The sequence below is a fragment of the Microtus pennsylvanicus genome, chromosome 2, assembly GCF_037038515.1.
Source record: "Microtus pennsylvanicus isolate mMicPen1 chromosome 2, mMicPen1.hap1, whole genome shotgun sequence".
NCBI classification, from domain to species: Eukaryota; Metazoa; Chordata; class Mammalia; order Rodentia; family Cricetidae; genus Microtus; species Microtus pennsylvanicus.
Genome location: NC_134580.1, coordinates 151,737,136 through 152,017,512, shown reverse-complemented (window position 1 = coordinate 152,017,512; position 280,377 = coordinate 151,737,136). Strand labels below are relative to the sequence as shown.

General features: G+C 52.3%; 8 protein-coding genes, 1 long non-coding RNA gene and 2 pseudogenes across 19 annotated transcripts; 8 read left to right on the top strand and 3 right to left on the bottom strand.

Annotated features, from left to right (window-relative positions):
- The first annotated feature begins 7,858 nt into the window (after window positions 1–7,858).
- LOC142844453 (BTB/POZ domain-containing protein 10 pseudogene) lies at window positions 7,859–12,807 on the top strand (annotated as a pseudogene).
- Window positions 12,808–38,140: 25,333 nt separating this feature from the next.
- On the top strand, window positions 38,141–47,924 carry Gata5 (GATA binding protein 5). The gene is made up of 6 exons (XM_075963960.1): window positions 38,141–38,949; window positions 40,340–40,515; window positions 44,643–44,768; window positions 45,198–45,285; window positions 45,565–45,689; window positions 46,004–47,924. Exons 1-6 carry the CDS (start codon window positions 38,406–38,408, stop codon window positions 46,157–46,159), a joined length of 1,215 nt encoding a protein of 404 aa, XP_075820075.1. The 5' UTR covers window positions 38,141–38,405; the 3' UTR covers window positions 46,160–47,924.
- Window positions 47,925–83,893: 35,969 nt separating this feature from the next.
- Rbbp8nl (RBBP8 N-terminal like) lies at window positions 83,894–99,743 on the top strand. Its single transcript, XM_075963959.1, has 14 exons — window positions 83,894–84,275; window positions 89,162–89,295; window positions 90,680–90,722; window positions 91,678–91,773; window positions 92,024–92,136; window positions 92,493–92,565; window positions 92,698–92,819; window positions 92,909–92,991; window positions 93,214–93,380; window positions 94,020–94,731; window positions 94,979–95,110; window positions 97,520–97,558; window positions 97,648–97,765; window positions 99,509–99,743. The coding sequence occupies exons 2-14, from the start codon at window positions 89,235–89,237 to the stop codon at window positions 99,634–99,636; spliced, it is 1,887 nt and encodes a 628-aa protein (XP_075820074.1). The 5' UTR covers window positions 83,894–84,275; window positions 89,162–89,234; the 3' UTR covers window positions 99,637–99,743.
- Window positions 99,744–102,407: 2,664 nt separating this feature from the next.
- On the top strand, window positions 102,408–121,493 carry Cables2 (Cdk5 and Abl enzyme substrate 2). Of its 4 annotated transcripts, none has more exons than XM_075963314.1 (10): window positions 102,408–102,788; window positions 115,567–115,638; window positions 115,740–115,832; window positions 116,848–116,925; window positions 117,925–118,033; window positions 118,464–118,629; window positions 118,941–119,020; window positions 119,364–119,470; window positions 119,661–119,865; window positions 119,975–121,493. In XM_075963314.1, exons 1-10 carry the CDS (start codon window positions 102,433–102,435, stop codon window positions 120,113–120,115), a joined length of 1,407 nt encoding a protein of 468 aa, XP_075819429.1. In that variant the 5' UTR covers window positions 102,408–102,432; the 3' UTR covers window positions 120,116–121,493. The 4 variants fall into 4 exon arrangements, with proteins under 4 accessions (XP_075819429.1, XP_075819428.1, XP_075819430.1 ...); XM_075963313.1 differs by having other exon boundaries at window positions 118,941–119,044; XM_075963315.1 differs by lacking the exon at window positions 115,567–115,638 and having other exon boundaries at window positions 118,941–119,044.
- Window positions 121,494–121,592: 99 nt separating this feature from the next.
- Rps21 (ribosomal protein S21) lies at window positions 121,593–122,797 on the bottom strand. Its single transcript, XM_075963318.1, has 6 exons — window positions 122,651–122,797; window positions 122,424–122,486; window positions 122,236–122,299; window positions 122,055–122,126; window positions 121,749–121,804; window positions 121,593–121,656 (listed from the first exon to the last, which is right to left on the bottom strand). Exons 2-6 carry the CDS (start codon window positions 122,471–122,473, stop codon window positions 121,647–121,649), a joined length of 252 nt encoding a protein of 83 aa, XP_075819433.1. The 5' UTR covers window positions 122,474–122,486; window positions 122,651–122,797; the 3' UTR covers window positions 121,593–121,646.
- A 10,960-nt stretch (window positions 122,798–133,757) lies between these two features.
- LOC142845269 (U6 spliceosomal RNA) lies at window positions 133,758–133,855 on the top strand (annotated as a pseudogene).
- A 12,483-nt stretch (window positions 133,856–146,338) lies between these two features.
- On the top strand, window positions 146,339–192,580 carry Lama5 (laminin subunit alpha 5). Its single transcript, XM_075963308.1, has 79 exons — window positions 146,339–146,693; window positions 150,629–150,781; window positions 161,899–162,016; window positions 162,711–162,829; window positions 162,910–163,080; window positions 163,228–163,325; window positions 165,978–166,093; window positions 166,181–166,299; window positions 166,383–166,473; window positions 166,646–166,780; window positions 166,926–166,988; window positions 168,931–169,071; window positions 169,156–169,293; window positions 169,390–169,524; window positions 169,615–169,743; window positions 169,816–169,953; window positions 170,298–170,350; window positions 170,576–170,681; window positions 170,772–170,824; window positions 170,911–171,016; window positions 171,397–171,496; window positions 171,653–171,809; window positions 171,941–172,079; window positions 172,277–172,419; window positions 172,508–172,614; window positions 172,684–172,837; window positions 173,098–173,258; window positions 173,335–173,443; window positions 174,230–174,327; window positions 174,406–174,607; window positions 174,765–174,891; window positions 175,323–175,462; window positions 175,878–175,993; window positions 176,080–176,291; window positions 176,645–176,849; window positions 177,024–177,168; window positions 177,384–177,524; window positions 177,627–177,788; window positions 177,969–178,070; window positions 178,159–178,242; window positions 179,352–179,582; window positions 180,568–180,681; window positions 180,805–180,932; window positions 181,066–181,146; window positions 181,244–181,458; window positions 181,730–181,830; window positions 182,015–182,195; window positions 182,286–182,435; window positions 183,031–183,182; window positions 183,256–183,366; window positions 183,554–183,665; window positions 184,124–184,294; window positions 184,409–184,605; window positions 185,088–185,204; window positions 185,333–185,487; window positions 185,744–185,885; window positions 185,979–186,081; window positions 186,306–186,416; window positions 187,016–187,195; window positions 187,270–187,418; window positions 187,502–187,678; window positions 187,782–187,918; window positions 188,001–188,154; window positions 188,285–188,418; window positions 188,499–188,661; window positions 188,761–188,883; window positions 188,960–189,108; window positions 189,184–189,460; window positions 189,573–189,703; window positions 189,792–189,959; window positions 190,047–190,161; window positions 190,394–190,539; window positions 190,612–190,807; window positions 190,920–191,084; window positions 191,164–191,317; window positions 191,401–191,534; window positions 191,618–191,708; window positions 191,801–191,920; window positions 192,137–192,580. The coding sequence occupies exons 1-79, from the start codon at window positions 146,373–146,375 to the stop codon at window positions 192,406–192,408; spliced, it is 11,214 nt and encodes a 3,737-aa protein (XP_075819423.1). The 5' UTR covers window positions 146,339–146,372; the 3' UTR covers window positions 192,409–192,580.
- Window positions 192,581–192,727: 147 nt separating this feature from the next.
- On the bottom strand, window positions 192,728–197,168 carry Adrm1 (ADRM1 26S proteasome ubiquitin receptor). Of its 2 annotated transcripts, XM_075963312.1 has the most exons (10): window positions 197,009–197,168; window positions 196,458–196,671; window positions 195,804–195,920; window positions 194,724–194,847; window positions 194,410–194,496; window positions 193,914–193,995; window positions 193,471–193,703; window positions 193,235–193,392; window positions 193,033–193,135; window positions 192,728–192,953 (listed from the first exon to the last, which is right to left on the bottom strand). In XM_075963312.1, exons 2-10 carry the CDS (start codon window positions 196,668–196,670, stop codon window positions 192,847–192,849), a joined length of 1,224 nt encoding a protein of 407 aa, XP_075819427.1. In that variant the 5' UTR covers window position 196,671; window positions 197,009–197,168; the 3' UTR covers window positions 192,728–192,846. The 2 variants fall into 2 exon arrangements, with proteins under 2 accessions (XP_075819427.1, XP_075819426.1); XM_075963311.1 differs by lacking the exons at window positions 195,804–195,920; window positions 196,458–196,671; window positions 197,009–197,168 and adding an exon at window positions 195,249–195,694 and having other exon boundaries at window positions 194,724–194,966.
- A 161-nt stretch (window positions 197,169–197,329) lies between these two features.
- On the top strand, window positions 197,330–217,536 carry LOC142844614 (uncharacterized). Of its 2 annotated transcripts, none has more exons than XR_012909747.1 (3): window positions 197,330–197,504; window positions 214,482–214,601; window positions 217,404–217,536. It is a non-coding gene; the product is annotated as an uncharacterized LOC142844614 (long non-coding RNA). The 2 variants fall into 2 exon arrangements; XR_012909746.1 differs by having other exon boundaries at window positions 197,330–197,551.
- Osbpl2 (oxysterol binding protein like 2) lies at window positions 205,847–257,351 on the bottom strand. 2 transcript variants are annotated; one of them, XM_075963309.1, is made up of 16 exons: window positions 257,197–257,350; window positions 254,191–254,515; window positions 253,765–253,859; window positions 234,127–234,259; window positions 231,931–232,051; window positions 229,553–229,628; window positions 225,403–225,537; window positions 224,476–224,573; window positions 220,282–220,464; window positions 218,201–218,308; window positions 217,530–217,619; window positions 215,146–215,269; window positions 213,747–213,887; window positions 210,105–210,228; window positions 209,105–209,195; window positions 205,847–207,078 (listed from the first exon to the last, which is right to left on the bottom strand). In XM_075963309.1, exons 4-16 carry the CDS (start codon window positions 234,161–234,163, stop codon window positions 206,976–206,978), a joined length of 1,431 nt encoding a protein of 476 aa, XP_075819424.1. In that variant the 5' UTR covers window positions 234,164–234,259; window positions 253,765–253,859; window positions 254,191–254,515; window positions 257,197–257,350; the 3' UTR covers window positions 205,847–206,975. The 2 variants fall into 2 exon arrangements, with proteins under 2 accessions (XP_075819424.1, XP_075819425.1); XM_075963310.1 differs by lacking the exon at window positions 229,553–229,628 and having other exon boundaries at window positions 257,197–257,351.
- An 11,079-nt stretch (window positions 257,352–268,430) lies between these two features.
- Window positions 268,431–273,524, top strand: Hrh3 (histamine receptor H3). 5 transcript variants are annotated; one of them, XM_075963303.1, is made up of 4 exons: window positions 268,431–269,094; window positions 270,120–270,286; window positions 271,524–271,927; window positions 272,024–273,524. In XM_075963303.1, the coding sequence occupies exons 1-4, from the start codon at window positions 268,845–268,847 to the stop codon at window positions 272,442–272,444; spliced, it is 1,242 nt and encodes a 413-aa protein (XP_075819418.1). In that variant the 5' UTR covers window positions 268,431–268,844; the 3' UTR covers window positions 272,445–273,524. The 5 variants fall into 5 exon arrangements, with proteins under 5 accessions (XP_075819418.1, XP_075819417.1, XP_075819420.1 ...); XM_075963302.1 differs by having other exon boundaries at window positions 268,433–269,094; window positions 271,524–273,524; XM_075963305.1 differs by having other exon boundaries at window positions 268,912–269,090; window positions 271,524–273,524.
- The last annotated feature ends 6,853 nt before the right edge of the window (window positions 273,525–280,377 follow it).

Below are 280,377 nucleotides of genomic sequence, written 5' to 3'. Positions count from 1 at the left end.
ACGGTGGTAAAACAGATGTGCTAAGCTCTCTCAACCTCAGAAACTGGAGAAAGTCTATGCATGACCATAATCACATCCTTGCTCAGTTAGCGCCCACTGAAACGCTGGGCTACACATGGCAATAACAGAACCTTGGAATCACTGGCTAGGGCTGCAACCTGGGGAGCTTAGTTGTGGTGGGCAGGCCTGGCTAACAGCCCTAAGCCGGGCTCTTCTTTCCGACCCCGGGGACCCTGTGTGTCACAGCCTGAAACTCGGTGCTGGAAGCCTGTACCCTCTAGCCTAACCGGCTCCAGGGTCCCCTGTCCTGCTAGTGTGGGCACCAGGAGGAGTTAGGGGTCTGTTTGCCTGCTGGTTTGACTCATCTGCGTAATTCTGTCCCAGCATGCATTCTGAAGCTACCGGAAGAGCTGGCTTGACCCCACCTCTGGGCCTGTGGCTTGGGTTCCTCTCGAAAGCCAAGCCTCACTGGTGTCCTAGGAGCTGTGCCAACCAGGAAGGGGTCCCCCCAACAACATAGACTCCTAGACAGTGGCTAATGACACAGCTGGAGCACCAAATGTCTCTGTCATAGCCACTGCCATGAAGGTCACTGGGGACCAGTGGCTGGATTTCTTGGGGACGGCTGTGGGACCAAGCACTACGTGTATACGGCACCGCCCAACACATAAAATCCAAATCCCCTGGCTCTGGCTTGAAGAAGGGCTTTTCCCACAGTGAGCAACACACCCTGAAGCTTCATGATCCAGGCACACTGGGGACCAACCCAGGCCCACCTACATTTCTTTTGTTTAGTCGGAGGGCTGAGTCCATGGAAACCCGAGGAAGACATTCTTTACATTCAGACCCTGGTTAGGATCTGGTCCCGGAGCTGTCACTGTTACGATGAGTGTTCCCTTATTACTCTTGATAAGTTGTCATTTTCATTTTCTTCAGTGTCAACACACAAATAGGGTTTATGTTCTAACAGCACTAGACGGTATGGAAGGGAGTCCCTTACCCCATGGCGACCCTTGCTTTCCTCAGTGGTCAAGTCACCAACACCTCTCACACCACCAAAGACGATCCAGTTCCCACACACACACAATCCCCTAAGAGAGAGAAAATGGTCTCTTAGAGCTGGCTCTCAAGAGGTGTGAGGAAGGCTAGGAACATGTCTGAATCCCTTTACACTGTGGAATGCAGGCCTGGCCAAGAGATGCCAGCCTGCCTGCTCTCTCTGGCTGACCCCAAGCATTCTTCCCCTGGACACAGCTTCACACCGTCAGAGCAAAGGCCAAACACGGTGACCCTGAGACTGGAAGGCTGAGGCCCCCAAACCAGTGCTCCATGAACCTTCCATCCCTCCTTTCTGTCCTTCCCCATGAGCCCACCAACTCCTTCACGAGAAAGCCGTGGTCCTTAATGGCTCAGAGTCTGTCTTTTAAAAATGATGTCGAACCAGGCACAGTGTGCACAGTTGTCATCTCAACATTGGGGACAAAGGCCAGAAGATGAGGAGTTCAAGGAAGCCTCTCCTATAGGACAGGCCCGTCAGGGGTACATGAGACCCTCTCTCAAAGCAAAAGTGATGTCACAAAATGGATGCATCTGTCTTTCCCAGAAGACCAGAATTTGTCTGTTCTCTCATGAAGCTAACTGAGGCGCTGAGTTCCTCTGGGTTAGATAATAATATGAAACCGTGTTACAAAGCAACACCCCAAAAAAGGCTTTGGGTGCCTTACCTACGCTCCAACTCTGCCTCCCGTCAAGAAGCCTCAGAGGATCACAAAGGGCTAAACCAGCTTCTTGGCAAGTCTCAAGGGGCTGGGGCTTGGGGCCTGTCCTTCTTCCTCCTTCTGTCTGCCTCCATGGAGACATCACCACACAATGCCAGGCGAGGCAGAGAAGTCGCCTGTGCCTCCTGCACCCAACTCTCACCCAGGCCCTTTGGGCCGACTGAGCCTCTCCAGATATTCCCAACATGACTCCCGTCCCTGGGAACCGTATTCTGCAGTTGTGGCTTGAGACTGGATCTGACTGAGGAAATGGTAGGGGCCCTCATTTACAAATGAAAGACAGACCCAAAACGCCACACCCCTGCCTGCCAGAATGACCACAGGATTCCAGATGCAGGTGCAACACCAGGAAAATTGGGTCTGTGCTGCCTAAAGCCACTCGGACATGATGTGGACATGGTTGTTACCGAGGTATAACCCAGCCTGTCTCGACTGGCACACCAGGCCTTCTCCTTCTGGAATGTTTTTCAGCCATCATCTTCTTGGTACTTCTCCCTGCTCCAGCACCACACACCAAGGTCAGGGTCTCCCGCTGCTGGGAGAAGGCAAACCACAGGCAGATAAACCTCCGATACAAAGTCTATCTGTGCGACACAGGGCAGACAAGAGAAGAAGGGGAGGAGGGTGGGTGTCTGGGACAAGTGGTCATGGAGGACCTCTCAGGGGTGATGGGAGCACTCAGTTATGACGCAGGAGGTGAGGCACTGTGTGGTGTTGCCTTGAACCTGAGGCCTGTCCCTTCTTTTAGTCCAGGACCCTTTTGATGTTCTGCTAGAAGCTCTTGTTAATACCTGGAAATCTACCAGGGCTCAAACCCAGGGCATTTTGCAGGCAACTAGAGAGGGCCATGGCTTCAGCTGAAGCCCCCCAGTTGAATGCACCAGGGCACCCCCACCAGAAGGAAGCTCCATCACCTGTCAGGAGTAAAGCCAGGGACTCAATGCTCCTCTGGCCACAGCACTGTCTGCCCCATTGCTGGGGCCCAGAACCCAAGTTCTCCTCAGCCATTTCCCCCAAGTGAGCACCAGAGTGACTTCACAGTTCTATTAAGACCAGCAAGGGGTAGAGAAAGGGGGGTCGTAACCAGAGCTGAGCCTGGGCTGCAGTTGTTGAGGTCCCAGATTTATCCTGTCCAGTCAGCTGATGGGTTTCAGTTACTGTCCTCAGCAGCAGCAGTCAGTGGAGCGGCCGGCACAGCCTGGCTCACCATGCAGCTGCAATGATTGATCCAGGAGGTGGTGGGCTTCCTGGAGAAATGCATTTCCCACCCTCAGGATAAAAATAGCCAGGCAGAGAGCTGGGAGGGTAGCACCAGGCAGAGACCTCGGTCGGCTGTCATTCCACTGGACGAGCCTCTGCAGGCTAGCGAGATAGGTCCAGCACAGCCACGCCCAGCCCCAAGCCGGAGGGACTGAAAACAGGTGCTGACATCGGGCATAGCGGCCACACCTCCCAACTGTGCACAGGGGGTTAAACAGGTGCAACCTTCAGGAGGTCTGTGGGTGGGAGCTACTGCCCACTGCCTCATTGCTGCAGGAGCCTTAAGGCTAAGCCAAGCCTCTCTGTGCCCCTCAAGGTCACAAAAGCAGACCCGGGCACCCCAGCTGTCCAGCCATGCCAAGTGTCCTCTGGCTGTTTTCCTATACCCAGGGCCCATCGGCCTACACAGGGCCGGAGGAAAGCAGTGGCTTTTTTGGGAAGTCTGTGTTGGCCTTGGAGGAGGAGGGAGGAACGGGGCATTTGATCACAGCTATTTAAAGACCATGGACGGACAGGTGCAAGGCTTGGGCGGGGGGTGGGTTACTGAGCTGGGATTAGGGAAGAGGTTAGCACAGAGGACTTCCAGCCTGGGACAAAAAGCACCCAGAGGCTTCTGAACACCCAGCATGGGTTCCCGGATGGTCTTATCATATGACACCCCAAGAAAACCAGAACCTTGGTGCTCAGGTGGAAAAGGTCCCCTGGGTGTGGGCCAAGGTCAGAATTCAATAGGAACCCAGTCATCTAGAGTCCATAGGCCCAGGCTGGCCTTGAGCTCCACAAAGGCCGGATGCAATTGTTCCCTAAAACTGGGTCCTTATACTCGGCTACTGCTAGGCCCACCAATATCTCCCAGTGATAAAGTCTGTGGCAGGTACAGGTGGCCAGGGCATTGCTGCTTGTCAGACTCCTCCAGGTCCTCTAGGGCCATCTCTGTGACCACATCTCCTGGAGCCACACTTACCATTCTGGTATCTTCCGATTGGGGGAACACATCCAGGTGAGGAGGGCTGATCAGACTTTTAGCGCTGTGACAAGTACCCAGGAGAAACAACATAAAAGAAGAAAAAGTTTATTTCAGCTCTTGTTTTTCTGGGATTGTGGGATTTTTGGTTTGGTTTGGTTTGGTTTGGTTTCTGGTTTTTGAGACAGGGTCTCTCTATGTAGTCCTGGCTGTCCTGGAACTCTCTCTGTGTAGACCAATCCGGCCTTAAACTCACAGATATCCTCCTGCCTCTGCCTTCTGAGTGCTGGGACCAATGGCATGAGTCACCATACCCAGCCTGACTTCTTTCAGAGGTTGTAATCCATGCTCAGCCTCCATTACTTTGACCAAAGGTGAAGCAGATCTTGATGGTGGAAGGGTTGTGCACTCTCAGCAGCCGGGAAGCAGAGAAAGCATGCTTACCATGGTGGGTTTCTTCCTCCTCCCTCGCTGTTCCCTCTGACACCCTGCCTATGAGAAGGTACAACCCACATTCAGAGCAAATGTTGCCCACTTAGTCCCCTCCAGAAACACCCCACAGACATGCCCAGAAGTGTGTTCCACTAACCGCCTAGGCTTTTCTCAATCCAACCAACTATGCAATCAAGATTAACCAACTCACAGATGTCTGGAGTGGCAAAATGTTCGTGGTACAACCGTGGAGCCCCCTATTTAATCCCCAGAACCCATGTAAAAAGCTCAGCATGGGGACAGGAGCGGTTAAGAGCACTGGCTGCCCTTCCAGAGGTCCTGAGTTCAATTCCCAGCAACCACATGGAGGCTCACAACCATCTGTAATAAGATCTTCTGGCCTACAGGCATACATGCAAACAGAACACTGTATACATAATAAATAAATCTTTAAAAAAAAAGGCTTGGCATAGTGATGCACCCTTGTAATCTCAGCACTAGGGCATAGAGACAGGTAGATATTCAGAATTCACTGGCCAACCCACCTAAACTAATTATGAAGCCCTGTCTCTAAAAACAAGGTGGATAGCTGTCTTGAGGTGTGAAACGCAAAGTTGACTCTGGTGACCACGTGCCCCTACACACATGTGCACATGCAAATAAGAGAGAGAGAGAGAGGTAGAGAGAGAGAGAGAGAGAGACCACGTCCCAGGAATGCATGCTCTAACAGAAGCTGTTTCGCACTGCTATATCCAATGGAGCGTTCCGGTGCTTTGTTGAAAGCAGGGCCCAAACTGGAGAGAAAGAAAGGGAGAAAGCTCAGTGCCCTGGAGGTGGAGCATGAAGCTGAGAGGAGACCAGGAAGAGCCAGTCTTGAGAGGCCTCTGCCGTTGAGAGCTCCCCCACCGAGATAGAGAAGTGCCAATTTTCCCATGTGTGTGGAAGGCCGTCAGGCCACAGGGGTGTCTCTGGCACGAGTGTGATTCAGTGTCCACATTGCTCATCTTACGGACAGCAGCTGCCACGTAAGAACTGGCCCTCCTGAAATGTGCTTCCAGCTGTCCCCAGGAGCTACTGTTACTCACTGCCATCCTCTGGCCATTTGTGGAGCCGTCAGAATGCCCAGAGGTCCTGGCGGCTGCCGGCCCTATCACGTTAAAGAGTGATCCCCAAAGCTGTGGACCAAGTGTTACCCCTGTTCCCACCCCTGGCTGTCCCATGGGAGCTCTGCCCCACCCACCCTGCCAGCTGAGGGAAGCGGCTCATTGTCCAAGAGCAAAGGTGCAGCCCTTGGTGTGACCCCCAAAGGGAAACCAGGGGCAGCTGAAAGAGAGTAGGAGCTGTAAAGAGGAACACAGAGGAGGGAGCACAGCCAAAGCGAGGAAGGTGAGAGGGGAGGAAGGAGGAGGCTGACTATCTTGGAAGTGGACTTACGAATTGGAGTGGAGACCAGGAAGGACTGGCCCTGAGAGGCTCAGGCGGGGACAGCTCCCCCACTGAGGCAAAGAAGTGCCAGATTTCCCTTGGCAAAGAAGGCTAGGACGGTTGCAGTCTCAGCAACGCTGAGCCCAGGGTGACCGACAGGCTAGGCCAGCCTCCAGGTACTGCACCAGCCCTGCAGCCCTGGCTCTGCAGCCAGCACAGGAAGGAGCTCTCCGAACAAAATGTGGGAGCTGGAAGCAGCCAGGCGGAGCCCACAGGACTCTATATGGAAGGCCAAGGATAGAGGGTACACCGTGAAGTCACCAGGCACACAGGGAGCAGGACAGGTACCACAGAAGGTACTAGAACCTCAGGCCAGGACAGCCTCTGGCTTACACAGCTCAGGTAGGAATTGGAGCCAGGTCTGCTCACTTCCTGCCCTAGCCCTCCAGGAAAGCAGGTAGAAAGATACATTTGTGCACACCTGTGAGCCAGAGGACCCGTTCAGAGAACCTCCAGAGAGCACAGAAGCGTGTGTGTGTTCAGTCTGCTCCCATCCTGTTTGCTGCAGCCCCATCAGATGCGTCTCTGGGCCAACGGCCTTAGACCACCAGGGGGACCAAAGGACACCATTTCCTAGGAGAACAATGCCCAGTCTCCAACACAGGGAGGCTGAGGCTTGACCTTGAAGGAGCAGCCAAAAAACGCTCCAAGAACCAGGGTTGGAACGCAAGGCTGGAGGTGCAAGATAAACACAGATAGGATCTGGGCCAGTTTTCTCTCCAGACCAGCAATAGGGAAGTGTCCAGCCAAGGAAATCTTAGGAAGAAGACATGCCCATGTGCCCAGGCCTTGTCATAGGCCACACAGATGGGAAAGGGAGGAAGGAGGCACATAAGGAAAGGGACAGACTAGGGTTCAGCCCCCTTGGGGCAGGTCTGGTCTGCTTTGGAAAAATGTTTTAACAGAAGCCTGGTATATCGGACGCACACCTCAGTTCCTTGGTCATTTGTGTCCAGAGGACCCTGGGGCCACTTTTGAGCTTGCCAGTGGAGAGCCATGTATATCAGCAGTGTCTGGCGAGGGCATGGGAGCGGCAGGTTGTTAGTACTGTTTAAGGGGCCTTTTGGCTCTCTGCTGAGAGTGTCTCTGCATCCCAGAGGACAGCTAGGTCCTATTTCAGGATAGAGACGTGGTTTCTTTCTGCCTTCTCTCTGCAGGACAAATGACAAAGGCTCCTTTCCTTGGACTTTAGGGCCAACAGTGACTTTTGACAGTGTCTTCACTATCTGTCCTTTTGAGGACACTGCACACACTTCTCTGATTCTTACCTCTGAGCAGAAGAAGCCTGGGTCTCAGCCCAGGCCAGCAGCGGCCTCTGAGTCTAGCGCGTACACCCTGCGTATTTCTGAGCGCCTGTGCCCTCACCCTTCCTTGTCATATGTGGGTCACTGCTGGGACTGTGCCCTACTAGGGCTGTGTTCTCTCAAGAAAAAAGACGCACTGAACGCTGATCTGGGGCCAAATCAGCATGAATTGGAACCAACTGGTGGAAGGAAGGCTGTCAAGTCAGCTGGCAGGGGTGTGGGGTCTTCCTGTTCAGTGGCCTCAGGAATCAGCACCACCTACCTGCTCATGTAGACGGGCTGGATCCTCTGACCCACGTGTGCCCTGACAGAAGTACAAGACCCATCCCCTGGCCGCTCTGATACATGTGGGAACATCCATCCAGTGTGCAGCTTCTGCAGAAGCCTGGTTTGCTCAGCCCCCTGTAGCAGAAGCAGAAGCATGCTGTGGAGGTGAGCTGCCCTCACCTGCAGCTCCCTCATCCTGTGCAGTTTGCTGGCACCAACAGTGTGGCCACCGGCTGGAATGCGGCTAGGGTTGGCCTGGAAATCGCTTTGTCAAGAGGTTCTCATACGACCTACAGACTGATGGAGCTTCAGCCGGCGTAGTAAACTTCCTAGGCTGAGAAAGGGGACAGGATCTGGCCTGATGCGCCATGCCTCACACAGCCTATGGAAAGGAACGCTTTGGCTCCACCCTCAGTGTGCGCCAGAGAACTCCAGTGTCACCTGTTCAAGAGCCTTTCAGCCCTTACCAGACCTGGTGTGGCGCTCGTGGCCTTTCCCATAATACTCGCAGAGCCCTCTGTGGATACTCAGAGCAGGGCTCTAATGTCCACCCCCAAGCAAGCTGCCTCGCTTGGGGCGGAACTCAGTGTCCTCTGGTGCCGCAGTCACCTGTGTCTGTCATTCTTATTTCTAAAGAGGGTCGCAGTTTCCCACAGCCTTACTTTCTTTGGGGCCATTGGATCAGTGTGCTACCCTGCTGGACATGAAGACCCTAGAGCATAAAGTGTCTCCTCAATACTTAGACAAAGAACTCTAGTGCCAGAGGGCCCAGCAAGTCCAAATGGTAGTGGGTGATGCTCAGCTCACCGGGCAACCAGAACAATAGATGATCAGTTGGCAGGTGTAGACCAGAGAGCCCAAAGCATCAGCAAAATAAGACCAGGAACCACGTAAGGAAGAGATGCCTGAGCCCCGACCAGTGACCAAGGAAAAGAAAATGCAACTGCTGCTTAGTGAGAGGGACACAGCCCCAGCCTTTGATCCACAGCAGGTACTGACTGGAAAACACACTCTCAGGGAAGTGGGACTTTAGAGGGGGTTCCAGAAAGAACCATGAATTGAAGGGTAAGATGGATATGACTTTCCTTCCAGAACCAACCCTGGGCTCTGCTTGTCACTGTTCAAACACTGAAAGGCCACAGACAGCAGGGACAGAAAGAGGCCACAGCCCATTCCTTATGGTGCTGGAGGGGGGTTTGCAGAGATGATGGGACGGTGATGATGGTGGTGGTAATGGTAACAACGACGGTAACCATGCTGACAATGGCTGTGAAATTGATGGCTATGGTAAAGATGGTGGTGATGATTGTGTAGGTGGTGGTGAAGATGATCGTGGTGTGAAGATTATGGTGCAGGTCATGGCCGTGGTGTTGGAAAGACGCCTAAAGAGAAGAAGAACTGGACCCCTTTTTTCTTGGCCTGTCTCCTGCCTGCTAAGTAAAGGCCAAAATGACAAATCCCTTAAGGGTCTTCTTGGTCCCAGTGCTTCCAAGTTGACCTGGTTGGGGGGTCTCACTCCTGGGTGCAGAGAACAGCAGAACCTCCAGGCTAGCAGTGTGGGGTGGGCAATGGGAAGCCCTGAGACAGCATAAAGACCTGAGGGAGTCTGGAGATGACAAAGGAATGAGAAGGACAGATGCCCCAGGACCCCACGTTTTTCCATGATGCAGTCATTGTGTGGGACAAGGAGGCACTACCCTAGCTCGAGGACATGGAACCTTATTGCCCAAGGTTTCTCTTGGTTCTGTGCCTCTCTGGACCCAGGAACCTACTCAAATCCACATGGCCAGTGCCCCCCAGACCTGCCCAAGAGGGAAGCAGCAGGCACCTCATTCTCACTCATTCACTCTTCCCACAAGGCCTCTCCTGACCCTGAGAATGCTTAGCTCATCAAGCTGTCTTATCTAGTCTCACAGTCAGACCACCCACCAAAAAGCCCAGGCCGGGAGCCAGTGGACAAGACACAGCCCACTGTCCCCACCAAACCCCCATTCCCATTATGTCCTGGATCACGCTGTCTGCATCTTCTGCCTGACAACTGACACCTCTGGTATCAGGGGACAGCATCCAGGGGACCCACAGGGTCTGCTGATAAGATCGCAGCCTCCATCCAGAGCCTGAGAGGTCTCTGATAAGGTGACAGGCTGAGAGGGATGGGAAGAAGATAAACAGGACATCTGGGAGTTGACCAGTCCAGAGGAAAGGGACACCGAGTGACAAGACCACAGAGAGTCCCTAGTAACAAATTCCCTCAGTGCTGTCCAGGATTCAGCGCTCCATTTCTGATAACAAGGAGCCACCTGTCAAGTGGGTGGCCGGAATGCAGACCCTGGGAAACTCAGCAAAGACACCCCTTGCCCTCTACAGACAGGGCGGCCTGTGGCATCGGACAGCACCTGACAGATTCTCACATTCAGAGGGCCTGGTGGTTTCTGAATTTTAACTAAAAAATGTTTAACTATACAAGTGTCTAAGGGGCATGAGTCAGCGACAGTAGTCTCTGTCCATCTCACCCAGCATAGGGTCTATCCTGGGACCAGGGCACACCTTAGTACGTTCCCAAATAGGCCAACCTAGCACTGCCCATACTTGGTCCCCAGGAGCAAGGCTGCTGGTCCATACACATCCTTGCATATCCTCAGAAGTCAGGAGGTTATCACAGAACCAACAGGAGACCAGACAACCAGGTTCCTAGGGGGTATGATCAGAAGTCAGGGTATGCAGTTTATAGCCAAGGCTCCCGGCAGTGTTGGGAAGCAGGAAGCAGGAGGAGGTCAGCCGCCAGAGGAGAGGACAGCCAAAGGGGTCTCAGGGAAATGAAGGCGGGAACTGTGGGAGCCTGCGGATCCTCACCCTCTGTTCATCCTTCTAAGGAAGGTTCAGCAACAGTGTACCGGAGGCCCTGAGCTCTCTGCACCCTGCAAGAGCTGAGAACCTGAACCTGCCCATGCTCCACAACTCTGCGTAGGAGAACTGACCCTGCTGGGCACCTCCTGCCAGACCACTGTCTCCCATGACAGCCCAGCACCCTGCACCTTGCCCTGGTCCTATCACAAACACTGGAGACCCCACCCAGACCAGGTGATAGTCACGGGAACAGCAGGTGACTCTGCCTACCATACTTACGTAGAGGCCCTGGGGCTGCCTGTGTCCTGAGCCTCACCCTTGGGGCTCTCACTGGGGCATATCTGTGAATGTGAACAGCACCTGGAGTGGTGAGGGTCCTGAGGGTAGAGGGAAAGGCTCAGGACTCATCAAGATGGCGCAGATGTCCTGAGAGCTCATGGGTTGCTGGGTCCATGGTCCCCTGGCATACACACCCTGGTCCCAGCTCCACAGAACCCCCAGGTCCCTGCCCACAAAGCCCCCTGGATCTCTGAACAGTTTAAGACACTGAGCAAAGGCACATGGGTCACCCAGAATCTAAAAAAAAAAAGAAAAGAAAAGAAAGTTTCTGGCCCTAGAATGTGGAAGTCGGGAAGGCCTGCGTGTCATGTCACAGGTCAGCTTTTAGGAGGGCTGGGGCTTCTGGATCCCAGCTCCAGTCATAAGGAGATACACTCACACCACTGGCAGTAAATACACCGACATAGACGCACACACACAGGACACATCACGTAGTGTGCACTGACGCCTTCAGTGGCATGTCTCAGGCTGCCCCCTGTTGGTGAAATGATACACTGGCACCAGGAATATTTCAGCCACCAGCCTCATCCTGGCCACAGAGCAAACTCTCCATTATGAATTCAGGGACACTGTGGGCCACTACTGTGAGCCTGCTTGTTCTAAACATCACTGCAGTCCAGGTTCAGGGGCCCAGGACCCTCTTGAAACTACATCTCAAGAAAGTCCACATAGCTAGCAATATTTATCACGACACTCTTTCAAAATTGAAAATAGAAATGCTTACATTAATTTTCCTAAAGATTACCTTTGTAAAAATGCAGGCACCAAAGGGGTCTGGCTGAACTGCAGGATGTGATCTCCCTGGCAGCATGATGGAGCACACCTATGATCGCACACAGTTCTGAGGCAGGAGGATTGTGGCGACAACCCCAAAGAGGGCGCATCACAACAGGGCAGGTTTTCTGAGCAGGCTGCACCTCTATGAGAGAGAAGGAAATGGAACACCTACATGCCTAGCTGGCGCTGCCTCCCATGTTGCTAAGGGAGGAGTCGTCCACACTAAAGTGAGTCTGCATGGTGCTAGTGGGGGACACGAGCGATCAAGAGATGATAGACGAAGGTCAGGTGACCAGTCACGAGATTCATCTCACGAGCGAGCAGAGTCTCAGCTAACTCCTTGTGATCGAAATGGGACTTCACCAACACGACAGCACCATGTTGATCATCCCCGAATGGCTCCTTGAGCCATGCTGGGAGCCGGAACAGAAGCAGCAGTCTGTTGAGCTCAGATGGAAGCTGTAAGACATCTGGGGAGAAGGTGCTCAGAGCGTGAGGACATCTGAGCTCGGGACACCAAGAGTAGATAGCACCAGATTTGTCGTGGACCCGGCAATTTTCACTGCACAGCCAAATATCATGTTGGGCAGGATGTTTGGGTCTGGCTGAGAACATAATTAATTTCACACGTCCCAATGAAAAGGGAGAGTATGCGGTGGCAGAAGGAATTGGGTTTACTGTGTTTCAAGCTATTTTGGATTACTATAAGACAGGAACCATCCGCTGTCCTGATGTGGAGATCTCAGTGCCCTTCCGCGCGAGTTATCAAATGATGGTGCTCATAGACAATTTGAATTTTATCTGGAAGAAGTGATCCTCCCTCTCATGGTAGTAGTGCCCCCAGTGGGGAACGAGAGTGCCAGATAGCGGTGCTCACGGATGATGATGTGGTTGATTGGGATGAGGAGTGTCCGCCACAGATGGGAGAGGAGTATTCACAAATTATCTATAGCACAAAATTACATAGATTTTTCAAGTTCATTGAAAACAGAGATGTGGCCAAATCAGTTTTGAAGGAGAGGGGTCTTAAGAAGATGAGATTGGGAATCGAAGGCTATCCTACCTACAAAGAAAAAGTAAGGCCAGGAGGTCGCCCGCAAGTCATTTACAACTACGTCCAAAGACTCTTTATTCGAATGTCCTGGGAGAGGGAGGAAAGAGTCGGCATGTAGACTTTCAGTGTGTGAAGAGTAAATCTATCACCAACCTGGCAGCGACTGCTGCAGATGTTCCCCAGGACAAGCGGGTAGTCATGCACCCTACTCCACAGGTGGATGAGCTGGAGATCCTCCCCAGCCACCCTGCCTTGGGCATTAATGACCTCGATCCTGAAGCCCAGAATCCAATGCTGTGACGCTGCTGTTCCTGAAACCATAGCCTGCTACTCTTCACAGTGACGACGTACCCCTCATTCTGCACTGCCAGGCCATTTCTCTTCATTGTGAGATGCACGTGTTTAGGATACTGCAGTGCAGGCTTTTAAAGACCAAAGGTAGCTGAATGGTTTTTTAATGAGTACAACTTTAGCATCCTGGTTCCAGTTCTATAAATGTGTTTGTTTACCAGTAGGTTTGTGGAATTGGTTCTTTGTATGGGGACAGTCCTTTTCCACACACCTCGGTCTTCTCGGAAGTCATGGGAATTGGCAGCTGGGGTACGTTAACTCATCATGCCCCAGATAAAATGCAGAATATTAAGAGTTGCACTTTATAGATGGTGGTTAAATGGAGCTGTTGCAGTCATGTTAGAGTGGTGGTGCACATAATAACACAAGAGCACAGTATAACACAAGAGTATTCCTTAGTACTGCATGTGTAGTTGGCCCACAAGAAGCAGGAACATATTTATCTTGAGTTTGTTTGAGTGACGAGGAGAGGTCTAATGCTCCTGATGCTGGTTCACTCATCTCCAGAGCCCTGAACCCCTTTACAGTGAGTCATGTGTGGGAAGGGTGAACATCAGGAGATGGTTTAGTGTTCAGTCTGCCTTACCCTTAATCCGTTCAGATATTTATTTACTAACGCTTTATTCTTAAGAGTTATGGGATAGGAAAATGAACTGTTTGCTCTTCATTTACTAGATGATTGTAATCTTGAGTTTTTCATCAAAATAAAATTCCATTGTTTTAATGTTTCTGACCACTTTGAAAGGAAGAAAGAAAGAAAGAAAGAAAGAAAGAACATGTGTTGCTCTAGCAGAGGATCCGGCTTCAGTTTCCAGCACGTGGTTGCTCACAACCATCTTTGACTTCATTTCCAGGGGTTCCGATGCCTTCTTCTGACCTCCACAGGCACCAGGCGTGCATACGGTGCACATACAACATACTTACGTTCAGGTCAAATATTGATACACATAAAATAAATAACTTTTTAAAATGTGCTCAAAGAAAAGGAAAAAATAGTCTGTGCTTCCAGGCAGTCAAAACACGATCTGCTAAAATCACCTCTGTCACCCGCTGACCCTGGTACCATACATATGCAAGCCATTTCTCCCTGCGTGTGAAGCTCTGGTTTCAGGCGTGAGGTGGGCAGACTTGAACCCCTTTTCTTCGTTGCCTTCACTGTAAAATAGGCTGACTTCATTCAGACCTTTGTAGAAGAAACATTTCTCTGACAGAGTCCCCTGAATGCCCTTGAGGAAGGAACAACAGCGGAGAAGAGCCTGTCCTGAGGGCAGGCGGGCAGCTCAAGCCACACCTCCGGGAGGACAGCGAGAGGATACTCAGAGTGACAAGCATTGAGCTTTTAGCCTCTTCCTTCCTCCTCTGTAGAGCCCTGCATGGGCTGCCCTGAACATTACACATGTTCATCCCCCTGTCTCAATGCTCTTCCTCCTCCTCTGTTCTCCTCCCACACAGAGATCCTGTCTCCTGCCTTGAGAATTTAACTGCTCAAAAATGAGGTATGTGTGGGTACTGCCTCTCCACAGTCTTCCCGGGGGGTAGGGGTCTGGCTTCCTAGAGGCCTGGACTGGACTTGCCTACTTATAGCTGGAACTGGAATGCTGGAAGCAGGAACAGACGGATATGCACATCACCCTCTATACATTCATGTAACTGTGGATACAGGACTGCACCCACGATACACATGTTATAGCGGCAGAAAACAGAAACATGCATGCCAGCTGCCTGGTGCCAGCGTAAGATGCAGCTATCAGGAGGCAGGAATTGTCCATACCCTTTGTGCGCCATCCCTGCAGCTCTCCATGACTGTAGTGACACTGAAGCTATAAACTGAAGCAGACACCCATGTATGAAATGTCTATGATCATGCATACATGACAGACTGGCTGTCAGAGCCTCCACCGCAGCCTTGGAGGGAGGGGACCATGAGCAACTGGAATTCAGCTCCCCCAGGCTGCCTGACCAGAAGGTAGCCCTGCACCCCGTCAGGTCCCACAGCACCTATAGCCTGCATGAACCAAGGCGGCTGCCACATGGTAGGCAGGGCTGACCACCTGCTGTCATCCCCAGAAACTCCGGGAACCCCACCTGCTCACATCCCTCAGGAGCCCCAGGAACCCCAGGAACCTCAGGACTGTCTCCTGACTTACATTCAGGGTGACAGTGACGCTGTAGTCATTCGTATTTCCTTGGACATTTCTGATTTCCATGCTGACGAAAGCCAACATGGGCTACCGGGTCTTAGGTTTCAAGTCTTCCTCTACTGGCTCCCTGATGGTCCTTCTGAACCAGCAGGCTTCAGTGAGGCATCTGGAAGGCCAGTGCCACTGCAAGCATTGTGTACCACAGGACTTTGTATACCATGAGCCCCTCCTCTGAAGGACCGAAAGACTAGAAGACATCTCTGATTGACCCCAGACCCATCGTGATGGTAGCCATAAGCCAGCCTTGGTGGAAAGCAGGGAACCAACCTCTCCATTCCTATAAACCCCAAGATGCCCGAGGGACATCAATATATTCAGGACAGAGTCCCTACCTGCTCTTCTCTGTGACCACAGGTGGTATAGTACTGCCCACCTGAGTCTGACCTTGCTAGCCCCCACAGAGACAGCTTCCTTGCACAGCTCAGGACTCTTCCCTACCTGCTCCTCTCTGTGACCGTAGGTGGTATAGTACTGCCCACCTGAGTCTGACCTTGCTAGCCCCCACAGAGACAGCTTCCTTGCACAGCTCAGGACTCTTCCCTACCTGCTCCTCTCTGTGACTGTAGGTGGTATAGTACTGCCCACCTGAGTCTGACCTTGCTAGCCCAGCTACAGAGACAGCTTCCTTGCACAGCTCAGGACTCTTCCCTACCTGCCTTCTTTCTTGTCCCACCCCACAACCCAACAACCAAGGTCATTGTAGCCATGATTTATCTTTCTGGTTTCACACAAAACAATGAAGTGTCTACACACTCTGGCTGCACTTGCTTGGATTTAAGTCAACATCAAGAAGTGAGAAGCATGGTTCATCTGTCTTCTTCCATGTTCACCTGATCTCACAGTTATCCTGGGTCTGGAAGCCCACTGAGCCTAGGGCCTAAAACCTAGTGACTGGCCAGCCTCTGAGATCTCCTGGCAACAAGCCTGATGCCCCATACTTTCCAGAACCCACCTCCCAGCAATGGCCACCAGGGGGTGCTCACCGCACACTAGACACCAACCAAAGCAAACTCAGACTATGGGAAAACTGACCTGCCTGGTACAGGCAGCAGCAGTAAGGACCTGCCTGAAGGGTTTCGTGAGAGCACCCCAAGCTCCACCCTGCACTGCCCCCACCCACCACCCACCCCACCAAACCAGCCAGTTGTGTGTTGATTTGCCTCACTTTGGACCAGCCATCAGACCCGTCCCAGGAATAGGCTCCTAGGGGAGGGCTCCAACTTGTCAGAGAGCCCTGGAGACTCGCAAGGTGGCCAGAGCTGCCCCTCCATACAAAGTTGCCCAGGCTGACCGTGTAGTAGGGGTCACCACCTCCCTCCTGCAGAGAAGAGGGGTAGGAAAAGAGAGTGTAGACCTATCCAGTCAGTCTGAATAGGCCAGGGCAGCTGAGTCCCATTTAGAGCCTTGCCCTTACCTGGAGCTTCCAGACCCGCCTCTCAGCCTCCCCACACCACCACCACCACCACCACCACCCATGCAAGACCTGTGAGGAAGACAGGTGTTTGATGGTAGGCCTGGTTTTCATAAAGAAAGCCCAGCTCCTATTCCAGCTTGTGCTGGGCTTTTCCAGGGATGCCAACAAGCATGGAGGGAGACTCTAGGCTCCCTCAAAGTCTCCTTCCTGTGTGTTCTCTGCTAGGTGATCGGCCAATAGCCTCAGCTCGTCTCCTTGCCAGCAGACAAAAGAGTCCCTCAGGCCTTAACCTGTTTCCATCTGCTCAGGAAGACACACAAGACAGTGGCGAGGCTAAAGTGAAGGTGCTTGGGGTTGGGGCAGGCATGGAGGACTTCCACAGAAAGCCCCCCCATTCCAGGAACTACAGCTTCCTTGGAACCCACCCCACCTCCCAAGAGAGAACAGCTCCAACATGTGTGTGCCAACTTGACCCACCATCCTGACCCTGGTCTGAGGACTACTTACCGGCATGTCTGACCCCTGACATCTGTCAGGAACCCCAAAGGCCCTAGGAGCTCCAGGTACCTCTTGAGGACTCGAAAGAACCCCTGCCTACTCAGCTGGGTATGCAGAGTGGACTCAGCTCTCTGGAAGATGCTACTGTTCAACATTACTTATCAGACGTTCGGAATAATGCGTTCCGGGAAGTTCCACAGCTATATTTAGCCTGCTGGTTTTCCATGCCAGCAGACATCTCCCAGAACCTGCTTTAGAGGAAGGAAGTGAGCCCAGGCCCCTGGTACTCTGTCTGTGCACAAAAGCCAGGGATAGGGTTCCTAGAAAAGGCCCTCACCGTAGAGATATGATTGGCCTCAGTTTTCCTGCCTGTAAAGCTTGTATCAAGATATCCATATGGACACCCACCCACTCACCTCCAACATCAGCAGACTGAGCTCAGGAGGCAGTCTTCTGACCACACCAGAACATCTCAGCGCCCCAACTGAACATCACCCATACACACACACGCGCACACGTACACACACACACAGGCACACACACAGGCATGTGCATGCACGCGCACACACATGCACACACACAGGCATGTGCATGCTCGCACACACACACAGAGGCATGTGCATGCATGCACACACGCACATGCACGCTCACGCACACACACACACACAGACAGAGGCATGTGCATGCATGCACACACGCACATGCACGCTCACGTGCACACACACACACAGAGGCATGTGCGTGCATGCACACACACACATGCACGCTCACGCACACACACACACAGACAGAGGCATGTGCATGCATGCACACACGCACATGCATGCTCACGCACACACACACACAGGCATGTGCATGCTCGCACACACAGAGGCATGTGCATGCATGCACACACGCACATGCACGCTCACGCACACACACACACACAGACAGAGGCATGTGCATGCATGCACACACGCACATGCATGCTCACGCACACACACACACAGGCATGTGCATGCTCGCACACACAGAGGCATGTGCATGCATGCATGCACACACGCACATGCACGCTCACGCACACACACAAACACGCATGTGCACGCACCATCCCCACTCACTCTCTAACATCTACAGCTGGTCCTCAGAATCTTCAAACCGGGGCAAGGCTGCACAGATGAAAGTCACTACATCCTGAGTTGCCAGCAGTGCCCACTTCAGACATCCAGGATCCAGCAGGAGACTTGGGCTCCCACCCAACATGACCTCAGTTAGGCCACCTGCCTCTGCTGGGCCTTGGTTTCCACTTTAAGAGTCCCCAGCCAAGGCCGTGAGACCTTGATGCGTGTGCTGTCTGATGGGGCTGGGAGTCCGATGTCTGAGGACCCCTGAACAAGTTGCATAGCCTGTCTGGGGCCTCTACTTTCCTAATCTGTAAAGCGGGGGCAATACTTCCTTATAGATAGGACAATTGCTCCCCAGGTATCCTGGAACTTGCTAACATATTACCTTAGGTAGCAAAGGGATTTCAAGGATGTGACTGTTTAGGACATTGAGGAAAAGTGGTAACATCAGGTCAGCCAGTGGCAGGGACTGCACAGAGCTCCAGTGTGGGGGAAAAACCGCACCGACCTATCTAGCCTTCCCAGAACACACGGGGGAGTGCCTAAGCTGGGCTGAAGGGTAGGTAGCACGAAGGTGGGGTTCAAGGCTGAGTATAGGGCAGGTGCAAAGATTAAACTGTTTTAGAGACAAGCTTTCCCCAGGTAGGCCAGGCTGGCACCTATGATTCTCCTGCCTCAGCCACCCCAGGAACGGGGTTACTAGTGTGCAACATCACTGCGGGCAGGAGATTAAGTCTCTGTGAAGCCCCAGGCACTGGGAATTCTCTAGAGCAGTGGTTCTTAACCTTCCTAATGCTGCAACCCCGTAATACAGTTCCTCGTGTTGCGGTGACCCCCAACCACAAAATTATTTTCATCGCTACTTCATAACTGTAATCTTGCTACTGTTATGAATCATAATGTAAATATCTGAGTTTTCTGATGGTCTTAGGCAACTCCTGTGAAAAGGGGTCACCACCCGCAGGTTGGGAGCCCCTGCTCTGGAGGATCCCCCTACCTGCATACCTGTTATTTAGTTAACAAGAAGGTGACAGTGATTACCAGCGCACTCCTGCCCCTAGGGCAACTGCATGAGGTGCTTCCCTGGCTCCTGTTCTATGAGTCCAGATTTCCTTCCGCCTGCTTTGGTCCAGCGTGAGAAAAGTTCTCTAGGTTATGATGCTCCACAACCCTGTTACGGGAGGTCCTCCCACCCCTCCAGCCTATCGCCGCTGAGATACCAGCCCCTTGGGGCGTGGTCTCTCTCCCTTTAAAAAAGCGGCCACTTCCCTCTCCTCTCTCTCTTCACTTCCTGCTCCGCCGGTGACTTGACTTCCTTCCTGGTTATGCAGAGGGCTGACAGTGATCTGTAAGTTTTTTCCCCTTTAAATAAATACCACCCTATTAATCATAATTCCAAACTGGTGTGGCATTGTTTGTGACTTACGCCTTCATTTGGCGTCCAACGTTTGGTTTTAGAACCTCTCCCGGCTCGCAGCCGCGAGTTCGGCTTGGCGGCCGGAAGTTCGGCTTGGCGGCCGCAAGTTCGGCTTGGCGGGCGCTTGTTCAGCTTGGCGGGAGCCCTTGCTTCCTCAGCCGCTGCCTGTGGATTTAAACTCCACAGGCCCGCGTAGTCTCTGCCCGCCTGGTTTGCTCTTTTCTGAGTCGTTTTTAAATCTCCCTTGCAAGCACAGCTCTTAAGTGGCGCGAACCAGAGCACGCGGTTGCTGAAAGCTGCAACCCCTCAGGGTGACTCTGTCACGTGGAGGCATAAGCGGCTTCCAGGTTGCTCTTCTCTACCCCTGGATTCTGGTTTCTGGTTCCATCTCTGGAATTGATTTAATTACATTTACTTTGTTGAGCAACTTACATTTTCCAGTTTTTAACAAATACTCTGCGGACTCTGAAACAGGACCGTGTTTTCGTCGAGACTTGGCAACAGCGCCACCTGCTGGATAATAGGTAATATGGCAGTTCCCGTTTCTAACGCGAATTTTACTGTTCTGGTTACCAATACAATGGGTTATATCATGCAAGGTTTATATGACTATGGGGATAACTTAATTTACTGGTTACTAGGTTTTAGTATTCTTTTGCATATTCTATCATTTAGGAAGATCATGGCACTCCTAAGAACCATACAATCTTTACTAGAAACTCATGCAGGTCAGGAGATTAAGGATTCAAAAGAGACAATAATAAAAAGACTTGAAATGATTGAAGAAATGATTGGAGCTGGTGAACAGAGTAATAAGGCACAAGGACAGGATACAATGCCAACACCAGCTATTAGAACTGGCTTACCAAAGGTTTTAGCAGCATACCCTATACTTAATTCTGACAAAGCGTCAACTTCTAAAGGCTCAAAGGGAGTCAGAGAAGCTAGATGGACGCCAATAGCAATGAATGATCTAAAAGAAATTAAGCAAGCTATTGTTAATTTTGGCTTGCACTCTGCATACGTAAAGGAAATGATAAGGACTTGGGCTTCTAATGCTAGAGCTACCCCCCATGATTTCCATCAGTTAGTGTCTGCAGTTTTAGATAATGGACCTTCCTTGATGTTTGGAATTTATTTCAGAGAAGAATCCAAACATATGGAACAGCAAGGAAGAGCAAAAGGTATTGAGGTTTCCCAAGACCAAATTCTTGGTGCAGGAGAATATGCTGATCCACAGGTCCAAGCTCTTTATGATGATGAAGTACTGTGTCTATGTCACCAAGCAGCTTTAAATGCTTGGAATAGGATACAAGATCCAGCAAAAAGGGTTGAATCATATACCAGAATTAGGCAGGGACAGAGAGAACCCTTTATTGACTTTTTGCAAAGATTAATTAAGGCTCTGGACATAGGGGTAACAGACCCAGAAGCTAGACGAATACTTCTTGAATCTCTAGCTTTTGAGAATGCAAACATAGAATGCAAAAAGATAATTGGGCCTTTAAAGTCTAGATCAGCACCTATGGATGAATGGATTCAGCATACGATGAATGTTGAGACGTTTAGCTATAACGATGAATCTTGGGTAGGAGAAGCGATTTCCACAGCAATGAGGAGACATCAAACTGCCAGGTGTTTTAATTGTGGTAAATTAGGACATCTGAAAAGGGATTGCAGGCACAGAATTTCTAGGAATATTATCTCCTCTGGGAATGACAAAGATAGGAGACCTAGGCCTTCAGGTATATGTAGGAGATGCGGTAAAGGCCGACATTGGTCCAATGAATGCAGGTCAACAACAGACAAACAAGGCAACCCGATACCGTCGGGAAACTCCTTGAGGGGCCTCTCGCAGGCCCCCAAGCCAACAGTGGCCCAGTCATTCCCAGTCACAGTGGAGAACGTGCCTCACCAAGAAAATTAAAAGCTCCAATTTCTGCTGTAAAAAGTAATACTGGTCTAAATGATGAAATCCATGTGGAGGATGAGTCAAAAAACCCAGTTGGACAGAGTAAACGTATATTTTGGCAGACTTCTATTAATGATCAAAGACCAAAGCTAAGAGTCTGTATAAATGGCACTTTTATTGAAGGCTTATTAGACACAGGTGCGGATGTAAGTATCATTACCCCAGAATCTTGGCATCCGAATTGGCCTCTTAAAGAGGTAGATGTTCAGTTCCTGGGAATTGGAACCCTATCTCGTGTAAAACAAAGCACAAGATGGGTTGAATGCATAGGGCCCGAAGGGCAAATAGGAAGACTAAGGCCATATATAGCCAATATTGCCATAAATTTATGGGGCCGTGACCTGCTACAGCAATGGAATACCCAGATTAACATTCCTGTAGTTCCAGGAACTCATAATTCTGGGAAGTATATGATGAGGTATTATGGAAAAAGGTCACTAGCCATTCAGGCTGTACAAGAACATACAGCAAATACCAAACCTTTAGAGGTACCAACAGCCCTACCTTTAAAATGGCTAACTGAGAAGCCAATATGGATCAAACAGTGGCCTCTAGCTGAAGATAAACTACAGGCATTGGAACAGCTGGTGCAGGAGCAACTAGATGCTCACCACATTGAAGAATCAACCAGCCCTTGGAATTCTCCTGTGTTTGTTGTAAAAAAGAAATCTGGTAAATGGAGAATGGTGACAGATCTAAGAGCTGTCAACAAAGTAATTCAACCTATGGGCTCACTACAATCTGGAATTCCTTTGCCTTCTCTGTTACCAAAAGGATGGCCTCTTATAGTTATTGATTTGAAAGATTGTTTTTTCACTATACCGTTACAAGAAAAGGATAGAGAAAAATTTGCCTTCACAGTGCCTACTTATAATAATTCTCAGCCCAATAGGAGATATCAATGGACTGTCCTCCCACAGGGTATGCTCAATAGTCCTACACTGTGCCAATATTTTGTAAGTAAGCCATTGGAAATAATTCGTAAACAATTCCCCAAGTCCATTATTTATCATTACATGGATGACATCTTGTTATCTGATTCAAATAAAGATACTTTAGAAAGGATGTTTGAAGAAGTAAAGAAAGTCTTGCCTAGGTGGGGATTACAAATTGCCCCTGAAAAGATTCAAAGAGGAAATTCTATTAATTACCTAGGTTACAGAATAGGGTTAGAGAAAATTAAAACGCAAAAGGCACAAATTAGGAGAGACCGGTTAAAGACTCTTAATGACTTCCAAAGATTGTTAGGAGACATTTCCAGTCTACGACCAGCTGTTGGGATAACACCTGATCTAATAGTTCATTTAAACAAAACCTTAGATGGTGATAAAGATTTGAATAGTCCAAGAGAACTGACAGCTGAAGCAGAAAAGGAACTGACAATGATTGAGGAAAAATTACAGGAGGCACATGTGGATAGGGTGAACCCAAATCTTAGCTGCATCCTAGTCATATTGCCTTCCAGAATTTCTCCTACAGGGATTCTAATGCAGAGGGAAGATATTATTTTGGAGTGGATATTTATACCTAATAAACCAAGTAAAAAATTAAAAACTTATGTGGAAAAAGTCTCTGAATTAATTATAAAAGGTAAGCTGAGACTTCGTCAACTAGCAGGTATAGACCCAGCAGAAATTATAGTGCCTTTTACTACTGAAGAAATAAAAAAGTTATGGGAAGACAATGAACCGTGGCAAAGAGCTTGTGCTAATTTTTTGGGAGAAATTAATAGCAACTATCCCAAAAGTGGTAGACTTAACCTCATAAAAAGAACTTCTTGGATTCTTCCTAGAATTGTACGTGATGCTCCAATAACTGGAGCCCGTACGTTCTATACTGATGCAAATAAATCAGGGAATAACAACAACTCCACCTGGTTGATATGACGTCAGATACTGATAGCGCTACAACAAGACCTGCTTTGGGTACCAGCTGCACAAGACAGTTCCAACTTGGTTAGCTGAAATGGTGCACATCTTGTACAACATTCTGGCCAGACCTCCACAAAATACTCAGAGACTATTTGCAATTTTAAAAGACATTGATCTTGAAATTTAACCATCATTTTACTTTCACAGGATCCCCCAGAAAGAACGTCGCCCCCATGACAGCTGGAAGTAATTCTAGAGGACGACGTCCCCTCTCCCAGTAAAGTTTGCCCTTGGGTTTAGGGACATCATTTAGGGGTTGATTATAATTAGTATACGATTGAGGGTTGGGGGAGGAATTTTATAAGCTCAGGGATCATTTTGAAAAAAAAAAAAAAAGAGGGATGATGGGATAATAGATTTGTAATTGTGAGTTACTGTTTTTAGACAAATATATTGGTATAGATTCTTGTATATTGATACAAAGTTAAATTATATTGACTATTGTATGCATGCATGTTTCTACCTTGTTTAAAACATTTTTATGTATTGACATATATTGTATTGTATATATTTACCATATTGCTGTGTACATTTCTACCTCTGATTAAGATACTTATATAATGTTTGTGTATTGATATATATTTACCTACTGCAATGTATATTTGTACATTGTTTATATTTGGAGGTCATTGTCCTCATTTGTTTCACAGTTGTTTATTGTCTTAATCTTTAAGTTAGATAGATATTGAGAATTATATAGACTAATAGTCATCTAAGTTTGTCATTTATAATTAGACTAATCAGGTTCTTTAGATATATAGAGATTATACTCAGTATAGATAGATAGTCTTCAACTTCTTCAAAGAGCTGTAGAAAATGGCCTTTAATCTAACTCAGAGTTTTGTGGTAGTGAGACACAATTGCTCCTGGCAACACCACTCTATTCCCGAGAGAATGTTGAGCACCAAAGACACTCCACCTGGAGCCTTTCCTTTTGGCAGAACTGGCCTTGGGGCAAAGAAATGCCCATACCTCAACCACTGACAAAGATACAGAGCATGCATCAATGGATAAAACAGGGCTGTCTTATCCTGCCAAGACAGGGTAAGATAGTTTTGAAAAGTTGCTTGCCTTTGAAAATGGTGTGTCAGTTATGTTAGGCCTTAGCCAAAGTTGGTTGCTTCAACACTGCTAATGTGACTTTGGGTGATTGCCTAGGTAGCTAGTTGTCTCTGTGATTTGTTGCATGTTTTGGAAGTTGTTTTACTGAACTTCCTAATTAACCAGGTAACATTATTTCCCTTCTCAGATCTTCGATGGGGTTGAAGACTATATAGATGTAGTTACTTTTCTCTCATGACTTGGCCAAGTTATTTATTATACAAGACCTAAGCTAGTTAGAATAGGATATTTGTACTTATTGTATATAATTTCATAGTAGGTTTAGAACTCTCTTATTTAAACAAAAGGGGGAGGTGTTACGGGAGGTCCTCCCACCCCTCCAGCCTATCGCCGCTGAGATACCAGCCCCTTGGGGCGTGGTCTCTCTCCCTTTAAAAAAGCGGCCACTTCCCTCTCCTCTCTCTCTTCACTTCCTGCTCCGCCGGTGACTTGACTTCCTTCCTGGTTATGCAGAGGGCTGACAGTGATCTGTAAGTTTTTTCCCCTTTAAATAAATACCACCCTATTAATCATAATTCCAAACTGGTGTGGCATTGTTTGTGACTTACGCCTTCACAACCCCAAGACTCAGTTTCCCTAGAATAACAATCCGGCCAGTGTGCAATCACCTTATGGCTCCCCAGAATTTAGTGGGGAGTGAGTGAGGAAAAGGAACCAGGGATGAGGGACAGAGCAAGGGCTCAGAAGCAGGCATGAGACTGGAAGGGACACGGGGACAAGAGAAGAGGCCAGGTACAGGGTTCAGGGTGCATTTGAAGGCTGGGGTGAAGGCAGGGTGCAGATCAAGGGTGGGTGGGGCCACAGGGCAAATGTTAGTGACAGATGCTGCAGAGAGGGGCTGGACACTAGGCAAGGGGCTGAGCAAGGAGGCTACCCGGGGCCAGAGACTGAACTGTTAGTGCCTGGGGTTCAGGGAAACCTACAAACCGCCACCTTGGCTGAAGCCCAGTGCATCCTGGGATCTTGAGGATACCCTGAAGGATGTCACAGCCCACTGCTGCTGTCTCTTCCCTACAACACCCATCCTCTTGAAGGGGAAGACCTGTCCCGAAGGCCTATCTTTTTACGGCAGAACGTGGGGCACCCTGTAGATCACAATTCGATCCCACCACACTCACACACCAGCCCTCGCTCAGCCTGGCGGGAAAGTGTTACAATGAGGAAAGAGGCACAACAGCTCTGATGGCAGTGGAAGAGCAGTGTGACTCAAACCAGGCTCACGTCAGCTTTCTTAGATCTGTCTCCACAGTCTCCGGGGCAGGAGTAGCCAACCCCTCCTGGGAACTGTGCCTAGCAGGCCATACCTCAAACTCTGCATTTAGGCTGTACTCCCCACTCTGTAAAATGAGGGGCCCATGTCCAAGGGACAGCGTCAGCTGCTTTCTCCCCAAACCTGAGACTCCGTTTCCCCTGCAGTAACCAGTGGGTGGTAAGGGGTATGGGCTCATACGATGGCTCAGAGCCAGCTTGGGTTGTCCTCTCTGGCAGACCTACCTGAGTCAGCTGCAGGGAGGGAGAGAGGGATCTAGAAAGCACAGCTCGGGTGCGGGGCCATCACCCTGACTTTATGGCTGGCAGAACAGGGTGAGTCACCATCTGTTACAGTCTGTGCCATGCACCATCTCAGGGAGGACCCTCGACCTCCTGCCCCAACCCACCCACACCCAACCGCTAAGGCAAGCCCTCCATTCCATCTGCATTTGGGATGCTGCAAAGGTCAGAGCAGTCTGTGCTGGGAAACGCCCTTCTCACGGCTGTGGCCCGGCTCAAAGTCCACAGCTGCCTGTGTGTTGTGCCAGGGCATCTTCCCGGGAGGCGTAGGCTCGGGCAGAAGCCTTCAGGCAACAGTGTGAAGAGCCCAAGTCTGGAACCTGGAAAGACCCAAAAGAAATCCACAGAGTAGGCAAAGGGACTCTCAGTCCCTGCAAACGGGGTAACTGTTAAAAGGCGTATGACGTCACCCACGCAACTGGCGAAAGTGTGGAATTGAAAACCACAACTGGAAGGAAAGCCGGTTCTCAAGCTCAACACTGTGTCCCTCAGCACTTTTAGAAGGGACCTGACAGCCTTGGCTACACAGCCGTGTTGCTGCTGTCCCCGGGAAACCCACTTGTGGGAATCTGTCAACTTCCCAAGGGCAGGCAAGCAGACCACAGCACAGTTTACAGGCCCTCAAAAAAACAAAGACCGAATGCACTTGGGTACCCACCTCCAAAGGCACAGTCCCTCACAGATTCCAGCTCAGCCTTAGGACACCCATGGAGGAGTGGGTCAGCTCTCAGAACTGGCTGGGCTCTGAGGCATTGAGGGGGAATAGGAGAGGAGAGAATTCTCAGCTCAGTTTATAACTCCCCTTCTCTGGACTGCTACCGGAGCTGAGAAACTTCAAAAGGAGACTCATGGAGGGCCCTACATCTTCCAAACAAAACACCAACCCTTCAGGCACGTCCAGCCTCCTCCCTCATCTCCCACCACCAGTCACCCCAATTTTAAGTATTCAGTTATTGAACCCCTCCACACGGGCTTCAAGGCCCTTCACACCAGCCCTAACCTCGTCCCTCTACCCTAGTAATACGTCCCCTCTCATCTCACATGACAAATTCCCATGCATACATCAAAAACTTACTTAAATCTCTCTCCACTATGAGGGCAACAGATAAACTGTTTGAAGACCTTCTGGCTGGAACGACAGGTAACCCTAAGGGTTTCTAATTTTTTCCTTTTGGAGGTTAGATCGGGCATGTCAGAGAATCAGGGCAGCTGGCCCTCCGCAAGGCAGAGTAGCTACAAATAGAAGAGGTGGGGCTTTGGGGTCAGTGATGATGAGCTTCCTGATACAGGGCTGTCCCAGGAGTGTAGCTAGGGTGTGTAGGGGTCAAGAGCAAAGGGACCAGTGTAGACAGGACTTGCGTCCCAGAAAGATGTCCTTCGCCCAGAGGACCCCTTTGCCCCCGTAACTCCAGGAAGAGCAAGAAAAATGGCTACAGAGAAGGGAGGTGTTTATTCTACCTTGGACTCCTTCTGCATCCGTGGGCAAGAAAAGGTGGCCAGGCAGAACAGAGGATTAGAAGTGGGAACAGCTCTGAACACGGTTTTGCCCAAGCAGAAGCATCATCAGGCTATAGGTAAAGCCAACGGAGGAAGGGCTCACCCTCCACTCTGCACACAAGTTTCTCCTCCATGCAAATCCTCTGTGGGCCCTCTCCCTCCTCTGCCAGGCTTGTTTCCACAGAACAAGTTCACCTCCCTTCACAGTGTCTGTGACGTATCAGCCCCTGAGAGGAGGACACAGGAACAGAGGCCTTCAATGGGAACCAGAACCTAGAGGAGGTTGGGAAGCCCCCACCAGTACAGCTGATAGACAAAGTGAGAGATCAGGTCCATCTCCCACCCCCTGGGCACCAGCAGGCCCTGTCCTGTGCAAAAGCAGACCAAGGGCTAAGCAGGCCACATCTTCCACTTCCAGCTCTGGAACACAGCCATATGACGTGGCGTGATGAAACCAAGGTCCTGCTCAAGTCCTTTAGTCAGTGAGTCATGTGGCCCAGGCTTCGAGGCAGAGACGAGCATTCTGAAAAGGGCATCTCACTAGGAGAGATCTGCTCTTACAGTGAGATATCTGAGCCAGAGTTTGGGTCAAGGCAGATCCATGGAGAAAAGTAGGCAGCAGGGAGCCATGGGGCCTTCAAGCCAGGATGGCCACTCCCTTTCCAAAGAGTGACTTCTCACCTTGTACCAGTCATGGCTACCAGATGTGGGGTTTGGTTGGTTTGTTTGTCTTGTTTTGTTGTTGTTCTTAATGCAAGGGTCTCGAACAGCTGAATCTGGCTTCAACTTTTTCAAGAAGCCAAGGATGACCTTAAACTTCTGACCCTCCTGCCACGCCTCCCAATTGCTGGGAATCACAGGTGTGTCCCACAATCCTTGGTTTTGATACCTTTATTTTTCTCATAAATCTTTCCAATTTTTAAAACACAGTGGAGCGTTCTGTATGGCCTCCTGTTTAAAAATCAACCACAGCACAGGATAAAGGCATCCCCAGGAGAGATACCAGGAATGGGTGGGCGTCTCTGACCCCCACAAAGCCCCCTACAATCCACAACAAACTCCCTACCCTCTCCCCACAGCCCCCCCATGAACACCACTGTCTGCCTTCCTGTGCCTCCACATACCTTGCACCCCACATGAGGCTTGGGAGATGCTGCTTCTGTGTGCTCAGAGGAGTATCACCCTGTCACACACACACAAAGAGCATCAGAAGGCTAGAAGAGTTTGCTCACCCTGAGCCGTAACAGACATAGACAGCAATCCCCAGTGATCAACGTGCCATGTGTCAAGCACTCATTTAAGCCCCCAGAGTCACCAGCTAAAGAAGCTAGGCCACCCGGGGCTTCTTTCTGTTTGAGATCCAACTGACGGCTGGTGTCAACTCTGGCGCCACCATGCCAATGGGGTAGGCTAGTTCTTCAACTCGCAAGATGCCAAAAAGCCCCCTTATCTCTCCTCCAATGGAAGCTGGACCAGACAAGGGGCTCCAGGACTAGGAGAGGTGAGAGGCCCAGGTTTTCTAGCAAGATACAGCTGCAAAAAAACTCTGAATCTGGAATTGTACTGCTGTAGTGCTGACAAGAAATTCCTCCACAGGAGGATGGGTTAGGTGACCTCCAGACAGCGTTCAGAGGCAGGCACAGCCTGGGACAGACTTTAATGATGGCAGGGCAAGGCAGCCATCGTGGAGACCAGCCAGGGAGGAATGTCCACAAACCTGTCAGCCCTGGATGGGGAGTCACCAAAGTGGGGACAATCCTAACCCATCTGGGTGACTACTTAGTGAGTTCTGGACAGGTTGGATGCTTGGTGAGCAGGAGGGGCAAAGCCGTGAGACTGTCTTCCCACCTCTCTGCCTGGGCACTAGCGTGTTTCAGGTATGAATCTTTTGTTTCCACACAACAGCCCCTCTACAGTTAGGACTGCATGAACTTCGTACTTGATCACTAAGGGAGGCAGAGCAGGACCCAACTCCAGCACAGAGTCACAACCCACATGGATAGGTGACCCCCAGAGCCATCCTAAGATGCCATGCAATGGCCCTTGCACCTTCTCTCAGGGGCATGGACCGAGGTAGAGCCAGCAAGGAGCTTGACAAAGGTGACATTCAGCTTCCAGCTCAAAATTTCTGTGCAGTACCTCACCATAGGCTGTACAGAGGCCCATCTGCGCCTTGCACTGTGGGGGACAGAGGCTCTTAGCAAGGCTCCGGCCATCACCTGGGCCTTCCCTGGCTTCAGCTGCCTTCTCCCACAGGTCAGAGGCTCCCTGCTGCCTGGGAATTATCTCTGGAGTATGAGGTTTGTTTGGTCTCCTGCCTGCCAATCCCTGGGCCTGTGGACTTGTATAGGGACTTCAATGTCGGGGTACCACCCCGCCCACCAAGCCCCTGCTCACCAGGAAAACCAGACCTTTGCTCAGGACTCCAGAATATACTCATGTAGTCTCAAAAGCCTTTTAGGACACCATGTCAGGGTTCAGTAGATCCTGTTGGTCCATCTGGAGAGCAGTGTCCCAGCTGACTGCCCAACCATGAGTGACTAAGGAATAGGCCATTCATCTATCCCAAGGCTGAGGAACGGCCACCCAGACTGGTGCTCAGAAATGGGCACCAATCGGCTGTTCCCAGCCAGTGTGGGTGCCAGGTGTAGGGCAGGAAGTGGTTGTACCTACAAGTATGTGTATGCGTGTGAATATTGGGAGGCTTCAGATGTGCATTCATGTGAGTGTGGGCATGTGAAGGTCCATGCACAAGCAGCTCACACAGGTGAGCACGCATGCTCATGTGGGAATGACTATGAATGTAAACGCGGCATGCATTCACATGAGTGTTTACACGCAGGCTCAGCCCCTTGCATCCTCCCTCTCAAACCCTAGCCCTGAGCATAGAACTGTTCAGTTCTTGAGAGCTGCCCGCACCTCTGCGTGATGGAACTCAGACAGGAAGTGAAGTCACAAGAGGATTCAGGAAACCTCTCACTTAGTGTCAGGAACAATAATCTTCCCTCTCTGTTCAGACTGGCAGTCCAATCTACATGGCAAACCCTGGACACGGGGACTAGGCCTGTCTCAAGGACACACTTTCTTTCATTACGTGTCTTATATGACATTTAGAATGTCTACAGCCAAACCTATAAAAAATACTGCTTCCCTTCATCTCTCTTACTAAGGTATTCACACACTGTTTATTGTAAAAGAAATATATTATTTACAGTCGTGTGTGTACACACACATTCCCACATGAGCATGCGTGTTCACCTATGTGAACTGCTTGTGCATGTACATTCACATGCCCACACATACATGCCCAGGCTCACATGAACGCACATCTGCAGCCACCCACACATTCACATGCGCGTGCACACACAATGCACACATGCGCGCACGCGCACATACACGCACGCACGCATGCATACACACGCGCGCGCACATGCCCAAAGCTAAAGCATGAGAATGAAAGGCAGGCGTCAGTTCCCCGGCTGCTCAATCACCCTTCTATCTAGACTACTCGGCGCTTCGGAAACCTTTTAACTTCCTTGGGTTCACGGCTCAAATCTGGCCCCACCAACAGGAGTTGGTTGATGGCTTCTGACACTTCCGGAGTCAGTACACTAAGCAGACACAACCAAAATACGATAAAACCCTGCCCCTGGCCCCGGAGACTGTGGTCTTGAGGGACGGGAGTTCCTGGGCTGTCCTCCCCCACAGACCTGGAAGAAAGCAGTAAAGCTCCCCACAGACACCATGGAGCCTCCTCGAAGCACTCGGGCTCAGTCGGGAGTGGGAGCCCCTCTGGGTGGGATTCTTCAGGAGCAAAGTGAGAAGCAGAGAAAAGAGAGAAAGAGAGGGAGAAGAGGGAGAGAAGGGAAGAAAGTTTTTATAGATAAGAGCACAAGAGAAGGCTAAAATATGCTTCATACCACGTGACTGGCACCATTCTGAGCTCTGGCTGCACTCGGATCTGCACCCTTCCCCCTCCCCCAAGCCCAAACAGCTCCAGGTCTCTCCAAAGTAAATCCTGTCCTGAAGCTTTAGTAAGGTCAGGAAGTTGGGGAGGAACAACCTGACATGACTCACATAGACTGCCTTGCCACAGCCTGTAGCCAACCCAGTCCTGCACAGCCCAGCACAGGGCAGCTGATCAACCGAACACTTGGAAGTAACAATGGGAGTAAAATCCGTTTACATCGTAAATTACCATCAGCTCATTTGGGGGTTCAAGTGTGCTCACCAGCCCTTTTTACATCCCAGGGATGGTCTCTATAGGAATGTGGCTAAGGTTGTCACCGTGAGGAGACAGAGGGAGCAAGCTAGGGTAGTCCAGCTGGTGCGTGGATCACCTAGGTAGTGGAGGATATCCCCCATGCAAGTGGGATAGACGCTATCTGCCCCGCAGTAAATCCCTACTAAATGCCTCCCACCTAGGGCCTAAATTTAGCCCTCACCTACTCCAAGACAAGTTTCTGAGCTGACCTGGGAGTATCCTGGGCTGGAAAGTCCCCCAAGTATGCAAATCAATCAGCAGCATTCCTTGCCTCACCTAAATTCTGGCCAATCCCACTCTGAAAGTTCTGTAGCCGCCGTGAGCCTAGGAGTTGCTAAGTCATTGCTGTGCCGTCTTCCCCAGTGTTCTCTATCATAGTTCTGAAGTGCACAGCAACCAAGAACAGCTCCCCGTTTTCCAGTGCCCTCTCCTGTCTTAGCTGCCAAGCTCTAAGACTGGCCAGATGACTTATCGTGGGAAGACACGCCTCCACCGGACCCAGGGACCTGGTGGGCAATGAGCGCTTCAGAAGGTACTGCGTTCAGATTCCTTCCCGTGGGCTCCTGGGCAGGATAGAGGCTTGGGAAGCAGCAGCCCCTTGCAGACCACCCTACTTGCTGACCCTGAGAAGCATCCATGAAAACCCTCAGCGTCCCCTGTGGGCCTCAGCAAAGCTCTACAGAGAAGACAGGAGAGCTTTCCCTTCACTCAGGATCACCCTGAAGGTTAAGGTGAGGCCAACTGGCTTCCCACTCAACCTGGAAGAGGGATTTCAGAGTCTGCCGTTCAGCTGCCTGGAACCTCTGCCCAAGGGACTTCTCTTGTAGGAACATAGGATAGGAGCTTCTTGCCACCAAGCCTTTTACAACTGTGGGGTTCTCAAGGCAAGAGTAGTAGCTGACGTCGGGCATCAAAGTCACTCCAGAAGTGTGCTATGCCTTGTTCCCAGTCCAAACCAAAAGTCTACTCACTCACATCATACCAATTCCTTCATAGTGCCAAGATGAAAGATGCCTGGGGTGGAGCCTGTGGTCCCCTCCCCTGTGCCCCAGCTCAGCCTTAGAAGGACCTTCCACACACACAGAATATTTGTCTGCTGAGGGGAGGTCACTGAGAAAATGAGTGGACTCACATGGGACAGGGTCTGGCTTATTTTTGATAGTTTGTTTGTTATTTGGGTTTTGAGCCCGTCTCGGGCCGTCCAGACTAGCTTTGAACTCCTAATCCTCATGGCTCTACTTCCTAAGTGCTAAGATTATACATGTTTTAAGGTTTCTAGAGTGGAATCTTAAGTGGCAGTTTTCAATTTTAATCTTTCTCAGTCCAGCTGGAGCCCACTGCACAGATGCCAACCCCCACCCACCTTTTTACTTATTTATTTTGTTTTTTCAGGACAAGGTTTCCCTGGGTAGCCCTAGCTGATCTGAAACTCTCTCTGTAGCCCAGGCTGGTCTCAGACTCAAAGATCTGCCTGCCTCTGCCTCGCAAATGCTGGGATTAAAGGTATGTGCCTGGCGTCCCTAACACTACTTCAGTCAGGGCAAAGATTCACCTGGCAGGGCAGCATCATCATCAGGCTGGTTGGTGACTCACTTCTCCCCAGCCTGGTCACCGGGTGTCCAGGGTGAGGTCACTCTCTGGGAGTTAATTTTCAACTGAGAGCCGTGAGTCCAGCAGCCTTGTCCATCCTCAGTCCAGCTCAGGGAACGCCTCTCCGGGGATGTGACAGGCCTACCCTCCCTCTCTTTTCTCCATCCCTGAAAGGCACATCTCAAAGCCATCCTGTTCTGTAACGGTGCATTTACTGCTTCTTCAGTTTAGAGGGACGCCCATCCAAATACAAACTCACCTTGAGGTGTCTGGCGGTCTGGTGCGGCAGCTGCCACGATGAAGGCTGAGCGGTGTCAGGAAGGGCTTTGAAGGTGGATTTGGTCACACATGAAGGACAGTGCCCCTGAAATCCACCTTCCCTCCTGCTCCCATCTTCTCCCAGCTGGCTCAGGCTCCGCTGGCTCATCTGCGGTGTGATGCGTGCAAGGCCATGTTCCCGTTTGTGGGAGCTGACAGTCACCGCCAGCGGCAATGGAGCCCTCCCACTCAGCCCACAGGCCACTCAGGGCTGCAGGCTCCTTAGACAGACAGGGAGCTCACTCAGCCCTGTGGGTCCAGCACCCGTGGAATAGGCGAGCAGCAGGGGCCAGCAGTGACTGTGGAGTAGAGCAAGGACCAAGGAATGCTGGCCCTGGGTTCAAATGCTGCCTCTGCCCGGTTATATCCCTGGGACTGTCATGTCCAGTCTCAGTTTTCTCACCTGGAAAGGAGGCATGAAAACTGCCCGCCTCACTGGAATGCTTAAAGAGTTCAAACGAGGCAAGTCCCTGTGTGAGGACAGGCATGTAAGAGCACTAGGGAAATGTCTTGGGGGTCCCTGTGACAAAAGCGTCTGTGGGCTTGGAGGGAGCCAGACAGAGAAGGGGCACTGAGGATGACGCCTTGCTCTGAAGGTTCCTTCATTTCGGCTCTGGGCGCAGACAGGTGGCTCTGACCCACTTCTGAGGGCAGGGGTCCAAGACGGTTACTCATGTCTGAGCGTAAACATACCCACAAGAGGAACACATCCTATGTCCCCAGACACAGCAAATCTAGACCCTCCAGATTCAGCACCCCCAGGCTCCACTCCTCCTCCCAGTTCTCAACCACATCTCTCAGCCCTCCCTTGTCTCAACCAGTTCTGCAGTCCTTGAAGGAGCCCTAGAATCCTCTGTAGGCCCAGAGGGTGCCAAGTTCCTGAGACTGAGGCCTACTGGGGTCAACAGGGAACCCCACTGCCCCACTGAGGAGACAAAGAGAGGGGAGTTGAGGAGCTGAAGAAAGTAGGTGGGGGGATGGTAGCTAGCTTTCTCACCCTAGGGGCTGGGCAATAGTACTTACTGAAGGCATAGCCCTGAACCTCCCTGAGCCCCCAGGCTACCATAGGAAGTAAAGGAAGATCCCTAGGCCTTCTCACAGTTCCCAGAGCTCTTATGGGGAAGGGCAAGAGTAACCTGTACCCAGGGAGGAGGGGAAGTGGGTGGGGGAGCAGTCCAGTCCCAACCCCACACCTAGCCAACCCTGCTCTTAGGAGTTTCTTCCCTCCCCCAGGTTAAACTAATGCCACTTCTGTCTGCCCTCAAAGTCCAGGGGCCACAACCAGCATCCCAGTGACTACAGACAAGGTGTGTGCACAAGGGCTCCACCTAGAGGCAGCGACCAAAAGGTTCCCAGTCCCAGGCCATTCCCACTGCAGGAGCAACGCTCCTGTAGGAGCAAACACAGCCAGAGTGTGATGCAAGCTGCAGGCGCCTAAAGTCCCTCTAGGGAGTCAGTCTAGAGTCCCTGACGCCCCCTTATCCCCCTGAACAATAGGACCGTTTTCTTTTCCTTCGATAAATGTGTCTGCGCTAACAGTTCCCAAGCTCTGCAGCGGGGAGGGGGTGGACTGCCGGGTAAGTGACAGCTGGAAATGAAACCCAGATCCTGTCAGCCTGGCAGGAGGTCCCTCTCCCCGCCCTCCAGCTTGGCCACTCAGGCCGTGGCGATCACAATGCCCGCAGTCCTGTTAACTCCAGGATGGTGGAATTCAGCTCTGTTTGGTCCCCAGAGAACTAACGTGCTGACCCCTCATCTATCTAGAGAACAGGGTCCAGGGTCCTTATCTCAGAGCTGTGTCCTTTCTCCTTACCTAGCTGGGTCAGTTCCGCCTGAGGGGCAGGCTGAGGGTCACCAGAGTTAGACAAGGGAGAGGCTCCCACCGGCCTTCCTGGCCTACTGTTTGGTACCCTGGGGACAGGACCTGTTCATCCACCCACCTGGTCAGTGTTCATCAGCTTCTACCTGCAACCTATTGAGGGTCCGATCCAATCGATCCCTCCCTGAAGTCACCATGAGAGGCAAGCATGATCACAGGAAGGAAAACAGCGAGCCAGTGCTGTGAAGTCTTGCCACAGCGAAGCTGAGCCCCCTATCCTGCCTCTGTCCTGCTCTCTCTCTCCTGCCTTCCTCAAAACTGACCGTGGGACTCAGCATCCGCAGAGAAGGACAGACAGGAACATATAACAATCCGTGAGTGAAATGTACCGATGAGCCGCAGGGAGTGAGGTGGGCCTTGAGGGCTGTGTAGGAGTTTGACAGACAGAGAAAACAAGGGCTCCTCCGGGGGGAGCTGTGATGAGAAAACCCTGTGGGTAAGAAGCAAGCACAGGCCCGGTGGCTCAGGGGTTGGCTCCCTCCTTGTAAGCGGAACATGGCGTCAAAGGTAACCTCTGGGGAAGGATGAGACAGAGCCAAGAGGACCTAGGGTTTGTGGTTTGAGACTCCTCCCTCTCTGGCTCAAGCAGAAGGGTCCTGTAAAAGTCAAATTCTGTCATAGCCAGTGTCCCATCACTGCAGGGCAACCCGATGTGGGCAAAGTACACCCCACAGCCACTCCTGTTCTATTCTCTGTGAACAGATGAGCCTGCTTCCCTGTCCAGACAGCACCAGGTGGGCAAAGACCCAGAGCACCCCTAGACTGGCCTTCGTGAGGCCGAACCTCCAAGGAGCCTGTGAGGGTGGATCTTCTCCTCTTATCCATGTCTACAGAGGCCAGGACTCCCTCCTTAGGTAAATTTAAAATCCCTCATTTGTCTGAATCAGCTTGTTGGGTTACCAGCTATTCTGTGCTTTGCTCCTCTGTAAAGAGGAATAACTCTGTCTGCCTCAGTAAGACTGAGGAAACAATTAAACCCAGCCCAGGTCATGTGGTTATTCCCCCCTCGGGGACTTTACTGAGCTTATCCCAAGCAGAAAGCCGAAGTCCCTCTAGGTCCATCCCCACAGGACCCTAGGTCTGCCGCTGATTCTGGGGAGAAGAGGACTCATTATCCAGCAAGTCACTTTTCATTCCCAGAGTTGGTGGAGGGTAGGGGGGAATCTCCCATTTCGTGTAAACATTCTCCAAGAGAGGGTGCAGTGTTGTTTTGTGTGCCGCCATAGGAAGGAGAACCGTGAAGTCAGTGCTGGAACCCTGGCCCAGTCTCCACCTCAAAGAGGGAGAAAGAGAAGTCAGGAGAATGCAGTGGGAGGTGCCTTGAAGCAGGAAACGCTAAGGAACTCCCCTTCCCAGGAACCGACAGCCCCAGCTTCAACTCCGCACTTCCAGGGCTCAGACTCTACAGCCTAGATCAGGACAGTCTGTACCATCCCCAGGCCCAGGGTGCCCCCTTCATGTCCTCTCTTGGCTCATACCTAGAATCCCCGCATGTTGAATGAGAGCAGAGTGTGTGGATACCAGTGTGCCGGCATTGCTCAGCTTCTTTCTAAGAACTATTCCCTCGCTGAACAGCCAGCAATCCGTGGACAACGCCCCAAGGTTAGTCGAGGTACTTCCCTTATTTTAGGAGCTCCTGCCTGCAGCACCCCTGAACCGGTGTGAGCAAGTGAGAAACCTTCCTGCCATCTTCGGGCCCTCCAGGGTTGCTGCTCTTTCTGAGTGCTCCATCTGGGACGCTCGGTCAGCCAGGACACAGAAGTCACAACAAAACTGAGCTGGATGCTCTGGGCACCAGCCCCCCCCCCCCCCCCGGGAAGGTGAGGGCCTATGTTTCCAGCACCTGAAAGAGACTCTTGCCTGGTTGAGAGCCTCGGGACTTTGAGTCTAGCAGTGGAAACGGTTGTGGCCTTAGGAATTACAATGCTCCACTCAGGGTTCGCTGGCATTGGAGTAATTGCTGGTGAGCAAAACACCCAGAAAGAGAATAGAGGCCTGAGCTCTGCGGTCCCCGTGGAAGCTAGATCTCCATATAGGTTCGGGAAAATAGGGTCCTCAGGTGCGGGCCGACATGGTTCCACCACCGTGGGTTCAGTGGGGCCTGGATCATCGACTCAACCACAGAACATGGAACCGGCCTCTAAACCAGCCTGGGGCTGGAGCGAGGGCTGGGACCTGTGATCATAGCAACAAAGACGGCTCAGAGCTGCTGCTGTCCCAGGACCCTGAACGCGCTCGCCTATTCGCACCCCCTGCGTTCGTTAGCGCTCAGCTGAGGGGACGCGGGTGCGTTGTGGTCCCAGAGTTCGACAAGCGGAGCCTGTTTGGGTCACGTGGCACTGAGGCCGGAGCCCTGGCGCTGACCCTAAGGGGAGGGAGGGATAGACTCCGAGAGGGAAGGGGCGGCCCGGTGGAGGCGGGGCGGCCGGAGCTCCCGGGATTCCCTACGGAGCGGCTCCGCCTGGAGACCCAGTCTACTACCCGCCGGTTACGGGTCCTCGGTCAGAGCCGCGCTTTCCTGCCCCGCGGGTGAGGGATTTGGCGGGCGATCTCTCTACGCGTGGCAAGGACCTCGTTCCTGGGGCCCTGCACCTCTTCTAACCAGGTCGTTCCACCCGGAGGAAACTCGGACCTGCCCCGGTGAACCGACTCGGAAAAGAGGAGTTTGCAAGCCGAACAGCAGCACCTGCCTCAGGGCGAGCGTGAGAGCTGATGTAGCGAATACAGTGATTCTTGCCCTCGACGCCTGTCTTTCTTCTCTGCAGGTCAAGCTCGTGCCGGGTGAGAAAAATGTATCAGAGCTTGGCGCTGGCCCAGAGCTCTGGTCAAGCCACCTACACCGACTCGGGAGCCTTTCTGCACGCTTCGGGAGCCGGCTCCCCGGTGTTCGTGGCACCCACGCGTGTGCCCTCCATGCTGCCCTATCTGCCTGCGTGTGAGCCGGGCTCGCAGCCTCCCGCGCTTGCAGCACACTCTAGCTGGACTCAGGCAGCTGCCGCTGACTCCTCAGCCTTCGGCTCTGGAAGCCCACACCCTCCAGCCGCACACCCACCGGGAGCCGCCACCTTCCCCTTCGCACACAGCCCCCCGGGGTCGGGCAGCGGCGGCAGTGCGGGGGCCCGGGACAGCAGCGCCTTCCAGGGCTCGCTGCTGGCTCGCGAACAGTACCCGACCCCGCTTGGGAGACCCATGGGCGCCTCGTATCCCACAACCTACCCGGCATACGTGACTCCCGACGTAGCCCCTTCGTGGACCTCCGGACCCTTCGATGGTAGCATCCTGCACGGTCTGCAGGGCCGCCCTAGCGGCCTCCCTGGCCGCAGGGCCACCTTCGGTGAGTACCGGTCTGGGGCTGCCCAGAGGATGTGGTTCTAATATTAACGCGCGCAGCGATAAACCCGCTCGCTACGAAATGCTATGCGTGCGAAAAGCCGAAATGCGTTTTTCTGCAGTCAGGGCTCACCCGCTTGATCCAACCCCACAAGAGTCCCTCCTAAAATTGCCAAGATACAGGAACCTATTTGGAACGCAATGAGATGAAAAACACTCGATCCAGAATTCTTTTTTTTTTCAGCATAATAGCAAGAAAATAATATATTTCTGCTTTTCACCGGACCAAACCCCAAAATAGCATTCTGGAATATATCAACTTGAAAACTTTATTCTAAAAAAATTCTTGAAAGTTTTGGAAATCATTTTTGGTTTTAAGACAGGGACTTACTAAGTAGCTTCAAACTTAACAGCGGCCCTCCTTCAGCCCTCCTAAGTGCCGCGCTTACAGGCAGACACCATTATGCCAGGCTAAAATGAGCTTTATAAAGTTCAAAATACTGATTATTTGAGCAAGTCACCACAGCCGTCTCGTTCTGCAACACTGGCATTCCAGCTTGAGATTTCCACACCTCCCAGGAACAAAAATGAGATTAGATTAGATCCCAAGGTTGTTGAGCTGAGAATTGCTTCTGTTTCTGAGTATTTTTGAGGCACAGGCCGAGCAAAGAGGGCTGACCTCTGCTTAGCAGCTTCGGGGCCTCCTCTAGGCCATCCCTCCAAGAACTGGGAAGCCTGCCCCCTGATTCATAGGCCCCTCTTGGCCCAAGTCAATCTAGCGCTCTTAGACAAGGGCGACCCCTGTGCCTGGTACCCACCTCCAGCCAGTAGATGATTGATCCACCCTGCCCCCAGCCAGTGTCCCCCTGCCTGTATGGCTGTGGTTCCATGCTATACCTGGAGCTGGACCAGGATTCCTGATGCCCCTATGGTCTTGCCTCCTGAGAGAGGACAGTGACTAACCCCACAACAAAGCTGACAGCAAGGCCATCAGCACCTATAGAACCCCAGGTCTCTGTCTCCCAGTCCACTCCTCCTTGAGGCCCCCTCACGCTTGCGGGAGACCCTCGAGTGGGACGGGAGGGAGGAAATAATGCTCTGCCGTCCACTTCCTTCTGTCTGTGTAGACACATCTGCTTCCAACGCGAATTAGAAATACAAAGGCTGACGTGGTTAAGAAAGGGGCCATCTCGGGTATCTACCTTAAAGTTTGGTTTATTTTTATTCCTGCCTTATAAAAGCGGCTCTAACAAATTTCACTGAAAACTAAATAAGACTAAGTATATAAATAAATCACCCTTTAATGAGTTAAGTATAAGACACTATAAAAATAGAAGCCCTCGGGCTCTCCAGAGGGGCAGAGGCCCCAGCCCACAAGCTTCTTGTCCCCACAGTGCCTGACTTCTTGGAGGAGTTTCCTGGTGAGGGCCGGGAGTGTGTCAACTGTGGAGCCCTGTCTACACCACTGTGGCGCCGCGACGGCACCGGGCACTACCTGTGCAACGCCTGCGGCCTCTATCACAAGATGAACGGGGTCAACCGGCCACTAGTGAGGCCTCAGAAGCGTCTGGTGAGTGTGGTAGAGAGAGGACCAGGGTTAGTGCTACAAGAAGGATAAAGGGAATGGCTGGTTCCTGCATGCTCAGCAGCCGCTGGGTTCCTGAGGGATGGGCTAGGAAATGAAGTACAGGGCTGTGAGCTGCCCGGGGCTCCTGGTTGGGCCAGGCCAACTCAGCTCTTCCTGGGGTTTGAAAATATCCAGGAACCCATCAGGATCCAGGCAAGGACTCCTGGTGGGGACCTGGCTCGGGTCTTAAAACCCACTGCGGTATCGGCGGTTACCTGGCACTTGACAGAGTAAGGGGTGTTTCAAAGCTGCTTGCTACATGGGCACAGGATGTCCTAGGATGGGGTTTGAGAGTGAGGTCTGCCCTGGGTATATAAGCCACAGTTTCTGCAGGACCCTGGGGGCTCAGTGCTGCCGTGGGACTGTGTTAGTGGTGATGGTGGGGGGCAACCTGATCAGTTAGAGGCCTCAAGGTGACCGGTGCAAATGGGATTGAGGGAAGGCCTGCTGGCCCCGCTACACCAGAGAATCTCTGGGTTGGGGTCCCTGGGAAACCAGGCCTGTGCCTTTTGCCAATCTCGCTGGTTATAAGTCTTGTCTTCACTTTTGGTTCTTTCCGGTACGTGACCGTATAGCTGTTGGTTAGAAATGAAGGTCAGACTTGGGCCGCCAGGAATCGCTGGGGCAGGAAGTAGCTTTAGTCTACCATCTCACAGGCAAACCTTCAAGTTCAGGTTTAAATACACATCTGGGTTGGTGTTGGCAGATTACCTGACATTCTTGCTATGGAGGGTACAGGGGATCCATGGGTCTCAGACCTGGGCAAGACTGCTCCTGAGTACCAGGCCCTCCTGTCTAAAGGTGTGAAGCCCAGATGAGGCAGATGAGGGTCAACATCTCATCTGGGGGGTGCTTCTCACCCTCCAGGTTTCAGAAGGGTTCCATGTCCATATCAGGCAGGGTCTGGGGCCTGGCTGCTCTAGTTCTACCTGACAGGTGTGCTGAACTTGGCTTCCTGAGTGCACTGACATGGGGTTGTAGCTCTTGTACATTGTATGTTACAGGCGTGTGAGGCCCTAAGATAGGGACAATGTTATGCGCTCCAGAAGGCAGGTAGGATGCAGGGAGGGACTTCTCTGGGATTTGGGGATCTGTAGGCCCATTCTGCCCAATATTTTGCCTCTTACCATCTGAAGGATCACTCCAGAGGCTACTGTGCCCTCTAGTCCCTTCCTTCAGTGATCTGCCTTATCATGGAAACCCCCTGCATGAGCGCTTCCCAGCCTGGTCTTCATGACATCCTCTAATGTGGAAACCATAGAAAACAAGATAGAAACATAGCCCAGGTGTGGAAGACTGCATCCTGGGCTGGGGTACAGTCTTCCTAGCATAGCCCAGGTGTGGAAGACTGCATCCTGGGCTGGGGTACAGTCTTCCTAGCATAGCCCAGGTGTGGAAGACTGCATCCTGGGCTGGGGTACAGTCTTCCTAGCATAGCCCAGGTGTGGAAGACTGCATCCTGGGCTGGGGTACAGTCTTCCTAGCATAGCCCAGGTGTGGAAGACTGCATCCTGGGCTGGGGTACAGTCTTCCTAAGCAGCAGACCTGTCCTGGCCCTTGAGTCTGCCCTCTCGCCTCCATGCCAGGCTCTAAACTGGGCACCCAGGCACAGTGATAAGAATCAGGCAAGAGTCCCTGGTCCACTCTGGGATAGATGGGTGGGTTCTCTGCCCCCCAAATGTACTCTTCTCCCCTCAGTTTGAAACTGGAGGTGTTTCCAGCCTTGGCCGATCCCCAAGGCTCCAGATGGCTCTGCACCCAGCCAGTCCTGGGTAACTGGGCCCTGGGCTCCAAGGAAGCCGCTCTGCAATGCTCCGTACTGCAGCTTTCATTTTCCAAAACTCTTTCCTGAAAATATGACTTGCCCTCCAAGCAGGGCTCAGCCACCTTCCCTGGGTGTCTACCTTAGCAATCTGGAGGCCCCAGGGCGCAGAGGCCAGGACTTAGTGCCACTCTCTTTCCAGATGGGCCGTCATTGGAGATGAAGTTCTCTTGAAAAGAACAGGCAAGGGCTGGAGAGGTGGCTCAGGGCTTAGGAGCACTGACTGCTCTTCCAGAGGACCCAGGTTTAATTCCCAGCACGCACGAGGCAGCTCACAACTGTCTGTAGCTCCAGTTCCAGGAGATCTGACACCTTCAGACCAAAGTACATAAAATAAGGTTAAATTAAAAGAAAGAAAGGAAGAAAGGAAGGAAGGAAAAAAAGAGCAGGCAAAAGAGAGATGAAGTGCAGCCAGGAGAGGCTGGTCGCTGGGCACCCGAAAGTGACCAGGCTGCCTGCACAGACAAGGAGAAAGGACAGACAGAGGCTTGGGGGGCCCCACTGGGGTGTGGCAAATGGGCATGTGCCCAAGTGCTCAATGGAGAAAGAAGGCTCTATCCACCTGGCTCCTCGATTTCCTGTGGTCCCTGGACACGTCTGAGCTTCCATTTCCCTTCCGTGCAATGACTGGCAGCTCGGGACAGCTCAGGAAAAGGCAATGACTTCTTGGGCCATTGTGTTCTCCTATGTTCTTAGTTTGTAAAAGTAAAACACAATCGCAATGAAAAGATTCCAGTGTGGTTTCCACACTTTTCGCTTGCGTTTCTGTGTGGGGATGAGTCTGTGCACCTTTCTTCCTGTGTATGGTCTGCCATGGGACTCTCGCTTTTGTTTCTTGCCCACCGTGTCTCAGAAGGTACCCACAGCTCCTAGCTGTGGTTCAAGGAAGAAGAGAGGCCACAGGCTAGGGCTTCCCTAGGTCTGAAGATCCAGCAGGAACCGGGGACTGCAAAATTCCAGGCACCTAGTTAAGTGTGACTTCTATATAAACACAAATATCTTACTAATCATATTCCAAGTACTGCAGGAGATACATTTACACAAAACCCTCACTCTCCCTTTTGGCTGATGTTCTAGAATTGTAGTTGAAGCTGAAGCCCTGAACCATAAAGGGGAAGGCTGGGGGGAGGGTCAGAGGTGCTATTCAAGGGCCGGACCAAGGCGGGGACAGAACAGTACAGTCTGGTGCCAGTAGCTGGAACAGAAAGTGTCACAGCAAGGTTGGACTGTGGAATTTAGGAAGAGCTCTGGGTTCGGATACCTAGGGCCTCTTAGAATGAAGTTTTCTTTCCGTAATAGGGACAAGATTCTATCATACACTGAACTGTGAACCATGTACCAGGAAAAGTACCAATCTCAGCCAACTTAGAGACATTGTCTGGTTGGGTCCTCTGTGACGACTCCCCAGACACAGTACCAGGAACTCATTCCTTGCCCTGCACCAATTTCTTTAGTTGGGCCCAGATTCCTGTGTCTGGCTTGCCCTCTAGCTCAGGGCCCAAGTTCCCCAAACACAGGGCAGTCAGGGGTCCCTGGTGGGTGTGATATCGGGATACCCTGCTGGGAGATGTGGGGTAGACAGCTAAAAGGCTCCACACAGCCAGGAGTAAGAGATTGTAGACACTGAGCACAGCCGGGGTGCCATGACAGATAAGACCCTTCACTGTCTACTCAGCATCCAGCGGGTACTGGGGAAGCTGCAGACAGGAGCCAATGTGAGCTCTGAGCTTAGGAGACAGGTGTGCGAGGGGACCAGCAGCACTGGGAGAGTTAACCTTTGCTCCTCACCTCCCGAGGAGTCTGTGGCCTCGAGGGCGCCAATCCCCAACAGAGATGCCGGATTTAGGCCACCCTGGCTGGCTTAGACAATAATCAATGGCTGTATTGCTACACCACACCTTTCTGGCCTCAGAACGCCACCACCAGACCCTGAAAGATCTGTTACATCTCAGTGATGGGAAATGCCCAGAGGTGAAGGGCCTGGTCTTGGGACTAGAAGGCCAATGAGTCAAAGCTTTGTGAAACCAAGAACATCATTTCCTGCCAGATAGGCCCATGGCAAGCCTCAGGTCATACCACCCCCAAATGTCTCACTAAACCAGAACAGTCAGTCCCTGACCTGGCACCTGGTAACTGCTGAGTCTAGCTAGCTTCTATCCATCCTGTTCATTGTCATTTACTGTCAATGACCCCCAAGTCAGTTCTGCTCCCCCAATTCCTGGCTCACCCCAGCTCACTTGCCCCACAGTCCTCGTCCCGTCGATCCGGCCTCTGCTGCTCCAACTGCCACACCGCCACCACCACCCTCTGGAGGCGCAATGCGGAGGGCGAGCCGGTGTGCAATGCCTGCGGCCTCTACATGAAGCTCCACGGGGTGAGTGGCAGGGAGTAGCTACCTCTATCCAGAACCACGTGGTTGTCCCTCTACCTCAGCTGCACGGGACCACCCTCAGCCCCTGGCTTGAACATGTTCTGGGAGTGTTAAACCTATGTGGACTTTCCACATACCCGCTTCTCTGGAAGACGAAGCTGTTGGCTCCATGCCCACTCTGCAGTCCTGCCCACCGAGATTCATGGAGCTCCCTGGGGCTTTTCAGCCTAGAATGGGTGCTGGACACCCAAATCTTGCCCTCTATACACTCCAGCCCTGCATCTTGGCTCTCAGGCAGACGGGATGGGCATCCAAGGGTGGCTGACCCAACGCGGGGGGGGACTCTCTAGGGGGAACAGGAAGGTGGCTGTGCAAGGGCCCAGGGGTGGTCAGGGATGGGGAGCAGCCACCTACCCTTGCTGTCCCTGCCAGGTGCCACGGCCACTAGCCATGAAAAAGGAGAGCATCCAGACCAGAAAACGGAAGCCAAAGAACCCTGCCAAGATCAAGGGCTCCTCAGGTGTGAATGGAGGGGGAGGGGATACTCTCAGACCTCTGAGTCTCACGCTAACCCTGCCCCTCATGGGTGTCCTTCAGCTTGTTGGGGAAGGGGCGGATGATGTGAGCTGGCCAAACCGTGGGACAGAAGTAGGCTAGACAAAGCCATGCCTGACCCTCTAACTTTTGGTGCTGTGTGACTTTAAGAAGTCTCTGGACAAGGATAGGAGAACTGGCCACATAACAGGAAATACGGCCAGATCTGGCATCTTCTGTAAATGTCCCCGGTCTTCCCTTCCAGGATCCACAGCAAACACCGCAGCCTCTTCTCCCACTATCCTCAACACTGAGGCCTCAGCCGCCACTCTGAAGGCAGAGCCCAGTCTGGCATCTCCGGGGTGTCCTGGGCCCACTATCACCTCCCAGGTAAGGGGGATGAGGCAGGAGAGTGCAAGAGGCAGGTCCCCACACTTCCCTGGAGAACCTTGGTTCTTGCCCCCAGGGCTGCTCCCAGAGCTTCACTGAGCACACAGCCCTCAACCACCGATGTGGTGGCATCGTTTCCCAGATCTGTGTGTACCATGGTCCAGAGCCCTGAAGGTCTTACTAGTCAGTACTCCTCAGGGGCCTTTCCAGTCCTTCTAGGCTGAGGGGCGCTTGGGGCAAATCGCTATGACGTGCCTCCAGCTCCAGAGAGGTGGTACAGTCCTCCGTACTCACTCACCCCATCCCCTCTGCAGGCTTCCAGCTCAGTGGATGACTCCCTAGCCGCTAGTCATCTGGAGTTCAAGTTTGAACCTGAAGACTTTGCCTTCACCTCCTCGTCCCTGAGCCCCCAGGCTGGCCTCAGTGGGGTCCTGCGTCAGGAGGCCTGGTGTGCCCTGGCTTTGGCCTAGGTACTCGGGAAGCTGTCACCACAGTGGATCCCAGGAACAGCCTGCCAACCTGGCTCCTAGAGCATAGCAGAGACAAAGGGGCCCCAGGAACGGAGGTTAGCCTATGGAGCCAGCAGCTTCCACGGGTCCCTCGCCACTGCGGTGGGGAGCTTTTCGCGCTGACACCCCAGAGGAAGAAGAAGGCTGGTGGGTGAAGAAGGTTTGAAGGCTCCCCAGACTCCTCATGGGCCCCTCTGTAGACGAGATGACTGGAGATACCCACCAACGACTTGAATGCCATCAACGCTCAACAGTTTGCAGCAGCTGGCAAAAGTTCACAGCATCCCACAGTAAAATCTGATCCAAGTGAAACAAACAGAGCCCAGGCAGGCAGTAAGAAGGAGGGGACCCAACAGGGCCTCTGGGGTCTCAAGTTCTTAACTTCCCATGTTTGATTCTGCGAGGCTGAGTGAGTGCCTTCTTGCCTACGAATGTAGGACTGTCGGAGGCCAGTGTGCAGGTTGAACACTGCACCAGGGCACCACCCCAAGGCAAATCCGTCTCTCTGGCCATCATCACAGACTTCTGTGTTTATTTGTATGCCTGTCTGGCCATCAGTGTACTAAGGCTTTTGCTGGTGGAGAGATCTACACAGAGACACTGTTGGAACTGGGTGACATGTGGCCTCGTGACCGGGCTCAGCTATCAGCCCAGCAGTTGGTAACACAACCCTTTGCAGCACCCTCTTCATACCAATTCATGCCCACTGGCTGTGACTCTGCACAGGATGCTGGTCAGTTCTAGAGCCCCAGCAGCAAGAGGAAGAGGGTGCTCTGTAGGCCACACCCCCACAGGTCTCATCTCTTTCCAGGGTTCCACCCCCAGGTGAGGAAACCAGGAGGTAGAGGAGTTAAGGGGTCACCTAAACATGAAGACTGCCCCATCGTGTCTCCAGTGTGGACCCGTGATCCTTCCACCCAGTTCAGCTTGAGGCAGAGGCCATGGGTCCCACTTAGAAGGAAAGCAGGGACCAGTAGCCTGCAGCCTCTGCAGATATCACTGGGCCAAGGGCAAGGCATGTTTCTGTCACTGGCTCCAAGTAAGCATACCTAGCCTTCCATGTATCTGTGGAAGGCACAGTCAGCTCCCTTGATGCCTGTTATCAGGACCCAGAGACTGGGGTAGGGGAAGGAGGGGGCTAGAGACAGACACTGTGTGAATACCTCCAAGCACGCACACCCAAGTGTGCACAGACACAGACCAGACCACAGCAGCTGCACAAGGTCTCAGAACAGGGTTCTCACTGCAGTCCTGTTTCTGGGAGTCCCTTTTGTCCAAGCCTCGGTTTCCCCTTCTATGATACAAGATGTGACTACGATTACATCTGTAACTCATGCGTCCATCTAGCTACTGTGGTCACTGGGAGACCCCAAATGTGGAAGAGGCACCAGGCACTCACCAACCAGGCAAGCTCCTGGAGAGACCCACAGTGAGAGGATGGATGGAAGGGAACTCAGGAGAGAGGTGGGCCCAGCATAAGAGATCCCTCCCGCTTCTCACTTCTTTTTTCTTTCTTTCTTTCTTTCTTTCTTTCTTTCTTTCTTTCTTTCTTTCCTGGTTGGTTGGTTTTGGTTTGTTGTTGTTTGTTTTGTTTTTGTTTGTTTTTGAGACAGGCTCACACTATGTCGCTTTGGCTATCCTGAAACTCACTCTGTAGACCAGGCTGGCCTTGAACTCACAGAGATCTGTCTGCCTCTGCCTCTGCCTCCTGAGTGCTGGGATTAAAGGTGTGTGCCACCACTGCCTGGCTCTCTCTCTTTTTTCATTTATTTATCTTATCTGTGTGAGTGTTCTGCCTGCACATGTGTATGTCTAAAACACGCATCCCTGGTGCGGCAGGCGTCTTTGGTTGGAAGCCCTCACGTGGGTGGTGGGAACTGAACCAGGATCCTCCGAAAGAGCAACAAGTGCTCTTATCCACGGAGCCATCTCTCCAGGTCCCTGCTTTGGCTTCTTAACTAAGGCTGGAGTGAAGAAGGCCATGGGCTCCACCACTGGGCATGGTCGCTGCTGCTAAATTTAAGTTTTCCCCTCTTCAGGAAGAAGCCAGTAGACCAAGTCCTTAATATAGCTACCAGGCACCCTGCCGCTGCCCTTCCTCCCACCACCCACCCCCATCCTGCCCACTGCTCATAAACCACCAATTGAGCTGCTCGCGTCCAACAAGCCAGAGCAACTGGGGGCCTCATCTGAACAGCAGCGGGGAAAAGAAGGTCCCTTTGCTGTTGTCTGTGGGGTACTCTATCACCTCGGAGCTGCAGCACCCCAGACCATGAAGCAGGAGGGGCCACAGCACCCCCAAGTCTATCCTTTCCTGTCCAAAATATCTTCTGGCCCCCATGATGTGTGCTAGGAAGCCCAGGGAAACCCAGTGAGGTGGCGAAGTGGGGCACACAGGACACACGGATGGGGAGACCAGGGTCCTGTCGATTGGCAGAGACCAGGGTCCTGTCAGTTGGCGGAAATAGGGTCTTGTCAGTTGGCAGAGACCAGGGTCCTGTCCGTTGGCGTTTCTTTTTCCTTCCAGCTATGGCTCTATGCCATGTTCTGATCCTCCTCCAGACTGCTATGTTACTCCTCTTGCTGCAGCTGGTCACCTTGTATCAGTGCATTCTGTGTGCAAGGTGAAACCTGATCCCTAGACGTTATCGGTCACCAGACCCTGAGAGCTGTTCTACGCCAGGCAACTAACTCTTGGGAACACTGCCACCATGCTGAACTGGGACCTGAGCTTGCAGGGACAGAGACAAAGAGTGGGCCTTCCTTAGGCTGAAAATGGTGGCCTATCTCCCAGGTGCTCCTCTGAAAGCCTAGTTTCAGAAGGGAAAACCTAGGGCGAAGAGGTTTGTGAAGGGCAGTAGCTTCCTGTTTGACCAAATAAGGGCATCTCTTAGACCAGACCGGTGACTACTGTCACCGGCAGCACCTGGGTCTCCCATCATAAGACCCAGGGTGCCATGTTACTGACCGTCCACCCGGCCCTCACTGCTGTCCTTTGTCACAGCTCTGAGGACAGTTCTAGGGCCCCAAGGCACGTGAACAGGCTGCGGGCAGAGCAGCCTGGGTGGAGAGAGGGTGAGAGGCTGCATAAAGGAAGAAAGGACCAGAAAGAGCACAGAATTCAGATCCACTCTCTCGAGTGTGCGCAGCTCCACAGTCCTAGCTCCCTGTGTGGACGAACCGCTGGGGAATGCGTGACCCTCGAGTCCCTCTAGTGCCTCCAAGGATAGGCCTGGACAGCATCTGAGGTCAGGTTGCAGCCTTCTGTGGGCCCAGCTCAGGTAGGGACACCAGCTAGCCGAGAGATTCAAATGTGCCCCCACCTCCACTCCAATGTGTCCCACCCTTTTGTATTTTGGAGCGTGTCACACAGCACATTGCCTTTATTAATGCCAACCGGTTAGCCAGACTGGACCCTATCTCCACTTGAGAAGCAGAGTCTCTCTGGTCCTGTCCCATGTGTGGACCCTACCACATCCTCTCTACCCTCCCTCTCCCCAGGATGAAGTGAGGCCCAAGAGACTTGGTTCCCTGTAGCACCAGGCTTTGGGCAGGGCAGCCCTGATGCCTGAATTCCCTATACAAACACTTGAGCTGACCCTGGCCTCAAAGGGGAGGGGGCTGGCTAAGCCCTCGCGAGTAGCCCCCTCCCCTCCGGGCCCCCGCATGACGCCAAGATGTTGACATGGACGGCTCCAGCCGTCTTATTTATTATCTGATAAAGCGAGCTCGGCACCGTCAGTGGACAGCGTCTGGCCGCTCTGAGCTGACCAGCATGGGGGAGGAGGAAGGCCGTACTGCGGACAGAGCCGGGCCCCAGCCTCACCCTGGGACAGGCCTCCACCCTGGACTCTCCGCAGCTTCTCCTCCCCCATCCTTGGCTCTCGCCACTGCTCACAGTACCATCTGGGGAGGATCTCTCTGCCTAGAGTATCACAGGCACCTGAGGCTGTGCCCCTCCTGCCAAGCTCAGCTGCCCCAGCTGATCCTTCCTCCTCATGTGCCTGTCACCCAATTACTGTGCTGCCCATCCTCCACACCCTGCATTTGGGCTAGAGTTCAGACTTTCCACGATGAAGCTTCAGGCCTGCTTCTTTGCCCACAAACACTACTCCTCCAAGACCCAACTCTAAACTGTTAACTAAGCCAAAGGACCCCACCCCACCCCAGGGGTCCCCTTTGCTGCCAGCTGCATTCACTCTCAGGTACAAGGGACACTTGGCAGCATCCAAATGCACCCGACCCCTAGACGTTTGCTTCATCTCCCCGACTCTAGTGCCCTTCCTGACTTTTGTGCGTCTAACCAGTGACGTGGGTCCGAGCATTTGGTGCCTACTCACCTTCTCTTTCAGTATTTTTGGGAAGGATTAAGATCAAGTCCTGTCACCGTACTTGGAGGTCAAGTGTCCCAGGCAGCTCTAGAGGCCTCTTGTAGACAACTCAGCACAATCATACATAGACATCGATGTATAGTTGTGGGCCTGGGCATTGCAATGTGCAATAAGCTCTCATTTTGCTGTGAACGAGGTCCTTTTGAGACTACCTCCCACTAGGAATGCTGCTCTGGGGTCTCCAAGAGACAGATTTATCACCTGCCATTCCAGGGCTGCCCTTGGGCAGGGAAAACATGGTAGATATTCAAGAAGAGGGAATCCAATAACTCCTAGAGGTGCTATGTAGCTGAGCCTTAGAAATCAGAGTTCCTAATAACACAAAGGTGGGCTGAAGCTTTCCTACCAAAAAGACGGCAAAATTTCACCTCATGTGTAAAGTATTACCACCACCTCCGTGCACAAAAACACTAGATGTGTTATTGTTCATTGTGTGTGCATGTGTTATACATGTGGTATAAATACATGTATATGCATGAGCATGTGTACACACGGTAGTCAGAGATGTATGTCGCCTGTCTTTCCTCCATCACTCTTCATGTGTTGTTTGACTGACTGATTGATTTATTAAATGATTGATTGATTGACCAACTGATTGATTGATTGTCTGATTAACTGATTGAGAAAGGTTCTCACTGTGTAGCCCTAGAGGGCCTGGAACTCATTATGTAGACCAGATTGGCCTCAAACTCACAGAGATCCACTGCCTCCGAAGTGCTGGTACTGAGGGCATGTGCCACCACCACACATGGCCGCTCTCCACCTGGTGTTGAAGGTGTGTGCCACCACCACACATGGCTACTCTCCACCTGCTACTGAAGGCGTGTGCACCACACATGGCTACTCTCCACCTGCTACTGAAGGCGTGTGCACCACACATGGCTCCTCTCCACCTGGTACTGAAGGCGTGTGCCACCACCACACATGGCCGCTCTCCACCTGGTACTGAAGGCGTGTGCACCACACATGGCTCCTCTCCACCTGGTACTGAAGGCGTGTGCACCACACATGGCCGCTCTCCACCTGGTACTGAAGGCGTGTGCCACCACCACACATGGCTCCTCTCCACCTGGTACTGAAGGCGTGTGCACCACACATGGCCGCTCTCCACCTGGTACTGAAGGTGTGTGCACCACACATGGCTCCTCTCCACCTGGTACTGAAGGCGTGTGCACCACACATGGCTACTCTCCACCTGGTACTGAAGGCGTGTGCACCACACATGGCTACTCTCCACCTGGTACTGAAGGCGTGTGCACCACACATGGCTCCTCTCCACCTGGTGTTGAAGGCGTGTGCACCACACATGGCTCCTCTCCACCTGGTGTTGAAGGCGTGTGCACCACACATGGCTACTCTCCACCTGGTGTTGAAGGCGTGTGCACCACACATGGCTCCTCTCCACCTGGTACTGAAGACGTGTGCACCACACATGGCTCCTCTCCACCTGGTACTGAAGGCGTGTGCACCACACATGGCTCCTCTCCACCTGCTACTGAAGACGTGTGCACCACACATGGCTCCTCTCCACCTGCTACTGAAGGCGTGTGCCACCACCACACATGGCTACTCTCCACCTGGTGTTGAAGGCGTGTGCACCACACATGGCTCCTCTCCACCTGGTACTGAAGGCGTGTGCACCACACATGGCTCCTCTCCACCTGGTACTGAAGGCGTGTGCCACCACCACACATGGCCGCTCTCCACCTGGTACTGAAGGCGTGTGCACCACACATGGCTCCTCTCCACCTGGTACTGAAGGCGTGTGCACCACACATGGCCGCTCTCCACCTGGTACTGAAGGCGTGTGCCACCACCACACATGGCTCCTCTCCACCTGATACTGAAGGCGTGTGCCACCACCACACATGGCTACTCTCCACCTGGTACTGAAGGCGTGTCCCACCACCACACATGGCTACTCTCCACCTGGTACTGAGGGCGTGTGCACCACACATGGCTACTCTCCACCTGCTACTGAAGGCGTGTGCACCACACATGGCTACTCTCCACCTGCTACTGAAGGCGTGTGCACCACACATGGCTACTCTCCACCTGCTACTGAAGGCGTGTGCACCACACATGGCTACTCTCCACCTGGTGTTGAAGGCGTGTGCACCACACATGGCTACTCTCCACCTGGTACTGAAGGCGTGTGCACCACACATGGCTCCTCTCCACCTGGTACTGAAGGCGTGTGCACCACACATGGCTACTCTCCACCTGGTACTGAAGGCGTGTGCACCACACATGGCTACTCTCCACCTGGTGTTGAAGGCGTGTGCACCACACATGGCTACTCTCCACCTGATACTGAAGGCGTGTGCCACCACCACACATGGCTACTCTCCACCTGGTACTGAGGGCGTGTGCACCACACATGGCTACTCTCCACCTGGTACTGAGGGCATGTGCCACCACCACACATGGCCACTCTCCACCTGGTACTGAAGGCGTGTGCACCACACATGGCTACTCTCCACCTGGTACTGAAGGCGTGTGCACCACACATGGCTACTCTCCACCTGGTACTGAAGGCGTGTCCCACCACCACACATGGCTACTCTCCACCTGGTACTGAGGGCGTGTGCACCACACATGGCTACTCTCCACCTGCTACTGAAGGCGTGTCCCACCACCACACATGGCTACTCTCCACCTGGTACTGAGGGCGTGTGCACCACACATGGCTACTCTCCACCTGCTACTGAAGGCGTGTGCACCACACATGGCTACTCTCCACCTGGTACTGAAGGCGTGTCCCACCACCACACATGGCTACTCTCCACCTGGTACTGAGGGCGTGTGCACCACACATGGCTACTCTCCACCTGCTACTGAAGGCGTGTGCACCACACATGGCTACTCTCCACCTGGTACTGAAGGCATGTCCCACCACCACACATGGCTACTCTCCACCTGGTACTGAGGGCGTGTGCACCACACATGGCTACTCTCCACCTGGTGTTGAAGGCGTGTGCACCACACATGGCTACTCTCCACCTGGTACTGAAGGCGTGTGCACCACACATGGCTACTCTCCACCTGATACTGAAGGCGTGTGCACCACACATGGCTATTCTCCACCCGGTACTGAAGGCGTGTGCCACCACCACACATGGCCACTCTCTACCTGGTACTGAAGGCGTGTGCCACCACCACACATGGCTACTCTCCACCTGGTACTGAGGGCGTGTGCACCACACATGGCTACTCTCCACCTGGTACTGAGGGCATGTGCCACCACCACACATGGCTCCTCTCCACCTGGTACTGAAGGCGTGTGCCACCACCACACATGGCTACTCTCCACCTGGTACTGAAGGCGTGTGCACCACACATGGCTCCTCTCCACCTGGTACTGAAGGCGTGTGCACCACACATGGCTACTCTCCACCTGGTACTGAAGGCGTGTGCACCACACATGGCTCCTCTCCACCTGGTACTGAAGGCGTGTGCACCACACATGGCTACTCTCCACCTGGTACTGAAGGCGTGTGCACCACACATGGCTCCTCTCCACCTGGTACTGAAGGCGTGTGCACCACACATGGCTACTCTCCACCTGGTACTGAAGGCGTGTGCACCACACATGGCTACTCTCCACCTGGTACTGAAGGCGTGTGCACCACACATGGCTCCTCTCCACCTGGTACTGAAGACGTGTGCCACCACCAGATTTTACATGGGTGCTGGGAATTGTGATTATATAGCGGGAACTTTACCAGCTGAGTTACCTCCCTGGCCCTAGTGTATGATTATTTTTAATATGTAGAGGAATAGATTAGCAACAAAACTAGTTCCTGGGACAAGTACAACTTAATCTAAAATTCGTTTTTCTTTTTTTGTTTTGTTTTGTTTGTTTTTGAGACAAAGTTTCTCTGTGCAACAGTTCTGGTTGTCCTGGGACTTTGCAGACCAGGCTGGCCTTGAATTCACAAAGATCTGTCTGCCTCTGCCTCCCAGGTACAGGGATTAAAGATGTGCACCACCATTTCCTGGATTGAAAGAGAGTTTGTCTTAATGAAGTCCTGAATGAATCAGGCATAGAAACATCAGGAAGAAGGCTGAGGGTGGTTATTGTGAAGTGCCCATGTGACCTCCTGCCATGTGCTCGATCCTACAGAAAGGGCTCTGGGGAAACTGTCCGCAGAGACTGGCTGCCTCTTCCACACCAGCCATGTGTCTCTGCCATAGTAGAATTAGATCTAGGATCCAAGAGGTCTTCTGCCAGTCCGGTATAGGAAGCAACTAAAAAGAAACAATTTCTCTGCCTAGGCACTCCTGAGCAGGTGAATCCAAACTCTCCTTGGGCCTCAGAAGCACTGGAGGACACACAGGAGGTTGAATTCACTGGGTTCTCCCCAGTGAACACAAAAGAGACAGAGAAAGACAGGGAGGTGAGAACAGGGCAGGGTGGAGATAGAGAAGAAGACAGAGCAAAAGAGAAACAGGGGGAAAGCAGCAATAAGAGAAGCAGGGAGGCAGACATAAATAGACCCCCACCACCAGGCCTTGGCTCTGGGATCTAACAACCATGACCAGGAAGCCCCACCCTTGGAGGAGTAAGATGCCCATCCGCTCAGATGTGGCACCTACAGGCCCATTTGTCACCTCTGGGGCTGGAGAACACAGGAGAGAGAAAATGCTGGCTGAGGATTCAGGGCTACTTTACTTCCTCAACCACACAAAGAGAACAGAGTCAACAGAGACCAGCCAACTCCCTACTGACCCTGGGCTAGGGTATGAGGGGGACAGTGGGTCCCACCAGAAGCTCAGATCCACAGTATTTCCTAAGTTTCTCAGTCAGGGTCAGAGTTCTTTTGACAAACTTAAAGCACAGAAAACCCTTCACACTGCAACCTCCTTAAACCAACAGCATCTGCTAGGCATAAACCAGCCACAGATGCATGTTTCCACATGGCTGCCCAGAAAGCCTGGCTCTCACCCTCTTCTGAAGTGAACCTGGGATTTTCTGGCTAAGGTTTAAGAAACCTTAGCCTAGAAGGTAACATCCCCAGCCTAGCACACATACACCCTATACCACCCTAGAGAGAAGGCACTACCCTGGGCCAAGGTCAAAACAGCTCACTGCTGCAATTAAGGCTCTGTAGAAAGCCTGGATGAACCCATAGCCACATCCTGATGGATTGGCAAGTCAGTTTGTTTATTTCACAAATGATCCAGAAAGTTAAATAGTCTAATAAACCCTTCATCTTTGCTCAGCAAGCCCAGAGACACTCAATAATCATATCTGGTGGTAGTAGTTGGGGAGGACCCAGAGAATTGACAACCAGGCCTGAGATTCAACACAGTGAGCAAATGCTGAAAACACACAACTGGAGCCAGAAGGAGAGACAGCATACCATCCCGGACACACACAGGCCGCTTGAGCAGAGTACAGCAGTTTTAGGACTCTTTGGGGCTGCCTTGGGGTCGGGTTCAGGTGCCAGCAGGAAACTTTGGCAGTTCTCAGCTGTTCTGTGCCTAGGAATCCCTGTCTCCAGAGAGTTGGTGACAGCTGTGGACCTACAATAAGAGCAGTGGTGCCCACATGAGGCCTGCCAATGTCCTCACAACGTCTCTTCGTATCCGTGAACATCAGGCAAGAGTTGTGTTGCACTATTGATCCCACAGAAATCACAGACCAAACCCACAGCTGCTGCTAAATACCTCCTCCTCCTTTTCTCTTGCTTATTCTCATCTGAGTTTCAGTTATCCAGGGCAGGCCAAGCAGCTTAGTCTTGGCCCCGCCATTGCTACTCACAGCAAGCAGATGGAAAGGGGACTCTCCCAGGGAAACAGGGCCCCTCCAGCCCCAGGTGCCTCTCTCAGATCCTAGGACAACTCCCACAGGCAATATGGTGCCCTTGTTGTTCTCTGTACTTCTGGCTTTAGCCCTGCTCAACCCTCCACTCATCCCAGACCCTAGCCTAAGTTTCCTCCCCAGCATAGGCGACTCCTGATGTCTTCCCCACCTGCTGCCTCAAAAAAAAAGTGAGCAGAAAGCAGGGATTTGGTAAAGACCAGCCCTGGTATGTCCCACGGTCTGTGTGTGAGTGGACAGAAGGGGTCGTTCCACGGCCACTCTGTCCTGCTGAGGGGACTGGGCCCTGTACTCCCTCCAGAGCTGCTCACACTGCTCCCTGCATGGAGACACAATTAGAAGCACTGTCTTCCAGACAATGGGCTCCAAAAATACCCCAAAGGCAGGCAGGACTTGCCTGTGACATCTGTAAGTTCTGTCCTAAGGAAGTTATAAATACGAAATAATGTTAATTCAAAGTCATTTGTCATTTGGGGACAGCCGTGTCCTTTGTGGGACAAGGGATGTTTTTCCAGATTTGTAATTTATTGCTCTTTATAGTTAAATGCAGCTACAAGCAAAAAGAGGAAAAGCAGAAAAAAAAAGCAGGGTTTCCCCTGGCGCTACCAGGGGTGGAAGCGAAGCTGTCAGGCTAGGACCACCTTTATCCTAGCCAGCAGCTCGGGGGGGGGGGCACTATGCCCCTCTAGTCAGAAGCCTCCCACACACAGCATGACCACCAGGAGGCAACCTGGGCCCTTGAGGGGTCTCCTGATACCCCCAAACAGCCAGTCAGCCATAGGCCTGACTCTATCCATATAGGGGTCTGGTTTCTCTCTTGGCCTAGTCCCCTCTGGCCACCAGGTCCAAGCCACCCTCCAAGTGGCATGTCCACATCCTTCATGCCCTCCATCTAACATCTGCTCTCATCCTTTGCACATCTGTGACCCTAGGGTTCCAGGTCTCAGAGGAGGTTCATGCTCCCCAGCCCGGGAGGCCATGTCCACAGCAGCCTTACAGAGCCCAGGACTTGACTCCCAGTTCCTCGTCCTTACATACTCTGGACAGGGTTCATGTCTCAGTCTTCCAGGGACCCTCTGAAGGGCCCTTGTCCTTCGTCCCAGTGGGCTCTCATCCCCCTGGGCTAGAGAGAGAGCCTACTATGATCTCTGCGGCACTCTGACTCTCTAGAGTGTATCTTGCTCACAGTCACTTGATGTTGGCGTTAGTTCTTTTCAGCGGCTCTCCTCCAGGATGATGGGACCTGTGTGAGCTTCCTTTTGTCGTTTCCCCAGGGTCTGTACAAGGCTGGCATACAGCAGGTGCTCCACAGAGCACTGTTGGGGAGCCATAGTCCCCGGTCCCCCAGGCCAGGACATCATAAGTACCATGCAGGGCACCTGGGAAGGCAGCTCTAGCTGAGCCCTGGAGTGGGCAGCCAACCAGAGGGTCAGGAACCAGGGAGGCTGCATGGTCACTACTGCACTGGCCTGGGAGAGCGTGAGAGCCGCAGGCAGGTGACCTGCTGGCCCCATTGATCACAGACAAGGGTGAAAGGTCACAGATCCTCCAGAGAGCAATAGAAGCAATAAAGGGCTCCCTGACCCTCCCAGTTGAAAGTCTTCCCATAGTTGGGGTGTCCTGGCCACCAGAACTCCCACAGCTGCCAGGCCCTAACTGCACTCAATTGCGCTTTTGCTTTGGCCTTACAGCCTCCCACTGCCGCCTCCCCAAGCCTGGGCTAGGAAAGTCAAACTAGGCTCCCTTGACCCTGTCTGACCTCTCCTGGGAGGAAATCTTAGCCTATACTACGACCTATGACCCCAGCTACCAGCTCTGCCCTAAACTCTTGTCACAAGAACCAGAACCTAGGAGCCAGGCTCGGGAACACAAGTGGATGTCAGCTCAGTGATTTGAGCTCAATGAGGTTAAAATGCAGCCAAGGCCCAAGTGCTGGCAAGGGTGCTCTACCAGGGGTTGCCGCAGAAACACAGGCAGGTCCTGACTCTCCCTGAGCCTCAGGCAGGCTTGGGGACTCTAGGTTAGTGTCTGGTTCTGACAAAGGGGGCCATGACAACACAACCTTCTACTCCCAGTCTCCTGGCGGCCAGAGCGAGGCCCACATATATCCAAGAGCTGGTGTGCTCGTGAGGACCCTATGGAGAAGGTTAGGAAACACCCTTTAGACGGGGCCTTTGTCACAGGAGGTAAATGAACAAGTTGGACCCAAAGCTCATGTAGGGGCTGCTGGATCTCCACCAGGGTGATATCTATCCTCTAACCCCTTCTTGATGGTGATGGGTCCCTTTCTGCGAGTCAGCGGATGGTACCCAGTCCCATCCTCAGGATGGAGGTCTGATGGGTGGGACAAGGAGCCTGGCCAGGGGCGGAAGGCACATCTCATGTTTCCTCCTCAATTACGCTCTTGAAGCCAGCCTGACCTACAGAGCCACCACACATGCCTTGGACACAAACTCCGGCAGTCGGTCCTACTGGCAGGTTGGTGGAGGACATGCGGCATGAAGTATGGGCAGGGTGTAGAACCCATGGATGGAGAGTACTAAGACGTGAGAAGCCTTCCTGGCCTCGCTCAGTACCTGCTCCAGGAGTGAGTCACAGAGTCACCTAAGGAGATCCGGTGAGTGGAACCCTGATGAGCAAGCTGTCTTTTCACACACGGGGGTGAAACACTGCAGCTCACGGCAGTACACCCAAGATTCTGATTTTCCCCAGTCCGTGAATTGTCTCCACACAGCCTGAGGAGTGTTCACCAGACATGCCCCTGACTCTGCCTAGAGACCAAGCCCCAGCCTTCTGGACAGGGAAGTCAGGCCCAACGACCTTGGGGACATCTAGCATAGGTGGGGTGCCTGGAGATCTCAGTGCAAAGGTTCCAGAGAAAAAAGAAACAGCCGTAAACCAAAGGGCAGCATTCTGCTGACAGGTGGCACCCAGTGCAGGGGCCCCGGTGCTAAGAGCTGCCCAGCCTTCAGTCCCACAGTGGAGACTCTGCCCCAGGAAGGATAGACCGGCAAAGGCTGCACATATCTTAGGGTCCTGATCCCTTCTGAAGCCCTTTCGTTCATTCCTACAGCAGTTGCCTGAGTGACCGTGTGTGCCCGTATGAGGGTGAATGCCAGGATCCCCAAGAGTTAGATGGACCTCCAGGCTCTGCTACTTCCAGAGCAAGTCTAGCAGTAGAGTTCTGGGTGCCGCCCTGGCTTCTGGGACTGGAGCTTCAATGAGATTAAGGAATGAGGCCAGGCACAGTGGCATGTGCCTTTAATTTCAGTACTCAGGAGGCAGAGGCAGGCAGGCAGATTTCTGAGTTAGAGGCCAGCCTGGTCTATAGAGTGAGTTCCAAGACAGCCAAGGCTACACAAAGAAACTCTGTCTTGAAAAACCAAAAACACTGACATTAGGATAGTGTGTCCAAAATACTTCGCAGTATTTTCTAAACCCTGCCACCAGCTGAAAACTGCTCAGGTGACAATCACACAGGTACATAGGGGCATCACCTGTGCTCTGGAGCTTCCATTCCATAGAGGGTGCCAGGGAAAAGTTCTCAGATATACACACACACACACACTCATATACATACACAAACACGCGCACACACATACACACACAGACACACATGCACACGCAGACACACACAGAAACACACTCACACACACACTCACAGATACACACAGACACACACACATACTGACACACACTCACAAGCATACACAGACAGACAGACACACACACACACACACACACACACACACACACACAGGGCCAGGGTTGTCCAGGGACGAAAATGAAGAGTCTGTGGCCTGGAAGGAACAGTGAAGGGGAGAGGAGATAAACATGGAGTCAGGGATGCAAATCTCTGAGGTGACCCTCTCTAGATTGAGTGTCTCTGTACTTGTGGAGACCCCATCAAGATTCAAGGTGAGCCGCAGAGACCCTGAGTTAAAAGACAGGTTCCAAGAGGGAATATGTAGCATCTGCTTGTCTAGCTTCCCTGGAGCAGAGTCCCACTGGGTGTCCCTACCAGACCTGGAGGCTTGGCAGGTCCCAACACCAGGGGCTCCCGCACTGGGTACCACCCAGCGTCCCTCCCATTTCTCCCTGATGAAACCTACGCATCTATCTACCTCACACGGGACCCCCTGACAAGCCCCTAGAAACTGAAATAAGCCTGTAGAAATCAGAGATACCAACTTCCCCCAGCCCAATTCTTGTCCTTATTGCTCCTGGTCATTTTTTCCACTAGACTCACTCTTCCCATATAGTCAGGGTGGTCCTCTATCCTCAGCCCCTCGGGGGAAGTCCTTGAATTACAGCTTAATTGTATCCCAGTGTTTGTTACTTTTGTATCACACTGCGATTCTAACACTTGAGAGAAACAATGTAACCAAGGAAAGGTTTGGGGGCTGGAGAGATGGCTCAGCAGTTAAGAGGACTGGCTACTCTTCCAGAAGACCCAGGTTCAATTCCCAGCACCCACATGGCAGCTCATAGCTGTCTGCAACCCCTGTTCTGGGGGATCTGTTGCCCTCATACAGACATGCATGCAGGAAAAATACCAATGTACATAAAAATATATAATAATAAAAAAGAAAGGAAAGGTTCGAGGCTTGTAGTTTCACCAGAGTTTAGTTCACCATAGTGGAGGTGGCATGGCTGACTGTGTCCACAGACCCTGAGATGAGCACAGCCTTCAAAGTTCCACTTTAAAAAGCTCCACATAGGCCGGGCGATGGTGGCGCACGCCTTTAATCCCAGCACTCGGGAGGCAGAGGCAGGCGGATCTCTGTGAGTTCGAGACCAGCCTGGTCTACAGAGCTAGTTCCAGGACAGGCTCCAAAGCCACAGAGAAACCCTGTCTCGAAAAACCAAAAAAAAAAAAAAAAAAAAAAAAAAAAGCTCCACATAGATGTGAAACAAAGGATAACCAGGCAACCATCCACAGCCCCAGAGAAACTAGGTAACAAGGAGGATCCTAAGAGGGACTCATGGACAGTCCTAGGAAGGGGGAATAGATGAGATCTCCTAGGTAAACTTGGAAAGGGGGAGCAGAGGGAAGGAATGGGGGATGGGAGAGGGATGGAGAGGGAGAGCAATGAAAGATATATCTTGATCGAGGGAGACATTTTGGGGTTAGGGAGAAACCTGGTGCCAGGGAAATTCCAAGGAATCCACAATGATGACCCCAGTTAAGATTCCTAGTGATAATGGAGAGGGGAGCTCTCCTGTAATCAAAGTGGAGACTATCTTTTTTTTAATATGTATTTATTATGTATACAATATTCTGTCTGTGTGTATGTCTGCAAGCCAGAAGAGGGCACCAGACCTCATTCCAGATGGTTGTGAGCCACCATGTGGTTGCCAGGAATTGAAATCAGGACCTTTGGAAGAGCAGGCAATGCTCTTAACCACTGAGCCATCTCTCCAGCCCAGTGGTGACTATCTTAATTGTCATCATAGAACCTTCATTCAGTAACTGATGGAAGCAGATGCAAAGAGACCCATAGCCAAGCACTGGGCAGAACTCCGGGAGCCCAGTCAAAGAGAAGGGAGGGGGAGAGTGTCAGGTTCATGACGGGGGAACCCACAGAGACAGCTGACCAGAGCTTGTGGGAGTTCAGGGACTCTAGACCTATAGCTAAGGAGCCTACATGGGACCAACCTAGGTCCTCTCCATGTGGTTGAAAGTTGTGTAGCTTGGTCTGTTTGTGGGGGGCCCTAGTAGTAGAACCAGGATCTGTCCCTGGCACATGAGTTGGCTTTTTGGAGCCCATTCTTTATGGTGGGATGCCTTGCTCAGTCTTTGATGCTGGGGGGGGTGCGTGGGGGAGCTTGGTCCTGCCTCAACTTGATATGCCAGGCTTTGTTGACTCCCCGGAGGAGGGCTTATTTCTCCGAGAGGTGGATGGGAGTGAGTAGAAAAGAGGTGGTGGGGAAGAAATGGGGAGGAGATAGGGGAGGGGAAACAGTGGTTAGTGTGTAAAATAAATAAATTTTAAAAAAAGTTTAAAAGTTCTGCATCCTTCCTAAACAGTGCCCCAGCTGTTAACAATCAACTCCCAAAATACATGTTGAAATCCACACCCCCAGGACCTCAGGATGACCCCTGAAAACAGGGTCATTGCAGTTACAATAAGGTTAGTCAAGGTCATAATAGACTAGGGTTGGTCCTAGTTCAATATAAGGGAAGTTGGACAGAGACACCACAGGGAGAATACCACACAGAGGAGAGAGAGAGAGATGATGAGAGACAGAGATGAGAATGATGCTTCTACACCCCTAAGAGGCTGTAAAAGTCCAAATAAGACACCTTAGCCTTCAGAGGAGTCAAACACATAGATACATACACACATATACATACATGTACGTAAGAAAAAATAAAGGAAGAAATAATCTTTCTGTTATTTGGATGCATCCCAGTGCATCCAAAATACCTCAGCCTACTACCTTCCCAGAAGATAATGACATAATTCAGCATCTCTGGTTCATTCAGGTCTGTGCACCCACTGTGTAGTCCGCACTGAGCCACCGTATAGCAGGACCAGCCATCCGAAGACAGCCATGTGTGCTGCATGAGACCAGCACCCTCCAGTCCTTCTCAGTCTCCATGTTTGGGCCAGAACTAATAACCAGGTAAGCTGAACTAGGCCAAGGGTCCCTAGGTCTATACCTGGGTGAACGAGGGAGCTGGTCCAGCTAAAAGAACAGGAACAGAGCTGCACCCGAGGGCTGGGGAGTGGAGGAGGGAAGGGGTGAGCCAACCATGCAGTTCTCTCCTTGCAACTCAGGTGCAGGAGACAGGGCCTTCTTCTCACCCCAAGCCTGGGCCAGCGGCCCCCGTGTTACCATTTCTCCACTAAGAATGAGGGACTGAATCAGCAAATGGGATGATCCAGGCTCCACAGCAATCCCCTGCCTCAGTGATGGATGGGGTGGGTTTTCCATGAAGCCTTCCAGCCAGCACCCCAGTACGCTTTGGCCACCCAGGCAGGGTGAGGGTCGTGCCAGGCTCTGCTGCCAGGCCAAGCTGTCTGCCGATGCCCCTGGCCAGCAGCCGGAGGAGAGCGACTCACATTTTCCTATTAGGAGGCTGGCCTGGCAGTTGGGGAGCCATGCTGATAAGGGAACCCTGGGCCTCTTCTGTGCCTGTTCTCTGAGCAGCAGTCAGGAGCAAAGGAGAGCACCCACGGAAGAAATCCTAGCCAGGACACAGAAGCTCAAGAGTTTAGACTTTGCCCTGATCTCACCCTTGTACCCCTGCTCTCCTGGCATCTACTGGGCCTAGAGGACAAGCTGAGCATCATCAAGACATACTAGGTACACAGCAAGTACTCAAAGAGTGAGTATATGACAGGACTGGAGGAAGAGGGTGGAAAGGGAGGTAGGGAGGGAAGGAGGGAGGGAGAGAGAAGAGGGAGGGAGGGAGAGATAAGAGGGAGGGAGGGAGAGAGGGAGGGAGGGAAGGAGGAAGGGAGAGAAAGAGGGAGGGAGGGAGGGAGGGAGGAAGGGAGGGAGGGAGAAAAGGAGGGAGGGAGGGAGGGAGGGAGGGAGGGAGGGAGGGAGAGAGAGAGGGAGGGAGGGAAGGAGGAAGGGAGAGAGAAGAGGGAGGGAGAAAGGGAGGGAGAAGAGGGAGGGAGGGAGAAACTACGTTCTTTGCTGAGGGAAGGATCTGCCCTGTTTCACATTCAGCTGACAAGCACTGAGGAGCCCACAGAGTGCCTTGCTCCCTGGCCAGAACTAGACAATGGAAGACACAGCCCCAGGTCTTGACCCCCTCGGGTCCTACAAACAGCAGAATTCCCAGAGAAGGACATGCACAGTGTAACTGGGAGCTAGGACTTAGGCCAGAACTACCAGTTCAAAGTCCAGCTCTGCCCAGCCATGCTGTGTGGCCTTGGGCAAGTCACTGAACCTCTCTGGGTCTCTACTCCATAAAGCAGCTCTGAGAATGGACCAGGACACCTCAGCTTAAGGAACTCGGGAGACAGCTGTGGGAAGAACAGGGGTTCCCTCAGCCCAGCACACTTTTGCAGAAAACAGAAGCTCCAGGAAGAGCCAAGGAAGGGGGGGTTCCTGGGAGACCTGGACACCAGCCAGTCAGAAGCCAAAGCAGCCCAGACTGCCTGAGTTCTTTGGGCCATGTCAAGGACAACTGTACAAATGAGGTTCCCAGGGTGAAGTCCTGGAGACTGAGGCCTCCTTGTGGTGGGGCAGAGATGGACCTACGGCCTCCTTGTGGTGGGGCAGGGATGGACCTACAGCCTCCTTGTGGTGGGGCAGGGATGGACCTACAGCCTCCTTGTGGTGGGGCAGGGTGCTGGGACAGACCTACAGCCTCCTTGTGGTGGGGCAGGGTGCTGGGACAGACCTACAGCCTCCTTGTGGTGGGGCAGGGACAGACCTACAGCCCAGGGATCTTCTTGAACATCTTTAAGGTTTTTGTTATTTGTGTGATGTTAGAGCTCAAACCCAGCGTCTGTGACTCATCAGGCAAATGCTACAGAACAATGCCCCAGCCCCCTCTGATTCTAATTTTAAGAGCAGGATGTGTTCTGGGTCCTGGATAATGATGTGTTATGTTAGGGGGAGAAAGCAAGCAAACCTGCCCCAGGATGCTGGTCACCATGCTTCCTGCAGGGAGGAAGTTGGGAGTGAGCGCAAAGCAAACAGCCCAGGACCCCACCCCACACAACCTGCCTCCAAGATGGCCTCTGTCTGGTGGCTCCATTGGCCCAGGCAGTGTATGTACATGCTGTAAGCGTATGGGTTTGCTCTGGAGATCTCAGGAGACCCGGCGTTGCATGCGTAGGGGGTAGAACTGAGGAGTCTGTCAGACACACAGAATGTCCCCAGGCAGAGAGCAGGACTAGATGCAAATGGCCAGTGATGACTACCAGGCCTCTGTCCCACACAGCCAGAACAGCTTCTGAGGGCTAGGAAATAGGGGCTACACTTCCAGAACTTTCTCTGATACCCCTAAGTCAAGCTGGCTTTCACACATGCTGAGTAGCTGCCCCTGCAACCTGCAAACACAATCACTCCTCTGTTTCCCCTTCTTTCCCTGTGGGTGTCGGTTGGGCAAATGAGTCCTGACGGCTGAAACAGCATGGAGAGAATGGAGAGAACCCGTTCCTGCCGCTGGGCCTTCGTTCCCGCTGTCTACACAGCCCGCTGGGCCTCATTGCACCAATGCTCACACAATCAGCTCCCAGCCACTGGTCCACTAGTGTTCCCCACTTCACACACACACACACACACACACACACACAGAGAGAGAGAGAAAGAGAGAGAGAGAGAGAGAGAGAGAGAGAGAGAGAGAGAGAGAGAGAGAGAATTTGTGGTATGCTGAGCATACTGCGTCCTGCCAGGCATCGTCCTGAAACAAGGGATTCATACACAAACACAACTCAGCCCCAGTAGGCTGGTCCTGGCTTGCAGGTGTACCTGGGAAAGAGGAGCCGCGGGTGAGATGAGGAGCCATCCATTTTGGAGGGAGGAAGCTCAAGTGGGACGAGAAATGCAGAGAACAGGTGGGTGAGTTGGCCAGGACCGTCTCACAAGACCACACCGAGTCAGCACCCACGTCAGGAAGAAAATGCCCGGAACCCAGGCCCTACCCAACTCAGGGTGGCCAAGAACAAGAACTGGCCTTGCGGATAAGTCTCGGGAAGTAATGGACCACTTAGGAGGTTGACTGTCATTATTGAGAGCATGTTGAAGGAATTCTTCATTCCCCATGAATGAAGTCATGAATTCACCGCAGAATAATCAGTAACTGCTTTGCTGGCTACATTTGTTCTGAGGGCCTGACAAGGTCTGCAGAACTCTCAGCATCCCCACCCCACCCCCGCAGACCTGCTCACTCAGCTCAGGCGATGGACAAACCCAGGTGTGGGCAGGGCTTTGCTCAGGCAGAACCATACTGCCCGAGATGGCACTAGCGTCATCCTGCTTCTTCTGGTTCATGGAGATGTGGAGTAGCATTGCTGCGCCCACCGCCGTCACCACAGCGGAACCTCCAGCATGGGCACACTCCCATTGGATTAGGCCCCATGGTGACCCCACCTTACCTTGATTCCAGCTGCAAAGGCCCTGCTTTCAAATAAGGTCACATTCTTGGGTGCCAGGGGTGAGGACTTCCATGTGTCTCGGGTGCCTGCCAGTCACACCCTAGACACTAGGTGCCCCTGCTATGCTGGAGTGCACATCATGGGCTTAGGACAGGAAGCTCTTTAAAGGTACGAAATGACAGCAGGGGAGAGGGTAAGACAGAGAAGTGAGCTTGGCGGTGGTGGCACACACCTCTAATCCCAGCGCTCAGGAGGCAGAGACAGGCGGGTCTCTGTGAGTTCAAGGCCAACCTGGTCTACAAGGGGTAGTTCCAGGACAGGCTCCAAAGCCACAGAGAAATCCTGTCCTGAAAAACTAAAAACAAAAAAAAAAAAACCAGAGAAATGATGGGGGCTGGACAGATGGCTCAGAGGTTAAGAGCACTGGCTGCTCTTCCAGAGGTCCTGAGTTCAATTCCCAACAACCACATGGTGGCTCACAGCCATCTGTAATGAGGTCTGGTGCCCTCTTCTGGCCTGCAGGCAGGCAGAACACTGTATATGTAATAAATAAGTAAATCTTAAAAAAAAAAAAAAAAAAGTGAGAGGCTTGGACTGAGGGATTACTGGTGTCCTCAAAGACATGGACTCTTTTCTCCCAGGCAAGGGAGAACCACAAAGGATTTGGGAGCGCCAAGGGATTTGACCTCCCTCAGGGCCTACTGCTACTGTATTTGAATGAACTTCAGAGAGGCAAGAAACCACAAGGAGACGGGCTCCTTGTCGGGGTGACCAGTGATGCCTGAAGACCCAGATACCACAGCATATGCTCGGAGCACAACTGGTGCCCAGCCGCAGAAGCATACGGTTCTAAACATGAACAACTGGGACCTCCAGCTGTGGACACCCTCCAGCCAGAACCATAGCCCAGGGCACAGTGGCCAGGGACACCCCTCCCTCCCTCCCTTCCTTTGGAGAACAAGTGACCCTCATACTGTATGCTGCTGGTCTGTTAGTGCATGTCTAGGCCTTCCCAGGCAGCTACTCACACTCCTGCCCTGCCACTGGCCAGAGGCCCCCTTATACCAAATGTTTCCAACAGAGCCCAGAAGCTCTCAGACCCTCAGTATCTCCCTCTATAAAAGGAAAATCAATTGCTCCCACACAAGCTGAGGGTCCCATTATCAGCATCATGTGCCAGGTAAACAGTCAGTGTTCGGTCCGTGCATGTAACCGTCTCCGAGATGAAGTAGGGAAGTGAGGAGGGGTCGCCTTCCTTCTGAAGCCCTTGGTGCATCTGCGGATGGAAACCCCAACACCACCCCAGGAGAGAGGAAGTGACTCTCACTGAGTCTCCACCCTAGCTCCAAACTGTCCCATGTGACCTAGCCACTGTGGCACCACCAGAAGCACCAACAGTCCTCTGTGCCTCTCTTCCAGCTCCCCGTGACCCTCCCTGCTCATGTCTCAGAGTCCACCCCAGGGTAAAGGAGCCTCCCTGAGCAGGTCCTCTGTTTCAAGTGTCCTGTCACACCCCACTCGTCCATTTCTGTGCCTCGCCAGGACACGAGGCAGATGACACCTTCCAGCCTGCGGGTGACACCATGTGACAACCAGAAGACTCCTAATAGGCAGCCCTGACTCAGGAGCCCAGCAGCCCATAAGAAGGTGCCTCGGGCACAGCCTGGGCCTCGTCCCTCTCAAGGAAATGTGCATGTTATTTAAAAAGGATGTCACAGCACACAGCATGCGGGCTTGGCTGCCAGCACTCTGATGCTGGTTATGGGCTCTAAGACCGGGCAACTGGCCAGACACCCAGCAGCTCACTGGCACTTACACACCCCAGCCTGCACCCTGGATGCCCTTCACTGGGCTGGCACAGACATGACCACCACAGGGCCTGAACAATACCTCCCTCCTGCCTGTCCTCTGAGCAGCTCTGGATAGTGTACAGCCAGGGCTGGCCAAGACTCCCCCAGAGGCCCAGAGCTCACCCTGATGGCCCTGCACACCAGGACAGGCAGGAGAGGGCCTTCTTTCCTGTCCCCTGTCTCTCCTAAGAGCTCTTGTTCCAGCCTTTGATCTTCCATAAGCATGGCTCCCTCTCCGCCATGACATTGACAATTGTTTATTAGTTCTGAAATAGCTGAAATCATGTCAAACATTCCGCATGTTAGAAAAATGTTTATGAAGTGTTATCATCGTTTATGTAACAGTGCGTGTTGGGAAAGAAGCGTAGATGCTGCAGACCACACAGGCCAAGCCCAGCGTGGCTGTGCCCGGGGAGGGGCTGTAGCCTGGAGTATGCCCAGGTTCCCCAGCTCTGGGAGCAGAACATTCTAGGTCCTGCAAAACCTCCAGAGCCTGGCCCAAGGCTTTGGGAAAGTCCCCTCACTCCCTGGGGGAACCAAAGTTTCATGATTTTCAACATTTACCACGCTCAGTCAAGGTCTAGTTCCTCTGGGCTTTAAAGAGCCCACTAGAATTACCACTGACAACCTCTGTTTGAAGTGGGCACTTAGCTTTCCTGCCTGTCCTACAGGGAGTGCTGCAGGCAAGTGTTTTATGCTGTGCTTTGTGTCACAGGATGGGCCCCAAGAAGACCTCAGGGACAATTAGGTGGGCATGGGATCTGCCCTATCCATCCTTACACTGACCCTTGCTGTCACCTCAAATGAGTTTTTCTGCAAAAATGCCAAAGGGATACATGGGCCAAATGTGCTGTCCCCAAAGAGTGAGGAAGAGTGGCCAGCAGGAGGCAGGGGGCCAGCATGTGCAAAGGCCCTGGAGAGAAGAAAGCGCAGAAACAACCAGGATGAGAACAAGACTATAGTGTTTGCGTTTTAACAAATAAAGCTTGCCTGAAGATCAGAGTGCAGTGCTAAGTCACTAGAGACCAGGCAGTGGAGGCACACACCTTTAATCCCAGGACTCAGGAGACAGAGTCTCTGTTAGTTCAAGGCCACCCCGGGCTACTTGAAATCTGTCTGAAAGAGAAACAGAGCTCACACAAAGATGATCCCAGCACTTGGGAGCCCACGCCTTTAATCTCAGCACTACTAGGGAAGTGGAGACAGGAGTGATGTGGCTGGGCAGAGAGAAGAGTATAAAATGGGAGAAGACAGCTCATACAGTCTGAGCAAGCAGTCTGAGTCTGAGGAGTCAGTCAGAACAGGCTTGCCCGTTTGGTCTGAGTATTGGTAGAGGTAAGAACTCTCTAGTTGCTGATGGCTCTGCTTCTTTTATATTTCAGCATTAACCTCTATATCTGACTCCAGGTTTTTATTATTAAGATCAATTAGAATTTGTGCTACACAAGACACAGAGTCAGGCAGCAGGGGACATTAGTGTTGTAGAAGGCAGTGGTGGACAGGGCAGATTCCAGGGCACAATTGCCAGCACAGCCCGAGACACAGGTCCCAACACTGAGGATCGGTGTTGCTTGACTGTTGTGCAGTCTCAAACAGTTCACTTCACCTCTCTGAGCGGATTTTCTGGCCTTTAAATCGGAACAAACACCACAGGAGAGACGGGAGCTGACACAAAGTATCAGGACAGCAGAAGGCAGTCAGCACTCTCATCAGATATCCATGGAGTCAGCTGCCCGTGGCTGTAGATTTGCCCTCTGAAGGAAATGCCCACAAAAGCCCTGTGCACAGATGTCTATGCAAACTCCACTAGTAATGACCTGAAGGTAACACCGTGTACATCCACTATCAGTCGGGTGATGTGCTCTGGCTCATCCACACAGGGATTCACCGACAGGCAAGCAGACAAGTGATGGCTCACCCACGAGAGGAAATACTATTCAGCCATAAACAGAAACAACATCCCACAGCATCCTGATCAGAAGTCAGGGAGAAGAAGCTGCAGAGGGTGTGGTTTTCTACGAACTGTCCAAAAAGAGCGGAATAGCTGTGCAGTGGTCACATCTGGGGAGAGAAAAAAGAGGGCACATGCCTGTCCCAACACTTCCTCCTGATGACTCTGGACCAGGTATGACATTCCCTAAGTCATTAACACCATACCTGTGTCCAGGCAAGGATTATTATTAATAAACAGGAGCTCTTAGGAAGAGGGAGCAACATCTGAAATCCCACATGAAACACCAGAAGAGCTGAAAACAGACACCCAAGCAACCCTTGTCCCTAATGCTCATACCAGTCAAAGTACAGATGCTCCCATTACCCAATGCTCACACTAGCCAAAGTGGAGGTGCTCCCAGTACCCAATACCCACACTGCTCATACCAGCCAAAGTGGAGGTGCTCCCCGGTACCCAGTGCTCACACCAGCCAAAGTGGAGGTGCTCCCCAGTACCCAATACCCACACCAGCCAAAGTGGAGGTGCTCCGTAGTACCCAGTGCTCACACCAGCCAAAGTACAGATGCTCCCCACACCCTTGGAGGGAGGGGTAGACAGAAACAGCACTTCTCCACACAGCAGAGGAGTAACCTCCAAGAACATTGTTCCTGGGGAAGGAAGCCAAACCCCAATACTGCACATTATACAATTCCAATTACAGGAAGTGAACAACTAGGTGAACTGGGTGTAGGAGGGAGTGGAGAAGAACTATTGAAGGGTCCCCCAGTCTCTCTTTGGTGTGGTGGAGTTGTAGAAGTGGTGTTGAAACTAGAGAATGCACTAAATGTCATTTAATTGTTCACTTTCAAGTGACTTATAGTTGGAGAGACGACTCAGCAGTTCAAAGCACTGATTTCTCTGCTTGAGGTTCTGAGTTCAATTCCCAGTACATAAGTCTATGTGGGTAGACTTATGAAACCTGATGCTGTCTTCTGGTGTGTGACATAGAGCAAACAAAACACCTATATATACAAAACACGTAATCAAATGACTCTCAGGCTTCGGCCGTGCCTAACCCTGATGTGCCTGCATCCCTGAGCCCCTGATGTGTCCGCATTCCTCGGCTCCTCATCTCACCTTGGACCCACAGGAAGCTGAGGACAGACCCCTTGCTCCAGGTGATTCTATGTAGTTCCACATAGAGCAAAGGCATGAAGCTCCAGCACCGGTCACCAGCAGCTCCCAGGGCAGGAAGAACCCTCCCTCATGGAGTGAGGCACCGAGTCCTATGGACAGACCCCCATGGCAAAGTTCTGGATACATTTCTTTGCCAGAACTCTGCTCATACCGTGTGCCTCCCATGATGGATTTGCTCCTTTTTAGCAGGTCACTCAAGTTAATCCTTAAGGTAAAACAAATGTTTCTCCGACAAGAAGCACATGGCAGATAGAACTTCCCACTGGAAAGAGGAACCCAGGCTCCACTCTGAACCTGGAGAACCAGGCTGTTAAGGGGCTCTGGTCCTGTGATGTACACTGCTACCCAAGGGCATCCTGGCGATCACCCACCCAGCCCCATTGATGCATCCATGTCGTTCCATGCCTCTGCTTTCCTGCTGAGTCTGAGTTCACAAAGAGGGTCATCAGAGGGGAACCACACCCCACATCCCATCCAGGGCGCTGAGACCCAGGGGCAGAGGCAACTTCTCTCTTCTCATATCTTCATTGTTTAATTGTTTTTAGGCCATAAAATCCCGACTTTAATATTTTCAACTCTTGTTTCTCATAAAACAACATTAGTATTCCTCTAAAGACACGCAGACCATTAATGTATCTTTATGATGTGCGCGGGATCCCTGGTGCCTGGACCGCAGCCTGCTGACACCAGACCCTGGCCTCACAGCCTTGGTTACAACATCTGGGTCTGACGCGGTCTCTGCACGCATGGCAGGGCGATGCAGTTTTACTATCTGTGACGTGCCAGCAGACAGCGCAGCCCAGTCCGAGGATCTGCTCTCTCTTCACTGACACCTCCTTCTCCCCTCTGTCTGCCCTCCACTAGAGTCACAGATCAAGTTATCCTGACCGACAGCCATTTACGGTTCCCATCATAAGCTCCTCCAACTCCAGGAAGCTGAGGCCACTCTAGGCAGATACACGAGCCCGGGAGCCCTGCCATCACAGCCCCAGGCCAGGGGACAAATGAGCAGAAAAACAAGTCCATGCTTCCCAGAGTTGAGTCCCCAAGGAGATCCAGAACTGCCTAGGACTGCCATTACCTGTCAGTGGTCTCCCTCAGCCCCTTCCCCTCTGTTAGACAACAGACAGCTGACCTGGCCCCAACTGGTCAGGAACGAAAGACGTTGCTAAGGAAGGATTCTGCCTACCCCCAGGACGTTCTTCCAGTGACACCCCACACAGTCCAGGAGCAGCTCCCTCTACTGCCTTGCTAGCTCTGGAACTATAGAGGCCAAATGTGACCAGAGCAGCTATGGTTTTGCCCCAGGGAACAGGACCTCCAGCAGGAGGGCAAGAATGAGAAGAGCAGGGGTCAGGCTGCACACAGCTCACTGGCCTCTCCAGAGCAGAGATTTGAGATTCCTAGCAGGCGTAGTGGCACACTCCTTTAATCCCAGCACTTAGGAGGCAGAAGCAGGCAGATCTTTGAGTTTGAAGTCATCCTGGTCTAGAGAGTGAGTTCCAGGACAGCGAGGGCTACACAGAGAAACCCTGTCTTGAAAACAAAAAACGTAACAAAACAAAAAACCTTGGGATTCCAAAACCTTAGCAACCAAGAAAAAAAAATACCCGCCATTTAAACCTTTTTAACTCTTTTTTTGATTTTTGAAACACAATGTCATGCAGTCCAGACTGGGCAGGCTCAAACTTGACTGTGTATCTGAGACTGACCTTAAATTCCTTACCCTCCTGCCTCTACTCACTGAGTACTGGGTTACAGGTTTATACTCAAACTTTTATTTCAATTGAATGCTTCTTTAGATAATTGTGGGTTCACAGGCAGAAACGACCCTGCTACTCCAGGCAAGGGTCTGTAGACCACCGAAGACTGTTGATGGTTCTCAGCCGTAAAATCCAGCCACCTGAGGAACCTCTGAGGACCCTCAGGCCTGGGAAGATACCCCAACGCTAAGAGACAGTAGTTGAGAGCAGATACTGCTCTTGCAGAGGACTTGAGTTCAGTGCCCAGCACCATGCCAGACAGCTCACAAATCCAGCTGCAGGAGAACAAGATACCTCTGGCCTCACTCGAATATACAAACCCACACACAAATGTACACATACATATAATTTTTTAAAATAATAAAAATCAATATATTTGTAAAAAGATCCTTAGGTCTGGGTACACAGCTCAGTAGTAGAGCACTCACCTAGCACACGGGAAATCCTGAATTTAATGCCTGAGTCAATGTAGGCCAGTGTGTTCCCGTCCCAACGGCCATTTTTAAATGATCACATGGAAGCTTATATTAATTGTAAATGCTTGGCCAATAGCTCAGGCTTATTACTAACTAGTTCTTACAACTTAACCCATTCCTATTAATCTATGTGCTACCTTGAGGCTTGTGGCTTTTACCTCTAACCCATTTTGTGTGTCTGACGACTCCTCTGACTCTGCCCTTCCTCTTCCCATCATTTTCAGTTTGGGTCTCCCACCTAACTTTATCCTGTCCAGCTATTGGCCAGTCAGCTTGTTTATTAAACCAATCACAGTGACATATATTCACACAGTGCACAGAAGTCAAGCACGTATCCTCCACTTCAGCCCTGGGATGCAGAGGCAAGACAAGGACAGCCTGAGCTATACAGTTGTCCCCTGAGGTCCATGAAAACCTCTTTTTGGTCTTTTGGTACAAGACCTCACTTTGTTACCCTGGCTGGCCTACAATGCTCTGTGTAGACTAGGCTGGCCTCTAACCCATGGAGATCTACCTGCTTCTGCCTCCCGAATGCCTGGTCATGACAGCCCTTTTGACAACAACCACAGCTGATAAAGGAGTCAGAATATTCGCAGTGTCTTTAACCCTGAGAAGGAGGGTAGCCCACTGTGTGCGGAGAGAGACCAGGCTATTTAGAGGAATGCCCAGAGCAGGCAAATCCATTAACATGAGAAGTCTAGTGACTGTCAAGGGAAAAGCAGATAAACCTAGGGTTTTCCTCTGGGTGAGGAATCAGATAGACACCGTGGTTGTGTAGATTGGTGGTGTGGCCAACGGAAGCATCTCTGAGTGGTTCGTGCTAGGGTGGCTATAATACTAACCAGAAGAGGACCTGGAAGGAAGCAGGCTCATCCCAAGAAGAGGGAACCTGGGGAGGGGACAAGAGGGACAATAAAAGGAGACTTTGGCCTTATTCAGTGTTGGCCAAGTGGGTCATCCTTGCAATGTCTGTGTTATCAAAAGGAACTATAAAGACAGTGTGCTAACACAGAGGTCATGTGGGGGGCAAATGAGGGGTGCCTCTCCCCTCTAGTTGCTTCCCCGGTGCTGCGTGCTCCATGTTAGGTACATAGCCGGCTGCCAGAAAAGGTCCCATCCCCTCCCCCTCCCCCCACAGAAGCCCATCCGCAGAAAGGTGGAGACAGGGGCCCGAAATTGTCATATAAAGAAGCCCTGCTCTGCAGGACCCCTCTGGGGCCATATTAATAGGTGACACATTTATCTGGGGGCTGGGGCTGCAGGGCTGGACTGGCTTGGTACCGGCCACCCACCCAACCCCTTATCTATTAGTCCAGTAACACAAACATCAGTGGCTGGGCAGCTTTTAAAGGTGTGCTCACAGGCAGCTGTCTTTGAAGCCTTATCTCCAGCCCTCCCTGCTCAGGGATAAAAGCCCAGGGCCGCCTCACCTCTGGGCTGGGCTTTTTGCCCCCAACTGGCTCAGGAATCAGGGCTGGGGGCCATGGGAGCTTCAGGGATAGCCTTGGTGTCACCCAGAGGAGCCTTGCTGAGCTCAGGGGTCACCACATCCTCCGAAGCTCAGACCACCTGTCCACTTTGACCAACTCCCCTGCATAGGATGCATAGGTGAAGGATGCCAACGTGAGACCCCCGGGCCTCACAACAGCCCTGTGTCACAGATACGTGAACTGGGGCTCACATTAGACTTCCTACATGCTGATTCTGACCATCAGAAGTCTCCTGGACGTGAAGACACAAGCTCACGTTTGCAGCCATTCAGGGCCCAGAGTCAGACATAAAACCTTGTAGGACATCAGCAGCTTCTGAGTGACTGGGAATACAGTTCAGTAGGTAGTGAGCTTGCCTTGCGTGCACGATGCCCTGAGTTCCATCCCTAGCACAAGAGGGGATGAGAAGAATACGAACAGGAGGAGGTAAGGAAAGAACAAGAAAGAGAAGGAGCAGGAGGAGGAAGTTTGACATGGGCCCAACAGAGCAGAGGAACGGTGGTTTGGGAAGGAGTCACCTTTCTCTCCCTCCCTGCTTTCTCTAGTTCCATCGCCTCCATCTTATTCCTCACCCCACACCCTCCTTTCTCCTACACCATCTCCTGATCGTGTGTGTGTGTGTGTGTGTCTTCTCTGGTTTATTTTGATTAAGTATCATTTGCCCCATGCTACACCAAAGACACCCTCGAGCTGCCACAACCAATATTCATTTTTTTCTCCCCATGCTCGTCCACAGCTGGTGTGGCCAGAATGGCCAACTATTTTTTTGTAGGAGTTCCTAAAGAAGGAGAACCACATGGTACCCTTCCTGAACTGCACACAGTAGGCGCTCAGCCATAGCACCCCATTCCTTATCTCCAGTCTTCACACAGTGGGCAGTCAGCAGAGGGCACCCCACCCCTGCCCCAGTCCCTACACAGCACAGATCTGTTAGCAATGAGCATGCTCAGTGGGATCCTATGGCTACAGTCTCTTTGGCCGACACCCACAGGTCCTGCAGGACAGAGGGTGGCCTACAAATGCACTCCCCGAGGCCTCCCATGACGCCTGCCTCAGTAGCCTCATCTGCAACTCCAAGCCTGGGCTCTGAGGCTTAGCTAGGCAGAGAGGAGATGGGGCCACACCCTCTCTCAGCCTGGAGAATGGAGATTTTCCTATCTGTGTACTCAGGGCTTCCCCACGTGTAACCATGGTGCCCATGAAACGGCCTGTGTCCCTGAAGACCCACAGGCCACCCAGCTTACCTCCTAGGAAAGCCACGGAGCCCTCCAAGTCTTATAAGATTTGAGCCCCGCATCCCTGTACTCTCCCAGCCAGCTTCTTCCTGAGATGAACACAAGAGCACAGGCTCTCTGGAGGACCCATTTAATAGAACATCTCAAGGGTTTAGTTCTTAACTGTAATTGATAGGAGAGGTAGCCGGACTGAGGCAGAAGGACAGCAAGTCCGAGGCCTGCTTGGCCTAGAGACTTGGCTCAGTAGTAGTGCACTTGCTTAACACGTGTGAGTCTCTACAGTCTACCCCCAATAGCATCAAAAAAAAATCAAATAAATGAGGTCACCTTGGGCAACTTAACAAGATTCTGTCTTAAAATGAAAAAAGGCCTAGGGGTGTACCTCAATGCTTACATGACATGTACAAGGTTCTGGGTTCAATCCCTAGAATCACAAAAAATTAATTGAAAAGAAAAGATGTTTTTATTTGTAAGTTTTTATAATAAAGTTTTATTATTTGTATATTTATCTTCTTAATGTGTATGGCTACTTTGTCTACCTGTGTGTTTGTACACCACATGCGTGCTTGCTAATCTCAGGGCAAGGGACTGGAATTACAGATGGTTGTGAGCCACCATGTGAGTGCCGGGACTTGTAGCCAGGTTCTCTGGAAGAGCAACTTCTATTCTTAACTGCTGAGCTATTTCTCCAGTCCATATGTTTTAATTTAAAAGGAAGGAAGGAAGGAAGGAAGGAAGGGAGGGAGGGAGGGAGGGAGGGAGGGAGGGAGGGAGGGAGGAAGGAAGGAAAAGAGAGACAAGAAGAAAGGAAGGAAGGAAGGAAGGAAGGAAGGAAGGAAGGAAGGAAGGAAGGAAGGAAAAGAAAGAGGTTTAAGTGGACAAAGGAAAAACTTTGGAAGAAGCCCCAAGAGGCCATACTCCGCTCCCTTCCAGTGGATAGGGGGTACCATGGGGTCTCCAGAGGCCAGCTCTGGCTCCAGCATGCCTGGAATGTGGGACAAGGAGTAATGAGTTAGAGGTGCCTATGTACCCTTTCTAGTGCCAAAATCCTGAATCTCTGACACATCATCAGATCACAGTCACTTTCCCCAAACAGCAAGAGAAGCTACTTCAGCCCCAAGGCGGTGAGGACCAGACCATGGCCTCCTGAACCAGACCTTTTCCGAGATGGTTTCTGTAGTCTTATCTCGTGTTGGCATCACCTCCATCTCTGAGCTCAGGACAGGCTTTAGGCTTTCTCAAGGTCACCCAGGAAGGGTGAATGAGTTAGTGGCACTTCCAGTAGCCTGGGCACTAGGAGAGGGTTGTGGATTCGTGTAGGCAAGGCTGGGCTCCTGTCAGTAACTAAACAAGGATTCGTGCTGGCTAGTCTTAGGTCAAATTGACATACAAACCAGAGTTATCTGAGAAGATGGAGCTTTAATTGAGAAAATGACTCCAGAAGACCCAGCCATAAGGCATTTTCTTAATTAGTTATTGATGGGAGAGAGCCCAGTCCATTGTGAGTGGTGCCATACCTGGATTCTATAAGAAAGCAAGCTAAGCATCCATGGGATGCAAGCTAGTAAGCAGCACTCCTCCACGGCCTCTGCATCAACTCTTGCCTCCTGGTCCCTGTCCTGTCTTTTATGATGAACAGTGATGTGGAAGTATAAGCCAAAATAACCCTTTCCTCCCCATCTTGCTTTTCGGTCATGGTGTTTCTGATGCAATAGTACAAATCCTGGCTAAGATAGCCATGACGCTGGAGGCCTCATGAGCCATATAGCCAACATGTACCGGATGTGGGTGGACATCAAATGGCCTCTGCCTTGAAGGGTGGTGCCAAAGAGGGGCTGAGCCTTAAATAGAGTGGTCACTAAAAAGAGTGGGGGTCTGGTGGGACACCTACCAGCTCCGAGGCTTTCTGAAACAAGTGTCTACTTTTTATCCCCTGAGAGGCTACAGACCTGCCCCCACCATCTGCTGCATCTCCACAGCCTCTGATGGATCCCAGACTAGCAGCTCCAGGAAGACTTAGATCCATGGAAATGTGGAATAAGTCTGGAAAAAAAAAGCCTGCCAGGATGAGAGCAATAAAAATAGAAGCTGTCTCCCAAGGCCTGGCTCCACCTTGCAGTGTGTGAACCATGGGGGTACCTTCAGACAGTCCCACCCTTAACTCTGAGGCTCCCTCTCACAAGGGACAGTCCTCGGGTAAGGCCTCAATTCCCTGGCCTCAGTTTCTCCTCCTGTAAATAGAAAGGAGTGAAGAGGTTGATGCAGGCAACACCCTTGGCCTTCAGCAAGACTAGACAAAGGCAGTGGTTAGCATCACTGTCACCGTGGCAATTGTTCCAGCAAAGTGCTGAGGACAGAGGCCCTGAAGACAGAGGGCTGATGCTCCCCATCACCTGCTCACCATCCAACCATGACCATGGAGAAATGATCAACGATCCCTGGTGGTGTTAGGATCCAGAAAGATGTCGCCAGTAGGCAGAGTGGACACCTGCGGTCGTATGAATGTAACTGGCCCCCATAAACTCATAGGGAGTGGCACTATTAGGAGGTGTGGCTTTCATGGAGTGGGCGTGGCCTTGTTGGAGGAAGTATATGCTGTGGGAGCTGGCTTTGAGGTCTCCTATATATCCTACATTCCAGTGTCACAGTGTGGTTCCTGTTGCCGTCTGATCAAGATGTAGCCGGCACCGTGTCTGCCTGCATACCACCAAGCTCCCGGCCATGATGATAAAGGACTGAACCTCTCAACTATAAGCAGTCACCTCAGTTAAATGTTTCCCTTATAAGAGTTGCTGTGGTCATGGTGTCTATTCACAGCAATAGAAACCCTAAGTAAGACAGCGCCTGAACATATTCTTACAATGCCATATCATGTCCCTGAGCATCATCCATCTGAATCTGTGTTTATTGCGTATCTGCAATCCTTTTCTGACCAGGACCACTTCTTAAAATGCTAAAGAGCATGGCTAGGACTAAGGCTGCTTTGCCTTTTAGCTCCACCACCCAGTCCAACATGGTGGAAGCCATGCTCACAGCCCCATTTCCAGGCACACAACGGGTCTATGCTGCTGTTAAGCAGGTTGTAGCACTCTGCTCACGAGCCCCATTGAAGTGCTCAGCCTCCTGAAAGAACCAGAGTTTGTGCTGGCAGCGTGAGCCAGGAAGCCATCACCTGAAGGTTTTGCTGCTAATGGTGAATCAGGAAGATCTCTCTTAAAGGGGCCGCAGCGTCCCTGCTTAGCCCCAACAAACAGAGCCTATCTGAAAAAATACAAGAACCTGCACTTAACTCTATTCTTTTGTGTCTAGAATTTCTTTCCAAGCTCTCCCAGTTTTATGTGGATTTAATCAGCCCACATTGGGCCGGGCGGTGGTGGCGCACGCCTTTAATCCCAGCACTTGGGAGGCAGAGGCAGGCGGATCTCTGTGAGTTCGAGACCAGCCTGGTCTACAAGAGCTAGCTCCAGGACAGGTTCCAAAAACCACAGAGAAACCCTGTCTTGAAAAACCAAAAAAAAAAAAAAATTAATTAATCAGCCCACATTGGGTGCCCATCTGTAACCGGAAGCTGCCCAGACCTTAAATAATCACACAGAGACTATATTATTTGCAATATTATTTGTGGCCAATGGCTTACATGTATTTTTAGCTAGCTCTTATATCCTAAACTCCATCTCTATTAATCTGTGCATCACCACCAGGTTGTGGTTTACCAGCAAAGTTCTGGCAGGCTCTGGCAGGACATCTGTCTCCTGCAGTGGCTACATGGCTTCTCTCTGACTCTGCCTCCTTTCTCCCAGCATTCAGTTTAGTTTTCCCACCTAGCTCTATTATGCCCTATCATAGGCCAAAGTAGCTTCTTTATTCATTAAACAATAAAAGCAACATATATACAGAAGGGAATCCCACATCAGAGAGAGGAAGGGGGGAAAGAAATGAAGGAAGGAGAGACAGAATGAGGAAGGGAGGGAGGGAGGGAGGAAGGGAGGGAGGAGGAAAAAGGAAAGAAGGAAGGAGAGACGGAGGAAGGGAGGGATGGAGGGAGGGAGGGAGGGAGGGAGGAAGGGAGGGAGGGAGAAGGAAAAAAGAAAGAAGGAAGGAAAGATGGAGGGAGGGAGAGGGAGGGAGGGAGGGAGGGAGGGAGGGAGGGAGGAAGGGAGGGAGAAAAAATGAAGAAGGAAGGAGAGAAGAGAAGACCAACTTAGGCCTGGCAGTGCACTTAAAACCCCAGCTGCTTGGGAAGCAGGCAGTAGAGGACAGAAAGTTCAAGACCAGCTTGAGCTACATAGTGACACCCTGTCTCAAATTAAAAAAAAAAAAATCTTTTGAGACACAGTCTTACTTAGCCCAGGCTGGCCTCAACTCATGGAGGTATGTACCACCATACTTTGTTTTATGTCGTGCTGGGCATCAAGCCCAAGGCTTTATTCATGGAATACAAGCACTGTACCTACTGAGCTATATACTCCCAGCCCCTTCTATTTTTAAAAAATATTTAAGAGCTGAAAATATAGCTCAGTGGTGGACCAGTATGCCCTAAGTTCTACCTCAGTACCATAAAAAAAAAAAATCAGCCATATGAGGCAGAGCTGCGTAAAACTAAGCTAATGGTCTTTAATGTACAGGATGAATGTTCTCAAATGAGTCCTCCCACACACAACCACAACCAAGAAACTGATGGTTCATCGCCCAAGAAGCTGGCTCCTTAGGCTGCTTGTCAGTGGAAATCCTGGTCTCTACTGCCTATGCTGCCCTTACCCACATGGAGCAGAGGTGTAGACATCAGAGCCCTGCCTCTGGGTTGCCCCGGAGTTTTCCATCTCAGAGGTGGGCCCTCTGTTTACCCACTGGGGAGTTCAGTTGGGAGTAATTATAAATACAGCTGCTGGGCTGCTGGGCTGCTGGGCTACTGGGCTGCAGGGCTGCAGGACTGCTGGGCTGCAGGGCCAGTGTGCGTGGACCTCTGAGAAAATAGCCTCTGCTCAGTTATTAACACTGTTCTCAGTGCCCCTTCCTTGTCCATTCATCCAGCCCTAAACAGAAAGGGTCCCACTGCTGAGTACCCACTGAGGTAGATCCTGGCAAAAGCTTTAACTGCAACCCCAGGTCTCCTTCTGAAATGCCTAGGAAGCATACTACACAGACGCTGGGTCAGGAGCTGGGGACAGAGGAACCAAAACAGAATTGCAGTGTACAAACCCCAGCTCTGGTCCAGACATGAACCTACATTGCTAAGGTGGAGTATGTGACTCTTCCTCCCCACAGAGAACCAACAAGATGTGTACACACAAGCCCTTAGACATGTATACACATTCCTAGGCATGCACATACACAGTTCTAAGATATGCACACACAGTCCCCAGACATATACACACAGTCTCCAGGCATGCAACACACAGTCCCCAGACATGTACCTACAATCCCCAGGCATGTACACACAGCCTTCAGACATATACGCACAATCTCCAGCATGTACACACAGCCTTCAGACACGTATACACAATATCCAGGCATGCACACATCCCCAGACATATACACACACAGGTTTCAGGCATGCACACACAGTCCCCAGGAATACAGTCCCCAGACATGCATCCGAAGCCTCTAGACATACTCATACAGCCTCTAGCCTATAGACCCTGCCTCACACACAAGAACAAGCCCATGCACATGGCATACATACCTGCCGAACACCCACAGGCTGAGGGACCACCATCAGTTGCTTTCAGACGTCAATATGTGTGTCCCAGCTGTGACTTAGCCATAGGCTGCTGCACAAAATGCCGTAGGCTAGGGCTGACAGGAAGCAAAAATGTACCTCTCACGGTCCTGGAAGCTGGAAGTCCAAGGGAAGATCTGATGACAACCTTGTCTCTGTCTCATCTGGAGGGAGCTGGAGCTTTCTAATCTCTCTATAAGAGCACTGGTGCCAAGCCAGACAGTGGTGGCGCACGCCCTTAATCCCAGCACTCCAGAGGCAACGGCAGGTGGGTCTATATGAGTTTGAGGCCAGCCTGGTCTTCAGAGTGAGTTTCAGGACAGGCTCCAAATTTACACAGAGGAACCCTGTCTCAAAAAACAAACAAAAATGTCAACGTATGAGTTGGGGGGCACTTCAGACCTTAGCCTAATGCAAGCCCACATGGACCGCGCCCACTCCCTTCTTGGTGCACGTGCAAACACACCGCGTGAGCAGACATGTCTCACAAAGGCCCAACCAGGAGGTAGGGAAAAGGAGTCCACAGTGCTCTGAGGTCTAGAACTTTCCCCTTCTAGGAAGGTCATCCTGGGGCTAGACACAGTTCATCCTTGCCCCACGCCCAGGGCCAGCTGCCAGCAGAAGAAAGTCTTCTATCCTTCAAGACCTGGGACTTCTTCCTCTCCTAGTCAACATGGTGCTCTGATGGATCTTCACTGCCTACCTTCTGTGGCCCCATAAATAGGGGAGTGCCCCCCTGCTTCTGGGCAGAGCCTTAACAAGCTAAAGTAGGGGATGGTGATGGGCAAGTGAACAAGAGAGAAAGGGCAGTAGGAGAGGTCGCTTGTTCGTTCACAGCTGCTCAGACCCAAAATAATCACACAGAAAACTATATCATTTGAATCATTGCTTGGCCAATAACTTAAGTATATTTTTAGCCAACTCTTATATCCCAAACTAGCCCATCTCCTTTAATCTGTGTATCACCACATGGCTGTGGCTTACAGGCAAGGTTCCATCTGGTGTCTATCTCTGAAGCTCCTACATGGCTTCTCTCTGACTCCGCCTTCTTTCTCCCAGCATTCAGTTTAGTTTCCCCACAAACACCTCTGTTGTGCCCTGCTATAGGTTCAAGGCAGTTTCTTTGTTAATCAATGGTATTCACAGCACACAGAGGGGAATCCCACATCAGACAGTAATTTGGGCATCCATGGCCTCAGAGGGCACTGTTTCCTGCATGAATGCAGCCATGATGTCACTATCTAGAGAGGAAATGGCATGACAACAGTGCCTGGCCTCTCTAGCACCCTGAGCCAGGCTACCTCATACCAAGCCAGCTCCCTGCCCTATTTGTCACCCCAGATTCCACCTGCTGGGGCAGTCAGCCTGAAACCCAGAGATACCCACCCACTTGGAACATCCACAGACCTGAGGCTCAGCCCCTGCCCACCTCTACCACAAGTAGAAGCTAGCTGTCTGTCTCTGCAGGGGCATAGTGGGTATTAGACAAGCCCCAACCCAGTGAAATCTCTCTGAATAGTAGTCTCTAGAGGCACAGGGCCTGGGTTTTGTTTTTTATCCACAAGCCACAGATGAAGAAACCAAGTCAGGACAAGGGAACTGCACCTACCCACGGCCATCCTGGCCACAGACCAGGAAACCAAGGTTAGACAAGGAAATCTGACCTGCCGAAGGTCAGCCAAGGCAAGCTGAATGTAGATAGCATGATGGCCTCCTAAGCATCTAGTCCCTAAGTGGCAAGGCCAACAGCATCTCCTCTCCCTTCATAAGTGCCCACACAGCATGGCTGTGCCCCTGGGCTAGCCAGCGCTCCTATCCAGGGCCCCATAGGATGCTCCCCGTGACGGTCAAGCTAAGGCACCCAGGCAGCTGGGATTATGGGGAAACAATCTAACTCTATGCTCATGGCCAGCCGGTTCTTCCACTCTCTCTGAGATGGCCAGACCAGTCGAGCGGCTTTGGGCAGTCCCTGCCTCCTAGCAGCTCCCGGCTGGGAGAATCGGAAACCCGTCAGGCGGGTTTGGTCAAAATTCTGTCTTGCAAGTTCATGCTGCTTGCTCCTATCTCTCCCAGGAGGGGATCACACGGGACCGAGGCCCCTGGAGGTCCAAGGCTGGCCAAGAGGCCATGTGAGTACACGCTTACAGCAGGCAGGGCCCTTCCAGGAGCTGGGTGGGCTAGAGTTGTTGGGGTGCTCACCTTGGGGGCTGGAGACCCAGCTCAGACTTCAGAGCAGGCAGCCCTGAGGCAGAAGGCAGGAAGCAGAAGGCCTGGGAGGCGGGAGGCAGGGACAGGCAGGCTGGCCTGCCTTCACCTGTGGGAGGTAAGGAGGACTGCCTGATGCCTGCTCCTGGGGACCAAGCAAGGAGGAGGAAGGCTCGAGGGTTTCCTGGGCAGAACTTTGGGAGCAGCAAACGTGAACCCTGGTGAGACACTCTGGCCCCAATCTCTGCAGGGGGCTCCAGGGCCTAGGATATAGGCTGGTGTCCTATCCCTAATAGGCACAGTGTCCTCAGTCTCTCACCACCTAGCCCCTGTGAGTCCAGAGACTGTGCAGTCATGGGGACGAGGGGAGCACAAGGCCATGTCCAGCCGCCCATAGCTCCGAGCTTGGCAGGGGGACATTGTCAGGCCCTGAAGTTGGGTCAATAGCTGCAGTACTGCAGCAGGCAGTGGGAGACAGTAGGATCAATCACTGGCCTACTCAGTCTCCTAGTCTCCTGCCCCAGGTCTGGGAGGATGGAGTCAGGTTGCAGGACCTTCTGTCACCTGAGCTGCAAAGCTACCTCAGGCAGGCTGTGTGCACACAGGCATGAGACATGAAAATGTCTGTGTCCACTGCCTGTGTGTACACAGCCATCCCTAGCCCCGTGTAAGGGTCGTATGCATGAAAGGGGACGGGCTGATGGTGTGCAAAGGCATTTACTTTTGGCATGTATACACAGATGTGGGTTTCTCCAGCCGTTGCTTTGTCTGTCTGTGGAGGCTACCTGTCTCTGCGGGTTTATTGTCAGAAAGATATCAGAAGACACCTCTCCACATAGCCGCAACCCAGACCGACCCAAGAGGTTGCCGGGAGGCCCGTGTGTCTAGCCTGTATCTCTTGTGACCTGATGATGGTAGGCAGATACCATCTCTTAATCTCAGATTTCTATAAATTAAGAGCTGCCATAGGTGACCATGAAGTGCACATGGGAGCACGTGGGCTTAGAAGCCACCCCCCCGTCCCTGTCTGGTCCCCTGGATCATGGAAGCTCCCACTTCATATCAGGCTCCTCCTATCTCTGTGGTCACCACCACCAGGTTTATGAATGGGGAAACTGAGGCACAGCCAGATGAGTAGCAGCTTGGCTAAAGCTACTGTGGGAGATGCTTTGCCCATCCCTTCAGTCTCCCATTCAGAGGATGAGAGGAGATGGAAGCAGCCAGACTCTTGTTCAAATCCAGCCTCTGCCTCCCTGCCTCTTGTCTGCTCCGTGTCTTGGAGTCTGAATGCGTAGCATGGGATACTCAGTATTTCCTCAGTACTGTGTACAGCAGCATCTGCCGTCATTACCACCTCTGTGGCCATTGCTGCTTTCTGTGGCTAAGTGGACATCAGATGGTTTGACTAACAGCTCATCCTTAAAGAAACAGAATGAGGGTTTGCTGAAGAGTCCTCTTCCCTTGAGGGCCTTCTAGAAGAAAGGGGGCCAGGCTTTGAGGAGAGCCAGGCAGGGTGGAAGTCGTTGGTCTCTGATTTAGCATTCTGGGAAGGGAAGGAAGCCAGCTGCCGTCACCCACCAGTGACAGGAGTCCAGGGGCTCCAGCTGCCCCAGAGAACACATCTAGGTATGGCCACTGAGCCACCTCTTGGGCTTTGCCACATCTGTTCTTATTGGGAGTTACAGCTGGGGCCATGAGCCCTGCCCTGAAGGGAATGCATGGCACCTTCCCTGGGAATGGCCACCAAAACCCACGGACTAATGGTCATTTTGTGTCCACCGTCTGCTTAGAACACAGGAAGGGATCTGTCCTCCTACAAAAGGTCTTTTTGTTTGTGAGACTCAGGTCTGTCCCAGGAGGGAGGGCACTGTTAGTCCCCTGGGAGCTGTACATGAGGGAGATAGGAGGTTCAGGGTTCCCTCTGTCACACACAGAATACGGCCACCTGACTTCTGCCTGGAACATGTGATACCCGTGAGAGTCTTACAGAAACCCAATACAGGACATGGGTGTGTCATTACCCCCAGATGAGGAAACAGGGGCTCAAAGCAACTCACCCGAGGCTATACACAGGAAGGAAGAATCGTATTCAAAGCCCAGGTTAGTGCTCTAGGCTAGCACTCCTGTGTCCTCTGGGACACCAGCCTGCTGGTCTGCTGTGACTGGCAATGGGAGGCCCCTCTGGGGAACTGTGAGGTACAGGTGAAGGGTCTGAGGTTCAGTTGAGGCTCCTTGGAGGCAGGTGAGCCTGAAGAACAGGTGGGGGCTCTACAGAACAGGTAGGGCCCCACAGAGTAAGTGGGGGGGTCTAAGGTTCAGGTGGGGCTCCTGGGAGGGCAGTAGGGACACTTGGGGTAGTGGAGGCCCCCATGGAGCATATACGTGCCTTAGAAGGTAAAAGGGGACCTGAAGGTGCTGATAGGGGCTCTTGAGACAAGTAGAGGTGCCATGGAGTAGGTGGAGATTCAAGTAAGGGACTGGGGGTGGGGATGGGGAAAGAAGGGGAGGGAACCTGAGGCTCAAGTTGGCTCCCCGGGGAGGCAGGCGGAGCTTAGAGTATGCCTCCTGGTGAGAACTTGTGATAGCAAGCTTCTGCCATCCCTCAGGCTTCCTCACTGTAGAGTGCTTTCCTAAGCACTGACAGGGGAGCGATCTGGCTTAGGGACGTGCTCTGTCTGGTTCTGGTGAGCCGCACTGAGTTGGTTCGAATAGCACTCAACCTGTCCATGTAGAAGCCAGCCATATCTCACATCCTCCTGCCTCTTGCCGGCTTTAATTCTAAACAAACCACCTCTGTCCCTGCATCTTCACAGACAAAGGGAGGCAGATTGGCCTGAAGGTGTGTAATGTCTTTGTAGGTGGCAGCTGCTCCCAATGTCGTCTCTGCCTCCCCAACTGCTCTGGCAGCAGCAAAAGATGGAGCAGAAGCTGTTCTGCTGCCTTGTCCCTCCACCAGCTCCTTCCCAAGGGCTCAGTGCCCACACAGACATTCCAACCTGGATGTCAAGAGTGAGGGCCCTGTCTAGGGACCTAAGGTTCAGGGTTAAGGTTCATATCTCTGCCTACCCCCATTACCACTCTGCATTTTTGCAGCCCCAAAGCACCCTCACACATTCCTGGGTCCCACCCTTCTGGGTTGAAGATCGCACCAAGCTTATCACCTTTGCAGGCTTCTTACTTCACAGCTCCCTACAGCTGGATGCAAAGACAGCCATGGCCTCTGAAGAGACCCACTCCCACCTACAGAGCTCCCTGCATTCCCAAGACTCACAGAGCAGGCCTCCTGGGGACAGCCACTCTGTTGGCACAAGGCTTCTGGGCATGGGCCTGTGTATTCTTAAAAGCCAGGTTCATTCCTCCCATGGGTGCCCATTTCTGCACCAAAATGGCTTGAAGGATGCATCCAGGCATCTACCACCCTCCATTTCCTTTCCCTGCCTGGACCCCTAAAAGTCTAGAATGGTAGAAGCTGGGCACAGGGACACCCTAGGCACGGCAGGGGCCCAGGAAACTGAGTTCCACTTTATCTCAGTTGTATGTGTCTCTGTCATCTGATTACCAGGGAAGTCACGTCATCCCTAGAGCAATGTTACCCTGGATCAAGACGACCTTGTTTGATCTTGTCACGGCCCTGGGTCCCTGGACAGGACACACCATGGAGATCTGAGGGAACTAAGCCAGTGTCCAGCAGAGAATTCAGGACTGCTCTTTGGGGACCTTGAGAGTAACAGCCTAGTGGTCTGTGCCATAGGCTAGAATGAAGAAACTAAACAGCATATAGACCCAGAGCCCATATAGACCTCACCCCAGCCTACAGGCTCTTCTACAGGTGTTGGCCCAGCCCATAAAGCAGGTGCTAGGGACTGGGGAAGAACCACCTGCTGGGCGAGTCTGGGTGGAATTGCAGGTGCTGGCTTAACCCCTTCCTAGCCCTGTTTGTCCCAACCAGCTGGTCCCACCTCCTTGCCTTCAGCAAGGTAAGGCCTACACAGCTGAACATACCAGCCCTCTGGAAAACATCCTGAGCTCATGCTGGGTGAATAATCAAGTCTGAGTTCAAATCTACTCCCCATCCCCACTCCATCCCCCCAACAAGGTGGGGGCAAGTCCTCTTTGAACCTCAGTTCCCCCACTTGGAGAGAAGTTCCTGGAGCTATCTTGAGGATTAAATGGTAAAAAATGATACCCACCCGTATTGAATTCAAGGAAGAAAAAAGGCAGCTAGGTCCTGGTCGTGTGACCTAGGACTGGGACACTCAGCCTCTGACCCCTCAAGGCTGGGGCAGTTAGCCCACAAGGATATCCCTCCTTGAGATGAGCCTTGGCTCCCAGACCCTGGTTGAGGGACCTCCCAATTCTTCATTCCCGCGTCCCTCATCTACCAAACACAGAGCCACCAACTGTCACTTCCAGGACTATAGCCAGCTCTGGGAGAGCTAGAGCCCAGGTGGATCTGTGAACAGTTTGGGAGCCCATCTTCTTCCTGGTTTCTGTCCCCACACCATAGATGTCTTTGCTTGGTGAGTTCCCGTGGCCACCACGGCCACAGTGTAGCACAGGATCCACTGCCCTTCTCCCTACTCCTAGCTCAGCCTCCAGAAGTCAGTCCGTCCAGTACTCTGACCCCATGCAGTTTTTACTCTTAACCCTTCCATCCTCCACCATCCAACCTTTAGCCATTCACTCTCTGCCCCTCCCCCTGGGCAGCCCCTCACAGAAAACGCATTTGCCCCACACCTGAAGAGCTCTCCTCCTTTTCAGCCCAAGCCCCTACTTAAATCAACCTTCTCCCCAACTCCCCTACCTACAGGCTGGACCCAGAAGGACAGTAGAGCTCCCAACCCTCCTGTGACTAGTGCAGAGTGGCCAGCGCACAAGGAGCCATGGACAGCTTCATGGAGTCACTGAACAGACTGAAGGAGGCCCATGAGAAGGAGGTTCTGGGTAAGTGGTTAATAGAAGGCTCCCCTGTGCTCATAGGAAGATGGTCTTGGGGGTCTGGGCAGGTTAGGGAACTTCCAGGATACCCCTTTAGTACTCAGTAGGTCTGTCTGTAAAACAGAATCCTGACCAAAGGACACAAGTGCGCGGTATCCAGACTCGGCCTGGAGCACTTCCTCATCCAGAATGTTTTCAGACCACACCCCATGGTGTGAACCGGAAGAGGGACCTATTCAGAGATCACCATCAACACCTCATGACCACAAGCTGCATCCAGCCCCCAAGCACAGCCCTGCTGTGTCTTCTCAGAGGACTAGCAGGTCCAGCACAATATCTCCTAACTCGGAGGGCAGTCTCCCATTCTAGAGCTCCTAAGGCCATAGGAAGTGTCTAGGGCACTGAACAGACACTCCCTCACCCTCCAGCCCCTGCTAAGTTCCCCAGCCATCAGGGTGCCCTCCACCCACCTCATTACAATTCCAATTCAGTCCTGGGAGGCCTTCCAGGAAGAGCCAACTGAAGGTCGAGGAAGCCAGACACTCCCCCAAGCCTCAGGGAAGAAGCCACTCTGTCCTTCTGAGAACCCCCAGGCCTACCCAGGCTGGGATCAGTCTCACTGGATCCCAAAGAGGTGTGTCAGTGAGAACTTGCTCTGAAGGCCTGTTGATTGTACATCTAATGTTTCAGGAAATGTCCCAGAAGCAACAGAAACAATACCTGGCCACGTGTGCCTGGGGATACGAGCTATGGTTAATAGGATTTCATCTTGAGAGGTGAAGAGCCAGCACTGACCAAGATGAGAACACTCCCTAAAGAGGAGTGGATCTTCTTTTGGCAGTTGGTTTGGGCTGTCAGACAATCTTCACCATACCTGAGAGACTTGGTTGGCTACACAGGAACTCAGGGTGGGGCAGAGGCTGCTGAACCCTGGGGGCAAAGAACTTGTTGCTGCTGAGAGAGTAGATGGCTAGACCCACCCTAAGGTCGAGCTGCTCTGAAGACCGAACAGAACCTCAGTAGACCCAGTAGACACTGGCAGGTCCTGAAGTTAGGGGTGTATCTAGCTTCCCCTCCCTAACACTAGCACTACCACCCCCCCCAAAAAATAGCCACTCTTGGATGCTCTGCTCCTGCCAGGCAGCCAACCACTTCCAGGACCAGGTCTCTGTCAACCGCTAATTAAACGCTAAGTTAGGGACCCCGGCCTCAGTTCAGGAAGTCAGAGCATTTGGGCCGCTGGTGCAGATGGGGTGGGTGTCAGTGAGCAGGAGTCTGGAGAGGATCCCATGTGACGACCAGGGCAGGAGTTGCCACCTCATGCCTCAGCCCCACCGGTGCTGTGGGAAGCATCTGGACCTGACCTGTACCTGTCTATCTTCTCTGCTAGGCCTGCAGAACAAACTTCTAGAACTGAACTCAGAGCGGTGCCGGTGAGTCAACCCAGCCGAACCAGCAGAGCAGACAGGAGGGCAGCTGTTCTCACAGGCCATGGCCACCCACACTGCCCCCAAGGGGACAGGGAGTCTCTTGGCCAGGTGACACTGTTTATGTGGTAGAGCCGGGACTAGACCATTGAGATGTTAGCCCCAACGGGTCTGGCGTGGCCCTCCACTTGGAGACCTAGTGAGACCAAAGCCCCCGTCACAGTACTTATTGTGGGTCCCAACGCATAGCCTCAATTGCTGGTGGCTGACCTTCCTGCAGGTCCCCTTCCTGTGTCCCATCTCTGGCTAAATGAGTGACTCTCAACCTTCCTAACACTGTGGTCCTTTAACACAGTTACCCCTCATGTTGTGCTGACCCCCAACCATAAGATTATTTTCTTTTTTTATTTTTATTTATTTATGTATTTATTTTGGTTTTTCGAGACAGGGTTTCTCTATAGCTTTGGAGCCTGTCCTGGAACTAGCTCTTGTAGACCAGGCTGGCCTCGAACTCACAAAGATCTGCCTGTCTCTGCCTCCCGAGTGCTGGGATTAAAGGCGTGCGCCACCACTGCCAGGCTACCATAAAATTATTTTCATTGCTACTTCAGAACTGTAATTTTGCTATTATTAATGGATCATAATGTAGATATCTTTGCTTTCCAATGATCCTTATAAAAGAGTTGTTTGACACCACCCCCCCACACACACCAAGGAGTTGCGATCCCCAGGTTGAGAAACAATGGACTAGACCAGGGTCCATATGTACTGTAGTTAAGGTAACAAGAAGACAAGATAGGCCATAAGAACAGTTCTATCTGAGGGTGTGGAACTGAGCCCCATTAGAAGGGCCACACTCTAAGGGAGATCCCTACAGGGAGCTGCCAAGGGGGGCCCCACCCAAACCCAGGCTAAGCTGGCCATTAAGACCAGTGTTCCACCTCAGCTGTTTGCCACACAGGGATGCACAGAGAATAGAAGAGCTCTTTGCCAAAAACCACCAGCTCCGGGAGCAGCAGAAGGCACTGAAGGAGAACCTGAGGGTGCTAGAGAACAGGTGAGGGCCCCCCTCCCAGAGTCAACCTGGGGGCCTTTAGCACAGACCAAGCCAGACAGGTGTCTCAAAGCCAGGCTTTGCAGAACCTTAAGAGAAAATCCTCAAACTTAATCGCACATGGGATGCTAAGCCCTCAGCAGGAGGCAGGCCTGGGGGACCATGGACCACAGTTTGGAAAGGCAGGACGTGTCCTGGCAATGGGGCATAAGGAACCAAATGTCTGCCTCAGTGTGACTTCTCCTATCCTTAGGCTGAGGGCTGGCCTGTGCGATCGCTGCATGGTCACCCAGGAGCTGGCCAGAAAGAAGCAGCTGGAACTGGAAAGTGCACACCTGCAGAGCCTGCAGCACCTCTGCATCCTCAGTGAGCCACACCCACAGGCCGGGGACCCCAGGGCCTGGTCAGCCCACACAGAGCCACAGGGAAAGGAGGAGGCATGACTCCCAGTCATCACACCAATTCCTGGGCGAGGGCATCCCCACTCTCCTGACCTTCCTGAGGGAGCTCTAGGGACAAGCTGGAGTGTTGACCTCATCCTTCTGCAGACCGCAGGCAGAGGTTCACTCAACACCATCCCACAGTCCACACCTACAGCCAGTTTTATACTCCTGCCTGCTATGAGCCAGACTAGAGCAAGACAATGAGAGCCTCTCTGGTGCTGTGGGAGTCCTGTCTCCATCCTGCCCCATGACCTCGCTAATCGCCACCACTCTTTGCAGCCAATGAGATGAATGGGCTGAGGGAGGAAAACAAGATCCTGAAGGAAGAAATGAAGCTGCTTCGGAGCCTGCGGTGAGGGGGGCAACACAGGCCCAGACGCTCGCTCAGCAGACCCGTGTCCTTAGAATCCCGCCCCACAGGGTGTCCTGATGTCCCAGTTCTCTAGCTTCTGTATCCTCATCATTGGCCTCCTGTCCTCTCCAGAGACAAGGCTGCACCCCAGGCCTGGGAGGGCTCCTCAGAGCCCGCATCACCCATGCTGCCCCCCTCACCTGGGAACCGGAAGGGAGACCCGGAGGAGGCGGAGGAAGAACAGCCAGGCACAGGTCCATGGGGTTAGCGGGAGGCAGGGAGATTGGGCACCTGGGGGATCCCACAGTGTCTCCCTAGCTCCTTGTCATTCTTCTTCCCACAGATAAGGTGTCAAGCCACAAGACTTCCCCAGTGGCCAGAATTTCCCCAGCTGCCAACCTGCCTGAGCCACGGGCCTTGGACATGGTGAGGACAATGGTCTTGACCCCTGACCCTCCCCCCAATACTCAGTGCCATCCTGACAAGTGGGCTGGCCCCATAGTCCTGCCTTGTTCAAGGTACTTTGTGCCAACTTGACACCCATCAGGCCTGTCCCCAGGCCAGACAGGGACACTGAGCTTCATAAGAGGTGGGGGAGGCAACCCCGGGTGAGATGACCTGCCAGGCTGACCCGCCCACCCTGTACAGAGCCCTCAGTGCATCTCCAACCAGCTGCACTCGACAGTAGCTGTGGTGCGGCCTGGCTCCCGGGCCTGCCCACAGGACAGTGGCACCGCCAACGGAACACCCCCGCCGCCAACCACCAGAAGCAGCCCACCCAGCCCACCATACGAACATGGCCTCCCTGTGGACAGGTGAGGCTCTACCCACCACTGTGAGCAACACTCTGCTTCTGCCCCATAGTAGAGGCAGGACACTGGTAGACACCTTGGCTCGGGCACTCAGAAGACCTAGGTAAAGCTCCAGTCTCATGGCCTAGCGGAGCCAGTGGGATTGTGGGAGATGGACAGGGGGATCAGACACTCTAGGTAGCTGGTGCTCTCCCCACCAGATATTGTAATTCACTTTCTGTTGCTGGGATAAGCAAAAACTCTGACCAAAAGCTTACACAGCCTAGGAGTGTCTGCCCAGGAGACGGTGACACCCGCCATGGGCTGGGCTCTCCATCAGTTAATAATCAAACAATCTCCCATGCATCAGCCAATCAGATCTAGGTAGCACATCAACTGAGACTCCCTTCTCCTGAGGCTGCCTCAGCAATTAAAGCTAAAGACACAGGAGGAGGCATAGGACCCAGTGTGTTCATGCTCTGGGTCCTTTTTGACCAAATCTGCCACCTTCTATACATAGTGGCCTCCAGAGAGGGTATGAGAATCCGCCCTCTCCCATGACCATGTGACCTCAGGTGGCTTGCCTGACCATCCATGAAGTGAGGTGCCTATTGTCTTCCCTCTAGGATCTCACTTAGCCAGTCACTCTTCTCTTTCCCCTAGCTTCCTGCGGGCCTCTCGGCCATCAGCCCTAGCCTATGAGACGCTGAAGCGCTCCCTTCAGACCGATCGCCTCTGCCTCCTGAATCGTCACCTGTCTCTGCATCTGCAAAGCCCCCACAGGAGCCCCCCGGCTCCTGCTACAGCTGCCAAAAGCCCCCTGCCCCAGGGCCTGAAAACTAGAGAGGCAGAGGCATGGGAGGAGCCTGGCGCCCTGATGGGCATACAGGACCCACGGCTGGAAGGAGCATTGCACCTGCTGCTGGTTCAGCAGCAGCTGCGGGCACGGGCAGGGGCAGGCAGTGCCAGGTTGAGGGTCCCATCCACACAAGAAAATATGCCATCTTCCCCACCAGCTGGTTCGGATTCTGAGAGCTCTGAGAGTGAGGCCCCCAGGACAGCTTTGAGCACAGAGGCCCAGCCTGATGGGTGGCATCCGCAGTCCACAAGCCAATGTAGCCCCCCAAGGAAGGAGATACATGTGACCACTCAGGACTGTCCCCCAGACAAGCCTCTGGACCTCTCTGACCGGGGACGGTGTCGGGACAGCCTCAAATCCACTAGCCAACCTTTGCCACTCAACACCACAGTTGCCCACGCTCCCAGCCCCCAGCTGCCCACCTTGTCCAGACCTGTGATTCACAGCCCCCATACTCTCAGCAATGGCAACACACAGGCCAGAACTCAGGAGCCTGAGGAACACTCTACTCCCAAGGTAAGGGTCCCAGTTCTGGCCTTACTCTCTATGCCATTGCACTACAGAATGGCATTCACATCTCCTTGGGCTGCCTTCTCTCTGCTGCACCAGTTTGTGCCAAAGAGCAGCCTAACGGTCCTGTTCACACCCGGAAAGGACTGAATATCCACCTACTACAGCCTGAAGATGGAGTTGGCTCAGGGACACACACAGACAGACAGAGACACAGAGAGAGATACTCAAACCATTAATTTGCCTCTCCTAGGACACCTCACACCTTCTCCCAGGGACCCATGCCAGCCTGACCTCTCCTGGAAGGACAGCAGAGGAGGCTGGAGGAAAACCAAGGCCAATACCCCACTTGCAGAGACCTGCCACTGATGGGACCACAGGTGAAGTCAGCACTCAGAGAACCAGTCCAGTGGGAAGGGATGTGCAGTGGGAACTAACGTACAGTGGGAAGGGATTGCAGTGGGAATGGATGTATAGAGGGAAGTGATGTGCTGTGGGAACTGATGTGCAGTGAGAAGGGATGTGCAGTGGGAAGGGATGTGCAGTGGGAACTGATGTGCAGTGGGAAGGGATGTGTAGTGGGAACGGATGTACAGTGGGAAGGGATGTGCAGTGGGAAGGGATTGCAGTGGGAACGGATGTGCAGTGGGAAGGGTGTACAGTGGGAATGGATGTGCAGTGGGAAGGGTGTGCAGTGGGAACGGATGTGCAGTGGGAATGGATGTGTAGAGGGAAGGGTGTACAAGTGGGAACGGATGTGCAGTGGGAAGGGTGTGCAGTGGGAACTGATGTGCAGTGGGAATGGATGTGTAGAGGGAAGGGTGTGCAGTGGGAACTGATGTGCAGTGGGAAGGGTGTGCAGTGGGAACGGATGTGCAGTGGAATGGGATGTGCAGTGGGAATGGATGTGCAGTGGGAATGGATGTGCAGTGGAATGGGATGTGCAGTGGGAACGGATGTGCAGTGGGAATGGATGTGTAGAGGGAAGGGTGTACAGTGGGAACGGATGTGCAGTGGGAAGGGTGTGCAGTGGGAACGGATGTGCAGTGGGAATGGATGTGTAGAGGGAAGGGTGTATAGTGGGAATGGATGTGCAGTGGGAAGGGTGTGCAGTGGGAACGGATGTACAGTGGGAACAGATGTGAAGTGAGATGGGATGTGCAGCGGGAAAGGATTGCAGTGGGAAGGGATTGCAGTGGGAAAGGATGTGCAGTGAAATGGGATGTGCAGTGGGAACGGATGTGCAGTGGGAAGGATGTACAGTGGGAAGGATGTACAGTGGGAACGGATGTGTAGTGGGAATGGATGTGAAGTGAGATGGGATGTGCAGTGGGAAGGATGTGCAGCGGGAAGGGATTGCAGTGGGAACGGATGTGAAGTGAGATGGGATGTGCAGTGGGATGGGATGTGCAGTGGGAAGGATGTGCAGTGGGATGGGATGTGCAGTGGGAACGGATGTGCAGTGGGAAGGATGTACAGTGGGAACGGATGTGTAGTGGGAATGGATGTGAAGTGAGATGGGATGTGCAGTGGGAAGGATGTGCAGCGGGAAGGGATTGCAGTGGGAACGGATGTGAAGTGAGATGGGATGTGCAGTGGGATGGGATGTGCAGTGGGAAGGATGTGAAGTGAGATGGGATGTGCAGTGGGATGGGATGTGCAGTGGGAAGGATGTGCAGTGGGAAGGGATGTGCAGTGGGAAGGGTGTGCAGTGGGAACTGATGTGCAGTGGGAATGGATGTGTAGAGGGAAGGGTGTGCAGTGGGAACGGATGTGCAGTGGGAAGGGTGTGCAGTGGGAACGGATGTGCAGTGGAATGGGATGTGCAGTGGGAATGGATGTGCAGTGGGAATGGATGTGCAGTGGAATGGGATGTGCAGTGGGAAGGGATTGCAGTGGGAAGGGATGTGCAGTGGGAAGGGATTGCAGCAGGAAGGGATTGCAGTGGGAACGGATGTGCAGCGGGAAGGGATTGCAGCGGGAACGGATGTGCAGCGGGAAGGGATTGCAGCAGGAAGGGATTGCAGTGGGAACGGATGTGCAGCGGGAAGGGATTGCAGTGGGAACGGATTGCAGCAGGAAGGGATTGCAGCAGGAAGGGATTGCAGCGAGAACGGATGTGCAGTGGGGATGGATGTGCAGTGGGCATGGATGTGCAGTGGGATGGGATTGCAGTGGGAAGGGATTGCAGTGGGAACGGATGTGCAGTGGGATGGGATGTGCAGCAGGAAGGGATTGCAGTGGGAAGGATTGCAGTGGGAAGGGATGTGCAGTGGGATGGGATGTGCAGTGGGATGGGATGTGCAGTGAGAAGGGATTGCAGTGGGAAGGGATTGCAGTGGGAAGGATTGCAGTGGGAAGGATGTGCAGTGAGATGGGATGTGCAGCAGGAAGGAATTGCAGTGGGAAGGATTGCAGTGGGATGGGATGTGCTGTGAAATATGATGTGCAGTGGGAAGAGATGTGTAGAGGGAAAGGGAGTGATTGGCAGCCTGCTGGCCTCCAGCGTGGTCTCTCCCATTGTGGATAGAGGCTCTGAGGCTCAGAAGTATTGCTCTCTTCTCATTTGAGGAAGGGAAGGCACCAACCCACAGGGCTGTAGGAGTCAAGCAGGAGGTTATCTAGTGGGGGGGCCTGGATTCAGATCTCCAGCAAAAGCCTTGAGGAAGGTTACCAGCTCCTCTGTGTCTTCAACTGAAGAGTTATTCTCATTGTCCTGGGACACCATGTCTAGGGCCACCAGTCTGGCTGACTCCATTCGTGTCTTTCAGAGCCCAGCAAGGTTAGGGCACAGAGGCCAGAGCTGCAGCAACTGGAAGAGTCAGACACCAAGGTAGGTCCTCAACCATTCATTCAAAGTTACCCTGGCAGCAGGCAGGAGAGGGGTTGTTCCTTGCCCTGAGTGTGTTTCCTTCTGCCCAGATGGGACTGACCTCTGAGGCAAGCACAGAGTCAAGCATGCCAGGAGAGAGACAGGCTGAAGGCCATCAACAGGGTCCACAGCAGAAGAGGAAGCGGACCTCAGATCTTCAGGACAAAGGTACCTGCCTCCTGGAAGGGCAAATAGAGCAACATATATGGTAGGTGCCTCTCCTAGACCCCTGGAGAATGGCATCTGGGGACCAGCGAGAGCCTGACGGAACCCCTGAACCTCCCCAGTAGAGACCTCTGTGAATCCCGACCACATGGCCTCCTGGCAGTACTCCTGGGCCTTAGCTTCCTTCCCTCAAGAGCACCAACACCAGCGCTCTATAAAACTTCAGTGGGAGAAGAGCAGAGCTGAAAGGGGCTGGGGGTGCATCTCAGCTGGTAGAAGGCTTTCCTGGCATGCATGAGGCCCTGGATTCTAACCCCAACACTGAAAAAAAAAATTGACATCTTCCACAGGGAACAATATTTTGGGTTTTTTGTTTTGAGACAGGCTCTCATTATGTAGCCCTGACTGGTCTGGAACTTCCTCTGCAGACCAGAGAGACCTCACACTCACAGAGACTGTCCTGCCTCTGTCTCCTGAGTGCTAGGATTAAAAGTATGCACCGCTAAACCCAACCACAGGAAACAACGTAAATCATGTTGTCCTCTTCAGCTGCAGTAAGATCAAGGCCAGCCTATGCTATTATGAGTGAGCCCCTGTCTCAAAAAGTGGGGCGGGGGGAAGAGTGGAACCGAAGACATTGATTACTGTCCCCCTGGAAGCAGCTCCTTGGGACTGGCATCCTTGGACCCTCTTGTACACCTTTGGGCAGCCACATCCTCTGTCCCTGTGTTCCTTGGGGGTTAGGGTTGCTCATGTGTTTGCTCAGGGCGGTGCCTTTGAGTTCAGCTCTGCCCGATAAGATAGCAGGAATCTCAGACTGGTCCCGGGTATGAGAATCATGACACTTCCTGCTCCAATGCACAATGGTGAGTCTTTGAACACCTAAGCTAATATGCATGTGGCCTATGTTTGCCCAGGCTACAGCTCAGCAGGCTGGGCTGGGGCCACAATAAGCCATTGTTGCTGGAAAGGGACTGACCGCAGCCTGTGTTTGCTCCGAGTGGAGGCCAGGGTGCCTGTGTCATTTCCAAGCACTTCCTGCTGTGTGCGACATGGAGTGGGTGTGGCTCACCTGGGTTCCCAGTGTGTGCTTGCACCTTTCACACTCGCAAGCCAGCCCCCCTCCCCTGTCCTCCCAGGTAGAATTGGGCCAGGGACAGCTAGCTCCAGGCACCCTGTGGGTAGCACTCCTCCATTCCCGGACACTGCCTGGTAGTCAATGGGAACAAGCTCATTGTAAGGATCCTGCTTTACCTAGCAGGGTGACACACATCCCAGCATTACCCTGAGCCATGCAGAGTGGGAGGGGTATGTAGTTGTCTCTACTTTAGGCCTACAAATTCACCCAGCGGGTAGAATTGGCACTATATGACAGATGGGGAAACTGAGGCTTGGTATGTGAATTGGTCCAAAGCCACAGGTCTGCTTTGTAGACCTACCATCTCAGTAGGTCCTGGGTGTGACCTGCCCAGAGCCAGATGCCCCTCCCTTGTAGTCACAGTCCAGCCACCCTGTGGCAGTGAGGGAGACTTTGGGGCTGGGCTCTGTGAGAACCATACTCTTGTGACTCTCCTCCCATGCTCCAGCCACTCAACACCTTGTTAGGAACAAGAGTGGCCAGCTGGCTTCATGGAGTTTAGCTTTCCTAAGCCTAGATAGAAGCTAAAAGCCAGAGAAACATCTAGGGAGGAGAAACAAGACCACAGGGCCATTTTCATGCCTCTTCTAACTTCATATTTCCCACAGCCCCGAAGAAGCCATCTCAAGGGAGAAGGAAGCCAAAGGAATCTTCGACGCTAACAGACAGCCCCGGGAGCCCAAGGGACATGGAGGACTTCAGCCTTTCCCCTATTGACAGCTGTCAGGAGTCCTAACCCACCACAGCTGGGAACAGTCAGTACACGGAGGCTCTTCCTGACATCCAGACGGTCTGTGAGGCACATCTCCCTCCCAGGTCTCTGGGCGGCTTCTCCCCCTCTCAACCGTGTTCCGGGTGCAATCAGAGGTTCCAGAGCCTGCAGAAATCTCCAGGCCAGGAAGAAGCGGTCTCAGGCGCCCCCTTGTGGAGCATGAGCAAATGCAGCCAGCAAAGAGGAAAAGGGGAAGGCATTGTGACCTCGGGAGAGCGCAAAGAATATGAACAGTAATATACACAGCTGGCAGGGCTGAGGTCAGGGGCACTGGCCCATTTAGGCAGGCGACCCAGGATTAACTGAATTCAAGTGCAGGAAGACAAAGCAAAAGTAGCCCGTCTGTTCTGTAGAGGCCCTGCACACTGACAACCTGGTGCTGTCTCTGAGCCTAAGAATCAGTCCTGAACCACTGGATCACGGGGGTATTGAAGACACTCGGGGACCTGGGCGGATGAAGCTTAGGAACTGCCACTTTCAGAACAAAGACAGGCACTGTGGGCAAAGGGTTTCCGAGTCAGGGTCCAGTGTGAGGAGAGAAGGAAGAGAGAAGGTGTCTTGGGGAGGTCAAGGAAGTGGCATCTAAAACTCAAATTTGGATTTGGGGGGATGAATAGGAGGGTACCAAGTAGGCAAAGTTCCTGGCATGCTTTTATAAGTATCTCGACTCCTGCTAAGAGGTCAGGGTGAAGGCCAAACAGAACTCACTTGACCATGACTGAGGAAGGCCCGAGCTGACCAAGCCAGGTAGAAGGGACCACGGCATAAAAGGGTGCTGCGGAGTAAGAGTTTCAGTCGTAAGAGTCTGAAATTTCTGGAACTGGAGACGTTGTCACTAGGGCTAAGTGAGGCCCAGGCTTAATGAGAGGTACCATTCTCCACTGGGCAGACAGTGGCCTCTCTGCCTGCCACCTGACAGAAGGACCGAATTCCAGGGATATCCAGGGGTGCATGTGCACATGCATGTGTGCATGCATGTGTTGTTGTTGTTGTTGTCTTTTGCAGGTTCCTTGAGTTTTTTTTTTTCAAAATTAAATAAAACACAAGCTGTATGCTCTATCTACTCTAACTTCCTGGTCTGTGAGGGAACACACCACAACACCACACCCAGGAAGAAGCCTAAATGTCCCTCAGGCACCTCGAGGATACCACAGTGCCTGCCTGCATTGGGGGCCAGCTCTAGGGCCAGCTCCACGTGGCACCCTGCTGAGAAGCACACCTCCTTGCCATCCCCACTTGACAGTAGCTTCTGTTGGCCACAAGCTGGTTGTCCTCTCCCACTTCAGGACTGCACATTAGCAACAAGGACCTGGGGCCACCATACCACAGGCCCAACACTCATCTATCCCAAAGCTGCTTAGGCATACAGCTAGTACATCATCGCTACCGGGAACCAAAACTCAGAAAGGTGAGTCACCCCCAAGGCCACTTGCAGACAGTGGGGGTTAACAGCAGCCTGAGCTTCGAGGGCACCACACCCAGGTCAGCAACATCATGACCCCTTCAGGGTTTAGTGTTTGCTCTGACAGAAATGATCCTCTCTGGGAGTTGCCCACAACACGCTTGTGACCAAGCCCTACATTCTACTAGAAAGGAGAACTGCCCACCTTACCACTAGCTCCTGGCAGAGGCCAGCGTGGAAAAGGCAGGGGAGAAGAGGAGAGGGCAGGGTAAGGGTAAGCCTGCTTGTGCAGGGATGAAAGAGTCTGCCAAGGGGAAAAGGGGGTGGGTGTCTGGCAGGATCAGCCTGCCTAAGCCTTGAAAGAAAGGAGGGACAGGCAGTGAGGACCACTGACAGATTCTCCTGGTAGCTAAGAAGCCACTTCCTAGGGTTCCCTATCCCTCAACCAATTCACCTCAGCATCCGCTGCAGTAGCCACAGGACCCGACCAGGCAGTGAGCACAGAGCGGAACATAAGGGGGAATTTTCCTTTTGTGCTCCCTCAATGGTCCACCAAACACCAAGGTCCGACCTTAAAGATAAGTCCACATAGGCTGGTCGCGTGGAAGAGCTTATGGTGGCAGCAAGAAGGAGGGCTTCAAAGCCTCCGAGGACAGACACACACACAGTACACAGCCAAAGAGGTCTGTATAATCAAGCCCTGGACTACAGGGGAAACCGCAGACTGAGCACCATGCGACTCAGGATCACATCCATGCCGATACTTAGGCAACCCAGGACGGTGCCAGCTGTCCTCAAACCATAGATGGGTCTCTTCCGCCGGGAGAGCAGGTGGGTCCTCTGGCACAGTCCGGAAACTGTGGTTCCGGGGTGGCTCCAAGGGTGGATGCCCAACTCAGAGGAAAAAACAGTCTGGAGGGCAAGTGACCAGGCCTGGCCCACACCCCGAGTCCGTGGCCCATAATGAGCATTCTCTGCTGGATCACACACACATACACACACACACACACACTGCGTCCTGGACAAGAAAACAGGACAATGGCGCCGCCGTGCAGCCACCGACCTTGCTGTGTTTAGAGCCCGGTGGCCAAGCCAAACCTACAACCGATAGACGGGCCCACCTCTAGGACCCAGGGGAGCGCCGGGGCACGGTCCACCTCGCTAGCCAATGGAAGGGCTCAGGGGAGCCTCATTTGCATGTAGGTGCGCTGCGGCCAATGAACGGGGACAGCGGGACCGTATTTGCAAGCGGCCGCGCCTGGGCCAATGGGCGGGAGTGACGGAGTGACATTTGCATGCAGGCGCGCCGCGGCCAATGGGCAGCAGCGCGGCGGCGCGGCGCGGCGGCGCACTCGAGCATGGCCGCGGCCGCGGCGGGAGGAGCCCCGGGTCCGGCCCCCGGCTCCGCCAGGCCCGCGCCGGCCGCCCGGAACCCGCCGTCCGTGCCGCGGAGACGCGGGGACTCCCGGCGCCGCCAGGCTGCTCTCTTCTTCCTCAACAACATCTCCCTGGACGGACGGCCCCCGAGCCTGGGTCCCGGCGGGGAGAAGCCCCTGCCGCCGCCACCCCTGCCCACCGAGGCCCGCGAGCTGCCCGCGCCTCCGCCCGCTCCACCCGGAGGCCTCCCGGGGCTGCCAGCCAGGCCCGCGCCCCAGGGCCTACTCAGCCCCACGACGGCGCCCGCCGGCCTCAGCCTGGACGGGCAGCGCCAGAGGTGAGCGGGCTGGGCGGGTCGGGGTGGCCTAGAGGCCTAGGCAGCGCGCCCGGTGTGTGACCTGTGGGTTTGGCAGCCCACTGGGCACAGGTGGTGGTAGCTGAATCCTTCCCCACAGCTCACAGGGTGGTTGACCTCTGGGCCCGGCGGACCTGGACATGGTTGGGGTAAAGTGGATCCATTCACCCAGCACACAGGTGTCACCTGGGATCCATCAGCTAGCACTTAGAGGTCTAGTCAGCCCAGGACATAAGGGTCAGGATGACCTGAGCCCACCAGCCCAGGAGTGGCCCCAGGCTCCGTCATTCCTGTACTTAAAGGGCTCATCACCCCAACCTGCAAGAGTCAGAGCGCCTTGTCGTCCCGTCTGCCCTTGACTTGATTGCTATGATCTGGCAGCATCAGTCCAGAATACAGGCGACAAAATTGGGGTTAACTGAAGCTTGTCAGACTAGTTCCATTAAAGCTGTCCTCTCCCTATGGGGTCAGTTCTTCACCTTGAGAGTCCCCTGTAGGTGGATTTCGGAGTCCCCTTAGCCTCACTCACTTTAGACACATCCATTCTGTCTGTTCTGTCAGTGCCCAAAGCACTGTGACTCACAGACACTTCTTACGTGCCGTGTGTTCGCCTCAGCTTGTGAACAAGAGTCTTCCCCACACTTTCTCAACTGTGCTCAGCCTTGTACACCTGCCCAGACTCTCCTCCTTGCCATTGCACACCTGCTGGATACAGGACCTGTCCGTCACACTGCACCCTGTACTTCCCCTGTCTGCATCATTTCTAGGGGCCCCTCAGTCTAACTAACCCAAGGCAGCTCTTATTCCTAACCACCGCCCCTCCCCACGATCGTGCCCACTTCCCAGTGTCCACAGCCACCAGCTACCATGTGGGTCCCAGCCTCCTCCTCAGCCCCCTCTTACATCTTCAGTCTTAGTAACAATAGGAGCCGATTCTGGCCATTATGGTCCCTTCCTGGTTGGTAGGCCCCTCTACAATAGGGCAGGACTCCTGCCAGGTAGTTCTCAGCACTGGGAAGCCCTGGGCAGGTCTAGCCTGGGTAAGCTGCAGGCTCACAGTGATGAGGTGCCTCCCAGGTCTGTGAGGGGGAAAGTTCTCTGACGTCTGACCATGTATCACATGTGTGTCCAGAAGGGCCTGAACTCTCTGTGGTCACCACCTTAGCCTGCTTTCCACAGGACCTGGAAGGATCCACTGGGGACAAGGGATAACTGAAGAGCAGGCTGGAGTTTGTGTGAGTGAGGCACCCTGTGCTAGGTCCTCCAGTGAGCTATCTCCTGCCTTCAAGTTCTGCTTTCCAGTTCATTCTGATAACCTGTGGCAGGCATCTTTTCTTGGGTTCTGCTTCCAAGTTCATGGCTAGAGTTGTTACCCTTCCTCTCACAGGCCCAGGCTCTTAGGGAGAAGACTGTCTACCCTCTCTCAGCTCCCACCCTGTGTCTAGGAGAGCAGTAGTAACTGGCTCCCAGGTTTCCCTGATCTATTGGAATGTTTTGTTTTATGTGCATTGCTGTTCTGCGAGCATGTACGTCTGTGTGAGCGTGTCAGATCCTCTGCAGACGAAGTTACAGGCAGTTGTGAGCTGCCGTGTGGGTGCTGGGAACTGAATCTGGACTCTTGGGGAGAACAGCCAGTGCTCCTAACCACTGAGCCATCTCTCCCCCTGATCTGTTTATCTGGAGTTCCTGAAGGCTGTGTCAGAAGTGCAGACCAGCTTTCCTCCACCCAACAGCTCTGTGACCTTGAGCACTTAAGGGATTTCTTAGAACCTCAGTCCCCCCTCCCACCCCCGTAATAGGCTGCCCTGAAGCTCTTGCTCCTTGAGGTCCTGTGATCCTAAGGACTCAGTAAAGTGACAACCTGTTACAACTTGGGGCTCCCAACAATGTTTCTAGCTAGTGACAGAATCGCCCCTGGTTTTCTGTCCGGGGCTCTTGGCACTGTTGATGGTCTCCTTTCACTGTGTGCCTGGGAGTAGAGTCATCTCTAGAATCTGTGGTCAGGTTTGAAGCATGCATTCCAGCTCCCTCACCACTGCTGCCTTCTGCCTAGAAAGCCTATGTATGCACCTTCAGAGCCATGGTGACAAAGGACACAAATCCGGTAGCTCTCCACAGCAGCACTTTCTTCCCTTCTCCAGGCCCTGAGCTCATGCTATGTTGTTCTGTCTCTTGTCTCCCTGTGTGTCCTCACAGACTTTTCCTTATCCTCCTTTTGGTTCCTTCCTAGACTGTCTCTAGCTGAGGCCCCTGACAAGGGCTAAGCCTTTGAAGGATCTTTTTGAGGAACCACTTCAACTCACAACAGCCCTGCATAGTATCTGCTGCAGGAATGAGGGGGAAGGGAAAGTCCCACACACAAATGACTTTGCAAATTGCAACCTAGTGCACCCACCATCAGAGAGCTGGGCATAGCCTAGAGGCGGGAGGCTGTGCTCTGCTTTTTTCTGGAAGAGGGGCCTAGGCCAGCCCTAACCAGCCCCTGAGTCCCTTAGCACCACACTTATTCTGTGCCCAGCATCTGCTCACTGGGGAGCAGACGAACCCTGGAGTGGAGTTCTCTAGGACAGGTGCCTGCCCCACCCTGAGGCCCTGCTTTCTCTGTGTAGCTACTAGACTACAGGCCCTACATGGAGTCCTGGAACCAGGCACCTCATCAGGAGACCATGGGGTTTGTTTTGTTGATTTTTTTTTTTTTTTTTGTGGGCAGAGGCTGCTCATTCATTTCCAGCCACCTAGACTTGAAATAATCACACAGAAACTATATCATTTAAAACACAGTTTGGCCTATTAGCTTAGACTTCTTATTAACTAACATTTTTAATTAACCCATTTCTGTTAATCTGCTTATCATCACAAGGCTGTGGCTTACCAGGTAAAGTTCCGGCATCTGCCTCCTTCAGCAGCTACCTAGCATCTCTTTGACCCTGAGTACTTTCTCTCTCTGTTCAGATTTCCCACCTGGCTTTATTCTGCCCTGCTATAGGCCCAAAGCAGATTCTTTATTAACCAGTGGTAATAAAACATATTCACAGCATACAGAGGGGAATCCCACATCACCTCCCCGTTTCTGTCTAAATGAAAAGGAAGGTTTTAACTTCAACATAGTAAAATATATGTAACAAAAAGGTATCAAACAAGAATTATAGATATAATATTTAGTCTATTTACATTTGACAAATTAAGGAAAATACCCTATTACCTATCCTATCTTTATAAGTCTAAAATTTTATATCTAATTTATCCTTTATCATAACTAAGGAAAACTATCTTTCTTCAGCTCTTCAAAGACCCCAGAAGGATATAATATTACCTCAGTTAACAGGAAGTACATTGTAAGCAACTTCCAAAATTCTAGAGTTACAGAGACATCTTGCTGCCTGGCCAGTCACCCAAAGTTCTTCTGTAATGTTGGGGCATCCATCTTCAGCCTACAGGCCCATAATATTCAGCAGACTTTTCCATGAAGCAGGAAATTTCAAAAACAGGTCCACCAATATTGGCAGTTTGTCAGTCAGTTTCTTCTGTGTTCTGCAGAATGTCTGGCAGACTCTTTCATGAAGCAGGAACTGTGAAGGACTGTCTCCTCACCTTTAGTCAAATTCAGCAGTCATTTTTCTGTGAGTCCTGCCTGTCCAGTTTATGCAGCATAATATCCAGCAGTCCAGGCAAGAACAGCCCAAATGACTAACAAATTCCATGAGGAGCCTCTTCAATGCCCATCTTCTTCTTGAAGTAAGATGTGTTTCATTGTCATGAAAAGTACTAAGTTCTTAAAGCATTTTGAATGGCATATTCTATTAGTCTTTGAAAGGTTTGAAGAATACCTATCCATCTGAAATATATCTCTGAACATCTAGAAAACCTAACTAACATGACTCCAAGTTTGACTATTGTAGATGTCTGTCTATTAACCTATATTTCTTAATTATACATTATATTTTTAAATGAGCTGCACAAACACCTTAATCATGATCAGAAATATGCATATAACAAAATTGACTTTAAATACGTATCAATAAACAAAGCCCATACCAATGCAAAATATTCATCTCTATAGCATGTCCCCCTTTAAATGTAAACAAACATTTATAAACAATTTTTAGGGAATTTGGGCATTGTTCTCTATAGACTACTTCCTGCTCATTTGGGGCACTGTTAATCAGTTTGTCATGGGGTGTCCTGTGTGGCAGGTCCATCTCAGCCAGCAGTCCTGAAGCTGTCATGGATGTTGGACTATCTGGCTATTGCTTCAGTCTTGTTGATCAAACCATATTAGCTGGTAAGGAATCCATAGCTTTTTATCCTCTGTGGAAACAAAAGCAGAACTTCTTTTCCAAAGCAACATATCCTTAGTCCCAATTTTTAAAGTCAAGATACCTTTAAAATATATATATTGGTTTAGCTTAGCGGCCCATATAATGAAATGCCCCTCTGCACTTAGCTCATTCACAGTCAAAAAATTTAAAGAAAACACAATAAAATACATAATCCAGACTCTCTGTGTATGTTCCATCTTTATGTGGCTTATTTTTCTTTACTCCTTTAATATATGACTGTCTGTACTCTATCTCTTTAAAGACTTTGTTTTATTTTTTAAAACTATTACTTTTTATAACTATCTATACTTTTATTCTTCTCTCTCTCAAGCCTACATACATTTTTTAAACATACTGTGATCCATTCAGAGGTTTATTTCTATCTGAATCTATCTTTATTGCATATCTGAAATCATTTTCTAACCAGGAGCATTTTTTTTTAAATGCTAAGCAGGCATAGCTAGGACCAGTACTGCCACCCTGCCTGTTGGCTCCATCCAGTCCAACATGACAGAGGCATGCTCACTGCTTCTGAGAGCCATGCATACAGCCTCAACTCCAGGGACACAGCGGGTCTATATCACTGTTAAGCAATTTGTAACACCTGCTCCCAGACCCCATTTAAGTGCTCAGCCTCCTGAAAGAGCCAGAGCTGTTCCTGCAACTAACACAAGCTAGGAACCCTTCTGAAAAAAATACAGCTACAAGAAGTTGTGTCTAGAATGTCTTCCAAGCTCTCTCAGGTTTTATGTGGCTGTAGTTGCCCCACCTTGGGTGCCATTTTGTAAGTGGGGACTGCTCATTCATTTCCCGACTGCCCAGACCCAAAATAATCACATAGAAATTATATTAATTAGAACATTGCTTGGCCTCTTAGCTTGGGCTTCTTATTAGCTAACTCTTAAATTAACCCATTTCTACTAATCTGTGTATTACCACAAGGCCATGGCTTACTGAGTAAAGTTCCAGCATCTGTCTCCTTCAGCAGCTACATGGTGTCTCTTTGACTCCTCCTACTTTCTCTCTATATCTCTGTTCTGATTTCCCACCTGGCTTTATTCTGCCCTGCCATAGTCCCAAGGCAGATTCTTTATTAACCAATGATAATAAAACATATTCACAGCATACAGAAGGGAATCCCACATCAGTTTTTTTGGGTTGGGGGGGGCTGGTTTTGTTCTGTTTTTTGTTTTGGTTTTGCTTTTGCTTTTTAGCAGATATGGGTCTGCAATGAGCCAAAATGATGCTCAGGCAGGGGGAACAGAGCCCTGAACACCTGATGAGACTGCTGTCACCTGTGCTTCCTTAGTAGGGGAGGCTCTTGGGACCTGAGCATGCTACTGTGATGGTGAAGTGCTGCCTGGGGTCCTCACGGGCTCCTCTGTAGCCTGTCTGGCAGGTGGCGCCTGCCCCAAGCTGCATAGACCGTAATTCACTCTCCTCGGATCCCAATGGGGACAGAATCTCAGCCACAGGGAGTAGCTCTGCCTCGGCCTCTCCCCATCTCCCACGTCACCAAGTAAGGAAGCCTGTCTCCTACCAGAAGTCGGGTTCCAGGTACTGACCGGAGAGCAGTGGTAGACTCCCTTGACAGCACGGATGCTAAGGGTAGTTCTGAGCTGAGTTAGGTCAGCAGAACTGATAGATGGGTAGGTAAGCTCTCTCAGCAACCTGTCTCTCACTCCTGACCCCTCGCCTCTTCTTCCCAGGTCTCATGGAAAGGGCTCAGACTCTTGCCATGCCACTGTGGACATGGAGCTAGGGTAGACACTGTCCTGTATAAATAGGCAACATGAGGCACCGAGCTTGGGTCTGCCACAACTTGGACTTAATCAGTTGTCTGGGGAGTGTCGGCTGAGGCAACAGAGACTCCAGGTTCTTCAGGGTTTTTGTTTGTCTGCTTTTAGCTGTTTTCAAGTTGAGGTGCCAGGTGTATGTGAACAGTACGTGGAAACTGCGTGTGCAACTCCCTGTGTGTGTTTGTGGACATATGCCATACATGGCCACCATTTTCTCCACAGAACAGCCCCTAGGTTTCCTTACACCCTCCACGGCCATCTTCTGACCAAGACACCTTTTGTTACATAGAGAGTCGTGTCTGAGCGTTGTACACACAGACATCCCACAGTGCCCTTCTGTTGACCAGCACAACTGTTACTCCCAGTGGGGTCAGTTCAGGGCACACTGTGGGGTGTTTATTGAGCACAGGCTCCACCCTAGGAGAAGCTGGCCCACTGCAGAGTAGCTGAGCTGTGGACGTGGGCCTCTACTCCGCTCCTGCCAGCTGTTTATTGCAGATAAGTTAAATGGCTGTACCTCAGTTTCCCTACCTGAAACTGAGTAAACGTAGTGCCTCCCTGGTCCAGGTCATAGGATAGGGTTTACAATAACATTCTTATGAGGGAGGAGAAAGTCACAGGAAGCAAGATGCTGGACCAACTGGGAACATTTCACAAGCTCCTGAGGGAGCATGCCATTCCTAGAGAGAACGGAAAGTGTCAAGAAGAGCAAGCTAGGCAGCTGAGGACAGATCTGCGCAGTCTCCCTCACCTGCCTCTGCAGACTTGCAAATGAGATCCCAGGGCCACCATCAGCCAGCTGGCCCTGCCTGGATAATTACCTCAGGGAACGCCACACCTGACAGGTGTCCCTAAGGGCCTCAGAGCACAGACTGCTCCACCTCAGGCTAGCTACTTCTCTCTGCTCTGGACCTGTGTATCCAGCCCTTGGCTAGTCCTCTCTCGGCAGATTCTGTCCCCCAAACATGTGGCACACTGTCAGCGCTCATATGGCACCTTCCTAGCCAGTAATGTTGTCTGAGCCTGGCATTCTGGCCAGGCCTAACCCCTCCTGTTGTAGGCCCCTCGCCTTTCCCTCTGACGGGTACACTCACCTGCTCACCTGCCTCCAGCGTTAATCCCAGTAGCCACACTAGATCCCATAGAAACTGGGCGGTGCATGCCTTTGATCCCAGCCTTAGAGAGAATTAATAAAACAGGAGGAGACAGCCCTCACTCTCAGTCTGAGATCCCAGGAGGCAGGATTGCCATTTCAGACTGAGGCCGAGGTAAGAGCCAGTGACTGGCTGCCTTACTCTTCGGGTCTTAAGGTTGAACCCCAGTTTCTCTCTCTGAGTTTTTATTAGTCATGCTACATGCCACATCTCATATAAACCAGCTGTCCTGCTAGAAGGGAACCTCAGTTAATAATGCTGCAGTATGGGCCTAGGGTTCACCAGATACAGCTCTCCACCATTCGTGCTTAGTAAATGGCTGCTGCCAGAATGTCTGGCATGATCAAGGACCTGTGTGCAGTTAGCACACGGCTCCCGGGTGCAGTAAGCGCATGGCTCCTGGGTGCAGCTTCCTCCACAGGTGACATCCAGAGCCCTTCTAGGCTGATAAAGTGTGTGCGCTTGTCCCCACAGAGGTCAGAACAGAGTGTTGTTAGACTGGAGTCACAGGTACTGAATCTGGGTCCTCTGGGAGAGCATCCGGGGTTCTCAACCACTAGGCCATCTCTTCAGCCCCAAACAAGACTTTGTTTTTGTTTTTCAAGACAGGGTTTCTTTCAAGCAACAAACTTTTATTTCTCACATTCTGAAAGCCAGGAGCCCAAGAAGGTGTAGCCGGCTCCCTCTGGGGCCTCGCCTTTGGCCTCACAGACTTTGTTCTCCCTTGTCACCACATGGTCCTCCCTCTGTGTGTGTGTGCCCTAATCTTAGGGATACCAGTCACACGGTTAGAGGGGACTTAATTCCCCCAGCATCCTAGGATAAAGGGCCTGTTGTGGGGTGTGCTCAGATCTGCAGGTGCCTAGGAGCACTTACTCTAAAAGTTTCTGGTAACAAGCTGAAGCTCAGCCTATGTGGTAGCAGCAGCTTCCCCGTATGACCCTTCTTTTCCACATCCCCATGCCTAATGAGCAGGTTTTGTTGTCTTTACAGACAGGCGTTTTTGAGCTGCAAGTGCCTTGGACCATTTGACTGATCAGGGTACATCAGGTGCTCGTGACTGGATTTTCAAATCCAGTAGCGGACTCACTGACCAGGGAACTTGGGCATAATTGCATCACACACACTCACAAGTCAGAGAAACCTCCGGTGTTGTAAAAGAGCCCCCACCCGTAGCCCTGGAAGGACGGACAAGCAGCCTTACAGCCACAGCCCTGAAGGAAACTGTAGACAGGTTCTGGTCTTGAGTCACTTGTTGGCATTCCTGCCCGGGACCTCTGGCTCAATACCAGCATGGGCTTTCCTCTCCAGGTTCCTAGATGGCCTTGGATGTCAGGCTCACCTCTTCTCTGTGTTTTTGGTATGCCTTTGTCTGTTGGCCTCCAACACCACTGGAAGCTTCTCAACTCTGAAGTAGTCACTTTGTGCCCATCAGGTGAGGGGAATTTGGAGCAAAGTGAAGTACAAGGACACCAGACATGGTGTGTGCATAGCAGCAGTTAGTACAAGGACACCAGGCATGGTGTGTGCATAGCAGCAGTTAGTACAAGGACACCAGACATGGTGTGTGCATAGCAGCAGTTAGTACAGAACACCAGACATGGTGTGTGCATAGCAGCAGTTAGTACAAGGACACCAGACATGGTGTGCATAGCAGCAGTTAGTACAAGGACACCAGACATGGTGTGTGCATAGCAGCAGTTAGTACAGAACACCAGACATGGTGTGTGCATAGCAGCAGTTAGTACAAGGACACCAGACATGGTGTGTGCATAGCAGCAGTTAGTACAAGGACACCAGACATGGTGTGTGCATAGCAGCAGTTAGTACAAGGACACCAGACATCGTGTGCATAGCAGCAGTTAGTACAAGGACACCAGACATGGTGTGTGCATAGCAGCAGTTAGTACAGAACACCAGACATGGTGTGTGCATAGCAGCAGTTAGTACAAGGACACCAGACATGGTGTGCATAGCAGCAGTTAGTACAGAACACCAGGCATGGTGTGTGCATAGCAGCACTTAGTACAGGACACCAGACATGGTGTGTGCATAGCAGCAGTTAGTACAGAACACCAGACATGGTGTGTGCATAGCAGCAGTTAGTACAAGGACACCAGACATGGTGTGCATAGCAGCAGTTAGTACAGAACACCAGACATGGTGTGTGCATAGCAGCAGTTAGTACAGAACACCAGACATGGTGTGCATAGCAGCAGTTAGTACAAGGACACCAGACATGGTGTGCAGAGCAGCAGTTAGTACAGAACACCAGACATGGTGTGTGCAGAGCAGCAGTTAGTACAGGACACCAGACATGGTGTGTGCATAGCAGCAGTTAGTACAAGGACACCAGACATGGTGTGTGCATAGCAGCAGTTAGTACAGAACACCAGACATGGTGTGTGCATAGCAGCAGTTAGTACAGAACACCAGACATGGTGTGTGCATAGCAGCAGTTAGTACAAGGACACCAGACATGGTGTGTGCATAGCAGCAGTTAGTACAAGGACACCAGACATGGTGTGTGCATAGCAGCAGTTAGTACAAGGACACCAGACATGGTGTGTGCATAGCAGCAGTTAGTACAAGGACACCAGACATGGTGTGTGCATAGCAGCAGTTAGTACAGGACACCAGACATGGTGTGTGCATAGCAGCAGTTAGTACAAGGACACCAGACATGGTGTGTGCATAGCAGCAGTTAGTACAAGGACACCAGACATGGTGTGTGCATAGCAGCAGTTAGTACAAGGACACCAGACATGGTGTGCAGAGCAGCAGTTAGTACAGAACACCAGACATGGTGTGTGCATAGCAGCAGTTAGTATAGAACACCAGACATGGTGTGCATAGCAGCAGTTAGTACAAGGACACCAGACATGGTGTGCAGAGCAGCAGTTAGTACAGAACACCAGACATGGTGTGTGCATAGCAGCAGTTAGTACAAGGACACCAGACATGGTGTGTGCATAGCAGCAGTTAGTACAGAACACCAGACATGGTGTGTGCATAGCAGCAGTTAGTACAAGGACACCAGACATGGTGTGTGCATAGCAGCAGTTAGTACAAGGACACCAGACATGGTGTGTGCATAGCAGCAGTTAGTACAAGGACACCAGACATATTTCTACATTCAAGACTCTGTTAGTGCATTTGACACATACCGCTAATCCTTAATGACCCGGGCGTCCTGCACCACGGTGAGATGGGTGATGTCAGGGACTGGAGTCAGCTCAGTGGGAGAGCAACTTGCCTACCATGCATCAGACTCAAGATCTTCCATGCCACATGCAGTGTGCATACACACACATGCATGGACTTGCCCATAGATGCTATGGCAAGAAGTGATCGAATCATAACGTCTTTGTGACCCTGGGTCACAATGATTCATGCCCAGACAATAATCCTAGTGTCTGAAAGAGGTTATGTTGTTTAGGTGAATGGCTTTTGAAGGAGTTGCTTTTCTCTGTAATCCCAACAGGCAGCAGTGGAGGCAGGGGGATTAGGAGTTCAAGGTCATTACTAGCTACCTATTGAGTTTGTAGCCAGTCTAGGCCACATGAAACCTTGTCTTTATATGGGGGTTTTGTTTTTGGTTTTTTTGAGACAGGGTTTCTCTGTGTACTGGCTGTTCTGGAACTAGCTCTTGTAGACTAGGCTCGCCTCGAACTCGCAGAGATCCACCATCTGCCTCTGCCTCCCAAATGCTGGGGTTAAAGACGTGTGCCGCCACTACCTGGCAGAACCAGAATCTTTAAAATTAAACAGATAGCTGGGCGGTGGTGGTGCACGCCTTTAATCCCAGCATGCCTGAGGCAGAGGCAGGCAGATCTCTGTGAGTTCAAGGCCAGCCTGGTCTACAAGAGCTAGTTCCAGAACAGGCCCCAAAAGCTACAGAGAAACTCTGTCCCAAAGAAAAAAAAATTAAACAGATAATAACAAAACAAAGAGAAAAGGTTTCATAAGACCAGGTTGGCCTCAAACTTGTCATCCTCCATACTACCACGCCAATTATTCCTTACTGTTTTCTTCATGAACACGTACCACTTGTCTGATAATAGGAGAATAAAAATGGAAACACAGCCCCCTTGGGTCTGGATACAAATCTCTCATCTCCAAAGGCTGTGGCAGGGAGCCATGGTGTTTGGCCCAGCCCCCGCCTCAGCTTGAGGTTCCTTAAGTCTCTGTCCTCTTGGGGTCCTGGCACAGACTTCCCAATGGCAGAGGCCTCAGAGCAGGCGTCATCTCAGAACCAAGGACCATAGCTTCCCTTCCTACGCTGTGACCTTGGCCTCTAGAAGCCTATCCTTGTAGCTTTGCTGTGACTTTAACTGACTGTGTCCTATGATGTGGGATTCCCCTCTCTATGCTGTGAATGCTATTGGTTAATAAAGAAACTATCTTGAGCCTATAGCAGAGCAGGGCAGAATTTAGGCAACTAAACTGAATGCTGGGAGAAGGAAGGGCAGAGTCAGAGAAGCCATGGTGCTGCCACTGAAGACAGACGTGCTGAAACTGTGCTGGTAGGCCACAGCCTCGTGGTGATGCATGAGATTAATAGAGATGGGTTAAATTAGGATGTAAGAGTTAGCCAATAAGAAGCTAGAGCTAATGGGCCAAGCAGTGATTTAATTTATACAGTTTCTGTGTGATTATTTCGGGTCTAAGCTAACTGGGTGGCCAGGAACCAACAAGCAGAATTTCCTCCAACAGTCCTATAAGACCATAGTCATTAGACCCTGGGACTAAGTACCTGACTCACGTGGTCTTGGCATAAGGGTGTGAGTCTGTGGGGCCTCTTTCCTCAGCCTGAGGAAGCCCTGTTCTGGCATACAGTGCTGGAAAACTGCCTCAGCTGGGGGGACCACAGGAGCCAGCCTGTCCTGTAGGGATCAGTGTTCCCAGGGCAGTGGTATCACCTTCCACCAGTGACCATTACCAACCGGCTTTCCTGAGGGGCAACATGAAGCTAGAACCCAAAGTCCAGGAGGAAATTCTTAGTTGCAGATTTGGACAAGGTTGTTCTAGACCCCAGAGCAGCTACTTGGAGGGAAGGGTATGTGTCTCTGTGTGTGTGTCTGACTTGAATAGCACCACCAGCCTAAATAGAGGTTTACACTGTGCTCCTGGCATGGGAACAACCCCAAAGAGTTCACTCTTCTGTGCCCTCTGAGAGACGGAGCCTGTTGAACTACCTTGCACCAGATGCTTCCTCATAGGGGAGGTTGCAACCTTGTGGCAGGGACAGGACTCCCCCCCACCCCACCCCCGCTCCTCCCCGTACTGCAGTCTTGGTTCACAGGTTCTCAAAACCTGCTAGTTTCACCACAGCCCTGCCCTGTGTACTCCACTGTTCAGTCGTTCAGTGACTTCCTGGAGTGTGGCCCTGGCCCTTCTAAGGTCATGGAGTCTGTGGCCCTGGCCCTTCTGAGGTCATGGAGTCTGTGGCCCTGGCCCTTCTGAGGTCCTGGTGTCTTCCCTACAGGAGGCGAGTCACGTCTCAGCGCTGCTCCCTCGAGTTTCTGGAAGATGCAGTGGGATGTGCCTCGGTTCAGAGGTATACCCCCACCTGCCCCTACTTCAAGGCCCAGAGTTGCGACTGCCTCTGACCCCTGAGGCCACAAGGAGGGCAAGAACGACCTGCTTTTTACCTTACAGAACCAAGCATGCATCTGGGTCACCAAGACACAAAGGCCTGAAGAAAACACACTTCATCAAGAACATGAGACAGTATGACACGAAGAACAGCAGGTAAGAGCTTGCAGGCCTGGCCGGGACCGCACGGTGCTCCTACCCTGCAGGTCCATGGCCAGTCTCCTGACCCTTTAGAATTGGGCACTAACGTTCCTCTGTGTTAGCTGAACACTGGCTAGCATGGCCAGGCTAGCAAGCCACCCCTCTGCAATCCCATGGGAGAGCCTCCAGCTGAGCTTGAGTCTTTGGGAAAAGAGAACTAGGAAGGCAAAAGTGGGTCCCACCCCAGATGTGCCCAGGATAAAAGGTGTGGTCATATTGGGGGGAGGGGACATACACAGGATAGGCATGGTTGTACTCGGGAGCACATAGGAAGCAGTCACACTGAGGACACACACAAGAGATACAGTATATTGGGGGACATGTGGGAACTCCCCAGAACAGTGCTAGGCTGGGCCCTGGGCAGCTGCATCTCTCTGCAGTGGGGCAGGGGCAGCGCTTTGGGTCTGTCCCTTGGCACTGCACTGCCTTTCACGCTGAGCTGCTCTGGGAACCCCCTTCCCTCTGTAGGTTACCCTGGTGAGGCTGTCCAGGGAATGTTGCTGCAGGGCCTAGCCAGGGTGGCTCCCTGCAGATCCTGAGCACCCAGGGCCTTGGGTCCTGAGCCCCTGGACGGCTGGGCTCTGTATTAGGTCTGGGTGATCTCTGGTGGCATCAGGCTTTGCCTTGTCTGGACCACTGAGGCTAATGCTGATGAACTTGGGCCTCACCTTCCTGTGCCCTATCTTTGTGCAAATGAGGCCTGCCCTTTCATGGAGGACCTGTGCTCCCAGGAAACATGAAGTCTGTGGCCCTGTGGTTACAGGGTCAGGGGAGATCTACCCAGCAGCACTGTGCCCGGGAACAGGAAGTTGCTTACTTACTAAGCAACTCTAGAGGATCAGGCCCAAGTGCTAAGATGCCAGGCTTGGCTTCCTGAATCCCAGTACCCTCAGTGGCTCTGGCAGTTTCCCGTCACCCAAATGTAGGCAGGACAGAAGTGCTGACCCGCTCTGACCTGCGCCTCCCACAGGATTGTGCTCATCTGTGCCAAGCGGTCCCTGTGTGCAGCCTTTTCAGTCCTGCCCTATGGAGAGGGCCTGCGGATCAGGTAAGAGCCACGCTGTGTACACTGGTGAGCCCTGGTCCTGCTGAGTCCTTAAGACTCATGGGGCGCCAGACGATGGTGGCGCACGCCTTTAATCCCAGCACTCGAGAGGCAGAGGCAGGCGGATCTCTGTGAGTTCGAGACCAGCCTGGTCTACAGAGCAAGTTCCAGGACAGGCTCCAAAGCTACAGAGAAACCCTGTCTCGAAAAACCAAAAAAAAAAAAAAAAAAAAAAAAGACTCATGGGGCATCAGCGCACCATCTTCTACCACAGCCCAGGAACTTGCAGTTCAGGTTCTTATCCCCAGGAGCCATAGGTTCTGGTGAAACTTTATGTAGGTTGGCTGAGATGTTCCTGTCCCTCCCTCAGATATGCTCCTAAAACCTTGTATCCAGCCTAGGCAGTTGTGTCCTGAGTGTAATTCAGGAAAGAGGTAACAGGTGCTGGGGCGGGGCAGTGTGTGTGTGTGTGTGTGTGTGTGTGTGTGTGTGTGTGTGTGTGTGTGCGTGTGCGTGCGACCCCACAGAACAGCAGTAGGCGGGCAGGGCAGTGTGTGTGTGTGTGTGTGTGTGTGTGTGTGTGTGTGTGTGTGTGTGTGTGTGTGTGCATGTGACCCCACAGAACAGCAGTAGGTGCACAGAGCGGTGTGTGTGTGTGTGTGTGTGTGACCCCCACAGAACAGCAATAGGCGGGCAGGGCGGTGTATGTGTCCACAGAACAGCAGTAGGCACAGAGAAGCCTCCTGTCCAGAGTGGGAGGTAGCCAGTTCTCAGGATTCCAGGCTGGCTACTGGACTGTGTGGCTGCAGATAAAGGGTTAGACGTACCCAGGGAAGCAGACCTGAGCCTAAGTACAGGTGAGTGCTCAGGGATGTTCCAGAGTCGGGGATCCTTAGACCTCCGCCTGGGGCACCTCCGAGGTCCGGCCCATCTACTTGTGCTCCTGTGCGGGTGGATGAGCAGATGAGGCTGCCACATGGACCCCTCTCCTAATCATTACAGTGACCTGAGGGTGGACAGCCAGAAGCAGAGGCACCCATCCGGCGGCGTTTCTGTTTCTTCTGAGATGGTCTTTGAGTTGGAAGGCGTTGAACTGGGAGCGGATGGAAAGGCAAGAGCCCTGTGGCCAGCCAGTGGCCAGCAGAATTAGGCAGACAGGTGCCTCACACACTAATCTAAGACACGGTATTGGGAACAAGCCACGCATCCTGTTATACCTATCACTAGCTGGCCCATGCCACCCCAAGAAAGGGCCTAAGTGTTCACCATATATGACCAGTGCCAGCTGTAGGTGACCCAACTGTCTCCCCCTGCGCTCTCCACACCTAGCCCTGCTTCTTGACCAGTAGGCCAAGGCCAAGAGTCTTCCAAAATGGGGAGACTTGCACAGCTGCAGACTCTAGATGAGGGATGGAAGCTGGTGTTCAGAGCAGTGGGTAGCGGGATAGCCCCAGGCTCCTTGCTGGTGGAGGGAAGCAGAGCTTGGTTGCATGTTCTGGCCTGAGAAACAGGACTGAACTCCAGTGTGATTACTTTTCCAGGTCGTGTCTTATGCAAAGTTCCTGTACCCTACTAATGCCCTGGTTACACACAAGAATGACAGCCATGGCTTGCTGCCCCAACCTCGGCCCAGCATCCCCCGGGCTCCACCAGGTTCAAGACACAAGCCTGTCCCTACCAAGTCAACACCAGCTGGCACAGAACTAGGTAGTCTAGGTGTCTTCACCATGGCACAGGGAGGCAGCCACACTGGCTGGGCTAGGTTTGGTAATGGGGCAGACAACGACATAAGCCACACCCGCACTGAGGCTTCTCGGAGGAAGAGGACTCCACAAAGTGTGGCCCTGGCTCTGCCAAGGAATGCATCGGTGTGGGAGGGGCGCTGTCCAGATGTCGCTTCTTGTGCCCAAGCCCTGACCCTTGACCCAAACGTGACACCTCTTCCTTAGGTGTGGGGGGAGAGGGGGAGCATGGGTTCTAATCAGGATGCTGAGGTCAACAGCTGCCTCTGCTTACAGGAAACGATGGTGGAGATGCGGTGGAATACAACCCCAACCTCCTGGATGACCCTCAGTGGCCGTGTGGGAAGCACAAGCGGGTACTTATCTTTGCTTCATACATGGTGAGTTCCACAGCCCTAGCATTGTTTACAGTTCAGAGAATAAACTGTTGAGTGGGCACCCCTCCACACCCAGAACAGCCATTACAGGGTACCTTGTCCCCATCCAGCACCAGCAGGTAGGGGGACAGGGCCATAGACAGGGACAGTGTGCCAAAGCAGACATGTTGGACAGTCTTCTGGGGTCAATTCTGGATGCCTGGGCCTGTACCTGCAGAGGACAAACTGAGCCATTTTATCCTCAGAAATGCAGGTGCCTCCTGAAGTCCCACATACTCATGTCTATGCCGCAAGGCTCCACCTGCCTCTACCTCTGTTACAGACCACAGTTATAGAGTATGTGAAGCCTGCAGACCTCAAAAAGGACATGAATGAGACCTTCAGGGAGAAGTTCCCTCATATCAAACTGACATTGAGCAAAATTAGGAGGTAAGGAGGAGCCAGGCAGATGCCCCTACCCAGCCACATAACCTGGCCCTGGGCTTTCTCCTTGGAGAACATAGTGTCTTTCCTGACAGCCCACAACACGTGGTGTAGCCTTGGATGGGTGGCTGCTGCTTCGTCCTAGCCTCATGACCATAGATTTGCCCCAGGGACATGGCTCCCATCCCACCCACAGTTTAAAACGGGAGATGCGGAACCTGTCCGAAGAGTGCAGCTTGGAGCCCGTGACCGTGTCCATGGCCTACGTGTACTTTGAGAAGCTTGTACTGCAGGGAAAGCTCAACAAACAGAACCGCAAACTGTGTGCTGGCGCCTGTGTTCTGCTGGCTGCCAAGATCAGCAGTGACCTCCGCAAGAGCGAAGTGAAGCAGCTTATTGACGTGAGTGGGAGGTGTGCACGCAGCACGAGCACCCAGGTGCCAGGCACTGACCATAGGCAGGGACCACAGATGGGGCTAACCCACTGACCCTCTGCTTCCTTCACTACAGAAGCTGGAAGAAAGATTCCGGTTCAACAGGAGAGATCTCATTGGATTTGAGTTCACGGTGCTCGTAGCTCTGGAACTGGCCCTGTACCTCCCTGAGAACCAAGTGTTACCTCACTATAGACGCCTCACCCAGCAGTTCTAGCCCAGAACAGTGTCCTGCCCTCCTCCACTGCTGCACCTGCCCCTCAGCCCAAGGTGACAGCTTTCACTCCTAAGTGCACACCTCAAGGCACTTCGGAGAATTTTCCTGGACAAATGCGTGGAGCTTAGCTTGCTTGTCATGTCCCGGAGACCAGCCAGTGTGGTGAATGCTGAGCTCCAGCCTTTGTTTTGCCTAGTCTCTGCATCCCTTCACAGCTGAGGCCATTCCTGTGGCGACTTAGGTGTTCAGAGCTGAACATGCTGGGGTTGCCAGCCAGGCTTACCTGGAAATGGCTCTGCTGACTGACGCTGACTCCGGGTACCCTGCCTCCATCTAAACAGAGCTCTCTTGCTGTCAAGGTAGAGGGGAGGGCAGATACCTTGACCCATTCTGTTCTGCTTACTCTTTGGACCTTGCCAAAGCTCTGTCACTGTGAAACCCTGTGCCATCACACATGTAGCAGGGCTTGCCTGAAACCACCCACACCTTCTGCCAGAAACTTCCCTGCAGCATTGGACCTTTTAAGACAACTGCAAACTTGAGGCTCTTGACTTTCCTAAGCAATACTGTGATTGACAAAAGGTATAATAGTTTGGAATTTGATCTCCAAGGGAAAAGAAGCTGGTCTTGTAAAGTCTGCTGCATAACTCTGAAACCATACATGACCCTCAGGCAGGAAGGCACTGACCCGGCCAACTTGCCTGTGTATCCACTGTCCCTCTGCTTTCCAGACTATTGGTTTCCACAGCCCCATTCCCCCCAGCAATGCCATGCCTCAGGCCTGACACCGTCTAACCACCCAGGACCAAGAATAGCTCGAGCATGAGAGAGCATTGCAGCATTAATTAAGCAAACCCATACCCCTATAGAGCATCTTGGACACAAGATAATAGCCCTACAAAAAAATGTCATCTTCAAGGTAGTCCCATCATTTTGTTTAAAATGAACTTCCTAGACACTGCTCCAACTTACAGGCTACCCTTGGAGGACGTACCCAGGCAGCTTCCTCTAGATGTATAGTTTAATGTATTAAAGCTGGTAAACAGCATAACTTAACCTTGTATATTTATGTAGTAAGGTTTATTATTTACCAAGCGGGTCTGCTGGAGCCCTGACCTTCCAGTAATGCTAAGAGCTGCTGCAACAAAACCAATCCTTGAACCAAATGGCAGGCCAAATCCAGAACCCTGAGCTGTATCCAAGGTGTCCAGCTGGACTGCGACCCAATGCCACAGACCTGGTGCTGCACCCTTAGCACCCAACAGCAGGCACAAATGTTTGAGAGCATCTGACCTCAGAATGTCGTGTATGTCGGGTAGGTTTTGATTGAGTGGTGTTTAAATGTTTTTGTTAAATTAAAACTTGGTTTTGCAACAAACTCCTTAGTTTGTCTCCTTTCAGATGTGTGCTGCCCCTCTTCAGGTCATGATAAAAACACCAGCCCTACCCACATGTTAAAAGCAGTAACTCAACTGGCAACGGTACTTTTTCTCACTTTTATTTATGACAGATTTCCCCCGATCTCTTCTGGTCAAAAATTCCTAACAAAGCAAGGGAAAAAAAAAATCACATTAAAAGCCTAGCTCTTGGGAAATCCCAGCTCGCTCAACCTCAATATATCATCCCCACTTACTTGGAGACAATTCCATCAGCTTTAGCCAATCGGAGAATAGAATCATCTGACTCGCCCTAAAAAATTAAAATTAAAAACCTGGGTACCCCCACAGGCCTCCCAGCTTGGCAGGACAGAGCATGCATACACTATCGGACCCAAACCTGTACCCACGCCCAGGGGACAGAGAATGAGACACCTAAATCTTCCCAGAGCAGACCCTCCATGATCCGAGAGGCCTAAAAGAACAAGCCTGTCCCGCCAAGCGTTTCTTTCAAAGGGATACCACCATCACAGCCCAACGTCCACGTGGTCAAACAAACTCACCATCCTGCGAATGGCGCCGCAGATAGCATAGGTTTTAAACTGGCCATTAAACCGACCTGTGACCCTGTCAACCTGTGTAGAGTCAGAGTGGTTAGGAGATTTGACCCCACCCCAAAGCAAGCACCCAGGCACTGGGAGGCCTAGCTGCCTCCTTCCTTCCTTTCCCGGGCTCCCAGCTCACCTCGGCCACGTTCATCTGGATGGACGCGTGGTCCTTGGCACCAATGATGCGGTTGCTCGCGGAGCTGATGGGAGAAAACAGGGCGCGTGGTGGGCCGCGGAGAGGAAACGGGATTAAAAGGAGTTGAGGAACGTGGGCGTAGTGGGGCCGCGCAAACAGATGGAAGAGCAAGGCCCGTGGGTACTCACCATTTCCGCGGCACGTACAGGTCCACGAACTCGCCGGCGTCGTTCTGCATGTCGATGTCCTGCCTGCAGAGTCACCGCGCGAGCCATGAGGTCGGCCGGGCCCGCACCCGAGACTGCGGCCCCAGGCAGACCCGCGCCTGAGCGCCCCGCCCGCGACCTCCCCAGCCCGGCCCGCCCGCAGCCGCTCGGGCCCACAGCTCGCGCCCACAGCCCGCCGCGCCATCTACCTGCTCGCTAGGCCGCGGGAGCGCAGAAAGGAAGTGGCTCGTCCCCGGGCAGCACTATTGGGCGTGAGGGGCGTGGCATTGGCGAATGCTTCCGGGTCACGCCGCTTGCTCGCTTTTTCTTCCACTTCCGGTACAAGGAAGCCCCGGCTCTTCCTGGGGTCCGGCTCCACCCAAGCCAAGGCGAGCGCCTCCCCTTCGGCCCCGCCCCTCCTGCTGCACCCGCCTTCGGCCCCGCCCCTCCTGCTGCACCCGCCTTCGGCCCCGCCCCTCCTGCTCCTCCCGCCGGCTTCCCCGCCCCGCCCCGGCCGGGAGGAGTACTGCGGGACGCTGGCTCGTGCGCGCCGGCTGCCCGCGAGGGTAGGAGTGGCGTCGGAGGAACGCCCCCGGGAAGCCGCCACCAGAGTCGCGGAGGGGAACAGGCGAGTCGGGTGTCCGCAGTGCTGGGAGCGCAGCTGCAGCGCCTCAGTCGGGACGGGAAATCCAGCCCTGAGGTCGGGTCAGATGTTCGTTCTCTTCAAGGATCCCTTCCCCAGCGCGAACTGTAAGTGCGTGCTCCGGTGCGGCTTCTCTACCTGGACTCCGGCCCTGTCCCCAGGCCCTGCCCCACTCCTGCTCCGGCCGCCACAGGATCATGAGTCTGGCCAGAGAGTGCCTTTTAATAGCAATACACGGTATACATAATAAATAAATAAGTCTTTAAAAAAAATTAAAAGAGGGCTGGAGAGATGGCTCAGAGGTTAAGAGCATTGACTGCGCTTCCGGAGATCCTGAGTTCAATTCCCAACACCCACATGATGGCTCACACCCATCTGTAGTGAGATCTGGTGCCCTCTTCTGGCAGGCAGACATACGTGCAAAACTATATACATAGTAAATAAATCTTTTTTAAAAAGAAAGAAAATTCCCGGGCTTTGCCACGTTCCCGTAATTCGCAGTCAGCCCCCAAACCAGCCTGGACAGAAGACTAAGTCTGCACGGTTGACGACTTTCCTTGGACTCCATTTCTTCACACGGGGATCCACTGTCTCACACCTGTAGAACTGTGCTCTTAACACGTCTTCAGGGACTGGAACCTCGGGTGTACAAACCCAGTTTGATGACCTTGGGGAGACCCCTCCTTCCCAGGATGTCAAGGGGTCTGGTGAAACCCAAGCTGCACTTTATCCTCCGCACTCCGCAGATCGTCACGTGGGCATTGTGTCTGCGGTTTCTACCAAAGCCCTGCCTCGGAGGCCACGAGGCGTGTGTACAAGGGTGGTTTGTTTATGTTTCAGCTTTGAGATCTACAACTGATCTGGCTGCATCTGTGTGTGTTGACTTGAACCCTCAAGGCCTCCTTAGTGGCGTGACGTGAAGCAGCCAGAGTACCGGAGAGTGTGGTGTGGCCAAGGGGCAACTGCAGAAATCTGCAGTAGCAGTCCTGAAAAGGGCTTAGTGCACATAGCACTGGGCAGTGTTCAGAAAGGTCTAGCCAGGCCGGGCGGTGGTGGCGCACGCCTTTAATCCCAGCACTTGGGAGGCAGAGGCAGGCGGATCTCTGTGAGTTCGAGACCAGCCTGGTCTACAAGAGCTAGTTCCAGGACAGGCTCCAAAACCACAGAGAAACCCTGTCTCGAAAAACCAAAAAAAAAAAAAAAAAAAAAAAAAAAAGGTCTAGCCTCCGGTAACAGCCCTAAACAATACCTAGGGCCACCTAACATCATAAAAACAGGACCTGCCGTGGGTGGTAGTGGCGCACACCTTTAATCCCAGCACTCGGGAGGCAGAGGCAGGCAGATCTCTGGGTTCAAGGCCACCCTGGTCTACAGGAGGTAGTTCCAGGACAGGTCCCAAGGCTACAGAGAAAACCTGTCTCGAAAATAAATAAATAAATATATAAAAAGGACCTGCAAGTATCAAAGTATTACCAAGTAACCCCACTAAACCCCCCAAAATGGAACACGAAGGCTGCATGAAGCCCACAACAAAGGAAAAATTCACATTTTCTGGTATCCACTCAAGACTGCCAGGTTCAACAGCTAGGGAATATGGCCACTAGTGAGAGAGCAGCCCATGGACTGGAAACTGATCCAGACCTGACTTAGGTTTTAAAATGAGCAGACAAGGTTGTGATAGGGGTTTTCACAGAAGGTATTCCATCTGCTCAAACCTTTGGAGGAAGTTTGACTATACATGCCTGCATCAGCACCCAGAGGGTGCTGGACAAGAGTGTCAAGAGTTTGATCTGAAAGTAAGACCCTATCTCAAACATCTAAAATAAAAATTAGTAGAAAAGGTGCCGGAGAGATGGCTCCCCTTCCAGAGGTCCTGAGTTCAATTCCCAGCAACCACATGGTGGCTCACAACCATCTATAATGAGATCTGGTGCCCTCTTCTGGCCTGCAGCGGTACATGCAGGCAGAACACTACATTATAAATAAATCTTTTTTAAAAATTAGTAGAAAAGCTCAAACTTTTTTTATTTATTTTTTATTCAAAATTTCTGCCTCCTCCCTGCCTCCCTTTTCCCTCCCCCTCCCCCCACTCCCCACTAAAAGCTCAAACTTTTAATGGGAAAGAAAAGACTAATTAATAAGCTTCCTCAGCTAATTTCGGGGCGCTTTTCTTCCTGAGGCAGCCTAGGCCACATTTGGGCTACAGCATCCACCCATACTGGGCTCTATCTGTGGCTCTCAGCACCTACCGGGTCCTCATCCACGGTGTCAGTGAGGTGGCTTAGGACCAGCACTCTCACTTAAGCAACCAGTGTAAACGCTGATCCGTTCTAGCCCGGCTGTTTTGTTTCCTGGTGTTGGACCCTAGTGTCCAGTCACCGAGGAGGAGGAGGAGACCATCTCTCATATCACAGCTGATGTAAAAGCATGAGGATTTTATTAATTCTGTCATGACAGGGTCTTCCAGCAGTCGGGAGGCTAGAAGACCCTGAATGTCTGGTACAGGCTATTTTTAAAGGAAAAAACCACAGAAGAAAGGGGTGTGTGGGGGTTGCTCTTTAACTATTATGATTAGCTTATTCAAAAAGGCTATTACCAATAATTGGCTGGAGAGTGGTTGCCAGATCAGATGAGGTAAAAACTTCTGAGGGTCACTTTGCCCCTTCCCAGGGACTAAGTCAAAACATCAGTAACTGAGTCAACACCTAAGGGTTATCTTGCCCCTATTCAGGGAGATGGAAAGTTCCCAACATCTCAGTACGCACGCACAGCTGTTATGTCCTTGGTTCCCAGGGGAGGAGGGGAAGTACTGAGAGTTGTCAGAAATTACTTCAGAATTAACTTAAAGTTCTACACTGGTTATGTGATGTAAGGACCAGTAAACTTGGTTATGTGATGTAACTTAACTTAAGTCAACTTGCCCCAGCCTGGCCGAGAAAAGAGTCAAACAGCAGCGTCCTGTGAGGACAAGGGCCCTGATATCAGAAGGCTGGGCATGGTGGTGCATGCCTTTAGCCCCAGCACTTGGGAGGCAGAGGCGGGTGGATCTCTGAGTTCAAGACCAGCCAGCTCTACATAGGTCTACATGGTGAGTCCCAGCAGGCCAAACAGGCCTACATCGTGAAACTCTGTCTCAGATAAATAAGTTCACAGGGTAGGAGGTAGTGCTGGGACGGACGAAGAGGCTCAATCAGCAAAGTGCTGTCTGCACAAGCCTGAGACCTGAGTTCCCCTAGAATCTGGGTGTGGCAGCACACACCTGTAATCCAGGGCTAAGGAAGCAAGGCAAAGGCAGGAAAATCCCTGGGGCTTGCGGATCAGCTACTCCAGTGAATCAGCAAATTCCAGACTCAGCGCGAGACCCTGTCTCAAAGAGTGGTTGGAATGTGACTGAGGCAGCCGCCAACATCAACCTCTGGCCCACTCCTGCACGCGTGCACACACACACGGGCACCAGGGGTCAGCTCCAGGTGTTGGACCTTGGGTGCGATCCACCTTGTATTTGGTTAGTCTGGATTCAGCCAGTGAGCCCCAGGGATCCGTCTCCACCTCCCTTCGCGCCCCAGCCCTGGAATTGCAATCCCATCTTCAGGGCCCAGGAGATCTGGATGACCTTCCTATAAGATAATTTGCTGCATGAAATTCAAGACCCCCAAAATAAAGGGGCTAGAACCTCCCCTGAAGGAGGACAAACTCTTGTCAAAACTGAGTTTCTCTATCCTCAAGCCTCCAGGGATCTGCAGAGAAGCTGAGACTGCTCAGAGCAATCGTCATCCTGAAAGGTCACCTCACATCCCCCTGTACTGCCCCTAGTCGCCACTGGGGGGCAGCCAAGACCCACTCTGGAACGGGGGTCAAACCAACACAGTCTTGCCCCTAGCCGCTTCCAAGCGGGCTGGGCCACTTCACCCTGGCAGAACCTCTTGGAACATCTCTAGGGTGGGAAAGGTCAGAGACCAAGTGAGAAAGAGCAGGAGGACCCTCGACTCGAAACACTATTAGATCAATGCCTTCCTGCAGACTCTTAGGCCTCAGAGTCGAAGCTGCTTCTGCAAGGCAATCGAGTCAGGGTCCCTGAATGGCCCTAAGTCTGTCCCCTCAAGACCTTGACTGCTAAAACCACGTAGGGATTGTGGGCTGGCCATGTTTTGCTGTCATGGTTTATTTATTTGTTTGTTTGTTTGTAAGGAGAATGCTGTTTTCTTTTTGTTTTGTTTGTTTTTCTTTTTTTCTTTTTTTTTTTTTTTGGATTTTCGAGACAGGGTTTCTCCGTAGCTTTTGGTTCCTGTCCTGGAACTAGCTCTTGTAGACCAGGCTGGCCTCGAACTCACAGAGATCCACCTGTCTCTGCCTCCCGAGTGCTGGGATTAAAGGCGTGCGCCACCACCGCCCGGCTGTTTTTGTTTTTCGACACACAGGGTTTCTCTGTGTAGACCTGGCTGTCCTAGAACTTGCTCTGTAGACCTCACAGAGATCTGCCTGCCTCTGCCTCCCTAGTGCTGGGATTAAAGGCGTGTGCCACCATGCCTGGCACATTTAAATTCTTTATGTAGTTCCTTCAGTGAAACCCAGCTCATGCCCAATCACAGCACCAGCTCCAAGGCTTCCACCCCAGGTTTATGTCCCAGACACTTAGAAGGGCTGATCTACTGCAGCTGCCTCCATGCTGCCTGATCTACTGCAGGGATTGGTCTGAGTCTGGGTGAGCCCCATCCTGCTTCCCAAAGGACCCCATAAAAGGCTACAAGTCAATAGAACGAAGGAACTGCATCCCGCAACCCAGTCTGGCCTAGGCTGTCTGGACAGGTCTCACCACAGTGTGGTTGATCCAAAAGACAGACTGTGAAGTCAGAATCCCCTCTCCCCAAATATCCCGTCTTGCCTCTACCGGCTCCATGGGGCTGGATACCCAGTTCTGGGTCACGGGAAGAGAGCTTTGTGTCCCAGCGGTCCCACTAGCACTCTGACACCAAGATGCCCCGTCAGGCTCAAGGAGAGAAACCAGTGAGGGCCGAGTCTTGCCCAGCAACAAGCTGAGCTGACCTCTGACCTAGGCACAGATGGCCCTGACACGAGGTCTCTGCATTGCAATGAATGTAAAGACCCTGCTAGCTTGTTCTGGACTCTGACTGCACCCCAGCGTTCCCTTAGAGACACGTGCGGCACGTGGGAGCCCGCCAGCAGATCTCCACACTGGGAAAAGCTGGGGCCTGCCCACATAGGGCTGGCTCCTCAAGAGCAGAGCCGCGCCCGGTGGTGTCAGCGACTTTTAATCTTTTCTATCAAGTTCAGTGGCTGTCGCCTGTTTCCTCATGCCCTCCCTTTGACTCTCGTGTCAAGGACTGTGTGTGTTTGTTCGCGCAGATACAATCTACTTCTGCAATGTCTGACACCCTGACTCACTGACATGGTTTCTTGGAATGGTTAACTTAAAACACACCCCTTCTCCTTCTCCCCTTGCCACGTCCTTTATTGCCATGTTTCAAACTAGCCAACCGGTGTAGATTGTGAGGCTGAACCTCAGCCAGTGACAGAAAACCAAACAAAGCACCCTTGCATTGGGGTGTGAGGTGAGAGATCGGGGTGTGGGGTGGAAGCCAGGTTAGAGCAGGTGAGCTGGCTCCCCGGCTTTTGTGCAGAAGCCAAGTTTTCCTTGCTGTGACCTTGAGTGGTAATTTCTTGATTTGTGACCCCATTCTTGTCTGTAACAACGTGGAGAGCTTGCCCAGGATTCTAGCTCTCCAGAGGAGGTTCACAGCTCCTCTCCCAAAGGAAATGCATCCTAGGCCTGTTAGCAGCGCTCCCTGGGCCCTAAGTCCACAGTGCTTCCTGGGCTAATGAAGAAACAAACCCTGGACTGGAATCTGAAAAGACGGCCCGGGTTTAGTTTCCAGCAAGTGCATGGAGGCTCACAACCACCCAGAACTCCAGCTCCAGGGAATCCAGCACCTTCTTCTGACCTCTCCAGACACATACACACTGCACACACACACACACACACACACACACACACACACACATATATAAACTTGCTTTTTTATTTTATAATTTTTTTTCTTGAGACAGGGTTGCTCGTCACAGCCCTGGAATTTGCTGGAACTCATTCTGTAGACCATACTGGCCTGGGACTCACAGAGATCCACCCACCTTTGCTTCCCAAGTGCTCTGGCTGAAGGTATGAGCCTAGCCATAGCTTTCTTTCTGTCTGTCTATCTGTCTGTCTGTCTTTCTCTTTTGTTCTTTTGTTTTTTGAGACAGGGATTCTCTGTGTATCCACTCTGGCTGACTGAGCTGGAACTCACTCTGTAGACCAAGCTGGTCTTGAACTCACAGAGATCTGCCTGTCTGTGCCTCCCTACAACTGGGATTAAAGGCGTGTGCCACCACTGCCTGGCCCCTGAGAGACTCTTAAAAGGTCAGCATGGAAATGAAGTAAAAAGAGACCTAAGGAAAACAAAATAAAGAGTTCAGTTTTCCCACACAGCCCTGAGGGGCTCATGCTTGAATAGTGGGCAGAAAACACCTGCAGTAAAGGCAGGGAGACACAGTAAATGTCCAAAGTTCTGTTACTTTACCTGGACCCAAGAGCCAGTCCTCTGACTCGGAATTTTGACCCCAGTTCAGTTCAGATGAGGGCGGGATCTGTCAGCCTTTCATTGAGTAAGAAAATTTAAAATGTCCTGTTTCAAACTGAGCAGTGGTGGCGAACACCTTTAATCCCAGTACTCGGGAGGCAGAGGCAGGTGGATCTCTGTGAGTTCAAGGTTAGCCTGGTCTGCAAAGTGAGTTCAAAGACAGCTAGGACTGTTAACACAGAGAAACCCTGTCTTGAAGAAAACTAAAGGAAAGAAGGAAGGAAGGCAGGCAGGCAGGCAGGCAAATACAACAGAAAAAAGGTCCTGTTTCCCAAGAGGGAATTCAGTATGTTCACTGCTGGAGGGAAGGGAAGTTTTACAACTCTGCTCCCCCTAAAAACAGATCAGGACAGCCACAAAGATGGACGAAGGCATACGTGAGACTCCCCCCTTGCTTGCTTTTCTCCCGCCCTCCAATCCAAACCAGATTCTTGACCCCTTAGATCCCCTTGATGCAGCCCAGACACTTCCCGTCCCCCATCAGCTCTACCTCAATTATCTGGAGCCACTTCCTGTCCCTCTATCCGCTCTTCCTCAGTTATCTGGAGCCCTTCAACTTAGACAGACTCTGTGTTAGACTCGGCAAACACTGGTCTCAGGTGAACAATATGAGAAGAAATTGAGAATCTTCCATTCTGGGTCACCAAAGAAACATGACCCCAACAACCTGAGACCCTTCTCCAGCTGATGTGCCCATTAGAAAAGCTCCCTAGGAAGAGCAGGGACTGGGTTTGTGAGTGTGGTGCTCATTTGATGAAGTCAGAGACAACAGGAGCAGAGCCAGATCCCTCGTCATGGACGCCAGGAGAAACTAAGTCAATAGAGGACATTGGAGAAGCCCCACTAAAGCCTGGTGTTGTGCACACACACTTTTAATCTCATTTAATCTCAGCACTCGGGAGATCTCTGTTTGAGGCCAGTCTGTTCTGGTCTACAGAGTAAGTTCTAGGATAGCCAGGGCTACACAAAGAAACCCTGTCTTAAAAAAAAAAGAGGGAGAAGGAGAAAGATATCCTGTTACCTATTACTGCCTTGTAATTAGCCCTACTTAGAAAAGCCAGCTATACTCAGAAAGGCCATTTTATTTATATTTGTCAGTATCACTAGAAGGACAGCATTTGGTGCCCTGACTCAATAACAAGGGAGCTGGGGAGCTGACAACCTGTGGCATACTAAAAACCAATCAAACCATTACTCTGGCCTGTGTGAGAGTCAAAGTTACGTTTTAAGTTTTACTTACTACTCCTTAAAGATCCATGAAACAAAGACATCTCAGATCTTGGGATCTGTAAGCCCCTTCCCCAAGGATAAATAGTTCCTGAAAGGCTGGAGGCTGTTGTGTTGGTAGATAAGAAGCCACTTGTTTCCACTGCCTAAACAAGTTTGACTCAGCTGGTGTGCTTGAGCACAGGTGTGTGGGAGGTGTGTGGGCAGGAAATACACCAGGATGTCAGGATGTATGTTTGCCCCTGATTGGACCTGATGGGAAATACAGTGAATTATGGGTTTTCCTTCTTACACCACTGCGAACCTGGGTATGGACCTGGCCAGAGTGCGTCCGCCAGGCCAGTATTTAATTAAAGTTTGCTTCAAATTTGGCTTTAAACTGTGGCTGTGGTCTTAGTCTCAGTTGGCGGGATTAACAACTGGCCAAATGTGTCCAGTGGGCGACAGACATTATTATTCTTTTAACAGAAGAAGGTAAGAAACTAATCTTTGAGGGAAGATTAGTACTCAAAATATGGGCTACCTCATACCAAAGGATGGTGAGATGTCTCATAGACTCTCAGATCTTCAAGTATGGAGCCATCCTACTAGAGAGAGATGACTTGACTCTGAGGGGTCCTTGGATGCAGCCCACTTTTCTGTTGGCTGTCATAAGACTATAAAGGAAATTGATCACCATTGTTTGGACAACATAGAATACCAAGATGAGGTCCTATTTGACCTAAGAGAAATTCCTTTTAATACTGAATGTGAAGGGCAGGCTGGAGAGATGGTTCAGCAGTTAGGAGTACTGATTGCTCTTTCAGAGGACCCAGGTTCAATTCCCAGCACCCCACAATGACCCACCACTACCTGTAACTCCTGTTCTATAGGATCTGATGCCTTCTTCTGACCTCCACAGGGTCCAAGCCCACACGTGGTGAACAAACATCCATGCAAGGCAAAACATTCATACAATAGAAGTACATATATATATATATATATATATATATATATATATATATATATATATATATATACACATACATACATACCTGGACTTAGATTCTTCATAGATGGCCCTCCAGAATGATTGGGATAGGTAAGCACTTTGTCCCTTCAGAGCTCAGGACACCAAAAGGTTCCTAATGACTGCAGTGACATTTTGGTGGGACACTCAGTACTAGGGACAGACTTACAACCCACCCTCCACACCACAGAGGCTGTGACAGCCCTGAAGGAAAGGCTACAGGTGATAAACAAGTCTAGTCCTCTAAACTGCCAGCGTCAACATTGTCACCCATCATGCATAACAACAGTAAGTCCCACACCAAGAATCCTCAATACTCAGACCCTAGGGACTAGGGACAGATGTCAAGGGGAGAGGCCCGTGCCCCAGATCACTTCTCTCAAGTCTTTAAGTCGTGTCCTTACTACCCCCTTGCTCAAGTCCAAACCTGTCCCCAGTTTTCCATTACTTACACCCAAAAATTCTCCTAAGGACCAATATCCCAAGCTAACCATAGTGGAAGCCAAAGACCTCAGACAGACCTGTAGCACCAAGAGGAGGCAGAAACACAAATGCCTGATTAGAGTGGATAAAATATTCAGGCCATCCGCTTGATAAGAGTGTTTGTTGGGGCTGGAGAGATGGCTCAGAGGTTAAGAGCACTGGCTGCTCTTCCAGAGGTCCTGAGTTCAATTCCCAGCAACCACATGGTGGCTCACAACCATCTGTAATGATATCTGGTGCCCAATTTGGCCTGCAGAGATACATGTTGACAGAGCACTGCATACATAATAAATAAATAAATAAATATTAAAAAAAAGAGTGTTTGTTATGTGCATGTGGCTGGATGACCACACACTCCTGTTGGGTGGTCCTTCAATCCTAATGGCATGCATTGTATGATGTTCCTCTTCCAAGACTGAGGGTCCTGAAGCAATGTGCCCTGCCTCATCTGTCCCTGCTGCTTCCCCCATCAAAGACACGGAGCCCTGGCCACCGTGGAGCCCCCACCCCCAGGGGTAATTGCATCTCGTGCCTTTCGAGGTGGGAAGAGCAATTGACTCCAGCGGGCCATGTAACGGAGCACAGTGAAGGCTGGTCTTTCGAAGAGATGACCAGACAGCTCAGGTAGTCACACGGTCGGATATCTGGTGACATTATGGAGGACCCTTATTTGATGTCCTACCAGTGGCTCAGAGTCCAACTGGCCACCTCTTTCAGTATGGCATTTAGATGTTCCCACTTGCCTTAAGGCCTCTCCTGCAAGAAGAGGGAGCTGTTAACTCTGGGAGACTCATTTGACCCCCATATTTACATAGATAGTGTAGAAGTGTCTTAGGGAGCCCCATTAATTTGTTTCTTTCCTTTTTTTTTAAAGATTTTATTTATTTATTATGTATATAATATTCTGCCTCCATGTATGCCCACATGTCAGAAGAGGGCACCAGATCTCATTACAGATGGTTGTGAGCCACCATGTGGTTGCTGGGAATTGAACTCAGGACCTCTGGAAGAGCAGCCAGTGCTCTTAACCACTGAGCCATCTCTCCAGCCCCCATTAATTTGTTTCTTGAGATAGGGTTTTTCTGCGTAGCTTTGGAGCCTGTCCTGAAACTCACTCTGTAGACCAGGATGGCCTCAAACTCACAGAGATCTACCTGCCCCTACCTCCTGAGTGCTGGGATTGAAGGCATGTGCCACTACCACCCAGCCAAATTAATTATTTTAATTAAAATAATTAATTAACCTTGAAATCAAATAACAGCCAGTTTCTAGTCAGCCTTGTTCTGGTGGCCAAAAGTTAAAAATATACGTAGATTGTAGCATTCATTTCAGCACATATACTAAAATTGGAATGATATAGAGAAGATTAGTATCCCCTGAAGGATGCCATGCAATTTCTGAAGAGTTCCATATTTTTTCCTCCAAGGTCTCTGCTTCAGTTCCTGCCTTGAGTTCCTGCCTTGGTTTCTCTGATGATGGACTATAACCTGTAAGCCAAATAAACCCTTTCCTCCCCACACCTCCTGCAACATAAACTGTAGCAACTAGCCTACTACAACCAAAAAAAAAAAAGATTGCTGAGCTATGCTGGAGATGCTGTCAAGGGCATAGCTGAACTGCTGAGCCCTAACAACATGGATTGGGAAAATAGATTGGCAATTAGCACAATTTTAGCTGGAAAAGGTGGAGTCTGTGTACATGGGGAGGACAGTGTCGTGTGTTTATTCCAAACAGTATTGCTCCACATGGGACTGTTATCATGATGGTTCTCACTAATGAAGGAGTCAAAAATGTAGGAATAGATGATCGTTTTGCCAACTTAGTAGAACAGTGGTTTGGAAAATGGAATAGTGACATCAGCTTTAGCATCCATAATTATAATAGTTGGAGTTGTGATTCCAGTGTTCGAGGTCTAGTCCCAAGGGTTATAGGGACAGCTAGTGCCAAACGGTACCCACACAGCCCTTTCCATCATCAGATGCCCGGGGAAGAGAGGTCTGGTGCCTCTTAACAGAATCTGAAGAAGCGAATATATAACAAAACAGGCGGGGGTTCACGGAAGATTTCACCTTTTTTATCAAACAAGTTGAGTGGTCAAAGGCCTCTGTCCTTCCAGATCTTCTGTTAAGGACGGCATGTTTGTTTAGCCAGATATAATCTGCCTCTTGGAATGTCCATATGTCTGACACCCTGACTCATTGCCACAACTTCCTGGGATAGTTATCTGTTAAAATTTACCCCTTCAGGCTGGAGGGATGTCTCAGCAGTTAAAAGCACAGGCTGCTCTTCCAGAGGACCTGAGTTTGGTTCTTAGCACCCACATGGTGGCCACAACAGTCTTTAACTCCAGTTCCACTGACCTCTTCTGGCCTGCATGGACACCACACATGCATATGGCTTGCAGACATACATACAGGCAAAACATGTATACACATAAAACAATAGTTTCAAAAACATTTAAAAACACCCATCCCTTATCTCTGTATCTTTTCTATTTTCTTTGTTGCTAGTTTTCCAACTGACCAATCAGGTGTAAACTGTGAGGTTGATTCAGCCAATGAGGAAGAGCCAAGTCCCCCTTGAGTTAGGGATAAAGGCTGACACCGTTGGGGCTGGTTATGCTTAGTTTCCGGCTTTGACAGCTACACACCCTTCTGTGAAAAAGCAAAGTTCTGCTTTGTCAAACTTTCATTGATTGATTGAATTTTGGTTTTTCTTGTTTTTTGTTGTTGTTGTTTTTGCTTTTTAGAGACAGGGTTTCACCTGTGTAATAGTCCTAGCTGTCCTGGAACTAGCTCTTGTAGACCAGGCTGCCCTTGAACTCACAAAGATTCTCCTCCCTCTGCCTCCGGAGTGCTGGGATTAAAGGTGTGTGCCACCACTGCTCAGCTTTTTTTCTTTCTTTTCTTTTTTTGATTTTTGGTTTTTCATAACAGTGTTTCTCTGCGTAGCCCTAGCTGTCCTGGAACTCACTTTGTAGACCAGATTGGCCTTGAATTCACAGAGATCCTCCAACCTCTGCCTCCTGAGTTCTGGGATTAAGGGCATGCGCCACCACACCTGGCTTTTATTTTGGTTTTTGAGACAGGCTTTCTCTGTGTAACAGTCCTGGCTACCCAGGAACTTGGTCTTCACCTGACACTGCCTTGGACTCAGAAATCTGCTTTCTTTTGCTTCCCAAGTCCTGGGATTAAAGGTGTACACCAACATGCCAGGTTTTAAAGCATGTTAATTTGAGTGGCAGTTTCTCGGTTTGTCCTGTCTCTAACAGCAGTATTCTGGGTGTGTAGGCCCATGTGGCATCTTGACCCCCGCCTGACAGTGGGGAGAATTCCTGTGAAGATTACAAGAGAAACATTTGTGTTGTGATATTTACGGTTTAGGTTTTTTCTGCTATTTTTTTCTTTTTTTAACCTTTATTTTTATGTGTTTTGTGTTCTGTGTTTACGTGTTTTGTCTGTGTGTATGCACAGGTGCATGTAGTGCCTGCAGAGACCAGGAGAAGGCACCAGATCCCCTGAAAACAGGTACTGACAGTTGTGAGCCATCATGTGGGTGCTGGAACTTGAACCTGGGTTCTCTGGAAGAGCAACCAGTGCTCTTAACTGCTGGGTCATTTCTCCGGTGCCCTGTTTTTGTCTTGTTTTGTTTCTGTGAGAGGTGGCTAGACATCCAAGGGCCAATATTCCATAAACACTCCCAATCTGTGAAACTTTTCTGTACACACCTGTTTGCTCAACCCTGAACATCTCTGAGACTCCACCCTTCCCGTGTGCTCACCGTGAATTAACCAGCTGAGGTAGATTGTGAGGTCAAGCGCCTACCAATGAAATGAGGCAGTCACCACCTGCCTCAGCATTAAAACTAAGTGAGCTCTCTGCCCCAGCGTGGTTGTCAGCGAAGTTCAGCTTGTGTTTCACCCTTACTGCAAAAAGCGCCTCACTTTCTCTGTGTGTCATTGCGCCTCCCGGAGAACAGTCTTTTCTAACAGTCCTGAGAAAATAGACAGATCCCATTTTACAAACGCGGAAAACAAAGCTGAGTGGGAGGAAGTCAGTCTTTTATAGAGTCAGAATCCAGGAGCCTATGGCTCAGGCATGCACTGCTCAGCCTGGAGCAGTGTTAACAGGGGATTCAGAATTTGGGGACCTCTTGAGATGCACAGCTGGGAGCCTGGGTGTACCGCAGAGGAAGCGCCCGCTCCCCCAGGGCCCATTCCATCAAAGAGTAACTGTCATCTGGGTGTGGTGGAGGCTGCCAAGACAAACCTGAGGCCAAGGTTTGCAGTGGAAAGAGAGAGAAATCCAAATTCCTGCCCAGGCAAGTTGCTGGGCTTGACTCCCTCAGCCTGGCTCCGTAGCTCCTGGAGGCTCTACCCCACCAGCTTTACAGTCTCTCTGGAATGTTCTTAGAACCCAAGGAAAAACTGCAGGAGAGTCAAGGCCCTGTGGGAAGGTTCAGAACTCTCCTCTTCTGTGCCCTCCTGCAGCAGGAAAGGAAGGCAGCTCAGCAGGGTTGAAGTCTATCCTGAGCTCCTGGCGACAGTGGGCTGAGCTTTCCAGCTAGCCTTCTGAGTGTGTAGGAAGGCAGGGACCCTGGATGCACTCTATTCTGGCTAGCCACTGAAGTCTGAGCTGGCTGTGCCGCTGAAGCCAAAGCTGTGCACTGCAGGGGCCATCATTCAGGTCCATGAAGGCATCCATCTGAGAAACCCCCTTGCTCCGCTCCCAGCGTCTCCACTGCCTTATGTTCCTCCTTGGCCTGCTGTTTCCTGTGAGCACTTTGCCTACTCCCTTTGTGGAAACCTCATGGCCACAAAACCAATGGGCAGTGTTCTTCACTGTATAATAAAGCCTGGACACTCCCTGCCTTGTCCGGCCCTGTCCTGCCCCAGGCCCAGCCACGAAGAGCCTCCGGGCCCACTCCTACTTCCCCATCTGCCTGGCCTGGGCTCTGTGCAGCCCCTGCTGTCTGGCCAGCGTCCCTAGTTCCAATTCCAGGGTACCGGAACCGTAGTTCCCATCACTCTGGGTATTTGTTCAGTTCAAGTATAGACAAGTACCTGTTTGTCCCAGCCTGAGAGGGGCAGGGCAGGGCAGGTGGCGGTTCAAGAGAGTTCCAGAGGTTTCCCACAGGACAGTGACAATATGGGAGACATTTGTGTTTCTCAACACTAGGGACAAGGACAAGGGCTCTTTGGTAGAGGCCATGGTGGCTGCTCATAACCACATGGGTACAGGCCACTCCCTATGGCCTGTGACAATCTAAACAGTCAGCAGTGCCTACAGGACAGGTTTTGTTTTCATTTGGGGGCGCTGGGGATGGGACTTGGGGGCACTCTGCATTCTGGGTCAACACTTACCATGGAGTTAAAACCATAGCCCAGTAGTGGGTTGTTGGGGGGTTTAAAGAGCTATGGTCCCAAAAAGGAGCTACATGGCTGGTATGGTGAGGGAGGCCTCTTAGAGGAGTGGACTCAGTTTCCAAGTGAGCAGACCTGAGCTGGTCTTGTCCCTCCCACCATAAAGACAGGCGGAGAATGCTGGTGCCACTGTGTACAGAGACAGGTTCCCAGTGGTGCCAGGCCTAGGGGAATTCCAGAAAGAGGCCCACTGCATTCCTCTACCTGGGTGGGCAGGGGCGGGGACTCTGCGCATTCCTGGTAGAGAGAGGGGCCCACAACCTGCGCCAGCATCAGCAGGGACCCAGATAACCTCTACCCAGGCTCAGCTCGGTGGACTTGGGCTGGGCCTGACTGAGGACAGCAGGGGTCCTGCCAAACCTAGAGGACTAGAAAGAGGTCAGTCTGTTAGGTCGGGGCTTTTCCAGCCTGGTGGGCAGGGTGGAGCAGAAGCATGCAGGTTGGGGAGGAACACAGTGTCACTGGTATCTGGGGTCAAATGTCCACCAGCATCAGTCACAGGTGGCCTCTGCTACAGTCTGTCCTGGGAACCGGTTTCTAGAGGTGTTGTGATTCCAGGTGACAGTGTCCCATCGGACCATACACAGGCCTGCTGAGGCCAGGAAGTGGCCCCTGGCTCCATGCACAGAGGTGTCTCCGGGACTGGGTCAGAGGGCCCAAGGCAGATGATGACCAAGGTGGGAACACACAATTCACACTGTGTCCAGTGGTTCCAGGGGTCACGTCTCGCCTGACAGCATAGCAAGGCTGGGGAGAGCTGGGATCCAAGCATCACCAGCCGCTAGGAGTCTGGGTCCTCCTGTCAGGAGATGGCACAGCGGCTCTCCCTCCCACCCTTAGCAGGACTGTTGCTGGGGTCCCAAGAGAAAGCCCAGAGAGGACAGGCACAGCCCCTCAGCTCCCTACGGAGAACACTACTTACAGCACCACCTCCTCCCACACACGCGTCCTCAGCAAGCAGGAGCCTGCGAGTCTTCGCGTGTTTACATTCCCTGGAAATGTATCTCCACTCAAGAGTCATAGGACAAATATTTTGCTAATGTTGAAACTTGGGGCAAACAGAGACCTGGAGCAGAGCCTCCATCTTAGTTCCCCCCCTTTCACATAGGTAGGAGCATAGCTACTTTCCAGGTGTGACCTTCATGTTCCCGGATAGCCTGGCCTGAACTGAAGGCTGCCCAGCCTGGCCAGGAGCGGCCTGCAGGCCTTACAGGATCTCGCTGTGGTAACACCTCCCACATCAAGGAACTTGAGCTGGGCACCACAAGTTCCTTCTGAACTTTCTGCCCACATGGGACTTTCCTAGCCGTCTGCTATCTATCAGTCTGGGGTGACGGCCAATGTTAGGATAGTAGCTGGGTATCTATCACTTCGTAATTTGAAGCGCTGTAGACCCCAAGAAGACATGCACCAGGTCTCCTGTATATGGGACGGGATGGAGCTTTTCCAGCCAGACTCCAGACTCCACAGGACCCTGGGCTGGTGGTTCTACTTAAGACAGGACAGGAGGGCCCATAGCTCTTACTTCCTGGGTTCCCATGGTATCTCTCTCCAGTATGCGAGCTGGGCATCCTGGGTTCACTGCAAACCTAAACATGGGTACAGGCCTTGAGGCCTTCTAGTGCAGGTGACGGCCCAGCTGCTGCCAGAAGTCTGTGTGGCCACGGTTGCCAGGACGTAGCCCTGCCTCCACTGACTGACAGCCTGATCAGCCCCAGGCACCTGCCTTGCCCTCAGGGTCCCCCATCGGCTCCAAGACCAGATTCAGTCACTGATCTTGCACAATGGAGCCTCCCTTTGAGACCCAGGAGGGCTAAGGCCGCAGCATGTTCTGAGCTGTCCACATCCAGCCTTGGACAGCCTCTTGAAAGAGTTGGCCCTCCAGGTCTGTGGAAGAACAAGTCTTTCTCTCATCCTACAGGAACCTCCTTCCGGTGCTAGTCATGGCTGGCAGTCACTGGGCCACCTCCACCTCTCAGCTGTAGGGCCTGTAGACTTGGATACACAACACCCTGTGGCTGGCTCCATGAGTCAAGGGTCTGTACTTACTTCTAGAGTTGCCACCAGCCTGCCAACATGGCTGCACCTCGGCTGTGTGTGCAGTCAATCCCCTCACACTATTTAATCACTCGTGGCTCTGCTCAGGGGCCACAGAGCAAAGACCACTCCTGTAGGCCTCAGGTGGCAAAGATGATGTCTGAGCACCGAGTCCTTAGCCCGCTTGGCCTGTCTCTCTGCTCAGCCTCCAGCACGTGGCACAGGAAGGGGCTGGCCTCCGGCTCAGTGTGAGAGCCATGGTGGACTGGACCTTGGGTCACGTGGCTACTTGGATCCAGCAGTGACTCAGCACTGGGCTTAAGTGTGCAGAACCATCCCACCTCACGGGCTCTTGTGTGAGGAGCTGAGTGACTCAGAGTCATTAATTCTTTGCTGATACTGTTTTGATTTTTTTGGGTGGGGGTGGGGGGGTGGGGGGGTGGGGTAGGATCGAGACAGGGTTTCTCTGTGTAGCCTTGACTGTCCTGGAACTTACTCTGTAGACCAGGCTGGCCTCCAACTCAGAGATGCGCATGTATCTGTCTTCATGGTACTGGGATTAAAAGCCTGTACCTCCACAGTCTGGCTACTGTTTTGATTTTTAATGGAGACATATAAAGTGTTTATTATCAAGAAAAGCCTCCACATTCTTCTTGGATATACCCATGACTCAGTCACTGTGACCAGTGGTCTCGGTGTGCTAACCTTACGCAAAAGGTCTCCCAAAGTGTTCCTCGGTCATCCCATATCTTCATGGAGCCATGACTCAGTCCCTGTGACCAGTGGTCTCGGCATGCTAGCCTTGCGCAAAAGGTCTCCCAGAGTGTTCCTCGGTCAGGCGGTGGTCAGAGTTTGGCTGTGTTTATTAGCCTCCATGTCACTTCTAACGGCAGTCACAGACTGTTAGCTGCTGCCCGTTGATGCTGGTGTTAGTTCTCACAAACCGTGCTGCAGTTTCCTGGGGGAGGGGGGCTTCGGTGAAAGGACAGCAGCAGCCGCCCAGGGACAGCACACTCCTCCCCGAGCTGGGGCAGTGCAGCACTTCCGTGGTGGAGGAGGAAGGATGGGAAGCTACCTTGCTGTGTAAGGATACCATGTCCCATGATCCTCATGAATGAGAACCAGGCCCAGCGCCACCTGGCAGTGTGAGGCAGGATCTTGGTGCCCTGGAGTGACTAGTCCCTAAAGTAGCCTCAAGCCACTGCAATATCACAAATAAGATGTTGAGTAAGGGAGCATGGGGGGGTGCTCTGGGTGCCTTGGGGTGGGCTCGGGGGGAGGGAGTAATGTCAGGGCACAGCTTCTGAGGACAGTGAGGAGGGGTTCCTAGGAGGCAGGTGGAAGAGACTTGGGGGCAAGATAGGGGCACTTGCAGGTCTGAGAAGCTTCTGGAAACTCAGCCCTATGGCAGCTGCAGAACTGGGGCCTTTCAGCTTGGGGGTCCAGGGTATGGTCCACTGTCCAGCCCAGTCCTGTCAGGACCATTCCAGACCTTGCTGCTGAGTTTGGAAGGTCTGGGATGGCACTGACCAGAGGGTGAGAGAGAGAAACAGATAAAGATAGAAACACAGAGGCAAAAACAGAGAGACAGAAGCTGTAATAAAAAGACACAGAGAGAAGCAGAAATAAAGATGGAGGTAGAGACAGAGAGGCAGAAAGCAGCCTGAGAGGAATGAGGAGGGTTAGGAGAGATGAGGGTGGGCAGAGGGGCTGCTCAGTGAAGAGTGGGGCTGCTGGGCCCAGGCGAAGGAGAACTGTCTGGTGGGTATGTGTGGGGTAAGCAGACCTCTAGTTCTGTTTCTGCCAGTGCGGAAAACCTGGCCCAGTTTGAGTTTAAGGACCCCACACGTCCATACTCCCGAAGCTCCTCTGCTGGGCTGTGGCCAGAAGGCCCGTGGGAAGCAGCCCGACCATCCAGAAAGCCTTTCCCTGCAGCATGCAGGCTCTGCCCCAGGGCCTTCCCTCAGGAGAACATTCCTTCTGAGCTGAAGGCCTCCTGGCCATATAAGGCTGCCTGTGGGCACCTCTCACAGGCCCTCACTGCCCCCCCTCCACCTGACCCATGGGAGCCAGTTTGACCAGCCAGGGTAGGGAGGGGCCTCTTGGAGCACTGGGCAGCCTTGGGGCAGAGCACAGCATCTCTGAAGTGCCAGTCTCCCACTGTTCCCAGAGTTCCTCTTGCTCTCTCTCTAGAGGCTTGCCCTCTCAGGGTACTATCTAGGAGGTGATGGGGATGGAGTAGAGAAGGCAAGATGGATCCCAAACGCTGTATCTCTCAGCAGCAAGGTGCCTGGAGGTACGCAGATGCTTTCTCTCCCACATAGTTCCTAGGAGCTGATTCACCGTAGAAGGACCGTTCTTTTTATTTGTTGGCACCTGGGGTCCCCAGGCCTATCCCTTTCAGGAAGCTGGTGGGCCTAGAATGACCTGACATTTGTCTCCTAGGCGAACGGCTGGTCCCCTTGTGAGCTGTCAGGTAGAGGAGATGTCTGGCCTGGATGCAGTGTGTCTCACCTGTAGTACGCTCCAGCAGGGAGGCTTCTGGGGAGGTCCATCCTTCCGGTTCCTGACCCCGCCCCCCAGTCATGGAAGTGGACGGATCAACAAGAAAATAATTGGGGTGTAGTGACGAGGGGTCTCCCTGGGAACATAGATCTTCCTTCAAACTTCTACAGTTTTCTTTGAAAACAATCTGGGCTCAGGGCAGGGGAACCCAGAAGTTGGACTATTACTTATTGGGATCTAGGCACCTCATCCTGTCCACTAGTGATCTAAATCCAACCCTTAGATAAACTCACTAAGGCTGGGGGAGCATCCAAGTTGGACCCTGAATTCTTGAGCATCACATTGACCTCTGCATGGAAGCCTCCCTAGGTTGTATACCTGTTATAAGTGTTCCTCTCTCTTCAGGACATCCAGCTAAAGTTACGTCTTCATCTGACCTGTGGAGAAGAGAAGCTGGGTAGGGAGAGGAACCTTGAGGAGCCCTGTGTAGTGCTTGGGGCCTGAGCCACCATTATACTCTCTCCTGACACACCCCACCTAGCAGGCCCCCACCCTTGGGTCAGTGCCTGCGGAGGTAATGGGCTGCTTGGACCTTAGGTTCTTCTGTGGAAACAAGACAGTATACTATGTGCAGGTATACATATATTTTCATGGAACCATGGCTTGAAGGTTCTAAAGAACAATGAGGGGAGACATCCCTGCCTGAAGAACAGTCAGGAACTGTCTCCAGGTCCTGTCTCAGACCAGAGATGTCTAGTAGCCCTCAGACCCCCCTTATGGGTGCAGGAGCCAGGAGTCTTTTGGGAGGTAGACCAGGTAGTTGCCCTTGGGACAGGGTTCTCCGAACTTGGGGGAGGAGTCTCTGAGGCTACCACGACTGCCCACCCCCAGATCACCAAGCTCCCCAGCTCTAGGCTGGGTTCACAGTGCACAGTGCTGATGGAGGGACACCATGTGCTACTCTGCCAAGCAGTGGTCAACAGAGGCCAGATGCTGTCCTTTGGGTTTACGACATCCTGATGTCAGCTTCTCAGGGCTGTGATTCTTTTTGGCATCTGCCCAACCTGAATCTTTGGAGGACAGAGCTGGATCTTGCTGACAGCAGCTGTCAGAGTCAGCCCTGCTGCTGGCTCCTGGCTGCCCGCCATGGGCAGGGATAGAGGTTCCCCCACTGGCTCCCTGAAAGGGCCTCAGAGCAGCCCTGAGAAAGGGAATGTGGCTTCCATACTGGTTTTTCTCCAAAGCCTGTCCCTGTGGAGGCACAGAACTGGACCCTCTTTTAAGCTGTGAGGTGGTGAGAGTCAACTCTCTGGGAAGGTATGACAGCCAGCCTAAGATGGACCCTAGTGACATGCTTGAGTGTAAACAAGGGGCACCCTCTTGTCCTCTGGGTGATTCCCCAGGGGCTCCCATGGTGGGCGTCTGGAGCTGAGGCAGATGACTCACTGTCTGGCTGTTTCCAACAGCTGTCCCCAGGTTGGGTGGCTCAGGGGCTGATGTGTACCCCTAGGGTGTCATTGGAATAGGACAAATATACCAGACTTCTTCCTCCACAAGCTGCAGCTGACCCCTCTGCTTCCCCCTGAGCCCGGGCCTCTCAAGGCCAGCTTCCTTCAGGCCAGACAGGCACCTTCTTCTGTAGGTGCTCGGCAGAACCCTCTGGTGATGTCTGGGCTGACAGAAGAAAGGAGTCAGCCCTGGGGACTGGTGCCCAAAAGATCCCAAAAGGCACGCCTGAGAACAGAAGTAACTGATTTAATTCTTTCTCTCTTTAAAAGTTCAAACTATTGACTGCCTCCATCCATGAGGAAGAAAATTGACTGGGTTGCTTATGATTTAGAGGAAATTGAAGATCCTGGCCCACTGTAGCGAAGACTGGGATCCGGTCAGGAGGGAATGGGGGTAGGCGTGAGTACAGAGGGGAGTGGGCCGAGGAAACCACCTCGTGGGATATCTCCTCCTGCTCCGTTCCCCAGCTCCAGCTGCTCCCTCCTGGCGCAGGCACACCAGCTGCTACAGGGTAGGGGTAGAGTGTGGATACCTTGCCAGTCCTGTACCACAATGCCCTGTGCCCACATCACCCGCCCCGCTCTACCGGCCACCAGTTGCTCTCGGGGCAGCTGTCTGCTGGGAAGTAGCTAGCTTGGGGTTAACCCTCTGGTTGCTGGCTGCTGGGCTGAGTCAGCACATTCTCAGGCATCTGCCCCTCTCTTCCACTGGTCAGTCTTCTGGGACCAATCCCAAGTACATCTGGCCTGGCCACTAGGGGGCTCAGAGGAGTCTTGGCACAACCTTTGCCCTTTAGCTCCTCTAGAAATCCACATGAAGTCAGCAGGCTATCAAGCCCGGCGGGCAGACACTTTAATACTTTATCTTTCAGCCTCAGGCTTTTTGGACCCCCAGTTGTCAAAGGGAATAGGGGTTGGAACAGCTTCCTGATGAGCATGGTGGGGCCTCCAGGCAGTAGGAGGGTGGGGCCAGCCCTCTGGGAACCTGCTACTGACCCAGCTGTGCCTCACACGGGGCCATAAATCTGCTCCTGAGCCTACTCTACCGAATTCCGGATTCCTCCCGGTCTCCCGCCCTCCCTGGACCAGCCCCTCCCCCACACCAAGCCTTTACAGCAAAGGGAAGCCGCTGCCTAGCCCTCCCCAAGGTGGGAAACTGAGAGGGAGGTTGTAGAAGAATTCCGGGGAAGAAAAGGTAGAAGGATCCAGGGAGGCCAGCTTGTCTCAGTCGAATTGACCTGTTTTCAACGGAGGCAGGGAGCCACCCAGCCCCTTGGGGTTTAAGATTTGTAGGAGGCTGGGGACAGCCAGGAAGACGCGAGGGTGGCGCAACCTTTCCTAACAACTACGGGGCAGGACCCGGCCAGGACACTACACCAGGAACCCACTCGGACCCTTGGGACATTATCCAGAATCCCAGGAAGATGGGAGCCCTACCCGCAAAGTGGCCTGGCGAGGAGACTAGGGGGAGCTGCTAGCCCTGCTGCTGTATCCCACTCCTACCCGCTTGGGACTTTCCTGGAGATGCGTTTGGCCCTAGGATCCAAGGGGAGAAGACCCAGAGGCTGTGGCTGAAGTGAGGTCCACAATTATCTAAGCTCAGCCTCTAGGGCCCTTGATTCTTGCAGCATGGACTCAGCCTGGCAGATCAAATGGAGCCCACTGTACCCCCCAAACACAGGAGCTAGAGGCACAGCTTGCTTAAAAGATGGATAACCAAAGTCTTAGACTGGCACCTACAGGGCAATGAGCGTCCCTGGAAATGCCCTATGGGCGGGCACCTGTGTCATTCATTTGCTCCTGTCCCGATCGATTCCTTATTGCAGAGGATTTTTAGCCAATACGGGTAGACGGGGCTAAATCTGCCCCGACAATGGAGGAAGCTGGGGGTCCCCTCCTGTCTAGTCTTTTCCCGACCATTTGCAGATCATATCCCCTCTGGGCCCCCACCCACGGCCACACACAGTTTATACAAACACCAACAGAGAAGGAAGAAACAGGATAGGGCAACGGGGAGGCGCCAGGTGGCTGAGACCTGTTTGAAGTTAGGGAAACAAAAAGGGAGCCTCTGGGCGGGTAGAGGCAGGCCCGTATTGCTGGGGTTCCGAGCATCCAGGTTAAAGGCAAGTTGGGGGGTCTTCCTAAGGATCGAAGCCTCGACCTGGGAGAGAGGAAAGGCTCAGTAGCTTCAAGTTCCCACGGTCTGGCCGGGGGCCAGCAGGTGCCCCTTCCGGGACGCTGGTCTGGCCGGGGTCCGAAGGGTTAAGGTCCCCAGGCCGCCCCCTCCCTCGTGCCCTTCCCCAACCCCCTCCTCGGGGCACAGGACTCGGGCGCCAGGGCGGGCCGAGGCGGGGCCTGACGTCCTCGGACAGGCGGAGTCAGCCGAGCCGGCCGCTCCAAACTAGACTCGCTAGGCTCCTGCGGCGCGCGCTGTCCCTAGAGCCGCTGTCCCCAGCAGGAAGATGGCGAAGCGCGGAGGGCGGCTGTGCGCGGGGTGCGCACCGCGCGCCTGTGGCCCCCGGAGCCCCTCGCTGCCTCCGCCGCCGCTCCTCCTGCTGCTGCTGGCTGGGCTGGCGCTGCGGGGCGAGGCGCGGACTCCCGGGGGCGATGGCTTCAGCCTGCACCCGCCCTACTTCAACCTGGCGGAGGGCGCCCGCATCACCGCGTCCGCGACCTGCGGCGAGGAGGCCGCGGCGCGCAGTGCCTCACGCCCCACCGAGGACCTCTACTGCAAGTTGGTTGGGGGTCCGGTGGCCGGCGGGGATCCCAACCAGACCATCCAGGTGAGCACGGGGCGGAGGAGCTGGTTACACCATCCTGCGGTTCCTACTCCAAATCCTGAACCCAGCCGACTCCTAGGGCTCCCCGAGCCGGGTGGGTGTGTGCGGGGGGGAGTCTAAGTACAGACTCTCCCATCAGGACCCCCGGTCCCACGTTTTCATGGATCAAGAAGGACGCCTAACGCAGCCACCGAAACTCGTGCAGAAACTGCACGTGCCTCTGGAAGAGCCAATGAAGTGTCCGGGTCGCGGACCAGGGGCCCCAGAGGCCGGTGAAGCTCGGGTGGGGGGGTTGACCTAGGCAGGAGGGGACCGGTGAGCAGTCCCTGGCGGCCCTGAGTCCCGGATCCCTGAGTGGGCGGGACTTGGCCAGGGTGCCCGCTGACTGTGAGGAGGGGGCGGGAGCTCCTTCTTCTCCCGGGACAGGCTGGAACCTGTTGGTCGCCCGGATGGGGACGACGGAATGAGCGCGGAAGCCGCGCCGGCGCTCTTTCTTCGGGTGTTGGGTCTCACTGTTCCAGCCAAGAGTTGAAGCTTCTCTGCTTGAGATCTGGGAACTCCGGAGGGAGGTGGGAGAGCGCAGGCAGGCAAAGCTTTAACTGAGCGGGAACACCTGTGGGCCATCAGGGGCAGCCCCCTGCCCGGCAGGTGCTAGTCGTTGGGCTTCAGTCTCCCAGGAGATAGGATTCTGTGCCTAGAGACTCCCCGGAGGCCCGGCGTTCATGCTGAACTTGCTGGTGGGCTAAGTAGTCCCTTTGCAGGACCCCTGCCTCACTTTAGGATGTTAGGAGAGTTCGGAGCCCTAAGGGCCTAGTAAGTTTAGCTGCCTGCCCTCTAGGGACCTACTTCCACCTTCCTGGATGGAGGCTGAGGAGGCGGAAAGTAGATGGAAATAAGATCGTCGGGGTGGAGAAAGGGGAGGAATGAAGGAGCTTACTTCTGTTGACTGCTTACCTGACCACCACCCTCTGTGCTGCCCACTTAGCCCACCCTTGAGCCTCCAAGGTGTGGGGGGGAGCTGAGAAGGGCCAGGCTCCCCCATGCTCTGGCTTCTAAGTCTGAGAATAAGAACGTGTTTGGGCCATTAGAGGCAGGGAAACTGAGGCCTGGAAAAGTACAAGCACCTGTGTTTTGAAACAGGAGCTATCTGAGGTGAACAGTTGGAAGTGGGGGTGCCTCTTGGCCTGTGTGGTCCCCTGGGTATAGTGTCTGGGAGCTGGCTTTCAAGAGGGGGCCCAGTCAGGACCTTCAGACCTGACCCAGAGGGACTAACAGGGCTCCCTGGAATGAGAACTGAAGTCCATGTCTACACCCCACACAGCGGTTCCTGGCTCTACCTGTGCACAGGGCCTTCTCAAAGGGCTCCTGGCTTGGATGGAGGTGATTACCTCCGCATAGTGGTAAAGGCCCAGCCAGGTGGTTAGGGGTTGAGCCCCTCTCTGCCGCACCTCCTTGGTGAGAAAGTAAAAGTAACCGCTGCTTTGCCAAGGGCCCACTATCTAAGGGGTTAACCTGAACACCCAACCTCACAGTATGGCCCCAGGGAGTCAGGGACTCTTTATGACAAGAAGGGACTGGGCATCCCAGGTAGGAGCCTGAGTGACTCCCACAGGGCCTCTGGGCAAGGTGGGGTGTGGGTTGGCATTCCTACCCTTCTAGGGTTAGGTGGGCATCAGAAGAACTCGGCTGGCCTCCACTCAGGGCAATTGGTGACTCACTGGAAGGGAAATTCCTAATCAGCCCCTATGCTTCCTAGTTCTGTTCCTGGCAGGACCCTCTGCAGCAGAGGGGTGAAGGAAGCCTGGTTTCCCAGCCCTGTCTGCTCTCAGCCAGAGGTCAGCGGGGGAAGTCCAGCTACCAAGGGTGCTTGTGGCTTGCTGCTCAGTAAATAGCTGGTTGGGAACTCTCAGTGCGACTTCCTGACTCTCAAGACCCTCTCTACTGCCTAAACTTCTGGGAAACTGGAGACCCACCTGCATCCTTGAGCCTGGGCCTGTCTTCTGGAGTCCATGTGGTCTGGACGAGAGGAAGCCTCTCTATGAGGCCTGCCCACCCCATCCTGCTTGGTACCCACGGGGGCAGGGTCCTATCAGTGAATGCCTTGGTCCCCTGTTCCATCCCGTGGCTCTGAGAGCAGTTAGGGGATCATTGGTGAGGTTGACAGGCAGGCTCACCATAGTCCTGGCCCCTCTATGAGGCAACTGTGGGTGGCGGAGTACAAAGGTGTGTCCAACACCAAAGAGCTCTCGGCCCCAGTGGGACCATCCAGATAGTTGGTGTGGGGGGATAAATACAGTAGGCAGTGTCTGGCAGGGGGCAGGCCATCTTCTTGGGTGGTCCAGAACAATGCCTTGAGGTTGACATCTAAACCAAGATCAGAACAGCAAGTGCCAACGCCCCTACAGGCTGCCAGGCAGGAGCTCCCCAGAGGTCAACACCTGGGGTTCTGGGAACCACACACAACCTTAGGAATGGGCAGACAAGGTGGAAGTCCAGAGCTATCTGGACTTGGGTGGGGGCTGGAGGCTCTGTTGCCACTGAGGCCTCCGAATTGGGGCAGGCTTCTTCGGAAAGAAGTCCTGTACCCCATGCTCAGTCTGGGAGGAGTGGGGTCACTTTCTGGGCCACCGTCAGTGTCAAGTCTCCAGGGCTGCCTTTGTGTAGGACAGGTCTGGTTTCCTTGTGGAGTTGGGGAGTAAAGGGGGTTCTCCTGGCCTGGAGCCATAGCACCTCCCCTCACCTACCAGGACAGCAGGCTAGGACTTTGCTGGGACTTCCTAGCAGGTGGCTGGGCTGTGACTGAAGCAGCTGCCAGGCCCTGTATGTGATCTGCTCATGGCAGTGGCAACATTATCCCTACCCTGCAGATGGGAACACTGAGGCTCCCAGGGCATCTTGACTTGGCTTTGTCCCAGACCTCAGATGCAGCAGTTGGGATCCCCAGGTCTCTCCTGCCACTGCCCACATCTTTGCATTCTGCCAGAGCCCCCCACAAGGTGGATGCAGACAGCTTAACTCCTGACTGGAGATCCAACCTAGAAGTACTGGACATGCTGGGGTGGGGCCTTCAGGCACAGGTGGGGGGGGGCATCTGACTCCCCCATGAACCCTCTTCCCCAGATGATTCCTCTTCCTAATAGCTCTTTCTTTATTACTCTTACACACACGCATGTGCACACACACAGACTCACACAGACACATACACGAACACACACACACACGGACCGCATACACATGTGCACACACACAGACACACACACACATGTGCACACACAGATGCACAAGGCACACACATACAGATACATACAGACATATACCACAGACACACACACTATCCCTTTGTGGGATTCCTTGCAGGAAGAGTGGTAGTGTGGTTGTCGGTGGGGGTGAAGGGTGTCTCACCTGCTCTCATCTCTCTTGCTCTTTGGCTGAGTCAATCCCCCAGAGCCTTTCCCTTAGCCAGCCCTCGGCCAGAGCATACTCCTTTTACCTAGAATGCCTCTGACGCTGCCTTCCCATGGAGGCTTGCCTTGATTTTCCTCACCTAAAGCAGGTGTCTCCTCACACTCTGGTTTTCGGGCTGGAGAGATGGCTCAGTGGTTAAGAGCACTGATTGCTCTTCCAGAGGACCTGGGTTCAATTCCCAGCACCCACATGGCAGTTCACAACTGTCTGTGTCTCCAGTTCCAAGGGACCTGACACCCTAACACCAATGCACATAAAAATAAAATTAAATAAATTTGGGGGGAGAGGAAGCTGGTTTTCCTGTAATGTGAGCCATACCTCCTGAACCGATTTAGTAACTGAAAGTTGAGGATGGGAAGGTTGAGGACTGAGACCAGTTTGGGGGACCCAGGGTTCCTATGGCAGGATGGTGGGTCTAGAGGAGAGAAGGGTGCTTAACCCTTCTTGGTCACCTGGCCATCTTCTCCCTGCAGGGCCAGTACTGTGACATCTGTACAGCTGCCAACAGCAACAAGGCACACCCTGTGAGCAACGCGATCGATGGCACCGAGCGCTGGTGGCAGAGCCCACCCCTGTCCCGTGGCCTGGAATACAATGAGGTCAACGTCACGCTGGACCTGGGCCAGGTAGGGTTCATTTTTGTCTGTGCCTCTCCAGCCACCAAGCTCGCCTTGGGCACAAGACAATGGGATTGGTGAGGTCATCATCCGGGGAGGCAGAGCCTGGAACAGGGCTGCTGGTAGCAGGGCCAGCACAGGCAGAGGGGACTGAAAGGGGCACCGGCAAAGGGCACGCCAGAGTTGGTGCTGGCGGGGCACAGGAAGGCCTGGCAGCCCTGCCTTAGGGCCCCTCGTGCCCTCTGCATCGCCTTGGTGTTTACTCTAAGGAATTCCTGATGGAGATGGGAGGGGCGCAGGAATGTGGAGGGAGCCTGGTAGAAGTGGACATTCCTGAGATACCTGTGTGGTGGTGACCACCTTTAGGTCAGAGGGTCAGTGACTGAACCCAGCCTGGCCACTCTGAACCCTCATAGGCCTCCAGGCTCCTGTGCGGGCAGGAGGGTAGATCAGGCTGTTTCTCAGCGATGAGCAAGCTACCCCAAGGTGAACAGGACCTGGGGACTCTGGTGTCACTCCAGGACTGGCTCACACTCACAAAACTCTATTCTGGAATCCTGGCTTATGGGAGTACTGGCCATATTGAGGCTCCCTGGGACCTAGGTAAGGGTATGTAGATGAACTAGGCTTGGTGGGCCTGGGGCCGGGCCTGCTATGGGTTTCATCCTACAGACTTGCCATCCTTCCAGTCCAACGCAGCTGGCCTCTGCTTCTTCCTGGGTCCCTGTGCCTGCCACAGCCTGAGGTGTGGGCAGAGTAAGGTGTTATCACAGACGGGCTGAGGGACAGGCCTGGACACAAGTCCCTGCTTCCCCATTTGGTATCCCATGACAGGCACCTGGAGAGCAGACCGGCTCTCAGCGAGTAGTCTAGAACCTCACAGAACCCGGATTCTCAAATCGTGTTCCGGCAGCCAGTGTGGAGAAGGAGGGAAAGGAGGAGGCGGCCACCCCACCCAGGGCTGTCTGGTTTGGTCTTGACCTGGTCTATTTATTTCCCTTATCTCCCAGCTTTTCCACCATCTGAATCCCTGTACCTTGGAGCCTCGAGGTGTCAGAAGCTCTTTGAACCCAAAGCCATCTCTTTGGCACAGCAGTGGGGCACCCATGAGAGGGCGTGTATGTGGATTATCACTTGCTAGGGGCAACAAGGGGTGCTCAGGTTCTTTTCTTCCTCCCAGCCCTGCCTGGCTGGGTCTAAGGAGGCAGGGGTGAGGTAGTGCTGGGGACAGGGGCCCTATCTCCATGGCAACCCAGAGCAGGTGGGCACTATGCCCAAGTGCAGTGTGGGAGTGAAGGAGGGCAGTGGACTCGGCTACCTCCAGGGCCCAGAGCCACCTCTAGCCTCGTTCTCACCTCTGTCCATTGGGCTTTGGGTTGTTCCCAAGCTGGGAGAGAGCTTCAGGCGTGGTGGCATCTTATCTCTCTCTGCCTCAGTTTTACCAGGAAAGGAAACCCAGTCCAGCTATGTTTGAGAAGAGGCCACTATCAGCCTTCCCTGTCTGCTTTCTTTGTCCTCTCCAGCTCTTGTCACTGCTGGCCCAGTGACTGCCAGCCATGGTAGGGGCAGGAAGCTCTGGGATTGGGGCAGGCAGACCGACTCCAGCCCTTCGTGGGGGAGTTCTTCCTGGGTCTGTGCTGCAGGTCTGGGAGGTCCTTCAAGGCGCTAGCCCTGGGCTGGGGCTCCTTCAGGAAGCATTAGGAAGTGCCTGGCTAGCGGCCTTTGTTCTGGTGAAAGCGGATGCCCTGGGAAGAGGTGGGGGTGGCTGGCAGGGAGCCTTACAGGCCTAGGGAGGGCGGCCTGGGCTGCTAGGCTGCCCTGGATCTTATGTCCAAGGCTGGCACTGGGTTTGGAAGGCTGGTCCCTATGACACCTGTCTGGCAGCAGCCAGGGCACTTGGACTGGACACCTAGGAGAGACTGGGCTTTTATTGGAGGCGAGAAAGAGGATGTTTTCTGCTGGGGAGGGTTGGGAAGAGGTTCCAGTTTCTTGAGTCCTAGCCTGACTTCCAAGGGTTGAAGGGAGCTCTTATATCTCCTTGTATCCTCTGAAGATTTCTGGGGCCCAGTATTCAGGTTGCTGTACCCATCTTCCTCTTTCCAGAGTCAGACCTGGTGCCAGCGAACCGGACTGAGGCCTCATGGCAGCACCTCAGCAGGCAGGGATGAGTAGGCTGGCCCAGGCCTGTGTCCTCTTTCCCTATCCCCAGTCTGCAAACCTGGCGTCTCGGCAGTAGCCCCTCCCTACCTGTGTTGTCAGCTCGAAGGAAGAGGTGAGGAGTGTCAGTCCTCCTGATGGACGGGGGCTTTGTCCTCTCTTGGTAGTGTGGGAACTACTCAGGTGCCAGCCCCAAAGGCCTCAGCTTCAGGACTCTCTGGAGGTACCAGGCTCAGGGCAAAAGAGTATGCAAGGACATTGAGGCCACTTAGGATGAGGACCAAGCTGGTTGGACCTAAGGCTAAAATGTTGGTTAAAGTCAAATTAGGCCAGAGAGAGGGGCCTGCGCCCCAGGGATGGCTGTGTTACTGGATCTTGCCCCCGCCCCAGGTTTTCTTCTCTGACTGGAAGAACAAGAACGCCAGCCCCAGGTGTGGTGGCTCAGTGACTCCTAGACATACCGCAGCCCTGTGCTGAATTGCTTGCCTCAAGCTGTCTGGGTTGAGGGCTCTGTGGACAGGCTTGCTAGTCTCTGGCTGCTAGCGGTCATGAGGCCGAAGCTTCTGGCATGGCTCCCTGGGCCTGGCTGGGCGCACAGCCATGTGGCCAATGTCCTGAGACCAGTTGGGTTGCCCAGGGAAGTGGCAGGAAGTATAGCTGTGGCCAGGCTTAAGTTACAGAGTCCAGGGGCCAGGGCAGGTGCAAGGGCTGTGCCTACCTGACCCCTTTAGCTGAACTCCTGGGGTAGGAGATAGGGGTCCTGCAGGCATGTTCTCAAGTCCTGATTTGGGGCCCCCTTCTTTCCTCTCTGGAAGTTGCTTCATACTCACCCTGTATACCTCTCCCCACCTACCCCTCCCCTCCCTCTAATCCCTCTCTCTCCCTCTGTCTTCTCTTTCCACCTCCTTCTTCCACCTCTCCCCTCTCCTTCTTTCTTCTCTGCTACCTCCCCCTCCGTTACTTCCCTCCCCCTCCTCTACCTCCCTCCTCTTCCCCTCTCTTTCCTTTTCTCACTCCCCTAGCTCAGGAGAGGTCTCGGCCCCAGGGACCGCGGGTACCCTGCTTGTCCCTTTGATGCCACCCTGGCTCTGTGTCCACATACCACTGTCCCTCACCCACATCATCCCTTGCTCACTCTGTGTGAAGTGATGTGCACCTCCCACGCCACTCTCTCTGACTGTCCCCGTGCCTTGGCGGCCCCCAAAGGTTTCCTGTTTTCTGTGTTTTTAAACAAACTCCGCTGCCCTAGCCTCTCGTTGTCGCTGCACCTCTCAGAGGAGACTAAACTGTTTGGGTTTCAGCTGTGGGGGGTCCTCTTGGGATCAACTACACCCTCTGCCCCTCTAGGTGACCTTCTGGCCTGACCTGGCTGGGTGGCGGGGAGGAGGGGCTGGGAGCTTGGGCCAGATGGGGTGTTCAGGGTCCAGGAGCCCAGCCCAGCCCCCTGCTGCTATTCAGGATCTTGGCGTCTGCTTAGCGGGGACCCCCTAGTTGACAGCCTCCTGTCCCCTGCAGGGCCGCTCAGCCCTGCTGGTTCCTTTACAGTTTTCCTGCTGTGCTTAGGACGTCCCTGTGGATTGGGCAGATCATTCTGTTCTGGGTGTATAGCGTGGTTTTCGTTCTTGTAAATTTTATGAAACTGTTGTCATGTAGTCCAGGCTGGTCTTGAACTTGCTACATTACTGAGGATGACCTTGAATGCCTTGTCTGGACCTCCCAAGTGCTAAAATTACAGGCGTGTGCCATACCATACCTTAGACTTCTATCCCACGCTTTCGTGAATTATGTGGCTCCTTTGCCGTCTGTCCAGGTCCTCCTGCGGTTTGTCTTTATTTTTGTTTTTGAGTGGTGGGCTTGCCTGGTTGGCTCCCTGGGCTTTACTGTCCCCTATCTCTTGGGGTGGAGTCCACACATGGCCTGTTTTTGACTCCCATGTCTGTTGAAGTAACAGCTCTGGCTGTTTACCCAGCTGCTAGCCTGAGCAGACCCTATCACAGCCCCATCACAGCCCTTTCTGTGGTGGCAACATACCTCTACGTGAGGTGGGAAGGACAGAGAGACTGTGGGCTGGACCTATCACCCAAGGTCTTTAGGACTCAGAAGGTCCAGGTGCCCTGGAGCATGATCTGAAGGGAGCGGTCAGGGCATTAGCCGGACGCCTGGGGCTAGGAAGGGCTTCCTGCCTCCACCCACCACCGCCTGGGACCCTGGCCTGTCCCCGGGAATTGGCAACTGGCCTTCTTCCTGCAGGGCGCAGGCTGAGTCACAGGACGCCCGCTGAGTCACTCCTCTAGAAAGGTGGGTTGGTCCCCTCAGCCCCAGAACACGTGCCACAGCCACCGGCCTAGGTCTCCCTAGATCCCAGAGGGCCAGGGCAGAGCACTGACCCTTCCTGGAGGTGCCAGTTGTGGCCCATCTCTTGGTGAGGTGTTATCTGAGTCTAGGAGGCTGCGAGACAGGAGGCTTAACCTTCTGCATACCCACATGCCAGGGCCTGGAAGACCCCACCAGCTCCTCCTCATCCTCATGTGTGATGTCCAGACCTGCTTGGCCTTCCTTAGAACTGCTGTGCCAGATGGTTCCAGGGCTGGCTACCTTGGCATCACCTCCACCCATGCAGGAGACAGGTGCTGTCTTCCAGTTGGGGCTGTAGAACATCCATATCATCAGGGAATTGTCTTATTTGGCCCTTCTCTGTGTACCTCTTCCCACTGCCCTGTCTCTAGGGTGGAGAAGCGGCTTCATAGGACCACATGGTCACCTTGAACCTAGAGCCTTCCCTAAACTCCCACCCTGCATGCCCAGCTTGGTTCACGGGACTGTTGCCAGCATTGTCAGGCAGGGTTATGGGGGCATAACCTCTCTTTTAGAGTCTTGGCCCTCTGAGGTCTGGCTGGGCAGGGGGTAAGAGGGGTATGGTGGCCAAGAGCTTGGCCCCGGCTGCTGCCCTGGAGACGTGCCTACCCCAAAATAGCAAGAATTTTAAAAATAACCAGCGGCTTTTGTTTGCCTTTTGCTTTAAAAGACATTTTTTTCCTTCTGCAAAGAGCTGAGCAGCAGCAGCAAAAAGGTCAGGCTGCCTGGGCAGCTGAGCGGAGCAGGCGTGGCGGGGGGAAGGGCCGAAGCCAGGGGTCCGTGCCCTTCCCGGGTCATACCACGGGCACCGCTGCAGTCCTGGGAGCAAAGACCAGGTTGGAGACGTCTGGGAGGTGCTAGGCACAGCCTTCCGGCTCTCCAGTGTCTGCAGCCAGGAAGCCCTTGAGGATAGCTGCCCAGGGCTGCCGTGGGACCGGCTTAGCTATACAGGGAGAAAGAAGGTGGGATGCGTAAGCACATCCCAGCACAGGGGTAGAAGTTTTCATGCCTTGTTACTCTGCTCATCAGCGGCTTGGAATCAGTATTTGTAAGAGTGCTCTCAGCTGGGAAAAATGCAGGGCCAGCTGACTGGGGAAGGCCAGAGTCTCCAGCAAGGGTGCAGCCTGGGTTTCGGGCCCAGGGAAAGGCGGGGGTGGGCCCCAGGGACTCGTGAGGGCCAGGCTGCCAGCTCCCAGGAGCAGCCAGTGTCCATGTCTGTTATGCCTAAGTTTCCCTCCTGCCTCTTGCTGTCGCTGGCCTGTCTTCTTCATGAGTGTCCTTCTGTCATTACATACTGTTCCGGACCTGCTGGACCTCTATTTTGGGGCCACAGGGCACAAGAGGCTGAGGCGTGAGGTGGAGTGTAAGGTTGACCCTGAAGTGGCTAGGATACCCCCTGGGTGGGGTATCTCCCTGCCCTCACCCACATAGTGAAGTGGACAATGACCTCAGTCCTGGCAGCCCATGAATAGGCCTGTGCCTGGGAGAGGTTGTACTGGCCCCACCCTTTATCCCAGTAAGGACAGCACTCAGATTGTGTCTGGGGGTCCTGGAGTCCGGAAGGAATGCTTGGGGTCTGGGTAGCTTGGATTTCCCCAGGGTTAGAGCCCCAAAGGTTTGTGGTACTGCCTGAAGTACTAGGTGACTTCAGAATGACTCAGACTGTGCGCCGTTCAGTTTTGTCAACTTGACATGAATGTATACATTCCTAGGACATTCTCTCTCTCTCTCTCTCTCTCTCTCTCTCTCTCTCTCTCTCTCTCTCTCTCTCTCTCTCTCTCTCTCTCTTTCTCTCTGCCTCTCTCTCTCTCTGCTGGGTTTCTCTGAGTGGTCCTGATTGTCTTGGAACTATCTTTGTAGACCACACTGGCCTTGAACTCAGATCCACCTGCCTCTGCCTCCCTAGTGCTGGGATTAAAGGTGTGTGCCACCACAGCCCAGCTATGGGAAGGATTTTTTCACTTACCTCAGATTGGCCTGTGGGGCATTTTCTTGATTAATGACTGATGTGGAAGGGCCCAGCCCGCTGCGGGTGGTGCTGTCCCTGGGCAGGTTATTTAAGAAAGGTAGCTGGGGGCCTGGAGAGATGGCTCGGAGGTTAAGAGCACTGCTGGCTGCTCTTCCAGAGGACCTGAGTTCAATTCCCAGCATCCACATGGCAGCTCACAACTGTGTCTAACTCCCTTTCCAGGGCATCCAGCACAGACATATGTCCAAGCAGAACACCAATGCACATAAAATTAAAAAGAAAGAAAGGCAGACCCAGGAAGCAAGCCTCCGGGAATTCCTCCACGGTCTCTGCTTCAGCTTCTGACTTAGCTCCCTGCAGTGTAAGATGAGAAAGAAATCCTTTCCTCCCTGAGTTGCTTTCGGTTAGTTTTTATCACAGCAACAGGAAGCAAACAGAAGTTGCTGCTGGAGTGGGCACTGCTGTGGACCTGACCATGTGTGGGAGGAAGTTGGAGAAGTTAGGAGTTCTGAGCTCTTCCGCGCACACAGTGGAGGTCTGACCTGTGAAGCTTCAGAGGGGAGTTTGATTTGAGAGCCCTTTAAACTGTTGGAGTCATTTGTATGATATTTTAAATTAAGAATCTGTGGTTCTGCCAGGTGGTGGTGGCACTTGCACTTGGGAGGCAGAAGTAGGTGGGTCTCTGAGTTCAAGGCCAGCCTGGTCTACAGAGTGAGTTCCAGCACAGCCAGGACTATACAGAGAAACCCTGTCTCTGGCTGGGGGAGGGAGGGGAAGACTCTGCGGTTCTGGTCACCTGGGACTAAAGAATCAGCTGTGATTAACCAGAAACCAGCCCCGCTGATATGAAATTCTTTGCTTTCCTGGAACAATTGATGCTCATTGGCTGGAGCTGCAAAATCAGCCATGATTTGTTAAAAAGAGAGCGTAACTGAGGTGAGATCTTCTGGGAAGTATTCCCTCAGGGTCAGCACACAGCAGCTGTGGTCCACGAGCTCAAGGCTTTTTCTTAAGGCAAACTTGATAACGCGTAAGAGTCCCCACGTGGTTTTGGGTGGCCTGAAAGCTGCGGCATTGGAGGGGTCACGGAGAGAAGCTGTGATGCTTTGTAGTCACTGTGAGACGCCTGGAGAGGCCGTTGGTGAAGGTGAAGCTTCAGTTGCAGGGGGGCTAGGATTGAAGGGGTCATGGAGAAAGGCTGGGAAGGAAAGGTTCAGTTTAACAGTAATGTTTTTGTGCCTCAAGTTGACAAGGGGTCAATCATGCTGTTGTTGTCAAGTTGAAGAGGGACTCTCCGTCAGATTGGTCTGTGTGACATTTTCTTGATGAATGATTAATGGGCAGAGCGGCTGGTGCCGCTTGTAGGCAGGTGAGCCTGGGTTTTTTTGTTTTTGCTTTTTCCAAACAGGGTTTCTCTGTGGCTTTGGAGCCTGTTCTGGAACTAGCTCTGTAGACCAGGTTGGTCTCAAACTCACAGAGATCCACCTGCCTCTGCCTCCCGAGTGCTGGCATTAAAGGCGTGCGCCACCATCGCCTGGCTTGGGCCTGGGTTATTTAAGAACAGTAACAGAGCAAGCCAGGAGGGAAGCGAGCCATTACGCAGCATCCCTCCATGAGCTCTGCTTCAGGTCCTGCTTGGAGTCATTGTTATCACAAAGACAGACAGCAAAAGGATACAGCCTGGAATAAGGGATCCCCTTCAGCCCCTTTCCCGTGGGTCCTATAGACTTGGTGACAGACTTCAGCCTGATGACATCCACCTGCTATTGGTGAGAAAAACCGGAGCAGCAGATAGCAGGAGGGATCTCTCCCTGAGCTGGTCAGGTCTAGCCTGCCCACACCATTGGCCTCCTTAGCTCTAGCTCTTGGAGCAGACCCTAGCTTGGACACTTGGCTTCTCCCCTTTGTTGTTCATCTTGCTCCAGGGTCCGGGGCTTGTGGGGGGCATTCGTCTCAGCTCTCAGACTCGTGGACAGACTGAAAACCATTCTCCCCTTCCTCAGCATCGGAGAGGCCACACCTGGAATGGGTGCTGATGGGCTGCCCCAGAAGCGTCTAGGGAGAGGGTGTGTGGGGTAGCTTGCCAGCCAGCACTGTGGGCTAAACTAGGGCACGGTAAGTGAGATCGAACTTGGAGGTGCTGCCCAAGAGTGAATGAGGAATGGTCGGGTATGTTTTTCTTGGGATGGATCCAAGGCTCCATGTATTCTTTTTGGTTTTTCAAGACTGGGTTTCTCTGTGTTCCCCTGGCTGTCCTGGAACTTGTTCTATAGACCAGGCTGGCCTCGATCTCGCAGAGATTCACCTGTGTCTGCCTCCGCCTCCAAAGTACTGGGATTCATGGCATGTGCCACCACTGCCCATCCAAGGCAGACTCTTAATGTCTGTAAGATCGAGAAGTTAATTCCAATGTAAAATGACATTACCATTCCTCTTTTAAATTTATTTATTTTAGGTTTTTTTGAGACACGCTCTCACTATATGGGCCCTGGCTGTCCTTTAACTCACTCTGTAGACCAAGCTGGTCTCAAACTCACAGAGATCCACCTGCCTCTGCCTCCTGAGTGCTGGGATTAAAGGGGTGTATCACTGTGTCCTGCGACATTCGTGTTCTGAAAGGAAGGAATGGTTCCAAAGCAGAAGGACAAACATGAAGTCCTGTAGCTATATGCTCAACATTAAAGGCATCTGGTGGCATCATCCGAGCTCCGCCAGGCAGTTAGCGCCATCCAAAGGGCTTGCTGTGCACAGACCACAAAGCCTCTCTGGGTCAACAACACTTGGTGCCCATAGCTTTTCTTTGCAGATCTTCCAAGTTTCCGGCATCACCAGTTTTTCTTCTTTGCTGTAGCTTCAGCTTCATTTGGATCCTGACTCTTACACGTCGTGTGTCCTGATGGACTTTTCTTGGAAATCTTGATAGGCGCCTCCATGACCCCGTAACTCTTGTATTCTGCGCCCCAGCAAATCTAGATGATTTGCCAAGTTCTGTCAGCCTGAGCAATAGATGGGCCCCTTGTGCTGTGGCTCCACTGGCCTAAATCTGTGAGGCTGTGTCCCTAGTTAGTCTTCTGCTGGTCGGCATGCTGTTTCATGCCATGGAGCCTGGTGGAGTCAGGGACCTTTCTTACCTTCCAACTGCTAACTATGTAACTAGTTAAAGTTACCGATCTCCTTAACGTATTTAAACAAGCTGCCATTCTAGTGAACTGTATGCTTTTCACCTCTTTGTTTCATTTTCCCTTCCTGATTCTGATTGTAAATTTGGTTAAGAGAAACCAGCGATAACCACGGCACAGACTGCTATGCTGTCTTGAAATTTACTCCGTAAAATAATTACTCCATTACTTTTGAATTTAGCGTCAGTCATATTCTCGGGGCACAGGCAAAGTATAGACAGAATTCCTTGCCAGAATGTAACACAGTGACCCCAGTCTGGTTTCCTACAGGATAAATTTTCTAATCTGAAACCTCATGAACCTAGCCTTCATTGTCTGCAGTTTTTGTTTGTGTTTTTGAGACAGAGTTTCTCTGTGTAACAACTCTGGCTATCCTGAACTCACTTTGTAGACCAGGCTGGCCTCAGACTTAGAGATCCACCTGCCTCTGCCTCCCAAGTGCTGGGATTGAAGATGTGCACCACCACTGCCTAACTGCACATATGTGTATTGGTGTTTTGTCTGCGTGCTTGTCTGTGTACCACATACATGCCTGGTGTCTATGGAGGCCAGAAGAGGGCATTGAATCTCCTGGAACTAGAGCTACAGGCGTGTGAGTTTCCGTGTGTACATTGGGAATCACAGCTGGGTCCTCTGGAAGAGCGGCTAATGCTCTTAACTGCTGAGCCATCTCTCCAGCCCCCGTCCACATGTCTTTATTATGCTGCTGCTGTTGTTGTGTGTATTTATGTGCATGTGTTTGTGCAGGCATGCATGCCACGGTATACACATATGTTGTTGGTGTTGTGTGTATATATGTGCGTGTATTGTGTAGGCATGCATGCCACGGTATACACATGTTGTTGGTGTTGTGTGTTGTTGTGTGTATATATGTGCGTGTGTTGTGTAGGCATGCATGCCATGATATACACAGAGTGGAGTCGGTCTTCTTCCATCTGTTGGGTTCTGGGGATAAAACTCAGGTTTTCAGGTTGTTGGGTGGGAAGTGCTTTATCCAGGGAGCCCACTCCTTAGGGCCTCATTGTCCGTGCATCTGCGGGGGTTCTGATCTTTCATTCTTAATCAGCATGGCGCAGGAAGCTCCCCTTCCAGCTTCTGGACTGTTCTAATTGATGTTTCCTACCTCATCCACATTCCTCCTTCTAATCAGTTCCCGAGGCCTGAGAGCCACGTGGTGAGGTTTAGTGACAGCAGTGACCCAACTGCTTTGGTATCGCGTTCTCTTAAGTGACTTTTCCTTTGCTGTGCTCATGTACGTAATTGAAACAAAGAGGAGGAGGTTTATTTTCTCCCATGGTTTCAACCTGCCCTGGCAGGGAAGTTGTGGAGAAGGCATTTCGCCTTCAGACCTGAGGGGTTCCTCAGACGTGTGGCCTCTTCATCACCTGCGGTCCCTCGCACCTGACAGGGTGGGCAGGTACCCAGAGGGGCCCAGTGCCTAACGTCACACCCATTGTCCCCTGCAGGTGTTCCACGTGGCCTATGTACTCATCAAGTTCGCCAACTCCCCTCGGCCCGACCTCTGGGTGCTGGAGCGGTCCACAGACTTCGGCCACACCTACCAGCCGTGGCAGTTCTTTGCCTGTGAGTGCCCTGAGCTCCGAGGCTGGAGAGTCTCTGCACGGGGGCAACGGTTGCCTCAAGGCCTCTGATGCCACACCCTGCCCCTGTGACGGTGCCACCTTGGTGTAGACGGGAGCTTATTTATTGACTTCCTTCTTGGCACTGGACATAGCTGGTGTCACACTGGTGGTACCAGGAATCGTCGGGCCGTGTTTTTGCCCCTCTAGATCGACTTCAGCTCGGGCAGCTCCCATGGTAACAAACAGCCCTGGCAGCTGTGGGCCTAGTTCCTGCCAGCTTTACGGCCTGAGGCAGGAAAGAGCTGGAGTCACTGACTGGCCTGGCCACTTGCCACCCTGACCAGTCATGTTGGCAGGGTGGGGATGCTCTGATGAGGGCCTGCTTGATGGCACGTTCCCCCAAAACTCCCTGGCTGAGAGTGGGAGAGAGGTAGTCGAAGACAGCCTGGGAAGAGGTTAAGGAGTGTTCTCTGGCGTGACCCAGGGAGAGGCCTGGGCAGTGGGGTATGGAAGGCTCTGCCACCCAGCCTGGCCTGGCTGCCTGGGGCAAGGACTCTCTTCAGTAACCCCTGCTGGTCAGTAAAACACAGGACAGTAGACATGTTTCAGAGAATGCGGGGAGCCAGCGGGTGCTAGGTTGGGACCCAGGGTGGGTGTATTTCTGGTGGCCTCACCTTCTCATCCGTTTCCTGTAGCCTCCAAGAGGGATTGTTTGGAGCGATTCGGACCTCGGACCCTAGAGCGCATCACGCGGGATGACGACGTTATCTGTACCACAGAGTACTCGCGAATAGTGCCTCTGGAGAATGGCGAGGTGAGGGTGCCCAGCCATGCCTGTCTGGGCGTGGTGGGTCCCCAGACCACGCTTGACCTCACCTGCCGTGCCCTCTGCAGATTGTAGTGTCCTTGGTGAACGGGCGCCCCGGGGCCATGAACTTCTCTTATTCACCTCTACTTCGAGACTTCACCAAGGCCACCAACATCCGCCTGCGGTTTCTGCGAACCAATACACTCCTGGGTCACCTTATGGGCAAGGCGCTGCGGGACCCCACCGTCACCCGCAGGGTGAGCCTGGGGGTGTGGTTGAGCGCTGAAGGAAGGATGGTAGAGCTGGTTTCTCGTGGAGGCTCTGGGGAGGGGGTTGGTGGGGGCGGCATGCCCGTGGCAAGGCCCTGTCAGGGTGACGTCTGACGCTCATGGCCTCCGCTGCAGTACTATTACAGCATCAAAGACATCAGCATCGGCGGCCGCTGTGTCTGTCACGGCCACGCGGATGTCTGTGACGCTAAGGACCCCTCGGATCCTTTCAGGTGAGACCTTTGGTTCTCTGTCTAAACTCATCTGCCTCCCTGCCTGTCACAGCTCTGGCTTCCCAATGGCACCTGCGCTGGCTGCTACCCTGGGTCTCCATTTTTCCATCGGAAGAGGCAGTACTGTATAACCCTCTCAGGGTGTCCTGGTCTTGGGTGGCTATTTGCCCTGAATTCCACAGAGGTGTGGGGTTCTAGACCCAGGGCCTTTGGGATGGGCATGATCCCTCGCCGTGCACTTCTGCCCCTAGATGGATGTGTACCGTTTGTCTAGGCAGCCCAAACCAGACCCCCAGTGCACAAAGACTCACCCTGACCTTTACCGGTTTGCCTGGCTCAGTCAAATCCAGCTGTAGAGAAATACCCCCTGTCATTCCCACTGGGGACGTTCATTCTCTCTCTAGTGTCTGGGTCACCCTCTCGTTCCCAGATCCTTGCTCTCATGACCTCTTGCTTCCCCAGAACTCTGTTTCTTTTTTTCTGGAGCACACGTCTCAGCCACTTAGTGGATGGCGGTCAGTCATCTTTAGAAGATGTTTGCTTAGCTGGGCCTTTAATCCCGGAACTTGGGAGGCAGAGGTAGACGGAGCCCTGAGTTCAAGGCCAGCCTGGTCTACAGAGCGAGTTCTAGCACAGCCAGGGTTACACAGAGGAACCCTACTCGAAACTCCCCACCCCTAGAGAGAAGATGGCTGCTTAACCAGTGTATAGCTAACTTTGCTTCTTGTATGATAACCGCCTTCCGACCTGTGGGTGAGTTCTTTACCTGGGACAGCACTAGGTTCTCTAGGTTCTCGGGTCCCTTGGGCTGTTACTGTTGGAGCTGTTACCCTCTCTCATGACCCCTGTGCCTAGATGCGCTGTGGGTCCAGCTGGAAGTGTGAAGGGTGGGGGTGGGGGCTGTTTCTTGGACTTCTGCTCTCTGGTTCTGAGATCTAAGAATGCATGTATTTTTGCTGATTGGTTGGTCATGGCCCTCCTGGCTCTTGTCTATGCTCCCACCAGATGAGTATGGAAGAAACATACTGCTCCTGCCTGAGAAGAGTTCTCACTCCCCACTGTTCTTCTCAGCAGCTTCCCCTGTTCCTCCTTGCTCTCGGAGTCTCCCGTTGGCTGTATCTGTTTGTTGTTTACCTAGTCCATTGAGAACCTTTATTTTCTCTTTTAAAACATTTTCTATGTGTGAATGTTTTGCCCACATGTATGTACACACGCACTACATGTGTGCCTTATATTTAAGGAAGCCAGAAACAGGTGTCAGACCCCTGGAACTGGAGTTACAGGTGGTTGTGAGCCATAGTGTGGATACTAGGAATCAAACCCCGGCCTTGGAAGAGCAGCCAGTGCTCTCTCTTAACCACAGAGCTATCTCTCCAGCCCCGGTCTTGGCTCTTGGCTTGGGTTTTTTAAATTTCATATTTGCATTTTTTCAATTCTGGAAGTTCTAACTAGTCATTTTTCACATCTGCCTATTTTTAGACTCCTTTGTTTGTAGTTGTCTGAAGCAGTCTTTTTGCAGCATTTACCGGATTGTCTCACTGAGTGGAGTCTCAGGCCCAAATCTGCCGTGCCTTGTCCCTTTGTCAGGCTTCCTCAGGGCCTCTGTGGCTATGGAGGAACCCCCAGGGTGGCCAGTCTTACTCCATGTAATACCTACTTCCCTTACTAGCCCAGGGGTGCCTCGAGCACAGATCTCAGAAGTGAGACACCCGCTGTGGGTTTCCCTGTGCTGGGTGAGGTTCGGTAGTTGCTGATTATCTGTACTGACAGGTAGTTCATTCCTCCCCTCTCCACTGGAGCTGAGGCTTTTCCAGAAGCCTTTGGGATGGGAAGGGGCAGCAGGGTTGACTCCCAAGGCCACGGGCCCCCTGTTGGGTATCAATGGGAGTAGATCTTGGAGGATGGGGCACACAGAGGCTTCTGGGTTTTGCTCAGGAAGTGTACACGCTGCCCCTTTGAGTGGGCTGGCTGTGACCCTGCCACACGCTGGTAGAATACACGGAGGTGTTGGTTTATACAGAACATATGCTCCAGGCTTGTCTTCATCCCCAACCAGCTGTTCCCCTGCCCACTGGGACAGCAGGCAGGCCTCCAGCCTTTGGAGAGAGGAAGCAGTTCTTGGCCACTTGCCCCTGGGGAAATGCCCTAGATATATGGGGGTGTCTGGCCGACACGATTTCACAGGCTGAGTTGAGATCCAGGTCTCAGTGGTGAACCAATGTGTCCCTCCCTTAGAACTGGATCAGAGTTTTGGGGGCCAGGCAGGGTTGGTAGGGCCAGGGTTCCACCTTGCTGAGCTCGTAGGCCCTGCCCACCATCAACACACACCCTTCTCTTCAGCCTTCCACTTAAGACGCCTCCTTCCACTTAAGACGCCTCAGAGATCCCTTCTCCTCTCTGCTGCCCTCCCTTCCCCCCCATCTCTTTCCCTTTCTTGTTCCCATTCTCTGAGGCTCAGGCCATGTGCACAGCCGCTGGGGTAAGAGTAGGGTGTCTGGACCAGCACTTTCTGCATGACAGCTGGGGACTGAGGGAAGCGAGCCCTGTGCCCACACAGCAGGCCAGCAACGCCCAAGCACGTACCACCCACCTCGTCTCCAGCCCTCTGTCTCTCGGGTGGGTGTGTCCTAACTCCTCCACGTCCCTTCGCAGGCTGCAGTGTGCCTGCCAACACAATACATGTGGAGGCTCTTGTGACCGATGCTGTCCAGGCTTCAACCAGCAGCCGTGGAAGCCTGCTACCATCGATAGCGCCAATGAGTGCCAGTGTGAGTATACCGTACGCGTGTGCACTGCCACACCCAGGGGTCCCAGGGACACGGAGGGCATGCTAACCACTGGCCCCGACCCTACAGCCTGCAACTGCCACGGCCATGCCCACGACTGTTACTACGACCCTGAGGTGGACCGGCGTAATGCCAGCCAGAACCAGGACAATGTGTACCAAGGTGGGGGCGTCTGCCTCGATTGCCAGGTAGGCTAGGCAGGGGCTGGCCGGGTGTAGGTGGGCCTGTGTGATGGGAACATGTGGGGACTTAGCAAGCTCTGTATCCCCAGCACCACACCACGGGCATCAACTGTGAGCGCTGCTTGCCCGGCTTCTACCGTGCCCCTGACCAGCCGCTGGACTCACCCCATGTCTGTCGCCGTGAGTAGAGCTGTGTTCCTGGGCCATGGAGGCTGGAGTTTTATGGTCTGGCTGGGAGAGGAGGTTGGGAAGTCCCAGCGTCCTAGCTGCTGTATCTCCCAGACCTCCCCGCCCCAGGAGGTGAGGTTAACTCCCCATCGTTTCCAGGACTTTATCTCTGACTGTTTCTCAGGCTGTGACTGTGAGTCGGACTTCACCGATGGGACATGTGAAGATTTAACAGGCCGCTGTTACTGCAGACCCAACTTCACGGGAGAACACTGTGCCGCCTGTGCTGAGGGCTACACTGATTTTCCACGCTGCTACCGTGAGGACCAGCTGGGAGCTCGGGTGGGGGTTAACGGGAAGGCCCAGGGCTGAGGCTGAGGAAGGGTGGAGCCCTGGGCTGGTCTGCGGTCCAGAGAGCTTGCCCAGCAGACCTAGTTGACGTGTGTGCAATGTTTGCTCCTCAGCTGTGTCCTCGTTCCCCAACAATGACACCAGAGAACAAGTATCGCCTGCTGGACAGATAGTGAGTAAGTACGCTGAGGTCACCATGACCTACATACCCTGACAGTCACCAGAGCCTACGCACCCTGAGGTCACCACGACCTACAGGAAGAAGTGTATACAAAGGGCTGGTTTTAATCTTCGTCATTTAGTCTATTCAATTTTAAAATTAATTTTTACTTCCTGTGTATGTGTGTTTTATGTGAGTGTCTATGCATTGTGTGCGTGTCTGGTGCCCATGGAGGCAGGAAGGAAGGTGTTGGACTTCCTGATCCTAAGTTATAGCTCTGAGCCACCATGTGGATGCTGGGACCTGAATTCCAGTCCTCTGCAAGAGCAGCCAGTGCTTCTAACTGCTGAACCATCTCTTCAGCCCCAAATTTTTATTTATTTATTTATTTTAAATAATGCACAGTCTCCTTGGAAACCCTTGTAGAAGCTTGGGAACAGCCCTCTTGGGGATACAGCGATAGTGCTCACCTGGCTTTCACACAGCCCTGGGTTCCATCGTCGGCACCTCAGCAAACACGAAAGGCAAATAACCGTCTCCGTGCACCCTGAACTCTGTGTCTGTGTGCACTCTTTCTTATAAACACTGTAGTAAACCATGCACACTGTTTAGGGATTGTGTCTTCTCCCACAAGCATCCCGTAAACATGTCCCTTCACAGCCCGTTATATGGACAGATGGAGCATTGAATTAACCAGCTGCCCTGCCCTCCTTCCAAAAAGATGCTACGACAGACATCCAGACAGCAGTGACTTCTCATGGTCTTGTCTCCACAGGGTGCCTTCCTAGAAGTCAGCAGGCTCTCTCTGGCTTACCAAACTTCCATAATTTGTGGCCTTTTGCCCAGGTGCCAAGTCGGTTTCCTAACACATGGCAGCATACTGGTGCGCTGGCTGTGTGCACAGCCGCTGGCTGGACCATTGCCGACCTGCACAGTTGTAGCCTCGGCCTCTCTCGTAGTGCAGAGACAGGCGTCCTCTTCTCAGTGTTTCTGCGTTTGGTGGTGGTGGTGGTGGTGGTGGGGTGTTTCGAGATAAGGTTTCTCTGTTTAGTTCTGGTTGTCCTGGAACTTGTTCTATAGACCAGGCTGCCTCCAGACTCAGAGACCCACCTGCCTCTGGCTCCCAAGTGTTGGGTTTAAAGACATGTGCCTGCACACCTGCCTGTATGCATCTTTTAGATGACGTTTTTTGTGCCATTGGCAGGATTGTATCCTTCTAGGGCAGGGTGGAAGTGAATGCTGTTTTGCAGTAGGATGGGTCTCAGTGTGGGTCTTGCTTGTCTGTGTGATATTCCATTTTTTTGGTCCTCACCTTCTGCTGCTTTTCCTTGTGACTTGTCCTCCATCCACCTTCTTTGCCCTTCTTCAGCACTGGTATTTTCTGGCCCTGCAAACTTTCTCTTCTGGGATTTCCTTGCAATCCCACTGGCACCTTTGGTGCTCTCTAGGGAAGAGACAGTCACCTGACCTGCTGCCAGGCTGGGCCTCTGCTGCCCTCTCCTCTCCTCATCTCTTCTTTGCCGTTTAATGTTTCCTTTTGTTAGCTAGAGGAGCAAAGTATGTGACTGTCAGGCTAGCTCTAGTGTTTTTGAGAGTTTGCTGTCTATATTCTTTTTTTTTTTGTCTTTTTTTTTTTGAAACTGGGTTTCTTTGTGTAGCCCTGGCTGTCCTGGAACTCGCTCTGTAGACCAGGCTGGCCTCAAACTCACAGACATCCACCTACCTCTGCCTCCCGAGTGCTGGGATTAAAGACGTGCACCACCACATCCAGCCAGATGTTTTATTTTGCAGTTCATCATTGTTTTCCTAAAGAACCGGCTCTGGGGATTTTACTTTTTTTAGATTCTAACCTGTGCTATATAAATGTGTGAGAATGACTTTGCGGAGAAACTGTTTTTCCAGGTGGCAGGGTTCTGTTCTGTCCGTGTCTAAACTTCCTGTTTCCACCTCCCTCCTAGACTGTGACTGCAACGCCGCAGGAACCCAGGGCAATGCCTGCCGGAAGGACCCGCGTTTGGGACGCTGTGTGTGCAAACCCAACTTCCAGGGCACCCACTGTGAGCGCTGTGCACCTGGGTTCTATGGCCCTAGCTGCCAAGGTGTGTGCAGCCCCCTCCTTATCCCCTCCTGAGGTGCCCTGCACCAACTCAGCATTGACTGATCAGCTGGTCCTCTCTTTGCAGCCTGCCAGTGCTCCAGCCCTGGGGTAGCCAATGGCTTGTGTGATCCAGAGTCAGGCCAGTGCGTATGCCGCACAGGCTTTGAGGGGGACGGATGTGACCGCTGTGCCGTTGGCTACTTCCACTTCCCTCTCTGTCAGTGTGAGTGATGTCCCTCCATGTGGGAATAGGTGGTTGGGGTGCCTGAGTGAAAACCTGCTTCTGTCAGGGTCCCCAGTAATGCATCCCACCCTGCAGTGTGTGGCTGCAGCCCTGTGGGGACCCTGCCTGAAGGCTGTGATGAAGCCGGACGCTGCCAGTGCCGACCTGGGTTTGATGGCCCTCACTGTGACCGCTGCCTCCCAGGCTACCATGGTTACCCTGAGTGTCGTGGTAAGTAGAGAATTAGAGCGAGAAAAGGGGGTCAGGCCATTCCCACAGGATCAGCGTCTGACCCCCCACCCCTCCCCTGTGTGCCCATAGCTTGCGCCTGTGATCCTCGGGGGTCCCTGGACTGTGGAGTGGGTGGTTCATGCCGCTGCCGTCCTGGCTACACAGGCACTACTTGCCAGGAGTGCAGCCCTGGTTTCCACGGCTTCCCCGACTGCATCCGTAAGTTTCTTGGGAGAAGGGGAGGTGGACAGTTCCCAGCCCTACCTTGTACCCACTGCCTTCACCCCACAGCCTGCCACTGCTCTGCCGACGGTTCCTTGCATGCGACTTGTGAGCCTACCACCGGGCAGTGTAGCTGCCGGCCCCGCGTGACCGGACTGCGTTGTGATGTGTGTGTGCCGGGTGCCTATAACTTCCCCTACTGTGAAGGTGAGCTGGGGGTGGTGCAGCAGAGGGCAGCCCCGTTTGCATGATCTACGCACCAGGCCTGGAGGGTCCCCTTGTGTGTACACAGGGACTGTACATGTACTGTACATGTAGCTGTGTCCATGTGCTGTCGTTAAGGTTGTTCATATGTGTTTATGTGTGATGTTTCCGTGTGCTGTGTTGTGCCCATGCTTTGCAAACGTTCGTGCAGCTAGCTGTTCATGCGATTGCTCTGTGTGCGTGTTACATGTGTTCGTTTGTGTGTAGGTGGTTGTTCATGTGGCTGGGAAGCTCTTGACCTTGGTCAGTCGCTGAGGAGTGATCAGAACTTGGTTTTTTCTCCCTAGCTGGCTCTTGTCATCCTGCTGGTCTGGCCCCCGCCAATCCCGCCCTTCCTGAGGTGAGCAGAGAATTGCCCTTGGTGCAGGATTAGGCTAAGGGTCTGAAGCCCAGAGAGACCCTGGCATTCTGCTGATTGCTTGTTGTCCGTGGCAACCTCAAGGGAGGATTACCCCTTCTCCGGTCCTTTATTTCCGTCCTGGTGGCTGCCAAGCCTGGGGCAAGGGCAGGTGAGGGACTTTGTCCCTTGACCTTCTCTGTGTCCCACAATTTTATTCTCTCTCAGGTACAGGCTCCTTGTACGTGCCGGGCTCACGTGGAGGGTCCAAGCTGTGATCGTTGTAAACCTGGGTACTGGGGCCTGAACCCCAGCAACCCTGAAGGCTGCACGCGTGAGTCTGCCCTAGATGGTTAAGGGTTTGAAGGGTAGATCGAGACCTTCCTGTCCTCCAGGACTCTCACTCCTGCTCTGCCCTCCCCAGGCTGTAGCTGTGACCCACGAGGCACGCTGGGTGGAGTTACCGAGTGCCAGTCGGTGAGTCGGTGTCAGGGTATTGGGGTCTGTGGGTCCAGTCCATCAGGACTCTGCCCCACCAAGTCTCACTGCCTGTTCCTCCCCAGGGCAACGGGCAGTGTTTCTGTAAGGCTCATGTGTGTGGCCAGACCTGTGCAGCCTGCAAGGATGGCTTCTTCGGCCTGGATCGTGCTGACTACTTCGGCTGCCGTAGTAAGTGCTCACGCACCGGTCCCCTGACATTGCGTGTGCTGTATCATGCATGGTGAAAGACTGAAGCCCAGGGAGGTACAAGTGGGTCAGGCTGGTAGGGGTCCCACTCTGGCAACAGCAGATGTTCAACTGGCTTCCTGGCTGCAGCTCTGTCCTGACATGTGGCCTTTTGCTCCATGCTGTGCTCATAGCAGACATCACTAATCCATCCCAGTTCCCTTGCCCTGGCTCCCAAGCAGACTCTAAGGGTTGATGTTAGTTTCTCTATTGAGATGTGTAGAGAAACCTACCTATGAGTCCTAACCTGGAGGGTTGTGAGAGGGACCCCTAAGGCTGTCAAGGGTCTAGGCAGCCTCTGATCCTGTTCTTTCTCAACACAGGCTGCCGGTGTGATGTTGGTGGTGCCCTAGGCCAGGGCTGCGAACCAAGGACAGGTGCCTGCAGGTGCCGCCCTAACACCCAGGGCCCCACCTGCAGCGAGTAAGTATCTTCTATCGGCTGGGCCTGAGCTGGGGAGGTAGCGTGTACCATGTCCCATACGCTCAGGACCCCACAGGGTACGCAGCTACCCCTTGGAGATCTGGGTTGCTGTATAGGGCTAGTGCCTGTCCCACTCAGACACCTGTGCCGTGGCAGGCCGGTGAAGGACCACTACTTGCCGGACCTGCACCACATGCGTCTAGAATTGGAGGAGGCGGCAACTCCTGAAGGCCATGCTGTGCGCTTTGGCTTCAACCCTCTAGAGTTCGAGAACTTCAGCTGGAGAGGCTACGCGCACATGACACCTATCCAGGTGGGTCCTGCTGCCCTTTCCCAGGGCTCGGTACAGCAAGGGAACCAGATGGGTCTCCTGGCAGGGAGAATCACGGGAGCCAGGTCAATGATGGCCAGAGAAGTGACCCTGTTGTCTCAAACCCACCGCAGCCCAGGATCGTGGCCAGGCTGAACGTGACCTCCCCTGACCTCTTTTGGCTGGTCTTCCGATACGTCAACCGTGGACCCACGAGTGTGAACGGGCGAGTTTCTGTGCGTGAAGAGGGCAGGCTTTCCAGCTGTGTGAACTGTGAGTAGAGTCTGCTCGCCCATCCCTTTCCACCCCATGTTCCACCTCTCCATTCAAGCAGGTGGTGAACCCAAACTGTGGCCTCTTCATCCTGGCCCTCCACCCTGTGGGAGGTGCATTTCATGGGGGAAGTACAACCAGGGGAGTCAGGGACGGCCTGAGGGCTGAACCCAGTTGTCTTACCCTCCCCACTTCAGGCACAGAGCAGAACCAGCCAGTGACCTTCCCACCTAGCACAGAACCTGCCTTTGTCACTGTGCCCCAGAGAGGCTTTGGAGAACCCTTTGTGCTGAACCCTGGCATCTGGACCTTGCTGGTGGAGGCTGAAGGTGTACTCTTGGTGAGGCCGGGGCCACAGCAGGGTGGGGGCAGGGTGAGGGCAGGACCTGGGCCCCAAGGCCTTAGCACTCACCTCCCATCTCTCCCAGGACTATGTGGTCCTACTGCCCAGCACCTACTACGAGGCTGCTCTCCTCCAGCATCGAGTAACCGAGGCCTGTACCTACCGGCCCTCAGCCCTGCACTCCACAGAGAAGTAAGTGGGCAGGATGGGTTGGGGCTGGACCCGGGGTGGACCTGTGCTGACCTCCGTCTCTATCCCCAGCTGTCTCCTCTATGCCCACCTACCCCTGGATGGCTTCCCGTCAGCAGCTGGAACTGAGGCCCTGTGTCGCTATGACAACAGCCTGCCTCGACCCTGCCCCACAGAGCAGCTCAGTCCTTCACACCCACCCCTGGCAACCTGTGTTGGCAGTGATGTGGGTATCTGAGGGTCTGTGGAGGGGTGGGTGTCGTGGGCCTTGGTCTGGAGGAGGGGCTGTCTCAGTGGCCGTGTGGGTGCAAGGCAAGGTTTAAGATGATGGAGCCCGCATGCATGGCCCGTGGGACACTTGGTGGGAAGGGGACTCCCTTAGCTCTTCTGCTCCCTCTATGGTCCTGTTTGGAGATGCCCTGGGCACCAGGACAGCTGTGGGGAGGATGAGGACCGTGGGCCTCTGGTCACCTTGCCCTCCTCCAGGTGGACATCCAGCTTGAGATGACAGTGCCTCGGCCAGGCCAATACGCTCTGATGGTGGAATATATCAGTGAAGGTTCACACCAGGAGGTGGGTGTGGCTGTGCACACACCTCAGAGAGCCCCTCAGCACGGGATGCTCAGTCTCCATCCTTGTCCATACAGGTAAACTTAGAGCAGGCAGGGTTGATGGGAGGGCTCTACCCAGGGCTTCCCACTTACATTGTATCCCTCTCCTCAGCTCCCTGTGTCGGGGTCCAGCCCGGGATACCCAGCATCACCTGGCCACCTTCCACGTGGACTCTGAGGCCAGCATTCGTCTGACGGCTGAGCAGGCGCACTTCTTCCTGGTAAAGCCCCTTGAGCCCTCGCCCCCAGAGCAGCTTCTTACAGTGTGCTTTAAATATCTGTAAAAGAGAACAGAGCCTCTGGGTCCCAGGAGCCCGTGGTGTGGCACTGCACGCTGTAGTTTGGCCCTGCTTACGGCTATTTGCTCGTGAAGGGGCTTGTGAAGATCTGGACCTGTTTTTGGCCTCTAGCCTGCGAGAGCCCAGGATAGAGATGGGTGGATGGGGTAGGGTACCATGACGGTTAGGGACTAGAAACTGTTACCAGTTCTGCATCCAAGTCTGGGCTATAGATGGAAGTTTCTGTCCTGCCTGGCCCTACAGCCGTTTAGTCCCAAAGAAACACACAAACTGTTTGACCTATTAGCTCGGGCTTATTATTAACTAGCTCTTACAACTTGCAACTTAAATTAACCCTTAATTCTTGTCTATGTTTAGCCACATGGCTTGGGACCTTTTCTCAGTGAGGCATTCTCATCTTGCTTCCTCTGCATCTGGATGATGACTGTGTCTCGCTGCCTTTCCTCTTCCCAGAATTCTCCTAGTCTGGTCGCCCTGCCTATACTTCCTGCCAGTCAGCATTTTATTAAACCAATACAAGTGACAAATCTTTACAGTTTACAAGAGCCTTATCCCACAGCCCTGGGCTCTAGGCTGAAGGCAGGAGTGATTGAGTCTAGGCTCAGTGGACCCCAGGGGTCTAAACTATGTGACCAGCCCTCTCTGCCCACTGTGCCTCCTGTCCTCAGTTGTCCAGAGCACAGTCACAAATCATTCTTCTGCCTGCAGCACAGTGTCACTTTGGTTCCTGTGGATGAGTTCAGCACAGAATTTGTGGAGCCCCGGGTCTTCTGTGTGAGCAGCCACGGCACCTTCAACCCTGGCAGGTAGTGGTGTTGGGATTGGCTTGGGCAGACAGCAGGGATCCGTCGGCCATCAGTGTGCTCACTCCTGGTACTCTCCAGCGCTGCCTGTCTGCCCTCCCGCTTCCCGAAGCCACCACAGCCCATCATCCTGAAGGACTGTCAGGTCTTGCCGCTGCCTCCCGACCTCCCTCTGACCCAGTCTCAGGAGCTCACGCCGGGCGCACCCCCAGCTGGACCACAACCTCGGCCCCCAACTGTCGTGGACCCTAACGCAGAACCCACCCTGCTGCGCCACCCACAGGTGAGGGCTCAGGCTAGATGGAAACCTCTCCAGGGACAGGCGTGGCGTGGGGCAGGGCTCCGGGTCCCTATCTTCCACCAGCCTTGGCCGATGCTCCAGACAACAGGAGGACCAGAGAGTTCCAGCTCCGATCACTCATTGAAGACTCTTCCTACAGGGCACCGTCGTCTTCACCACGCAGGTGCCCAGCCTGGGCCGCTATGCCTTCCTGCTTCACAGCTACCAGCCGGTCCACCCCACCTTTCCCGTGGAGGTTCTCATCAATGGTGGTCGCGTCTGGCAGGGTGAGTGGCTGAGTGCGCCACACTGACAGGGGAGCAGACTGACCGGTGTCAATTTTCTGCTAAGTGCCCTGAGTGAGTGGCAGCCCCACCTCCTCTACCTCCGCTCTCAGAAGTCTTATCCCAGCACCTGTTCCCTGCATTAGGGCTCTCCGTTTCTGTCACAAATGGTGAAACAAGTGTTGGTTTATAAGGTGCCTGGAGGAACTGGTCGCTTGTACCCAGGGCGGTCATGTATGGCTACCGCTAATTCACAAAGGATGAGGCCTGGTCTCAAAGGCCGCCTGTAGGCTCTCTGCCGTGACATGTCGTCACCTACAGCCCTATCTGTGTCCCCTCATCTTTCCAACCGTGCCCTACATCCAGGATAGGGCAGCCATGCAGGTAAAGTGGTCAGTATTGGAACTTGACTTTCGCGTTTTGACCCCTGCCAGGCCACGCCAACGCCAGTTTCTGCCCACATGGTTACGGCTGCCGTACCCTAGTGTTGTGTGAAGGCCAAACTATGCTGGATGTTACAGACAATGAACTCACTGTGACCGTGCGTGTGCCAGAAGGCCGGTGGCTCTGGCTGGTGAGGCTTCGGGCTGGTGTCTGACTTGCAGAGGGGTCTTCCCTTTGTGCCTGTCACGTATCTGAGGGTGTCAGCTGGAGCATGTCACCTGTTTGCCAGGTGTCTCCCATCACTGGTGCCATGGGAGGCTCTAGAGGGTCCCCGAGAGCTAAACCACTAAGCCCAGCTGGTGGGGGGACCTTCCCAGAGGAAGAGAGGACATGAACCACACTAGAGGCTTGGCGTTTTGTCTCTTCATTTCCCTAGTCTGTGTTGTACTTCTTTCCTGAGTAGCCCAAGTGCCTGAGTAGAACCATACCCTGGCCGTAGCCAGTTTGAGGAGACTGTCCTGTTCCTGCCTCGGCTCTGTCCCTATCCCCCCAGCCAGGCCCTTTTGCTAGACCCTCGTGAAGGTTGCTTAGGTATCGTTTCCTAGGACTACATCCTCGTCGTCCCCGAGGACGCTTACAGCTCTGGTTACCTCCATGAGGAGCCCCTGGACAAATCCTATGACTTCATCAGCCACTGTGCCACCCATGGCTACCACATCAGGTGGGCTGGGGGAGGGCAGAATGGGGGTGTGGGGCACGGGGTTAGGCCAGGAGCCAGCCTCACCTCACCACTGCCTCTCAATCCAGCCCCAGCAGCTCGTCTCTGTTCTGCCGGAATGCTGCCACCTCCCTGTCTCTCTTCTACAACAATGGGGCCCTACCCTGTGGTTGCCACGAGGTGGGTGCCACAAGCCCCACATGTGAACCCTTCGGGGGCCAGTGTCTCTGCCGGGGCCACGTCATTGGCCGTGACTGCTCCCGCTGTGCCACCGGCTACTGGGGCTTCCCCTTCTGCAGACGTGAGTAACCAGTGCTCAGAGCACCGAGATAAGTGTGCTGAGCCCCTAGGACTTCCTGGGGAATGGGGGTGTACCAGGATCCGGGGGCATGGTGATCAAGGGAGCTTTCTGGAGCCTAGCAGACTGGCCTGGTCACTTCCTGCCTGTGCACCTCTCCTAAAGGGTCCTAGGAAGCAGCAGGTGGCCAGTAGCTCCAACAGTGGCTCATTGATTGTTCACTGCAAAGGAGCTGTGTGAGGTGCAGAGAGCTATGAGGAAGGGGTGGAACTAGGGTGTCCCTGCCACACCCTTGCAGGCTGCACCTGGGGCCTGAGCAGGGCCAGAGGGGTCAATAATGTTATCGACCCCTACAGCCTGTGACTGTGGTACCCGCTTGTGTGACGAGCTCACGGGTCAGTGCATATGCCCTCCGCGCACCATCCCCCCGGACTGCCTGGTCTGCCAGCCACAGAGTTTTGGTTGCCACCCCCTGGTTGGCTGTGAGGAGTGTAACTGCTCAGGGCCCGGCGTCCAGGAGCTGACAGACCCCACCTGTGACATGGACAGTGGCCAGTGCAAGTGAGTGTAGATAGTACCCCCACTGTCTTGTGGCATCTCAGGTTGGGGAGAGTGTTGCCCCTCACCCAGCAACTCATTCCTCTGCATCTCAGAAGATGCTCTAGAGACCTGCATCCTGCGGGTTCTCGGTACCCAGGGCTCTGGGAGATTCACGTCGCTTTCATCCATGTGCAGATGCAGACCCAATGTAGCTGGGCGTCGCTGTGACACCTGTGCCCCAGGCTTCTATGGCTATCCTAGCTGCCACCCCTGTGATTGCCATGAGGCGGGTACCGTGGATAGTGTATGTGACCCCTTCACAGGCCAGTGCCATTGCAAGGTGAGCAGGGTCTTGTGTCCAGGTCACTTCCCTAAGTCACCTTCCTAGGCCCCCTTCCTGTATCTGCTTCCATGGAGACAATGCCCTCGCAGCCTTTCTGGGTCGGTGGGGCTTCCTGGAAGCTTTAGGTGGGGGGCAAGGTGTAAAACTGATCTATGGTCTGACCCTCGACACACAACCAACTGACCTTCGTGTTCCCTGACCCCTGACCTTAGGAGAATGTACAGGGCTCAAGATGTGACCAGTGTCGCCTGGGGACCTTCTCCTTAGACCCGGCTAACCCCAAGGGCTGTACCCGCTGTTTCTGTTTTGGGGCAACAGAGCGTTGTGGGAGCTCTAACCATGCCCGACATGAGGTATCCTGCTAGCCTGGGATTGAGATGGGAGCTCCTCGAGGAGCCTGGAATGCAGAGCAAGGCCAAGTGTCTGCTCCGTATGACGCATGTATGTGCTCACAGTTCGTGGACATGGATGGCTGGGTGCTGTTGAGCAGCGATCGGCAGGTGGTACCTCATGAGCTGCGGCCTGAGATGGAACTGCTGCACGCAGACCTGCGCCTCATAGCTGACAATTTCCCAGAGCTATACTGGCAGGCCCCGGCCTCCTACCTGGGTGACAGGGTGAGAAGGAGCCTTTGGGCTGTACTTGCTGGGGTGCTGGGGAAAGTGGGTGCCAATGAGGGTAGATCCAGGGACCCTGGAGCTATGTTGTAAAGGAGCAGGAGAGGAGCCTGGATGAGGGAGGGCACTGTAGGGAATGGATCTGGGAGAGAGGGGACGTTCCCTTTGTGCTGGCTCCAGGTGTCATCTTACGGCGGGACCCTCCACTATGAGCTCCACTCCGAGACTCAGCGTGGCGATGTCTTCATTCCCTACGAGAGCCGGCCGGACGTGGTGCTACAGGTGGTTGAGTGGGGTGGGTGCATCCGGCTGGGATAGCGGGCCAGCCCCAGTGCCAGCCCTGACCCTGGTCCTTGTGTCTGTCTCTCAGGGCAACCAGATGAGCATTGCCTTCCTGGAGATGGCACACCCTTCACCCGGCCACATTCACCGGGGACAGCTGCAGCTGGTAGAGGTGAGCAGAGCTGGTCAGGGCCCCGTAGTCTTTGTTCCCCACGATGGAGGACAGCCCAGGGTTGGAGACAGTGGACTCTTTTCTGATTACCCCTGAGTGGGGCAGCTCTGGTTTGAAGACCCCTGAGCATAGTAGCTGAGAGGCCCTGGGGCTCCTTGACCTCTGACCCACTCTGGGAGCTGCTCCTCTATGTCTGCCTGACTGTTGATCTTTCTTACTTTTTAGAGAGCTTCACTCTAGACGCATCAAAGCTGCCTTCCAGTTTGTAGCTTGATCTTTTTTAGTTTATCACATTTTATTTACTTAGAATGTGTGTGTATGCACATACGCACTCATGTATGCATGCTACAGCATACATGTGGAATCAGATGACAACTTAAAAGAATTGGTTGTCGTCTTCCACCATGCGGATTCCTGGGATCCAGTGCTTGTCAGGCTGAGGGCAGACAAACTGTTGTTACTCACTGAGCTGTCTCCTGGCCCTGTAGTTGGACTGAGGTTGCTCATTTGTTCCCTGGCTGCCCAGACCCGAAATAACCACACAAACACTGTATTCACTAAAACGCTGCTTGGCCTATTAGCTCACACTTCTTATTGGCTAGCTGTTACATCTTAAATGAACTTATTTCTATTCATCTGTGTATCGCCATGCGGTTGTGGCCACATGTCTTCTCTTTGACCCCACCTACTCTCCCCTCTATCTGCTTGGAATTCCCGCCTTGCCCTATTCTGCGCTGCAATAGGCCCAAAGGAGCTTCTTTATTAACCAGTGGTATTCACAGCATGCAGAGGGGAAGCCCACATCACTGTAGTTTTTTCTTTTTTTAAAACGTCCTTTGTTGAGTAGATTCTTGATATCTTCAAGTTTCTCAGGTTCTTGTGTTTGTTCAGATTTTGTGTCTGTTTTAGAATACTTATCTCTCTGATGTCAGAAAGGACCCATTTATGGTTTTTTTCTTCTAAAAACTATTTTCTCTGCATATATAAATTCTTACTATCCCTGGAATCAGCTTTGTCATTTCCCTCACGGGTGTCTGATGCAGTTCCCTCGCGCACCTCTGTCCTCTACCACGCTCTGCCCCAGCTGAGGTTGTATCTCCATCCCACAGGGGAACTTCCGACACCTGGAGACTCACAACCCGGTATCCCGGGAAGAACTTATGATGGTGCTGGCTGGCCTGGAGCAGCTGCAGATCCGTGCCCTTTTCTCCCAGACCTCCGCCACCATCTCCCTGCGTCGAGTGGCGCTGGAGGTGGCGAGTGAGGCTGGCAGGGGCCCTCCGGCCAGCAATGTGGAGCTGTGTATGTGCCCTGCCAACTACCGTGGGGACTCATGCCAGGTAAAAAGTGGTCAGGGTGGCTGCTTGGCCATGAAGGTTCCACTGCCGTGGGTCCTTCCCGAGCCTACTTCTGCCAGCATCTGCTCTCCGCTCTGTCCCATCTCTGCCCACACGTGTCTTCCTCTCCGTACCCTGCCAGCCTGCTTGTTCAGTTGACTGTTCATCATCACCTGTGATTCAACCATTCATCACTGTCTGCCCCTGCATACACAGCAGCTGTCACCCATCCCCCACAGCCATCACCCCTGATCCATGCGGCTTCCCAGCTCGCCACCGTCCCCTCCCTCACTGGTGTCTCTGCCTGTGACACTGGGTACTCTAGATGTTTGGGATAGGAAGGAGCAGTGTTGGTCACCAGCCACACAGCCTAGTCATTCCGGAGCCGTCACCATTTGGCAGTGTGTCCACAGGTCCAGAGCCCCAGTAGCCAGGCAGAACTTCCGGACCCTGTGATCCATGGTGTGGTATCCCTTCAGCCCCTGCTGGTGCATGAAGGTCCCCAGGGGCTGACCTGTGAGCTACCTGTCTGTGTTGTAGAGAGTGGGCCGCTTGTTCGTCTCAGCTGCCCAGTTAGCTTAGCCCTGAAATAATCACACAGGAGCTATAATTAAATCATTGTTTGGCCTGTTAGCTCTAACTTCTTATTGGCTAACTCTTACATATTAATTTAACCCATTTCTATTAATCTGTATATCACCATGTGGCAGTGGCTTACTGGGTAAAATTCCCAGCATCTGTCTCTGGTGGATCCATGGCATATCTCCGATTCTGCTTTCTTCCTCCCAAAATTCAGTTCTGTCTTCTCTGCCTACCTAAGTTCTGCCCTATCAGGCCAAGGCGGTTTCTTTATTCATTAACCAATACAAACAACACACAGAGGGGACTCCCACATCATGTCTGGTCTGCCCAGTCCTGGGACTGGCATCACCCCCCCCCCCCCCCCCCCCGCTCCCCGAATCGCTAATGTCCTACCTGCTTCCCCCAGGAATGTGCCCCTGGCTATTATAGGGACATCAAAGGTCTCTTCCTGGGCCGATGTGTCCCCTGTCAGTGTCATGGTCACTCGGACCGCTGCCTTCCTGGCTCTGGCACCTGTGTGGTGAGTATTGCCAAGCCTGGCCAGCCAAGGAAGACCTTGGTTCCAGACCCAGGGTACCACCTGACTTAGGGCGGGGTGGGGATGCGTCCCTACTCTCAACACTGGCTTTCCACTGTGCCCCAGAGCTGCCAGCACAACACAGAAGGGGACCAGTGTGAGCGCTGCAGGGCGGGCTTTGTGAGCGCCGATCCCAACGACCCTGCGGCGCCCTGTGTGAGCTGCCCTTGCCCCTTGGCGGTGCCCTCCAACAAGTAAGCAGCCTGTGGTCCCTTCTGCAGCCCCTGAGCAGCTGGGGTCGGCCCAGTGGGTGAACCCCTGCACTGGGTGCCTGCCCCTGATGGAGAGGTGTCCCTGTGTAGCAACTGCTTTGTCTCATTCTTGCAGCTTTGCCGATGGCTGCGTCTTACGAAATGGCCGAACCCAGTGCCTCTGCAGGCCAGGCTATGCCGGGGCCTCCTGTGAGCGGTAATCAGGCGGGGTGACTCCGTACAAGACCCTAGGGCACCCTGAGTGGGGCCACCGGACCCTGACTGCCCCTCCTCTCTTTGCCACCCATTCCTAGCTGTGCGCCTGGCTTTTTTGGAAACCCTCTGGTGCTGGGCAGCTCCTGTCAGCCCTGTGACTGCAGTGGCAATGGAGACCCCAACATGATCTTCAATGACTGCGACCCCCTGACGGGTGCTTGTCGCGGCTGCCTTCGTCACACCACAGGGCCCCGCTGCGAAAGCTGTGCCCCTGGCTTCTATGGCAATGCTTTGTTGCCCGGCAACTGTACCCGTAAGCACAATGGGGTTTTGGATGCACCTGAAGGACAGGTTATGTGCCACTGTGACCAGGCTTCCTTCCCTGCATGGTCAGATCCTCCTTGGTGGCCAACTTAATGGCCAGACCCTATCCTTGCCTTGCAAGGCAAGGCTGCAGGGAGGAGGCCAAACAGGACCAAGAGGCCTGGACCAAATCATGGGAAAAGCTGTAGGAAGTAAGGGTCTAGGTTTGGAAGGACTGGAATAGGAGACAGCGCAGTGACTGTAGCCCCCACTTTCTGCAGGGTGTGACTGTTCCCCGTGCGGGACAGAAGCCTGCGATCCTCAGAGTGGGCGCTGCCTGTGCAAGGCAGGCGTGACTGGACAACGCTGTGACCGCTGTTTGGTAGGGCTGGGAGCAGGCCTGAAGATAGGGCAGGCTCCAGGGAGGGGCCAGGCCTGGCGTCTGGAGGAATGAGCAATGGGGAGGCTTGACTGGACCTGGGGAGCCTGAGGCAGCCTGTTTTCCACACTGGAGGACGCGGGGTGCCGAGGGCAGGGCAGGCCTTTGACCGCAGGGTGTGTTACAGGAAGGACACTTCGGCTTTGAGCAGTGCCAAGGCTGCCGCCCTTGTGCCTGTGGACCAGCCGCCAAGGGCTCTGAGTGCCACCCTCAGAGCGGTCAGTGCCATTGCCAGCCAGGGACCACAGGGCCCCAGTGCCGCGAGTGTGCCCCTGGCTACTGGGGGCACCCAGAGAAGGGCTGCAGGCGTGAGTACAGGAGTGTGGCCAGGGTGGGTGGAGGGGCAGGCGTCCTTGGACCCCTACAGACAGCTAATCTACCTACCCTTCCTGTCGCAGGCTGCCAGTGTCCACAAGGCCACTGTGATCCACACACGGGCCGCTGCACCTGTCCCCCAGGGCTCAGTGGGGAGCGATGCGACACCTGCAGCCAGCAGCACCAGGTGCCTGTGCCAGGCGGGCCCGGGGACCATGGCGTACACTGTGAAGGTATGCCCTCACTGCGCCCTTCCCGTTCCTTCTGTTCTGCTTGTTTGTAGGGGGTGCTCAGGCCTGTCACAACCTGGTGTTCCTTCCCTGTCTGAAGTAACCTCAGCACCCCAGACGGACCCCAACTGTCCGTCTCCATGTCCCGAGGGATTATCAGGAGTCCATGCCTAACCTGATAGCCACTCTCTTGCTCCTAAATTGGGGGTGCCGCTCTGAAACTGGCCACTGCCCCTTCAGCAGGCCCCGCTGCCAGGATTTTCTCCAATAGAGTGCCCCATAGCCCCCAAGGGCAGCTTCCTCCTGACCAAATGAGGGTCTTCACCCGTCCCTGAGATGCCTTTGCTGACCTCTTTCCCCTGTGATTTTGGCATAAGTGCCATGACTGGGTCTCCTGTGCCAGCCTCCTGTGCCTCTCACCTGACCCCGTGCCCACCCCATTTTCCTGATCAATTCCTGTTCTGACCCGGTCACCCCATGACCTATAACCCTAGTGGTGACCTCTTACACTGACCTCATGGCACTAACCCGTTCTTGGGTTGGTCCTCTAATCCCTGGCTAAGCCGTATCCTCAGTGTCTGCTCCCCTCTGCCCGCAGTGTGTGACCACTGTGTGGTCCTGCTTCTGGATGACCTCGAGAAAGCTGGCGCCCTCCTCCCTGCCATCCGCGAGCAGCTGCAGGGCATCAATGCTAGCTCTGCGGCCTGGGCCAGGCTGCACAGGTTGAATACTTCCATTGCTGACCTGCAGGTATTTCGTGCCCACCTGCCTTCCCTGCTTCCTCTAGCTGGCCACGTGGTATTTAACTTCTCGCCCCCAATAGAGCAAGCTCCGGAGCCCACTGGGACCCCGCTACCAGACAGCGCAGCAACTGCAGACTCTAGAACAACAGAGTTCAAGCCTTCAGCAGGATGTTGAGCGGCTGGGCAGTCAGGCAAGACCCGGGAACTCTGCCCCCAGCCCTTTCCTTGGGAAGCCCTTACCCTTGCACCCCCGCCAAACTCACCTCCTCCCAGTTCTCTCAGCCATCCCCCCCAACTCCAGGGCCACCCTTTTTACCGTACTCATGCTCTAGACATTGTACCCACAAACACTGCAGCTGAGGAAAACTGTCCCCACAGGCCATAGGGGCCCAGGACCGGGCAGGCCGGCTGAAGGACAACACGGAGGCCACGCTGGACCGGGCACAGACATTGCTGGAGACTGTGCGGGCTGTGGATCGTGCCCTGAGCGGTAGGACTGACTGATGCTTGGGGCGGGGACCAGGACTTCTGGGAGTCTCCCCTTGAGCTGGTTGGGTCCTATCTGTTTATCCCCTGGGCAGGGAGCTGCCTGGGGTCTGTTGGTTCCCTTAGTGCTGGACTGACCCTCACCCAGCTCCACTGGGAATACTTGCAAACCTAAGTGGCAAACAGTCCAGGGACCGAGAACAAACTGGGGCTCCCAAGCGTAGGACAGGATCTGGCACAGCCAAAGGATTGGCAGAAAACTGAACTTTCTGCTTAGGGAAGGCCTGGGAGTGGGCTGACCCAGCATGTCAGGATTGCAGAAGGAAACGGGTATAGGAAATAGAGGCAGAGGGGTGTGTCCTCTAAGAGCAACTAACCTGCCGAAGTGCCCCTGACGGGTCTCAGACCTGGAAGTGGATGTGTGGAAGGCACTCCCAGGCCCTGACCATCCTCTCCCTGCAGAGCTGGCTTCTCGCATGGGCCAAGTGTCCCCAGGCAATGCCTCTACACCGTCTGGTGAGCAGCTGCGCTGGGCACTGGCTGAAGTGGAGCGGCTACTCTGGGATATGCGGACTCGTGACCTGGGGGCCCCACGGGCAGTGGCGGAGGCTGAACTGACAGAAGCCCAAAGGCGTGAGTGGGGCCCAGTCATGTTAGGGTGGACTGGGTGGGGACTAGTAGAGGCTCGGGTGCGTGAAAGGGGTCTAGGTACCGGAGTGACCACCCTCCTACTCTGGTGTTGGCCAGTGAAGGCTCGTGTACAGGAGCAGCTGACCAACTTCTGGGAGGAGAACCAGTCGCTGGCCACACACATTCGGGACCAGCTGGCCCAGTACGAGGCTGGCCTCATGGACCTCCGTGAGGCCCTGAACCAAGCCGTCAATACTACCCGGGAGGCTGACGAACTCAACAGCCGCAACCAGGAGCGGCTGAAAGAAGCCCTAGTAAGTGCACCTGCCCTCTGTTCCTGCCTCCTCCTCTCCAGGCCTGTCTTCTACATGCCCGACTTCTATCAACTCTCTTCCCTTTCTCCATCTTCTCCTTGCCTCCTACCCTCTCTACATCTCCACTCATCCACTTTGTCCTTTCTGCCTATCAGCCATGTTCCCCCAATCCCATCCTCCATCCTCTCCCTGCCCTCTGCCCTCCTATCCCCCCCGTCTCTGCTCTCTCTCGTAGCCTTGACCCCTTCCCTCCTCTTTTTGCCTTCTTCCCTTTTCCTTGCTCTCAACACCCCCCCATCTTTCCTTCCCCTGCTCTCCGTTCCTCCTGTCCTCTCCTCCCCTGCTGTCCCTTCCCCCTGCCCTCCCCTCCCCTGCTCTCCCCTCCTCCTGCCTTTCCCTCCCCTGCTCTCCCTTCCCTCCCCCATGATGCTTAGGGCCCCATTACATCATTTATTCCCACTCTCCTACAATCTTGTCCCAAGCAATGGAAACAAGAGCTGTCCCAGGACAATGCCACCCTAAAGGCCACTCTTCAGGCCGCCAGCCTCATCTTAGGCCGTGTTTCTGAGCTTCTCCAGGGCATGGACCAGGCTAAGGTGGTAAGTACAGCCCCACCATCCACTCATTCCTGGCCAGTTCCCTCCCAGCTTTTTGGTTGCATGCAGAGCTCCATCTGGTCCTGGGGTCCCCGAATTAGGAGGGTGATCAAGCCCATCCCCCACCTCAGGACCTAGAGCACCTGGCGGCCAGTCTGGACGGAGCCTGGACACCCTTACTGAAGAAGATGCAGGCCTTCTCCCCGGCCAGCAGCAAGGTGGACTTGGTGGAGGCTGCTGAGGCCCACGCTCAGAAGCTGAATCAGCTGGCGATCAACCTGTCTGGGTGTGTGGCACCCCCAGGGTGCAGTCTGGGTGCCCGCCCATGGGTGCAATTGACCGGCCTGGGAGGGCTCCTGAATGGAGACCATTATTCCAGAAGGATCCAGGCTTTCTGTAACCTCATAGAAAGTTTGGGGCCCAAATTTTGTCAGAAAGGAGCAGGTCTAAAGGGGTTAGAACAGACCCCTGAGATGTGGCCAGCCAGGCTGTGATCTCCAGCACCCCCCATCCTCATAGACCGTGATCCTCCTCCCCCACAGCATCATCCAGGGTATCAACCAGGACCGCTTCATTCAGAGGGCTGTGGAGGCCTCCAATGCCTATAGCAGCATCCTGCAGGCTGTTGAGGCTGCCGAGGGCGCCGCAGGCCAGGCTCTGCAGCAGGCCAGCCGCACGTGGGAGGTGAGCCCTGAGCACCTGTGGCTCACAGGAGCCCTGCTCCTCAGCCCCAGTGGTGGGAACAGCCCTGTGTAAATAGCTCCTGATCTTCTGCAGACTGTGGTCCAGCGGGGCCTAGCAGCCCGAGCCAGACAGCTCCTAGCCAACAGCAGCCTGTTGGAGGAGACCATCCTTGGGCACCAGGAGAGGCTGGGTGTCGGTGAGTTCTCGGATCCTTGGAGGTATACTGACCTCTGGGACACGGCCATGTAGCTTTGGGGTGGTTCTACTCCAGGGGGCAGGGATGATGATAATGTCTACCTGTCTTAGTGGTATGCCAAGGGACCGCAGCCAGAAAAGGCTCAAGTTCAAGGCCTCTGTCTTTGTTCTCTGTCTATCTCTGGGTGGGACTCTATGTCACTGAGGCTGCCTTCTCCTCCACAGCTCAGGGCCGCCTGCAAGCTGCAGGGATCCAGCTGCATGATGTCCGGGCCAGGAAGGACCAGCTGGCAGCCCAGATCCGGGACGCACAAGCCATGCTGGCCATGGACACGGGTATGTGGCTTATCTCTGCTCTTGCCCATTGCTCCTTTGTGAGAGTGGTCGCATTCACACCAGTGGTCAGTGCGTCTGAGGAGGCGCCTATGCTAAGGTATCTGGGGTTGTGCCTCTGACGTGAGGCACAGGTTACCAACACAGCAGCCCCAGGCAGGTCATCAGAGTGCTGGACAGTGGTGACGGCACGGGGCGAGTAGCAGTGGCTAGGGTACCGAAGGATGTAGGAGCGTGTCCTGTTGGCTCAGAAGGCCATTCCTAGAAAAGACCAGTTGATCAGTAACCATAGAAGTCAGAGTGGGGTTGAAGGCTCAGAACTGACAACAGCATGTTCCGGCTTAGTTGTCTAGGCTTTCCCCACGGCCACCAAAATGTCCCAGGCACAAACCTCAAAACCTGGACAAGACTTGGGAATTGATAGTGGTCCCTGGTTGGGAGGGCGGCAAGACCAAGAAAGGTGTCTGGGTAAATTCTGAATGTATTGAGATGCAGGTATAGAGCTTATGCTACCCATGGGGTGAGCATTTAGGGTGGCCATCCTAGGTGGGGTCAGAAACATGAAGCTGGCTCTTGCTGGGCACGACCTCCATCCGCTGCAGGTGAGACCAGCCAGAAGATTGCTCATGCCAAGGCTGTGGCTACCGAAGCCCTGGACATAGCCACCCATGTGCAGTCCCAGCTTCAGAGCATGCAGAAGAACGTGGAGCGATGGCAGAACCAGCTGGGGGGCCTGCGAGGCCAGGACCTGGGCCAGGTGGAACGCGATGCAAGCAGTTCAGGTGAGCCGGCGGCCCTTGTCCTCCCAGGGGGCCAGGCTGTGGGAGACAAGGCTCTCAGCCCACCTTTCCTGCAGTGTCCACCCTGGAGAAGACACTGCCACAGCTGTTGGCCAAACTGAGCCGTCTGGAGAACCGTGGTGTACATAATGCCAGCCTGGCCTTGTCTGCCAACATCGGCCGTGTGCGCAAGCTTATCGCCCAAGCCCGGGGTGCTGCCAACAAGGTGGGCTTCTGGCCTTGGGCCTGGATGTAGGAACAATGGGACCTGGGAGGCTGGATAGTAAACTCTCATCTGCTGCGCTCCAGGTCAAGGTGTCTATGAAGTTCAATGGGCGTTCAGGGGTGCAGCTGCGTGCCCCACGTGACCTCGCCGACCTTGCTGCCTACACTGCCCTCAAGTTCTATCTCCAGAGCCCGGTGCCTGCGCCTGCGCCAGGCGAGAACACTGGGGATCGCTTTGTTCTGTATATGGGCAGCCGCCAGGTACCAGCCAAGCCGGAGGGAGGATGGGCCATAGTGGACTGGAAGTTAGAAGCCGGTGGTGCTTGGTCCCCATCCTAACTGCGTCTTCTGGCTGCCACCGCAGGCCACTGGGGACTACATGGGTGTGTCTCTGCGCAATCAGAAGGTGCACTGGGTGTACAGGCTAGGTAAGGCCGGCCCCACAACTCTGAGCATTGATGAGAACATTGGGGAGCAGTTTGCCGCCATCAGCATTGACAGGTACAGATGCCTTGAAGAGAGGGTTAGACACTTTGTGGTTCAGAGTTCCCTGTCTGTTTCTCACCCTCACCTCTGCTCCTAGGACCCTCCAGTTTGGCCACATGTCTGTCACGGTGGAGAGCCACATGGTTCAGGAGATCAAGGGGGACACAGTGGCCCCAGGGTTGGAGGGGCTGCTGAGCCTACAGCCTGATGACTTTGTCTTCTATGTGGGAGGATACCCCAGCAACTTCACGGTGAGCCTGGCTCAGCCTCTGGGTAGTCCTAGAGTGTGCTGGCAGTCCTGTCTTGAGCTGGTGGGAGAAAACCTATCCTCCGGCAGTCTGAGTGTTGACTGGTACCCTAAGCGTGCACCTTTACCCACAGCCCCCTGAACCCCTCCGACTCCCTGGCTACCTGGGCTGTATTGAGATGGACACGTTGAATGAGGAGGTGGTCAGTCTCTACAATTTTGAGCAGACCTTCAAGCTGGACACTGCAGTGGATAAGCCTTGTGCCCGGTAGGAAAGACCCAGCACCCTGTGTCTCCACTCACTCCCCCCACCTCCTCCCCCACTGACCCAAAACCTCTTATGTGCAGCTCCAAGGCCACTGGTGACCCGTGGCTCACGGACGGCTCCTACCTGGATGGCAGCGGTTTCGCCCGCATCAGCTTTGAAAAGCTGTCCAGCCACACAAAGCGCTTTGACCAGGAGCTGCGGCTCGTGTCCTACAATGGGATCATCTTTTTCCTCAAGCAAGAGGCAAGGCTGACCCTGTGCCCCACCTTCTCCCTCATGCTGGCTCTGCCCTGCCCCCTCCCAGTGCACCTGAGCTGACCCCGCTCTGCCCTGTTCCTGCAGAGCCAGTTCCTGTGCCTGGCAGTGCAGGATGGCACCCTGGTGCTCCTTTATGACTTTGGCTCGGGCCTGGAGAGCGCCACCCCACTGCAGCCCCCACAACCCCTGACAGCAGCCAGCAAGGCGGTAAGGCAAGGGGCCTGGGGCTAGGAGGACCAGCAGGGGCTTGGCTTTCCTGAAGCCTGCTGCCCCTTCCCTGCAGATCCAGGTGTTCCTGCTGGCTGGCAGCCGCAAGCGTGTGCTGGTGCGTGTGGAGAGGGCCACCGTGTTCAGTGTGGAGCAGGACAACACGCTGGAGATGGCGGATGCCTACTACCTGGGGGGGGTGCCACCTGAGCAGCTGCCCCCAAGGTGAGCATGGGCACTGGGGCATGTGGGGGTCTCAGTGCCAGCAGGGCGGCCACTCAAGATCTGACTGCCCTGCAGCCTCCGGAAGCTTTTCCCCTCGGGAGGGTCTGTCCGCGGCTGCATCAAAGGCATCAAGGCCCTGGGCAAGTACGTGGACCTCAAACGGTTGAACACCACGGGTATCAGCTTCGGTTGCACCGCTGACTTGCTAGTGGGCCGTGCCATGACTTTCCATGGCTATGGCTACCTGGCCCTGGCACTTCCTGATGTGGTGCCCATCACTGGCAACATCTACTCTGGCTTTGGCTTCCGTGGCACGCAGGAGAACAGCCTGCTCTACTATCGTGTCTCCCCGGTGAGCTGACGGCAACTCGCTTGTACCACAGCCATGGTCTGGGCCTGTGGAGGTTGGAAGGAATGAGTCTGGACTCCTGGCCTAGCCAACTTGACCTTGCCTCTGTCCTTAGGATGGGTCATACCAGGTATCCCTGGATGAGGGCCATTTGACACTCCAGTTTATGGAAACAGCGGTGAAAACTCAAGGGGTCTTCGCCGACGGTGCCCCCCACTATGTTGCCTTCTATACCAATAGCACACAGTAAGCCCTGCTTCAGGCAAGGAGGGTCTGGGTGAGGCTGGCCCTTCAAGAAGAATGTGCCAGGATGGGAACACTGTCTTCTTCTCAGGGTCAATCTGTTTGTGGACGACCAGCTACAAACGATAGAACCCTACAAGGGAACACCTGCCATGCTCCAACCACAGCCTGAGGAACCACAGCTTCTCCTGGGAGGACTGCCTAAGTCTGGTACCTCCCACAACTTCAGTGGCTGCATCAGCAATGTGTTTGTGCAACGGTGAGCTGGTTGGTGTCAGGATGAGGTCTGTCCCAGCTGACCCCCCCATGCCAGTTACTGACATGTACCCACCTGCCCCCCCCCCAGACTTCGGGGGCCACAGCGTGTGTTTGACCTACAGCAGAACATGGGCAATGTCAACGTGAGCATAGGCTGCACACCAGCCCAACTTGTCCGGACCTCAAGGACCACGGCTCAGAAGGTGAGGAGTGTGTGGTCAGGGCTAGGGGAGCTGGAAGGTTGGCTACAGGGGGTGATGGCACACGCCTTTAATTCCAGCACTTGGGAGGCAGAAGCAGGTGGATCTCTGTGAGTTCCAGGTGAGCCTGGTCTACAGAGCAAGTTCTAGGACTGGTTCCATAGCTACTGAGACACCCTGTCTCAAAAAAAAAACAAACACCGGCCCCTGCGCTGTGGTGTGCTCTGTGCCCTAGGTCTCCCGCCGCAGCCGCCAACCTAGCCAGGACCTTGCCTGTACACCACCCTGGCTCCCCGGGACTATTCAGGATTCATACCAGTTTGGGGGGCCCTTGCCCAGTTACCTGCAGTTTGTGGGTGTCTCCCCATCTCGCAGGAATAGGTAAGGTTGGTCAGGCCAGGCTTGGGTGGGATTGAAGGTGCTGCCAAGGCTGACGCCATGCTTGGCTTCCAGGCTCCACCTCTCGATGCTTGTCCGCCCGCATGCTACTTCCCAGGGCCTCTTGCTCTCCGCCATCCCCCAGTCAAGCCATGGTCCTTCACTGGTACTCTTTCTGAGCCACGGACACTTCGTCGCACAGACGGAAGGCCCTGGGCCCCGGCTCCAGGTCCAGAGCCACCAGCACTCACAGGCTGGCCAGTGGCACAGGGTGAGGTTAAGGAGAAAAGGTGTAGGTGGCAAGGCACGGGGAATGCCCTCTGAAAGCTGCCTTCTCCCCAGAGTCCTGGGATACAGCTGACCAGGTACTTCCTCCACCCCAGGTGTCTGTGCGCTGGGGAACACAGCAGATCCAGCTTGTGGTGGATGGCAGCCAGACCCGGAGCCAGAAGGCACCCCGCCATCGGGTCCACAGGGCAGAGGGCCCACAGCCCCACACCCTCTTTGTTGGAGGTCTCCCTGCCAGCAGCTACAGCTCCAGGCTCCCTGTGAGAACCATACTGCCCCATCCCTGGCCTTAGCCTGGACGTCCACCCTCAGCCTGACGTCAGTTGTCCATTCCTGCAGGTGTCTGTAGGCTTCAGTGGCTGTGTGAAGAATCTGCAGCTGGATAAGCAGCCCCTGAGGGCTCCAACACAAATGGTGGGGGTCGTACCCTGCGTCTCAGGCCCCCTGCAAGATGGCCTGTTCTTCCCAGGCAGTGAAGGAATTGTCACCTTAGGTGTGTGAAGCAAGGGAGGTCCTGTGGGTGTAGGGGCTCTAAGCTAGGGCCTGGACCTCTCCCATCATGGCCCCTCCCCACAGAGCTCTCCAAGGCCAAGCTGTCCTCTGTGAGCCTGGAGTTAGAGATACGGCCCTTGGCAGCTGCTGGCCTCATCTTCCACCTGGGCCAGGCCCAGGCTGCGCCCTACGTGCAGCTGCAGGTGTTGACAGAACAGGTGAGCAGGGCTGTGGTGCTGAGGGATTTCCTCCTCCACCACTGTACCCTCGGTAGACAGAACCTAACCTCCTTTCACCCCAGGTCCTGCTGCGGGCCAGTGATGGGGCAGGAGAGTTCTCCACGTGGGTGTCCTACCCCAAGCTCTGTGACGGACAGTGGCACCGAGTGGCAGGTGAGGGGCCCTTTTCCTCTTCTGCAGAGCAGGGAGGGTTGTGGAAGTGACCACAGGTTGGCTGGCCTAGGGGACACAAATCTGCTCCACAGTGATCCAGAGCAGGAACGCGCTCCGCCTGGAGGTAGACACGTACAGCAACCACACCACAGGCCCTCTGCCAGCGACCCTGGCTAACACTCTAGGACTTGTGCACCTCGGGGGCCTGCCCAGTAAGTATGGACTGCCCTGTAGGGACTGGGATCTCACCCTCCAATGGGGCGACAGAGACCAGGCCTCGGGGGCCTGCCCAGTAAGTATGGACTGCCCTGTAGGGACTGGGATCTCACCCTCCAATGGGGTGACAGAGACCAGGCTGATGGGCTAATGCAGGGACCGAGGCCCTGTGGCCTTTTCTGTCAGCCTTCTTAGGCCCCCTGTATTTTCAGAGACGGCAGCTGCTCAGCCAGAGCCCCCTGCCTATCGAGGATGCATGAGGAACCTGGTGGTCAATGGGGACCCTGTCACTTTGGCTACTGCACAGATCCAGGGGGCAGTGGGGGCAAATGGCTGCCCCTCTGGAACCCCAGCCCCAGATCCAGCTCATTCTGCAATACTTGCCAAGCCCACGGGGCGGGGAAAAGCCCTGACCCAGAGGCAAGTGGGGTCCAGTGGGCTTCGGCAGGCCAGCCTCAGTACCCTCCCCCTGCTTCAACGCTGAAGGTTCCCAGACACTCTGTGTTTGCCTCGACCATGAGTAACAAGTCTTTTTAGATGAGAAGACACTGCAGAACAAATTTATATTTATACTTCTTTCCCCTGCCCAACAACTTTTAGTACTGAGAAATGTAAAGTCATTGGCCCCTTTGAAATTAAAAGCGACTTGTCTCTCACTTGAGTGTTGATTCAAACAGCAAAGGTGGGGTCGTGCACAGGCCTGAAGGAGTGGGGTACAGAACCCAGGGTGGCAGCTGCCCCCACCATCCTCTCCTCATTAGCACAGTCCTCAGAGGGGGTGTAACACAGAGCCAAGACCAGAGTTGGCAGGTACAAGAAAGGACTTTATTAGTGGGGCGGGCAGAGAGGGCACAACGAATCACAATTGCTACTACGGAATCACACACTATGAATTCCAACCTGGGGAAGGACAGCGAATAATTTAATCCAGACTCATATCCTCCTCCTCGTCTTTCTTGTCTTTCGTATCACCCTCCTTCGGCTCCGATTTGGCGTTATTCTGCATGGCTTTGGCAAACGCTTCCACATCTGAAACGGCCACAGCAGGGCTACTACCCAAGCAGACAGCCCCGGCGCCACAAACCCGAGACCAGGGGTCTGCACTTACCTCCTTTGTTGGCCGCCTCCACAGCCTCTGCAGGAAGGCCAAACTGGCACATGAGGGGGCCGAGCTGTCCTGAGGCCAAGGCTGCACTGAACATACCCAGGGCCTGCAATACAGAGTACGCATGCAGAGCTGGGCGCCTAAGGCACCAGGCCCACCATGTAAGAGTTATGTATGTGTACAGAGAGTGCCCGGGCATACATACCTGCTGGAACTGGGGCGAGGTCAATGTGTTCTGGATCTCATCTGCAGTCTGAGGCAGAGACTCCCCAGAGGGCAGGTAGGGCAGCAGGCGCTCCTGAACGTCTGCGTTAGCGAGGATGGGAGCCATGATCTCTGGAGTCAGCACACTGGCCAGATCCACTAGGACACAAGCAATGTGACCATCAGTGGCCCGATGCCAGCCTGGCACCCCACCCCACGAGCACCTGCAGCTCCTACCTTGCTGGCCGCCTCCTGGCCCTGCGGGCACATTCATGGTGGCCAGAATGCTCTGGAGGTCACTCAGCTGGATGGGCTGGGTCGGGCTGGCTGCTGTGCTGGTTCCATTACCTGAGCTGGGTGCGGGGCTTGGGCTGGTCGTCGAGGCAGCTGCTGGGGCAGAAGGGGCTGGGGTGGCGCGAGTGGAAGAGGTGGTGGAGGATGGGGTGACGGCTGCCGACTGGCTCCGGGAGCTGGGGAAAGCGAGCAAGGGCTGGAACAGCTAGGCCCACTATGTTTTGGGGCTACTCCACAGGTCTGAAGGACCACTTCCCCAGTAACAAGCTCCGGTGTAATGGGGACCCCCAACCCTACCTCCTAAAGTGATGTCTCCAGAAAAGAAAATGCAATGGCTGGTGGTGGTGCCCAGTACCCATGTCAGGCACTGGGGGCTTGGGGCTCACCTGGACGAAGAGCTGCTTGCCGGAGGCCCGCTGCTCCCCAGCAAGCTGGCCAGGCCTGGTCCAGTGAGGGCTCCAAGCCCACCTAAAGAAGCAAAGAAATGTCTGCTAAACACCGCCAGCCAACCCAAGAAGCTACACATCCCAATACCAAAGCCAAGGGACGAGCAGGGAGGGTTGTTATTAATAAGGAAGACACAGGAGGCTAAAGTGACCACCCTAGTCTAAATCCTACGTTATCCTACTGAGCCAGGTTACTTCCACTCCAGACACCTGCTGCACCCTAAAGTGATCATCCTTGGCTCTGCCCCAGAGAACTATACACATGGGTATTAGACAAGGTCCCTCTCTGCCCACCCAGCTCATATCCAGCAGATAAGCACTTTCCAAAATAGGAACACATGGGACAGACAGATGCAGGAAAAGGAGATGCAGGAAACCCTGTGTCTGCTGCAAGCAAGGAGCTTATGAGAGAGCCAGGGACAGTGGCAAACGTTACCCAGTCCTCCGAGGCCGGCTGGTCCGATGAGCTGCATGAGCTGGCTATGACTCATGTTCCCCAACAGGCTCTGCAGGCCACCCTCACCTGGAGAACACAAGAATCAGACATGGGCCTGCAGTGGCCATGGTAGGGATGCCTGGCCTTGGCCCCACCCCAGGGCCGCTCAGGGATTGCCTCTAAAAAGGGCAGCAGGGACCAGGTGGATTCTGCCCAGTAAAGATGGAGTAGAGAAAGAACCAGAACTTAATTAAGCAGGTCAGTTCCCAGCTCACTGACAAACGCTGCCCCACACAGGTCCAGGTGATAATTACCGCCCAGTGCCGAGAGCTCGTGGCCACCACTCCCACTTGCACCCAGTGCTCCAGGCATGGGGGGGTTGTTCAGACACTCATTGACTTTCCGACAATGCTCTTCATCTTGGTCAGTCTTGGGCTCCTGCCAGAGAGGATAAGCAGAGGGCCCAAGCTGAGCAGCCTGCACACAGAGCTGGCTCACGCCTGTTGGCTTCCCAGCACCCACATGGCCAGCCATCCTGATCCAGCCCACACACTTACCTGTAAATGTCACAGTAACAGAGACAGAACCCAGCCTAGAGACAGTAAGGGCAGCAAGTATGGCCCCAAAGCCAATCAACAACAAAGAGAAGCCTGGAGTGCCTTCAGGGTATGGCTTCTTCCTGAGCTTCAGACATAACACACCAGCCCCATCAACACTGCCTGAGGGACAGCTGGCTCCAAAACTCTGGGATAGAGTACTGTGTGGCCCCTGCACTTGTGGCAAAGGAGCGAGTGGCATACAAGGGTGAAACAGGAAGTTAACTGTGACGGGGTCCTTACCAAGGCTCAGAACTGTGGTGAGATGCTCCACAGTGAGCACAGCCCTGGACACAGCCGCACCCCGACACTTCACAGACAGCTGCTGTCCCTTTAGGGCAGGATGACAGTGGCGGTGACTGTCCACCACCCCTGAACACACCCCAGTTCCTGCTTCTGACTCTAGACTGTGCCCACGTCCCATGCCACTGCAACACCACATTAAGAGCATAAGAAACAGACACCAATGGCCTCCAACAGGGCAGAATGTGGGGAGTTCCTGTTTGGGGGACACTATGGACAGGGATGAACGCGAGCCACGACACCAAAAGGTCTCCAAATACACAGCCTGGGAGAGCTCAAAGGGAAGCATCACCTCTAGGAGCTAGGATCCATGGCCAGGGAGCAATGGAGGACCCAAACGAGGACCTGAAGTTGTGTGCCTGTAGGCGACACCACAGGCAGGGCTCTGGTGCTGAACCAGGAGCCACTCACACTGACAGGAACTCAGGTCCACCAGGCCTCCCAGGTCTCAGATGTACCACAAGACAATGCAGAGGGACCCATTCTCCTGCATACCTGCATCCAAAAGAAGAGCCTCTTGGACCCCGCCTTAAACTTGAGCACGTAGACCCTCCCGCTGGGGCACTGAGGCACCCGCTTGAACTCACAGTCATCGGGAAAGATGATCAAGTCCTGGGGACAGAAGGAGGACAGTCAGCCACATACACACCAGGCACGGTCTACGTCCCCCAGAAACCTGCTGGGCCCAAGCCTAACAGGACCCCAGTGAAGACGGGCGGAAGAGGGCCCAGAGTGGTGGGGTAGAAGAGCTGTTCTCTGAGGAGCTTATGACTTTGAATGTGACTTTCTGGAACTGTGCTTCAAGAAGCAGAAGGGCAGTCGAGTGTAACAAAGAACAATGTAGTCTGAGAGACAAAGAGTCTTAGGAAAGGGGCCTCCTCCAGGAGCTCAAACTACCCGAAGCTGTGGTGAAGGTCAGATCTGTACAATCCTCCCCAAAGCTGAGGACGATGTCACCAGCTGACTCTGTCACCCTGTCAGCAAGCTGTCTCTGTTAAAATCTTAAGAACCATGGTCACCTCGGGGTGCATGGCTTCACAGAGTGACGGGAGCAGCCTGCCAACCTTGGGACCAAACAACCCCTACACCGATCTCCGGCAGGTGAGGCCAGTGGTCCCCACGCTCGTAGCGCTTGCCCGGAGGACTCACATCCTCCACGGTCCCAGAGGTCCTGTCTTTCCAACAGAAGTGAATGAGGGAGTCGTCCGTCTGCTGGATGTACACGAGCCCTTTCCGTTTATCTGGGGTGACCGTAGTTCCTTTTAATGACATTTTTCCTGCCCGGAACTCCACCAGATACTTGGTGGAGGATCCCCGAGAGCCGGGCACCAGGCTTGGGAACAGAGCGCCTGAAGTCGTCATCCTGAAAAAGCAGAGCGAGGCCCGTCGTGCGGCGTCGCGTGCGCAATGTCCCACCCAAACGCTGGCCAGCCCCGCCGCTCCCCGGGAGTCGGAGCGCGCCAGGCCGAGCCAGGCCAGGGGGTGTGCGCGGGACCGAGCGCAGCCCCGCGGGCTCCCCGCTCCCGCGACGTCACTGCCCGCCCGCGCGGAGACCTCGCCGCGTCCGGCCCGGGCGTCTGGGGCACCGGCGGCCGGCCCAGGCTGCCTCGGCCCCGCGCTGCTGCCGCGTCCCGTCCTCCCGCCCCCCGGCCGAGCCCGGACGCGCGCGCGCTCCCACCTCGCCGCCGCTGGGCCCCTACCTGGCTGTGCTCACACTCGGCCTTAGGGGCGCCGTCCGGGATCGCTCTTCCTTCTCGGCGCCTGCCGGGCCTCGCCGGAAGCCCGCGCTCGGCCCGCCCCGCAGCCGATTGAGTTCCGTCAGCCGCGCGGCGGGCCCTGGCCTAATCCCGATTGGCTCTCACGGCCGTTCATCGCGTCCGGCCCGCCTCCGCGCCGGCGGCCTGTTCCGGCGGAAGCGCGGGCCAGAGCGGCCTCTATTGTTGCTGTGTCATAGCGGAGCGGCGGCGGCCCCTGGCGGCGGCGCCGGGAACGACGGTCCGGCCTCCGCCGACTCGCAGAGGTCCCCGCGGGGCGGCGCTGCAGGGTCGAGGCCCGGGCGGTCCACAGACGTGCCCGTCGGGCTGAGCGGGCTGACGTGCAGCCGGGACCGGTGTCCGCCGGCGGTCACCCTCTCTGTTGACTGGAGCCCGCTCTGCACACCCGCAGGAAGACAGTCTGTCTGACCTGCATTATTCGGTGAGCGAGGTGTCAAGGCCCGAGACATAAGTCACGTGGTTGAAAAGGTAGGAGGTAGTCTGACGCGGGAGCTGCAGAGTGTCAGCTTCGTGTCACTTTGTGCTAATTTGACATGCCTCACAGCAAAGTACAGGAGGCTGCCCGGGGCAGAGGGCGGCGGGAAGGTAGCGTGGGGGTTGCTCGTCTGCAAGAGCGAGCTCACGAACCACCGAGGGTCTAGGGGCTGCACGGAGCTAGCCAGGTGGGTGCAGCTGCCTTCCATGAGGGCAGAGGTCCTCACGTTTTTCCTCTCACGCACCACTTTGCTGCATCTCTGACAGTTTTGAGGGCGTGAGCAGTAGTTCCCACCGGGTGGCCCCAGGCCCGTCCGCCATCCCTCTCTAGGGATGAGCAGTGCTGAATCCCTGGCTTCCCAAGGCCTGCTTCACAGTTTACCATCTGCGGGTGTGTGAAACACGTGGGGTCCTTAGCTTTTTCTGAAAAACGGGCAAAAGTGCTTTTTTCCCTTAACAATACTCGTCCGATGCCGATGCGGAGACAGACGTGTTCCAGGCCAGCCGGTGCTAGAGGGAGACCTGTCTCTAAGACGTATTTCTGCTCATTTTAATTCCTGTCTGGCGCTAAGTTCTACACCTTTGCATCTGTCGTCTTTTTGTTGGACTCAGTCCCTGTGGCGCTCTAAGCACAACTTTCGGTGTTTGGTTCTCTCTCCACTGGGGGTTCCTGTGAGCAAACTTGGGTTGTCAGGCTCGCCTAGTAAACAGTTTTACCTGCTGACTCATCTCACTGGCCCAGTTTCCATCTTTTACTAAAATAAAAAAATCCTTCAATTTAGCCAGGTGTGGTCGTTCATGCCAGCCCTCAAAAGGCTGAGGGAGGAAAACTGCAAAGCGTTCAAGACCAGCTTAAAAGATTTAATTGGGGCTGGAGAAATGATTCTGTGGTTTAAAGCCCTGGCTGCTCTTCCAGGGTCCCATTTCTAGCACCTACAAGGCAGCTCACAGCTGTCTGTGACTCCAGTTCCATGAGCTCCGATGCCCTCTTCTGGCCTCTGTGGGCGCCAGGTACACACATTTTACAGACATGCATCCAGAAAAAAAAACATAAAATTTTTTTAAAAATCATTTTTAATTAAAATATTTAATTGACTTGGAGGACAGCTTGGAAAATATAACTGTCATTTCATTAAGATGTTATGTTCATAAATTGAAGGGTGAGTTTTGTCTGCTGCCAGGGCTCATGCACACCTAACAGGGCTTCGCCACGGAGTCACATGGCCAACTCGATTTTGTGTATGAGTGTTTTTGCCTGCATGTATGTATAAACCACTCACATGCCAAGTGAAGCCCAGAACTAGGATTCTCAAGAACTGGAGTTGCTAACAGTTGTGAGCCACTATGTGGGTGCTGGGAACCTTACTGGACCCCTGGAAGAGCAGCCAGTGCTCTTTAAAGCCCACATAAACAAAACTTACCTGGAGCTGACAGCTCGTGTGTGTGTGTGTGTGTGTGTGTGTGTGTGTGTGTGTGTGTGCTGTGCTACAATACACCTTGAGACAGACCTCTTCATTTCTAAGAATCTGTGTTTCCAGAGACCAAAATGGTGGAATGAGGCAAACACAGGCTTGCTGACACTACACGGGCCGTGAGACAGGAAAAGAACTAGAAGACAATCTAACCTGCCTTCCAGGAAGTGGCAGCAAGTAAATGTCACCTTGTTCAAAGCCATATGTCAAAGCTGCCACCGGTAGTCACGAGGAACTGGCATTTCAAAACCAGATTTGGGCTTCCTCCAGGTCATGAATGCAGAGGGTATTGGGATCCAGGAGCTTTGAGGTGGCTCAGGAGGAGTGTGGCTCTGCACACACACACACACACACACCAGGAGCTTTGGGGTGGCTCAGGAGGAGTGTGGCTCTGCACACACACACACACACACACACACACACACACACACACACACACACCAGGAGCCTTGGGGTGGCTCAGGAAGAGTGTGGCTCTGCACACACACAGACACACACACTTGGAATGGCGTCTGCCATGCTTTCCATGCACCAGCTATGGTGGAGACTCCACTTGAGGGCACTGAGAAGGCAGCTGCAGGCAGCCCACAAAGATGCTGGGTCCCTGCACTGCAACTCACAAATATGGCCCCTGGGACGTGCAAGACTGTACTAGAACCCATGTAAAAGTTTAAGAGGAGACTGGGAGAAACGTTGGGCAGGCTGCAGTGGCCACCCTGGCCCCGACCTATGTGGACTGCGCTGTGGATTGTTTCTATGTCGTCTTCTGTCAATTCTAGCAGTCCTGTGGGAAAAGAACAAGTCCCAAACCGGGGATGTGACCCAGGGGCTGAGTGATCCCCAGCATTTTTAAACAGAAACAACAAAACAACCCAGAAACCCTATGAGCCTTTAATGGCGAGAGAGAATGCTGACTCACAGACAGCCCTGAACACAACAAAGTGGCACCGGGATGCCGAGGCACTTTACCTGGGAGGGAAGAATTTTTCCAGAGGGCAAAAGGTACCTGAAGGGATGTCCACGTCCTTATTTACAAAGAAATATAGACGAAAGCTCACCTTCAAGAACAGGCAGTACCAAGGGCAGGGGTCTTTAGTACTAGTGCCGAATGACATCGCCCTGGGGAGCTGACTTTCACAGGTGTGACTTTTTTTCATTTGTTTTATTAATAGACTTAATTCTTCAGAATAATTTTAGGTTCATAAAAGAACTGAGCAGAAAGTACAGATAGTTCACACTGCCCTGCCCCCTACACCCCTACCTCCCAGGCTGCACCTTCCAGAGGCGGGTCTGTTGGAAGCAGTAAACCTGTTCCCCGCCATTCATGGTCCTAGAAGTCAGCAGTGTACACAGGGTTCACTCAACAGCAGGTGACACTGTGCACCTCCAAATGAACACTTCTGTTCCCAGCAGAAAACTGAGGACAGGGCAGAGCAGTTGGGTGTCTCAGCAGGGACACACGTGTTCTTACAGAGTAGAAGATGCCAGGACACGCTAAGGGAATATGGAAGGACGCCGCTTTTCATAAGGGCTCAGTCCAGTGCATGAGGGAAGCACCCTCATAGCCTCCTCACCTCTTACAGGTCCTTCCTTGCAATGCTGTCACATGGGTACAGTTAGACCACACCAGCATGTAAACGGAGACACCCAGACCCGAATAATCACACAGAAACTATCTTAATTACAATACTGTTTGGCCAATGGCTCAAGCATATTTCTAGCTAGCTCTTATATCTTAAATTAACCCATTTCTATTATTTCACATCTTACCACGAGGCTCATGGTTTATTACTTTTTGCTTGTTGAGCTGCTACATGGCATCTGGCTCCTTCAGCAGCTCCATGGTGTCTCTCCGACTCTGCTTACTCTCTATATCTCTTCCAGCCTGGCTATATTCTACCCTGCCATAGGCCAAAGCCGCATTATTCATTAACCAATAAAAGCAACACATATACAGAAGGGTATCTCACATCATCTCCTCCTTTCTTTCTAAAGAAAAAGTAGGGTTTTAACTTTAACATAGTAAAATTACATATAATAAAACAGGTATCAAGCAAGAATTAGTTACAATATTTACAAATAGACAATATTTAGTCTATTTGTATTTGACAAAATTAAAGAAAATATTTTATCATTTTATTTTGTGAGTCTAAAGTTTTATATATATTTATCTTTTATTACAATTAAGGAAAACTAAAACTGTTTAATTATATCCAAAAGGATATAATATTACCTAAGTAAACAGGAAGTATATTGTAAGCAACTTCCAAAACTCTAGAATTGACAGAGTCATCTTGCTGCCTGGACAGTCACCCAAAGTTCTTTTGCAGTGTTGGGGCATCCATCTTCAGCCTACAGGCCCACAGTATCCAGCAGACTTTCCCATGAAGCAGGAAATTTGAAGATCTGTTTTGCCTTGTAATGGCAAATTTTATCAGTTGGTTTTTTTGTGTGTGTCATGCCTCTTTTTTGTTCCTTGCCTCTGGTTTTTGAAGACAGGGTTTCTTTGTGTAACAGCTCTGGTTGTTTGGGAACTTTATTTGTAGAGCAGGCTGGCCACAAACTCAAGAGATTAGCCTACCTCTGCCTCCCATGTGCTGGGATTAAAGGCGTGTGCTACCATCACCTGGGTAGTCTTCCTTTTTTTGAGCCAGGGCCCATAAAGCCCTGGCTGTCCTGGAACTCACCAGTAGACAAGGGTGGCCTTGAACTCAGAGATCTGCCTGCCTCCACTTCCTAGGTGCTGGGATAAAAGGTGTGTTTTGTTTTCTAAGTCCCTGCCACCTGCCTGCTCGTGCCCTAGCAGTGCTGAGTCCTGCTGCTGTGTCCACCAAGTAAAAGGTGCTTCCTTGTTCTAGTCTGCAGATCCAATGCTCTATGGCAGTGCTGGGCACTTCCTGTTTCGTCATCTGTGGTTCACTTCTGAGGAGGTGAGAATGTTTTGTTTTGTTTTTTTAAAGATTTATTATGTATACAGTGTTCTGTTTGTAGGTATGTCTGCAGGCCAGAAGAGGGCACCAGATCTCATTTACAGATGGTTGTGAGCCATCATGTGGTTGCTAGGAATTGAACGAATTGAACTCAGGACCTCTGGAAGAGCAGCCAGTGCTCTTAACCTCTGAGCCATTTCTCCAGCCCAATGTTTTTTTTTTTTTTTTTAAGGAAGTGTACTCCTACCACATGCATTTCTTATGCATTTATCTAAGAGAAATGCCAGCTGATCTACAGGCTAGGTGAGTGGAATCCAGCACCGAGGAAACTGAGGGTAGTGGTTTCAAGCTACATGAGACTTGACCTCAAAAAACAAAAAACAAACAAAACAACAACAACAAAAACAAAACAAAAAAACCCAGAGGGCCTAGGTAGATATCTCAGTGGTTAAATACTTCACAAGGCTCCAGCACCCACACAGCACAGCCAGGCACAGCATGTGCTTGTGGTCCTCGTGCTGGGGAGGTGGAGACAGGAATTCCTGACATCACTGACCAGCCAGTCCAGCCTGATCAGGTCCCAGGGAAACACTGATCTCTGTGTCCACAGAAAAATCTGTGTACAAATATCTATTGATTTTCTTCACAATTGCCCCAAACTTGAGACAGCCTAAGTATCTATCAGCTGGTGAGCGGACAAAAGGCGACACTCCAGTGCTTAGTAACAGAAAGAAACAAACTCCAGCTCTGCACTGTTGAAGATGAAAGCAGCCATACCGAAAGGAAGGGCAGAATCTTGCAGACAAAGCCAGGCTGGGTGGTCAGGGCTGGAGAAGCCTGTGCAATGGGGCATCTACACCTATGTGGTTTTTCCAGCGAGTTTTGGCAGCAGGTGGCATACAGCAGTATGAACTTGTTGGAACTCGTATTACACCTCTTGAGAAGAGGCCCCACTGTAATGGAGGGTCTGAGCACCACTTCCCCACCAAGCAGATGTGAGCCCCAGGCAGCTCCACCTTCTGGTGCTTATCCCCTGGGGTCAGACTGGAGGTAACAGGCACGATGTGCCAGCCTAACAGGAAGGTGCTGTGGCGAGCACCTGTGGCACTGGTGCCATCTGTCCTGCACAGCTGGCGCAGTTCAAACACATGAATTCTGGAGGACCATCTGTCCCTCTATCGACAGAGCCACGACACTGGATAAACGTCTGGGCTCCCAAGCAGCCAGGCTGACCCCCAACCCAGCTGTTTATAGCTTAACAGCAACCTCTAGTCCCCAGGAGAGGACAGCTAAGCAGAACTGCCATGGCTCCATCCCCTAGGCTAGCCCTACACCTACCCCAGTCAGGTATGAGGACTTGTCTGTAGCTCTTTCCAGAAAAGCAGAGCACTGAGACAGTGAAAAATTGCCCAATGTAAAATAAATGTCAACCACAAGCCATTTCCAAAGAATCTCGGCTCGGGCCTGAGTGTTAAATACAAATGGCATTGACAGTCATAAAAATACACACTTTACTAGCACGTTCTCCTGCCTGGCATTTCCACGTGTGGTGTTGGTAAAGGGCCATGCACAGTGATGAGGAATGAGGTCAGGGGCCAGGCCAGAATGAATGGCGGATATTGCTGTCTTCGGAACAGTGTAGCTGGCTCTGAGGGCGGTCTAGGGAAGGCTGACTTCCACAGAGCACACCAAGACCTGAGGTGCAGTTCTCACTGGGAGAATCTCACATCAACATATAGAGAGTAGCAAGGAGCAAAAGGAGACACCAGTTCTCCAGAGGTTGCTGTTTTAACCAGCTGAGGCCCCATGTCTGGTGCTCACATGAGACATCGAGGACTCACTGTGCAACTACTCCTCCAGGTCCAAGAACTTGAGGTTAGGCAGTTCTCCTTGCTGTGAGCCCAGTGCCAACCAAGATATGCACTATTGGTGCTCCTGACGTTTTGGGGTGTGCTGGGAAGTTGTCTTTGTTTTCCCTCAGTAGTGGAGATTGAGCCTAGGGCCTCACACACTTTAGTCAAGCTCCCTGTTCTTTACAGTCTTCGACTGAATCCTAAGTTGACTAGCTTAATTAAGCACCTTGTACTTGTAGCCGGAGATTCCGGGTCCACCACCAGGTCTAGATCATGTTAGAACTTTAGAGATGTCTCCACCCTTTACTCTGGAGATAGCAAAGGAGGGAAAACTTTCCAGAGCCTGGCAGGAACTGCCTGCAGGGCTGGTTCACTAAAAGGGAGAAAGGGGCTCCCAAGCTTTTCTTCCCATTTTCTAGGCTTGAACCATGAAGACCTAGGAAGTAGAGGACGTATCACCTCCCCAGAGGGCTAGTTCAACCAGGACTAAGGCCCAAGGCCATTGTGGTTGTGTGACATCCTTCCATACATGTGGGGTTCTCCTAGAGTGTGACACTGACCCCTTGACAGACATGAGTGGTCCTTGTAAGCTTTGGGGAGCCAGCGGGAGCTGTTCCCTTGGAACTCTAACACGAGGTTAGGAAAGCCCGTTTATGTGTCCATATGTGGCGGCAGTATCTTTCCTGCTTGGAGCACTATGCTCCCAGAGCTCCGCAGGTCCTCCGCTAAAGGACTTCCTTGTGTCTGCTCTCCAGCAGGGATTGAAGAGTTGGACTTTAGAGGGGCAGGTTCAAAATACAGACATACACCAGGGCCAGGCCTGCTGCTTCCAGCCAAGCCCCACAGGGTGTGGATGCTAGTGATCTGGCTTATGAAAACCACCAGAGTAACTTAAATCATTTAAGAAGTCACTTTGTACATAAAACACTCTCAGTCTCTACAGGTCACAGTAATACTCTTTGGACTGGGGAATGCGACTCAATTCTGATTTCAATTAGAGTAAGAACAAAGGGAGCCATTTGAGATGAGGTCTCACGACCAGCAGCTCTGACACAGGATCTCATGTACCCCGGGCTGGTCCACTCACTTTGTAGCCAAAGATGACTTTAAACTACTGACCGCCCTGCCTCTACAACTCAAATGCTGGGATAGAGGCATGCGTCACTGCACTTCACCTCCCACGAGCTCGTCTCAAGTCTGCTCACACGCATCTGCTCAGGAGGCCCTCTTCCAATACGCACCTTCCACGGAAAAGCTCATGATGGAAGCTTTCAAGAGCTGTCCAGGGGGAGTGCGCCAATGAAGACATGCATTGTTGGTGCTCCTGACATTTTAAGAATGGCAACTTCCTGGCCGGGCGGTGGTGGCGCACGCCTTTAATCCCAGCACTCGGGAGGCAGAGGCAGGCGGATCTCTGTGAGTTCGAGACCAGCCTGGTCTACAAGAGCTAGTTCCAGGACAGGAACCAAAGCCACAGAGAAACCCTGTCTCGAAAAATCAAAAAAAAAAAAAAAAAAAAAAAGAATGGCAACTTCCTCATGTCTTGATGCAGGCAGGGGCTGCACAATAGACTGATCACCTGGCACACTGCTGTCTTTTCTGGCGGCTCTTCTGCCCTTTCCCCTCTCTTTCTGGTTTAGGCACATGAGCACGGGAGCTGGGTACAGGGGCTATGTGCATGGTGATGAGCCCAGGAGAGAACACAGAGATGCAAGCCCACTCACTGACTTGTTACCCCATTAGTCAACCTTCTCAGCTTCCCACCTTTTGGGGGGAATGAACTGTGTGCTGGTACGTAGCCATGGTCTGAAAAGGCCAAGGACCTCCTCAGAGACACAGAGTGCCCTGTTCACAGTTTCCTCTTGGAATGATGAGAAAGTTACCAACCTTCAGATACATCTCAGAGCCATCAGTGGCTTTGTTAAGGACTCTCAGTAGACAGAGCAGAGATGCTGACCCTGGGAGATCCCCTGGCTGCCACAGAAACACCTATTTTCAGTTTTCAAAGCTATAAAATCAAGCCTTCAACCCATGTTGGCTTTTAAAGTGTTTTAATGACAGAGGTGGTTTGGAAGCCTGGACATAGTAAGAATACCTTTTCATTCAGAAGTGCCTGATGTAGTGACGAACACACGGTGTGCGTGGGTGCCAGAGCACAGGTTGTGCACACAGCAGATTGTCTTTGATGCAAAGAGCTCCACTGTGATCCTTGGTGTCACCATTTCTACATAAAGTCCCTCACTTCACAGGAATGCAGAGATGGGCACACCTACTTGTGATTAAACAATTTTAATGACACCAGGTTAAGTAGATCCTGCTTCTGACCTCCCACTGCACACAACCGGATGGGACTTGCCTGACTGGAACACGCATGCTGGGGAAACCAAACACAAGACTGCAGGGGAGGGAGGAGGGAACACACAGGCGAGGTGAGTGAAGGAATGACCCCTCAAAGACAGGAGTGGCCCACAGTGACAGTGAAGCTAAGGAGTGCTGCGGCCAGAGGGAGCAGCCCTGGGGGTTTCTCATCCAAGTCACAGTGTTCCTGCCACTCTGGCTTGTCATAGGGACACTTTTTGGACAGTACACAGTGGTGATTAATGTATTTTCTACTCTTAAGCAGAACATTCAAGTAGTTTAATTTAAATATTTTCTAAAGTAATCTTTACCTTATTCTGATTGGTAGAAAATACAGAATCTGGCAACTTGTCCCTTCATTCTGTGGGTGTCCTCCACAACGAAGCGGACCCTGGCCTATAGGTCACTTTCGAGATCCATGCCCTCCTTTGGGTCTGGGTTTGAAACTCTTCCAGAACCCACACCACAGCTATGAGAGGAGCACAGGCCCTGCTGGTTCCTCCTTAGTTACACATTTTAAAACAGAGCGTGCTGCCAGCTCAGCTGGCCTTGTGCGCGTCTGTCACATGTGAAAAGGATTGGGGAGTTCTTCTGAGGCCTCAGTGAATGTGAAGACCCATGTGGAGCTTCTTGAAGGGGCTGCGACATAGCGAAGTGCTGGGCAGAGGCTAACACAAGTCCTTCTTCCGGTTCGAGGCCCTCTCCACGATCGTGGCTGGAGAAGCTGGTTCTGCCACCATGGAGCTCAGAGTGCTACTCAAGGAGTCCAACCTCGTGGGCCTCCTCCTGGGCTCCCAGACCTTACTTAGTAGATGTCTGGGCAGTCTGAGAAATTACGCTCAAAGTAATCCCCTGCGTACAGCCAGTCAGGAGTTCCTGTGTAGGGGTTATTGCCTGGATAGAACCACCTGCAGAACACAAGGAAGGGTCAGCAGATGCGGGGTCCTTCTTAGTCTTTTCACAGCAGGTGTGTGCCATGGAGAAACGCGGTCACCAAGAGTAACCGACTTCCACGTGGCCATGCTCACCCACATCTACCACATCAATGTCTGTGTCTCAACAAACCTTAAGGTTTGCGTCCATCATTCAACTCTCCACAGGACCACGTTCAGAGGCTGGAGAGGTGCCCCTCCAGCTGACCCTCACCAGGTTCGGTCTGCACCCCTGCAGCTGCACACCCAAACGGAAGCAGTGCACTAGGAAGTGATGGGCTGGTATCACAGCTCGGCGGTCAAGCAATTTGCCTGCCATGTGCAAAGCCCTGATTCTCCTCCCTCGAACCATAAAGAAAAAAAGTAGAAGCAATCATCTTCTATGGTAAAAAAAAATATATCATTTTCATAATGGATTATTTTGTTTGTTTAATTTATTTTTTTGAGATAGGATTTCTCTGTGTAGCCCTGGCTGTCCTGGAATTCACTCTGTAGATGAGTTTGGCCTGGAACTTACAGAGATCCACCTGCCTCTGCCTCCTGAGTACTGGGATTAAAAGAGAGTACCACAATCTCCTGGCTTGTATTATCTATTTTTAATTACTTATTTCTAGAGACAGTGTCTTATTATGTAGCTCAGGCTTGCCTGGAACTCAGGCTGGCCTCAAACCCACGATCCCCCTGCCTCAGCTCCCATAATGTTAGAGTTAGTGATGTAAGCCACTGCACCTGGGCTATGTCTTCAATACTTTAAAAGGCCAGTGAAGGAAGATTACTTTCAACAGTTTTTCTCTAAAACAAAGACAAATCCCAAAACCATTAAAAGCACAGTATTAAATCAGTAATTGGCTCGGCACAGTGGCACAATGGTAGAGCAAACACATAAAGCTCTAGGTTTCATCATCACAACAGAGAAGCTATGGAGGAAAAGACACAAGAAAAACTGGTTTTTAAAACTCCAGCCCTGGCCGGGCGGTGGTAACACATGCCTTTAATCTCGGGAGGCAGAGGCAGGCAAATCTCTGTCAGTTTGAGGCCAGTCTGGTCTACAGAGTGAGTTCCAGGACAGGCTCCAAAGTTACACAGAGAAACCCTGTCTTGAAAAAACAACAACAAAAATCCAACCCAGCCCCATGTCACTAGGGAGATGGCTGTTAATATGACCTAGACATGAATACCACAAGGAATGGAGCCTAGCAGGCACAGCGGCACACATCTGCTCTCTCAACTACCCAGGTCCATAGCTACTCTGGAGCCTGAAATTGGGAGCGGCTTAAGTTCAAGAATGGACCACAGTGAAACCCATCTTAAAAATAAAAACAACCAGCCTGATAAGAACGGAGCTGTTTAAACATCCAAAGATTTTTACAAAAGACTAACGATGTCTATACACATTTACACAGGTACATACCTTGCTTACGCTAATTATTATAGTACTTTGACTACTGAAGGAAGTAGGGCTGGGCTGACGCTCCTGACGGCTGGTGGAGGCCCATGAGTCATAGCACACCCTCTGCAGCCCCTACACTGGCAGAGGGCCCACCTCAAGGCTGCAGCTCCATACCCAAAACAGAGGTTTTCCTGAGGCCACAGCAGCCTAGCAGCCTACTGCGTGGGGGTAGGGCAGGCGATCTGTGTAGTTGTGCAGAACCTTACTACACAGTATAAACGTGGGGACACCACTCGTGCAAGTGAACAGCTGGTCCATGCTATTCTGTCTTTAAACTGGCCATATCTGAGAAAACCACTTTGGGCCAAATAGGCTGTGAAGCAGGGCAGCAAAGCCTGGGAGTGAGGTGACCTGTCTCCTGTGACAGCCAACTCCCAATAAGCAAGATATATGCTAACCGGGACTCTGGCCTTTACTGCACGGTTCAGCCAGCACTCTGGGAGCAGTGGTGGGATAACTACTTAGCCACAATGGCGAGGCAGGAAAAGGAGTAAAACAGTGCTGCCTATGATGTGGGTGTGGTCTTCCCCCTGCTCAGGTGTGTACACTCACCTGGTCCGCCACTCTGACTCCTCTTTGGCGCGTTCTTTTCGGGCCTCTCTCTGCTTTTCCTCCAGCCGCTCCTTCTCCTGGCTGGCCAGATCTAGGTCCAAACAAGTAAGCAAGCACTTAAAGCTTCCAGTTATGTCAAAACCCATCTTGACCCCTAGAGGACCAGTCCCACCCTGATTAGAAAGTGTGGGAAGTCGGGGCTGGAGAGATGGCTTAGAGGTTAAGAGCACTACAGAGCATGAAGTCAGTCCTGAAATGCACTCTACCTCTGAGCTGCACCCAGCTTTTTTTTTTTAATATAAGATTTATTTATTTATTTAGTATACAGTGTTCTATCTGCAGGTATGCCTGCAGCCCATTATACATGGTTTGTGAGCCACAATGTGGGTGCTGGGAATTAAACTCAGGACCTCTGGAAGTAAAAGGCAGTGCTCTTAACCTCTGAGCCATCTCTCCAGGCCATGCACCCAGCTTTTAAAATGCAAATTTAACCCATTGAATTAAATAAATAATGTCTTGGGATTTGTATTTGTTCATTTTTTTCACTCATTTTCTTTTCTGTTGTTGCTGGGTTTTTTTTGGTTTTTTTTGTTTTGTTTTTGTTTTTCAAGACAGGGTTTCTCTGTGGCTTTGGAGCCTGTCCTGGAACTAGCTCTTGTAGACCAGGCTGGTCTCGAACGCACAGAGATCCGCCTGCCTCTGCCTCCCAAGTGCTGGGATTAAAGGCATGCGCCACCACCGCCCGGCTGTTGTTGCTGTTTTGAGACAAGGTTTTCACTGGGTCGCTCGGTCTGGCCTGGGGCTTATATTAATCCTCTTGCCTCAGCCTCCCAAGTACTGGGACATAACAGGTGTGTGTTCACCACCTTTCACTGGTCTGTAAAGGACTGTCCTGGGAGGGCAACACTCTGTTAGTCTGGATGAAGGGTCTGAGCATCCTTCTCACAGACAAAGCCTAAGCTCATCCACACGAGCCCTCTGGGGATGGACCAGCAGTTACCCATGTTGCCATTCTCCATCCCACGGATGTCAGGGCGGAGGCGGCAGTCTGTGGGTGGCAGGGTCTTCTCCATGCCTGACTCCAGCTCATTGAGACTCACAGTGAAGCTGGTGAAGTTATACATCTGCAGGAGAAACCAGAAGCACTGTTGCAGAGGCTGCATGAAAATAATGCATCTGTCTTGGCCTGATCCATGGATACCCCATGTTGTTCTTTTGGTCCCTGGAGATTTAATTAATTAACAACACCCCAAACCCATGATAACCAGTCACTGTCACCTGCTCAATGAAAGGGCATCCGTGTCCTACTCAAATGGCACAGGTGTTTATCCTGACTTCAGAGGTGTCCACCTGTTTAGTCAGATTGTAGCTGAGCACACCTAAAGCAGGGCTGCCCTTTGCTACGCTTTACCGCCTTCCCAGGCCTGACTCCTGGCTCTTCCTGCTGGTCTTCTCTTCCCTTTACTGCCCTCATCTATGAGCATGTGGCTCAAGGGCCAGAGGGAATATTAAATTTTCTCTGGTCACCCTTACATCACTCAAAAAAATAGCAGTTATTGCCAGGATCCCTGAAGCTTGACTTCCCTAGCACCTGGGGTCTATGAGAAATGTGTCCCGGCTCCCCATCATGGTCCTCAGGTGGCTAGAGCTCACACCTGGCTCTCTTTAGAACCCTGCTCCGTTACCATAGCCGTCCTGCTCTGAGCTCCCAGAAGGGCACACTCTGCCATCCCATGATCAGGACCCCAGATCCACCAAACCCTGGTAGGCATGAAGGACTAAACCAGCACACTGAACCAACAAAGAACAAGAGTTCATCTTAAAATAAAATTTCCTGAAAAACGCATGGGCTTTATTCTTCCAAAAATACGCTAGAAGAATACCATTCCACTAGTTCATCTCTTGATGGTAAAGGTGAGTATGCCGTGCAGGGGTTGATGCTGTTGTTTATTTTGGTAACTGTGACACAAGCTAGAATCAGCTGAGAAAACGCCTCCTTAGGACGGCCTGTAGACAAGCCCAGTGGCGTTTTCCTCATTAGCTACTGATGTGTGACCCACCCCCGGAAGGCTTAAGAAAGCAGCTGAACATGACTCTCCTTCAGCTCCTGCCTGGGCTGCCCCCAGTAAAGGACTGTTTGTTACTTGGAAGTGTGAGCCTTTCCTCCTCACGTTAGTTTTGTGGTCAGTGTTTAATCACAGCAATAAAAGCAGTTAAATAAACACAGGCAATATATCCACACGTAACGGGACACTGTTTTTTTTTATATTCATTTATTCTGTGTATGTGTGTGGGCGCATGCGTGTAGATCAGAGGACAACCCGTAAATTAATTTCCTCCTTGTACCATGTGTACCAAGGATCAAACTGAAGTTGTCAGGTATGGGATCAAGCACTCTTACCCACTGAGCCATGTCATTGGCCCAAAAAATCTTTTTGGCATATTGCTAGGGACAGAATTTAGGGCTGTTGTGGAATAATCTTTTCGTACACTGTGAAGATGTTTATGCCTTCTGTCTGGTTTCATAAAGAGCTGAATGGCCAATAGCTAGGCAGAAAGAGGTTAGGTGGGACTTCCAGGGAAAAAGAAGAACCTGGGAAGAATCTAGGCATGAAAGAGAGGTCAGCTAGATGCGGAGCAAGTAGGACATACAGACCAGGAGAGAGGTAAAAGACACGTGGCAGAACATTCGTTAATAGAAACAGCTTGATTTGAATTATAAGAGCTAGTTGGGAACCTAAACTAAAGGCTAAGCCTTCATAATTAATAAGTATCTATCATTATTTGCGGGCTGGTGGTCCAAAGAAAGTCCAATGAAAAGGCTTACTACATCTGGTGTTGAAGACGCATATTCAAGCATAGAGTACCTGGCTACCTGACTGGCAGAAGACAAAATAGAAACACCTGCTGTGCAGACTCAAAAACTTCCCCAGAACTGGGGCGGGTAAATGTGGGTCCAGGCTGGGGCTCGCGGGCACGAGGCTGGGCTCTCATCAACCTGAGGGTGGGCAGAGCCACAGGGTGGCTGGCATAGCCAGTTAAGATTTGGTTCGAACAACTGTCTGTAACTCCAAGATCTGACACTCTCACGCAGACATGCACACAGGCAAAACACCAATGCACATAAAATAAAAATAAATTAAAAAAAATCAAGATTTGAATCATGGGGTCAGAGGAGGCTGCAGGCACTCAGAGAGCCAGGTCCAGGCCATGAAAGTAAAGAGCTGAATGGCCAGTATCTAGGCAGGAAGAAGTTATTCAGGACTTCTAGGAAAGAGAAGAACCTGGGAAGAATCTGTGCATGAGAGAGAGGCCAGCGAGACACAGAGCAAGTAGGATGTACAGAATGGGAAAGAGGTAAAAGCCACGTGGCAAATATACATTAATAGAAACAGCTTAATTTAAGTTACAAAAGCTGGTTTGGAACAAGTCTAAGCTAAAAGCCAAGCTTTCTTTTTTTCTTTTTTTTATATTTATTTATTATGTATACAATATTCTGTCTGTGTGTATGCCTGCAGGCCAGAAGAGGACACCAGCCCATTACAGATGGTTGTGAGCTACCATGTGGTTGCTGGGAATTGAACTCAAGACCTTTGGAAGAGCAGGCAGTGCTCTTAACCTCTGAGCAATCTCTCCAGCCCCCAGGCCAAGCTTTCATAATAATAAGTCTCTGTGTCATTATTTGCGGGCTGGTGGTCCACAGAAAGTCTGACGAGAAAGCTTACTACAATTTAGGGCCTCGTTCGTATATGCAAGGCACTCCATTACTAAGCTACATCACGAGCCCTAGAGCTCCCCTCTTTTTTTGTTTTGTTTTGTTTTGTTTTGTTTTGTTTTTCAAGACAAGGTTTTTCTGTCCTGGAACTACCTCTTATAGACCAGGCTGCCTCTGCCTCCCAAGTGCTGGGATTAAAGGCGTGTACCACCACCACCCAGCTTTATTTTGTTTTTTGAGATAGGGTGTCACTATGTAGTTCTGGTTGTCCTGGAACTCATTCATTTTGTAGACTAGGCTGGCCTCAGGCTACTAGAGGATCCACCTGCCTCTGCCTCCCCAGTGCTAGGATTAAAAGGTATGCACTGCCACACCTGGCTGTTTTTTATTTTTCACTTACATGTATGTATGTGTATATCTATGTATGGGTGTGTGCAAGTGTACCCAGAGACCCCCCACACCCCTGGAGCTGGAGTTACAGGTGGTTGTGAACTGAACTCAGGTCTCCTGGAAGAGCAGCGATCATGCTTCATGGCTAAGCCATCTTTCCAATCAGTTGAAATGTGGTCAGGAAGAGCTGACGGTATAGAGAATGGGGAGCACCAATATCGCAGGCATACAGACTCAACAATGCGTTCTGAATCAAGATATCGATGCCAGGTGGATTTCCATACACTTTCCCAAGTCCTACATGGTTACTACGGCAGGAAGAAGTCACTCTCAGGCTGGACCATGACATTAGAGTCACATGCAGCTCCAGGGAAAAAGGGTCCTCAGGATTGTGGGGATGTGATGGAGCCTCCCTCTTTGCTAAGAAACAGCTGGTTGGCTACATCCAAGAATAAGGTAGAAAAGTCGTGGGCCTGACTGGGACAGTATAAACAGGACCTGGTCTCAGAGAGGGGTGCGAAGGTGTAAGACACAGACCTGAGCTGAGTTGGGGGGCCGGCTGTTGATCCTCCAGAGGAGCTTGCTGCCAGGGATGACTTGCACGGTCTCCTGAGTCACGGGAACACTGTCCGTTGTATCACCAGACATGTCACTGTTAGCCTTCTCAGGGCCATCATCCTGAAACAAAGCACACCTCACTGTGACACTAGCCAGAGACCTGTCCTCAGAGCACAGGAAGACCAAAGCTTTTCTCACTGAGGAGAAATAATTAAACTCTCTGCTGTTGGTAATGTCATCAGGCCTCAGGCTCCTGCCTCCACAAGCCTTTGCTTTCTGTAGAGCTGTGCCAGGCTGGATCTGGATCTCTACTCTCTCACTGAGAGGGGAAACAGGCTGAAACAGAAGCAGATATACACACTGCCTTCCCACAGACATGCTTGGCCATGTTCCTGCCATTTTTCTGGACACACAACACATCATGTGAGACAGAGAGCCTCATGATGCCATCTGCTGCCCAACCGAAAGCAGTTCTCCTGGGCAAGCTCTTAAGTCCATTCCGTTTTAACAGACACAGTCAGCTGTGGGCCACAGCTGTTGAGGAGAACACTAGGGACACAGGATGGAAGTTTGGGGTCCTCAGACAGCTGAGGGTGGGCACCCACTGCTAGATGATCCAAGGGAGCAGTAAAGTTGGTGAAAATGACACCAACACCACTCGGCAGATTCATCACTCTAAGTGGAATTTTTCTTTTCTTTTCTTTCTTTGTTTAGACACGATCTCAGTATGTAGTGCCTGCCTGAACAGCCTGGAGCTTGCCGTGTAGATCAGAATGCCCTGCGACTCAACAGGAATCCTCCTGTGTTTGCCACCTGAGTGTACTGCCACGTCAGGTGAACACCACCCCCGCCCCCCAAATCTGGGTTTCTTTGTGTGTATCCCTGGCTGTCCTGGAACTCACTCTGTGGACCAGGCTGGCCTCAAACTTAACAAGATACCTGCCTGCCTCTGCCTCCCAAATGCTGGGATTAGAGATACATGCCACAATACTCGGCTTGAGCTATGACTTTTAATTTTAATTTTTGCTTAAGAATAACTCATAGTCACCAGCATTCCAGAATTCTTAGAGGATAAGTCTTTGCAAATACTTCCTGACTGCTGAATATATTACTGAGAACTCAGAACTTGAAAAACAGAGATGAAATGCACTTGACTTCTTAACTAGGTTAACTCAGGCAAAACAAGAGAGGTTTATTACAAAGGACTATGTGGAAGGGTTTGCATTCCCTTGGAAGCTTCCCACTTATAAAAACAGCTACAACATAACTGAAATAAAAGTTAACCCCACCTCTGCCCCCATACCCGAACCCAGATTTCTGGAGGGCTTACCTACCTCAGGCCCCAGTCTGACCAGGGTCAGCTGGAGCAGGCACTCACCATCTTGGCCTTCCTGGGGTGTTCACTTCTCCTTTCATGCTTCTTAAAGGACTCATATGAAACAGGGTCAATGCCCCACAAGCATTCTGTCCACTTGCCATAAATGATGAAGAGCTTCTTCCTGCTGCAGTGGAGGAGGGCGAAACAGTCAACAGTCATCTACAGAGCAGGAACTTAATGCCCACCTGTTGCTCCCCTTCTGCCAAGTTCTGGACATTCTGGGATACAAAGAAGAAACTTTGTATTTCAGAACCTCCTTCATGCTGTTAGAGACAAAGTCTCCCTATCCCTGATGCCAAAGAGAAAATGAAGGCACAAAAGCCTAAACAGTCCTCAGGGTCTTAGAAAACAAGGAGGGGAAAAAAGCACAAACGTATTCTCCTAAACGGAGAGTTGCATGTACCCACACTTTGCTAGAGTAAGTGCTCTACCACTGGGTTTTGATGAACTGTGAGTTCGTCAAATCTTTTTCTATCCAATCTACCCATAATGCCTCCCCCAGTCACTTGATGGCCTTTGCTTTCTCTGTGGCTGTCCCTGCCTTCATCTAACCACAGTCCTGGAAAGCTGCACAGCGCAGCCAGAGGTGCCGCCCCACACCAACAAGATCGGAGCCCCTCAGGATAGGGTTTCTTTCTCCTTTTTCCTGCCTGGGAAGAGCACATGGTGGCCACATGCTCCTTGGGAAGTGCTGCCCAACAGGACACCTGTGTGCAGGCTGCAGGGGAGGTCCAGTGAGAACTGGCTGCATAAGCACGAGGATCCACATCCAGATCCCTAGAACCCACCCACACGAAGCTGGGCGTTACGCCTGTACTGGGGCAGATACAGAACCAGCTAACCAGGTAGTCCAGCCAAATCAGTGATCTCCAGGTTCAATGAGACCCAGTCTTAAAAATAAAAGACAGAATAACAGAGGAAGATATCCAATATTGACCTCTGGCTTCCACATGTATGTTCATATACACACAACACATATGCAAAAACATGTACACGCGCATACACCACACAAACGAACAAGAACAAGAAAGGTAAGGAAAAGAAAAAAAAAAAGCATGCTTGGGTCCAGGAGCAAAACCAACAGGTCAAATAACAACTCTCCCATTGGCTGAAATCATCAGCCAGTCTCAAAAGAGGCCTTGTGGCCGGGCGATGGTGGCGCACGCCTTTAATCCCAGCACTCAGGAGGCAGAGGCAGGCGGATCTCGGATCTCTGTGAGTTCGAGACCAGCCTGGTCTACAGAGCTAGTTCCAGGATAGGCTCCAAAGCCACAGAGAAACCCTGTCTCGAAAAACCAAAAAAAAAAAAAAAAAAAAAAAAAGAGGCCTTGTGCCCCCTGGTCACTATTCTGATCACAACAAGGCCTATGTCCTTTACAGCACATATGTGAGGTCCTGATGTGTCTTGATCTAAAGTCTGATGTTAATATACAGGTTTGAACAGATGAGTTTCTGGTTCTCTAGAGACAGGCAGAGAGAACAAAAGAACCGACTCTCTTGGAATTATATTACTGAAGGAGGGTTGGTGATAAATAAAATTTTGAGGCCCAGAACATAATTTTACCAAAGGGAGAAAAATCTGGAAAAATGTGTCAAAACCCTACTGGTTATTTTTCTACACAAAAATCTCCATCAGGAGGCTGGGTGGTGGTGGCGCAAGCCTTTAATCCTAGCACTTAGGAGGCAGAGACAGACTGATCTCTGTGAGTTCGAGATCAGCCTGGTCTACAGAGCGAATTCCACAACAGGCTCCAAAGCTACAAAGAAACCCTGTCTCGAAAAACAAAAAACAAACAAAACAACTCTCCACAAGGCCTGGATTTGCAGAGTGGAAAATGCAGGCCATGAGCAGTGGACACCCATATGCTCTGCTGAAAAATAAAGAGTGGCTTCCCACAGGGTCAAGTGTTAAAAAATCTCAGTTCTGTTTGTAAAACTATAGCAACTGGAGCCCAGCAAGGTGCTACAGGCTGTAATCCAGCATTTGGGAGGTGGATGCAGGATTATAAAACCAATACTAGCCTGAGCTGTGCAGGAAGACCGCCCCAAAAAAACAAAACAAGTGGGGGGAAAAGCCACATTATCCCTGAGTAAAAATTTATTTCTTCATCGTGGAACTCACTCTGTAGACCAGGCTGGCCTTGAACTCAGAAATCTACTTGTCACTGCCTCCTGAGTGCTGGGATTAAAGGCATGAGCCAACACCACCTGGCAAAAATGTCGATTTTCTTAGGCTGACCTATCTTCTCTCTCCAAAGGGGACAAGCTTCACTCTGCCATCACCAGAGTTGTTTCCACCATGAGAAGACATCATCGCACAACCACATGGTGCAGCACTGGCCACTGCAGACCCACACCCCCTGGGCATCAATGAGTGGACCTACTTTTTGTCTTGAATGTACCCTTCCACTCTGTGAAGTTCCTTTCCGAATAGTCCACAGGGCTTGAAGTGAAGGACACACTTATCTCCAGTTCTGTGGGGACGAACACAGGCGTTAGTTTATGTAAAATACCTAGAGAACCAACCGAGCTACAGGGGAAGAGAAAAAGGACTTGGCCATCAGCAATGGTTAATTTGCTCCTTGAAAGGCTCTGTGACTGACCTGGGGTGACTGTCTGTACAACTAGGGTAATTTACTAAAATATCACTTCAGTGTCCATTTAGGAAATAGGTGAATTCTATGATTTATAAATTATCTCTCACTAAGGTGTTAACAGGCCAAGCCAATGAGTCATAGCTTCCAGCTGTAAGTCTAGGCCCTTGATAATGTTGGGCACAGTTACTACATTTTCACCTAGCACTGACAATACTTAGGTGCACTTTACATTTTCAAATAAATTAACAATGGTAATAAAAAAAAGTCAATCAATCAACACAGGGCGTTCTTGATTATTTCAATGCCGGACAGAACTAAATCTAGCCAGACACCATGACTTGGGGCCCCACTACAGGAGGGAAGTTGAGGGACAGGAATAAAGGGCTAGATATCCCTGAGAGAAGAATGCAGACAGAGACAGTTCCCTTTAGGTCGGGAAGTGCATCATGGCTTGTCACCTGTGGTTTAGGATCTCCACTACCCCATACTGTTCAATCCATAGCTGCCCTAGGATGACGTTGTGCACACAGCAGGTGGGGTTGGTCCACGTGTAGGCTTCATTATGTCTGTGAAAGCACCAAGAACAAGACAGGGCAGTGAAGCTCAGGACTTGGGTGACCCAGAAGGCCATGACCAGGCAAAACCAGACCATAGCTGTCTGGGAGCAAAACAATGCTTTGAAGTCTTCCCAGTGCAGGCTATTTAGTTAGCATGCAACTGGAATTTATTTCTCCTTTCCTTTGTAGCATCAACAAAGCTTTCTACTTAAATGTCAAGACAAGTTAATAAGCAATAAAATAACACTAAAACAAAAGAGAGACAGCTTTCCTGTGAAGCTGCCAAGAGAAAAGGCTTGTAAGAATTACACTCCTAGTCCCAGCCCACAGTGCAGGAGAGGGTTGCTGCGGTTAACACCCAACTCCCCCTCCTCTGACCTCAAGGGCAAACCTCGCAGCTTGAAACACAGTGGAACCACTGGGAGGTTCTGTCAAGGAGTCACGACTAAGTACAAAAGCATCTTGACACAGGGTAGTAGAGGTCATATATCTAGACTCTCTCAAATGGCCCAGGTAAGAACCCAAACGTTTTTCAAAAGCATTTGCAGTCCATCAGTTCTGCCCACCTCAACTCTCAAGCAGACTACCATGAGACAGGCCCAGCAGCTGGGCGTTCACCACAGGTACCTCCCTCATGAGCCTGCCTTTGTTCCTGGGAGACAGATGCACAGAGACAGAGTTTTGTTGGTTGTTGAACTTTTAAGATAGGGTCTCACTTTGCAGCCCTGATTGTCTTAGAGCTCACTATGTAGACCAGGCTTGGCCTTAAATTCAGAGAGATCCACCTGCCTTGGCCTCCCATGTGCTGAATTGAAGGTGTGCTCAATTAGACCCAGTTTGCCCCTAAATCTTTTTTTTTTGTTTTTTGTTTTTTTTTGGTTTTTCAAGACAGGGGTTCTCCGTGTAGCTTTGGTGCCTGTCCTGGAAATCACTCTGTAGACCAGGCTGGCCTCAAACTCAGAGAAATCTGCTCTGCCTCCCGAGTGCTGGGATTAAAGGTGTGCACCACTACCATCCGGCCACCCCTAGGTTCTTTTTTTTTTTTTTTTTTAAATATTTATTTATTTATTATGTATACAATATTCTGTCTGTACGTATGTCTGCAGGCACCAGACCTCATTCCAGATGGTTGTGAACCACCATGTGGTTGCCGGGAATTGAACTCAGGACCTTTGGAAGAGCAGGCAATGCTCTTAACCACTGAGCCATCTCTCCAGCCCCCCACCCCTAGGTTCTTAAAACTGGCAGATAGCCAGTATCCAGCAAACATGACACTGATGCTCCCTCACAGCAGGTTCCTAACAGACGACCAGTGCAGCCACTGAATCCCTGGGCTGTGGGGGCTGCAGTGGGTTTCAAACTCTAGCATATGCTGGAGACTTGCTACTGGCTGAGTATCTCTGATGGAAGCTGGGCTGGACAGCCTGTAAGAGGGGCCCCCAGTGGTCCTCACCTCCAGGCATTCAACTTCATAGGTACAAATACACATGCCTGTGTGACCATCAGCAAGCAGAGGTTTGTGTACATGGCTGAGGAGCAGCTTTTATCGCTCCTGTCTTAGATGCTCTCTTGACAGGGTCCTCTGCCTAAGGAAGGAGAACAGCCACTGGAGAGGGAGTCTATGGCTGAGAATGGAGTTCTTGCTGACCCAGGGCCAGTTAGTCTAGGTGTAGCCTAGAGGTAAGGAGCTATGCTAAGCAGTGCTGGGCTGTTGGGTCTGGGGTTGTCACACAGCAGTAGTTGATGGCTAAAGTGAGTAGCTCCAGTCAGTGTGTGAGAGGGATGTGAGACTTATACCCACACTGGTGGACAGAGGAACTCTCCTCACCAGGAAGTCTAGCAGAAGAAATGCTGCTGGCAGAAAGGCTGTCTGTCAGTCCACAAAGGTAGGGATCTCCCCAGAAAGAAGCCTTATGAGACATGGAGACATAACTTCCTCCCAGCCAGAGCAGGACCTGCTCTTGCTTGCTCTTGTCACTCACTTGAGAAGCTCCAGTGTGATGGTCCCCCGGGGCTCTGCCTCGACACTCTTGCCCCAAAACTTTAGCTTTGGGTAGATGGAACCGTGGAACATGAAGTCTTGGTTGAGGCCTTCTGAATAAAATGCACTAACAGGAGGGTGGTGGCTGACCTGTTCAGATATAAATCTGAACCCCAAGTCTTCCCTAGGTCCAAAAATGAGAATGGGAGGGGAAGAGAAAACATCACATTAATGACAGCAATAACAAAGGCCGCCAGCTCCCCCGCCAGCTCCATCGGCCAGTTGGCATGCTCTGCCCTCCCCTAGCAGTTGATACAGGCTCTGAGCCCAGGAGCCTCCAGCTGTGACAGGCATCAGAATACCCAACAAAAACCTCTCAGGTGGCACATCTGGCCACATACCATTACCCTAGAGCACACCTGCCCAACACTACATGAGCTCAACTGGGGGAGCCTCCATCTGGCCTGCTGCTTATCCCACTGACACCTGAGCCTTACAGCCATCAGGCAGGCAGGCCTCGGATGCAGGTCAACAGCAATCCCAAAGTCTATTTCAGTCTCCCAGGGACTCCTAATGCCATCAACCCAACTGAATCAAAGGCCTTATGAAGGGGTGTTCCTGTCCAGCATTTGTACAGGCTCCCAAAACTTCTATGATGGAATGTCTTAGATCCCAAAATATTCCTGGCCAGGAAATAGGATTTTTAGCAGACTCCCTTATTCAATAAAAATGTCAGTTTTTAATTGTTCCGGAACTATGAATACACCTACAGTTGTAGTCATTAAGAATTATAAAAGCTAAACCACATAATTACTAACTTAGCTGGAATCAGAATTCCCAGTCATTACAGAGGAAGGAAAGTTGAAAAATTAGATTTTAAAAGGTTGCCTGCCAAGGTATGTAATCTACAAAATGAATACTTGTCTAAGAAAAGCAAGTATATTTTTAGCTGTTCAAGAGGGATTTGAAGGGATGAAAGATGCTGTACACAGCCAGGTCTGTGCAGTGCTGGGGGACAGGGCCACTCAGTGTCAGGGAAGCTCAGTGTGGAGACACCAACAAGCAGGCCTGGAGAGGAACACATGCCAACCTGAGTGTGAGGGAGTTTTCCTGGCAGCTTCTGAATTAAATCCCAAATCAGGTTAAGCTTCCTGTCTCACACCCCGCTCAGCAGTTCAGGCTCTTCCTCGTCTCTCACCCACACGGTGGCTGCTGATGCTGCTCCTAGTTATTTATTTAGACCGGTTCGTGCTCTGTAGCCCTAGCTGGCCTGGAACTTGTAATCCTCCTGCTTGAACTTAGAGGTGTGAGCCACCATGCCTAGCTGAAAAAGCTTGTTTTTAATCACCCAGTATTGCTCCCCTTCTAGCTTCTCTTTCTCTCTCTCTCTCTCTCTCTCTCTCTCTCTCTCTTGTTTTTGAGGCAGGGTTTCTCTGAGTTTCAGGAAATCTGATGCCATCTTTGGCCTCTTCAAGTACCAGGCTCACATATAGTGTCTCAGACACGTATGCAGCTCAAACATTTATACATGTAAAATAATAATTTTTTGTTTTGTTTTTGGTTTTTCAAGACAGGGTTTCTTGGTGTAGCGCTAGATGTCCTGAAACATCTCACTCTGTAGACCAGGTTGGCCTTGAACTCACAGAGATCCGCCTGCCTCTGCCTCTTGAGTGTGAGGAATAAAGGTGTGCACCACCACTGCCTGGCCTTGAAATAATAATTTTTAAAAATGCTTTAAAACAATAATATTTGGGACAAGTTTCCCCCTCATCTGGGCCTCAGTTTCCTTTCTTTCTTTCTTTTTTTTTTTACTTGCACTGGTATTTTCCTACATGTATGTCTGTGTGAAGGCATCAGAACGTGAAGTTAAAGTTTTTAGTTGCCATGTGGGTGCTGGGAGTTGAACCTGGTCCTCTGGAAGAACGGCCAGTGCTCTTAACCACAGAGCTCCTCCTTTTTTAAAATTTTTTACGGGCCCCAGTTTTCTGTTCCTTATCACATCAGATTCTCCTGACCGGTCCAATCTTTTCAGAAGAAATGGAAGTTGGAGAGCAAGGGGCTTGGCCAGCACAAGCCAGTATTACATCATGGCCGTGTTCCAGATAGCTCCTTATTAGCAGCGTGTGAGGAAGGAGGGGCTGGAGCTAGTATGCTTCTTACTTTTCCAAACTGCAGTGCAGTATCTTGGCAGGTCCCTAAAGAGCCTACAAGGACACCCCAGATGGACAGATTCCAGGGTTGATGAGAAGACCATCAGGGTCACAGGCCCAGGTACAGACACTCACACACTAAAGGCAGTTTCAGGATCCCACAACCACCCACCATGGAAAAGGCTTATCATCACATCACACACCAGAGAAAGTCCAAGAACCAACATGAGTGCCAGAGAAACTCTCCTCTGAATTCACTGATTGCTCAACATTATCATTACTTTTATAACAAAAAATGGTATGAATTAAATAAACTATGACATAGAAACTACCATTTAGAAAACTGTGGCACAGCCAGGCAGTGGTGGCAACACCTACACCTTTAATCCCAGCACTTGGGAGGCAGAGCCAGACAGATCCTCCAGGTTCGAGGCCAGCCTGGTCTACAAAGTGAGTTCCAGGATGGCCAGAGCTACACGGAGAAAACCTGTCTTATAAAAACCAAAAAGAAAAAAAGGGAGAAAGAAAATAAATGAAATGAAATTAAACTATAACATCAAGGAAAATGATTACAGCTTTGTTTGTTTGTTTGTTTGTTTGTTTGTTTTTGAGACATCCCCGGCTGTCATGGAACTCGCTTTGTAGACCAGGCTGGCTTCAAACTCAGATCTTTCTGCTTCTGCCTCCCGAGTCAATGGATTAAGGCATGTGCCACATGCCCAGCTACAGAAAATGATCATGATACAATGCAAAAAAAAAAAAGTCATTAATATCTCACACACAAGAAAACCTATTAAGATGTTGATAACCACTTGTCTTTGGCAGGTTACATCTGTCTGTTTTCTGCTTCCAGCGTTGCCATGTTCTGTATAGAACATTATTATAGCCAAAACACCAACAGACTCCATATAGTGAATTCCCAAATTACCAGCTGACCCTGATTCCAGGGCAGTGACAGAAGTCTTCTCTATAGAAAAGATACCAGAGCAGGTAGCAGGTGCTGGCCCTCCTGCCTGCAGTCCCATGGCCTATGACAAATAACCATTATGCTAGCCAATGAGAATACCCCATATAAAACCTTCCAGTAACTTCCTCCAATCAGAGAAGATCTATCTACCTACTAAACTACCCTGTTGTTTTCTGCATCCCGAGGCACAAGCACACTACTGGTCACACATGCACCAGAGAACAATAGTTCCCAGAGTGGCAGAATGGGCCCACTAGGAACTGGACACATTCAGTGATTAGTCTCTGGGGGCTCAGGCAAGGCTAAAGTGAAAACGCACCAGGGGTGTGTGACATGTGGTCGGGAGTGTTGTCACCTCCAAGACAACTTTCTGCATAATTGTAGGAAGAGGCCCAGATTTGACAAAGTAAGTAGCAACAACCTCTCAGTCCAGCCCTCTAGAGCTTCACCTCCATCCATAACTAGGATTCAGGGTCCAGGCTCAGAGATCTACTAAGTCCAAGGATGAGGATGGAGGGCTATGCTCTGCTCATGTGCAAGAGAGTTTACCAGCACCTGCCCTGTTCCCGCTACCCTGGAAGCCTCACGATCTCAGGCCCCAAGAGGCAAGATACTGCCCAGAATCGGCAAACATTCACAGACTAACACTTCAAGAGGCCAACTCTTGGGGCCTGTCCAATCATTCCTGACACACTGCAACACAGGCATGGACTAAGCAGTGACTTTAGCAGTTCCTCCTCTCTTTGGGTTATTTCTCTCTCAACTAAGAACTGCAGCAAATGGCATAGTCCTACTTATTAGTCTGGTTCCACCTGCTGTTGAAAACTAGTGGCGCCCCATGTCTTGGCCAAGTAGTACACATCCACGACTAGTGGTCTACACAACATGACATCCACCCTTGAGCCCCACGCAGTAAGAATCTATGCCAACCCTTCCTATGGTACTGGGGTTCTAGTCCATCATTAACATCACACCTTTTTACCCACATCATTCCACATACTTGGGTGGCTCCTAACTCCAAGCACCTGTCCTGATCTGAGGACTCAATGCATTCCAGCGTTCACGATGGACTCCTTACCTGATCAGCTCATATGTCTCCCCCAGGAGCGGGTTAAAGGGTTTGCCGGTTCTATCCCACTGGGAAGCCACTGCCGAGACTGCAAAGGCAGCTACAGACTGCAAACAATTCAAAGACGGATCAAAACAGATTCAGCCAAGACAGCAGCACATGAGTGCACTTCCTACGGGGTATCAGTCAGTCACAGGCACTCAGTCAGTCACTTCCACTCTGCTGACTTCTCAGGTTTCAACTCACAATGGTTTTTCATATTTATTTATTTATTCATTCAGTTGTTTATCGCAGTGATTTTTTTTCTTCTTTTTTTTTTTTCCGGTTTTTCGAGACAGGGTTTCTTTGTGGCCTTGGAGCCTGTTCTAGAACTAGCTCCGTAGACCAGGCTGGTCTCGAACTCACAGAGATCAGCCTGCCTCTGCCTCCCAAGTGCTGGGATTAAAGGCGTTCGCCACCACTGCCCGGCATCCGGCCTGTAGTTCTGCAGCTGCTATAGCCCTACAGAAGGTGGTAGTGATTTTGTTTTTTAAGATTACAGAACTTCTGGGGAAACACCACTGCCATGCATTACTTCCTCAAAGCCACAAAAAAGGGAACAACTTGTTTTCTCCATCACAGGTTGCACACCCTGCAGATGCTAAAGCAATACCCATGTGTCTGTCTCATACACTGGCACTCCAGTCCATACACTTCCACATAGTTGAACACGCACATGCACAAGTAAATACCCACCACACAAACATATGCACATATGAGGCAGTAGCATGTGTGATACCAGAGAAAAGCCAACTATGTGAGGCTGACAGCTAGGAGTTCTGGTCAGACATCTGGAGAGAATACAATTCTTCCAGATAGCTCACTAGCAGAATACCTTGGTCCCTACAACTATGGGGTCAGTCAGGCAAACAGTTATGGCATCGAGACTGTCGTCACCTGCATCCTCTCCAGGGTCTGGGGCTGGTTTGAGGCTTTGTGGATAAGGTACACATGCTCCATGTACTCCGTGATCCGTTGCAGGAAGCTCAGTGGCTCATTGAAGGCGATTGGCATTGTGATCTTGGATAGCTCCTAGAAGGATCCAGAAAGACATCTGGTTGGGTTTCTGGGGCTTCTGGGTATGCCTCAAATGCAAGTATCCTACTCTACTCTGAGTATTCTGAGGATCACTTCCCAGAGCCTCAAACTCCCATACAGACAAGATCTTAGACACCCACTGTGGGCAAGCTTTCTGCTGTGAGCACCGGCTTCTACCTTACCCAACACGGAATGCCGTCCTGAATGGCAGCCATGGCAGCTCTCCATCTCCCAGATCTGCATCACATGAAGTGATTACAGGAGCTCTGAAAGAACCATCTTATAGGGGCTGGAGAGATGGCTCAGAGGTTAAGAGCACTGGCTGCTCTTCCAGAGGTCCTGAGTTCAATTCCCAGCAACCACATGGTGGCTCACAATCATCTGTACTGAGATCTGGCGCCCTCCTCTAGCATGCGGGCATACATCGAGGCAGAGTGTTGTATACATATAAATAAATCTTTAAAAAAAAGTATAAAAAAAAAAGAAGCATCTTATCTTCCCTCACTCATTCCAGATGAGTGGTACCAGTCCCACTATTAAAACTTGCCCTTGCTGGGTGATGGCGACACACAACTTTAATTCTATTACTCCTGAGCAGCAGCAGGCAGATCTCTGTAAGTTTGAGGCCAGCCTGGTCGGTCTACAGAACAAGTTTCAGGACAGTCAGGGTTACACAAAGAAACCCTGCCTCAAAACAAGACCAAAAAAAACCTTGCCCTCAGCACCCATGGCCTTCCAGTGTGAAATGGAAGCCTTAGCTGGCAGTCAAGTCTTTTTACAATGTGACTTTGCTTCAAAGTTCAGACTCTGCAAAAGTGACACAGGACTCTTTCCTCAAGCACCAACAAGTGAGACTGCAGCTCCTGCCTCCCTAGAGCTCATGAACAGAGGACAAAGGTCTGAGGAGCTCTTCCTGAGCTGGGCTTCTGAAAGGCACTAACAAGAATGCTCCAGGAACGAGGACAGGCTCTGGATCTTAGGTGGATTTTCAGGCTTTCTGTACTAGGAGTTAGAATGACCCCTCTGCTCTCACCAGCCCCAATCATTTAGTGCCAAGGCAAAGAGCACGAAAGAGTACCCTAGGGGAGAAAGAATGCTCAGCAAATTGCCAGTGAGACAGCCTTCCTAGCCAGGTCCTGAAACAGCAGTCGGGGAGTGGGGAGGGCTTGTTAACAGTGCTGATCTAGGAGGACCCCACTGACAGCTCAGAGTCAGTCAGGCTCCGCACAGAGGCTACGTGCCATGCTGAGAGACATTCAGATATCTGGGAATATGAGAGCTGGACAGGGCACTAAGGCAAGAGTTACAAGTCAGGTGCCTTCTGGCATAAGAAGTGACCAAAACCACACAAGGAAGTTGCGTAAGATCAGCAGGAAGGACAAAAAGCTTCTGACTATATCCACCATATCAACAACTACAAGAGAGAGAGAGCTAAGGGAAGAAACTCTGAGTCAGTCACCAGAAAAGTAGAAAGGCAAGAAAACACAGGCTTTATATGCCTTCTGTGATTACATACCTGTAAAGCAAAGCTGAGCCCACGGCCCAGTGTAAGAGGTCAGAGAGGTCAGCATTGGGCAGGAAGAAACACAGACGGACCCCAGCAGGAGAGAGGCTATCTGGGCTCACAAGTACCCGCATGCACACTGCTTCTCTGCTCTAAACCCTCTCCACCTCTACACCCACAGGCCAGGCCCCACGCCTGCTGATGGGTACAGTAGCACAGCATACAAAGTGGACACTCGGCTACAGCTAGCAAAATGCTAACTCATTTCTACTTTGATTCAGCAACTCCACGTCTGGGCACCAATCTCAGACTAAGCAAACATACATGCAGGGCTAGCCCCTGTAACCTGCTTTGGTCAGCCAAAAGCCAAAAATGGTCTAATGTCCAAAACAGTGCACCATCCCACTGAACTGAAAGACAACTAAGAAAGGGGCATGAAGTAGTTACAAGATGACTTTGAGATTGGTGGCTGATGAGAACAGGGGATAAAGAAAAGCCTACTGCCTCTCTGAAGGCATGGGAGAAGACTTATAAACAGTCAGGGTGTGGGGCATGGGGTAACAGCTATTTGTGGGGAGGGACAGGGACAGGAAGCTAAGCTTCCTAGAACACACTGCCACGCTCTGGATGTGGTCTTAGTAGCCCAAGGCTTCAGTAATTTAACTGTGAAGAATTAAGTGGATGACATTTAACCCATCTATGGTGCTGAATATGGTGCCAGTCCTCTGAGGAGTCATTAGGATTAGGTTAAGTCATAGCCTCCATGGCTGACTATGGTAGCTAACTAAGAACAGGGCAAGGGGGCTGGTGAGATGATTTAGCATGCATATTATAAAAGAGAACTGAGGGGCTGGAGAGATGGCTCAGAGGTTAAGAGCATTGCCTGCTCTTCCAAAGGTCCTGAGTTCAATTCCCAGCAACCACATGGTAACTCACAACCATCTGTAATGCGGTCTGGTGCCCTCTTCTGGCCAGCAGGCATACACACAGAATATTGTATACATAATAAATAAATATTTAAAAATAAATAAATAAAAGAGAATTGATTCCTGAAGCTGTCCTCTGACCTCCATATGCACATGTGTGCATATAAATAAATATAATTAATAATAATAATAATAATAAAAGAACAGAGCAAGTGTTAGGGAAACAGCTCTGTGGTAGAATGCATCTTAGGTTCTGGATCCAATCCCTAGCACTTGTAAGTAAACAATCAGGAAGAGAGAGACCAACACACAACTGTGCATGTCCCTTCCCTGCTCCCCCCATACGACATCCTACAATACCACAGGACACAGGACTCTGTCAGCATCGAAGGCATCGCCAGATGCATGCATGCCCTTAGCCTCTTTCCTTCTTTTAAAAACATGATTTCTCTGTGTAATAGCCCTGGTTGTCCTGCCACTCTGTAGACCAGGCTGGCCTCTAACTCACAGAGATCCACCTGCTTCTGCCTCTCAAGCGCTGAGATTAAAGGTGTGAGCCACCATGTTCCAGCAAGCCAATCTTTCCTCTACAGTTCACCCATCTATGGTATTGTACAGGCAACAGAAAGCAGATTAACACATATTTAATGAATTTGACTTTGGACCTGTATTTTGAAAAAAAATTATAAAAGGAATCTATAAAAATCAAAATGAAACAGATGAGCCTGCATGATACTCCCAGACCTATGCACAATCACTCGTGGAAAAAAAAAAAACCAGGAAAATTTTGCAATAGGAATACACAATCAAGCAATTAAGGTAAGGTCAACATTCCTAGTAAGATATATGGACACTATGTAATTCTGAGCGAGCACAGACAAGAGCTCTAGCTTATGTGTGCTCCTGCCCAAAAGAGACTCTAATTATGCCTTCTTCCAGTTTCCAGTGCCAACCCCCATACCAATCTATCTACCCTCAATCATCCTAAAGTTATTTAAAATAAAAGGTTGGAAGAAAGAAGTTTTCTCTGGGAAGAAAGTGTAGAAATAATGATGAACAACAACAAAAACTGGCATTAAAGGAATGCAGGTAGACGCATCTGAAATCTGGCAATGTGTACTTCTGACTCTGACTTGAGCATCTTGTTGCTAAGTGCTGGGTTATGCATGAAATGTGCCAGAGATCATATGGGCACACTAGCTCCTAACAGTCAAAGAAGACCATATGGAAAGTTAATGGCCACTAGACAGTTCCTAACACAAAGCTTCAGGACTTGACATAAGCTACCCGGAGCCTAATGTGTAGCAAGGCCCCCCTGGTCTCATGCAGAAGGCGTTTAGACCATAAGCAAAGACCACGTCTCAGAACATCGGGAAAAAGGCCTTATGGGACGTCTCCAGCTACCTGCTGAACTGTAAACTGCTGTTCTGCTGTTTCCCTTCCCCTTATCACTTGTTCCTTTCCTGCCCTGCTACAGGATGATAAATATACAGCATACACTCCCTTAGAAACCAACAGTGCAAACCTCTTGGGAATTAAGGCCTAAGCTCCATGCTTCAAACGAGTTATCTGCACTCACCAAACCAATGCACTTTTTCAGGATACTCCACACGCTGAAATCACTTCTGGTGAACATGGGGGCAGGAAGGGCTGTCCTGTGAGTAATTTGAGAGTAACAAGCATTTATTAACCAATGGAGTATGTATGGGGGGGGGGGTGTTTCTCACAGGAACTTCTCAAGACCATCACCTTAGCTTGAGACCTAAATTATCAGTGTCTCTGAACAATGGGACAACAGGGAGAAGCTAGATCACAGCTGAAACCATACAGGGTGTCTGTACCGCTGTTTTTGAGTCCTGATAATGGTCACTGGTTATGGCAACCTTGGAGTCTTGACCTGGCTCTGCAGTGACCAGGCCATTTTCCTTCCGTGAGCTGGAGACAAGGCTGACAGTGAGAACAGAATCCCTCTACTTACATCCCGACTGACTGTCTACTTTAGGGTCTTCTACCCAACCCCAGGACAGCGCACAGAGTTGAGAATAAAGAGTGAAATGAGTTAAAAAAATTAGCTATCCACCCCTCTGACACAGGCACTCCTTCTCAAGCTATCCTCCACCCAACCAGAACCCAGCAGTGACCTCAGCCTCAACTCCTGCTCTGGCTACCTGGGACAGACTATAGCTCCCCCCAGAAACTGTCTCCATGGCAAGAAGTCTCAGCAGACATCTGACTGCCTTGTGGGAAGGAATGTGGCCCATCACAGGAATGCGAAGACGGCATCATAGAAGAAGCCCTCAGATACACATGACTACTCTGAACCCTTAGAGGCAGCTCTAGTTTTTATTGTGGAATTCCCAGTGACATTTCACTGAAATTGATCAGGAGAACAGACTGACTGACTGGGCATTTTGATCCATCCTGGGATAGCAATAGCTGGAGTCTGCCTGGTAAACCTCAGAAAGGGCTCATGTGGGTAACTGAGTTGAGACAAGAGGGAGAAAGGAAGTTCTGAGACAAAACAGGAAAGGAAAGAAGTCTAATGTTTACTGAGCCGTATGCACCAGGGCTGCCAAAAATAGCTGGAATGCTGTGCACACCGCAGACTGTGAGGGCCACAAGAGATGGAAAATATGGTTCTGCAGAGGATCAGGGTTTGGTCCCAGGGATACAACCTGTGCAGGTTAGTTTTGTCAGCTTGACAGAACTAGGATTACCTGGGAAGAGGAACTTACACTAAGAAAATACCTCTATCAGACTGACTATTAGCAAGTCTATACAGGGCACTTTATTGATTACGGATAGATGTGGGAGGGTTGAGCCCACAGAGAGCAGTGCCACTCCTCAGATGGTCCTGGGTTGCATAAGAAAGCAAACTGAGCAAGCTTGGGAACAGCACAGTAAGTAGCATTCCTCCATGGTCTCCGCTTCAGTTCCTGCCTTGGATACCCTGATAATGGTCTGTAACCTCTTACCCAAACAAATCCTTTCAGCCCTGACTGTGATAAGTACCACTGTGCTAAGCAGGAACAATAAGGGGAAGGTGACACACGTAATACACAGTGGACGTGAGAGAATCTGAAGAGCCATGTTTAGATCATGGTGACAAGAGAATGAGGCAGTGGTCCTAAGCTCAGTGCGGTTTGACACCAGGTGATGTACATTTAGGAGAGAGACGGTGAGGTACAGAGTGAACGTAAGCGCCTTAGTCAGGCCCCCCCAACCCTCCAATGTGCTCCTGCACCCACTAAGCACATGAGCGTAGGACAAGAGAAGGAAGGGTGAGGGAACATGCCCTGAAGGTAAATGGGCCCATGTATAAGGTCAGTCATGAGGCTGGAGGGTCCACTGAGGCCCCAAACACCTTTTAATACATATATGTGTAAGGAAGCCTATGTCCCATGGATTATCCTAACAGACTGAGAACATTCCATGATGACCACTGTCATAGTCTAGATACACAAATGAACCTGATGGGGAAAAATAGAATGTGGTATCGCTGCAGCAATGAATCAAACCCTTTCCGTTCCTTCAGGGTCAGTGAGATACAGAAAGGACAAGAGAACCCTTGCTATCCCCATTAGCCCAGCAGCTAAGTATATCTCAGTAAAACACAAAAGGGACAACGGGATTAACATGGTGTCTGTGGAAGGACAGGTTGGTTTGTGGTGGGTGAGGTCTGTCCCAGAGGCCCTAAGCCATTCTGGGACAGAACTATCACTTTATGGAGGGGGAGTCATGGGTCAAACACTGCCCTCCACTGGTCTCCATGCCCCCAGCAGACAGGCATCAAGTCTCATGGGACTTTGGTGGCTAGGCTGCTTGGAAGAGTCATACTGGAACTAGGGGTGCGCCAGCTCAATTCATGAGACCTAAGAGGACACCTGATAGCACATATGTGGGTGATCTTAGATACACTTTGGAAAGTTCTGAAACAGTGTGTGTAAGACAGTTTACCTGTGTTTCTGAATTCCATTCTCTTGTGGTCTCTCCCCACTTTTGCTGGTATCCAGATCAATCATCCCACTGATTTTATTTGCCTCTGAAAACTCCCCTGTAGAGTTATCAGAATCAAAGCCTGCAAGAAATATGCAAAACAATCATTTTTACTGGATTTGGGAGATACAGAAGCCTACTTCAAGATTATATAAACTGAAGCCTAAAGATCTGCAAACCTTTCATCTGGTTTTATGAGACAGGGCCTATGTAACCCTGTCCAGCCCAGAACTCTTTTGTTTGTTTGTTTGTTTGAGACAGGGTTTCTTTGTGTAGCCTTGGCTGTCCTAGAACTCACTTTGTAGAAAAGGTTGTCTTGAACTAGGAGATCGGCCTGCTTCTGCCTCCTGTATGCTGGGATTAAAAGGTGTGCACCACCACCAAGTGGCTGGCCTGAAACTCTTTATACAGACCAGTCTGGTCCCAAACTCACAGTGATCCACCTGTCTCTGCTTCCTGAGTGCTGGGATCATGTGCCGCCATCCCTGTCTGGTACATTTAGGATAACCATCTTTGTTTCCACCTCAGTGTGAGGACATGCAGGACTGCTGTGGGGGAGCAGCACCTCCACTGTCCACCATGGTCTGCTGGGATGGTGGGGTCATCTGAACATTAATAAAGTTGAAGCCATCTTTGGGGAATATCAAGACAAACTTAACCAAATCTCAGGGGTGTTTGGAGTAGTAGATGCTACACTGAGTCCCTGGGTGAGAAGGAACTTCTAGGGGACCTGTGGGCAAGGAGACATCTGAGGTGGTCTCTCCGTGGCAGGCATGGCCTCCCAGGTATGGCTGGATGCCTGCCTGGGGACTCCTCCTCTGAGGACCACAGATGCTGTTCCACAGCAAGCTCCACTTGCCGGCACACACCAATGGGGAGCAGAACCAGTGAGTTCCAACCATGGCATACTGAAACGATTCCACTGAGCTCTGGAAATGGCAAGGAGCTCAGTGTCCCCTCTGGGGACCAGGAAGTCCACCAGTGCTATCGGCCAGGAACGGGGCTGGGCAGGGAATGACTACCCATACCCAGATGCTCTAGTATGGAGGTTCTAACAAGCAGGGGGTAGGGAGGAAAACTCTGGTGAGGCTGTAACTGGGGAGCCACTGCAATACTTCAAAGCTGCTGCTGTTTGTGTACCTAAGGCCAAGGACAAGAAATGGAACAGATAAGCCTTGAAGTCCCGTTCCATGGGCAGTGAGAAGTCCTTCACAGAAAACAAAACACACTCTGAATATGGACCTTAAGAGACAGCAAAGTCGGTAACTGAAATGTTAAGGAATGGACAGCTGTGACTAAAGAGTCTACAGACCCCTGGGGGACCCAGTTCTGCCAGCACCAAGAGGAAGAGGCAGTTCTCCTCTGCCCCACCACCAACTACTACCCAGGCACAATGGTGCAGACCTCCACTTACAATCACCACTTGAGATTGCTACTGTGAGGGCGGGGAAGTTATTTGTGTCAGAGTATGTGTGCTGTGTATGCCTGTGTGCACAGGTACAGATACAGTTAGGACAGACGAGGGTATCACATGGCTTCCTCTATTACTTTCATTTGGTCTTCTGGGACAGGGTCTCTCACTGAGCAAGAAACTCAACATTTTCCAGCTAGACTGGCAGATCAGCAAGCTCCAGAAATCTTAGCATTTCTGTGTGGGCCCCTCTCCAGAATTGGGGTTACAGGCATAGATAACCAAGCCATGCCTAGCCCCCCCGCCTTTTTTTGAGAGTCTCGTCATATAACTTTGGTGGTTCTTGCTACGTAGACCAGGCTGGCCTCGAACTCACAGATCCATCTGCCTCTGCCTCCCAAGTGCCAGGATTAAAGGCATACGCTACCATCGCCAGGCCTTATATTTTTGCCCACATGTATGTGACTCACATGCATACATACAGGCAAAATAGACATGCAAGTAAAATAACTATATTCAGGGAGGTTCTTCCAAAGAGTCCAGCCCCCACTGCTCTTTAATATGTCTCTTAAGATCCAGTCAAGGTTGCTCTCATGAGAGAAGACATCTTTGTCTCTCTAAAAAGCTAATGTCAGGTCTCATCTAACAGACCCCCTGGCCTTGCTGTGCTGAGCCAGGCCAAATCCCACACTGCAGATCCCAGATCCCAGATCCCACACAAGATGTGGGCTCTCATAGCTGCTCACCTGTGACGGCATCAAAGAACTCTTCCTCCCCGTTCATCCTTCAGTGACCAGGTATCACTGTTTTGGGGTTTGGTCCTCCTACTGGATCATATCTGATCTATATTTATGTAGAAGCTGTGTGGATACTGGAAATCTGAGGAAGAAATATTTCAGAATGAACTCAGTTACTACAAAGTCTATGTTTTGCAAACATTTATTTCAACTTTTTGGGTTTTGTTTAAGACAGGGTCTCTGGCTGGCCTTGAACTTGTCATATAGACCAAAACTAACCTAGAATCCAAAGATCCTCCCGTCTCGGCCTCAAGGGCTAGGATTAAAGGTATGTACCACCATGCTCAGCTAAACAATTATTCTTGAAATTGATCCAACTGATCTCCATAAGGGCCAGGTGTATTGGCACAGTCTTTAATCCCAGCACTCCCCAGGAAGAAGCAGTAGACTTCTGTGAGTTCAAGGCCCACCTGGTCTACAAAGGGAGTTCCAGGTCAGCCAAGACTACGCCATGAGAACCTTTCTCCAAAAAAAAAAAAAAAAAGATCTCATGTCTAAGGGGGAAAAAATATGAATTATAACAAATATACTCTTCAAGCATCAAGAATGAAAGGATGAATGCCTAATAAAAAGATGAAAAAGAAAGCTGGCCTTGTGGCACACACTTATAATCCTAGAGCAAACTGAGCAGGAGGATTAAAAGTTCAAGGCCTATGACCAATCAGAAGGCTCGGTACTGATGTGGTGGAAAAACTAACTCCAGCCAGTTTCCTCTGACCTTGCACATCCCTACCTGCCCACCCCCCCCACCCCCGCCGCCCATACACAATATATAAATAAACAAGCAAAACACAAAATAAAAAGTAATTTAAAAAGAGGTCAAAGGCTAGGACCAGGGAGACTGCAGAGTGGTTACCACACAGCAAGCATACTGGAGCCCAGAAGCCCAGCTCCACATGTGTAAATGGCAAGGCCCGCTGCCTGCAACTGCAGCTTCGAAGGTAGGGACCTGGAACGAACTGACAAGCAAGTTCCGGGTTTGATTCAGGGTCCTAAGGTGGAAGAGCAACTGAGGAATATTCCAGACATCAGTTTCTAGAGTCCACATTCATGCACACACATACACACACTAAAAAATAGAAAAAGTGGGGGGCTGGAGAGATGGCTCAGTGGTTAAGAGCACTGACTGTTCTTCCAGAGGACCTGGGTTCAATTCCCAGCACCCACATGGCAGCTCACAACTGTCTGAAGATGTAGTTCCAGGGGATCTGACACCTTCATACCAATGCACATAAAATAAAGTTAAATAGACCATAAAAATGTTTTAAGAAATAGAAAAAGTGAGACCCACCCACCCCCAAATAAAAGTTCAAGGCTACCCTGAGCAATTAAGTGAGACTTCTGTCTCAGGATAGAAAGTGAGAAGGCTTTTGAGAGAGCTCAGCAGGTAGAATACCTGCTACCAGGCCTATGCTGAACTTAATTCCTGGAACCCAATGGGAAAGAGAGAGAAACAACTTCCTCCAAGTTATCTTCTGAGATCTCCACATGAATGCCATAGCACTCACCCATATACAAAATGTTAAAAAAAAAAAAAAAAGAGGGTTGAAAAACGTAGCTCAGTAGTAGAGTACTTGCCTAATGTGCAGGGTCCTAGGTTTGGTCTTCAATAGTGTAAAAAGGATTTTTTTCTAATAACAACCAATGACTAATACACGAGCAACTAGCTGATAATTAATTTTAAGCTGTATACGTGTGTGTGTGTGTGTGTGTGTGTGTGTGTGTGTGTGTGTGTGTGTGTGTTTTAAAAGGTTTATTTATTATGTATAGTGTTCTGCCTGTGTGTATGCCTGCAGGCCAGAAGAGGGCACCAGATCTCATTACAGATGGTTGTGAGCCACCATGTGGTTGCTGGGAATTGAACTCAGGACCTCTGGAAGAATAGCCAGTGCTCTTAACGGCTGAGCCATCTCTCCAGCCCCTATTTTCAGTTATATTTTAAAGCTGGGCAGTAGTGGCACATGCCTTTGATCCCAGGCAGATCTCTGTGAGTTGAAGGCCAGCCTGGTCTACAAAGCAAGGTCCAGGACAGCCAGAGAAACCCTGTCTCAAAAGAAACTATATATCTATATGGTTCAAATATATATATATGTATATATATATGGTTCAAATATATATATAGTTCAAATATATATAGAAACTATAGATATATACACACATACATACACATATTTCATATATATAGCTTATAATATACAGTTTATATATTATATAAAATGTAATGTTATTTTTATATAATTATAAATATTTACAGTTGTTCAGGAAAATGTCAAAATATTAATTTAGGAAAACATGTGGGCAGTTAGAGCAGTTTCAACAAAGCTCCAACAACATTCAAAGGTGGGGCTCTGCACACCTCGGGAGGCTCCGCGGTGAGTCCTGAAGATTGTCAAAATATTAGCTTCTCATCTACTTCAAGCCAACTGTTCCGTTCTTTGTGGTGCTGGAGACAGAAACCAGGGCCTCACACACTTAAGTGAATATTCCACTATGAGTTACATCTCTAGCCGCAACACTAATTTTCCAAGCCAGAATTAAGACAACTATATAACTTAGTTCTATTACATAACCAAAAGAAGCTTCCATTTTCTCAAAATTATTTTAGCTTACCTATTTTAGAACTCCCATGTAATAATTTCTCCTGTCAGGAAGAACTGTTTTGTTTTGAGACAGACTTTCTCTATGCAGCCCTGGATGGCCTCAAATTTACAGAGATTCACCAGCCTTTGCCTCTGGAATCTGAGATTAAGTCTGTCACCACAGCCAGCCCAAGAACAGCATTGTAAAACAGTGAAGGAAAAATTCAACCCGTAGCCAGGCTTGCACGCACGCACGCATACATGCACGCATGCACACATTTAATCTCAGCACTCTGGGGCAGAGGCAAATCCATCTCCATAAAGTTCAAGGCCAGTAGGGTTACTTGATGACTACAAAACAAACAACAACAAAAACCTTCAAACTGTTTCAAAAGGTTTAAATTTTTTTTCTGAACATAAGTAGAGCGCTACTTGTAACTTTCCAAGTCTCTGCCTGTGAAGCCTGACTGACAAGGAAAGTCCAAGAAGTAAGTCCTCTGCCCTTGGGGCAGCCCACACAGTCCTAGAGACAACACCCACCCATCTCTGAAGCTTTGCATAATTATAGGCAGCTAAGCTTCTAATCACCAACCAGCAGGCGTTCAGCACCCCCCCCCCCACACACACACACACACAACGCTTTGGGTACTTCCCTTTTCTTTGCTCCCTTCCCAACAAGAGACACCTGTGAAGCAACACAAGGAGCAGCCATAGTCCACGCACGGCTGTCCCTGGTAAAGCAGGGAGGTGTGGTTGTACCTAATGTTTAACAGTGCAGAGCCAGCCAACAACCGCCTACAGACGCAGGAGGAAGGTAAATTCTCTGGAGGAGAACAGCTAAAGCCAGGGTGGGCACCATTCTGTCCTGCAGGTGGTAAGACAGCCAAATAGGCAGCGATGTGCTGTGTCTGTCCCTCCAAGACTGGGCTGGGAACAAATAAATGATCAATGTCATTCTGGAGGGCATCGGTTCCCAGTGACAGGCACATTCGCCCTTGAGAAACTAAACTCCTCCTTTGCCCTCACAGACTACCTGCTATAGCAGTGATGCAGCAGTAACGACCTCACCAGACCCGGGTACCTTTTACTGCATTTTCTGACATCCAAAATTGAGAGCCAGTGCGTTTCTGTCCGCTATAAACAGCCTGCTCTGCAGTATCGCTATAGCAGCACAGATGAGACAAACTACAAACAACAGCCTTACCAAACACACTGATGCCCAAGTTCCTAAAGACACTACGAAGAGGTGACTGGTCACCTGAAGCCAATGAATCATTTTGAAAACAAGGAAAGAGGAGCTTAGGATGTGGCTCGCCTGATAAAGTGTGCATCTAGCATGCTGGAAGCCCTGGGCTTGATCCCCAGTACCATGTGAACCCTAACCCTGTAATCTCAGCATTCCAGAGATGAAGGATCAAAAATTCAAGACTGTCCTCAGTTCCCAGCCCAGGATCCATGAGACCCTGTCTCAAAACAAACAAAAAGAGTAAAACTGCTTCTTAGCCCTTGGCTGAGATCAAATGTGGCCATCAAAGCAGTAACACAGAGTCTGTGTATTCAGGGGAAAAAACACATGGCCAACTAAAGCCATCCTGCTGAGAAAATCTTGCCAAAATGCAGCCCAGCATCTGGCTTCATCTACCAACTTAAGGAAGTGCTCAGAAAAGGATTGTGCTAGACACTGTGGGAGCCCAAACAGCAACACTCAGACTCTGAACCCTTCCAGGCCAGAGACAGTTTCTCCAGTAAACAAGTCACAGGGAAGAAAGAGACAGTGGTAGAGGACAGACATTATCCCTACTGAGCAGTGATTCTATGACAGTACGTGGCATATACAAAGGAAGGCATGAGCTAACACACATGCTGAACTATATAAGGCTATATTCTCATCTCAACCTTATACCTCAAATACATACATTTTATTACATATAAATCATTCACTTCAAAAGCCACCTTGAAGCCTGGTGTGGTAGCATATAACCATAACCCCAACAGTCCCAAGGTGCAAGCAGGAAGATTAGGAAATCAAGGTTATCTGACCTATAAAAAAAAAAGCAAGTTAGAGGCCAGCCTCAGTTACATTGATACATGTCTCAAAAACCACAAACAAACAAGTAAAAAGCTACTTTGAGAGCCTACGGTATAGTTCAGTTGGTAGAGTGATGGCCTAGCATTTCTAAAACCTGAGCCCAATCCTTAGTACCCGAGGGGAAAGCTACTCTAAAAAGAGACAAATGAGCAGAGCAGCCGTAGAGCACTTGGGAGGCAGCGGCAGATGCATCTCTTAGACCAGGAGAGTCGAGGCTACCCAGAGAAACTCTGTCTTGAAAAAAGCAGAAAAACAACAAAAGAAAAAGACACAATGCTGGCAGGCAGTGGTGGAGCACAGTTTGAGACCAGCCTGGTCTACGGGATCAAGTTAGTTCTAGGACAACCAAGGACACAGAAAAACCCCGTCTCAGAAAGAGATTTAAAAAAAAAAAAAAAGGAGAAGAAAGAAGAGAGACACAAATGGAAGCCAGACAGTGGGGAATGCCTTTAGCCTTGAATTCAAGCATTTGGGAAGCAAAGGCAGGAATCTCTGGGAGTTGGAGCTAGCTTAGTTTACAGAGCAAATTCTAGGACAGCTAGGACTACAGAGCTGTAGCTAGGACTACTCAAAAAAACAAAACATCAAAAGAGACACTGATGGGGCCTGGAGAGATGGCTCCGAGGTTAACGGTGCTTATTGCTCTTGCAGAAGACCAGGGTTCAGATCTTGGCACTCACATGGTAGCTCTTAACTGTCTATAACTTCAGTTCCAAGGGTCCCAATCTTCTTTTGACCTCTGTAGGCTCCTGCATACATGCAGTGCACATATATACACTTAAGAACATACACATAAAGTAATTTTTTAATAAAAAAGATACTAATATCATGCCTGAAGCCAAATCAAACAAGGTTGTACAGAGATCAGGATCACTGGACATGAGGATCAGTGCATGTGTGAGGAGTCATGGCAATGGCTTTCAAGACGCATCATAGTCTAGAGCTGTGCAGAAACATGATGGGAATCAGGGAGCATCTTGTTAGGTGTCCACAGCAGAACAGGCCTGGAAGGTGGCTGTCAGGGCTGGACAGAGGTACCCGAGAGTACACGGGTACTTTCCTGCTGTGTCTGTAAAAGATGCTGCGGGCCGGCCTGCATCTAAAGCAAATTACAGAAAATCATTGTAACAAGGGCATAAAACGTGAGGTCAGACACAAGCTTGCTGGCTACTGAGACACTGTGGTCCCTTTAGCCTATGTCCCTGCCACATGTACCCTGGTGTCCGACTACAATCAAGAACCCATCTTGGGCCAGGTGGGGCATATGCCTTTAATCCTAGCCCTCAGAGGCGAGGTAGGCAGTTCTCCCTGAGTTCAAGACCAGCCTGATCTGTAGAGTGAGTTCCAGGATGGACAGGGCTACAAACAGAAACCTCATCTCAAAAAAACAAAACAACAAAGAAGAACCCAACCTGGAAAGTCTTTTTACAAGACTCCAAAGGTCAAGGACGCAGTCTTCCCGTGCATCCTCAGGAGGTCTCAAGTTAACTCCCAGCGTGGGTGCAGGTCGCCCTGAGGGACAGAGGTGCTCAAGGGCCTGAGAAGACTGCTGTGCTGTCAGGCCAAACCTGGTGCCAGACAATAGCTACCAGAAGCAGGGCTTCAGAGATGGCCACGCAGTGCTCTCGGGGAATTCTCCCGATGGACTTCTACAGCTAAATGGAGATCCACAGGAAGACGAGGCTGCGAACCACAAGGCACCCAGGTGCCTAGCAGTCCAGATGCTCACAGGGTGGAAAAGCATTGCCCTGGTTGGTCCTCAGACCTTCTGCAAGTCTGCCCCATCTCCAGGGTCTGAACCAGAACATGGGTCTACACATCTGTAACCTGCAGGCTCTGTGTTTTATCAGTTTAGCAGAACACCCCGAGAGAATACAAAGCTGTATTTGGGAACTGAGCCTCTTCTGTTAAAGGAAACTAAGTCTGGCTTTCTGAATAGAACACACCACTGTGGAGAGTCAGAGTGTTGCAGAAGCAGAGACAAACTATCTTGGATTACTGTTCTTCCCCTTAATTGCCACTCACTGCTCACCTTATTGTTTGACCTAACACCTCTTTAACTATCAGGCAAATGTCTGGAATGTGTTCTCAGCAGACTGCTGGCTTCTACCAACCAAAAGCTAAGAGCATCATCGGACAGCAACACCGCACCTACAACCTACAGCAGAAAAGTCCAAGAGGGCTGTGGGTTATTTTGTTTTCTATTTATGTGTTCCTATGTGTATGTAGGGAAGAGAGGGTATGTGTACCAGAGGCACATGGAGAGGTCAGAGGACAACTTGTGGAGCTGTTTCTTGTTTCCAACATGTGGGATGGAACCCAGGTCAACAGGCTTGGCAACAAGAGCTCTTTCTTACCCACTGAGCAACTCACTGGCCCACGAGCTGTGTTTTGTGTGTTGTCACAGCACTCTGCCAAAGCTGAGCTCACACATAAAGCAGATGGAAACGTAGACCTTACTGCCTGGGCAACGGGCCTACAGGTTCTACTCTCAGAACCAACCCACCAGGACTGCTTCAGGAAGGCCTCAGTGCTGTCTGGTCAGGTATTTCACTCTCTGACGTCTACAGAAAACCCAGGAAGTTAGCTCCAGCTGGGCATCATTTTGGCCTTCCGCCTTCTCCACAAATAACCCCAGGCTGGGGGCAGGGCTCTCCCTCCATCTGGTACCCAAGCACTCATCACTGTAGACCCTCCCCCACCTGGGACACCCGATAATTCAGCTACCCATTAAGTGCCCACCTGTTTCAAAAAGAGTCCTACCAGGCTCTCTTAAAGGTACCCTCTCTTTGCTGTCTTCCATCTTACGAGGACCTGACCCAATCAGGCCCCAAATGCCCCACCACTTCCACGAATTCTCCTACTTTACTCTTACAATGTATCTTAGGTTATTTACAAAAATAGATCTAGAGCTGGATATGCTGGCCATACATACTATCCCAGAACACAGGAGACTGAGGCGAGAGGATCTGGAGTTCCAGGGCAGCCTCGTCTACACACTGAGACCTTTTTTCAAACAAATAGGAAAGAAGGAGAGAGAGGGAAGGGGAGATCTAGATGTTTGGATAGTGAGTCATTAGAACAACCAGGGGGTATCACTGGTAACTTGCTGGAAAATCTAATCAGGGGAAACCTCTGCTGCTAAAAACAGGTGGGGCAAGCTAGATAGGATCTCTACAAAGCACTGCATGCATGAGCAATTCAAACATGCTAAAGCCACTTTTTCTCACATACCTGTAATCTCAGCATATGAGAGGTGGAGGCGGTAGGAGGATGGAGAATTCGAGGCCAGCCTGGGCACAGGAGACCCTATCTGAAAAAAAAATATTTGTGAAACAAACACAGGCTGCAGGAACTCTCTCACTAGTTTCTGCAGGAGAATGTTAGTCTCCAACACCCAACCCTGCGTGACAGTCAGGAAGCTTATAGATGTTACTGAAGGACTCGCCCTGTCCTAAGAGACCACACAGCAGGATCACAGAGCAGGAGTCCTCAAACAGTGAGAAGTCTCACAAGTGCCTAAGCTGAGGCCCAATGTACCATTCCAGTCTCTCTCAAAGGTAGGTAAGGACACAGGAGTCTAGAGAAATGTAAGAGATACCCCAAAGAGAAAGAGTAGCCATGAGCACTGTGCTCCTGATAGCACCTCTCATCCCAAGACCCCCACAGCCACAGCATTTCCTGTCAAAGCTGACAGATAAACTCGGGCAATGGGCAAAACATAACAGAACTCATGAGGCCAAGTCAGGACACCACCACATCCTCAAAGTCAAGCCTTCCTCAACATGGAGTCAGTGACCCAGCACGAACTATCTGGCTGTATCCCCCAGGTGGGCCTGTGGGACCCCAGATGCACGACATGAAAGAAGAGTCACTCAGGAGCACTGTGAAGAGAACACATTTCTGCGATGGCCAAAATTGCTCTGCAGGAATTCAAGGCAACTTCCTGGACTGAGGTAGAGGATGAGAAAGCTAAGTCACAGAGACAAAATTGGCTCCATAATCTGAACACATAGCTACACCAGAAGCCTCTGCACAGCCTTGATGTGGGAGTGATTTCTTATTAATAAAGAAACTGCCTAGACCCATTTGATAGGCCAACCCTTAGGTAGGCGGAGTAAACAGAATGGAATGCTGGGAGAAAGAAGCTGAGTCAAGAAGTCGCCATGGTCCTCCCACTCCAGACAGACGCAGGTTAAGATCATTCCTGGTAAGCCAGCTTGTGGGCTACACAGATTAATAGAAATGGGTTAGATCAATATGTAAAAGCTAGCCAATAAGAAACTGAAACTAATGGGTCAGGCAGTGTTTAAAAGAATACAGTTTCCGTGTAATTATTTCGGGAAAAGCTAGCCGTTCAGGCGGCCGGGTGCGGGGACTCAGCCCGCCGCTCCTACTACTACAGAGTGGCACCCAACGTGCTAATGAACTCCACGTAAAACCTGAGAGGGCTTAAAAAGGAGAGAGAGAGACAGAGAGAGAGAGAGAATTTACGACAGCTTTTTGCTGTTTGTGGGTTGCGCGCCGCAAAGAAATTGTCCTGACTCAGCAGCAGGAAAAAACTGGCTGTTTTAAAATGCCGGCTTTCTGGGCTGTGCCGCCATTGCGATCTCTGTCTGGCCCCTGTGGGAGACAGAGCTTTTGAATGGAGCATTTGGAGTAAAGCTCTATGGCTTGGTTGATGGCAATGTGGACTGCTGTGTGCCTGGAACTGTGTGTGGCTCAGGGGCACCAAATGGCTCTGAGGCAGGAGCTGCTCAGCTCCGCCATGCTGAACTGTGCTGGTCTCAGGTAGGAACTACCGTAATTACCATAAAAACAGCGCAGTTAAGGTTTTCACTGGGCAGGAAACAGGCTGTACCTTATTACCGTATTACCTGTACATGGTGCAACTTAAGTTTTTAAGAACTGCTTAACATTTTAAGAAATGCTCCTGGATAGTAAAAATATTACAGATTCACAATAAAACAGATTCAGACATAAAAGACCATACTGTTGGATGAATGTACGTAGGCTTGAGAGAGAGAAGAAAAAGAATATAGAGAATAAAGTTAATGGTTTAAAAAAAAAGGTAAAGTCTTTAAAGAGACAGAGTACAGTTAGTTAAGAGATTAAAAGAAATAAAGAAAAATAAGCCACATAAAAATGGAAAATTCACAGAGAGTCTGGATTATGTACATTGTGTTTTCTTTAAAATTTTTGACTGTGAAGGAGCTAAGTACAGAGAGACATTTCATTATATGGGCTGCCAAGCTAAACCAGAATGGATATAAGGGTATTATGATTTCAGAATTTGGGTCTAAGGATATGATGCTTTGGAGAGAGTCTTCTTTTGTTTTCACAGAGGATGAGACCCTGTTCATTTCTTCTATTCCGATTTGGTATGATGGACCACGTCCTCCTGAAGGGCTGCGGTGAACATCTTCAGAAAATTGCTTTGCTCAACTGCCAACTGAGATGAAACTAGCAAACAGGTTATACCATGAAAGACCTAATTAACGACGCCCCCATTCAGCAGGAAGCAGTTTGGAGAGAAAAACCTGCGCCCATATTCCCAAAAATTGTTTATAAATGTTCTTTTACATTTAAAGGGGGATATGATATAGGTATGAATAATTTGCATTGGTATGGATTTTAAAGTCAATTTTGTTATATGTATATGTATTTTTGATCTTGAATAAGGTGTGATTGTGTAGTTCATTTTTAAAATGTAATGTATAATTAGGAAATATAGGTTGTTGATGGATAATCATAAATAATAGTCAAGTTTGTAGTCATGTTACTTAGATTTTCTAGATATATAGAGATATATTTCAGATAGGCATTCTTCATATCTCTCAAAGGCTACAGAATATAGCATTTAGAATATTTTAATAACTTAGGACTTTTCATGACAATGAGACATGTCTGCTCCTGGCGGCACCAATCTACTTCGACAGGAAGATAGGCATCGAAGAGGATCCTTATGGAGTTTGATAGCCATTTGGGCAAGAAACTGCTCTTGCCTGGACTGTTGCATAAAATGGACACAGAGAACCCGCAGAGAGAGGACTGCTGAACTTGCCTAAAGGTGACACGGTCTTTTGGGGTTCATCACTCATGAAAGAGTCTGCGAGACATTCTGCAGGACACAGCAGATAGTGACTGAACTGTCTTTGAAATTGCCTGCTTCATGGAAATGTCTGCTGGATACTATGGGCCTGAAGGCTGAAGATGGATGCCCCAATGGTACAGAGGAACTTTGGGTGACTGTACAGGCAGCGAGATGTCTCTGTCATTTTCTTGTTTACTTAGGTAATATTATATCCTTCTGGAGTCTTTGATGGAGTTGAAGAATGGATAGGTAGTTATAGTTTTCCATTGTTATGATAAAAGATAAAATAGATATAAATATTGTAACTGTGATTCTTGCTTAATAACTGTTTTGCTATATGTAATTTTATTATGTTAAAGTTAAAGCCTTTCTTTTTTGTTTAAACGGAAAAAGGGGAAATGATGTGGGAGTGATTTCTTATTAATAAAGAAACTGCCTAGACCCATTTGATAGGCCAACCCTTAGGTAGGCGGAGTAAACAGAATGGAATGCTGGGAGAAAGAAGCTGAGTCAAGAAGTCGCCATGGTCCTCCCACTCCAGACAGACGCAGGTTAAGATCATTCCTGGTAAGCCAGCTTGTGGGCTACACAGATTAATAGAAATGGGTTAGATCAATATGTAAAAGCTAGCCAATAAGAAACTGAAACTAATGGGTCAGGCAGTGTTTAAAAGAATACAGTTTCCGTGTAATTATTTCGGGAAAAGCTAGCCGTTCAGGCGGCCGGGTGCGGGGACTCAGCCCGCCGCTCCTACTACTACACAGCCTAGTGAGGGACTCCCTTTCCCCTGCAGCAAGGCTACCTTAGGTGCACAATGCTTCTTGGTTATGTTGTCTTCTTGGTCACCTTCTCTTCAGCATCGCTGTTTTCACCTGTCCCTGGGTATCCTCTTACAACACCCAGCAAGCCACCGTGCCACAGAGAATTCAGAGGTACGATGAAGGAGGGAGTGGTCAACATGATTCCATACACCAAGTACTCCAAACAGCCTGGTAAGGCAGCGTGGCACAAGGGCCTCACGGGATAAACCACTGACAAGGAGGAAACAAAGCTGGAGACTTTTAGCCCCATAAATCTAGGCCTATGCTGGGAGAACAACAGCACAGCCTACCTCAGATCAATACCACAGCCAGTTCCCTAAGAGCGAGCAGAAGGAGACAGAGGATGAGACCGTCCACGCCCGTCTCATCTTCTCTCCAGACCACCTTGCGGTTCTCAGGTCACATCGTCACTGGACAATACTCTGCCAACACTAATGGAAGAGCAGGTCTGAAGAGCTCTTCACGGTAGAAGTGTAGTGGTTATTTCTTTTCTTTTTATCTTTTTACAAATTTTGGATAAATTTAGAATCACAAAAACAATCCCTACTCCTTTGGGGAGAGCAGCAAGAATGGCTGGCTGGCTTTAGCCTTGCCTGCAGTCATCACGATGAGAGTGCATGACCTTAGCTTTAAGCACAGGCAATCTTGAGGAAGGAAGCAGAAGTGACCTTCACTGACCACTGGCTCCTTATCCTTTAGCCAAACACAGTTAACCCCAGCTGTACAAGAAGTGCCACTATAGGCAAGACAAATGGGCTTCTCCTTCCCTGCATGTCCTAGCGTCAGCTTTCTGCAGGCTCCCAAGATGTGTGGTTTCCTGCCAGGCGCTACACAATCCATCCCACAGTAAACCTAACCATTCTTAGAGCTGGGTGAGTGACAGCTGACTTCAGCCTCCAGTCTCCACCCAGCAAGCAGAAAGAGCAACTCCCGTTAGTGTACACCTGCTGGGCAAATTTTGCAGCCACAGAGGACTCTTGAGTTTACTGGGAATTCACATAGGAAATGGGAAGTGTCTAGGTCCTGAGAAAGGCAAAGAAAGCAACAGCATTAATCGCCTGCTGTTTCCATTCTCTACATCAGCAGGGTGGCCCTCAACTACAGGCTAAAAAGGTGCTGAGCAGCCGCGGGGGGGGGGGGGGGGGGGGGGGGGGGGACACACCACACAGGACAGAGAGGGGACTGTCACCTCTAAGGGGAGCCTGAAGCCCATTATTCATGATGGATTCCTTCCTTCACTAGATCACACTTGATATCAAAGCAAGCACCAAAAACATACCACACACTTCAAGAACATTATCTTATAATCCAGCACAACGTATTTCAAGCACATACAAGATGACTTCAATGCTTTCGTACAAAAATGTTTGTTTTAGTCATCATCATCCTACGACAGGAAAGAACTGTTCAAAAGCTGCTCGAGAGTGGGCGGAAAGTTGTAGGTGGGTCTCCCCACAGCTTTGTCTGCCACTGAGACAGCAGACTCAGACAAGTGGTCAAGCCTCTGCTACATGTGGCTGCTGCTCCTCCCAACACGCACCACCCACCACCACCTTGCTGATCATCTGCTGATGAAAACACAGCTTTGAAAGAGCCAGAGAAGGTGGCTGCTGCAGAACCAAATGGATGGCCCTGATCACCCTGAGCAAGAGGTTCTCACTGCACTCAGTCTGTTCCCAGACGACTCTGACGTCCTCTCTGGCCAGCTTCCTCTTCCTCTCCAGGCCCTTCCTCATCATCTTGCTCAACCTCACTAACCAAACTGGTTTTACTGTGCTTAGAAATTTATCACGATAAAACCAAATCTACCCAGGTCACTCCCAAGATTCTTCCTGAGCACTGGGGGAGGGGTAAGCAGCAATAAGACCAAAGTCAGAGAATCACAAATCCTGATCCTCCTGCAAAAGACAAAAGAATTTAAAAAGAAAGAAAAAGAAAAAAAAAGTTGTTAAATTCAGTGTCTATGTTGTCTGCAGAAAGGTGACTCAGCTATTGATTAGGTGATCAAAGGTACCTGATCCAAAAAAGGGGTTTGACGGAGATGCAACCTATGGAATTCTGGGAATCCAGAGTTCACAGGTTTGGGATTGAACCAGAATCTATGCTCTCTCTCACAAGTGCCCCAGGTTTGCTGATGATGAACCAGGACCACGTCCCTCTACCCTTCTGGCCTAAAACCTCCTGGTCGAATGTAACTATTAAATCTAGAGTGCGGGCTTTGTTACACATCACTGGGAGAGACCAGCAATGGGACTGAGCATATGTAGAAGTGAGGTACACACCAGATCTGGCCAAAGTCCTTTGACAGTTTCTGGGGTGGCCTCACTAATGACACCTACTTTCATCACTATGGCGTTCCTTTACCCTCTCTGGGGTGTCCCCGACACTGGATTACATGCTTACCCTGTTTTTAAAGCACTGTCATTTCCTGATGCAGGGTTGCAGCTGCTCCTTTCTACACCAGCCTCTAGCCAGCTTGCTCATCTGCCAGGTGTGCCACTGTGGCTCCCCTTCTACAGCTGCATCTACAGATTCCAGAGCAGACCCAGCACAGCTTCCCAGCAGATATCTTGCTCTCCATGAATAACTGTCCCCACCGCAAGAACGCCAGCATTCACCAATGCAGGTGCTCACCAGGCATCTTTCTAAACCAGCAGTCTAGCCCTTCTGAGAAACTTGCCCATAGACACCAACCACCCAAGAGCCCTTGGGACGCTACCTACCTGCTATACTTTAACACAGGTCCAGACTACTCCAATGCCCAAACCAGGGTCAGGCACTGTCAGCCCCAACAGGTAAACATCCCACACTCTCACCCAGCCCTACTCTGCACAGGCCAGAGCTCAGAGAGTGTTTCTCAAAATAAACCAAGTATTCTTAAGGGTGAGCTTGGGGGGGGGGGGGGCAGGAGAGCAGTCAGCAGCAGTACACACAGCCACTTCCTGAAATCAGTCCTCCCAGGTTCACCACCACCCCACCACCACTGCGCCAACTAAGACACGGTGCTTGGAGGCTCTGCCAAGCGGCCCCATTTTCTTTCCTTATTTTGGAAAGAATGAAGTGTCAACAAAGTTCAGGGCACATTCTGTGAGCCACATGACCATGTCTATAAGCAATGGTCATGGCTAGGACTCAACCAGTAGTCTGAAGGAGCCATAGCATCAGCAGCAGAGATATGCTAGCAAACATTGTAACAAGTCAGAACTTAGACAACACAGACACAAATTCAGGACTAAACCTGGACATCAAAACCATTATCAAACTAGAGCTTGGACTATTAACTCTTATGATTGAAGTTTGCTTTGTTTGGCTTGGTTGTTTTTGTTTTTACCCCCAAGACAGAGTTTCTTTTTTTAAAAAAAAAACAAACTTATTTATTTATTATGTATACAATATTCTTTCTGCGTGTAAGCCTGAAGGCCAGAAGAGGGCACCAGACCTCATTACAGATGGTTGTGAGCCACCATGTGGTTGCTGGGAATTGAACTCAGGACCTTTGGAAGAGCAGGCAATGCTCTAACCGCTGAGCCATCATCTCTCCAGTCCCAAGACAGAGTTTCTTTATGTAGACTCAGCTGTCCTGGAACTCGCTCTGTAGACCAGGTTCGCCTCAACCTCACAGAGATCTGCATGACTCTGCCTCCCGAGTACTAGGATTAAAGGTGATTAAGGTATTTTTCAAATTTTATTTATGTTTATTGGTGTTTGGTCTGTGCTCCACACGTGTAAGTTACAGGCAGTTGTGAGTCTCCACGCAGGTGCAATCAGCACTCTTAACCACTAAACCATCTCTCCAGCCCTGAAGTATTTTTAAAATGTATCTGTTTATTCTAGGGTAACACACACAAAACAGTGCACAGGAAAGGCCCACAGACAACTCTGTGGAGTCAGTTTTGCTGTCCCACATTTATCAAGGCCCCAGGAAATGAACTCAGGTCCTCAGGCTCCCTGGCAAATGCTTTTATCCCCTCAGCCATCTCATTGGCCCCATGACTGAAGCATTTAACAATTATGTTCAAATACTGACCTGTTTCAGTCAAACTGAATGTTATACGAAGTTTGGGACTAAACCCTGAACTGGCCAACTAGTGCTAAGCAGAACATCAGATGTCAACATCCAAATGGAAGCAGGTGATGACCAGGAGACATTGCCTTACATCCAGTGCCCACAGAAAGTCACAGTAAATATGCCCAGGGGCTGGAGAGATGGCTCAGCGGTTAAGAGCATTGCCTGCTCTTCCAAAGGTCCTGAGTTCAATTCCCGGCAACCACATGGTGGCTCACAACCATCTGTAATGAGGTCTGGTGTCCTCTTCTGGCCTGCAGACATACACACAGACAGAATATTGTATATATAACAAATAAATAAATAAATATTTTTAAAAAGCATTTCTCAAGGTAGAAACTTATTTAAAACAAAACAAAACAAAAAAAACATACCCTCAAGTGTCCAGGAGTGGTTTTATAAGTAGAACATAGCTTGATGGCCTTCATTTCTCAGCAATGCATTCTACCAGAGCACGGACCTGCCTGGCCAAGGTTCTCTGGACTCTCCGCACTACTTCTGTCGTGTGTGGTGTCACTCATATGTGTCTTTCTCACCCTGCAGGGGGAGGAGCCAAAGTGCCCTACTGCACCTACCTACATATGGCTACATTTTACCTACACTCTTCTCAGTTACGCTTTTTTAAGGCAAAGCACAGAAGGTAAGAAGAAACAGTGACTGCTCCTAGCTAGAGAACAGCCAGGACCCAGGCCCCTACCTCAAGCCTTCCCCTCTCCCCTCCACAGGTCAACTACAGTGAGGGCTGTCACACAGCTTCAACCCAGAGGCATCTGTCCCCATACCTGGACAACTAAGATGAAGCAAGCAAAGCTTTCCAGAGGAGTATCAGAGAAATCATTTTCAAGATGCAGTAAACTTCATTTTAGGCAGCATAGAGAATTAAAATGCAACAAAAATGTTCTAATCAAAAAAAGAAATAGCAGGGCCCAGAGAGACAGTGGTTAAGAGTTTTTGCTGCTCTCTGGGAGTTCTGTTTCCAGCAATCACTGGTACCGCTGAAATGTACAATATACATACACACACACACTAAATCTTAAATAAACAAACAGACAAGAAAAGAAAGCTGGGCAGTGGTGGCACATGCCTTTAATCCCAGCACTCAGGATCAGGAGGCAGAGGCAGGCGGATCTGAGTTCGAGGCCAGCCTGGTCTACAAGGGCTAGTTCCAGGACAGGAACCAAAAAGCTACGGAGAAACCCTGTCTCGAAAAATCCAAAAAAACAAAACAACAACAAAAAATCCTAAGTGAAAGTCCCACGAGGTTTCTGATGTTTGTTTTCTGTTTTGACACGGGAACTTATTCTGTAGCCCGAGTTGCCTAAACCCTCAGTCTTCCTAATTCAGCCTTCCTAAATGCTGGGATTATAAAAACCTTAATATTGAAAGTTAGGCTAAGCAAGATGGAGCACAACTTTAATCCCAGCACTCGGGAGGCAGAGCCAGGTGGATCTCTGTGAGTCTGAGGTCTGCCTGGTCTACACAGTGTTGCAGGTTATTTGATCACACTGTGCAAAGAGATGTCTCTGTTTTATCTTAGCTGCCTAAGGCACCTTCTGATTGGTATAATAAAGAGCTGAATAGCCAAATATCTAGGCAGGAGAGATATGTGGGCCTTCTAGGGAGAGAGAGGAACTTGGGGAAGAATCTACGTGGCAGGAGATTCACCAGCAAGATGCACAGGAAGTCAGACATACGGTATGAGGTAACGAGTCATATAACAGAACGTAGATTAATATAAATAGGTTAATTTAAGTTTTAAGAGCTAGCTGGGAACAAGTCTAAGGTAAAACCAGGATTTCATAATAAGTCCGTCTCCTCGCCATTGTTTAGGAGCTGGTGGTCAAAACAAAGTCCAAATACAACACCATGAGTTCTGGGACAGTCAGGGCAATGTGGAGAGACCCTGCCTCAAAAATAACCTCCCCCAAAACATGTTTGTTGTATGTTGAAAGTGAGGATGGAGTTCTGTTTAAGATGTGAATTTAACAATGCATAGTGGCATATGCCTTTAATCCCAGCACTCAAACAACAGCAACAAACCCCTCTCACAAAAAAAAAAAAAAAAAAAAAAAGTGAACTCATGGGCAGGATACATAGCTCACTGGGTAAAGGCACTCACTGCCAAGCCCAAAGACTTGAACCAACTCCACCTAGTTGTCCAATGACCTCAACATGTACACGATGAAACATACACACATACATAGAATAAATTTTTAAAACGTAATTTAAAAAAATATATAATGGAAAGAGAATGGAAAACTTGGGGAGGTAGGCATGAGAAGGGAACAAGGAGGATGAATCTGATCAAAATATATTATGTAACATGTATGAAAATGTCATAATGAAACTCATTAAATGCATAGTTAACATATGCTAATAAAATATACTTAATTTATGCTAATAGTTTTTGTTACGTTTTGAGATAAGGTCTTACTATGTGTCCTTTGCAGGCCTAGAACTTGAATTCAGATATTTGCCGGCCTCTCAGAATGGTAAGATTAAAGGTACATACCATCATTCCTTGCTTCACATTCTTTTTAAAACATGTTTATATTGTCAGGCATGGTGGCACACACCTTTAATCCCAACACTTGAAAGACAGAGGCAGGCAGATCCACAATTCAAGTTGGAGGCCAGCCAATGTTACACAGGGAGACCCTGTCTCAAAAACAAAACAACAAAAAGAACGTGAACTTGCCAGGGGCTGTGGTATAGGCCTGCAGTCCCAGGACAGGGGCGTGGAAAGGATGCCAGTTCAAGGTCATTCTCGGCAGCACCGTAGTCCACCCTGAGTTACGTAAGATGCTGCCTCAAAAGTAACAACGGAAACATGTGAAGAGCACACCAACTGGTACCCAATACCAATGCCGTGACAGCATACATACAAATAACATGACATGCACTAAGCTGGTCGCTTTATGTATTTAAGGGTACATATGTACATACACACATATGAAACAATAAAGAAACAGAAGTCATGAGTCTGAAAGAGAACAAAGGGGATTTGGAGAGATGAAAGAGAAGGAGGAAATGATATAATTATAATGCCAAAAATAAAGCTTTTTTTAATAATGTGAAATTGCGGCTGAGGAAATAGCGCAGAGGCTGATCACTTGTCTGACAGGCATTACACCATGTTCATCTCTAGCAAGGCAAAAAAGAGAAGAGAAAAAGGAACTCCGGAGTTATGGCGCCTTTGCTACATAACCCACTGCTCTGTGACCTGCCGCAAGCTCCTCGACCTCTCCATTTCTCAGGAATAAGGATGCTAGTGACGGCTGTAAGAATCATGCGTCTAATGATCTAGAACAAATAATTGCTCAAAATTATCGCCCCTTGAGATAAGAGTTGTTATTAACAGACTGTACCTGGGGCAGACGGGAAGGCAGGTTCCACGGAGGGCATGCAGCCACCCGTTTCCTCATTGCCACCCTTTACATGGCACCATGGGAGGTGCTGGAGACAACAGAGCCGGTGTCCGCCCAAGCACTCCTGCTCCCTTACTCACGGCAGGGAACTAACACTTGGAACACCTGTTGCTCGCCAGCGCCCACTGCACACAACTGATCATATGTATCTCCTACTGGTACAGGCGATGTCACAGGCCATAAACAGAAACGAAGGTGAGAGAGGGGGCGGGTGGCAGTTAGGAAGGGCGCGCTCTCTGCGGGGACAACTAGGAGCTGCCCAGGACGGGAGACCCCACTCAGGAGCTGTCCCTCCAATATCTCCGACGGTGTGGAGCCAAGCCCGAACGCGGGCCTCCGGGAAGTGTGTGTGGAGCCCCACAGAACCACCTGAGGTGCCAAGGCCGACCCAAAAGGGATACCCCAAAAGCCAGTCCTCCTCCGGAGACTGAGCTGCCCCAGCCCAAGGGCGCAGCGTCTCAGAGGAGCCGGGACCCTCAAGGCGGACTGAGCGCCGCCACCTCCACCTACCTGCTGGGCCCACGGGGCGCGGAGGGGCTGGTTCTGCGCAGAGCTGACGGCCCTGGCTGCCTCCCCGGCACAGGAGTCTGAAGGCTCGCCCGACTCTGTGGAGAGAGAGACAGAGAGAGGACCTCCGACGTGAGGCCACCGCGGGCACCAAGTTTCGCGCGCGCCCCGACGGGATGCGCAGCTTACCGACCGCAGCGCGGACGGGACGCCCCGAGAACGCCGGAGTGCCTCGCGCGCGACCGCGGACCTCGCACGAGTCCCACGGGGGCCCAGTCCAGCGCGCGGTCGTCCACACTCCCGGCGGCCGGCGGCGGCGGCCTAGAGCCCCGACTCTCCAGCCCGGGAGCAGCCGGCTGAGGCCTAGGCGGCCCGCGGGCCTCCCTGAGCCCCGTCCTCGCCAGCCCAGCCCCGCCGCAGCCCACTCACCTGAACGCGGTACCCGCAGCGCCGCCGACCCCGCCCGCGGCCCGCAACCAACCCGCAACCCACTGACACCCGGGCGGAAGTGCGGCCCGCGCCTCTCAGACCCACAGCCCGCCGCGCCGCTCGCCGCGCCCCGCGCCGTGCTCGTCATCCGCCGCCCGTCCAATCGGCGCCCTGCCCGCAGGTCGCGTAGGGGGCGGGGCTATGCTGATCACGTTCTCCGTACGGCCTCTCCGTCGGCCTCTTCGGAGTCCGGCCCACACGGGGGAGTGGCGGCGCGCTCAGCCAATCAGCGCTTGGAAAAGGTGGATTTCTGCAGATACTGAAGCTAGGACGAAAGGGGAGGAAGAAGGAAGGGGCGTGGCCTTGGGAGAGGCTAGTTTACAAACAGTGAGTCAGGTGGCTGGGCGTGGACCATCCGGCTGGCGCTGGGCTAGACCCGCCCTTCCACTACGGACCCCCAGAGGTGTTTCTGACGGTTGCTAAGGTCCAGACAAACGACCAATGTCGCCTTGGCCTTTGCGCACCAAACGTGGCTCTACAGAGCCTGGGGCCAATTCACCCCTGCAGCTGCCCCGCTGGCCGGTCTCTCCTGTTTAACACCCTTAGGCGCCCTGCGGTTTGCAGTGGCTTCTGGTTAAGGCCAGCAATTTCTGGGCACACGTCTGCAACGGGCATTCTTGCCGGCTGTTTGGCCTCAGGAAAGCTAACTGACCTCCATGAGCACTCAGTTTCCTCTGCAGCCAGGGCTCACCAGGCTCCATATCATTTGAACGGTGGACTGGTTTGAGACAGGTGGGGTGACATGAAACAAGATGGCTACTGGCTCACATAGGACTTTCCCTGTTACAGGAATTGCACAGGGACAGGCGTGTGTGGTCCTGTCCTAGCCAGGAGGTTCAGCTCAATGTCAGACCAGAGGGAAGTAAGTTAGAGGTCTCCTGTCTTCTACAAACCTTCCGAGAAGCAAGTGAGGTGAGAGAATACTGGAGTCTGGGGCTCCCGTAGGTGTCTGCCGGCTTGAGAGCGTGAAGCCAAGGAGGAAGCAAAACCCCTAGGTCCCCCAGAGCCAGCTGCACCTGACGTCTCTCCTAGGCTTTCCAGTTGCTCGACTAACTGGGATTCTTCTAAGCCAGTCTGTGCTTTTGCCAAAGGGTTTCTGAATCCCCCTGAACCACAGATCGTGACGTACATATGACCTTCAGCCCACGCGGAGACCCCTGGCTTCCTCTGTGGTCCACTCTGCAGATGCTCCCGCGCTCTGCAAACACCGAGCGAGTGCGTGGGTCTCTGTAGCAGAGCAGACCCTGTCTGCCTCTCTGGCTCCCACCCCAGGGGCAGCTTGGCTTTCTGGTGGCCCCTTGTCAATGGCACTGGGGCTACGTGCTGGGACTGGAAAAGAGCCCCCTGCACGCTCTGCTCCTAAGAGAGAGACAGAGGAAGGCGGGCCAGGCCTCCGAAACAAAGGCGTTGCCATGGTTACCTCTGAAGAAAGCAACTCCAGCCCGCTGAGGGCTGATGGAAGGGTGCGGCAGCTGGCCCCCCAGCCAGGACAAGGACGGCTAGCTGGTTGCCACGGAGATAGTCAGGCTGACCAGGTTCTGCAGTTTTTGGGGGGTGGCTGGCCAAGTCCAGCTTAGAGTCCCTCAAACCCATCACCAGCCACACCCTCACCTAAACCTCCAAGACCAGTCCCTGTGCAAAGGACAGGCCTCAGTGAGCACCTGCTTTCTTACTTCAAGCTTCAGGGCCCTGCCATCTGGGCTGGACGGTCTCTGGGTCTTCAGGACCCAAGCCGTGGTAGGCTGACCTCAGGTGGTCCCTGGGGCTGGGGTGGCGTTCGAACCACCCATCTTCAAGCTCCTGCAGCCAAGGGATAGCCTTGAATTCCTCACCCCCTTGCCTTTACCTGTCAAGGGCTGAGACGACCGGTGTGCACCTGGCTCTCCACCCCTTTTAACAGGTGGGAGCCAGGGGGCTGCTTTCAGCAGCCTCAGGTGCAGGACGGGGTGAGTCAGCACCCCTAAGTCAGTGAGGGGGCTCTTTGGGACAAAGTTGGAGGTGCCCTCGCCATCCTCACACAGTGGCTAATTCTTTAGCAACGTTCTCTAGACATGGACTCATAGGGCATAGAAAGGGACAGGGGTGGCTCTGTGTCCTGCCATGACAGTGAAGATGGCTGAAATGACCCCCAAGTGTCCCATGATGGACATGTCCTATCCGGCTCCCCCATCTCAGCAGCTGACTAAGGAGACATATGTCATCTCTCCCACTCTACAGATGTCAGACTGAGTCTCGACCCAGTTACGTGTCTCCTGGTGCTGAGGCCCAGAGAAGTCTCATGGGCCAGCAGTCCATGATGTGCCCTGGACACAACGCCCAGAGTTCCCTGAGGGGACTATGTCTGAAGGCCACGAGATCAGGTTCCATGTCACAAGGCCCCCAACTAGCTGCGGCTTTGAGAATGCTCTTGGCGTCTGAGAAGTGCTGGTTCAAGGGACTGTTTGGGGACATGTTCCTTCCTAAACTGTTCCTGGGACCTGGATGAGAGCACACCCTATAGGGGATGCTATAAGGGGTGCCATCTCACCCCCACATGGTATGAATGAAGGATACCTTCCAGTCCCAAGTGGAGGTGGGATGTGACAGAATAGATCCTGGAGGCCAAGACAACTCCGAGGTCTTAGGATGGAGGGCAGAGGCTCCCTGACTGAATTTCTAGCTCACCCCTTTGTCTTCTTGACAAGGGAGGTGGCTACCCCATGCCTGTGGGCAGGCCATCTGTCTATGGCTCTCATGACCCCCACACAGACCTCCCTTGACCACAGCTGGCGCTGTGGGTGGTCACAGCTGGATAGAAACATGCACTACATCTTCCTGTTCCCTATCTTCAGCCCTGAAGGAGGCAGAAGAGAGAGAGATTTATGTTTCCCATTCTAGAAGAGAGCTGCAGCTTGCCCAGGGCCGGGCTGCCCGCCACCCTCGGCCCTTCACCCGCTTCCCTCCTACCTCCTTGCCAGAGTGCAATCTCCTCATCTCAGCCTGTTTGTAGACCAGCTGGGCCAGGGTGTGGCAACCAGGAACTGGGTGCCTTGGTACTGTGGCCCCACCTGGCCCCTGCTGTTGACGCCAACCTGAGGCCATCTCCACCCCGCATTCCCAGGTCTCTGGCAGAGCACACTTCCACACTCTCCTCAGGCATGCCCATGGAATCTTCTGTGGGGACACGAAGCAGGCTGCCTGTGGGCAGCCTGGCCACAGAGGCCTGGCCCAGCTCACGTGGCTTAGCTGATTCTTCCCAGGCAACTTTCAAGTCTCCTCTGCAACGTGACGACGCTGGCTTCCCTGTTGGGGAGGGAGGGTATTTTTAGGTTGAACCCGCCTCGTGAAGAGACAAGTTATCAATAGCAGCAGCAAAGGGCTTTTTCTTATTCTTTTTCTCCCCTATGGCTTTGGGACATGAACAAGCTGCACCCATTAAACTCTGCCAAAATAAAGCAGGAAAAGTGGTGTTCCCCAATAACTTTCACCTCACAGTTCTCTCTACGCTGCAGCAAAGTTCAAGTTGCCCCCAGCTGACCCCATCATTCCTGTGTTTTCTGGGAAGCTACCCTATCAACCTGACCAGTGACAGACTTTGCAGAAGTCAAGGAGTGTGGAACCAGAGGAGATGGGGAGGGAGGTCCCAGAGACCCCCTTCTGAGCTCCAAGGCAGCTGCTGTACCATTTCTGAGTGCTGTGTACCCAGTAGTAGGCTGAGCTCCCTAGAACGGACTGTATTAGCTGAGTGCCCAACAACTCAACACAAATGATCAAAGAGGCCCCCAGAGTCTGCCTTCTTGAGGTCTGGAGGCCTTATTTGCCAGTATCTAGTATTTCCCAAGGTCATGGGAGCGTTGGAGAGAAAAATCTTCAAAGCCGACTGTTTCTTCCTTCCCCACGAGGCTGACCGGAGCCCTTCCCACCAGAGTGTACAGAGGTGTCTGCATGCAAAGAGCCCGACGCAGACCCAGCATTTATGAAGACTGAGATTTTCTTACAGGACACTGGAATGGCATCCTGCCTAGCTGAAGGAAACATTTGAGCCGCCTTGGCTGCCTGCCCTTCAGGATTGGTTAGCAAGCACTCCATTTCGGAGGAAGCCCAGAATAACAAAGGCTTCAACAGAGTAAAAGTGTGCTTTTCTCCCACGTGACAGGAGCCCAAGCTGCCCTGTCTAGCTCCTGCCTTGCTGCATCACTCAACCAGGGCTAGCTTTCAGTCTGTGTCACTCCATGGCCCCAAACAGCGGCTGGTGCTCTAACCATCACCTTACATCTCTCAGACAGACAGGAGGGTGAAAGGGGAGGACGGCAACGCTACCCCACCAGATGAACCCTTTGCTGGAAGATCTGCCCCAGAGATGAGGAATGCCGGGCCCTGCACCCGCGCTTCCCTCTGCCCCGCCATACCATGGCTGGTGGAAAATGGGTTTCCAACTTTTCTGCTCACATCTCACTGGTTGGAGCCCCATCCTATGCTACATTGGCGAGGCAGCAGCGCTTTAGCTGAGGGTGTCATGGCCTAAATAAAACAGGCTCAAAAGAGGTCGCTTATCAGATAGACCCACCTGCTGGCCTCACCTAGAGGAGACCTGAAACTGGCCCCCCATAGGGCCCAGTGGCTGGGACTGTACCCCACACAATAATCTCACCCATAACAATGGAACTTTCTGGAAGCATCCTTGAGTGTCCTATACCAGTCAGGCGTGGGCCACAGGGGCAAGGACAGTGTGGACAGGGTGCCAGTGGGGCTCCACCTCATCGTTTTAATGCCACTCCAAGCCCAGCATGGGGTTGGCCCAGGAAACTGTGGTGCCTTCTTCCTGGCTGTACCCAAGCTGATGGAAGACTGGTCCCTGTTTCTTCTCCCAGCACCCCCCCCCAGCACCTGCTGCACACTGACCGTGGGGACCAGTATGAGCGGAGTGCAGGTGCAGAGAATGCCTGACCCTGGCCCTGCTCCACCAGTCCCAGGGGCCCATGCTGGGTGGCAGGAATACACGCACATCCTCGTGCAGGGGACTGGCAGGGCGGGAGGGAGCTGGAGGAGCGACAGCTGGGCTGGGTTAGATTTAGCTTGCTGAGAGCCAAATGCGTTGGCCGGAGCCGCTGGCTGGGCCTCAGTGCCAGGGAAGCTGCACACCGGATGGGAGGGGCAGGTTAAACACGCCTGGGAGCCTAGATGGAGGACAGAGAAGGGGTTCTGGACAAAGAATGGAGGTGTTTTCTTCTTCCTGGTGTTAGCCCAGGCTGGTGAGGAAAGCCAGTCAAAGCCACCCTCCTTTCCTGGCACCGCCATGCTTGTTCCGTAAGGCAGAGCCAGGGACATGAGGAAGAGGCAGCCAAGTAACTGGGGTCCTTCTGGGGGAGGGTGTGTAACCCTGCCCCATCCTGGGAGAGGTGATCAGGGAAGACACAGTCAAAGGCTGCCTGTGTGCCAGGCTGGGTTACCACAGAGGGCAAGGTGCCCTGCCCTGGACCCCAAGCTGATGCCAGTGTGCAGGACCCAAGCTGGGTTTACTGCACTGATGTGTCTGTCTTGAAATTCTTAGGCCACATTTTCCTCTCATAGCTGCCACCCTGTAAAGGGAATGGGCTGGGCACATAGCTAACGCCTTAACTAGCTTAGTGACCTATTCCCTCCAGGTATGGGGATGGGCCTGGCTATCAGGTTGGGGTTGTTTGGGGAAGATGAAGGGGCTGATAAAGGACCTCTCCCTTAGCACTTTGCCAGGGCTGGGAAAAGCCAGGAAACTCAAGACATCCTTAGCTTCTGGCCTTCTGAGCCCTTTGTCCAGCTGCACACAGGAAAGGATGGAGAAATACTCCCATCGACAAGAAGGTGTGAGTAGATCAACACAGACAACCGGACAGGACAGAGCTGACCATGCCTACAGGGAGAATGAAATGACCAACTCCATTGGGCACCCTAGGCTGGGATCCCCACAAGTCACCGACCACACAAGTCGGGAGTGGCCATGCTTGGGGAAGCATAGGCAGGTGGAGCTCTGTGAATTAAAGGCCAGCCTGGTCTACATATAGAGACCCTGTCTCCAAACAAAACAAAAACCATAGTCCCACACAGGGGACTCACTCAAGACAGACTCTAAGGCCCTGGGTGTATAGAGTGTGTTTGTGTCAGGTGTGTGTGTGTGCTAACCGATGCGCATACCCAGGCCAAGGACCAGAGGGAGTGGGGGTAGAACTCAGGGCCTAGAAGGAAGGCAGCCTGGAATCTAGGCAGGGACAACACAGGAACCTGGGGCACAGACACAGTCCCTCAGAGATGCAGGGACCTACGTGGTCTGCACTGGGCAGACTTTGGCTCCTCTCAGTTCTCAGTTCTAGCACAGCCTTTTTTTCTACACATGACGCCTGTTGTCCCAGCTGGGACAGGTAAGCACTAGCGCCACCCAGCTGATTTATGAAGAACTACAACCTCAGGAGTCAGTACTGTGTAAGCCCTTACAGGCATCAGTCCCAACTCCATAAGCCCAGACTGCCACCAGCGCCTCAACTCTGCTGTCTTTGACAAGTCTGGCAGGCCTTTGGGGACAGCCTAGTCTCTGATTTCCTGTTATGTTCTGACTCTGTGTGCTGTGAGTGTGTCAGGTAAATGGATGGCTGTGTGGGATGCAGGTGTCAACAAGGGTCTCAGATACCCACCCACCCAGCCATCCTAGGCCTTTCTGGAGATAGGACATGTTTCTGATACTGACTCGTCTCTACAGGGTGGGTCAGCTTCTTCCTGGTGCCCCAGCTCATTCTGCTGTCACCCAAACACACATTCACAGGCACACATACAAATACACACATTCACAGGTGCGTAAACACACACACCCCTTCACCCCTTACTCTGCATTCTTCCTCTCTCAAGGATCCAGGAACTTGAGTCATGAATTGCATTCACAGCCCTGCCCAGAGCATGGTTTGGCTTACTTTTATTCTCCTGACAGATGCCTGTTCCCTAAGGAGCAGCCTGGACTCACAGAGGACATTGGGAGTAAATAGAGCCACCTCACAGCGGGCAGGGTTTTCCAAGCAGCTCTAAGCCAACATGGACTCCCCTTCTTTATCCTTATGTTTCTGAGAGCTTCAGGGAGGGTTCTGGACTCTAACCTCTTAGGTTAGAGGGAGTCCACACAATGCTGTGGGAACCGGGTACATTCACAAAGGTGCAGGCACCACCCTGATCAAGGACTCTGGTTTAGCACAGCACAGTGGAGAATCCCATCCTGAGGGCACCCTCTGGGATGCCGGTGGGTTGAGTCTGAAGATATGTGACTGGGAGGGGGTTTCAAGTGGGGCATGGGAAGACATTGGCACCTAGGACACTTGCTCCAATTGGGTGGAGTGCCCTTCTTCCCAGCCATGAAACTCCATGGCAACCCCAGTGAGTCATTTCAGCAGCTATTCTCACCCAGGACAAAGGCAGACTAGACAAGGGAATGCCTGGTCCTCCCCATGACCCCAGGAGCAGGAGGCAGTGGTTGGCCACATGGAGAAGCCTAGTATGATTGGGCCCCTACTTGACCATCTAGCCTCTATACCACCAGACTAGGGTCTACATCAGAGTGAGCGTCACTAGGCCTGGTCACGGTGCCGTCACGTGTGTGGTGACTACAGAGAGCAGAGGGCAGGAGCCCAGAGACGCTAGGAGACAGAAAGACCAGGAGGAGCACTCAGCCTGGACAAGCCATGGTGGCAATCAAATGCACAGAGTATGGAGCCATGACCTGTGCAGAGAAGGTGGCATTTCCCAGGGCAGACAGCAGGTGGCCAGCCACAGCCAGGCACAGGTCAAGAGTCCACGCAGAGGCTGGGCAGAGTGGTGCACACCTTTAATCCCAGCCCTGGAAAGGCAAGAGGCAGATGGATCTCTGAGCTTGAGGCCAGCCTGGTCTCCAAAGCGAGTTCCAGATAGCTATGGGTACACAGAGAATCTCTTTCTCAACCCCCACCCAAAGAGTCCAGATGGAGGAATACTCAGACTTACCTAGTAGGAACCAGGCTAAGGGCATAGAGGGGCTCAATGTGGGTGCCAGCTAGGCTGCTGGAGGCCTGTGAGGACAGAACACTGGGGGCTGTGCCTCTTCTTTCTCCAGAGCAAGGCTCTCTATTAGAGCACCTGTTCCCATCTCTGGAGACAAAGTAGTCGGAGAGTTGGCCCAGCGATGCTCCGTCGTGTGGCATTCACCGTTCACAGCTGCTTGGAACAACTCTAGTCCAATGGTCCCAGCAGAGAGCTGGTGATAAGAAGGGGTGGGAGCTTGGCTGAGTGGGCAGGCAGGCCTGCTGTTACCGTGTCACAGTCGTGAGAGGTTCCTCCAAACACTCCAGGGGAAAGGGTAGAGGCTTCTGACTGTGGGCTGGGCTCCACCCCATCATCAAGCCCCACATCAACCCCCACCCTGCCTGAGGGCCTTGCAGAGACTCTGGAAGAGAGCAGCTTCCTCTCTTCTCTCCAGCTTTCCTGTTGTGGTCGTCTTGGACAAGATGCCTGCATGTGCCAGGGCCGAGTTCGACCAGCTGCAGGTGCTCATCACCCAACCAGATTCCACGGGTGCCAGTGTGGACTGTGGCAGCACTGCAGGGAGCAAGTGGCCTTCCGAGGCACCGTCCCCTGTTATGCTACAACAGCCTCTCCAGCAGCCTCGCCGGCAGATGTGGCATCAAGAGACTGATGTCTCACCCCACTGCTCACTCTGCCCTACAGGGCAGGGAAGACACAGGTTCTCAGAGACCTGGCCCAGCAGCCCCCACAGACCCCACTACCCCTCCTCTGGCTAGATCATTCTCTTCAGGACAGTGTGGGCTTCTCGGACACCACCAGCACAGGCTACTTGGTTGACTGGGGAGCCCAGGGGCACCTGCAGGGATGATTGTGGTGATGGCTGCCAACGCGCACCTCCTATCTTCTCCATGGTCATTATGGAGTTCAAGTTATGTGGACCCACACCATCACAGACATTTGCCATGGTTGTCAGAGGCAGACCCATGTGACAGACTCTAAGATGGTTGCTGCAAGGGGAGATATCAGGGACAGTCTGGGAAGGAAGCAAACATGGGGAAAGGCAAGCTGGAAAAGAAAGCTGTTCTCTGAGCACCCTGATGCTACTATTCCTGAATCTGGCCTTTCCTGGACTTTTGAGCCCTAAGGAACAACAACCATGTCTTTCTTTAGAGAATTTTGGAGTTGGGTTTTGTCACATTTGGCCAAATAGCAACTCTAGCTCCCGTCTCCTTTGTCCTTTCTGACACCTGGTTCCTAAAGTCAGAGACAAGGGCAGTCGGACCCCGTGTGTTTTCCAAACCATGGCCTCAGACAACATTTTCATCACATTTGGGCCCTGAGCTCATCAGGATGCACCCGGAGCTGGCTCAGAATGTCACGGGATGGGGGGTGGGGGGGCATGGAACTAAAAAAGAAAAATCTGCATTCCCATATTCAAATGAGCTTCTGCGGGAGAGAACAGGCATCATTTCCATTGAGGAAGTAACGCGGTGAGGGACCAGACCCTGGGGCAAGCTCCTTGGCCGCTACAAGCTGGACAGCTGTCCTGCAACTAGCCCTTGGTGGCCCCTGTTCCTCCATTATTTCTCATTAGTGAGCCATGCCCACGCTCAGCAGGGACAGAGTTCTGCAGGCAGTGGCACCAGGCTCACCCTTAGTTCAAAGGAGAAAGGTCTTTTCTGGCAGTGAGGAAGAAAGCTGGAGGCAGAAGACCCACTGGGACAGCACCAGAGGTTGGCACTAGCTAAGATGAGGCTGTGACCTGTGGTGGGCGTCTTCAGCCCAGAGCGACTCTTGTCCTGGTCCCCAGTAACGCATTGCACCTATCCTCTCGAGTGTGAACTGCAATTCAGTCTTGGAACATTCAAACCCAGCACCCAACATCTTCAGCCTGCTCCGTGTCTCAGCTACAAACACTGCGCTATGCGGTACTTAAACCCTAAACTCTGGAGGTAGGCTGGACTTCTTGTCCCCTTTCCTCCACAGCTTGTACCGGCCTTGAAAGGCATCCAGAAGTCCTCAGGTCCCCCACTTGGACTTCATTACACAACCGCCTGCAGCTGGCTCTGGGCTTCTGCCCTCCTCCTGCCCAGTTAACCCTACTGTGGCCGGGGATCTTTTAAGATGCCTCTCAAACCCTCTTGGAGTTCCTGAACCACCCCTAGGAAACATCAGCATCCTGTCCACAGCAGAAGAAGTCTCTCCACTTTCCTTCAAAAGCCCTCCCGGCTGCCTGTCTATGCTTCAGCCTCACTGATTTCCTGGCTCTGTTAGACTGGGCCACCCTTTTCTGTCACTATCCGCTTTCCCAAACCAGTGCCGCCCCCCCCCCCCGCTTTTCTATGTCTATCGTCCATGACCTAATAAACCCCTCTCAGTGGGAAATCCCTTTGAGAACAAGAATCTGGACCTAGCCCACTGAGTCTCACCAGCTATGGTAAAGGCAGGAGGTAAAGAGAGTGACCTATGAAAGAGACCTGGGCAGAAGCAGGATAGTGGGTCCCTCCCCCACTCCATGCACCAATCCCCACCCTACTGCATCTATCCCCTGTGTGGGTCTTGGGAGCCTACCTTCATGTCTAAGGGGTCTGAATCCCGGCTGTGCCACATTTTTCTGCTGACCAGAACTACTCACCCCTCCCTAATGTCTTTAGCTGCTGGTCCCTGCTCCAAGAAGAACATCATGCTCCCTGGTGGGTTATTGAAGGGGATACTAGGAGTGGCTTTTTTACTTTTTACCCATCAGCTCCAGTTTCTTGACACTTATGTCTGCCTTCTGCAGATGAAGTTCCACAGAAATGCCTCTGATTCACAGTATATACCCTGCAGGACAGTAGCTATCTTTCTAGGCTGTTGTCTCCAGCCTGTGTTCCTGCAGAAGGCTGTCCCTGCAGCACAGAATGCCGCTGCTCCTCCAGGGCATGGGGTTCTGGTTTTGGACCACTCCTGGCCTCTTTTATTGAGAATTGATTTCCTAACCAGATACTGCATATGTGGGTACATGTGCCCACGGATAGAGATTCTGAAAGCTCTCGCGTGGTGGCATAGGCTGAGTGGGTAAGCAAAGGTAACCTGAGCTAGGAGGCTGCAAGGTTGGCTCCTTACCAGGTATGCTCCTTGAAGGGCTATTTCTTCAGAGTTTGCTCCTGAGATGGGTCCGTAGCCAGGCATCCAGCACATCAGAAACAAGGGTTCAGCACATTGGATTAGAGCTTCTGGGCCCACATGAGCCTCCAGTGTGGCTACCACACTTTGCTAAAATGCCAGTATGTAAGGTACACTCAGGTGGGTGTCTGCACATGATACACACACTGTCATGCTCATATCACATGGCATTCATATGGTCCCAAGCCAAGGCTCCCTGTCTCCATCCACAGGCCTTTTCCTCCAAGGCTCCTGGCCCACCAGGACACTGGGCATTGCCTCTGGCCTTATCTACACAAAATTCTTCTTGGGTTAATCCTCCAGGGTAGGGTGCCACACAGCCACCTTTCCTATTTATGCATTGCCTTGGTCCAATCAGGGCTGGCCAAGTTCCTGAGCCTGTGTGGTTGCCAGTGAACCAGGACTACAAGCCTTGAGAGGGTGAACTCTAGGTCTGTGAGTCCCTACGCAGGTGACCCTACATAGAGCATTGGCTTTCAACCCTCTTAACACTGTGACCCGTTAATACAGTTCCTCACATTGTGGTGACCGCCAGCCATAAGATTATTTTGTTGCTACTTTGTAACTGTAACTTTGCTACTGTTATGAATCATAATGTAAATATCTGATATGGGACCCAGAGGGGACAGGACCCAGAGGTCCTGTCATAACATAGGGTGTCTGGGGGCTAATGAGGTCATGCATGCAAGCAGTGAGTCTGGCCTATAGGGGGCACACATCACCGTCAGCCACTGTCCTTATTAAACCTCTGGATTAACTCAACCTCCCTACCTCTTCTGGCCTCCAATTTCACAAATAAGATTTCCAGGCTCCAAGAGATTGGGTAGCTTCCTTCCAAGATCATGCAGCTGAACCTTCCACGCTAGGGTCTGAAGTGACCCTAGCTGGGTGTCCTTACGGAGTTTGGCTTCCTCAGAGTTCCTATGAGGGTGCAGGTAGCTGTAGGACGTGGGCACCCTGCCTGCTCTCCATTTGTGCTGAACATAACACACCAGCACTGTAGACAGCTGTGGGGTAGTGGGGTTGAAGTGTGTCTACCCAGCTGCTGGCCACCAGGAAGGGCTCTTTGTCCCAGGTGGTCCCCGGGTAGCTCTCTGAGGGTGGGCAGCAAATAGAAACATCTATGGAGGCTTAGACAGGAGCAGTTCCTGAAGGGAAGGGAGACACACAGCAGGTGGGCCCCCGTGTTACCCAGTCCTGAGTTCTTCAAAAGGTCCCAGCCTCCACTTGTGATTTGTGGGCCAGATCAGAGTCATGACCAATGCCAGGGCAGACCTCAGAGTGGAGCTGGGACTGGCTGAGACTTTAACAAGGATTTTGCAAACTTTTATTGACTGTTTCCCTCAATCCTGTGTTGAGATGGGGACACTGAGGCTCCAGCCAGTAAATGAGATCTAGAGGTACCTCTACACGCCCTCCAACTCCATCTCCTGAGGACTCGGGGAATTCTGAACATGTCCAGTTTGACTCACCTTGTCAGAGGTAGTTGAGAGAGCAGAACTTTGGGGGAGGTGCCGGGTAGGTCTGGCACAATGAACTCTGCCCACCATGTCAGGCCACAGGAAGACTTGGAGGGCAGGGTGTGCTTGACGGTGCTCACAGGTCAGGTGGAGCTTGCTGCCCAGTTTCAGGACACATTCTATTTTGACCGCTAGTTAGGTGCCTGAACCCAGCACAGCTTCTGGAGAAGTCAGTGTGGTGAGGAGGGGAGCCTCGGGGCTTGTAATAGCAGAACAGGGAGGAATTTCTGGAGAGGCTCTGTGGGAATTCACCCCTCCCCCCCCGCAGGAGCTTCCGCCGCCCGCTGAAGGTGCTGTTAAGGGGTAGGAGCTCCTCTTTTCCAGCCCGGAGGCTGGATCATAAGAAGGCCTGTCCCTACTGCCCAAAGCTCTCCGAGGACCACTTGGAATTGGGGGAGGGGCGAGTCCCCACATGACCAGCAGCAGGCTGTCAGTGTGGGGTGCTTGGAGCAGTGCCTGGGGTCCCCCTCCCCCACAGTCACACAGACTGCCTTTCTGTCCGCTGTGAGGCATCCACTGATGTGTGCCGCTGGTGACAGAGGACAGTCGCTGCTTCCCTCTCCCTCGGGCACTGTTCCCTGTCTGCTGTCTGACGACTATTCGTGGGTCCCAGCCCGATGCCGGGTAGCTGTTTCCCTGACTATAGATGTCTGTGTGTCAGAGCGTGGGTGTGTCTGTCTATCTGCAGGAAGCCTCTCCTGTTAACTCTGTCCTTGACCTCCAGTATCTGTGTCAGAGGAGGGGGGCCAGCTCTCCTCCTCCCCCCTCCCGTGGGCACTAACGGAGCTGCCAACACCCTGGCTGTACCCAGAACTCAGCGACCTCGCTTGTCCACTGCAGCTTGACCACCCTACTCTGAACTCGGAGCATTGGTGGCCCGAACCACGCTGCTTTGTGGGTCGCCCCTCCACCCAGGGCTGCTGAGTCCTGGGTGAACGTGCTCAGCTCTGGGCTGGGTCCGCTCAGGCTCGTTTTTCCCTTATGTAACTCCACATCTGTGTGCGCCTTGCAGGTCACCCTGGACCCTGTTCTGAGCTCTGTCTAACCACGTGGAGACTGAGACCCACAGCTCTGTGCATATGAGGCTAGAAAGAACCCCTGTCCCCGGCGACTTTTTCAGAGACCCCCTCCCCAATCCTTCTTTGGACATTTCTTACCCCAGAAACCTACTTTCCCAGAGCAATATGCGGGAGGCAATCCTGGGGCGCAAGTTCCCCAGAGCTGGGGTGCAGCCATTTCCCCACCCGACCCGGGCCCTGTCCCAGGACCTCACAAGCTCAGGGGCAACGGACAAGGGTTGGGCAAGGATCACCAGGACTGATGGCACGAGAGCGGACGGATAGCCAAGGGACCAGCTTCTAGGTTCGACCTAGACACGGCCCCCAATTCTGTGGTTGGTTGGTGCCCGGGTCGGGCTCTCCGCCATCCGCCGTGCGCACCCGGGCAGGGGCTCTAGTCGGCCGGCGGGCACGCGGCGCTGTCCGTGGTGCTGCCCGCGCCGGGCGGGGCGGAGGCGGGACGGAGGCGGGGCGAGGGCGCCAGCCAATGGCGGGGGCTCTGAGCGGGGCGCGGGGGGCGGCGGGCCGGGCGCGGGGCGCACTCGGCTGCGCGCTGAGCTCGGGGTGCACCGACGCGCCGCGGGCGGCTGGAGCTCGGCTTTGCTCTTGCTGCAGCAGCCGCGCCGCCCGCCCCACTTCGCTCAGATTTCGACCCCAGCCCCCTCTGCACAGCTCTCCAGGACTCCAACCCAGGCTCTCGCACCGGGCCCCGCGGACCATGCTCCGGGCGCCCCCCGGAAAACCGGGCTGGGTGAAGAGCCGGCAAAGACTAGGCTCCCGAGCAGGGGCCCCACCCGGCCACCCTTCTCTCGGCCCACACCCTGCCCGGTGTTCCTGAGCCGTGTAAGCCTACTGGGCCATGGAGCGCGCGCCGCCCGACGGGCTGCTGAACGCGTCGGGCGCTTTGGCCGGTGAGGCGGCGGCTGCAGGCGGGGCGCGCGGCTTCTCGGCTGCCTGGACCGCTGTCCTGGCTGCGCTCATGGCGCTGCTCATCGTGGCCACAGTGCTGGGCAACGCGCTGGTCATGCTCGCCTTCGTGGCGGATTCGAGCCTCCGCACCCAGAACAACTTCTTTCTGCTCAACCTCGCCATCTCCGACTTCCTCGTGGGTAAAGCCCCCAGACCCCGTCCGCTGCCAGAGTCCAGGGGCGCAGAGCCCTGGCTGGGCAATGGGGCTTGGCGCTCTGACCTGGGGTGGCTTCTTAGGGTCTGGGCCTGGGGAAGGGACCTCTAGAAATCTTAGGATGGTGGGCACTGGCGAAGTTCCTCGCCTCCCGGGCCGCAGGACGGGGGCTGTAGGGATGTCCCCGGGGATGCTGCCCCAGTCGGCGGGAGCTCAACAAGGCGCAAGGCGCAGCAACCGCGGGTACAGCGCTGGCTCCTGCGCCGAACCAAACAAAGGCAGCGGCGCCGGACTCAGGATGCTGTGAGGACGCTAGGGGGGGAGGGGACATGGAAGGGGCATTTGGGGAGCTGTACTGGGGAAGGGGACAGTGGAGAAGGCGCGCGGGGGGTGAGATGAAGGAAATGCTCCTAGGAGCTCGTTCTCACGTGTCCAAGCTCTGCTCCCGACAGGGGGAGGGGGGGCGGGGCAGGAGGTGGGGGCCGGAGCGCCAGACACCTGTTGGGGCTGCGAGCTGCTGCGTCTCCTAGACGCTGGAAGCCGGTTTGGGCGGTGAGAGCGGCTGGCGCGGCTGCAGCCAAGAACCTTTTAAGCCAAGAGAAAATCTTTCTCTGTTTTTAAGCTGAGAAGGAAGGCTGTTTAACAGCCAGGGTAGGAATGGATGATCGGCTCCAGGACCAGACAGCTCAGGAGGACATATACCCCTTTTCCTCCTTGGTGGTTGGTAGGGTTGTCAGGAACACAGGTTCTGGGTCCAGAGGTCGCTACGTGGAGGTCCTTCCTCCTGCCTCCAGGTCCAGGAGACATTGGTTTTGTGGAGGCTGGAGGCTGGCAGCTGCCCAGTTGCGTAGGGGTGGGGGGTGGGGGGGACGGGCTGGTAGGGTAAATAGGATTGCTGGCCCTAGAAAGGTGGCTGCTCTATGAGGGCCAGGTTCTGCCTTCTCTCCATGTGGTCCGTCGGTCTGGCCCCAAATCCTGAGCCACGGTCCCACCGCAGCTGCTCTCCCCTAGGTGCCTTCTGCATCCCCTTGTATGTTCCGTATGTGCTGACGGGTCGCTGGACCTTCGGCCGGGGCCTCTGCAAGCTGTGGCTGGTGGTCGACTACCTGCTGTGTGCCTCCTCGGTCTTCAACATCGTGCTGATCAGCTATGACCGATTCCTGTCCGTTACTCGAGCTGTGAGTCCTGGGATGTGGGCATTCGAGTTTACTCTGTGTGTCGGGGGCACTGAACCAGGAATGGCTGCTTCTGAGCTGTAGGCAGATGCCTGGTGGGCTTGCGCCCTTTTGACATGCGAGCCACTTTTCAGTGACCATTAACGGCCAACAGTACTAGCTTGGGACAGGAGGTTAGCTTGGAATCCCAGAGCCTTGCAGGAAGGGGTACCGGTGTACAGCCTCTGTCCTGGGCATGTCCAGAATCCCTGGAACTGAGGGAGGGTCTTCATCCTTCCCGCTTTTGTGTACACGAAAGTGTACACACATAGCCCCAAGAAGGCCGGTCACAAGCTCCACTGGTGTTGAGGGGGTCCGGCAGTTGTTGCTTCATCGTCTCTCCTTGATGGCTCACTCACCTCAGGTCTTATCAGTGGCAGCCCGAGGCTTGGCTTGCAAAGGCCCTCTTGAGCCTCCCTAGGTCCCTTCTTCCAACCCTTGACCCACTGAGAGAGTGGTGCAATCACAGGGTTATTGTGATGGGTGTCCAGTATAGACCTGGGGTTAGCACAAGCTTTGATTGTTGGTCTTGTGGTTTCCAAGGTGGCCATCAAGGACACTTCTTTCAGCTGTTTCACTGAGGCTCCATAGCAGGATTCTTGCCCCCTTCTGCACCCTGCCCCTTGTTTACTGGTTGCACTTGGAGGCTAGACATGCTGCTTCTTGGAAAAGACTAGATGACCCCATCTCGCCATCTTTTTCTAGGCATTCTCCTTCTAGAAAAGGGTGTGTGTGTGGGGGGGGTCTCCAGCATTGGGCCAGCTGGCAGTTTCCTTTCTGTATTCCCAGCTCCACTAGGGGGGAAAGGAAGTACTAGAACAGAGACAGGGCAAAGTCAGCGTGACTAGCCGCTGAAGAGGGTTGTGGCCCTTGCAAGAAGCAAGAATCAGAAACAGTTGCTTGTGGCTCCTGGGTGTGGCAAATGCTAATCTGGGTGCTGGTGGTCAGTAACCAGAGGCAGGACCCCATGGAGCTTTAGCTGGTTGGGCATGGTAAAGAGGCAAGATTCTGGTCGGCTGTGAGTGGCTCTGGGTCTCTAGGAGAGAGGCAGAGCACCCATCAGCCAGGGGACACAGGCAAGGGCGGGCTCGTGGAGAGAAGGGCCATGGCACCTTGCCCACGGCAGACATGGAGTCCCAGAGGCTGCTCTGAGCTTCCACTCCAATGTTCCTGACCTCTTGATTTGTACGACCCCCTGCAGGTCTCCTACCGGGCCCAACAGGGGGACACACGGCGGGCGGTGCGGAAGATGGCTCTCGTGTGGGTGCTGGCCTTCCTGTTGTATGGCCCTGCCATCCTGAGCTGGGAGTACCTGTCTGGTGGCAGCTCCATCCCCGAGGGCCACTGCTACGCTGAGTTCTTCTACAACTGGTACTTTCTCATCACGGCCTCTACCCTCGAGTTCTTCACGCCCTTCCTCAGCGTCACCTTCTTCAACCTCAGCATCTACCTGAACATCCAGAGGCGCACCCGCCTCCGGCTTGACGGGGCCCGTGAGGCTGGTCCAGAACCCCCACCTGATGCCCAGCCCTCACCACCTCCAGCTCCTCCCAGTTGCTGGGGCTGCTGGCCAAAAGGGCATGGGGAGGCCATGCCACTGCACAGGTATGGGGTGGGCGAGGCAGGCCCCGGTGTTGAGGCTGGGGAGGCTGCTCTCGGGGGTGGCAGTGGTGGGGGTGCTGCTGCCTCACCCACCTCCAGCTCCGGCAGCTCCTCGAGGGGCACTGAGAGGCCACGCTCACTCAAAAGGGGCTCCAAGCCATCAGCATCTTCAGCATCCCTGGAAAAACGCATGAAGATGGTGTCCCAGAGCATCACCCAGCGCTTCCGGCTATCACGGGACAAGAAGGTGGCCAAATCGCTTGCCATCATTGTGAGCATCTTTGGGCTCTGCTGGGCCCCATATACACTCCTAATGATCATCCGAGCCGCCTGCCACGGCCACTGCATTCCCGACTACTGGTACGAGACGTCCTTCTGGCTCCTGTGGGCCAACTCAGCCGTTAACCCTGTCCTCTACCCGCTGTGCCACTACAGCTTCCGCAGAGCCTTCACCAAGCTCCTCTGCCCCCAGAAGCTCAAGGTCCAGCCCCACGGCTCTCTGGAGCAGTGCTGGAAGTGAGCCACCGCTCCACCCTTCCGTGGCCGTGGCCTGGCACTTGTTTCGTGGGCCCTGCCTTGTCCGTGGCCACTCTAAATGCCATGACAGCCTCTTAGATCATCAACCATCTTGCAGTGGGGGAGCCTGGTAGGCTAGCCAGGGGCCCTTGCTGGTGGAACTGGAGCGTGCTGGCCGGCTCTGCCACCACATGCTCCTTCATCCCAGAAGAGACAATTCAGGGGTCCCAGGCATGTGTTCCGCCTCCACAGACAGTGCCGTGCCAGTGGTGCCCGTGGTGTCCCCTTGTGCACACTTAGTGGCTGGTGTCCTCTCTGATGCAAACCTTGGTGTGTGCTCCAGGCTCCTGCCCCAGCAGTGTGCCTTGCATGTGCACACACCCGCTGCACACCCGCCACACACTGCAACACCTTCCCTCTTTCAGACAATCTGGGGATGATGCCCTTTGCTGCCTCTGTCTCCTGCTTAAGCCCAGAGCCTAGTTCCTTTGTCCCTCTCCCTTCAACTCTTCGCCCCACAAAGTGGCAAGTGCCCCCCAGGAACCTTGAAGCCTTTCTCTGCTTTTCCATTCTGGATGTTTTCAGAAAGATGGAAGAGAAGAAAACACGTCTGTGAACTTGATGTTCCTTGGATGTTTAATCAAGAGAGACAAAATTGCTGAGGAGCTTGGGGCTGGATTGGCAGGTGTGGGCTCCCACGCCCTCCTCCCTCAGTGCTGCAGCTTCCGGCTGAGCCGCGCCAGCTGCTTCTGCCCCCCTCCTCCAAGGCTTGGGACGATGGCCCTCCTGGCAGTGATGCCTGTTCAGCTGGCCAAAGCCTGCCCTTCTTGCCCCATCTGTGCAATCAGAATTTGAGGGTGGGCGCATGGGTTGTTGGGCAGAGGGGTTCATGACTGTGCCCTGGGGGCCCCGGGGCTTACAGGGGAGTCGACAGGAGAATGGGCTGGGGATACCTGGGAGGATCGCTTTGCCTTGTCCCGTGTACTCACCTCAGGCCTCTGCATGCTCTGCTGTCTTTGTGCCCTGGTGTGCTGCCTCTGCCAATGTGAAGACACAATAAAGTGTATTTTTTTATTGGTGCTGACTTTTGAGGATTTTGTGGGAGTAGCAGCTATTGTTCAGGGTTCCAATTGGAGGCCCCATGGAGATAGAAATGTGACCTTGGTGTTCTAACTGGAGAACTAGGTGGGAGAAACCCAGGCTGTCGTCCCAGGGTTTCGTTCCCGCAAGGGACAATTCCCAGCACAAAACTCCTGAAGGACTTGTAGGGCAGAGCCCCAGCTGGTGCCCCTTTCCAGGAGGGTAACACAGTACTGGGATGGCTCCCATATGCCTTCAGAATCCAGGTGGGCAGCACCAACGTAGCCAGTCTGTTCCAGGACAGTGGCTCAGCTTTCTTGACAGAAACTGTTCATCATCACTGCCCTGACCTTACCACGTTGGTCACCTGGATGTGTTCTGGCAGGACACAGGCCCCAGGAAGAGCCTTGGCCATGCCCCATGCTTCAAGAGAAGCTCGGGAAAGGAGCTGATGTGACCAGAGAGGGTTTCTGGGGTTATGAGGACTGAAACTGGACTCGCGGGGACTGAGAGATGCAGAAACGCCTTCCCAGGCAAAGGTCTGGCTGTGGTTGCAAGTTGGGGACAGTAGGAAGAAGACAGGACAGAGAAGGGGGTGATTCTGCTTTCTAGGGCTAGCCTCACCACCCAGAACAGGACAGCCTGGCCTTTGGGTCACCTCACCCCCACCTTGATCTTCAGAGGTTTCACCTTTCCTCCTCTGAGCAGGGCAGAACTTGCCACCATAGCCTCACAGCCAGACACCGTGGGGTCATCACTGTAGCGAGGGTCACCACACACAAGCAAAACTCCATGGTAGCTCAGTGCTGCACAGGGGAGCAGCCGCAGAGCTCTCTCCTCCTCCAGATGTTCTCCCTGCAGCTGTGCCTGCACTTGTCTTTCCCAACTATATGACAACTCCCAAAAGGCAGGACCCCCCCCTTCCCACACACACACCTTTATCTCTCTGGATTTGAGAGAGATCCTCTGGGCTCAAGCAGGACCTTCTTCCTCAGTCCAATCTCTAGGGTCCCTCCTTAGTCACTAGAGTGTGGAGTGAACCTGGGGACTCTGGACCCTCCTTCATAGCCCTTGTTCCCCTGCCTCACTGGGCCCTATCCTGGGCCGTTGGGAGTGCTGAGAGTGGATGCCACCTTCTTTACTCAGCATCCTCCCCATCTTGTCCCTGAGAGCTGAGAGGTTTTGTGGCTCCCCCAGCAGGCTGACACTACCTCCCTCACCCTTCACCGGGGCCTGGCCTCCCCAGCGGGTGTCTGTCCCCAAAGCCCTGAGAGATCTGGGAAAGGACAAAGGACTGCTCTCTTCAGTGACGGGCACTTCCAGCATAGCCAGCGCCCAAGCTGCCCCTCCACCCGGCCCTACTAAATGGCTACAAATTGGAGGATAAAAGCACAGGCTTTCAAGCAATTTTGCCTTCAATCTCTGGAAACTGCCGCTCCCGGAGTCGCTGTGTGAGGACGGAGGAGGAGAGAAGAAAGACACGGAGTCTATTGGGCCCGAGTCTGCAGCAAACAAACAGGCGGAGGGGGCCTTCTGCAGTCCCAGCCTGGAGGATGCGGAGCTGTGCTGGGACTCAGCGGGGCAGCTGTTGTTTACTGGGCACCTACTGTGCACTGGTGCCAGGGAGGTGGGTTGCCCGCAAAGCAGCACAGATGCGGGCCCTGAGCCAGAGGTGGCAGAGGACCCTTGAGATAAGCCGTACAGGACCGGCTATCCAAGATGGAGCAGACGTCTATTTGGATTGTAAATCAGGGCCATGGGCAGGTTGAGGGCCACCTGGAGGAGTGGGGCTCAGAGGCAGCAGGATCCCCTGGGTGCTGATACTGGCTGACACTGGTGGGTGATGGCAGAAGTCAGTCATCTCTTTACCTTTGACACTGGCTCTGAAGATGCCGCACAGGGAAAAGGTCCTGACACATACTATCTGGGAACCTTCCCAGATTAAAGGAAGAACCTAAGCTACTGGGGGCCCCATCAGGTAAACCCAGTCCTCTCCTTCACAAATGGAGAGATGAGTCAGAGCCAGGGCTGTGAGTGGGGGTGGCTGGGGTCTCCTTGGTAAGGCTTCCAGAGTCATAGGGCCACCCCTCAGTCCTCCATCCCACCCCAGGGCTTCTGGATAGGTTCCAGGATGTGTGGAACATTTCACCCGCAACTAGCAACGCTCCTGCTGGGTGCTAGTCAGAGTAAGCACCCTGTGTCCTCATAGGGACCCCTCAGTACTGTGCACATTCTGCGTCCAGATGCGGCCCATGTCACACATCAGCAGTTGGAGAGGAGCCAGCATTTGGAGCCAAGCCTGATGTGGAACCCACACTCCTTCCACTCCATTGCTTCCTCACTGAGCATGACTGTGTTTCAGATACCATGGGACAGCAGGGGTTGAGCCATCTGCAGGAGGACAGCATCCAAGCTCCTATGACCTTAGCGCTTAGTGGCTGGCAGGGGTTGTCCCAAGATGGGAACGAAAAGCAGGGTGTTTGAGGAAGGCTCTGTTGCTCTTAACACAAAGCATCTGTTGTTGAGATTTTAAGATGGGGATTTGTGCAGCTCAGGCTGGCTTCCAAGTCATTACATGGTTGAGGATGGCCTTGAACTTCTGATCCTCCTGCCTCGAAACACTTGCTGAGCTGGGTGGTGGCTGCACACACCTTTAATCCTAGCACTCAGGAGGCACAGGCAGAAGAATTTCTGAGTTTGAGGGCCAGTCTGTCTAGAGAGTGAGTTCTTTTTTTTTTTTTTTTTATTTTCTTGACAGGGTTTCTCCGTAGCTTTTGGTTCCTGTCCTGGAACTAGCTCTTGTAGACCAGGCTGGCCTCGAACTCACAGAGATCCGACTGCCTCTGCCTCCTGAGTGCTGGGATTAAAGGCGTGTGCCACCACCGCCTGGCTAGAGAGCGAGTTCTAGGATGGCCAGGACTACACAGAGAAATCCTGTCTCAACCCTTCCAAACAAAACAATCAAACAACAAAACCCTGCACTTGCTGGACGCTCATTGTATACCCTCTGCTGAGCTGGGACAAGGAGTCAAGAAAGCAGCCGCTGTCTTCTCTGGGCAGCAGCTGAGTCAGTGCCGCGGGGAAGAATAGGGAGGAACAGTGGAGTCAAGGCTCAGTTGCCCAGGTGGTAGAGAAGTGTGCTTCAAACCGACACTGAGACTTTGAAGCCAAGAGTTGCCCCAGCCTCCCCAGCTGGTCTGTACTGAGGGTAAAAGTAAAACCTACCCATCTTAAGGGAGTACCCAGTCCTCCGCCTGTCCATGCCAGCATGTATGAGCAAGCAAGTGGGGGTGGGGCGTTGGGGGTCCTAGGCTCTCTCCTCTGCAGCTTGGGCTCAGCAGCTTGGGCATCACTCGGATACGCAGTCAGGTAGTCCTGCCCCCTCTTGCCCATCTACCACCCACCAGCAGGAAGTGGCTCCTGGGCACTGCAGGTCTCCTGTCATTACTACAATTGCTCTGTGGTTGGCAGTGCCCGCACCTGCTGTCAGTGGGTAGTGCCACCCTAACCAGTCATTAAGTGCTTGGGTCCCAGCTCCTTGCAGGAAGGCAAACTTCCTTCCGGGGGGTGGGAACTGATTAGGGAAGGGCCCACAGTCTGTACCTGTACCTGGAGGGTCCGCCTTCCCACAGCTTCTCTCTGTCTCGACTCCACAGTGGGGCAAGCACAAGATCAGGAGTGGCTGGCAGGACGGGGAGTCGAGTCCAGACTGGCTGTTTCCTAGCTGTGTGGCCCCAGCAAGTCCCTCAGCCCCAGGACCAAAAGCCCTTTCTGGGGTCTAATGGGCACAAAGGGACATCTCAATCTTGATGCTATGGCCTTAAGGTGCATGGATGACCGCAACTGAGATGGGGACACCAGGGACTCTAAAGGAGGCTTTGGCTGTACAGAGGCCAGGAAAAATCTCCCTGTACTTGGGTCATCACGGTACCAGTCCAAGGACTGTGACCAGATCACAAGGACGCCAAGGACAGCTTTGGGTAGCTACACCGTGCCCCAGACCCTACTCAGAGACCTTTTCTTAAACGCTAGTTCTCCAGTACAATGACTTCTATTGTTCCCGTTTTACAGATGCAGAAGCTGGGGCATAGAGGGGTTAGGCGACTTCACATTTCACAGCTGGGAAAAGGTTGAGCCTCAGATGGCTCCTTCTGGGCTTACTTCTCAAGTAATTTATCGTCCAGGGCTTACCTTCTTGTATCTCTCTTGAGCCTAACCTGAGAGGCCCTCCACAGAACTAGTTCTTCCTTGCATTCAGTTCTGTGGGGCCACAGGCAGAGGCAGGGGATGCAGAACTCCAGGATCATTTTTGACTACACAGTGCATTGAAGCCAGCCTTGGCCACTTGCAGCTTTGTCATGCAACCAAATGAAATCAAGGAAGGGAGTCAGGTGTGGTTTATGTCTGTAATTCTAGTTCTTGGGGAGTCTAAGGCAGAAGGCTCATCTTAGGGTTGAGGCTAGCCTGGGCTATCGTGAGTTTCTGGACAGCCTAGGCTACCTATCTCAAAAAATACAAACAGAAAAACGCAGGGCAGTGGTGGCACATGCCTTTAATCCCAGCACTCGGGAGGCAGAGACAGGTAGAACTTTGTGAGTTCAAGGCCAGCCTAGTCTACAGAGCGAGTTCCAGGACAGGTTCCAAAGCTACACAGAGAAAGAAATAAACAAATAAAGGAAGGAAGGAAGCAAAGAGAATAAAACAAGACTCAAATCCTGGGTGTGAACGTTAAACCCTGCAGCTCCACTGGCATCTGGGGATGCGGTGCCTTGACATGAGCGACAATGGGCGGCTCTGCTCGCAACCCACATGGTTGGTCTAACTCACTGCCAGTTCATATTCCTGGTGTCTCCAACACCCCAGAGTCTCAGTTGCAGTTTGGGCTTCACCCCCACAGCTTCCCCTATAGCCTTCTTGAGGACTTCGGTTGTCTTAAGCTGTTTTCTTCTTTAGACAGGTCTCCCTCTGTAGCCCAGGCTCACGACGACTCTTCCGCCTCAGTCTCCCAAATGCTCAGGTCACTATGTTCAGCCCCAAATTCCTGCTGCAAACCTGGCTAAAAGCAGCCAACAATATTCATGCCACAACCCCAAAGGCTGAGCGGGTTGAGACTTGATGAACTAATCATTTAATTCACTCTCACATAAAGAATCAAGGCAGAGCAAAATATAGACAAATTCCTGACCAGAATATATATAAATGATGCCTTGTGCAGACCCCATAGTCTTCATATCTTCCCGAAATATCGTCAGGACAATCTCTTATACCCACTTCCTTCCGTCACAACGGCCTAGGAGAAGGCACACTCAGAGCTCAGCACAGTGCTGCACAGCTATAATCTGTACTCAGGAGGCAGAGGCAGGAGGATCTCTGTACATCTGAAGCCAGTCTGGTCTACAGAGCGAGTCCCAGGCTGTCTAGGGCTACATAGCGAGACTCTGTCTTAGACAAACAGATTACTGACCCAATGGTTTCCTCTTCTAATCCCAGCACTTGGAAGAGGAGGCAGGAGGATTGCTGCAATCTAAAGCCAGCTTGGGCCACAGAGAAACCCTGTTTGAACAAAATGAAAGAAGACAAGCTCATCTTACACAGTTCTAGGGCTTCTCTAGCCCACATCTCCAAACTTCCAGATTATTCCTATAGACTTTGTAGAAACTCTTTAGTTGCCCTAAAGGCTTATGGGCTGGGTGTAGTCACGGTGACAACCCCACTTCTCTGGCACCATCTTTTGGTAACAGGTACACTGATGTCACTGTAAGAGAACACCGGACAAAAGCAACTGAAGGGAAGAAGGACTGAGCTGTTCTAAAGGTTTAGTGTGCGCTCACATCATCAAGGAGTGCCTTTTTATTTTATTTATTTATTTGAAAAGATTTGTTTATTATGTATACAGTGTTCTACCTGCCTGTGTGGATGCCTGCAGGTCAGAAAAGGGCACTATATCTCATTACAGATGGTTGTGAGCCGCCCTGCAGTTGCTGGGAATTGAACTCAGGACCTCTGGAGAAGCAGCCAGTGCTCTTAAGTGCTGAGCCATCTTTCCGGTCCTGAGTGTCATTTTCAGTAGCCAGGAATCAGATAGAGAGAAAGGCTGTGGCCATGTATAACTTCAAATGTCCCCTAGTGCTTTAAAAAGACATTTTATATTCAAATCATAAAAGGAAGACACAACAATGAGGAGGAGGAGCCACAGACTTTCTCCAGTTCCACAACCTAGATCCAACACCCCTTAACCCGCCGTGAGCTCCAACAGCCTGTCCACGGCCCGCAGCTTGCACTAATGAGGCTTCTCACCCGGGAGTGCCACCATGAGGGCAGGTGTCTTAGCAGAGGAAAGCAGTTGCTGGACCATCCCATCAGACACCAGGAAGGCAGCAGTTGCAAGCAGTTTTTGTCCCTGGGCTCCCTCCCGGGCCCATCTCTCAGCAAGCAGCTCTGAGCACAGCTGAAGACCAGGTGACCACTGCAGCTGGGCCCTCTTCCAGAGATGCTCCCTAAACTCTTCCTTTTGAGGTTTCTGCAGATCCACATGCTGTGGTACATAAAAAATTCCCTTTAAGCCGGGTGGTGGTGGCGCTCGCCTTTAATCCCAGCACTTGGGAGGCAGAGGCAGGCAGATCTCTGTGAGTTCGAGACCAGCCTGGTCTACAAGAGCTAGTTCCAGGACAGGCTCCAAAACCACAGAGAAACCCTGTCTCGAAAAACCAAAAAAAAAAAAAAATTCCCTTTACCTGGTTCCCGGTAGAACCTCAGGCAGGATGCCCAGCAGCTGCAGGGCCAAGCTAGCAAGCCTGACATCTGCTTCAGCATTTTCCCATCCCAACCCAACCCATCCATCCCATCCCATGCACGTG

Bases quoted from the DNA above. Each gene is read 5' to 3' on its own strand.
- Gata5 (XM_075963960.1), top strand. From the start codon at position 38,406: ATGTATCAGAGCTTGGCGCTGGCCCAGAGCTCTGGTCAAGCCACCTAC. The intron at 44,769-45,197 runs GTGAGTGGCAGG...TGTCCCTGCCAG, and splicing joins TCTACATGAAGCTCCACGGG to GTGCCACGGCCACTAGCCAT. The intron at 45,690-46,003 runs GTAAGGGGGATG...TCCCCTCTGCAG, and splicing joins GGCCCACTATCACCTCCCAG to GCTTCCAGCTCAGTGGATGA.
- Rbbp8nl (XM_075963959.1), top strand. From the start codon at position 89,235: ATGGACAGCTTCATGGAGTCACTGAACAGACTGAAGGAGGCCCATGAG. The intron at 90,723-91,677 runs GTGAGTCAACCC...TTTGCCACACAG, and splicing joins CTGAACTCAGAGCGGTGCCG to GGATGCACAGAGAATAGAAG. The intron at 93,381-94,019 runs GTGAGGCTCTAC...TCTTTCCCCTAG, and splicing joins CATGGCCTCCCTGTGGACAG to CTTCCTGCGGGCCTCTCGGC.
- Cables2 (XM_075963313.1), top strand. From the start codon at position 102,433: ATGGCCGCGGCCGCGGCGGGAGGAGCCCCGGGTCCGGCCCCCGGCTCC. The intron at 115,833-116,847 runs GTAAGAGCTTGC...CGCCTCCCACAG, and splicing joins TATGACACGAAGAACAGCAG to GATTGTGCTCATCTGTGCCA. The intron at 119,045-119,363 runs GTGAGTTCCACA...CCTCTGTTACAG, and splicing joins TTATCTTTGCTTCATACATG to ACCACAGTTATAGAGTATGT.
- Rps21 (XM_075963318.1), bottom strand. From the start codon at position 122,473: ATGCAGAACGACGCCGGCGAGTTCGTGGACCTGTACGTGCCGCGGAAA. The intron at 122,127-122,235 runs GTGAGCTGGGAG...GACTCTACACAG, and splicing joins TCCAGATGAACGTGGCCGAG to GTTGACAGGGTCACAGGTCG. The intron at 121,805-122,054 runs GTGAGTTTGTTT...TTAATTTTTTAG, and splicing joins GCGGCGCCATTCGCAGGATG to GGCGAGTCAGATGATTCTAT.
- Lama5 (XM_075963308.1), top strand. From the start codon at position 146,373: ATGGCGAAGCGCGGAGGGCGGCTGTGCGCGGGGTGCGCACCGCGCGCC. The intron at 189,461-189,572 runs GTGAGCTGACGG...CTCTGTCCTTAG, and splicing joins TCTACTATCGTGTCTCCCCG to GATGGGTCATACCAGGTATC. The intron at 191,535-191,617 runs GTGAGCAGGGCT...CTTTCACCCCAG, and splicing joins TGCAGGTGTTGACAGAACAG to GTCCTGCTGCGGGCCAGTGA.
- Adrm1 (XM_075963311.1), bottom strand. From the start codon at position 195,597: ATGCTTCCCTTTGAGCTCTCCCAGGCTGTGTATTTGGAGACCTTTTGG. The intron at 194,967-195,248 runs GTAAGGACCCCG...TGACATTTACAG, and splicing joins CACCACAGTTCTGAGCCTTG to GTAAGTGTGTGGGCTGGATC. The intron at 193,996-194,409 runs GTAACGTTTGCC...TTGCTTCTTTAG, and splicing joins AGCCGGCCTCGGAGGACTGG to GTGGGCTTGGAGCCCTCACT.
- Osbpl2 (XM_075963309.1), bottom strand. From the start codon at position 234,163: ATGAACGGGGAGGAAGAGTTCTTTGATGCCGTCACAG. The intron at 224,574-225,402 runs GTGACGACAGTC...AATTGTTTGCAG, and splicing joins AGACCCTGGAGAGGATGCAG to TCTGTAGCTGCCTTTGCAGT. The intron at 218,309-220,281 runs GTGAGTGACAAG...GTGCTTTCACAG, and splicing joins ATCACACTGGAGCTTCTCAA to ACATAATGAAGCCTACACGT.
- Hrh3 (XM_075963302.1), top strand. From the start codon at position 268,845: ATGGAGCGCGCGCCGCCCGACGGGCTGCTGAACGCGTCGGGCGCTTTG. The intron at 269,095-270,119 runs GTAAAGCCCCCA...GCTCTCCCCTAG, and splicing joins CATCTCCGACTTCCTCGTGG to GTGCCTTCTGCATCCCCTTG. The intron at 270,287-271,523 runs GTGAGTCCTGGG...GACCCCCTGCAG, and splicing joins TCCTGTCCGTTACTCGAGCT to GTCTCCTACCGGGCCCAACA.